At 44.0% G+C, this 288358-nt stretch overlaps 2 protein-coding genes across 5 annotated transcripts; one reads left to right on the forward strand and one right to left on the reverse strand.

Moving 5' to 3' along the window:
- Positions 1-30526: 30526 nt before the first annotated feature.
- SUSD6 (sushi domain containing 6) lies at positions 30527-197863 on the reverse strand. Of its 4 annotated transcripts, none has more exons than XM_030214382.1 (7): positions 197668-197863; positions 166060-166152; positions 143140-143332; positions 61693-61890; positions 42686-42824; positions 41478-41890; positions 30527-33147 (listed from the first exon to the last, which is right to left on the reverse strand). In XM_030214382.1, the coding sequence occupies exons 2-7, from the start codon at positions 166108-166110 to the stop codon at positions 33122-33124; spliced, it is 1020 nt and encodes a 339-aa protein (XP_030070242.1). In that variant the 5' UTR covers positions 166111-166152; positions 197668-197863; the 3' UTR covers positions 30527-33121. The 4 variants fall into 4 exon arrangements, with proteins under 4 accessions (XP_030070242.1, XP_030070243.1, XP_030070245.1 ...); XM_030214383.1 differs by lacking the exon at positions 197668-197863 and adding an exon at positions 197472-197641; XM_030214385.1 differs by lacking the exon at positions 166060-166152.
- A 72165-nt stretch (positions 197864-270028) lies between these two features.
- Positions 270029-273035, forward strand: CCDC177 (coiled-coil domain containing 177). Its single transcript, XM_030214740.1, has 2 exons — positions 270029-270126; positions 270912-273035. Exon 2 carries the CDS (start codon positions 270934-270936, stop codon positions 272830-272832), a length of 1899 nt encoding a protein of 632 aa, XP_030070600.1. The 5' UTR covers positions 270029-270126; positions 270912-270933; the 3' UTR covers positions 272833-273035.
- Positions 273036-288358: the final 15323 nt, after the last annotated feature.

Here is a 288358-nt window from a genome sequence, read left to right on the forward strand (position 1 = left end):
TCACATGACAGGCAGAACTTTCACACTCATAAAGCAGCATTCTTTGTGTAAACCTTTTTTCATCTGCCGATGTAACAGTAGGAGAGATGGCACAGAGTAAATGGAATGGGTGGGTGTTACAGCAGGATAGGGAAGGTGATGAGCGAGTGAGACAATGGTAGGGAGGGGCTGAAGGGTACTGATCTGACATGTTTTGTGTTTTTTCCAACCTTCTCAAGGTCAGCCTCACCAATATCCCATGTTCTCCTATTCCAGTGCTTCTCAACAGAATCCCTGGGTAACACCCAGCCAGTCAGGGTTTCAGGATATCCACTATGACTATGGATGAGAGAGATCTGCATTCCAAGGAGAGTAAGCAAATATCTCATGCATATTCATTGTGAATATCCTGAAAACCTGACTGGCTGGGTGTGCCCCAAGGACACAATTGAGAAGTGCCCTATTCTATTGCTATGGCTGCATCTCTTCTTCAGGCCGATGGGGCTATCACAGGTGCTTACTCCATCCATCAGCCCGAATAGGGTACAATGATCTGGCCCCACTAACCAGCTTTCTCCTTCCTCCACTTCCTAACACGTGAGCAGTAGGTCAGCATCTGGGCCTTCGTCCAGCTTGTGCTGCTGCCCTATTTTCTTCATTATCATTTTCCAAACCTGTGTGACCACATGCACATGCTGCTGACCACCAGCTACCAAGTTCTATGCCAGGGGTTCTCAACCCAGTTCTTGAGACACACCCAGACTGTCAGGTTTTCAGGACATCAACAATTAATATGCATAAGATAAATTAGATTTGCATACAATGGAGGTAACAGACATAGTAACATTGTAGGTGACCGCAGAAAAAGACCTGTACGGTCCATCCAGTCTGCCCAACAAGATAAACTCATATGCGCTACTTTATATGTGTATATGTAAATTTATCTCATGCATATTCATTGTGGGTATCCTGAAACACTGACTGGGTGTGTCCAAAGGACTGGGTTGAGAACCCCTGCTCTAAGCAAATACATATGTCTATCTATAAATTGCACATGCTGCATTCATGCACGTGTATAATTTTTAAATACAGAGAAATATAATGAGGAAATATCATCTAGCAAACATTTTGTATAGCAATCACTGCCACACAAGAGAAATTGTGTTACAATTAGTCTAAGTTCTACACTAAATCTTAAACACAACTGAATGGTTAAAAGATTACTTTTCCAAAACCATATTTGATGTTTTATTTTCTCATTCTGTTCCTACTCTCCCCTCTATCAAATTCTTAGGACATCTTGTTCTATCTTTACACTTATATTCCCTGCCTTATCAAACCAAAGGTTTGCCCAAAGCGACTCATGATTAACATGAAATATATTTCATAAAAGGCAGGTCCTAAAAAATACAACATTCAATAACTATTCAAAATACACTTCATATGATACAAACTAAAATAAAAAATAGAGTGGATTAAAACTGAAACTTTGCTGTGTTGCCACATCTCCTCCACCAAGATTTGACCTTTCCTCTCTTGTACATGCCCCATCTCAAAGCAGGCTCCTCTGCTACCATTTTTCAGGCTGGAGTATGTAACCATCCTGGGGCCTGGTGTCCTTGCATGATTCACAGTCTAAACACAGCTTTGAAACTACTGCACAATAGGTGGGAGGTGGGCGTTGTTTTTTTAGTTTATGTTTTTGTTTTTAAGAATGTCAGTGCTACACCATAGAGAGGAGGGGTTTATGGGTATGAGCTAATCCTGCAGCAACCACTGACAGACAAAAAAATATTTCAGGCAGCCAAGCACTTGATGTGAAGAAACAGGTCAGATTTAAAAAAATAATACATTAGATTAGAAACATAGCTAAGAATGTATCAATTGAAAGACTTCTTAAGGGCCATTAACTGCAGGATATGTGAAAGGCATAATTGTAGCCCTGAGATCAGAGGGAGCTGAAGTGGTAGGATGGTAGAATACTTTCAAAGATGTTGCTACCAGAGCAGGCCATCCTCTTTAGCACTGTAATCTTAACTATTCTTCAAGCAAGGGATGTTTTGGGGGCCTGAACTCAACAAAACCTTCCCAAAGGGGCAGTGGACTCATTTTTTTATTTATTTATTTATTGCATTTGTACCCCACATTATCCCACCTTTTTGCAGGCTCAATGTGACTTACAGAGTAAGGTTATGATAAAGTCAGTACATGATTTGAATACAGTTAATCATAAGCTGAGGTAAGAGAGCTGATAGATGGGCTGATGTTGGGTAGGTTATGTGAGAAATATTTTAGGTGTGTTTGGGTGATTTGGGGGATGAATTGTATCATTGAGGGTGGTTATTGTAATGACATTGACATCCAGTTGAGACCAATAACACTCTGTCCCTGCCATTCCCTTCCCCCACCAGTCCCTCTCACCCCCGCCCCCAACCCTATCCCATCTCTCTCACATGGGAGCCTTATTCCCACCAGCTTCTTTCTGACCCCTCCCCCCATTCCAATTATTAACACTCAGATCTGGGACCTACTCCACTCTCAGTCCAAACTCACTCCCCTCCCCACATTACTGCTCTGTTCCCCTTAGTATCTTAGACAAAAAAAAAAAAAAAACATCACCAGCTTGGAGTAACAAAAGGCTGCAGCTTTATACAAATATGGCAATAAACAATTCAACCCGACAACTCTGGTTTCCACCCCCACCCCCCAGCCACTCACCTTATCAGCAGAGCAGCCAAATTCTTCAATGATCTCACATACAATCACTCCTTAGCCCTACCCTAGACAGAAAGGGCCCATAGTGCAGGTCTGTTTACCCAGGTCACCTGACCCAATAGTTAATTTCATGGCTCATCCCTATGAGCCCGAGTTGCAGTAGCTCTGGTGACCGCCCACGGTGACAAAGGCTTTTAGCCCCTAATAACCAACTAGGTCACAGAGCATTTGCGTCGGAGGGGTATGAAGGTGGGAAAGCCGCCTCTGAGGAGCAGGTAAAGCTGTGCACCTTAATGGGACGCTTTAAATAGGTCTTCATCCCTTCTAGTCCCATCTTGTCCTGTCTACCTGGCCAAACCCGCTTCTAGTTGGCCCTGTATAATTTTGACTAGGTTAATAGGGAACCAGGACTACGCATTGCCTAACCTTTAACTCACCCCCTTCCTGTTCCTGCTGCCCATGACACCCACCATCTCAAACCTTCCAAGACTAGCCTGGGACCTGAGGTGTGTGAGCCCTGTCTTCCGTTAGTATCACCCTCGAGACAGGCTCTCTGGCTTTTCAATTCTCTCTCTGTTTGCCTCACAAGTCCCTCTGCCATACTCATCCTCATCGCTTTCTCTATCTCCACAATTCTCTTGCTCTGAAAAGCCATCCCCAACCTGACCTTCCACTGTCTCTCTATGTTAGTGGTCTGCACTCATTTTTAAATCGGGCCACTTTGGATCCAAATGAACTGAAGGAGAGCTGCCAAATATCCTCCCATGTGGCCCACGACACTACTTAGCAGTATGTATTCATACCATCCATCACTTTCAGCCCACTTTTGAACTCTTTGTTAGGATTATACTCAAGGAGATAGGCATTTTCAAATACATTCTTTTCTTCTATTGAGAAATGCCTTGTCCTTCAAGCCTGCAGCTCCCCCTCCCCCATCCACTTCCCTATTTATGTCACAAGCTTGAGTAGTGTATATAATTAGGATCTGCCTCACCCATTTGCGCAGCGGAAGCCATGGGCTCTCTGTACTATCCTAGAGAGAACTGCAAATCCCCTCTAGATGCTTAATTACCCCAACCTTAAATCTGCTCATGACAGGCTTACAATGTCAGGCAGTATGGACCCTCGTAATTAGAAAGGAACCCAGTATGTAGTAGATATAATAAGATAGTTTATTACAATCTTACCAATGGTAGTACAAGCAATTTAGACAGTCACATGGTGGAACAGCATTACATGGCACGTCCTCTCTCTAGCCTTCTGGAGTCTTCCTTCTCTGGTCTTCTTCTCCTCTCTTTTGATCTAATACCCCTCAAACTGCTGCTTATATACAATTTTGGCCCTATTCATTTCAATGGACCCCAGCTGTCTCAACAGGGCTCCTAGCCCTTATCAGTTGATCAGAATGACTTCATATGTTCCCAAACCTTCCTCTAGCCCCCCCCCTTGGATGTTCTCACCTGGGGTGCAGCTGACCCAGTACTATCTCTACATAACCATAGCAACTCTTGCTTATGACGTCTTGCAGGTGCCAGTCTCAGGATTGTTTATAGAGTAGATTGCCCCCACCCTTGCCAGTTCTCAATTACCTCATTTCAGCACTTGCCACAGTGAACATAGTAACATACATAGTAACATAGTAACATAGTAGATGACGGCAGAAAAAGACCTGCACGGTCCATCTAGTCTGCCCACGATAAACTCATATGTGTATACCTTACCTTGATTTGTACCTGTCTTTTTCAGGACACAGACTGTATAAGTCTGTGCAGCAGTATTTCCCGCCTCCCAACCACCAATCCCGCCTCCCATCACCGGCTCTGGCACAGACCCCGTATAAGTCTGCCCTCCCACATCCTAGCCTCTCAACCACCAACCCCTCTTCCCCCCGCCACCCAATTTCAGCTAAGCTTCTGTGGATCCATTCCTTCTGAAGCTTAGCTGAAATTGCCAGTTCTCAATTACCTCATTTCAGCACTTGCCACAGTGAAATGTAACTGTGTCAAAGGTGATCTCTGATTTTTACAAGCTAGCTCTCTTGTATCAGAGATGATTTTGATTTTAAGAAGCCTAGCTCTTATTATGAGCCATTTGCTTGTAGAGGCCTAGCTCTTTAGCCTGAGCCATTGACCTGTATTTTACTGAGAGCAAGGGCGGCCATATATATACAGTAGAGAGGCAGAAAGTAACAAAAAAAAATCAGAATGACAATGGGAATGGCCATTGTCCCCCAGGCCTTGCATGGAAGAACTCTATATCTTCCTTAACAGGGGATGTGAGACATTTTCACCCTCCTCAGCATGCTCAAACACCACCATACACTTCTTAATATAACACATTTAATTTTGGTAGAAAACAAGGCCAAAGTTTCACTTTTAATGATGATAGCAATGGGACCTGAGCAGTGAACAAGAAGAAATATACAAGGAATATACCAAACTCCAGGCATTCAGACAAAGACCCAACAAAGAGCCCATTGCATAATTAAACCAGCTTACCTTGCCACGCCACAGGGGCAAGGGTCAGGCCTAGACTTCCAGGCCTGAGCTAGGCTTAATATTGACCACCTGGTCAATGCTAAGGCCCCCACCTTCAAAGGACCTCCTTTGAAGGTGCTCCTGGCCTCAGGATAACTTAGTTTTACTGAGATGGAGCAAAAGTGAAGCTCGGTTACAAAAGACTTCCATCTCAGTAAAACTAAGTTCTCCTGAGGACGCCATTGTGGGGCGAAACATGGACCATGTAGAGAACAAAAGAGAGCTAGAGAACGAAAGATGATAAAACTGTATAGTAGGGGGGATTAATCACTTTGACACCAAACTATAGAATTGCATTGGAACCAGCACTGAATTTGTACAAAGTCACTGCAGCACGAACAGTCAAGCTAAGTAACATTAAGTTTGCATTAGTAATTTTGATTGTGAAAAAAAGAAAAAGAACTGTGGTGCAATGATAGTGGATTGGTGCTATTACAAATAGCTCATTGTGGCCGATGTAATACACTATAACTGAACACTTAACACAATATTTTAAATGAAATGTGTATGGTAAATAGAAATAGAAAATAAAAAAATATAATAATAAAAAAATATTGGTTCCCATAATACAAGCTGAGATAACGTTTAATTCCAAGAAGTGCAGAGTGATGCATTTGGGATGCAGAAACCCAAAAGAGAGATACCGGATAGGAAGGGAGAGATTAGTAAGCTCGACTCAGGAGATGGACCTTGGGGTGTTGGTGTCAGAGGATCTGAAGGTTAAGAAACAAGGCGGCAGCCGTGGCCAGAAGGATACTAGGATGCATAGAGAGGGGTATAACCAGCAGAACAAAGGAGGTGTTGATGCCTCTCTACAAGTCGTTGATGAGGCCCCACTTGGAATTTCAGTTTTGGAGGCCGTATCTTGCTAAAGATATAAAAAGACTGGTGGAAGCGGTGAAAATGGTATGGGATTTGTGTTGCAAACCATATGAGGATAAGCACAAAGGAATCCTATTTAAAAGGAATAGATCCACGGAATCTTAGCAGAGATTGGGTGGCAACACCAGTACGTGGGAAGCAAAACCAGTGCTGGGCAGACTTCTGTGGTCTACTACTACTATTTACTACTATTTAGCATTTCTATAGCGCTACAAGGCATACGCAGCGCTGCACAAACATAGAAGAAAGACAGTCCCTGCTCAAAGAGCTTACAATCTAATAGACAAAAAAATAAATAAAGTAAGCAAATCAAATCAATTAATATGAACGGGAAGGAAGAGAGGAGGGTAGGTGGAGGCGAATGGTTACAAGTGATTACGAGTCAAAAGCAATGTTAAAGAGGTGGGCTTTCAGTCTAGATTTAAAGGTGGCCAAGGATGGGGCAAGACGTAGGGGCTCAGGAAGTCTATTCCAGGCGTAGGGTGCAGCAAGACAGAAGGCGCGAAGTCTGGAGTTGGCAGTAGTGGAGAAGGGAACAGATAAGAAGGATTTATCCATGGAGCGGAGTGCACGAGAAGGGGTGTAGGGAAGGACGAGTGTGGAGAGATACTGGGGAGCAGCAGAGTGAGTACATTTATAGGTTAGTAGAAGAAGTTTGAACAGGATGCGAAAACGGATAGGGAGCCAGTGAAGGGTCTTGAGGAGAGGGGTAGTATGAGTAAAGTGACTCTGGCAGAAGACGAGACGGTCTGTGCCTTGATCGCGACTGAATAGATATGGATGGGTTGGAGTGTAAATTTTAAGGGGCTTCGACGTTAACTTCAGTACTTTTAGTACAAGAACAGTGCTGGGCAGACTGGATGGACTGTACAGGTCTTTATCTGCCATCAGTTACTGTGTTACTATGTTATGTTACTAGGTAAGAGGAGGAATGGGAATCGGAAGAAGTAGAACTAGAAGGGGACTCCCTATGCCTCCTTCCCTTCCCTTTTCTGTGCCCAGTGGAATACCTGGAGTATGCAGACCTCACACTAAGCATGCAAATAACATATTCCACCACCACCACCCCCCTCATCCCCCCACCCCCCCGGGCCATCAGAAAGGCCCCAAACCTCACCCGGTAGCACTGTTGGTTGCACCGCTCCTGGCACAGCAGATGAAGCTGAAGTCACAGGTTCTGCTATAGGAGGAAAGTCTTGAAATAACTCTCCACTGGATCCCATAGACGCTGGCACTGGAACCTCCGGATCCACCATAGGGAACGGCCTACATAGGAATACAAGAAGAAGGAGCAGCCTCAGCAACACTAGAAAACCCACATCTGGCCTCCAGACTATCCCAAAAAGCTGAAGTGAGAATTGAACTACAGGCCACTAGGCTACTCCACAGACCTTACTGCCCATAACCCCTCCCCAAATAGGGGAAGAAAAGTCCCCACTACCCCAGTCCCTACCCCATCCAGGCCTAAGAGACCCCACATGCAGGGGGAGGGCATGTGGACTGGCACCCCAGCCCCGAAACCATTTAAGAGGGAGAAGGAAGACCCTAATCCACAGCAACCATCTCAGCCCAAACCTGCTCCCCAAACAGCACTTCCTGAGCACTAGGCTCGATCCCTAAGGCCTGAGAGAAATCATTACCTCACCAGGGTTAAGAAATGCCCTCATCCAAGGCAGGGACACCCAACCTGGACTACGACGACAGCATCAGCAGCCCATGGCCAGGAGCAGCAGAGGAAGCAGAGCCCATGCGGGGATGCCAAACTGCCACCAAACTGTGACTGCAACCCCTAGGGCAGCCCCAAAAGCGGCTCGAGCTGCTTCTTTATATACTTGGCAACATTCAGCTATGGAGCCTTTAGCAGACTCATCTAGTCTGAAGAGTCACACAATGAATCCCAAGCAATGTGATCTCTGCCGTAACAGAGATTGGTGCCCTCTTCAGATATTGAAGGATTCAGCCGTGAAGTAGCAGGATGCTTCCAAGGAGCAAGAAGAAGCCTGCCTCCCGGAGGCAGTGCCCTCCTTGTAAAGCCTCCTCATGGCTGCTTGAGGGAACCGCAGAAAAACAAAAAGGGGTTCAAAGTTTCCACAAAAGTCCAACAAAAAAGAAAAAAGTGGAAAAACACAACTTCAAGAGATCAATCCGAGACAAGGGGTGAGATGCTCCAGGAAAATTTTATTAAGGACCCTACACAGTTCGTGTTTCGGCTTTTAAAAAAGCCTTCATCAGGGGTCGAACAGTGGATGCACAATATAAATACTGATTGACAATGGAGCACATGAAATGTCGTCTCTGAGTGGAATAAAGTGTACTACCTCGTACCAACAGATTCAATTTAAAATAGTATTTTTTCAATACTATTTTAAATTGTAGGGTCCTTAATAAAGTTTTCCTGGAGCATCTCACCCCTTGTCTCGGATTGATCTCTTGAAGTTGTGTTTTTCCACTTTTTTCTTTTTTTTTTTGCTTGAGGGAACCCACACGATTGGGCGAGTCTTCCTGCCAAGCAGCATTTTTCCAATTCTTGCCCCAGGTTGGAGGGTCCAAGCCCGCGTGGGCCAGCCCCCCTCCAATCGGAGTCTTTCCTTGATAGCACTCCCCGTCCCGGCCTGGGCAAGCAAGACGTCAGCCTAAGCCTGCCACAGTTACCCAGGCAGATGTCACATGAAGCTCACCCCCATTATGGGTGGGCTCAGGTCGAGCCCTTCGCCCTTAAAAACTTCTAACTGCTAACTTGAAAATAAGAGACTGCTTGCTGTTACTCTGCTGACTTCTTTCTCTTATATACCAGAACAGCATCAATACAGCAGCTCACTCACTCAGGGGACAATGCAGAAAACTACCAGAGGCCTAACTGTGCAGTTATTGCGGGTTCTATTTACACATTACTACTCATACAATATAGAAAGGGGTTTAGCATGGATGCTAACTTGTATGGGAAGACATGGTCACACATTGCATTAACATATATGGTATTCCAGGCAATGCACCAAAGGGAACAGTGGCTTTTCCTGTGTAGAGAATGTGAGAAATTTTTCACCAGGTCGGGGCAGCGTAGAAGGGTTAGCTGAGAGGACTTAACGCCAATTTTTGAGATTTAACTGCCAGCTGTGTCTTATTCTGCAACCAGAAAGAAGCGCCTGCAAGTTCAAAAGACCGGTGGAGTAACAGAGCTTGTGCACATGTCTGAATACAAATTAAAGTGTCAGCACACATTGGTGCCTGTTCATCTGTGCATAAATATCAGCCTCGCACAAACTTTTATGTGCAAGAAAAATTTGTGAGGCTGATAATTTATAAGCAGAACAGGCACCATTGTGTGCTGAGACTTCTGTTTTTATTCCAACATGCACTTTTGTGCAAGTGGCAGGCTTTCCCCCCCCCCCCCCCCCCAGCATGCATAAAATTTGCATACACTTATTCTGCATGGCATAATATTACGCTCATAGTAGAAGCAGCTGTAGTCTCAGACATCTACACATAGGTCTAGCACATGGCTTTCTGCACTAGCTTCAGAATGTCTTTTTTTGGGGGGGGGAGGTTTCCAGCCAATTGCACTAGTCTTCTGCTCTTGTTTTCTTCCAGTAAAATACACTTTGATTTGGCATGAGTGAACAAATGCTGCTACTCAGTGGTGTAGGTACGGGGGGGGGGGGGTCATGGGGGCCTAGGCCCCTCCCCCAAATTGGGCCAATGAGGATACGTGATGATTAGAGACACTTCTGGTGTAAATGATCTACTCCATTGAAGTTGCAAGTAACTTTCTGATAGTCACTACTTTGTTGATCTAACTGAAGTTTGAAAGTTTTATATCACCTGGGACATTTGTGCATTTATTAGTTACAGCAGCAGACTGAGAATCAGTGAAGCTACGGTTCAAATCTTCTCTCCCACGCACTTAACTTCACCCTGCATAGCCTCAGGTACCTCGTAATTGGAAGTTACAAGGGGCAGGACAATATCTATAGTATTTGAACTGTAACATTTGGAAAAAATGAGTGATTAGATCTAAAATCCCATAGAGGGACACAGGCAGTGCAACCAAATCAAAAGACAAAATTATGACAAATACAAGCTTTGGTAAATCATCATAAAAACTAGCACAATATAGCTTTGCCCAGTGCTGAAGAACTGAAAACAGCACATTTGTACACTGATCCAGTGAGTGAACATCTCTCTCTGCCACTTAAATACTTGAACTGGGTATGTGGTTGCACATTCTTAAGAGAGATCAGCTCAGTGTACTGCATCTTTTTCCTGCTGTCATCTTTGAATCTTACCTTCTCAAACAGGGTCAAACAGAAGGCTAAGCTGAAAACACAGTTCAGGGCTCAAACATCTCTTCAGGGAACTATAGCCAGCTTCACTATGTTCTAATCTGGTGGCATGGCCTCTTTTTGGGTAGCAGTGAATTCTTCTGGTGTTTCTTCTCCCCCAGATGTGGCATTTACCCGCAGGCGGGGGAGGGGCAGAATTCCTCTCTTCATTGCAGTGTTTTTGTTGGTGTTCTGTGACTCAGCATCAGACCCGTGGAGACTGCGTTTGTGGCAGATGAAGAGAATTGCTGAATGCTTTAGGATTTTCCAGGGAGTTAGTGTAGCTTTCTGTACTGTGAGAACAAACAACACACATCCTTGCCAGAATATCACTGGAGGAGCAGCAGATCGAGCACCAGAAGGTCAGACTGTCATTTTGTCAGCAGGCAACTTCCTGTTTATGCCTGGAAAAATTAAACAGGTTGATACAGCACAAGTCACCTCCTTGAAGGAAATCCACCTAGATACTTACAAACTGGAACATTTTCTGTCTGATTGCATGGATGGAACGGAACTCAAATCATTGAAAGCCAAGAGTTCTGTGCAAGATATTGAACATTTAAAAATATAGATCTGCAGGGCCACACTGCAGGCTGCCAATGCTTGCCTTACTAGGAGTAGTTTGCAGGGGCGTAGCCACAGGCGGGCCTGCACGGGCCCAGGCCCAGTCACTTTCCCTCCAGGCCCACCCATCCAACATCCTGCTGCTGTTGCTGTATTTTCTCCTGTGGCTCCGCCGGGTCCGGGAAGCAGCGTTGCCTGCCTGCCTTTTAAAATAATTCGTCTCCCCAGGCTCCGCTGCATTTACTTCTTTGCCCGTCGCAAAGCGCTGCCGTTCACACAGGCAACTCCGCTCTCGATTGCCACGTCCATCTGGCCCTACGTATCCACTACAGGAAGTGGATCAGAGAGAGCCGGATGGACGCGGCAAAGGGGAGCAGAGCTGCCTATGGGAACGGCAGCACTTTGCGACAGGCGAAGCAGTAAATGCAGAGGAGCCTGGGGAGACGAATTATTTTAAAAGGCAGGCAGGCAACGGTGCTGAACGCTGCTTCCTGCCACGCTGGTGACTGGCGCAGGGATGAGACTTCTCAAGCCTTGGGGGCCTCCAGAAGATTCTTCAGCTGGCAGGGCCCGGAGATCCCCGCCAGCCCAGGTATTTATCTTTACGGGAGGGGGATGGACAGAGAGGAAATATGTGGGTCACGCCCACCCAGTCCACCCAAAAATTGAGGGCTGGCTACGCTACTGGTAGTTTGTAAAGCTGTTTCTGCATGTAAAGCCAGTTCCATATGCAGAAAATATCTTGTATAAAATTGTGCAACCATATACACATGTAAAATACATGTAGGAACATGAAGAGTGTACTTTTACATAACCTGTATGCAGGCATTCCCAGAGGTGTAGCTTGGCAGGAGCAGAGGCGGAGTTGTGATGGATGCACAATTTTGTAACATACCCACATTTATTAGGGACAGGCAGCCCAAGAATTGTAATTAACTGTGTAATCAGCATTGTACCTTTTGTTTTGGAAAATCTTTCATTTTTGTTTCACTGATAATGTTAAGAAGGTGCACTGCACAAAGTGTCTCTCTTGATGGTTTTCGCATGCACACACTCTTTGTAAAGAGCTCTAAAGCACTCGAGTCATATAATAGTTCTTAAAAAGGCATGTGCCATTAATTCTTATAAAATGTTTTTTTTCATCTTTTAGTGTGGCCCTGCAATGCTTTTATTTTGTTTTGCTGCTGCTGCTAGTCTGGGAAAGCAGCTGTGGGGGGGGGGGGGGGGGGGAGTGGTACCAGGGGGGAGGTGTGGTAGCAGGAGGTAGAAGGAGCAGGTCTTAAGATATGCTGCAGCACCCCTGCAAGTTCGCTGCAGTACCCCAGCACACAGATTGGGAACCGCTGCCCTAGATAGTAGCATGACAGGGCTTGCGAATGGGCAGCACGGTGTCTTATATAGAGGCCAACCAAATTTCAGTTTCAACGCTGAAAGCATCCTAAAATTCAGGTTCAGCCATGTTTTGGTCTTTCAGCTGAAATTGAAACACTACCTCCCCCCCCCCCCCAACCAAAAGTGGCAACCACTCCCTATACTCCCCAGGCCTACCTTAGAAGCCAGTTTCTTCCACAGCAGTCTTGCGAGACCTACTGCATGATGTCCAGCAGCCATTTTGAATACAGACTGGAGATCACACCTGCCCTGACTAGGCTACTAACTCACCAGGACTTCTAAGGTAGACCGGGGAAGGACCTATGGATGGTGGGAAGGCAATGTTTTTGGTTGAGGGGGCTGGTTTTCTGTTGGGGGGCCAGGGGGAAGAGTGTGTAACAAAGTTTTGGTCTAAGGGACCATGCCATACTAGTTTTGGTTTCAACTAATTAATCAGCCACAGATTTCAGCTAAAACTGAAAAACCTGGTTTCGGTTTCTCTATAGGCTGAATGGCATCTTAAACGTCTGGGGTGGCCTATCTAGCTAGCTCTTTCCAGGTCCTGAGCCCTCCCCCACCTCATCTTTCCCCGACTTCCTCAGACCAGCAATATTGTCCTGACCTTCCGGTTCCCAGCGTTGGCACTTCAACCTGGTCTTATTTCCATCCTCAGACCTTCGGATCATTCACAAAGATTCTTGCTGTATGAGTGAGATGTACTTCCTGCTCACTAAGACCGTTTTCCATCTGCCTGGCTGCAGGTCTTTGAGCTACAATTTTAAAAGTTCTATTGGTTATTAATAATAGCCTTTTGACTGGAACAGTTCCATCTTCTTGGACATGTGCAGTAGTGCGCCCTATCCTCAAGAAACCATCTTTAGATCTTCATATACTGTCGCATTACCGTCCAGTGTTGAACCATGTTTCTACTCTAAGATCCTCAATAAAATAGTATTCACTCAGCTTTCATCTTTTGTAGAGAATTCCTTAGCAATTCACCCTCTACAATCCGGTTTCTGTTCTCATTTTAACATGGAAACCATCATTACTGCCTTACTCAGTGAGAATTAGTCCTACTTGGATAGGCATCTTATTCTTTCTGCCACAGGACTGAAGTGGTACGTATCTTAACTTACTGACCATTCTTTTCGTGTGGATACTACTGTCTCAGTTTCTGCTTTTCAGTCTCTTGCCTGTGGGGTTTCTCAGAGTTCTGTTCTGTCCTCTCTTCTCACAGATTAGTATTGAACCCCCAGAAAACTGTTGCCTGTTGGTTTACGGGAGGCCTCTCTATACCTTTTCTTGCACTGAATCTATTTGGTACCTCTATCATTCCGTTAGTTAGGTATTACAGTGACTGGACTCAAATCTCTGGTCTTTGTACATCAGGGTTCTATATTTTGCGTCAACTTCGTTCTGTTAGAACAGTGATGGCGAACCTATGGCACGCGTGCCAGAGAGGGCATGCAGAGCCCTCTCCCTTGGCACGCGTGCCATCGCTGGTTCGGCCACTCTCCCTCCCTCCCAGCACCAGGCCTGCCTCCCGCCTGCCCTCCCTCCAACCAAACAAGCAACTATCAACCCGCCCGTCCGTCCTCCGTTCCTCCCAGCACCAGGAACCCCCCCCTTCTCCTCTTAAATTTTAAAAGCGTACCTCCTCGGAGTTCATTCAGGTGGCATGCGTCGGCAGCGAAGCGCGTGTTCTTGGCTTGGCGCGCCTTTCTTTCTGTATCTCAAGCTCTAGGCGGGACCAGAGCTTGAGATACAGAAAGGAAGGCACGCCAAGCGAAGAACACGCACTTCGCTGCCGACGCACGCCGCCTGAATGAACTCCGAGGAGGTACGCTTTTAAAATTTAAGAGGAGAAGGGGAGGTTCCTGGTGCTGGGAGGGAGGGAGGACGGGCGGGCGGGTTGATGGTTGCTTGTTTGGTTGGAGGGAGGGCGGGAGGCAGGCCTGGTGCTGGGAGGGAGGGAGGGGGGCCTGATGTTGGGAGCTGGGTGGGAGGGAGGCCTGGTGGTGGGTGCTGGGTGGCAGGGAAGCCTGATGGTGGGTGCTGGGTGGGAGGGAGGCCTGGTGCTGGGTGCTGGGTGGGAGGGAGGGCAGGGGGGAGAGGAGGGTGACTGGACATTTGTGGCTGGAGGGGAGAGGAGGGTTGCTGGACATTTGTGGCTGGAGGGAGAGGAGGGTTGCTGGACATAGATGGAGGGCAAGAAATGAAGAAGAAAGGAGGAAAGTAAAGAAATAAAATGGAAAGGAAGCCCTGGAAACGGAGTTAAGAGAACAGATAGAGAGCAGCAGAATCAGCGACTAGAACCAATATGAATAGAAAAACAAAATTACCAGACAACAAAGGTAGGAAAAATCATTTTATTTTCATTTTAGTGTTTGGAATATGTCGAATTTGAGAATTTACATCTGCTGTCTTATTTTGCACTGGGTATACTGGAGCTGTAACAGCTTACAGAAATGATTTATAATGGAAGAAAATCATGTTATTTTTTTCTCCTATACTAGTATAATATTTTCAATGATGTCTGTTTATATGCGCCATGGCTGGTGTAAGGGGTGTGGCTATCATAGGGGTGGAGTCATATGTGGTGACCCCGCCCATAATGAGTACCGGCACTTTGCGATAAATAATTCGATTTTGGGTTGCTGTTTGGGCACTGCTTATTTAGGTTGTAGCTGGGCCAATCTCAAATGTCTTCAGTGAGTCCCTCCAAAATACTGCTGCTTTCTCCGTCATGCTCGTAGGTTTGATCAGGCTACCCCCTTGCTGCAGAAATACCACTGGCTCCCTGTCGAACAATGTACTATTCACAAGCTCCTCACTCTGACTTTCAAGGCTTAGAGTAGGTGTCCCATCTTCTCTCTCTAACCTCACTGCGCCTTATTCTCCTTCGCTCTCTAAATGACTTTCGTCCAGTTTTCCACAGTCCTGGAAATGTACAACTGGAGAGTACTAGGCACCACACTCTATGTAGTTTCTCCATTTTTTTCCTGGAATTCTCTTCCCCTCTCCATTTGTGCAGAGCAATCATTTCAAACTTTTACTAAAGACCTGGCTTTGCTTTTTTTTCTCCTGACTAAAGTTTGCTTGGCTGTTTCACTCTGCCTCCCAGTTTATTATTTCCCATTCCCCTCCCGACCCCCCCTCCTTTCTTTTCCAAAGGTTTTTACAACATTGGAATGATCATTTTATCTTTCCTGTCTACATTTTTATTTCCTTTTCCTACTTTGATGTACATATTGTTTTTGATTTGTAAACTGCTGTGAACTACAAACACTAATAAACCAGGTAATATCCGCAGGCCCACAGGTTATGCCTGACTGTAATTGGTATATCTTGATGAAGATTTAGGCTCAGGAGTGGTGTTTTGAACATTTTGATTTTGTTACAGTAAACAAAGCTACAGCTAATTTTGTTCCAAATTTGGTGTGTTTAATGGGGGTAGTATGGGCTGGGATTGGGCAGGAGGGGGTATTATGTGAGGAAGGTTGCCTGTCTCAAATACCCTTGTAAATCTTCTGTTTATCAGGGAACACAATCTGTGCTTGTAGAACCAGACTGGATAAAAAAAATCCCTATTGATTTACCCTTTTTTGTTTTCTTCAGATGAGAGCATGTGTGTTAGAACTGCAGAAGAAAAAAAAATCACTGAGAGGAAGGGAGCGCAACTACCAATGAAAGAGCTTCTGCACATGCTCAGAAGAGCTCTAAAAGCTTTCCAGAGCTTCTACTACTACTATTTAGCTGTACATACACCTAGAGTAGAGAGCTGCATGGGATTCCCGCAGGGACGGAGGCAGTTCCTGCGGGGTTCCCACAGGGATAGAAGCAGTTCTGCGGGATTCCCGCGGGGACGGAGGCAGTTCCTGCGGGGTTCCCGCGGGGATGGAAGCAGGTCAGTAGGATTCCCATGAAAGTATAAGCTGCACCTGCACCTGCACCAGCCTCTCATCTACCGAATACCAAGTTCTTTGAGTGCTGTCTCCTCCTCTTCCTCGCTTTAACAGCACAAATGTGGAAAGTCTTCCATTAAGGAGGTGGTAGAGTCACAAATGATGACGGAATTCAAAAAGGCATGGGATGAACACAGAGGATCTCTAATTAGAAAATGGAAGTTATATAAAACCTAACCTTAAATGGCTGCATGTGTGTGGATGTGTGAAGTAATACTTAGATGGCGACTCTGGCTGTGATTAACTAGGGCTAATACCGGGCAGACTTGTATGGTCTGTGTCTAATATATGGAAGTCTGGTTTAGGATGGGCTGGAAAGGGCTTAGACAGTAACTTCAGTGGCTGGAATATGAGGACAGTGCTGGACAGACTTTTACGGTCTGTGTCCCACAAATGAGAAGACGAATAGACTGGAGTGGGCTTCAACGGCAATTCCAGTAGTTCTAACATAAGGATAGGGCCAGATAGACTTCTGTGGTCTTTGTTCCAGGAACATGAAAGAAAGACCATAATCAAGTATATAATATCACATTCATTGATTTAATGATGAATTGATAATGAGTGTGACTATTGGGCAGAGTGGATGGACCGTTCAGGTCTATTTGCTGTCACTTACTATGTTACTATTAATCCTCTTTGCTCCCAGGCTGGTGCACAGACCTCAGCTCTGACACAGGAACGAGAATCAGATGTCACCTGACCTTCTGGCGTGTGCATGTGGCGACCTCTCAGCACACAATGCCAGTGAATCAGAGGCAAATCTTACATGTGCGCACCAGAGTGTTCCAACTTCCAACTTCTGGTCCTTCCTTGCCTACAGTGCTGTGGCTCAAATCCAGAGACAGACTGGAATTTTCTTTTATGTACCATTAAATTTTACAGGGATGGGTTAAAGTTTTGCAGGGACGGGTGGGGACAGGTTGGGATGGGTAAAATTTTTGCGGGGATGGGTAAGATTTCTGTCCCCATGCAACTCTCTAACCTAGAGACAGTAGTTCCAAGAGTGAAGCTGTCAGATGACATCATCATTCTGTGTCTGCACTGCCCCTGCTTGTAAGTGAAGAAAGGCAGCTGGTCTAAGTTGCCATGCCCCCAATGTTAATGGAGAAGGGCTGTCATCATAGGGACAGAATAGCATGAGAAGGGGGTGATGATATGAGAAGAACACATGACAGTTGCCCCCCCCCCCCCCCAAGGATACATTCATTTGAATTTGAAAGGACAGGCAGAAGGTTCAAGGAGATTGGTGGAAGTAGGGAAAGAGTGATTAAGAGTTGGGGGGGGGGGGAGGGAGAGGATTAAAGGAGGAGAGGCAGCAGGCAGCCACTGGGTCCCATGCAGGACAAAGCCACATACACCCTCCCATATTTGTAGTTTGTACATTTGTTTGTGTTGTTACTTACCTTACTTTGTTCAAACGTTTATTGTTACAGTGGCCCCACCCAGTGCATCCCAGGATGTACCATATGAGGCAGGGCATTGCCATTCTGAAGATACCAACAGAGGCAGCAGCTCCTGCCTTGAGATACAGGGTGTGGGGAGTCTGGGGAGAGTTGAAAAAGGGGTCAGAGATGCAGTATCTCTCCACACTCGTCCTTCCCTACACCCCTTCCCGTGCACTCCGCTCCATGGATAAATCCTTCTTATCTGTTCCCTTCTCCACTACTGCCAACTCCAGACTTTGCGCCTTCTGTCTCGCTGCACCCTACGCCTGGAATAAACTTCCTGAGCCCCTACGTCTTGCCCCATCCTTGGCCACCTTTAAATCTAGACTGAAAACCCACCTCTTTAACATTGCTTTTGACTTGTAACCACTCGCCTCCACCTACCCTCCTCTCTTCCTTCCCGTTCACATTAATTGATTTGATTTGCTTACTTTATTTATTTTTTGTCTATTAGATTGTAAGCTCTTTGAGCAGGGACTGTCTTTCTTCTATGTTTGTACAGCGCTGCGTATGCCTTGTAGCGCTATAGAAATGCTAAATAGTAGTAGTAGTAGCAATTAGTGGTGGGTGGGGGCACCAGACCACTAGGTATTTTTATGCTTTACTTTGGGGGGATGGGGGTGGGTTTAGGATCTGGTTGGGTTGTGGAGAAAGAGGGAGGCTGCTAGACTACCAGGGGATAAGGGCAGAAAGATGTCAATGCGCCAGCAGTTTTTTTTTTTTTTTTTTTTAACTCAGCATCAATGCTGCTCAGGTACAGACAGGAAAGGTACCATTTATCAGTGAGCTTTAGATTACTGTTGCGATTTTAATGCAACACTAATTTTTATGCTCATTGATTATAAATGCCTTTTTTTTCTGCAGAAATATTGTGATAAGAGCACAGGCCCTACCACAGGGCTTTCTGTCCTTAGTTTATTAAAACTTGATGTGCTCACTTAGGCAGCAGGATCTCAGCAGTGAATAAGAAAAGTGAGAAAATAGATAGGAAGTAGTGAAAAATAATCTAATAGCATACACACACACACACACACACACACACAAGAAAAAAAAAAAAGAGGGGAAGTTTTGATCAGTTTGAAATTAGGCCAGGGAACGGAATTTGAAAGAAATGAGCTTTTAAACAGGCTTTAAATTTTGCCCTCCATTTCTTGAACGAGTGAAAGTTGGTTCCATAACCAGGGGGGCCGGGAGGGCAGGGGCAGGCAACCAGATGAGCTTTGGAAGGGTGAGAGGAATGAAGTGGTCTATTTAGGAAATAAGAAGCTAAAGCAGCCAGATAGCTTGGAACCTGTTCAAAATAATCTCTAACTGCAAGTAATCCAGTCTCTCTCTCCCACTCATCTCCCCCTCCCCACTCTTAACCAGTCTTCCACTCCCTCCCTTATCTCCTCCCCCCCCCCCCACCCCACTGTCTTCAGTCAGCTGTCTCCAGCAGTCTCAACCACTTGCTCAACCCTTTCCTTCCCTATAGTAGCGTAACCAAGGCTGGGCCCCGGCCCACCCAATTTGGACTCAAATCCACCCAAAATTGTGGCACGCTGGCTATGGCTGGCAGGGAGCCCCAAACCCTGCCAGCTGAAGTTTTTCTCCTCAGGCAGCCAGCACTGTACTAAACAGCAGCTGATAGCACTTGTGTTAAGTGGATGCCAACACTGGCCCTCTGCATATGTTCAGTTTTCATGCACGTGCAAGCACTGAGCATGCACAGCCTTCCGTCGGCAGTGTCGGCTTAGCAAGTGCTGCCAGCTGCTGATCGAAGAGCCCTGGCTGCATGAGGAGGAAATCTTCAGCTGGCAGGGTTTGGGGATCCCTACCAGCTCAGGTATTGAATATTTTGGGTTGGCAGGCAGGTGAGCAGAGGAGGGAACAAATGCTGTGCCCACCCACCTTGGGCTCAGGCTCACTCAAAATTGGGCGTCTGGCTACGTCTCTGCGTCCCTGTTCGTTCCCACCTAATCCACTCTCTTTTTCCTCTGCTGTTTCTTCTAATGGGCCTGCTGCAGTCGCCACACAAAAACATTCTTTTCAACTGTACTGTGCTGCCTCAAAACTTGCAGTGATTCTTCATATCAGTTCCAAATCTCATGAGATTTGAGGTGAGATCAAGTAGCTCTTCCTGCACTGTGCAGTTCAGATTTACTGCAAGTGCAGCAGTTGAAAAAAAGAAGTGTTTGTGGTAGAGGCAGCAAGAACTTTTGGAGGACACAAAATCCTGGGTGCCAAGGTCCAATTTCTAATAATTAATCAATCATGGATTTGATATATTGCCTTTCTGTGGTACAACCAAAACTAGTTTAACATATATTACATGCAGGTACTCTCTTCTGTTCCTAGTGGGCTCTCGAAATCTAAGCTTTTGTACCTGGGACAATGGAGGGTTAAAAGTGAGTTGCTGAGGGTCACAAGGAGCTGCAGTGGAAATTGAACCCGGTTCCCTAGGTCCTCAAGCTCACTGCTTTAACCATTTATTTATTTATTAGGATTTATTTACCACCTTTTTGAAGGAATTCACTCAAGGCAGTGTACAGTAAGAATAGATTAAACATGAGCAGTAGGCAATTAGAGCAGTAAAAATATTTGAACAATACAAAGTATGGCATGGTATACTAGTTGCAATGATAACACAATTAGGCTATTCCTCTACATCTAGGTACCACGGTGACTTGGCATCAGGGATTTGTTGAGCCCCGGGGCTAGGCATGCGTTAAAAGGCTTGGGTGTGATTGAAGCATTGCATTCACAATGGCAGCTGGAGCAAAGCAAAAGTTTATTGTCCAAAAATGCAGAGCTACGCTGACATATTGACCTAACACAGGCTGCGTTTCAGCAAAAAAAAAAACATACATATATTAAAATATTCAAATATATACACGATATTAATAAAAGATATCCCAAATAAAATAGATAAGACAAAAAAATATAAACATACCTTAAATATCAGCAATAAATCACTTGCACTGTAAAAATGTGTAGTGTAAAAACTATAAACAGAATAGAAGACACATATATAAATTTACACTCAGCCCTACCCCTACAGTAGGCCCTCTAGAGCCATCTTTTTATTTTTTTTTAGAACAAGGAGCCACTACATCTAACTGTGACTAACTGGATGTCCAACCGCCACCTGAAACTGAACATGGCTAAGACCGAGCTTATTGTCTTTCTACCCAAACCCACTTCTCCTCTTCCTTCTCTCTCTCTCTGTTGATAACACCCTCATCCTCCCCGTCTCATCTGCCCACAACCTCGGAGTCATCTTCGACTCCTCTCTCTCCTTCGCCGCGCATATCCAGCAGATAGCCAATACCTGTCGCTTCTTTCTTTATAACATCAGCAAAATTCGCCCTTTCCTCTCTGAGCATACCACCCGAACACTCATCCACTCTCTCATTACCACTCGCCTTAACTACTGCAACCTACTCCTCACTGGCCTCCCACTTAGCCATCTATCCCCCCTTCAATCCGTTCAGAACTCTGCTGCACGTCTTATCTTCCGTCAGGACCGATATGCCCGTATCTCCCCTCTCCTCAAGTCACTTCACTGGCTTCTGATCAGGTACCGCATACAGTTCAAGCTTCTCCTACTTACCTACAAATGCACTCGATCTGCAGCCCCTCATTACCTCTCTACCCTCATCTGCCCTTACGCTCCTACCTGTAACCTCCGCTCACAGGACAAAACCCTCCACTCAGTACCCTTCTCCACCACCGCCAACTCCGCCCTTTCTGCCTCGCCTCACCTTATGCGTGGAATACATTCCCTGAGCCCATAAGCCAAGCCCCCTCGCTGCCCATCTTCAAATCCTTACTCAAAGCCCACCTCTTCAATGTCGTCTTTGGCACATAACCATTATACCTCCATTCAGGATATCTAGACTGCCCCAACTTTACATTTCGTCCTTTAGATTGTAAGCTCCTTTGAGCAGGGACTATCCTTCTTTGTTAAACTGTACAGCGCTGCGTAACCCTAGTATCGCTTTAGAAATGTTAATTAGTAGTAGTAGTGACTCACCTCATTGGAATCAACATCACAAGTTTATACCAGACAACACCTCTTGGAACTCGAGACCCCAATACAATCACAGAGGCAGGGGCAGAGGCCAAAGGAGGGGATTTCAACAACAGGTCAGTGATAGAGGATATTCCTGTGTATTATTTATCTAAGGTATCTCTAACCCCTACTGAATTAGATGACTTAAAGGTCTAGCTTTTGTACGTACATCCCCTTATGATTCCTTTCAAATCTGGATTTACCTTTACATTTTTACAGAAAATGAAAATTACACACTCCCCCCCCCCCCCCCCACCCCAATAAGGATGTTCCATCCTGTTTTTTTTTTTTCTGTAGTCAAACGTGGATCCAAATAGGTCCCTCCTGGGCCCCGATTGCAGCACATAATGCACAGTTGTTAAATGTTGTTGTTGATTTAGAAATTAGTAGTTTGACATGCCCTTTTTACAATTTGAGTAAAGGTAAAAAGTCAGGCTCTTCACCAGTTATCTAATATTCTTGAAATTGTAATTAAACCAGCAGACAAGGGCAGGGGAATTGTGATTTTAGATCAAGACAACTACGTGAATGAAGTGCTTCAACAAGTAACTGATCGTACATTCTATACACCATTAATGATCCCATTGATAGACTTAAAAGTGAAACAACAGAAGCAATAGATTATATTTGACATTGAAAGAAAAGAGTTATCTTACAGCTGAACATCCAGTAGTTCCCACCATATATATCTTACCTAAAATACATATCTACTACTGACACTCCCGGTAGGCCCATTATTTCAGGTAAGGGATCTGTGCTCGAACCTCAAACTTTGTTGATTCTTTTCTTAGACCATTTGTATCTAAGATTGGGTCTTACTTTCATGATTAATGAGTACACTGTTGGATGACTTTGATGGTGACTTTAGTGACTTAATTCTAGTGACTATGGATATTGAGTCCCTGTACACCAATAAACAACCATTAGAGGTGTTATCAGTTATTGAGAGAACTTTGGAACAACATACTACACATCAGCAGATAGCTAAGATTTATTTTAACTCTTGCCATTATTGCTCTCACCAAAAATTACTTTTATTTTAATGGCAGCCTTTACCAACAAATTAAGGGCACCATTATAAGGGCCTCCGTGCCCCCCCCCCCCCCCCCAATATAGCTAATCTTTATGTTATTGAATTTGAAAAAATTACATATGGTGCACAATCCTTTTGAGGCGAATATCCAAATGTATAAGCAATACATAGATGACATTTTTATCCTGTGGAAAGGTGATTTAGATACTGTAAAATCTTTTCATAGTTGGGTAAACAATAGAGATCCCAATTTGAAATTTAAAATAAATCATCATCAAAATGAGGTAGCATTTCTAGATATCCTCATTAAAAAGGACCAATACCACTTTACCACGACACTTTATAGGAAACCCACGGATAAAAACAACTCTCTCTATTCAAGTTACTATAATAGGCAACTTGAAAACAATTTGCCCTACACCAATTTTTAAGGTTAAGGAGGTTATGTACATCTACTGAAGAATTTACCGCTCAGTTTACTACTATTTACTAGCTGCTAGATTTTGCCACAGAGGTAACCCAACTAAGTGCATTACAGATGCGTATTGTAAGGCTAAAGATAAGGCATGCGCACTTCTGTTTAAAACTGGTGAAAATTAACACCTCCCAATTTGGTGTGCACACTGAGACTTTAATATCTGAAATATTATTCTTATTTAGATTTTGCGCACACATTTTTCAGTAGTAGCTCAAGGTGAGTTACATTCAGGTACACTGGGTATTTCTCTGTCCCAGGAGGGCTCACAATCTAAGTTTGTACCTGAGGCAATGGAGGGTTATGTGACTTGCCCACGATCACAAGGAGCAGCAGTGGGATTTGAACCGGCCACCTCTGGGTTGCAAGACTGGTGCTCTAACCACTAGGCCACTCCTCTCCACTCCTCTACTATATGCTGCTTTGGTCCTTCTTTTCTGTGTGCTTGGTGTGCTGCCCTATTAATACTGTAGTTCCTTTCTTCTCTGATGGCATGAGGCTTTCTCTCCAACCAAAGCTTTTACCACACTCAGAACATGTAAATGGTTTCACTCTGTTGTAGATTTTCTTGTATGTTGTGAGGTCTGCCTTCTGCCTAAAGCCTTTACTACACTCAGGGCATGTATATTGTTTCACTGCAACATGGATTCTCTGGTGGACTGGTCTAGCATTGAACCATAGAATCCATTCAGAAGTTAAAACAGTTGCAATATAGAAAGTGTGGTAAAAGCATCATTGAGGACAGCCTCACAGTCCACCACCAGAGAATCCATGTTGCAGTGAAACAATATACATGCCCTGAGCGTGGTAAAGGCTTTAGGCAGAAGGCAGACCTCAGAGGGCATAGAATTCACATGGTGGGAATAAATGTTATAGCTGTTTCCCTATTGGGGTCCCCCCCCCCAAAAAAAAAAAAAACCAAACAAACCAGTGGTTGGCTTGAATCCTTGCAAGTACAGGGAGAACACAGGTCACCTCCATTAGCAGTTTGATTATATATTGCTCATGTTTGAATATGCCTTATTTGTATTTTTAATTGTCCTACTGTGATGTGCATTCTCTCATAGTGTGAGTTGTACCAAACTTTGTTCAGTTTACTTTTCTTCTTGCTTTTCAATATTTTTTCCTTTTTTACTTAGCACAGTATAATTTTAAAAAAGTTTAAATGCAAATAGCAAAAGGCAAAAGCAAACAAAAGACAGACTTGGGAGACCCCTACAAATGGAAATGCATTATGTAGTTTTTCAGTAGGACAACCAGAAAAAATTGCTGAGCTTGTGGGAACTCTCAAAGCAAAGCCACAAAATGAGAAAGTGCATGAAAATGAGCCCTAGTAGCACCGTACTTTAGTGTATTGTTCTTTGAAAAATAATAGGCGTTTCTTTAATGCAGGGTATATACTGTAGTAACCAATTTGGATTAGGCTCATATTCCCCTTACTTATTCCTTGTACCCCTTCATCAAGTCATGGAAGGCTGTTGAACACATGAGGTAGTTTTATAATGTATTTTCGCAAACAAAAGCAGTTAGAGGGCACAGCGATAGTACCACAAGTGTTTTAGCTGCCAATTCCTCCAGTGCTCAGAACACTGGATATTAGCAGGTTGTGTTTTTCAAAAAATTAGAATGCACGTGATTATTATTCAACACCCAACAAAGCTTACCTGAACTTACACGCAGCTCACTTCTACTGAAACCATCTCCTCCTTTCAATAACTCAGTTTGGCAGCACTAGGAGGTACAGTATGACAAAGCCCCCAAGTTCAAAAGCAAGTGAGACAAATACAACTCTTCACTTTAAAACAACCTGTTTTATTATTTAGAAATGCAGTTATATACACAGAACAATTAAATTAAACTTTGTACAAATATTAAAATACTATCTTCACACCCACAGCAATGTACAGGATACCCAGAAGAAAAAGGAAAGCAAAATGATTAAAGACATGCTACACAGCACCAATTCCTGCAACATGTTTTGTTTTTCTGATGGCCCATATACAAGTACCATTCAGCAGATGTTTCACAGTGCTGCAACTCTTCAATTTAAACAAAAATATGTGCTGACCAGGAAAACTCTTCTGTCACCCCACCGATCGTTGGCTGCAGGAACACACAGAGATTCCAGCCACATGATGGGGTCATATAGGCTTTTATTTATTTGTATTTCTAAAACTTCAGAAAGCAAGGTCTGTCATTGACCTGGCAAAATATGATCCCTTCCCATCTCCTAGAGAAGCAAAAGCAACATGCCCAAAAAAAGAATTAGTCAAAAATAAAATACTTGAGCGCTTACACATCCTCTTGTTCCAGCACAAAGGAGGATTAAGGTCCCATTTAAGATCAGGAGAAAGAGATTGTGGTTTTGATTGTATTCTGAAGATGGGTTCTACAGGGACATGTGGAGACAGGATATTCTGCCCAGGAGCTCCTATCACTGCTGCCTGTATGGTTGTGCAATATTCATTTTCTATAGCAAAAGTAAAAAAAAAAAAAAAAAAAAAAGTAGGACACAGTCTTACACTTTAACCATCCTGAAAATCAGGCAATCCCCAAAGTAGACTTTCAGTATTTAAAATACAAATTTATGGGGATGGTGTTAAATGTAACAGTTCTTATAGACTGCTTCTCCAGTCTAAAAAGACTGGCCAAATTTGTTTACAATATTAAACTTTTTCTTTTATGGAAAGTATGAAGCATTTTTCTCTAATCAATGAATGATTGTATCTTACATTTAATCTATCTCCAGCTAGACTTTGCAGCTGAAGAAAGCTCTCAGAAGGCCATTAGGCTCTAACTCAATCATTGCAGTTATTAAAACTGGCCAGATTAGCACTAAGGTATCAAAACAAAAATCTGTTTTTCTTCCTCACATCTTCCTTTTTGTGGTCAGCTTCTCTCTGTCAATGTGAACTAGACACAACCTGGACATTTCAGAACAGGAAATCGTAGGTGCCTTCAGGAAGAAGAGATCCCGAACTGGCCTGTCCTTGTTTAAAAAGTATAAACAAGACCCTGCAGAGACCAAAATCAAACTCTATATTGAAAATGAGCTACATTGTCCATGATAATATCTTCTTTCCTCTCCCAAAATGCTTGTATAGCCAAGCACTAAGTCCATGCAATGTATTCCATGCACTGCAATGATCAATCCTGGCTGATGAGTCTGACTATAAAAATTCCAGCTACCCTATAAGCTGGCCTGAACATACAAGTTCAGTAACTATTTGAGGTAGAGGCTTTCCTCCAGGTTTTCATCAACAGTAAGAAAACAAAAACCCAAATGCAATCTAAAACTGCTGTGATTTGGATACATTAAACTTTAATTAAAATCATTCAGCTGAGAGTCAACCATGCCTTAAAGCCTATATTTTTATATATAGTTGTCCAAAATAAATACTGCATGGGCTCTGCACATCCCCTATATACTGGAAGAACATGGGTACTGTCAGGGTGAAAGAAGGTGTGTAAGAAAATAGATAGCTGAAATCAGGCTAAATATTTATAGGAGATAAGTGGCAAATATCACAATAAAATGCTACTAATAAATTATACCTCTTACAATACTATTCACATTGTTAAATATCAACTCATCTGTTCTTCACCAACTGCAAATTTTAATTTTATTGTGGTAAATGTTTCATTTGTGTGCCTTTTAAGTCATCACTTATTTAAAATGTACAATTTTAGAACCAGCTCTGACAAAGAATATATTAGATGCATATAAAAATATTGCACATTTCAGGGGAAGATGTATTATTCTGGGGAACATTTTCTAAAGCTTTCAAATGAATTATAAGATAGCTAGATTTTGGCAGTCGTTGAAGTTCCATATCAGAACAAAACACTCTTATATTCTGGTCTCAGTACCCCAAATCCATGCTTTCACTTAGCTCAAGATTAAACACTATTTTTTAAGCACAAATGACTTAGAGGGGTCAAGAAACTTGTAATCAATATACATATATGTATATATCCTAAACATTTCCAACACGGATATCCTATCCATATTTATGCTTTATTGAAACAGGCCACAAAAAAACTTCTCAGTTCACAGGTATACTCTGATGCACATAAAATTAAAGCCAAGTTATTATTTTGTATTTGATATTTTTCAAACTTTGTGGTTGTGCATTTGAAATTTGTACCTCTTCTGACGCAAAAAAGTTAAAAATAAAAGTCAGAGCTAGAGAGCTGAAGATGAGCTGAGCCAACACCTCAGCCATTTCAGTTGTACAATCCTTATAAGAAAGAAAATGCAGTGAATGGTGTAAAGTGCTGTTTTCTCTAACAGAACTATAACCATTAAATATAGAAGTCAGGCTTAAGCTGTACAGCTGAGCCAGACTCTCAGGTTCTAAATTTTCTGCTTAACCTTACATTCTTATATCAGTCTTGGGTTTTATTACAAGGGTACCTATAGTGTATATTCAAATCATAAGGCACAGTAACATAAAATGTTCTGCTCTTTGTACGAGCTGGCAATGAAGCCTCAGAAATCTTGACACTAGGAATGAAGAATCCTCTCACCCTGTTGGGGACTGAGCATCAATAAGCAATCTTTTCTCAATTAGAAAGTGTTACATGAACTCAACGACCCAAGTACGGTTCCAGACATTAGGATCAATGTTTTTTAAACTCCTGTGGATTTCAGTTTCTAATGTGTATTATTTCAACAATTAAAGTGTGTAACATTATCCTGGACTACACTCATATATGCATGTCAAATGGAACGACATGACAATTAACAGGCATGCAGCTACTTCACAAGTATACGTCTGTCAGAAGCATAGCACCAGTCAGAAGCTATGTTAGCAGAGGAGAGGGGGTGGTGGGTTATACATGTTAGATCCCAAAACATGCATCTCTTATCCTCCATATACCATCTATAGCAGTGCTTCTCACAACCATGCCCTTGAGGCACACCTAATCCTATCAGGTTTTCAGGATATCCACAATGAATATGCATGAGATAGATTTACATACCAAGGCGGCACTGTATGCAAATCTCTCATATGCATATTCATTGTGAATATCCTGAAAATCTGATGGGACTAGGTATGCCTGAAGGACTGGGTTGAGAAACACTAATCTATAGGATTTGAAAAGGTGTATGGCAATAGTTCAAATGCTACTTAATATCTTAAACTAATCCAACATACGCAGTCAAAGTTTTTCCTTTACTTTAGGCAGAAATATATCTGGGGGAAAACAAAACTAAAAGCAGGGACAGGGCAATTTGAATGGGATTCTCCTTGCTCTTCTATTCTAGTTTGCACAGAAGGCATGAGGGCTTTTGCAGAAAAACAGAAACTACATCTTATGATCCCTAAGAGGCAGAATACATACACTACTCACCGTTCTCCTTCCAAACAGGATTGCATTTTATCTATGTGTAATATTACCTGGATGTTTTCTAAACCCTTTGAGATCAAGATTAATGTTTCTCACATGTCCCTGCAACAAACTTCCTTTCTGGTAAACTCAGCCTTTCCTTAATACACAAACTGGAAAGTGTTCAGTTTTGCTGCATTCAGCTAATATTTGCTGGAAAATAGTGACAGCTAGCAGTGTGCAAATACCCGACAAAGGACCCGACAAATACCCGACTGAACATGACCTTGTCAAACTCCACGTAGGATGCGAGTCAATTGTGTAAAATATACTCAGAGCCATCAAAAGAGGCAGGTGAGATGAGCAGCTGCCTGGGATACATTCTCACTACAGCAGCAGCAGAACCCAGCTCTTCCACAGCTGCAGCTTCAGGAAGAGACAGATGGTAGGCCACATCAAGGAGGCTCTCTTCTCTGATCCACTGACCACAACACTGAAGAGGAGACAGAGAGTGTGTGTTTGTGTGTGGTGGGGGGATAGATGTTGCATAGCAGCAGGGAGTATCTTCATTACGCATAAGAAATGATTTTCCCTATAGGAAACTAGGCAAAGAATGGAATCAGCTGGTCACAGCAATCACTAGCTGCTGTGTTTATACCCCATAAAAACTCCTAATGAACTGCCCTATCTCCTGACATAAAATCAACAAAGAGCTTCCAAGTATACAGGATGTCAAGTGCATATGAAAAGCATACACCATGGGCATGCCTTTGTGGCACAAATCTGAATGGAATTAGACAGCTGTTCAAAAGTTATTAAAGGAGAGGAACAGAATAGAACCAAGGCCATTTTACAACCAGTGAGATGGCAATACCATCCCTGATCTCACTACATCCTGGTGTAACTGGTGAAATGAAGGCTCCTCAATATATATTAAACAAAAAAACAAATATTCCTTCCTGAAGAAAACCCCTACCCTCTCACCACTGATCCTTCAGAGACCCACTCTGAAAACCTAAAGGTTTTTGCTTTAAAAAATGGGGAACCCCCCCCCCCCCTGCATTTTCAGTCAAGAATTTTAAAAGTAGCACTCAATGAGGAAAGGAGAATAGACAGAGACCATGGAATCACACATTAAATAAAAACAAATGTAAAAAGCAGTGTGATAACAGCTCAAAGGAATACATCTGACTATTCCCTCCCTCAGGTATGTGCTTCTAAATATAGCTGCAGTTTAAACATTAAACCTCATTGGTCACTCTCATACACGAAGGAAAACTAAACAGTGCACACACTTCATGTCAAGACAAGTTGGTAAGTTCTTTCTGGTTATTCACAGAAGTCTCATGACTGGGAAGAATGAAATTACATTGGGATGTTAACAATCGATTCCTACAGTCTCATGTTCTAAAGCATTCTTGAAGAGAAAAGGAGAGCAGCTATAACACCTCTTTTCATAAAAACCACTAGAAAAGTTTAGACACTCATATTTTTGGAAGGATATATAAGCGTAATAGGAGCCTATTTACTAAAGTGAGCTAAGCAAGTACATATTACCACATGCTAACCGCATACTGTTATGTGGCAGAGAATAGGTGCTCAAAGAGTTAGCACACGGTACTCTAACATGAACGCTCATGGCTGCTGCTAATGTGGGTGCTCTTAATGCCTCTTCTTAAGGCACTTACCACAGCTCACTGCTCACCACCTCAAAGCCACTCTCCAACCCCAAATCAGCATGCCCTTATCCCTCAATTTACACTCTTCCCCCCCCCCCCCCGTAAGCATCTTGAACCCACCCCTCATCTACCTGACACCCACTCATCCTCCCCCCCCCCCCCCCCAAAGGCACTTACTGTGAATGACCCTTGTAGGTTAGTGGTGGAGCAGGAGCAACCCCTGGACACTCTTGCCCCACTGCCATCCCCCAAGTTCAAAATACCAATTGACTCCTAGCTACAATGAAACCACCACAAGTGGTCAGAGAAACCAACTGAACCCTGGCAGAAACAGAGCAGGAGTGTCCGGTGGTTATTTCTGCCCAGTAGGGCCACTCATTGTAAGTACTGGGGGCAGGGGTATTTCAGGATGGCCATTTTGGAGGGGAGGGGGATTTCAAATATGCTAATTGGGTGGGGGGGGGGGTGAGATGCTGATCAGATGATATATATATAAAAAAAAAGATTAAATCCATAGTGGGCTGCAGTAAATGCATCAGCAGATTGCACAGAAGCACTTTCTGCTGACGCACTGGCTATGTGGCAAATGTCTGCCCTGTGCAGCAAATGAAGGGCAGACACTGCCTACTCCAACAGTTATCACATAGCCTTTAGAAGCGAACCTTAATATGGAGCAAATGAAAAAACTGACCACACTTTACTAAACAAGTTCCATAGTGTAATAAAGATGGAGAACATCTAAAGCACAGGAGCAACCAATTATCTATGACAAATAAAATGCTATGGTATTTTTAATGAATCAACTATTTGGGTTGACGAAGCCACCCATTTGTTACCAACATCATCTCTGGAGCTACAATCCTGTCATTTCACTGTACTCAAAAGTACTGTCAGTTCCATAAACATCACCTTTGCAGGCAGCCGTGTTCACAGCACTGCAAGATAAATAATCTGAGACACCAAAGTCAATAATATAATATGAATTTGCCTATGAATTTTGAGCCCAGTTCTCCAGCAACAAGTATTCTGCAAGCCATAGAGGCTCTGCTGGCAATGGGAAGACTGAACAGACTCCACAGGATCTAGTTTGTCCAAGCAGAAAGGTTAATTTTACCCTTAAGCTATATATTTACTGTGTGTTCTATACAGTCTGCTGAGACTGAAGCAAAAACACTCAGTAACTTTTGTTGGATTTTCACTTTCAATCTGAAGTTTTGGAAGCAATTGCAGTAGCAAAGCAGCAACAATACCACTATGACCTACTGCTTTCTCTGAAATAATGTCTCTCTTTAGTGGTGATACAGATTATCATGGAGGAAATGGATAGTTCTCTGGTAAGAATAAAGCAATACAATTCCCTATTCCAGCTACAAACTTCCATGACCCATACCTCTTACTAGGAGTTTAGCTGACCATCAAAAGTACATGATATGAACAAGGTAATTACCCATTTCATGGCTGTTCATTCAGTTAAATTTAGCAAACAGACTACTCTAATAGCCAGCACATTTCTTCACTTCAACAGGAGACAAGAACCAACCATTGGTGCTACATAGTGTGTAGTTTTTAAGGCCTCCAAATTAAGCAACTAAATTATGACTTAATAGAACCATATAGCTAGGAAGATGTTTTTCCTGGCTCATTCTGTGGACATGTTCTTGCATTCCAGTTCAGTGTGGCACTGCCCTTCCATAGAAAACTCTATCCATTCAAAATGGCTTCAGCTAAAAAAATAAACGAAGGCACACTGCCAACGAGTACCATCCATACACACATGGGATCACTAGTGAGGCACACTGCGGTCCCTCATGGATCAATAGCTATACTATACGTCATCTGAGGAATTTTAAGAGGCACAGTAACAATGTAAACACATTTTAAATTTCCAAACTTTCTCCCGATTCTTCAGCATGATATCCTAAGCAAGGATGTTGAAAGTTAACCGATAATGAGAAATTGCTTGTAGGCATACTATTTAGTCAACAAGATTCTTTCCTAATTTGACCAGGGAATGGAAAAAGAAATGTAAGTGTTCCCAAAATCATGCGAGGACAAAACTTATTAAAAGAACAGCTTTGGGTTACATTAATATTTAAACCCTAATGAGACTACCAGTCTCTGAATTCATCTTGCCTATTTACCATGACTAATCAGATCAGTGCAGTCCATTCTGATTTTAATGTCACCACTAGTCATCACATTGTTTCCTGGCATTCCAAGCTATGTACATCATGCAGGAGGAAAGAACTGGCGCTCTATGCCTAAGAGTACACAAAGCGCTAAACGTGATGGTGTCTGCAACTAGGAATACAGAACTGCTTGCAAGAAGTGACAAGCTGGCGAGAGAGGTGCAAGGCACAGTAAACTGAGCAGCTCCACACAGACCAAGAAGAGTGCTGCCACTTGCCAGCTGCCCAAGTGCAGACGGAGAGCTGATTTCAACAACAAGCATTACGGTTTTGGAACAGTAAAGACAGCTGGATGGCAGTTCATCAGGATATAACATTTTAAGATCTCAGCTGGGGCAAGCAGGCCATGGGACATCAGTTCTTCAGAGAATTAAAGGAAGATGTACAACTTGAAGTTCTCTGCAGCTGGATGATAAAAGTGGCACTACGCAAACCTGTTGGGCAGCGACAGAATGAGGCACTGCTATGTCCTTGAGGTCTTCAGCAGGATCTCTGGTGAGGGAAGGCTGCTGCAATGCTGAGAGCAGAAAGGAAAACGATAAAAGAAACCCCTATACAGCCAGGTACAGGCAAGCAGAGCTCATGCTTCTTTTAGCAGTGGAACATCTGAAGAGGAAAAAAAAAAAGGGAAATTAGACTACTAATTGCTACAGTCTTCAAAAATGTACAAAGCACTGTAAACACATGAGATAACCCATGTTTCATGGAGCTAATAACCAGGTCAAGACAAGCAAGAGGTTCCAGGAGACTTATATTACAAGATGGTTAAAAAATTTCACACACACAATGATTAGGGAGCAACAAGGTTTAAAAACAATTTGAAAAAGGTAGCATTTTAGATGGGACTTGAAAATGTACAGAGAGGAAATATAACAAGCCAACTTTGTGGAAAGAATTGCATTCAGAGCTGGTGATAAAAGACAAGTGTAGGGATGGAAGCAGCTTGATGATTAACAGAGGTTGCAAGGAGGGGCGATGGGGAAGTTTGAGGAGAGTTTTATAAAATTCGTGACTGCTTTCATCCCAAGCATGTAAACAGTTAGTGTTTATACACTTAGACAAATTAAATATTGACCTCAGTGGGGAGAAAACAAAAATCAATAGGTTAAAGATTGATGATGATCTGAATGGACATAGTGCTTCCTATTGCATTGTGAAATCACAGAGAGGCAAGGAAGGGCAGGCAATCTCTTGCGAGAGGGATGAGGGGCAAGGACCAAGGACCACACAACAGTCCAGGAAAATGCTATTTGTCTTTACTCTGAGAAACACCCCAAGCTTTTTTGATCTCTATTCAGCATATAACCAGAGTTTACTTTAAATGCATCAGAAGGGCAGGTTAAATCTACATCATAGTATACAAAGTTATAATTAAAACACACTGAACCTAACCAGAACAAAAGGGCTGCTGAGAGACAAAGCTGGACCTGGGGAAAATAAACTTGGGGCCCTCCTATGCCCCTTCCCACAAATGATATTACCTGGTAAATATTTAATGCTTTAAATGGCTAGCTTTCTGTAAATAGTTCAGAAATCTGCTTAAATTGAAACTTGAGCAGTAGTTTGAATGCAAATGAACCACAATTGTTGCGTAGCAGTATCTTACTGCAATGGTCCCTGCTCCTGTACCATGCACGGCCCCCCCTGCTGCTTCCCCAGGTGTGTGTGAAGGAAGACTTCCAGTGGCAGGAAGAAGGCTGGCTCGGACTCCTGGCTCCTGTGCTGGGTTATCATGTTAATTTTCTATGCGGAAATAGGAAGTTACATCACACAGGAAGCATAACACTGTAGGAAGGAAGGAGGAAGGAAAGGACCCGTGGCTGGCAGAGCAGAAGAATTAATGTGTAATAACCTGGCACAGAGGCAGATAAGCCAGCCAAGCCATGATTTTATCATACTCCTCTTTCAACTATCTCTTCTCCAAGATGAAGAGGTCTAAGTCAGTTAGCTGTTCTTAAGATCCTTTCCATCTCCTATATCAGTTTTATTACCTCTGTACTTTTGGCCAAGTCACCTTGTATTCCAAACTTAGGGTCCTTTTACTGCAATAAAGTGCTGTAAGCACAAAACCTTATCAGCAAAGGCTGTGCAGTAATTGTTGGGGAATTGTCTTCTCAGTTACCACACCTTAAATTGTTTGCAATTAGTACAGATGCACTTACCACCTCCTCTTGTGCAGTCCATAGCCATTCTCTGCCTCTAACAGCATGCAGTTAACATAAGTATGCACTGTCATGTCACCATGATAATAATGCATGTTAACTCACATGTTAACCACTTAATGCACTTTAGTAAAAGGGCTCAATACACTGCAAGCCCTATGGGGGATAGGGAAATAGGTATTATACCTAAATATAACTTGCCTTGAACTACCCATGAAAAGGTAGGTGCAAGATAAATTTAAATTATCACATTTTTTCCCTTTCTTCCCTCCCCCCTCACTTCTTATAATTCTTTTCATTCTATATGCTTTTCTACTCAGAATATTTTTGTGGCAGCTGCAAATCTGATCAGTTCATTTGATGCTTCCTTTTCCAGACAGTTAATGACTAAGAAATAGTATAGATCCTTCACCCACTCTACCGTCTACCTCTTTCCATTGTGAAAAATGACCAGTTAGTCCTTCTCCACTTCCTTATCTTAACCTACAAGACATTGCCTCCTATCCTATGATTAGCTTGAAAATAAACACCTAAATAGAAACCCTAATTAGGAGGTAAGGGCACAAAAAAAAAAATTCAGTGTTTCAGTGTCTTCACACCACAGGTAGCGATGCTAGGTACCTTTCCTAGTGGCATCAAATATATATATGTTTGTACCACTTAGGAGGCATAAAAACTGAGTAGGGGATACAAGACAAGATAACCGGGGGGGGGGGGGGGGGGAAGAGGGGGGTTAGTAACAATGGTGTTTATCCAAGAAATACAGTCTTTAAACAGTTAAAACAAAGTCTGAAGCCTGTGATTAGCTTGGGACCCCTAACTGGAAATACAGAGCACTCCTATAAACAAACATGGGTTACCTGTAAGACTTATTTCATCCCCCTAATTATTCTGTGTGCTGTTTTCAAGCTTTGCTAACTAGATCAGGCTGCAAGGTGGTCTTTTGAAACTGTGCAAGGACAGCCATGTGACCCCCCCCCCCCCCCCCCCCCCCCCCACTCCTACACTCTTCTGGACCCAAAAACATGTTTACGCATTTAGTGTGATTTATTGGGCAAGTCATGGGAGAAGGGGAAATGGACCTTTTTACTGAGACATGCGTGAGGGCAACATACAGTTATACAAGATCTTGGGGAGAGAGTGTATCACGAAAATGGGGAAAAAAAACCCCTGCTTTTCTGTATTTTTGCTGACCAGTGTTAAGATTATGTTCAGGGTTCTTGCCTACTGTACCAGACAGCTTAAGAATTTTATTGTGAACTTTGTTACAAGTTCTTGGAAGATAAGTACACGCATATAGAATGGTCCCATGTAATTACGAGAACTTTAATTGATATTTGGATTTATATTAATTCTTGGGTCAAGATTTTCTCTGTTTCAAACAATTTGAAACCACAATTATCTGGATAGTGAAAAGGGGAAGTTAGGAACAGTTTGCTAGCTTAACCCCAGGTCAGCTGGTATATAGTTTGGATATGTGATATAAAAATAAACTTCTGAAGCAGCATGAGGAGGTGGGATTAGAATTTGTGACAGAAGGTATGGCTTTGTGACTCAGAGTCAGGTGGAGTGGCATAACTGTTATTCTCCGAGGACAAGCAGGCTGCTTGTTCTCACTGATGGGTGACGTCCACGGCAGCCCCTCCAATCGGAATCTTCACTAGCAAAGGTCTTTGCTAGTCCTCGCGCGCCAATGCGCACCGCGCATGCGCGGCCGTCTTCCCGCCCGAAACCAGCTTGTGCCGGCCAGTCTTCTTTTCTCCGCGCTCGGTACGGTTGTGCTTTACCGTTCGTGCCCCGAAAAGTCGACCTCGCGCGTCGTTTTTCGACTGTTTTCTGTGAGAAATCCAGAAAGTGTTTGGATTAACCATTTTCGTTTTTTCCTTCCTCTACTTCGAGTTTTTTCGCCCCGTTAAGTTTTCTTTCATCGTTGGGGTAGGCCATACTTAGGCCCCGGTCGAAATTCCCCTTTTTTCTGTGCCAAATTTCGCCATTTCGTCTTTCGATTTCGCCGGCGTGATTTTTCCGCCCATGACATCGAAGCCTTCCAGCGGCTTCAAGAAGTGCACCCAGTGCGCCCGGGTAATCTCGCTCACTGACAGGCACGCGTCGTGTCTTCAATGTCTGGGGGCTGGGCACCGCCCTCAGGCCTGTAGTCTGTGTTCCCTTTTGCAAAGGCGGACTCAGGTAGCAAGGTTAGCCCAGTGGAACATTTTGTTCTCGGGCTCTTCGTCGGCATCGGCACCGGGGGTATCGAGTGCATTGACGTCTTCAGCGTCCAGACCTTCAACCTCGGCGGCCAGTACATCGAGTGCATCGAGGCATCGGCCCTCTGCATCGGCGCCGAGACATCGGACAGCTGCATCGACGTCGGTGGTACCGGGACCTCGTCTGCTGATGTCGTCGGACGGTGCTTCGTCTGGAGTGCAGGTGAGGGCTGTCCATTCCCCTGCTGGTGGCGGTGAGCCTTCGGGTGGGTCTCCCCCTACCCTGAGGGCTCCTGCGGTACAGCCCCCCCGAGACCGACCTTCTTCGATCTCGGCCCCGAGGAAGCGACGGCTGGATTCTACGTCCTCCTCGTCGGTACCGGGAAGCTCCGGTGACATGCTTCGTCCCAAGATACCTCTGGTGGGGAAGACTTTGTTGAAACTCAAGCAAGACCGAGGCACCATGATTCTGATTGCTCCTTTTTGGCCGCGTCAGATCTGGTTCCCTCTTCTTCTGGAGTTGTCCTCCGAAGAACCGTGGAGATTGGAGTGTTTTCCGACCCTCATCTCGCAGGACAAAGGGGCGCTTCTGCATCCCAGCCTCCGGTCCCTGGCTCTCACGGCCTGGATGTTGAGAGCGTAGACTTTGCCTCTTTGGGTCTGTCAGAGGGTGTCTCCCGTGTTTTGCTTGCTTCCAGGAAAGATTCCACCAAGAGGAGTTATTTCTTTCTGTGGAGGAGGTTTGCCGTCTGGTGTGACAGCAAGGCCCTAGATCCTCACTCTTGTCCTACACAGACCCTGCTTGAATACCTTCTGCACCTGTCTGAGTCTGGTCTCAAGACCAACTCTGTAAGGGTTCATCTTAGTGCAATCAGTGCATACCATTATCATGTGGAAGGTAAGCCGATCTCAGGACAGCCTTTAGTTGTTCGCTTCATGAGAGGTTTGCTTTTGTCAAAGCCCCCTGTCAAACCTCCTATAGTGTCATGGGATCTCAATGTCGTTCTCACCCAGCTGATGAAACCTCCTTTTGAGCCACTGAACTCCTGCCATCTGAAGTACTTGACCTGGAAGGTCATTTTCTTGGTGGCAGTTACTTCAGCTCGTAGAGTCAGTGAGCTTCAGGCCCTGGTAGCCCAGGCCCCTTACACCAAATTTCATCACAACAGAGTAGTCCTCCGCACTCACCCTAAGTTCTTGCCAAAGGTTGTGTCAGAGTTCCATCTGAACCAGTCAATTGTCTTGCCAACATTCTTTCCCCGTCCTCATTCCTGCCCTGCTGAACGTCAGCTGCACACATTGGACTGCAAGAGAGCATTGGCCTTCTATCTGGAGCGGACACAACCCAACAGACAGTCCGCCCAATTGTTTGTTTCTTTTGATCCCAATAGGAGGGGAGTGGCTGTGGGGAAACGCACCATATCCAATTGGCTAGCAGATTGCATTTCCTTCACTTACGCCCAGGCTGGGCTGGCTCTTGAGGGTCATGTCACGGCTCATAATGTTAGAGCCATGGCAGCGTCGGTAGCCCACTTGAAGTCAGCCACCGTTGAAGAGATCTGCAAAGCTGCGACGTGGTCATCTGTCCACACATTCACATCTCATTACTGCCTACAGCAGGATACCCGACGCGACAATCGGTTCAGGCAGTCAGTTCTTCAGAACCTGTTTGGGCTTTAGGATCCAACTCACCCCCCGAGGGCCCTGTTTGTTCTGTTCCAGGCTACACTCTCAGTTAGTTGGTAAATTTTTTAGGTCAATCTCAGTTATGTCCTCGCCGTTGCAAGGCCCAATTGACCATGGTTGTTGTTTTGAGTGAGCCTGGGGGCTAGGGATACCCCATCAGTGAGAACAAGCAGCCTGCTTGTCCTCGGAGAAAGCGAATGCTACATACCTGTAGAAGGTATTCCCCAAGGACAGCAGGCTGATTGTTCTCACAAACCCGCCCGCCTCCCCTTTGGAGTTGTGTCTTCCCTTGTCTCTGTTTTGCTACATATAAGACTGGCCGGCACAAGCCGATTTCGGGCGGGAAGACGGCCGCGCATGCGCAGTGCGCATTGGCGCGCGAGGACTAGCAAAGGCCTTTGCTAGTGAAGATTCCGATTGGAGGGGCTGCCGTGGACGTCACCCATCAGTGAGAACAATCAGCCTGCTGTCCTCGGAGAATACCTTCTACAGGTATGTAGCATTCGCTTTCTAGGAATTAGGGGTATGAACTGATAACTGATAGGATAGAGAAGTCAGATATGTGGGATTAGGAAAGATGATTGGTTAGTGGGATGTGCGAATATGGTAACTGGTTACCGAGTTGTTGTATAACATGTGCCTAGTCTATTGTATAAAAATGAGGGAAATCTATGTAAATTGGAATTCCTTGCCCAAAGAAGTCTATCTAAATTTCTTTTCTGTATTTCAGACTTGCTATAGCCCTTCTTGAGCCTACTACGTACTTGTTTCCAGAATAAACTTTTCTTTTTATTTCACCTCCGAGTAAGTATTATTTGTTTTTATTAGTGTAAGAAAAAAATCCAAGAGCGTGGGTTTCTAGAAGTAATCAGGGTTTGGCTAAGGTAGGTGAGACCCCAACAAGCCCTACCTATGATTAATTTTCTGAGTATCTCATTAGGGACTATCAAATGCCTTTTGAAAATCCTAGTAAACTATATCAACTGACTCACCTTTATCCATATGCGTATTCACATCTTCAAAGGAAGCAAGCAAAGCACAACCTCTCTTTACAATCCATGCTGACTTTTCCCCATTAAGTGATGTTTAACCATAAGACTAGCACTTTTATTAATATCTTCTACTATTTTATTTGGTGCACCACCATTCAAACACGCCACCATAATGGCTTACAACTATATCTAAAAAGCTTGCCAGCAATGTAAGCTCGGTCTGTAATTATGTGGTTAAATCACTGAGCCTTTTTTGGTGTTACAGTATCTATCTTTCAGCCCTCAGAGGCAGATTTAAATGATAGGTTACAGATTACCAATAGTAGGTCTGAAATTTTATATTTAAATTAAATTTAGAACTCTGCTGTGAATACCATCAAGTTCCCGTGATTTTCTATTAATTTGTAAATTTTCTATTATTAGTTTTTCTGCTCTGGTGTTTTCCTCTTCCAGTGCCCCTTTAACCAGTAATCCAATAGCCTAAAATAAATCCCTTACAGATTTTGTGTTAAAACATTTGAAAATTTGTTGCCGCTAGTATTTCCCCCTTTGGAAAGTCTCTCCTTAAACTCTCTCTTGGCTCATATTAATGTTTTGGATTTGATTTGCCACAGCTTATGTGGCTTCCTATTTTCCTCATTAGGACCTTTTCCCAGTTTTACTTATTTGTTTATGCATTCTTGTATCCCACTATTATCCAACAACAAGTTTGGGTTCAAAGTGGCTTACAATTTACATTTTGGTGGAGTTACAATAGTGTTGTGCAATGTGAAGAGGGCATCTATAGTTCAAGGGATGCCTTTAACTTTAACAGTCTAAATAACTGCTATTTAAGTAAGGCTACATTAAAAATTGCTGGAGAATGAACACAAGAAAGGGGGATTTTGAAAAAGGAAAAAAAAAGGGCATGGTATTAATATAGACACCATATATCTGCATATTTAATTGGAATAAAGTTTAAAGGAATATACAGCCAGGAAAGAAAGAAAAAAAAAAAGAATCAAAATCCTGTAGAAAAACAGATATTGGCTGAATGCGCCACGTGGGGAGAGGGCAGGGCGAGATGAGTGGGCACCCTGGGGTTTCGGGGGAGGGGCAGTGAAAGCCGAGATTGAGCCATGGGGTGGGGGCAGAACAAGCTTAGCCTATGCCACTGGTGTGGGGGGGAAATCAAGTTTGAGTTTGTGCTACAGGAAGGGTAGAGGAGATAGAATGATAGCTGGGGAAAGGAGGATAAATAATAAGAAATGGGGTGTGAATGTCTGGGGGAAGAGAGAATGAGAGGTGGGGATACTGCACATGGGAGGCAAAATTAGGGAGTCTTGCAGGGAATTGGAAGGAGAGATGTAACTAGGGAGGCTGAACCCGAGGAGGGAAGAGACAGGAGGGAATTTTCAAACCTTATGATGGGGAAATTCTGTGCAAAAATACTAGAAATAAACAATGCAGAATTTTCAAAAATGTGCAGAATTCCCCCAGGCAGTTGTTACTGTACTGTGCGCTATTGTACTCTTATTTGGTTACTTATGCTGTAAACCACCTTAAGCTCTTTTTTTGGACAGGCAAACCATAATTCAAATTAAATTTATCAATCTTTATACCCTGCTTGTAAAACAAACAAAAACTCTTGCTCAGAATGGTGTACAAGTTGGGCCACTCTAAGCCTCCTGGAATACCAGACCTATAAATCTTTCAGAAAGTCTGGCAATGACCCAGGAGCATCCAGGATGCTGGGCAGGCTGGTATCACAAGCCGATTCTTTAGAAAAATTCATCCTGGAGAACAGAACAACAATCTCATCTGACATGGAAATGGGTGGATTTTCTACAGGACTGATAAAGCCAGCATGACACACAATGAAGAAAAAAATATATATCATCCTTACTTACCATCTGCATATTCCTCAGACAAAGTGAGAGATAAAAGGCTGTGCACATCGCTGTTTTCAGAGTCTGCAATTTCTTTGCTCACTGGTCTGTCATCTCCACCAGCTACCCAAGAAGAGGTGGTAGCCTGATGTACTAGAACAGTCTCTGAGCGCTGGGAGCCTCCAGCTTCACATAGTGCAGAGTGTCCCGGGCCTTCATCCTCCGTACTGGAGCTCTGAGACCCAATCTCCTGTTCTCTCTCTCCTGTTCTACTTTGCTCTGGTCCTTCTGAAAGAACTATCTGTACTCGTGAATCTGAGGGTGGAATACAGTTCCCTGCACTGCCATACACAGCTTCTTCATAAGACGGTAAGGCCACTCTGACACCATCTACCATGATGGAAACTTGATCTCCAGATACACCTTGTTCACGCCTAGTTTAATTAAAAAATAAGAAAGACAAACAGCACATCAGGATAAAGGATTCAGCCAAGAAATAAGTGAACAATTACTTGCAAGAACACTGAATAAAGTACACGAGACTGTAAACTTGGAGACCATCCCAGTATTAAGTTTAAACATTCCATATTCACTCACACTATTCAGGTCCCTCAGGCAAACTATGTTCTGGTCTTTCACAAAACCACCAAAACAAAATCCTATATAATAATTCTCACCGCAAACGTTCTGACTTGCTGCCTGGGACCGTGGCTCATTCCGAGTTGGTCTGCTAGGCTCCGTAGATCAAGCTGACATCACCGTAGCCATTATGATGTCAACTTCAGAACCCGGGGGGGGGGGAGGGGAACATGCCTCACAGCTGATCCATGTCCAGAGGAGGGTCGCTGGACATGGGTGGCTGCAGGGGGGGGCAGGGGAGAGAGGAGGGTCGCTGGACATGGGTGGCTGCAGGGGGGGGCAGGGGAGAGAGGGCTGGACATGGGTGGCTGCAGGGGAGCCAAGGAAAACCTTGCTAGCGCCCGATTCATGTGTCAGAAACGGGCCTTTTTTACTAGTAAATAAATAAAAGGAAATAGCGTATTCTATTGTGAGAACAAGGACAAAAACTAAAGGTGTAGTAGCTTCAGCAATAGGACATTATTTCCCTTGCAATGTCATTAGTTGCCCAATATTAAAAGTTTCAAGGAGATGAGCACCAGGTCAGACAGCAAACTTACTTCCTTTATTCCTCCTGGTTGCTTTTAGCAGCCACTTTCCTTCTGACTCACCTGTTATGGTGAAAGGATTTCAGCTTTGGCTGTAGCAAAACAAACAGGACCACTAAGAGGAGGACCAAGGCTACTGAGCTGGCGGTTGAGGCAACTATAGACAACGTGGGCACACCAATGGCTGTATGAGAGTCTTTATCTGCAAATCAAAAAAATATAATTACATTTTATGGGAATAAATATCTAATGTAATATTCAACCAAAACAAAGGCCTCTTCACAGCTTTCCTTCCCATCCTCTCTTTGGTGGATGCCTGATACTTGAAGAGATGGATGTTTAGAAACTGAAACACAAAGAGCCGTCTGGGTCACTTTAGCCTGGCTTCACCTAAAGGATCTTAGCTTTGGAATTTTTTTCTGAGGTTCGTCCCCCTTTTCCAATTTCCCTCAAGATCTTCACACCTTCCAGGCACAAGGGGCATTATTAATTTCTAATATCTTTATTACAATACAAAATCATTAGCTTCTCAGCTATGTGCATGTATTTATATTGCAAGGATTCCTATGTAGCAAATGCTTTAAACAGATACACAGAAAGGTGGTTCTCAAGTGTGTATGGTGTGGTTGTCTACCCTTAGAACTGCCAATTTTAAGCATTACACAACCAAATTAAAAAAGCTACATATACATACCATGTGAAAAGGAAACTACACCAGTGAAAAACATTTTGTACAAGTGTATTTGACGTGTTGATAGTGTAAACTTCAAGCAGCTGTCTAGCATCTACCCCTTGTTTTACTTCTTCCATTTCTTCCCAAATTATTTCCTTATCTTGCCCAGAGATGGGTGGAAAGATCAGTGAAGTGGTGGGGCTTGTAACTGGTGGGACATATGAACCGACTTGTTTCTTTTCCTGCTTCTCTCCTTTTCTTCTGATATTTTTCTCTATGAATTTGCTTACTATAAACCACTCTAGTGCCAAGCTCTTAGTTAGTGTGATATATAAAGTAATAAAGTAAAGTAAACGCTACTCAGTTTCTGCTGCTAGTGACATTGGAGGCAAGCAGAGCCGGTTCTCTCCTCTCCTGCAGGGGGCAGAGGGCTGTAGATAAAGGCAGGGATGGATTATGGCCAAAAACCAGCCTGGGCATGATTTCCTGTCCCTAGTTCCTTCTCTCCCCCACTCGCCTACCTAATCTTGATGCATTCTCTACTGTTCCAGACTCCAGCTGCTATTGTTCACATATCCCTACATAAGCCATGTCTGTAATTAATGTTGCCCTTGTAAAGGCGCAACGGCTGATAGGCTGGCAGCTACTCCTATACTGCTGGCCCCAAAACTCCCTACAACTTTAAGAAGACAGTCAGAGGGAACATATTGTTGCAGTTTATTTACACCAATAACTCACCAGAGGATGACTAATCTGCCACCGGATAAAGACTAAATTCTAAACATTTTCAAACACTTTAGCTATTCTTCTAGCTTCCAGAAAAACAAAAAAACCCCCACATCTGTATGATCCTGAAAAACATCCAGACAGTTGGCAATCCTAACTTCCTTAGCCCTAACATCTGGGTTCTAAGCATGTGTCTAGTTTATGTCTTAATATGGCCCCGACTGCATCAAGGGGTGTGAAGACTTGTGCAGTCAAGACCTTTTGGTTTCTTATTCTTCCTTTATCAATACTTCTAAAAATGCTCTTTCACACTGCAAGTTTAAGGTATGTTATGAATGTTATCAGTGGAAAAAAAAACCTCCTACTTTAATGCATTTTGAATTGTAATTTTTAGGCACTAGAATGTGAAAAATGTACAAGGATGTGAAGAGTTTGGAAAGCCACAACTCGATCACAAAATCTACTGACTTGCAAAATTCAGCAGGGGGTTGTACATTTCTATCTATGTAAACACGTGCACACAGTTCCAATATGGAAAAGACAGTACACTATAGTTGCCCCAGCAGCTGCCAGCACAGTGATGTGCATTTGAGGAATGGGTAGCTCTAATGATACTGACCCCAAATTAAAAATTCAACAAACACAACCCTCCTAACTTAACAGTGAACCTATGTGACAAATCAAAGCAACAGAGATGGCTACTTTTCTTGGTAGCTTCTGAAACGAAAGCATTTTTCCTTTTGCCTTCAAACACTATCAGCAAAAATAAGTGGTCATAGAGATGAATAAAATCTAGAGAGTGAAAAGAAAGAATTCCAGAGAAGTCCTGACCCAGTTTTAAGAAAGTTTCATACACAGAGATTCAAGTTTGTATGTTTTAACAAAGATCCCTGTATTCTATTTTAAGATTTCACATAAGCAAGAAGCTATCTTTAGGCTTTTGCTGGCAATTTCACAGATGGCTTTGAATAAAGGTCTGTTATATTCCCTTTAGAGGCAGAGATGTCTGCAGAAAGTTTGTTGATTTATACCAGCTGACTGTTCTCTCATCCAGCATTTGAAGGGTAAGCATTCATTTCAGTGTATATTATCTGAAAATGCTCAATATTGCTTTGGGCAGTCTAAACTTGTAATTCACCGACTATCATGATAGACAGGATATAAATCGGTTCATAAAATTCTTTCTAACCCCTCTTATGTGTGTATAATTTTTTTTTGGGGGTGGGGGGTGGAGAAGAAGTTGGTGGGTGTGGTATGGGCACGATTGTGTGCCTGTGCATGCTTGCATGTGAGTGTACATTTCTAGGGATAGGCACCCAAAATCTTTGTGTCTGTGTTTATTTCTCATTTTCAAATGTCATGAAGAACGTGTACTATGTGCATACAGTGTGCACTCTCCTTAAAGAGTGTGTGTTATATTTGCACACGTATACACAAACCAATATCGGGAAAGAGCATGCGCCATGTGTAAGCAGTATGCATTACATACACATAATGCGTGCTCCTGACGGTGAATAGCATTCACTTAAATGAATGCCCATACATAGACTACTTTCTGTATATCTGATTAGGAAAGGAGGAGAGAAGGCAGTCTGAAAGGTACAATTCCTTAATCAATATGTTATAGAGGAGCAATGCTAGTTATGCTGCTGCTTTTGGATTTGTTTCTCCATAGAAAATGTATTGGGGCACTTTCTTGGAGGAGGTTCCTTTCTCTTCTGTCCCCCACCTAAAGGTAGTTAAACAATTTGGTATAAACTGTGTTGTTTATGGCTACTTGTTTTGTACTGCTTTGGGTCCTACTGATCTGTACATCTGTTGTATTATTTTGGTAGGTGGAAACAGTCAGGTGGGCTTATAGGGAGGGAGGGGAGTACGGGAGGGGAAGGGTTCTTGGGGTATGTTCTCTGTAAAAGTTTATATTGAGCCATGTTGGATGGTTCACTGTTTTATGAAGCTTATGAACCAACATGTTTTGTTTTTAATAAAGATGATTAAAATATAAAAAATAAAATTTGGATGTTACTTAATTCTATTATTCTGTCTCACTGTATTTCCAGTTTTGGCACAGTATAAGCCATCACAAGAATAAAATATAAGGAAACCAATGGGCTACATTAGGGGCTTATAGCCCATTTAGTTATGTTTCAACAAATGAGAGATATATATGAAACAAAATATTTTTATCATTTTGACTTATAAAACTACTTGTCCCTGAAACATGCTCAAACAGAATAATCCATTTTCTAAAATGAAAATTTCTACCAAAGAGATGATGTGAAGATGTGATTCCATGTTTACTTCTATTTAATTTCAGTCTATTCCATCTTTATAACACCAGGCTTCCCAAGGCAGATTACAACATTTAAGATGATCCCATCAGGAAACAGGGTATCTCTTTGCTGAAATTTGGCCATCTGTATTGTAAAGAACAGTGTAGAAAAATGAGCGCAAAATAGAGTTTGTAAGAGCTGTTTCTACAAGCTATAAAAATCTTTGAAACTGTTTTAGTGATATTCCATTTTTATTTCTAGATATTTATATCTAGATATGGGAAGTTTTCAAATAAATTTTAAAAAGCTGTAAATAAAATTAAATCTTTTGTCCTCCACCTTTTCAGGCACTGCCTATCCAAATGGAACAGCTTTTGACTTTATACAGATGGACCACATACAGACAGTCCCTTATTTCTAATCATCTTTGGCTATCGTTTGATAGTTCACCCAAAACAATAGCAAAAACTAAAACGGTGTTAAGCTGTGCCTACTGGCTTCAGCTCATATAATGGACTAGACAGGAACACCCCCGTTTCCTGTTTTCTTCAACCTCTTTGGTTGAATGAAGAATATTTCAGATCCTCCTGTTGCTTTTTGCACAGAACAAAAAAATAGTGAAACTAACCTATCAAACAACAGACATTGACAACTGGGACTATATACTCTTGCTACGTTTTCTCTCTTTAGTGGTTACATATATCAGTATCAAACATTCAGAGGTATTTATGTGGGATAATTTTATAGCAAACTGCACTGGTAAGAGTACAAGCATTCTTTCCCTCCACAGACACTGCAGTATTTTCAAAGTAAATGTATATTTTCACTTGGACAATTTTCCCAGGATATGTATAAAAGACTGCTAATTTTTGTTGATATTTTTTCTGAATAAAAATAAATGCAAACTACTGACATTTCAAAAGTACTCAAGATGTTCCAAATCCTTCAATCCCTCTCTTCAGCAACTAAAAGAGCACTAACTGCATATAGGGCAGTAAACTTTATAAAATCCTATCTTGATAAATAAGACATTGTTTTTGCTGTGGGAAGATAATCTAGCAATCTACATGGTCAAACTCCATTTCTTAGCATTAGCAAAAAAAAAAAAAAAAACACCTTTTCTGTTTATCCTCTGGGCGCTCTCTGGTTTTATCCATTAACAAAAGTAAAAATTTAACCAAAATCTAAACAAATATCTATTCAAGCAATGTGCTCATAAGAACCTAAGAAAAGCAATGTTGAATCAGACCTAGTGTCCATCAAGTTCATCATATCTCCAGCAGCTGCAAATACCAGGCAGATTTATTTATTTATGAACATTTATACCCCACCTTTTTCCACATTAAGCAGATCCCAAAGCCTATATGGCTAATACTTTTCTTTATGGACTCTTCCTCCAGGAATGTGTCCAAACCTCTTTTGAATTCCACTATTAATCAGTCACCTTTACCACATCCTCTCTAAGAAAATAAGTATTGCCATACTGGGACAGATCGAAGGTCCATCAAGCCCAGCATCCTGTTTCCAACAGTGGCCAATCCAGGTTACAAGTACTTGGCAAGATCCCAAAACAGTACAATACATTTTATGCTATTTATCCTAGAAATAAGCAGTGGATTTTCCCTCCAAGTCCATTTTAATAATGGCTTAAGGACTTTTCTTTTAGGAAGCTATCCAAACCTTTCTTAAACACCACTAAAGCTAAATGCTTTTACTACATTCTCTGGCAACAAATTCCAGAGTTTAATTACAAGTTGAGTGAAGAAATATTTTCTCCAATTCATTTTAAATTTACTACTATGTAGTTTCATTGCATGCCCCCTTGTCCTAGTATTTTTGGAAAGAGTAAGCAAGTGATTCACGTCTACCCATTCTACTCCACTCATTATTTTATAGACCTCTATCATATCTCCCCCTAAGCCATCTTTTCTCCATGCTGAAGAGCCCTAGCCACTTTAGCCTTTCCTCATAGGGAAGTCATCCCATCCCCTTTATCATTTTCGTTGCCCTTCGCTGTACCTTTTCTAATTCCACTATATCTTTTGAGATGCGGTGACCAGAATTGCATACAATATTTGAGGTGCAGTCACACCATGGACCGATACAAAGGCATTATAACGCCCTCAGTTTTATTTTCCATTCCTTTCCTAATAATACCTAACATTCTATTTGTTTTCTTAGCTGCTGCCACATATTGAGCAGAGGGTTTCAACATATCATCAACAATGATGCCTAAATCCCTTTCCTGGTCGGAGACTCCTAATGTGGAACCTTGCATTATGTAGCTATAGTTTGGGTTCCTCTTTCCCACACACATCACTTTCCTCGTGCTCACATTAAACGTCATCTGCCATTTGGATGCCCAGTCTTCCAGTCTTGTAAGGTCCTCTTGTAATTTTTCACAATCCTCTTGCGATTTAACAACTTTGAATAACTTTGCGTCATCAGCAAATTTAATTACCTCACTAGTTACTCCCATCTCTAGATCATCTCTCTATATAAAACGCACCTCCAACGTTCTAATGAAGCCTCTGTTAGCCAACATTCTAAGTGAAGGGGGTGAGATCCCATTGTGTCTGCCCCGCCCACGCGTCAAACGTGATGACGTCGAGGGCGGAGCAATGACACTCAACCAATCGCATCGCTCGGCAGCGAAGCGTCAGGGAAGGAGGCGGCGCTCTCGACGTCTAGCCTTCCCTTCGCTGTGTTCCGCCTTCTTCTGACGTCAAGGATGACGTCAAAAGAAGGCGGAACACAGCGAAGGGACAGCTACACGTCGGGAGCGCCGCCTACTTCCCTGACGCTTCGCTGCCGGAACCGCCACGGAGGTACATTTTAAAAGAAGAAAAACAAAAAAAACGGATGCGAGGGGGGGGGGGGGGGCCAGCCATGGATGCGAAGGGGGGGGCCATGGATGCGAAGAGGGGGGGAACATGGATGCGAGGGGGGGGCATGGAAGGGAGAGAGGGGACTTGCTGGAAAAGGATGAATGGAGGCGGCAGGGGACAGAGGAGCATGGATGGCCATGGATTGGGAGGGCAGGACTCAGGGACAGAGGGAAATTGCTGGAAAAGGATGAATGGAGGCGGCAGGGGACAGAGGAGCATGGATGGCCATGGATTGGGAGGGCAGGGCTCAGGGAGAGAGGGAAATTGCTGGAAAAGGATGAATGGAGGGGGCAGGGGACAGAGGAGCATGGATGGCCATGGATTGGAAGGGCAGGGCTCAGGGAGAGAGGGGAATTGCTGCAAAGGTGATGAATGGAGGGGGCAGGGGACAGAGGAGCATGGATGGCCATGGATTGGGAGGGCAGGACTCAGGGACACAGGGAAATTGCTGGATAGGGATGAATACAGGGCACAGATGGGCATGGATGGATATGGATTGCAGGACAGGCCTCAGGCAGAGAGGGGAAATGCTGGATAGGGAAAAAAGGAGGAGCCAGGTGACAGAGGACCATGGATGGGCATGGATTGGAAGGGCAGGACTCAGGCAGAGGGGAATTGCTGGATAGGGATGAATGGAGGGGACAGATGGGCATGGATGGATATGGATTGCAGGGCAGGCCTCAGGCAGAGAGGGGAAATGCTGGATAGGGAAAAATGGAGGGGCCAGGTGACAGAGGAGCATGGATGGGCATGGATTGGAAGGGCAGGACTCAGGGACAGGGGAATTGCTGGATAGGGATGAATGGAGGGGACAGATGGGCATGGATGGATATGGATTGCAGGGCAGGCCTCAGGCACAGAGGGGAAATGCTGGATAGGGAAAAATGGAGGGGCCAGGTGACAGATGAGCATGGATGGGCATGGATTGGAAGGGCAGGACTCAGGGAGAGGGGAATTGCTGGATAGGGATGAATGGAGGGCACAGATGGGCATGGATGCATATGGATTGCAGGGCAGGCCTCAGGCAGAGAGGGGAATTGCTGGATAGGGATGAATGGAGGGGCCAGGTGACAGAGGAGCATGGATGGGCATGGATTGGAAGGGCAGGACTCAGGGAGAGGGGAATTGCTGGATAGGGATGAATGGAGGGGACAGATGGGCATGGATGGATATGGATTGCAGGGCAGGCCTCAGGCAGAGAGGGGAAATGCTGGATAGGGAAAAATGGAGGGGCCAGGTGACAGAGGAGCATGGATGGGCATGGATTGGAAGGGCAGGACTCAGGGACAGGGGAATTGCTGGATAGGGATGAATGGAGGGGACAGATGGGCATGGATGGATATGGATTGCAGGGCAGGCCTCAGGCACAGAGGGGAAATGCTGGATAGGGAAAAATGGAGGGGCCAGGTGACAGATGAGCATGGATGGGCATGGATTGGAAGGGCAGGACTCAGGGAGAGGGGAATTGCTGGATAGGGATGAATGGAGGGGACAGATGGGCATGGATGGATATGGATTGCAGGGCAGGCCTCAGGCAGAGAGGGGAAATGCTGGATAGGGAAAAATGGAGGGGCCAGGTGACAGATGAGCATGGATGGGCATGGATTGGAAGGGCAGGACTCAGGGAGAGGGGAATTGCTGGATAGGGATGAATGGAGGGGACAGATGGGCATGGATGGATATGGATTGCAGGGCAGGCCTCAGGCAGAGAGGGGAAATGCTGGATAGGGAAAAATGGAGGGGGCAGGTTACAGAGTAACATGGATGGCCATGGATTGGGAGGGCACGGGTCACACTCTCTCTCTCATATACAATGTCTTTCTGACTCTCTCTCGCCCACACACACACACTCTCACTCACACTGTCTCTCACATACACACTTGCACACACTCTCATTCTCACACACACACTCTCTCACAAACTCACTGACACCCAGACTCACTCTCTCACACAATCACACTTTCACTCTGACTCTCAAACAGTCACTCTCACATACACTCTCCCAAACATACACACTCCGAGGAAAACCTTGCTAGCGCCCGTTTCATTTGTGTCAGAAACGGGCCTTTTTTACTAGTTTATAAATAATTTAAAAAGCAGCGGTCCCAGCACAGATCACTGGACAACCCCACTATCTACCCTTCTCTATTGAGAATACTGACCATTTTAACCCCACTCTCTATTTTCTTTTAACCAATTTTTAATCCACAACAGCATATTACCTCCTATCCCATGACTTTCCAATTTCCTCTGCAGTCTTTCATGAGGCATTCTGTCAAATGTCTTTTGAAAATACAGACACACAATATCAACCGGCTCACCTTTGTCCACATGCTTGGTTCACCCCTTCAAAGAAATGTAAAATTGGTGTGGCAAGATTCCCTTCACTAAATCCACGTTGGCTTTTGTCTCATTAATCCATGCTTATTAATGTGCTCTGTAATTTTGTTCTTTATAATAGTCTCTACCATTATGCCCTGCACCGATGTCAGGCTCACCGGACTATAAATTTCCCGGATCACCTCTGGAACCTTATAAAAAAGAAATTGGCATTGCATTTGCCACCCTCCAATCTTCCAGTACCATGCTTGATTTTTAAAGATAAAATACACATTACTAATAGTACTGCAAGTTCATTTTTCAGTTCTATCAGTACTCTGGGATGAATACCATTTGGTCCAGGTGAATTGCTACTCTTCAATTTGTCAAATTGTGCCATTACATATTCCAGGTTTATAGAGATTTCATTCAGTTTCTGACTCGTCAGCTTTGAATACCATATCTGGCACCAGTATCTCTCAGCAAAGAATTCATTTAATCTCTCCGCAATGGCTTTTGTCTTCTCTGAGTGCCCCTTTTACCCTCTCAGTCATCTAGCAGTTCAACTGATTCTATTGCTGGCTTCTTGCTTTTAATAATACTTAAAAAAAAATGTTTTCCTATGAGTTTTTGCCTCCAATACAATCTTTTTTTTCAAAGTCCCTCTCTGACTTCCTTATCAGCGCTTTGCATTTGACTTGCCATACCTTGTAGCGAATTCTACATACCTGTAGAAGGTATTCTCCGAGGACAGCAGGCTGATTGTTCTCACTGATGGGTGACGTCCACGGCAGCCCCTCCAATCGGAAACTTTACTAGCAAAGGCCTTTGCTAGTCCTCGCGCGCCCATGCGCGGCCGTCTTCCCGCCCGAACCGACTCATGTTCGTCAGTCTCATATGTAGCAAGACAAAGACAAGGTAAGACACAACTCCAAAGGGGAGGCGGGCGGGTTTGTGAGAACAATCAGCCTGCTGTCCTCAGAGAATACCTTCTACAGGTATGTAGCATTCGCTTTCTCCGAGGACAAGCAGGCTGCTTGTTCTCACTGATGGGGTATCCCTAGCCCCCAGGATCACTCAAAACAACCACCATGGTCAATTGGGCCTCGCAACGGCAAGGACATAACTGAGATTGACCTAACAATTTATCCAACTAACTGAGAGTGCAGCCTGGAACAGAAAAAAACATGGGCCTAGGGGGGTGGAGTTGGATTCTAAACCCCGAACAGATTCTGAAGCACTGACTGCCCGAACCGACTGTCGCGTCGGGTATCCTGCTGCAGGCAGTAATGAGATGTGAATGTGTGGACAGATGACCACGTTGCAGCTTTGCAAATCTCTTCAATAGTGGCTGACTTCAAGTGGGCTACCGACGCTGCCATGGCTCTAACATTATGAGCCGTGACATGACCCTCAAGAGCCAGCCCAGCCTGGGCGTAAGTGAAGGAAATGCAATCTGCTAGCCAATTGGATATGGTGCGTTTCCCCACAGCCACTCCCCTCCTGTTGAGATCAAAAGAAACAAACAATTGGGCGGACTGTCTGTTGGGTTGTGTCCGCTCCAGATAGAAGGCCAATGCTCTCTTGCAGTCCAATGTGTGCAGCTGACGTTCAGCAGGGCAGGAATGAGGATGGGGAAAAAATGTTGGCAAGACAATTGACTGGTTCAGATGGAACTCCGACACAACCTTTGGCAAGAACTTAGGGTGAGTGCGGAGGACTACTCTGTTATGATGAAATTTGGTGTAAGGGGCCTGGGCTACCAGGGCCTGAAGCTCACTGACTCTACGAGCTGAAGTAACTGCCACCAAGAAAATGACCTTCCAGGTCAAGTACTTCAGATGGCAGAAGTTCAGTGGCTCAAAAGGAGGTTTCATCAGCTGGGTGAGAACGACATTGAGATCCCATGACACTGTAGGAGGCTTGACGGGGGGCTTTGACAAAAGCAAACCTCTCATGAAGCGAACAACTAAAGGCTGTCCTGAGATCGGCTTACCTTCCACACGGTAATGGTATGCACTGATTGCGCTAAGGTGAACCCTTACAGAGTTGGTCTTGAGACCAGACTCAGACAAGTGCAGAAAGTATTCAAGCAGGGTCTGTGTAGGACAAGAGCGAGGATCTAGGGCCTTGCTGTCACACCAGACGGCAAAACTCCTCCATAGAAAGAAATAACTCCTCTTAGTGGAATCTTTCCTGGAAGCAAGCAAGATGCGGGAGACACCCTCTGACAAACCCAAAGAGGCAAAGTCTACGCTCTCAACATCCAGGCCGTGAGAGCCAGAGACTGGAGATTGGGATGCAGAAGTGCCCCTTCGTCCTGTGTGATGAGGGTCGGAAAACACTCCAATCTCCACGGTTCTTCGGAGGACAACTCCAGAAGAAGAGGGAACCAGATCTGACGCGGCCAAAAAGGAGCAATCAGAATCATGGTGCCTCGGTCTTGCTTGAGTTTCAACAAAGTCTTCCCCACCAGAGGTATGGGAGGATAAGCATACAGCAGACCCTCCCCCCAGTCCAGGAGGAAGGCATCCGATGCCAGTCTGCCGTGGGCCTGAAGCCTGGAACAGAATTGAGGGACTTTGTGGTTGGCTCGAGATGCAAAGAGATCTACCAAGGGGGTGCCCCACACCTGGAAGATCTGTCGCACTACACGGGAATTGAGCGACCACTCGTGAGGTTGCATAATCCTGCTCAGTCTGTCGGCCAGACTGTTGTTTATGCCTGCCAGATATGTGGCTTGGAGCACCATGCCGCGACGGCGAGCCCAGAGCCACATGCTGACGGCTTCCTGACACAGGGGGCGAGATCCGGTGCCCCCCTGCTTGTTGATGTAATACATGGCAACCTGGTTGTCTGTCTGAATTTGGATAATTTGATGGGACAGCTGATCTCTGAAAGCCTTCAGAGCGTTCCAGACCGCTCGCAACTCCAGAAGATTGATCTGCAGATCGCGTTCCTGGAGGGACCAGCTTCCCTGGGTGTGAAGCCCATCGACATGAGCTCCCCACCCCAGGAGAGACGCATCCGTAGTCAGCACTTTTTGTGGCTGAGGAATTTGGAAAGGACGTCCCAGAGTCAAATTGGACCAAATCGTCCACCAATACAGGGATTTGAGAAAACTCGTGGACAGGTGGATCACGTCTTCTAGATCCCCAGCAGCCTGAAACCACTGGGAAGCTAGGGTCCATTGAGCAGATCTCATGTGAAGGCGGGCCATGGGAGTCACATGAACTGTGGAGGCCATGTGGCCCAGCAATCTCAACATCTGCTGAGCTGTGATCTGCTGGGACGCTTGCACCCGCGAGACGAGGGACAAGTTGTTGGCTCTCGTCTCTGGGAGATAGGCACGAGCCATCCGCGAATCCAGCAGAGCTCCTATGAATTCTAGTCTCTGCACTGGGAGAAGGTGGGACTTTGGATAATTTATCACAAAACCCAGTAGCTCCAGGAGGCGAATAGTCATCTGCATGGACTGTAGAGCTCCTGCCTCGGATGTGTTCTTCACCAGCCAATTGTCGAGATATGGGAACACGTGTACCCCCAAGCCTGCGAAGTGCCGCTGCTACTACAGCCAAGCACTTCGTGAACACTCTGGGCGCAGAGGCGAGCCCAAAGGGTAGCACACAGTACTGGAAGTGACGTGTGCCCAGCTGAAATCGCAGATACTGTCTGTGAGCTGGCAGTATCGGGATGTGCGTGTAGGCGTCCTTCAAGTCCAGAGAGCATAGCCAGTCGTTTTCCTGAATCATGGGGAAAAGGGTGCCCAGGGAAAGCATCCTGAACTTTTCCTTGACCAGATATTTGTTCAGGGCCCTTAGGTCTAGGATGGGACGCATCCCCCCTGTTTTCTTTTCCACAAGGAAGTACCTGGAATAGAATCCCAGCCCTTCTTGCCTGGATGGCATGGGCTCGACCGCATTGGCGCTGAGAAGGGCGGAGAGTTCCTCTGCAAGTACCTGCTTGTGCTGGAAGCTGTAGGATTGAGCTCCCGGTGGACAATTTGGAGGTTTGGAGGCCAAATTGAGGGTGTATCCTTGCCGGACTATTTGAAGAACCCACTGATTGGAGGTTATGAGAGGCCACCTTTGGTGAAAAACTTTCAACCTCCCTCCGACCGGCAGATCGCCCGGCACTGACGACACTTGGATGTCGGCTATGCTCTGCTGGAGCTAGTCAAAAGCTCGTCCCTTGCTTTTGCTGGGGAGCCGAGGGGCCTTGCTGAGGCGCACGCTGCTGACGAGAGTGAGCGCGCTGGGGCTTAGCCTGGGCCGCAGGCTGTCGAGAAGGAGGATTGTACCTACGCTTACCAGAAGAGTAGGGAACAGTCTTCCTTCCCCCATAAAAACATCTACCTGTAGAGGTAGAAGCTGAAGGCTGCCGGCGGGAGAACTTGTCGAAAGCGGTATCCTGCTGGTGGAGCTGCTCTACCACCTGTTCGACCTTCTCTCCAAAAATATTGTCCGCACGGCAAGGCGAGTCCGCAATCCGCTGCTGGATCCTATTCTCCAGGTCGGAGGCACGCAGCCATGAGAGTCTGCGCATCACCACACCTTGAGCAGCGGCCCTGGACGCAACATCAAAGGTATCATATACCCCTCTGGCCAGGAATTTTCTGCACGCCTTCAGCTGCCTGACCACCTCCTGAAAAGGCTTGGCTTGCTCAGGAGGGAGCTTGTCCACCAAGCCCGCCAACTGCCGCACATTATTCCGCATGTGTATGCTCGTTTAGAGCTGGTAAGACTGGATTTTGGCCATGAGCATAGAAGAATGGTAGGCCTTCCTCCCAAAGGAGTCTAAGGTTCTAGAGTCCTTGCCCGGGGGCGCCGAAGCATGCTCCCTAGAACTCTTAGCCTTCTTTAGGGCCAAATCCACAACTCCAGAGTCGTGAGGCAACTGAGTGCGCATCAGCTCTGGGTCCCCATGGATCCGGTACTGGGACTCGATCTTCTTGGGAATGTGGGGATTACTTAAAGGCTTGGTCCAGTTTGCCAGCAATGTCTTTTTTAGGACATGATGCATGGGTACTGTGGACGCTTCCTTAGGTGGAGAAGGATAGTCCAGGAGCTCAAACATTTCAGCCCTGGGCTCGACCTCCACAACCACCGGGAAGGGGATGGCCGTAGACATCTCCCGGACAAAGGCCGTAAAAGACAGACTCTCGGGAGGAGAAAGCTGCCTTTCAGGGGAGGGAGTGGGATCAGAAGGAAGGCTATCAGACTCCTCGTCAGAGAAATATCTGATGTCCTCCTCCTCCTCCTCCCACGAGGCCTCACCATCGGTATCAGACAAGTTCACGAACCTGTGTCTGAAGCCATGCCCAACTCGAGTCCGTGGAACCACGGCCACGGTGGGAGCGTCGAGAGGTAGACTCCCTCACCGGCGAAGCTCTCTCCGCCGACGTCGTCGGGGAGCCTTCCTGGGAGGCGACCGCAGTCGGTACCGCAAGCGGCACAGATGTCGGAGATCTCACCCCGGGCAAGGGGCCAGCCGGCGCCTCACTCGACGGTACCAGTGGCGCAAGCACCCCCGGTACCGGAGGGGAAGGGCGCAACAGCTCTCCCAGGATCTCTGGGAGAACGGCCCGGAGACTCTCGTGCAGGGCGGCTGTGGAGAAAGACATGGAAGCCGATGCAGGAGTCAAAGTCAGAGTCTGTTCCGGGTGTGGAGGCTGTTCCAGGCTGTCCAAGGTGGAGAGCATCAACACCTCCTGAACAGAGGGTGAGTGGTCCTCCCAGTGCCGATGCCTGCTGGGTGCCGACTCCCTCGGCGACCCAGAGCTCTCGGTACCGACGCGGGAAGGAGACCGGTGTCGATGCTTCTTTGACTTTTTCCAAACGAAGCATGTCACCAGAGCTTCCCGGTACCGACGAGGAGGACGTAGAATCCAGCCGTCGCTTCCTCAGGGCCGAGGCCGAAGAAGGTCGGTCTCGGGGGGGGCTGTATCGCAGGAGCCCTCAGGGCAGGAGGAGACCCACCCGAAGGCTCACCGCCACCAGCAGGGAAATGGACAGCCCTCACCTACACTCCAGACGAAGCACCACCGTCCGACGACATCAGCACTAGTGGAGGTCCCGGTACCACCGACGCCGACGCAGCCTTCCGATGTCTCGGCCCCGACGAAGCAGAGGGTCGATGCCTCGATGCAATGGATACAGTCGCGGCCGAGGGCGGAGGTCTTGACGCTGTCGACGTCGACGCACTCGATACTCCCGGTGCCGATGCCGACGAAGAGCCCGAGAACAAAACGTTCCACTGGGCCAATCTCGCTACCTGAGTCCTTTTCTGTAAAAGGGCGCAAAGACTACAGGCCTGCGGGCGGTGCCCAGCCCCTAGACACTGAAGACACGACGCGTGCCTATCAGTGAGCGAGATTACCCGGGCGCACTGGGTGCACTTCTTGAAGCCGCTGGGAGACTTCGATGACATGGGCGGAAAAATCACGCCGGCGAAATCAAAACTCGTAATTGCGGTAAGGCACCAAAAAGAGGGGGAGAAAAAAACTCGACCCGAGGCCTCAAAGGGGCCTACCCCGAAACAAAAGAAAACTTATCGAGGCCAACAACTAGAAATACGGGGAAGGGAAAAAGACCGAAAGGCCCTTCTCCAAAATCCCTTTATTTTTTTTTTTTTTAGCGAAAAAGTCAAAAGACACGCGAAGGTCAACTTAAGGGGTGCGAACGGCGCAAACACGACTGTACCGAGCGCCGACAAAAGAAGACTGACGAACACGAGCCGGTTCGGGCGGGAAGACGGCCGCGCATGCGCGGTGCACATGGGCGCGCGAGGACTAGCAAAGGCCTTTGCTAGTAAAGTTTCCGATTGGAGGGGCTGCCGTGGACGTCACCCATCAGTGAGAACAAGCAGCCTACTTGTCCTCGGAGAAGCTGTTTCTTATTATTTTCAATTGGATCCTTCTTCCATTTTCTGAAGGATTTTCTTTTAGCTCTAATAGCTTCTTTCACTTCACTTTTTTTAATCATGCCAGCTGTCGTTTGGTCTTCTTTTCTCCTTTTTTAATACACGGAATATATTTGGCCTAGGCTTCTAGGATGGTATTTTTGAACAGCATCCATGCCTGATGTAAATTTTTAACCTTTGCAGCTGCTCCTCAGCTTTTTCTCACCATTCTTCTCATTTTATCATAGTCTCCTTTTTGAAAGTTAGAAGCTAACATATTAGATTTCCAGTGTGTACTTTATCCAAAGCAGATATCAAATCTGATCATATTATGATCACTTATCAAGCAGCCCCAGCACCATTACCTCCTGCACCAGATCACACGCGCCATTCTCTGAAAGCCTTCAGAGCATTCCAGATGGCCCTGAGCAGAACAAGTCCTTTGGGTGTGAAGCCCATCCACGGGAGCTCCCCATCCAAGGTTGGATGCATCTGTTAACATCTTCTGATGAGGTGGAATCTGGAATGGTAGTCCCACAGTCAAATTTCTATACCACACAATCTACCATTCTTGGTGGTATACAATAAATCATTCAAAATCATGTATACATCAAAAACCATATTAAAAAAAAAAAAATCACACATAAGACAGACAATCGCTCTTCTCTTATTATAATTCTCTCTCACACATCACCAACCTGAGTTTAGCAAAACAGTGCATTCTTCGGCCTCATTAAATACTTATATAATCTGAAAAAAGGCACACTGAAAAAGATATGCCTAACATTTGTTTAAACTGATCCAAAGATTTAAGCACTGTCATTGTTGGGGGTAACTTATTCCACAATATGGGTCCCTGAGCATGACTCAGAACCGTTCATCGAAGGTTGGCATCAGCACAGGTGGGGGAACCAGGGACCTGGCTGTTCAGAGACTTGCGCACTAGCATCTCTTCCAAAGAGGGGGAGCACTCCTCCCAGTGCCAGCGCTTCTTGGGTACCAGCGATGCCGATGCTTCTTGGGCTTCTCCCAACACTCAGCAATCACAGTCCTTGGTGCTGATGATAACATCGTTGAACCTGTACATGCCCTTGGTGTTGGGTCTGATGCTGACTGGTCCCAGGGCCTACTTTCAGCACCCAATGTCGAGACAAGTGGAGAATTCAATGCCGCTGGACTCCCAGTGGTAGCTCCAAGTCTTAGCTGCCATCGAAGTCAATGCTTTCGGTGCCGATGTCAATGGATCGGCCTTTGAGGAGCCAAAATGTCTCTCCTGCTGGACCTGCTGCACCCTCTGTGTCCTCAACTGCATTTGTAAACAGAGATTACAAAAGTTAGGCTCATGGTCAGGTCCAAGGCACCCGATGCACCAAGAGTGCAGGTCCATCACAGGAATCACTTGATTACATTTGGTGCACTTTTGAAGTCACTGGGGATATTCTTGGACATCAAGAAAAGAATTACGGCTAAATTAAACTCTTCAATTGTGAACTGTAAAAAGGGGCAGAATTCAAATTGTGCTCTAGCCTTAGCAGGCCTAGCAACTCGCGGAAAAGAAAGGAAATGTGAAGAGCCAAAAATACTAAAAAAAAAAATAAAAAAAAATGAAAGGGTAACAGAATAAAATAAAGAGCAAGGATATAATAATTGCATGAGGGACAAAAACACTCACACGGGAAGGAACTGTTAAAGCAGAGAAAAAAAACCACATTGAGAGGCGAACATGATGCATTCTCCCTGCTTCGCAGAAAAATGAAGATGAGGGACCTGTGCTTGCAGGTCAGGGGAAAGGCACTAGCGCATATACGGTGAGATGCTGCTAGAAATTTCTACATTCATCTCGCTAGTTTGAATCTGCACTGGGCTCCGTTGAATGACATCATCCAGCTGTGAGAATACAATTGGCCTGCTTGTCCTCGGAGAAATCTTTCTGCAATTTGTTTTCAATCTGCAGACCAATAGTTTCATGGAAAGTCCTCTTTCTTTTGGGCAAAACAACTGTTCTCTAACATTTTCACCTCACTCATGATTTCATAAACATCTATCATACTCCCTTCTCAGTCTTTTGTTCAAACTGAAGGGTTTTAATTTGTTTAGCTTTTCTCCATAAGGGAGGCGTTTTATCCCTTTTATCATATTCATCACCATCCTCTAAAATTTTCTAGTTCCACTCTGTCAGTTTTGAGATGGGGGGGACCATGACTGCATACAGTACTCAGGATGTGGTTGCACTAGGGACCTGTACAACAACTTAATTATAGTCTCAGTTTTGTTCTCCAACCCTTTTCAAATTATCAATATATTTGCTTTTTTAGCTGTCAAGAACCAAGTTGCTGCATTTTAATCCAGGTTTTATCATTGCTCTTTATCTACTAAACTGCTAAATAATTTTTCAAACTGGGTAGTCCATGCTCTGAACATTATTCATGGTCTCTTCCCTTTCCATATATATTTTCTGTACTATTCAAGTCAATGATACATTGGATGGTTAATAGGCATTATAACTTGTAAAATCTGAAAGAGTAATCTTTGTACCACTTTTATGGTTATATTTTTAATTCTACCCTATTAAAATACCCATACTAACCTCTTCAATTAATTCATCAGAGATTTATAATTATTTTTATATAAAGCTTTGTAATCAATCTTAATATGCAAACATTCAAAACAATGAAAATGTGTTGGGATCTTGGTGCCATGAGCCTTCATTCATAACTACCTGGGATTTCCCTCTCTCTACTGCACCTCGCTTGGTCATTGAAGTGACAGTCCTGTACAAAGAACCATGCACCAGAGCTCCTTCCACAACCCTGTACTCATGAGCCCTGAATTCACATTAAGCATCACCCTTAAGACACAGGCTCCCCGCCCTGGGACACTGAAAGCTGCCCTGTAGAATCTCCGTGTGACCTCAACCATTCTCCCAACTTCCAAATGCTCAATGCTAAGAGCGTGCTTATATTTGCATCTCATTAGTACTGAGCATTAGGGAATTATTCTGCAGTACAGCACTGGAGTTTTGAGCATCGGATCCTGAAAAGAACTATCTCTGAGCAAGTGGGCAAGCCCTAAAGACAGTCCTTCAAAATATCAATTGCCACTTGTCCCATGATCAAATATTTTGCGTTATCAACTTTGATCTTATAATTTGGAATGTTTCCAAAATAACTTTTTTTCTGGTGATGAAATGTATACATCTGAAAGATAAACACAAGTGTCTGTATATTCTCTGCATCCTTTATATAATCAAAAGAAGAAAACTTTGCTTCCAAGGTGTCCATACATACTTACCTTGTCTGAGCCGACAGCTAATTTCCATAGCAGGATTCCACTCTCCATTCTTACATGTCAAGAATTTATAATCCCCCTTCAGCATGTAGCCCTCAGCACAGAAATACTCAATTACGGTGCCAGATTTCAGGGACTCCTTGCAGGGGCCTGGGTAGCACAAGAAACCTCCGTTCTCAGGCTCTGGTGGATAGGGACAAACTAGAAAAGAAAAATAAATCTATCAAAATCTTTAGAAATTCATTCTTAAATACTCAAGCTAAAACTTATTGTCAAAATAGAACAAACTGTCCTTTAGGAGCATGCTTGTCAATGTTAGCATTTGTTTTTTGCCTGATATTTAACTTTTCCAAAACAAGCCAAACTTAGTCTCTCCCTCTACCAAAGATAATACACCAGAAACCCAGTATGTGCAACTCTCATACATATTTACTGTAGACGTTCTGAAAGTTCAACTGGTTGTGGGTTATCAGGGTAGGTCTGGGATTCCCTGGTGTATCACTCCTATCCCACTTTCACTGGTCTCTAAAGAACAAAACAAGCTTAAAAGTATATTACTATAAGCTTCTCTTGGCAGTGGAAGTAAATATAAAGATTCCATGCAGATCTTTCTATTAAGGTACATTAATAGGTTTAAATGAGGATTCTGTACTCGACCACACAAGCAGCAAACACAAATGTTTTGCCACTAAATGGTTATTTTTTATTTTCCTGTGCTAATCTCACTCCCAATACAGGAAGAAAGATTAGCAAAGGGCAACTGGCATAAAAACCACTGCATTAAAGGGCAGTGCAAGGGAATGCAAAATACTGAACAAAAAAAAAGTTTCCAATGTTAAACAAACACGACACTAAAAGGTAGCACCTTTTTTCTTTTAAATATGCCTTGTAGCATTGAATATTTATGCCAGCTCAGACTGGTATGGAGTTACAGCAGTGTGTGATCCGAGGCGCAACACTTCTCCACAGATCACTGAAGATCCCTGGTGGCCCAAAGTAGGCCTCCTGACCGTCCAACCCACAAAAAGCTCACTTGTGGCCTATATATCTCCTGCTTCCAGTCTCACCACCTCACAAAAAAGATCATTCAAGGCCCAAGGAGGATCCCTCAGACCCCATGACCCATAAAGGTTAGTTATATTATAAAAACAATTAACAGCTCATTTCTTCATGAAAACATTCTTCTGGAATAGTTTTTAACCTTTGAATGTTAATACTAAATACACACACTGTAAATCTCATGGAATGGTAGACCATAAGCTAGTTGCTTGATATGAAAAACAATGATATAAACTTTTTGGGGGGGGCTTGGCAGAGTCAATGGCGTTCCGTACATTAAAAAAAATTCATCAACCACTGGTCTGCAAACAAGAGGAATTGTATACTTAGGTACTTAGACCAGGAAGGTGAGAGACAGACGGGGATGGAGAGAAGGGGAAGATATGGTGCAGCTGTTTTAGAACTAGACTGGGGAGGGGGGGGGGTGAAAGGGAAGAAATAATAGGCTTGGAAACAGGAGAGGGAGAGATATAGTGGACAACAGGATGGAGGAAGGCAAGAGAAAGGGAGAGAAATTGGACCCAGGGTTTGGAGGGAAGTTGGGAAGAGATGGTGGACCTGAAGGTGGTGGGGAAAGAGAGATGGAATGGGAGGGGGATGAGAAAGGGACAGATGGTGGACCTGGGGTGGTGTGTAGGGAGGGAAATATGCTGGATGGAGGGAGGGAAGAGAGGGAGAAATGTTGGGTCTGGGAATGGAAGGAAGGGGAGGGGAGAGATGCTGAACAATGATATAGAAGGAGGAAAGAGATGCTGCATCAAGAAGGGAGGTAAGAAAAACAGAAAAGTGGGAGTAATGTGGGTGGGGAGAGAGGTGGGACAGAAAGATGCTAGGGGGTGGAGGGAAAGGGACAGGGAGATGTCAGGCAATAAGAATGGGGTGGGCTACAAGAATGCAGAGAGGGAGATGGTGGAACCATGTAGGAGAAGTCAAAAGGAGGTGACAAGAAGAGATGAGTGAAATGAGAATAGTGAGTACAGAGGTAGAAATGTAGTAATGGGAAGTAAATGGAAAGCTGGGAAAGGAGCGAGATAGGAAATTGGAGAGAAAGGGATTGAGAGGCGATGGAAAACAGGTAGTTGAAAAAAAGAAGGGGGTGAGTGAAATTTGAGTGGGCAGAGGCAGAAAAGGAAAAAAATGGAGTCAATAGCTGAAAGGGAAAAATCAGTATGTTAGAGACAGGTGTAGTGAGGGAATGGAACAAGAAAAGAAACTAAAAAAATGGACAGCAGACACTGGAAAGAGAATAAGCAGAAGCCAGAAAGAAAGCAGAAAAATAGAAATGGAGTAAGATGATGGAAAAATAAAGTGTCCAGACAACAAAAGGTAGAAAAAAAGTTTTATTCTGAATTTATTAACTGGAATATTCTAGCTTTGGGATATGTGCATCACAGATGACTTTTGTACTTATTCAGTGGCTTAGCCAGATGGCTGATTTGGGGGGGGGGGGGGGGGAGGAGGGGGAGTGGGAAGAGGGGGCTTGAGCCCAGAATGGGTGGGCACCAAATTCTCCCCCAAACCAAATGCAAAATATAAAAACTTGTGCTACCAGGGATATCCCAAGCTCCATCAACTTAAAACCTCCTCCTCCAGTCCAGCAGTCAGAAATCTCCAAGCTCTGGAGCTGGTGTCAGTATCCCTGAGTTGCCATTGTCACCTCCACCCCCCTCCCCAACACATGTTCAGTTTTCATGAAGGAGTGAAAGCAGAGCAGGCGTGGGCTGGGGCAGCAGCTCGGAAATACACTGCTGCTAGCTGCAGAGCTTGGAGAAAAGAAGGAGAAAAGAGGTGGTCATCAGCTGGCGAAGCTTGAGGAGCTCCACTAGCCATAACAAGGGAGAAGTTAATTTGGGGATGGAGGTCTAAGTCCCCCCCCCCCCCTTCATGGTTATGCCATTGATTGTATTCATTACAAAACGAAGTGCATTTATATTTTTATTTCTCCAGTGTTGCAGTACTTGCCGAATTTAACTTCATGGGTATTCCCAGTTCTGTTTTGGTTTTCATATTTCTAATCTGTAATCCCTTGCTCTGTATTTGGTGAAGGAGTCATTTAAAGTATGTATGTGTGGTAGTAATAGTGGGTGGGAAAATCAGATAGAGGGGATTGGGGACCCCCCTTCTTAATTTCTACCCTGGGCCCCAGCATGTCTTAACACTCCAAATAAACAATATTACAATATTCAAGTTTACTCAATATTAATGATTGAACCGCCAACCTAAATTGGTCCTCCTGCAAGTTATGTCCTAATACTTCTCAATTTTATTACAAAATATACTTCTTACAAGAGCATTAATTTGACTTTTCCTTGACATTTTATGATCCAAGGTAATACCTAAAAGTTTCAATGAATGATTCTAATGTATAAATTTCTCCATCAATTTTAAAATTTAGTTCCTCAAGTTGGCTTGATCTAGAATCAACTAACAGAAACTTTGGTTTATACTTGTTCAATTTTAGATAATGGGTATTCAGTCAGTCAAACAAAAACAACAACAAAAAACAATGAGAAATACTTTGATATGTATCTTGTAACTCACCATTCACTGGAAAAAATATGGATATATTATCTGCATAAGTAAAAGCATGATAACCTGCTCTCTCCAAAATGTTATCCAAAGAGGACTAATACATTAAAAAGCACAGACAACAGTAGAGACCCCTGCGGTATGCCTGATGGCGGAGACTACCTCTCCAATAGGGCTCCATATATTTTAACTCTGTAGGATCTATATGATAAAAATCCCTCAAACTACATTAACATTTTTCTGGTCACTCCAAAACTATCCAGAATTTCAAGTAACACTTTATAATCAACAAGATCAAATGCACTGGAAAGATCCAGCTGCATGATAAGAACACTGCAACCTCCAACAAAGTGGTACCATTTCTGTGTTATGAGCTGCATAAAATCCAAATTGAGATACATGCTAAGTACTGTAGCTCAAATTAGTCTAAATAGTTCACTAATTGGCTTGTAACCAATCCCTCCATAACCTTAATAAAATAAGGAATGGAATCCACTGGTCTATAATTAGAGGTATCACTCCTTGATGCCTTTGGAATTTTCCCTATAGGTGTCAAAATAATCTCAGCAAATTCACTAGGAAAAATACCAGAGGCAAAAAAAAGTCCTCTTACCACTGAAGCAGAGCCTTTCCAAATTCAGATGGTGCCGACTTCAATACGTATTAGGGCAGCTATCGAGTGAACAATGAGATCTTGCCAACTTATCACAAACTATATCCAATTCTTCCATAGATATTTTGGAAAAACACACTCCAGCTACAGTCTGTGTACCTTCACATGATGCAAGATCAAACATATCCCCTCTATCATTTTTGAGTAAAGTACAAAAGAGAGGAATTATTTTAGTCTGAAAAGAATGATCTCACTAGTAGCCCAAGTAGGCCCCCACAAATGGCCCTGGTGACCCAAATGGACCTCCCTCCCATGCACCTCCCAATTTAGAGATACACAGGGGGGAAAAGAGGCCCATATGGCCCCATCAGGGATGACTATAATATCAGAGGTTGGGGGGAGGGGGCCACTAACGTGTTTTTTTTTTTTTTTTTTGTAAGGGTGGATCAGGAAAGGAGTTGGGACGGGAGTCTAACCTGTTTCTTTTTTAAACTTTCCTTCCTGTCAGTGTGTCAACCAATCTTCACTCTCACACTGACAGGAATGAAGGTAATTTGTTGTACTACTGTGGAGTGCGTTTTTTTTTAGAAAAGCACATGCTTTTAGTATAGCTATAAAATTTGTATTCCATTAATTTTCTGCTTCAGGACTGAAAATTTGTTTCAGCACTTGCATTAGACCTTTGTATGCTGGATGTGTGCTACGAGGCCAAAGCAGGTGCACAAAAGCTTCCTTCAAGTGCTCTTTGAAAATGGTTTCTTATAAACTGAACACTTGTACACTGAGGTTTGATCTGTACATTACTCCTAAAATCCACCTGTCCAATTTGTTTTGATTGCATCTTAAATGCCAGATGAGTCAAAGTTTACAAAATACAGCATACATACTGCCAATAATATCTGCTATGAAAATGACTGTGGAAGTATTCCACCGAGACAGTCCTAATAGATAAAACCTGTCTGACAACAAAGCTTCTTGCTAAAGCCAGCATACATTTTCTCACAGCATACCTGCAGTCAACACTGCACTACTATGGGAACAAATGTTTACTGTAATTATATTACTGTCCTCAGATTCTCACTGGCTACCAATTAGTGGGTATGACTTACAAGGCCAACAAATGAGCAGGACTCATTTAGGCTGTAGTACGAAACCCTGTATACCATTCCTTTTTCCATATTTGTTTTTTTTTTCTCCCTAATTACGAAGTAGAGTTACCAGGTTCACTTGAATGTGCAGAAAAAAAGTTCACTAAACACAATAAAGGTGACATTTCAAGGAATATTATATTTCTTGATTAGTTTTACATATCACACACCAGGTCAAAACAAAGGAAAGGTAAAGGAAGTGAACAAAGACTGAATTTAGAATAGAATCACAGATTGCATAACGATGTATAAATTGAACAAAAGGAAAAGTAATGTATTATAGTGATAAAGATAAAGGCAGCTAAATTATGTCTAGCAAAGTTAGAACGTATGTCTGGTGATCCTTTTATGCTCATTATGAAGTGTCTGATCATTTAAATTTTGAATCTTGTTCTCGGATGGTTCTTAATTTTCCTTTTAGTATCTTGACCATAAGGTCACTGATGCAAAGGTCTGATTGTGAAAAATGGTCCATCATGAAAATACTGCCTTGATCTTTTTTTTGTGGTGTCTAATTTTGTGTTGAGAGGAGTTAAGAGACACACACAAAAAAAAAACCTGTGTTAGAATGTAGCATCCCTCGTCCTGTTTTCTGCATTGGCTAAATCATGCTACATTGGATGAAAACCAGTACAAATGTGGCCTCTTTGCCATATGGATAACCATATATTGTATGCTGATATTTATAAATATTATGGCTGAGTTCACTAGGATCCGTAGAATAAGTAAATAAACCACAGGGACTCATGAAATGCACCAGCACAGTTTGAAGTGCATATTGCTATATAGTCTGTGCGCCATACTCTTCTTTCTCCATTTGTTAGATGCTTCCTGCTAGAGTTTGGTTCAGATAATGCAGTGCACTGGAAGGCAAGTATTAGCAAGCAGGGAATATTTTTTTCAATTACTTGTTCTCCAGAAATGGTTATCTGTATGTCTATGATTTTTCTGTATTTATCAACTTCAGGTTGCATGTTCCTAGAAGAGCTATTTGCTCTATGGTTTCCTTTTCTATGCTCTGGGTGTTTTAAGTGAAGATGCAACCTGTGTGGAGATGATTGTAGGGCGGTAGCCTTTTGGTCTGAAGAACTCAGCTAAGGCTAAGGTATCTGCGCCCCAGATTTTGGGCAAGACCATATACAGTGATAGCATGGGACTTGGCTGTTAATGGCGAATTCGTATTAAGTGGAAGATGCAATTGTGAAGGTAGCTACATTTGTCAGTTGGTTTTCTATACACTAGTATTTGTAGATCATTGTTGATTGAGACTATGGAAATCCAAGAGGTATATACCATGGAAAAAGTTGTCCAGTTTCAACCAATTTACAGAAGACCCATTTCCCAATGCAGGAGGAAGGGATCCAATGCTAGTCTGTCGTGAACCTGAAGCCTGGAACAGAACTAAGGAACTTTGTGATTCAGGTGAGTGGCAAAGAGATCCACTGAGAGGGTGCCCCACGCTCAGATCTTATGGGCAACGCCCATACTGAGAGACCACTCATGCAGTTGAATAGCCATGCTCAGTCTGTCAGTCAGACTGTTTTTGTCCACCAGATAAGTGGCTCGAAGGAAGATGCTGCGCTGGTGAGCCCAGCACCACATCCAAACGGCCTCCTGACAGAGGGCGTGATCTGGTGCCCCCTGCTTGTTGGTGTAATATATTGCAACCTGGTTATCTGTTTGAATGAGTACAGGTTGGTGAGGCAGCCAATCTCTGAAAGCCTTTAGAGCATTCCAGATTGCCCGGATTTCCAGAAGGTTGAACTGAAGACCTGTTTCCTGGACTGACCAGGCTCCTTAAGCATGAAGCCCATCCACATGAGCTCTCCAACCTAGGAGAGATGCATCCATTGTCAGCACCTTTTGAGGCTGAGGAATTTGGAATGGGAGTCCCAGAGAAACTGATTGAATGGTCCACAAGAACAGAGAGTGAACAAGGTCTAGGAACACCTGATCACATCTTCTAGACTTCCCAAGGCTTGGCACTAGTGGGAGGCTAGGGTCCATTGGGCTGATCTCATGTGAAGTCGGGTCATGGGTGTCACAAACTGTGGAATCCATGTGACCCAGCAACCTCAACATCTGCCGAGATGTGACCTGCTGAGAGGCTCGAACCTGATAAGCCAGGGGGGCTAGAGTGTCCGGCTCTTGGTTCTGGAAGGAAGGCTTGAGCCTTCTGCGTATCGAGCAGAGCTCCAATGAACTCCAATCACTGGACAGGTTGAAGATGGGACGAGGTAGTTTATAATGAACCCTAGTAGCTCTAGCACACGAATAGTCCTCCACATGGACTACCAAGTACCATCATCCGACGTGCTCTTCACCAGTCAATTGTTGAGATAAGGGAATACATGCATCCCCAGCCTGCGGAGCGATGGTGCAACTGCTGCTAGGAACTTGATAAAGACCCTGGGTGCTGACACGAGGCCAAAAGGCAACACGTGGGACTGGAAGTAATGCATTCCCAGCCAAAACCGAAGATACTTCCAGCCCACCGGAATTATCAGGATGTGGGTATGTGTGTCCTTTAACTCCAAAGAACATAGCCAATTGTGTTTCTGAATCAAGGGAAGAAGGGTGCGCCCAGGAAAACCATCCTAAACTTTTCTTTGACCAGGAATTTGTTCAGGGCCCTTAGGTCTAAAATGGAACGCATCCCCCCTGTCTTTTTTGGGAAAAGGAAGTACCTGGAATAGAATCCCAGCCCTTCCTTCCCTGGTTGAATGGGCTCGACCTCATGGGCCTACAGAAGGGCAGAGTTCCTCTGCAAGTACCTTCTCATGCTAAGAGCTGAAGTAATGAGCTTGGTGGAAAATTTGGAGGTTTCTGAAGCCAATTTATGGCACATCCGAGAAAAATTTCAGCCCGTCCAGTACAGACACTGATGGTGGTTATGCTCTGCTGGAGCCAGTCAAAAGCTTGCCCCTTGCTTTTACTGGGAAGCAGCAGGGGCCTTAGGTACATGCTGTTGATGAGCACGCTGGGGTTGAGCCTGAGTATGCTGGCAAGAGGAAGCAGCGTACCTATGCCTCTGTGGGTAGTAGGCACCCTTCCCCTGACTTACCAAAATACCTCCTGGATGAGGAGGCAGGTGCAAAAGGCAACAGGGGGAGAGAGAAGAGTTGCTATCAGTATGTTTCTTAATTTGGTCAGCGACCTCCTCAACCTTCTTTCCAAAAAAGGTTAGCCCATTGGCAAGGGGCATCCACCAACCTCTGCTGAACAGAATGCTCCAAGTCAGAAACACACAGCCATGAGAGTCTGTATTGCTATACTCTGAGCAGAGATCCTGGATGCCACATCAAGTGTCGTAGGCGCCCCGGTCAAGAACTTACAACATGTCTTCTGCTGCTTGGCCAACTGGCGTACCAACTCAGCATGCTCTGGACAGAGAGATTCCGTCAAGTCCAGCAACTTACGCACTGAGTCCTGCAAGTGGACGCTCAAAGACCTGGTAAGACTGAATATGGGACACGAGCATTGAAGCTTGGAACATCTTCCTCCCAAAGGAGTCCAAGGTTCTAGCTTCTCTGCCTGGGGGTGCCAAGGCATAGTCCCTAGTACTCTTGGCCATTTTGAGAGCAGATTCCACCACCATAGAATTGTGAGGCAACTGGGGCCTACTCAAACCAGGTGTACTGTGGATCCGTTACTGGGTGTCAATCTTCTTGGGCATTACAGACTGACAGAGGGGATTCCCAGTTCCGATTGAGGACTTCCTTGAGTACCTCATGAGAGGGACAGTCACAGCCTCCCGATGAGGAGACATAGTCCAGGACCTCAAGCATCTTAGCCTTGGGCTTGTCCTCCACTTCTAAAGGAAATGGAATGGCCGCAGCCATTTCCTTTACAAAAGATGGAAATTAAAGGCTCTCTGGAGGAGACTTTCTCCTTTCAAGTGGAAGGGAGGGTTCAGAGGGGATGCCATAGGACTCATCTGAGGAAAAGTACTTTGGATCATCCTCCGACTCCCATGATCTTTCTTCATCGGTGTCGGACAAAACATCAGCATTGGAGTGTCAAGATCAACCCTTCCTCAATGTAGAGGAACCATGTCCCGGAGAGGGGTGTCGAGGAGCCAGCTCCCGCCTCGACTCCAGCATAGCTTTCTCCATCAATGTTGAGGGGGTACCTTGTCTGGGTAGAAGTCAACACCGGTACCAAATGTGACTCCGGTGTCAGAGGCTGCACCACAAGCTGAGGGCCAAGCGGGGTCCCAATGGGAGGTACGCAGGTGCAAGCACCCCCCGTACTGATGCACACTATTGCATGAGGTCATCCAGCAGTTCAGGTAACAAGGCCCGGATACGCTCATTGAGGACAGACATCGGGAAAAGCTGGGGTGCCGGCTCACAGACAGATTGCAGAACCACTGGGGTCGAGAAAGGAGCCAGGTTTTGGCTGCTCGGAGACTGGCGCATCGGCACCTCTTGAATGGAGGGGAAGCGATCCTCCCAGTACTGACGCCTCTTGGGTGCCAATTCTCTCGATGCCCCAGAGCTCCCAGCACCATGCATGGAGGAGGACCAGTGCTGATGATCTTAGTCTTGGCCTGAAGCTCTGCACCGAGACTCCTTGGTATCGACGAGGATGTCATCAAATCCTCATGGGGTCAGGTCTGACACTGGCCAGTCCCGGGGGCCTTGTCCAGCAGCCGGCATCGAGACAGATGGAGACTCCACTCAATGCACTACTGCTCCCAGCATCCATAGGTCTCGAAGCAGCCATACCTGAGACCGATGCTCTTTTCATGTGGAGCCTCTCTTGACACCTGTGTTCTCTTGTGCATTCGCAGAGGACACAGTTAGCAGGGCTACGGTCGGGCCCTAAGCACTGAAGACACCAAGAATGGGTATCTGTGCCAAAGTTGGTCCGATTGCACCGGGTGTAGCGCTGAAAGCCAATGCGAACTTTAGATGAAATGGATGGAAAAACTTCTGCAGCAAAAATCAAATGGCTCGCTGGTGCTGGAAAAAAGGGCAAGGCACCGAGAAAAAAAGACAGGAAAAACCCAACTGGAATCAAGGCCTAAACATGACCTACTGACCGGAAAATAAAGGAAACTTTAAAAAAAAAAAAAAAAAAGGCAAAATTACTAAAACATATTAAGGGAAGAGGGGACCCGAAGCTGAAAGGCACCAAAAAAGCGGGAATGTGAAGAGACACCAGAAAAAAAAATACCACCATAGACTCTCTTCATCATTGTAAAAAATTGAACTGTGGGAGACGTGGCTTCGCAGCGGGCGGGTCAGCACTCGCACTCCACAAAGCTCTGTTTTGAGCTTGTTAGACTCTCCAGACCAGGCACTACATTACCAACTTGTGAGAATAAATAGGCCTGCTTGTCCTTAGAAAGGCACGGGTCTTCATTGTCACTAAACGTTGTACTACTCCCTCTGCTTCTCCAGCCACCATCAAATAGGCAGACAGGAATGATTTATACAGTATATAATTAAAAAAAAAAAAAAAAAAAAAAAAGACTCCCTGTACAGACCTTAGATTTTAATAAAGAAGTTACTACTGTTCGCTTTGTTCCTGCACATAGTATCATTTACCATTTCCTGCTGTTCTTCTGAACCACTCATAAATTTCACTCAAACTTACTGAACATGTAATTTATATCCTCACACTACCGAAGACTAGTATGCTGAAAGAGAAACCAACTTCTAGAGAGAGAGAGAGAAAAAGACTGAACTAAAAGGATGCGATGACCTTAAACTTCCCCACTTCCTCCAACACTTTTTCCTTTTTGACATTTATTGTAGGTCTTTGCCAGCTGTAATAACTGAGCCCCCACTATTCCTGATAACAACTCAGCAGCTGGCAATCAGCATGCAGATGGCCCTTCACCTTCTACATAGCTCTCATACCCCCTATAGAGCAACTCAGGAAATTTAGAAGTTGTGGTACTAATCAACCCTACAGATGCAAAGGTCAAATTGTGCATCTCTCAGACTGTGGTTCATTAGCATCCTAGGGAGACTATGCCCTACTGACAGGTTTTCAGCTGTTGCATAGCTCAAATTACATGCCAAAATAATCAAGCGCAAGGTGGCAGCAGCTATCCCACCAGCAGAGAGCACTGAGAGTGCACTAGCGTCTTGCCGAGTTACTATCATTTCTCCAGTAATATTCAAACCACCCCCCAAAATAAGATGTTCAATAGCTATAGCGGTAACAAAGCACGGCTCGACAAATCCCAGGTACCAAATTGCCACAGAACCTAGAAATTGCACCCTGGTGCCCAGGATTTCATGCCCTCGTGATTTTTTGTTCTGCCAACACAAAAATAAGTCTTCAAGGTATAACAGTGCAGCGCAATCTCTTGTGCTGCTCTCTGTCTTGCAAGACTTGAGAAGCGTTCAGGGGGGGTTCCTGTATTGCATGGTTCAAACTTGAGCTGAGTTGTGCTGTGCAGACAGAAAAAGAAGATGTTTCAGCAGCAGTGCCTCAAGTGTATGAGTTACAGCACTTACAGAGAAGTGATGGGAAAGCATTCACTACAAGAAAAGGAAAAGAAAGGGAAACAAAGACCAAAAAAGGCAGTAGAGGAAGAAAGATGGGATGGGAAATGAGAACAGAGGAGAAATTGAAAACTTTTGTATTATCATAGAACAGGCAGTGTTTCAATTAATTCAGTGACACATGAAATAATACCTTATTTTACAATTACATTACTATCTCATGCATGAAACACACACATTAAACACTGGTATCCAATGGCACGGACTGGATTGGCTTACAAATTTGGATTTTGCTGATATATAGCCTTGTTGGGGGAGTCAAGAGAGTTTACAAACCTTAACAACTAGATTAGAAGAGATTGTTGGAAAAGTAGGTTTGATAATAAATAGTGAAAAAAAAATCAAGATTATGAAAATTGGAACTAGTAGCTTCAAATTATTGGGCAGAAACCAGCTGAGGATGTAAACTGATTCAGCAGGGTATTGTCAAACAATAGTGATAAGACAGGTCTGACATGTTTCATTCAACCAACGAGCTGCCTCAAGGTCATACCCCTGTAACAGCAGAGATAGTTATTATATTAGCAATTTTATCTTCCCCAACACATCCATATATAACAAATGGCTAGGATAGATTTATCTCCCACTTATTTGCCTTTATCACTCACCCTGTGATCTTTACGAGCGCCAGCTCTGCATACTTCCTTATCAGCAAAGAGGGTGACGGTGTTTTTCAGCCTCATTCAAATATCCTACGTTACCTGACGTAATTGATCCCGCCCCCATGGCTCTCCAGACTCCCATTAATCAGATTAAAGACGCCCAGTCTAATTCTGCATTTAGCCCCATAGGGGCAAACTGTTTGTAACCAGTATACATACCATTGTTCTCTAAAATTAAAAAATTTTACATCAGAACTACTACTACTTAACATTTCTAGAGCACTACTAGGGTTACGCAGCGCTGTACAAATTAACGAATAAGGACGGTCCCTGCTCAGAAGAGCTTACAATCTAAAGGACGAAATGTCAAGTTGGGGTAGTTGAGATTTCCTGAGAAGAGGTGTAGTGATTAGGTGCCGAAGGCGACACTGAAGAGGTGGGCTTTGAGCAATGATTTGAAGATGGGTAGGGAGGGGGCCCGGCGTATGGGCTCAGGGAGTTTGTTCCAAGCATGGGGTGAGGCGAGGCAGAAAGGGTGAAGCCTAGAGTTGGCGGTGGTGACGAAGGGTACTGAAAGGAGGGATTTGTCTTGAGAGCGGAGGTTACGGGTAGGGATGTAAGGGGAGATGAGGGTAGAGAGGTAAGGAGGGGCTGCAGATCGAGTGCATTTGTAGGTGAGTAGGAGAAGCTTGAACTGTATGCGGTATCTGATCGGAAGCCAGTGAAGTGACTTGAGGAGAGGGGTGATATGATTATATTGGTTAATGCGGAAGATAAGACGTGCGGCAGAGTTCTGAATGTGCAAAGGGGAAAAGGATAGTGATAGGAGTGTACTACCGTCCGCCTGGCCAGGACGAACAGACGGATGCGGAAATGTTAAAGGAAATCAGGGACGCAAACAAACTGGGCAACACAATAATAATGGGGGATTTCAATTACCCGCATATAGACTGGGGTAATGTAACATCTGTACACGCAAGGGACATAAGATTTCTTGATGAAATCAAGGACAGCTTCATGGAACAGCTAGTTCAGGAGCCGACAAGAGAAGGAAAAATACTAGACTTAGTCCTTAGTGGTGCTCATGATCTAGTGCAGGGGGTAACGATACGAGGGCCGCTTGATAACAGTGATCATAATATGATCGGTTTTGATATTGGCATTGAAGGAAGTGAAACTAGGAAATCAAGTACGCTAGCGCTTAACTATAGAAAAGGTGATTACGACAAAATTAGAAAAATGGTGAAAAAAAGACTGAAAGGAGCAGCTCGCAGAGTAAAAAACTTGCATCAGGCGTGGATGCTGTTTAAAAACACCATCCTGGAGGTTCAGGACAAATATATTCCACGTATTAGAAAAAAGGGAAAAAAGACTAAACGTCAGCCGGCGTGGCTAAACAGTAAGATAAAGGAAATCATTAGAGCCAAAAAACAATCCTTCAGAAAGTGGAGAAGAGAACCAACTGAAAGTAACAGGATAGATCATAAGGAATGCCAAGCCAAATGCAAAGCGGAGATAAGGAGGGCAAAAAAGGACTTTGAGAAGAAATTAGCGTTGGAAGCAAAAATACATAGTAAAAACTTTTTTAGATACATTAAAAGCAGGAAACCGGCCAAAGAGTCGGTTGGGCCGCTGGACGAAAATGGTGTTAAAGGGGCGATCAAGGAGGACAAAGCCGTAGCGGAGAAATTAAATGAATTCTTTGCTTCGGTCTTCACCGAGGAGGATTTGGGGGGGACACCGGTGCCGGAAAGAATATTTGAAGCGGGGGAGTCGGAGAAACTAAACAAATTCTCTGTAACCTTGGAGGATGTAATGGGTCAGTTCAGCAAGCTGAAGAGTAGTAAATCACCGGGACCTGATGGTATTCATCCCAGAGTATTAATAGAACTAAAAAATGAACTTGCGGAGCTACTGTTAGAAATATGCAATCTGTCCCTAAAATCGAGTGTAATACCGGAAGACTGGAGGGTAGCCAATGTTACTCCGATTTTTAAGAAAGGTTCCAGAGGAGATCCGGGAAATTATAGACCGGTGAGTCTGACGTCGGTGCCGGGCAAGATGGTGGAGGCTATTATTAAGAATAAAATTGCAGAGCATATACAAAAACATGGACTGATGAGACAAAGTCAGCACGGATTTAGTGAAGGGAAGTCTTGCCTCACCAATCTAATGCATTTTTTTGAGGGGGTAAGCAAACATGTGGACAATGGGGAGCCGGTTGATATTGTATATCTGGATTTTCAGAAGGCGTTTGACAAAGTGCCGCACGAAAGACTCCTGAAGAAATTGCAGAGTCATGGAATCGGAGGTAGGGTATTATTATGGATTAAGAACTGGTTGAAAGATAGGAAGCAGAGAGTAGGATTGCGTGGCCAGTATTCTCAGTGGAGGAGGGTAGTTAGTGGGGTCCCGCAGGGGTCTGTGCTGGGTCCGTTGCTTTTTAATGTATTTATAAATGACCTAGAGATGGGAATAACTAGTGAGGTAATTAAATTCGCCGATGACACAAAATTATTCAGGGTCGTCAAGTCGCAGGAGGAATGTGAACGATTACAGGAGGACCTTGCGAGACTGGGAGAATGGGCGTGCAAGTGGCAGATGAAGTTCAATGTTGACAAGTGCAAAGTGATGCATGTGGGTAAGAGGAACCCGAATTATAGCTACGTCTTGCAAGGTTCCGCGTTAGGAGTTACGGATCAAGAAAGGGATCTGGGTGTCGTCGTCGATGATACGCTGAAACCTTCTGCTCAGTGTGCTGCTGCGGCTAGGAAAGCGAATAGAATGTTGGGTGTTATTAAGAAGGGTATGGAGTCCAGGTGTGCGGATGTTATAATGCCGTTGTATCGCTCCATGGTGCGACCGCACCTGGAGTATTGTGTTCAGTACTGGTCTCCGTATCTCAAAAAAGATATAGTAGAATTGGAAAAGGTACAGCGAAGGGCGACGAAAATGATAGTGGGGATGGGACGACTTTCCTATGAAGAGAGGCTGAGAAGGCTAGGGCTTTTCAGCTTGGAGAAGAGACGGCTGAGGGGAGATATGATAGAAGTGTATAAAATAATGAGTGGAATGGATCGGGTGGATGTGAAGCGACTGTTCACGCTATCCAAAAATACTAGGACTAGAGGGCATGAGTTGAAGCTACAGTGTGGTAAATTTAAAACGAATCGGAGAAAATTTTTCTTCACCCAACGTGTAATTAGACTCTGGAATTCATTGCCGGAGAACGTGGTACGGGCGGTTAGCTTGACGGAGTTTAAAAAGGGGTTAGATAGATTCCTAAAGGACAAGTCCATAGACCGCTATTAAATGGACTGGAAAAATTCCTCATTTTTAGGTATAACTTGTCTGGAATGTTTTTACGTTTGGGGAGCGTGCCAGGTGCCCTTGACCTGGATTGGCCACTGTCGGTGACAGGATGCTGGGCTAGATGGACCTTTGGTCTTTCCCAGTATGGCACTACTTATGTACTTATGTACTTATGACTGAAGGGGGGATAGATGGCTAAGTGGGAGGCCGTGAGGAGTAGGTTGCAGTAGTCAAGGTGAGAGGTAATGAGAGAGTGGATGAGAGTTTGGGTGGTGTGCTCGGAGAGGAAGGGGCGAATTTTGCTAATGGTATAGAGGAAGAAGCGACAGGTCTTGGCTATCTGCTGGATATGCGCGGAGAGGGAGGAGTCGAAGACGACACCGAGGTTGCGAGCAGATGAGACGGGGACGATGAGGGTGTTATCAACTGAGATAGAGAGTGAAGGGAGAGGAGAAGTGGGTTTGGGTGGGAAAACAATAAGTTCAGTCTTGGCCATGTTCAGTTTCAGGTGGCGGTTGGACATCCAGGCAGCAATGTCGGATAAGCAGGCCGATACCTTGGCCTGGGTTTCCGCAGTGATTTCTGGTGTGGAGAGATAAAGCTGGGTGTCGTCAGCATAAAGATGATAGTGGAAACCATGAGAAGAGATCAGGGAGCCTAAGGAAGAGGTGTAGATTGAAAAAAGAAGGGGCCCAAGGACAGATCCCTGAGGAACTCCAACAGAGAGCGGGATAGGGGAGGACGACGAACCATGAGAGTGTACTCTGAAGGTACGATGGGAGAGATAAGAGGAGAACCAGGAGAGGACAGAGCCCTGGAACCCAAAGGAGGACAGTGTGTCAAGAAGTAGGTTGTGATTGACAGTGTCAAAAGCGGCGGATAGGTCGAGGTGGATGAGGATGGAGTAGTGACCTTTGGATTTGGCGAGGAGCAGGTCATTGCAGACCTTAGACAGTGCCGTTTCTGTCGAGTGTAGGGGGCAAAAGCCGGATTGAAGCGTATCGAGGATGGCATGAGTGGAGAGAAAATCAATGCAGCGGCTGTGAATGGCGCGTTCAAGTATTTTGGAGAGGAAGGGTAGGAGGGAAATGGGGCGGTAGTTTTTTCTACACATTCCACAATTCTCCAGCGCATATCTTCTACTGTATGCTGCTTTTGCAGCCAGTGATCTACCAGGGGTGCTTGCATATTTTGAGTATTTATTCGGGACTTATGTTCATTTAACCGCACTTTAATCAAACGCGCACTTCTTCCAATGTATATAAGATCACAGGGGCACGTGATAGCATAGATAACATTACGGCTATCACAGTCCGTCACTGACCTACTTTTTATAATTTTATCTCTTATTGGAGGAGCCCACATATTACCTATAATTGACACCACTGACATTGCCCACAACTCTTTTGATACCCCTTTATCTTCAACATTGGTATCCGGGCTCAAACTTATTCTTACCTAAGCGTTCACCCAATGTTTTACCTCTAGTATAAGATATTAGGGGCAGCTCTGAAAAACAGGGGTATAGCTGAAGAATATGCCAATGGCTCCTTATAATTTGAGCTATTTTCTGACTCATATCATTGAAAGGTAATACACATGTAAGGCAATCTGCCTCTTCTCTCCTCCCTTCTTGTAACAGAAGGGGTCGTTGAGCAAATCGCGCTCTCAGATATGCTTTTTTAATGGCAGATCTTGGATACCCTCTTTCTGCATTTTAATTCCATTGCATGTGATTTTAATGCCATTGCATGTGGTTTAAATTCCCTGAAAGAGGTGCACACTCTTCTAGCCCTCAAAAACTGACTTAAAGGTAAATTATATTTCAGAAGATGGTGCGGATGAAAGCTCCCAAACTGTAGCGAAGTATTTCTACTCACTGGTTTCCTATATAAAGATGTATGCAGCCTATCTCCATCTTTATAGATCCACAAATCTAGAAACTCAATTGCTGTAGTATCTGTAGACATAGTAAATGAGATGTTTGAGTCCAACAAGTTAAGCCATACAATAAAATCTTCCAGAGCTGACTTAGAACCAGTCCAAATGAAAAAGATATCATCTAAAAAACGTTTCCATAAGCGTACAAACTTAAACTGTTGAGAGGGATATATCCATCTTGACTACTTGTGCAATATATAGAGTAGCAACTGAGGGGGCTAGAGTCGCCCCCATCGCTACACCCTGGGTCTGGAGGTAAAATTTATCATTGAACCAAAAATAGTTATTGCATATAACCAGTTCAGCTAATGAGAGAACCAATTCTGAGGATATCCTCTGAACACCCACCCGAGCTTCCAAAGTCTCTTTAATAACTTGTAAAGCCCCTGGCTGGGGGATCTTCGTATATAGTGACACAATATCTAAGGTCACCAGCCACATATCTGTAGTTAAAGGTTCAATCAATTCCAGTTGTCTCAGAAAATGTGAAGAATCCTTGATATATGAAGTCATCTCAGATACTCGTTCTTTTAAAAATATGTCAACAAATATAGACAATAGTTCAAGAACTGATTATTTAGGTGACACAATAGGGCGTCCAGGAGGAGATACCATCTGTTTATGTATTTTCGGAAGAAAATAGATTTTAGGGGTCTGTGGATTTTCCTCAATTAAAAATCTTCCTTCCTTAGCTGTCAGCATATTGATTTTTATCGCTTCAGTAATCAGTTGATTCTAATTTGTAAACCCTCCATAGGATCTATAGTCAGTAATCTTTATGCCATCTGGTCACTCAATTGTGACCTTGCTTCTTCCAAATGTTGTTGTTTACCCCAGAGCACAGTAGCTCCTCCTTTGTCTGCTCTTGTGACAATCACCGATGGCTCCCTTATCAAGCTATCCAATGCCTCCCATTGTCTCCCAGTTAAGTTGTTATCTCTTTTCCTAGAATGACAGCTTTTTTCAGATCTTTCCCGAAGGACTAGTTCTCTAAAGGTTAAACCACCAGGTTAACAGGTCCCGGTGGATAACATTTAGAGGATGGCTTAACCATGGACATATCTATAGAGGTTGGGTGGTCCAGAAAAAACATCTTACATTGCATATTTTGCATACTCAAAATATGCAAGCACCCCTGGTAGATCACTGGCTGCAAAAGCAGCATACAGTAGAAGATATGCGCTGGAGAATTGTGGAATGTTTAGAAAAAAAGAGGGAGGGTGGTTCTGATGTAAAATTTTTGAATTTTAGAGAACAATGGTATGTATACTGGTTACAAACAGTTGCCCCTATGGGGCTAAATGCAGAATTAGACTGGGCGTCTTTAATCTGATTAATGCGAGTCTGGAGAGCCATGGGGGCGGGATCAATTATGTCAGGTAACGTAGGATATTTGAATGAGGCTGAAAAACGCCGTCGCCATCTTTGCTGATAAGGAAGTATGCAGAGCTGGCGCTCGTAAAGATCACAGGGTGAGTGATAAAGGCAAATAAGTGGGAGATAAATCTATCCTAGCCATTTGTTATATATGGATGTGTTGGGGAAGATAAAATTGCTAATATAATAACTATCTCTGCTGTTACAGGGGTATGTCCTTGAGGCAGCTCGTTGGTTGAGCAAAACATGTCAGACAGTAGAACCCCTGGGTCCGACTAAGTAAAGTTTTGAAAAGATAAGTAAACTAAAAATCATTGAAAAAAAAGTTTACACACATATATATATATATGAAGTAATGTTTTTAAAAAAGTGGACTGGTGAAGAGGTTGATGCTTTGGAAATTGCCATGTAAATCCTGTAAGGGTGATGGGCGGTGAGCATCACTGAGGTCACTTTTGTAAAACGTTATCAGAATTGTTGATGAACTTTATATAATCGGAGATATACTGAATGAGAAATCGAAGTGGCAGTGACTGAGATATATCTATGAGAAGTGAGGTTGAAAGGATTGGAACTGGATGTGAAGAAGCGTTTGTTGTTATACTTTGGGATCCAGTACAAAGACCAGATAGTGTGCTAGTAAATGAATTGTATGGAGAACAATCTTAAGCATGACTTACCAAAATCACATCACAAATGACGAGATACTGAGAAAAAGCAACTCCACAAGATCTTGTTACTGAACACAGACTCTGGTTGATATGACATTTTATGCATGCAAGAAGAACACTGTCATCCCAAAGTGGCACTAAAATGCCAGTGGGTGGATTGAGAAGAGGAGGAAGACCAAAACAGAATTAGAGAAGCACACTCGAGAAGGATTTATACAATGGAGGTACTACCTGGGAAAAGATGGAAACCATTGCAGCCAACTGAGACAGATGGAGAAAGTTTGTTGTCCAATGCACAGAGATGCACAAAAGGAAAGGACAGCCTCGATGAAATACATTTTCATAGTCCATGGTGTTCTACCTGTGGCTTGCCACTGATGCAGATCCCACTGCAGCTTCTAAGACATCACTGAGTCAGTCTGCCTGCCCACTTTTTAGGACATGCAAATACCAGCACATCCTTTAAAGAAGACCAGTTGGCTCAGAGTGCTGATGGTAGTTTGCAGTGGAGAAAGACATTAGCAGCAAGTAGATGTTGGGACACAATTCTTTTACTTTAGTTACTGGCTATATTGGAAGTAATAACAGCTTTGGAGGAGGACCCCTCTTCTCCCCCCCCCCCCCCCCCCCCCCCCCCCCCCCCCCCCAAGACCACAGACTGCACTAATCCCCCAATCCAGTCACAGAGAGATACCATAATGTATTTTTCCCTACTGGAACTATGTGCGTCTATATACATGCAAAATACATCAGTTTGCACATTTGAATGTCAGCAGATTTTGTGATTAAGAGTCACTGTAGCACCTCTTTTAAGCTGATTGCAGTGCCTTGTAAGAGTCTTCACACGCTCGTACTTTCTCATTCTGCTGTCTAAAAAATAGAATTCAGAATATATTAAAAGGAGTTTTGTTTCACTGATCTGCACAACATACTTTGCTTTTATCACAAAAATATAGAACCTACTTTGATTTCTATAAATTATTCTCTCTCATTTAAAATGTAGGATATGTTCTGTAGATCAGTGAAGAACTCCCACTTTAATGAATTTTGAAGTATTTTTACAACAGAAGAATAAGAAAAGCGTATAAGGGCATGAAGACTTACAAGCACTAACAGCAATAAATGCTTCTGTATTATATACATTTCTATCCTATCTTCTCCTCAAACCACCAGAAAAATGCTCAGCCCAGGTTTTTAAATCCTTTCCTACATTGCTGTTTCCAAAGGCTCTCCACCTACTTATGCTAAAACCAAATATAGTATCAACCTGAGCTCAGAATATTAAACCGTTCTTGTATACAAAGCAAAACCTAAGCAGTTTTTACATTCGTGGCATGAACCCCAAACTAATCCTAGACTGCCTCTCCTTAGAAACATACTTGTCCAAGATTATACCATCTGTCAGAGAAATTAGCAATAGTGAAAGACAATATCCTAGATTCTCCTGTAAGCACATGGGTGCCTATACCAGTTGTAACAGATGCACTCCATTAGCATTCCAGCACCCAACTCCTGTCTCCTAGTTGAAGACTAGACAGCAGATACAGCACATTTTCATATGTTCTATTGCTGCTTCATCCTCTCCTATGAACATGGTTCTTTTATAAACATTAATGTTGATTCATCCCACATTTGTAACTTATAAAAATTCTAGCAAAAAAAAATAAAAAGCTAGCTGAGGAAATCGCCTCCTATGTTAAAGAAAACAAGGCTCAGAGGCCCTGTGCATCTCAGAAAAATGATTTTTTTTTTCCTGTTGTGTTATGTTCCTGTTCTGACTTACACAATACATTAACAGGTGCTTTAAATATGCATGAGTCATTATCCTTTTCAAAGCAGCAGCTCTGTGTCCCTATCTCCTCCTCCCCTTTCAAACAGTGCCCTCTCTGTGTCCCTATCTCCTCCCTTCCTTTCCAGTAGTGCCCCTCTGTGTTCCTATCTCCTCCTCCCTTTTCCAGAATTACCTCTTTGTCCCCATCTCATCCCTTTTTCACCATTGTCCCCATATCCCCATCCCTTCTGGTAGTGCCCTTCTGTGTCTCTATCTCCTCCTCCCCTTTCCAATAGTGCCCTCTCTCTGCCTCTATCTTCTCCTCCCCTTTCCAATAGTGCCTTCTCTGTGTCCCTATGTCCTCCCCCCTTTCCAGTGGTGCCCCTGTGTCCCTTTCTCCCTCTGTGTTCCCATCCAATCTCAGTTTTTGTGGATGTAGCAGCTCATAAGTTTGCTTGTTTTGTTTGGGGTGAAGGCAATGACGATGACGGCTGCGCAGGGGAGTGGAAACATTAACCAAATTGGCTTCCTTGCTTACAGGACATACTGGACTAGAAAGGCTCACTTCCACTTGTCTATTAAACAAACCTCCTTGGGCGGCTCTCCCCCCGGACGCTTGCATGTTTCTCCCTCTGTTTCTTCTGCTGCCCACCGTCTCCCATCTGCGTCATTTTTACTGCCCTGAAGTGTTCTCCCTCGGCACTGGCGATTCACAGTCAGCCTTCTGCCAGCGTCGGGGCTTCTCCTCAGGCGAGTCCCAGACTCCTGCCTATTCTAACGCAACTTCCTCTTTTCCGCAGAGGTGGGAGTGAGACGCGCCTGAAGAGTAAGCCCCAACGCTGGAAGAAGGCTGACTGGGAATCGCCGGTGCTGAGGGAGAATGCTTCAGGGCAGTAAAAATGACGACGCAGAAGGGAGATAGTGGGCAGCAGACAAAACGGAGAAAGATGCAAGACAAGACTATGTGGCAGGGAAAGTTACTGGCACGTGACGCATAGGCGCCATTTTTTCAAAAATCTGTTTGGGGAAGCGACCGCTCCCCCTGCTATGCCACTGATGTCTTGTATTCCCTAGTGGGGGAGAAATATGTCCTATGAAGCACTGTTATGATTTTTTAATTTATGGATAAATAAGAAGCACTGTTATGATTTTTTAAATCTGTGGATGAACATGTCATCAACAATCTTGGGATTCAGTCTAGCTCTCCTGACTTCTACAGTCCTTCCTGCAATAGAAAATGTCTTAGAAGTTGTGCTGGTAGCAGAATGTACAGGATGCCCCATGCAAATTTTACTAGTTGTAGCCAAAATGTTTGCTTGTTTTTCAAAAAAAAAAAAAAAAAAAAAAATCAAAGTATCATTGTCTGCATCACTCAAACAAACAGTCTAGTTCATTAGAAAATGACAGGAGGACAAAGTTTGTCCCCGTCGTCACAGGCTCTGTCCCTATCTCCACGGTTAGTGTGTGTCCCTGTCCCCGTGTCACTCTCTAAGCAGCCTTTGAAAACGAGTAGAAAGGCAACCAGTGTTCAGCACGAAGAAGGGGTGTTACATGGTCAAAGTGGTGTGCGGTGTACAGAAGTTCCACTACTATGATGAGACAGTAACATGAAGTCTATAAACTCTGCAGGTTTTCCAGATTTATTAGAAAGGAAGAGGAAAGACACAGAGCCACAGGGAGCAGTAACAGGTCTATCCCAGGAGGACAGAAGCTAACTAAGCACCTGCCTGTCCCAAGCTCTCCAGCTTGAATTAAATAACCATTTATTTAGCTTGTAAAGGCAGATGTAAAAAAAAAAAAAAAAGTGTTAGCTACTGCTCTCAGCAAATGATTGTTAGAAAGGGCTCAGTCTTTCAGTAATTATTTTTACTTTTTAATGTTGTGTTTTATGATTAGAGGTTTCTCAAAAGCATGATAATTGCCATATAGTGAATTTATAACTAGCAATTCTTGTCCTCTCTTTTTATCACTTCCCAACACACCTATCCCAATTATCAATGTAAGGGCCTGACTAGGGCAATGAACCAGAACACTGTCTGCCACTCTCAATCATGGGTCCTAAAGCTGGACACTAGATGCTGCTGCTGCATGGTGAGTAGAACTTCCTTCTCCATAAGGGCTGTGAATGCTGCCTCCACAGTATCTTTAACCCTCACCAGCCTGGGTAGCAGGAGACTGCCAGAAAATCAAATCCAGGTTTCCCACATAGCACCATACAGCACTGTCAGATTGGATCCAATTTCTGTTTTAAATAATTTAGCAAAAAGATTTTAGTGCTCATGAACGGTAACACTCTTGGAGCCCAAAGTCCTCCACTTATCCACAGAACATACAGTGGGGGAAATAAGTATTTGATCCCTTGCTGATTTTGTAAGTTTGCCCACTGACAAAGACATGAGCAGCCCATAATTGAAGGGTAGGTTATTAGTAACAGTGAGAGATAGCACATCACAAATTAAATCCGGAAAATCACATTGTGGAAAGTATATGAATTTATTTGCATTCTGCAGAGGGAAATAAGTATTTAATCCCTCTGGCAAACAAGACCTAATACTTGGTGGCAAAACCCTTGTTGGCAAGCACAGCGGTCAGACGTCTTCTGTAGTTGATGATGAGGTTTGCACACATGTCAGGAGGAATTTTGGTCCACTCCTCTTTGCAGATCATCTCTAAATCATTAAGAGTTCTGGGCTGTCGCTTGGCAACTCGCAGCTTCAGCTCCCTCCATAAGTTTTCAATGGGATTAAGGTCTGGTGACTGGCTAGGCCACTCCATGACCCTAATGTGCTTCTTCCTGAGCCACTCCTTTGTTGCCTTGGCTGTATGTTTTGGGTCATTGTCGTGCTGGAAGACCCAGCCACGACCCATTTTTAAGGCCCTGGCGGAGGGAAGGAGGTTGTCACTCAGAATTGTACGGTACATGGCCCCATCCATTCTCCCATTGATGCGGTGAAGTAGTCCTGTGCCCTTAGCAGAGAAACACCCCCAAAACATAACATTTCCACCTCCATGCTTGACAGTGGGGACGGTGTTCTTTGGGTCATAGGCAGCATTTCTCTTCCTCCAAACACGGCGAGTTGAGTTCATGCCAAAGAGCTCAATTTTTGTCTCATCTGACCACAGCACCTTCTCCCAATCACTCTCGGCATCATCCAGGTGTTCACTGGCAAACTTCAGACGGGCCGTCACATGTGCCTTCCGGAGCAGGGGGACCTTGCGGGCACTGCAGGATTGCAATCCGTTATGTCGTAATGTGTTACCAATGGTTTCGTGGTGACAGTGGTCCCAGCTGCCTTGAGATCATTGACAAGTTCCCCCCTTGTAGTTGTAGGCTGATTTCTAACCTTCCTCATGATCAAGGATACCCCACGAGGTGAGATTTTGCGTGGAGCCCCAGATCTTTGTCGATTGACAGTCATTTTGTACTTCTTCCATTTTCTTACTATGGCACCAACAGTTGTCTCCTTCTCGCCCAGCGTCTTACTGATGGTTTTGTAGCCCATTCCAGCCTTGTGCAGGTGTATGATCTTGTCCCTGACATCCTTAGACAGCTCCTTGCTCTTGGCCATTTTGTAGAGGTTAGAGTCTGACTGATTCACTGAGTCTGTGGACAGGTGTCTTTCATACAGGTGACCATTGCCGACAGCTGTCTGTCATGCAGGTAACGAGTTGATTTGGAGCATCTACCTGGTCTGTAGGGGCCAGATCTCTTACTGGTTGGTGGGGGATCAAATACTTATTTCCCTCTGCAGAATGCAAATAAATTCATATACTTTCCACAATGTGATTTTCCGGATTTAATTTGTGATGTGCTATCTCTCACTGTTACCAATAACCTACCCTTCAATTATGGGCTGCTCATGTCTTTGTCAGTGGGCAAACTTACAAAATCAGCAAGGGATCAAATACTTATTTCCCCCACTGTATATAGCATATCTAATTAAAAGATAGACTACTAAGCACTGGTAGAACCTATACTTTCTGGAGGGGAATTGTATGAAAGAACTGTATTTGTATTTCTGTAGGCTTCCATACCACACAGCAGTTTTAACACTCTAGAACTAATGGACATATTGGACATGCTGCCTTAGTGAAAGGATTTTAAACTACTACACACATACTGAAACCATTTTTCTTGCATGTTGTGAAGCATTAACTTAGAGATTAAAACTCCATAATTCCTTGAGCCACCCACTTCTCCAGGTATTATCTTCTAATGATCAACAATTGGTCTCTTTGGTATGGTTTAACAGTAAATTATGAACATCAGAGAATATTTCTTCACAGTAACAGATATGGAATAGACAGATCGTGGAGGTAAACAACAACAACAAAAAAAAAGGTATTAACAAAATTCAAGAAGAAACAGAATATGCACAGAAATGAAAAGCCAAACATTAAAGTCTATGGCACTGCACCGGAATTGAAATGTAAGAAAGTAGCAGGTTTATGGTTCTTTTGTCATCATATTCTATGTTCCCATGGAGGAATTTTTTTAATTATTATAATAAATTAAGGAAAATGCAGAGAGAGAGAGACACAAGCAAGAGAAAAGGCAAATACATCCATCAAGACAATTCACAGATGAGCCTCTTAAGAGCATGCTTTCATTTACAAGCTGAGCGGAATAAAAGTCATTTGCATTTATATAGCATCTTTAAATATCCCAGTGTGCTTCACAATCACAATGAAGTGGAGTTAAGTAGCTGTAGCAGGTGCTCTCCAAGGACAGCAGGACAGGTATCCTTACATCAGGGTGACATCATCCCAACTGAACTTGGTGAGGAATTCTACCTTATACTTTGTAACTAAGAGGCTTTTGGCAGCAGCCCCACTGCACCAGTGAAGTGCCTTCCCACCTGATATACAAGCGCAGGACCCTCAGTACCATAATACTAGAAAAGAACCCAACTCCTAGGGGAGGTGGGAGGATTGTAAGGATATCTGTCCTGCTGTCCTCCAAGGACAAGCACAACAGCAGTATCCTTACATCTGGGAATCCCTAGCTACCAGGCTCCCCGAAAACAGTAAGAGAATAGAGTCTCACAACTGCGAGACTACTTTGAACCAATTAACGTCAAAACAAATTGAAAAGAGATTGCGGATGTGCAACATGGAACTGAATAAAAAATGCTCTAGAAGGGTGAAGTTGATTCTAGACACCAAACAAATTCTACAGGACTGTCTGACCAAATCCAGTCACGTCGGATATCTTGCTCAAAGCAGTAGTGAAATGTAAATGTGTCAACTGAAGACCACGTTGCAGCCTTGCAAATCTCCTCAATGGAGGCTGACCTGACCTTACGTGGGTTACCAATGCAGCCATGGCTCTGACATTATGAGCTGTGACATGACCCTCTAGTCAACCCAGTCTAGGTATAAATGAAGGAGATGCAGTCTGCTAGCCACTGGAAGTGTGCTTACTGATGGCCATTCCCATCCTGTTGGGATTAAAAAAACAAAAAAGCTAGGTGGACTGTCCACTTTAGTCCACTCCAAATAGGAGGCGGCTCGCTTGCAGTATGCAGTGCACTTTTGCCAGGATGGGCACGCAGTTTTGGGAAGAATGCTGGCAGGACTGATTATGATGGAACACCAACACTCCCTTAAAAAGGAACTTAGGATGCGTGCGGAGGACTACCCTGTTATGATGAAATTTAGGGTAGGGCAGATCAGCTACTAGGGCCTGAAGCTCAACTCTGTGAACTGAAGTAACGACCACCACCAAAAACAGGACCTTCTAAGGTCAGGTATTTCTGCTGGGTGAGGATGACATTGAAATTCCAAGACACTGCGGTTGGTTTGACCGGGGGTGGGGGCTTCAACATCATCAAACGTCTCATGCACTCAAGTAGCCTACCTATCTCTACAGATGCCAAGCTGTATCTGTAAGGCTGCTGCGAACCTGGTTGGCGATTGACATTAAGAGCAGTCGCTCATCCTGAGGAAGGCCCAAGTTTGCACTGTGTTGAGCAGGGCTCCTATAATAATCCAATTGTAGAACGGTTTGGAGATGAGACTTTGGGTAGTTGATTACAAACCCTAGCAGTTCCAACACCCAGCAGTTCTTAGCATTGAGTTTTGAGCACCCTCCTGTGACATGCTCTTGACCAGCCAATCGCCCAGGTAGGGAAACACATGAAATCCCAGTCTGCGCAGCAACACTGACTACTGCAAAACATTTGGTGAAGACCATGGATGCAAGGCCAAATGGCAGAACACAGTACTAAAAGCGGTGCTTCATTTCTATAAATCATATTTATTTATTTATTTGTGGCATTTATACCCCGCTCTTTCCCGCTCAATAGCAGGTTCAGTGCGGCTTACAAAGTATGGTACAAAGTATCACAGAGATAATACAGGGATGGAAACAATGTATCAAAGAGATGACATAATTACTTAGATTAGGTTCAGTATGGTACGATGTATCACAGAAATAATACAAAGTATGCAACAAAGTGTCGCAGGGATGGCATAATTTCATAGAGTGGGATAAGATGGCGAAATAGTGGACTGGACTTTGACCCGATAGGATTGGCAAGACAGAAATTTCCTAAACCAATCCAAGACAGTACCTCCAACACCATATGCAGCTAGTAACGTAAGGAGGAGATTGTGGCATAGGTACTTCCAGTGACTGGGAAGTATCTGGATATGGGTATATATATCCTTTAAGTCCAAAGAGGATAGCCGATCGTCTTTCTGAATCATGGGGAGAAGGGTGCCCAGGGAAACCATCCTGAACTTCTGTTTGATCAAATATTTGTTCAGGGCCCTAAGGTCTAGGATGGGGCGAAATTCTCATTTTCTTGGTGATGAAGTACCTGGAATAGAATCCCTGCCTTGGTGGAATGGGCTTAACCATGTGGGCCTGGAAAAGAACAGAGATCCTCTGCAAGTATCTGCTCGTTCCGAGCAGTGAGAAGACACTCATAGTGGGCAACCAGGAGGTATTTGATTATTGCTAACAGAGCATATCCTGCTCAGACTATTTGAAGTATCTGCCAGTTGGAGGTTATAAGGGGCTTCCCCCCTCTACTGGTAGGTCATCCAGAATGGATACTTTGACTACAGCCATGTTCCTCTGGAGCCAGTCAAAAGCTCGCCCCCACTTTTGGCTGGGGAGCAGGCGTGACTTGTGCGGATGGGGCTGGCGCGTCTGAGGGCGTTGGGTCTGGGACTGCTGCTGGGGATGGGCAGAAGTAGTAAACTTACACGAGAGCAATAGGTGCTTCTTCAAGGCCCCTGCCAGAAAACCTCCTAGTAGAGAAGGCCGTGGAGAAATGGACAGGATGGTATTGGTGTGTTTTTTGTCAGGACACCGCAGAAGTGGAGGACCATGTGTCACTACATCACGTGCAAAACAGTGGAAGGAGTAGTGTAAGCAGCAGGGCTCTTCTGCAAAATAATAGGATGAGAGATGTAATGAAAAAAAACCTTATTCTTCCTGAATAAAAGTTTTTTTTCCCATTACATCTCTCGTCCTTCTGTTACTTTGTGGAAGAGCCCTGCTGCTTACACTACTCCGTTCGCTGTTTTTTTTTTTGTTGTTGTCAGCAACCTTTTTCACCTTGCCCCCGAAAAGATGGTCTCCCTTGCAATGTATGTCTGCTAACATCTCCTGAACAGCAAGATCAAGGTCAGACACAGGAAGTGATGAGTATGCACATCCACACCTAAAGCAGAGGGTCTAGATGCAATGTCAAAAGTATCGTACGCGCACCTGGCCAAATGTTTTTGGCACTCCTTCTGCTTCTTCGCCAGCTGGTGAAGCTCAGCAGCCTGCTCCTGTGGGAGAGTGTCTGCAAAATCTAGTACATTGAAGACCAAAGACTGCAAGTAAATGCTCATGTTTGAGCTGGTAGTCTTGGATGCGGGAGACTAGCATCAAGGCCTGATAAAGTTTCCTCCCAAAGGAATCTAGGGTCCAAGCCTCCCTGCCTGAGAGTGAACTCCTAGCTCTTTTCAGAGGGATTCAACCACCAAGGAGTGGTGTGGCAACTGGGCCTTCTTGAATCTGGGAGCCTTCTGGATCCGATGCATTGAATCCACCTTCTTTGGTGCAACCTGCACAGAGATAGGGGTCTCCCAGTTCTTCACGCGTGCATCCAGAGATTCTTGTGCAGTGGAACTATCACAGCATCTCTGGAAAGAGAATCAAACTCTAGAACCTGAAATAACTTAGCTCTAAGATTCATCCTCGATTTCCAACTTAAAGCGAATAACCTCCACCATTACCTTAACAAAATGGGTAAAAGATGGGCTGAGGTGGAGACTTCCTTCTCTCATCAGGTGGAGAAGGATCTGAGGGTATGCTATAAGACCCCTCTGAGAGGTAGTCTGGCTCATCCTCAGACTCCCATGACCAGTCTGTGACAGACTCAGCAAAAAGGTCTCGATGAGACTGCTGAGACTGCCCCTGTTTCGGCTGACTGGAGGTATGTCCAGGCCTAGGGGTCAGGCACTGAGGTGCCTGCTCACGTCTCAAGCTCAAAGGAGCTTCCTCCCCTGATTTTGAACGGTGACGTGCACAGGGAGAGAAAGACACCAATGCCTCTCAAGGTATAGGAGTCGGAGACTGCGCCACAGGAGTGTCATGAACCTTGAGGTCGGAGTGGCCAAGTGCAGCAGCTGGCGCAAATGTCCTCTATGCCTGAGCATTTGGGAGCTGCAGCAATCCTACCAACTCTTCTCACAACATGATCCTGGGGCCGGGGCAGAGACAGCCTGCTGAGTTGTCGGTGCCATATTAGAAACAGGGTCCCAGCTACATGGAAGCTGCAGCATTGGTACTAGAATTACAGAGGGCGTAGTTCTCTCAGTACTGGCAAAGCCGATGCCCCAGAACTCCTGGAACAGTGTGTCAAAGGGGATCGATGCTTCTTAGCTTCGTCCGACACTTGGCATCAGTATCCCTCAGTGCAGACAAGGATGATGTTGAATCCATATCTGTCAGGTCCAATGCAGATCGGTCCCAAGGCAGGTGGAAACCTCCTCAATGCCGTACACCCTTAGTGTCGGATGAAGCATTGGCACCCACTGGGTGTCAATGTTTCCGATGTCGTCGTCGATGGGCTGTACTTGGAGGAACCAAAAGTTCCCTCTGGTGGGCTTGACATGCCTTCTGTGTTTCTGCATTTGTAAGCAAATAACACAACTAGATGGGTCATGGTCAGGCCCCAAGAACCCCACATTCCAATTGTGCGGATCAGTGAAAGATATCACCTGACTACATTTGGTGCATCTCGAAGCCACTGGGGGTGTTCTGGGGAATGCCAAAAAAAACAACACAGCCAAAGAGGCTCAATGGCAAGGCTAAAAAGGAACTTACATCAAACTGACCTCCGTGCCACGAAAAATAAAGAAAAAAAAAAAACTTAAAAATGGTAAAAACACTAATAAAATAAAAGGGAGGGAAGGCACAAAAGAAACGCAAAGAAGCGCCGAGAGACAAAACACAACCTCCTAGCTCCATGGAAAAAAGACTGAGGGTCCTGCACTTGTACATCAGGCAGGAAGGCACTCATGCATGTGTGGTAGGGCTGCTGCCAAAATCCTCTTAAAGTTACAGGGCACTGGGTTGCATCCCCCACCGGGCTCTGTTGGGATGACGTGATCCTAATGTAAAGATACCACTGTCTTGTTTGTCCTCAGAGAATACAGAAACATACACAGCACCACTTCAGGAATAGGAAAACCGACTAAATGAGATAAGCTTTCCAAAAATACTAGGACTAGGGGGCATGCGATGAAACTACAGTGTAGTAAATTTAAAACAAATCGGAGAAAATTTTTCTTCACCCCAATGCGTAATTAAACTCTGGAATTCGTTGCCGGAGAACGTGGTGAAGGCGGTTAGCTTGGCAGAGTTTAAAAGGGGGTTAGATGGTTTCCTAAAGGACAAGTCCATAAACTGCTACTAAATGAACTTGGGAAAAATCCACAATTCCAGGAATAACATGTATATAATGTTTATACGTTTGGGAAGCTTGCCAGGTGCCCTTGGCCTGGATTGGCCGCTGTCGTGGACAGGATGCTGGGCTCGATGGACCCTTGGTCTTTTCCCAGTGTGGCATTACTTATGTACAATGTTACAGTATAAGACTCAATGGGAGAACAAGGATCTGATCTCCTGCAAGCCAGAGCCTCAACTCGTAGCTCAGTGTTCATCTTTTAGTATTGGCCAGGCTGACAAGGTATTTTCATATCAGAGGTTAACAAGTTTTGGTTCCTTCACCCCTTCAACTAATCAACAAAACCCTCACACCCCTTTACTAGTCAACTAATGACAACTGACAGCTACATGCTGTGGTGTGCAGGAGCAGGCTCTCATGTGCTCAGGAGAGCAAGCTGTTAAGAATTTTGGGAGCTGGTTGTTAAAGTACCCCCCCCCCCCATAGCTGCTTTAACAAAGGGCTCCCAAAATGTGGGCTGAGGCCCCCTCTTGAATTCTGTTTTAACTTTGCTGGCGGGGATGCTGAGCCCTGCCAGCCAAGTAAATAGACTAATGCTGCTTCCCACTCCTTGTTTCCAGCTCTGAGCAGCAGGCTGGGCCTTCTCGTTCAAGCATGAGAAGTACCAGCATGTGCTCAGAGTCAGAAAGCAGCAGCAGGGAGTGATGGCAGTCCATTTATTGGCTGGTGGGGCTCGGCATCCCTGCCAGCAAAGGTATGCCTAGCGTGCCTTAACGAGGAGTGTGGGGGAGAGGCATGTGTCCCGTCCCCTCCCAAATTGCAAGGCAGACTACACATGGAGAGAAAGAGTCCATTGTTAAAAATTTACCAGCACACCGATGGCTACATTTGCCGCTAATGGTGATAACTACTAACATGTTGCTAAAATACAGTACTACAGTTACACTAATAATAGCTGTCCTAATAATTGTCTTTACTCTGTCTAGAAAATTTCAAAAATTACTTCAGGATTTCAAGACCCTTCCCTGCATCCTGCTTGCCCTTTTCCCATACCCCTTGGGGTGCAGGCACCACTGATTAACCTGCTCTATATGAAAGAAAAGCACCCAGAGCTTCCTCTATAACACTTATACTCATGTACTGCTTTGTTGTGATGAGGTAGCAGAGTGCTATGACTTGCTACAAGTTTGGGAGACTATCACAAACCAGAGAATCAAGGAGTCATTTTTAATCTTCAGTGTAATTGTGTCTACAGCAGTCAACAGAAAGTTATTCTCATATGCATTACACTTAATTACAGTACAATATACTCAACAACTATTGCACTTATATTTATCTTTATTACATCAATTAATCTCATAAACTAAACAATTGTTGTCTAAAATCCCCATATATCTATCATTCATTCAATCATTCACTCTAATTCAAATCTAATATCAAAAAATTATTACCAACTCTATAACATTAAAATTCCTGGAGTCAAAGTTACATTTATAATCTTTTAACAAATTATACTCTTATCATTAACAACACGGGTGTGAAACTTTGTAAATAGCTCTGTCAGTCCAAGCACTTTTTCTTCTTTGCGATCTTGTCTGAACTGATGCAGGCTCTCTGTGGCCGTGTGAAAATCAATCCGTTAATAAAGTCAATTACCCATCACAGCAGGTTTAAAACAAAGCTTTATAGTCCATCGTAAACCCTGACTGATTTACTAAATGCTGTACTGCTGAATGACAGCAATTCCATTCACCGTAACTCCACTCCTCACGGGACTAATGTTGAATCTTTTCCTAGAACTTCAGAACTGCTTCACAGAAGCTGTCATCTCTTATGTTAACTGAAACAGTTGTCCTCAGACAGACCCTACACGATCGTGTTTCGCAAGATTTGCGTCTTCAGGGGTCGATAATCTAAGTAAACAACAATAATACCATACATTTGTATTACCCAAAAATTGTTTCAACCCTTTTAAAACCCAATATTGTAAACTCTTACCGGCTGTACAAGTGGCCGAACATTCAACAATCCTGGATGTGCTGGTGGCAACGCCTAAAAAGACGCCCACACATGCGCATACCAAGGTTTCAGGGGGACTGAATTTAAATACCCTAGCTCAAATTTACTGATCCTGGACATGCCGGTGGCCACGCCTCCAAAGACGCCCACACATATGCATGCCAGAGCTTCAAAAGAAACTGAATTTGAATTTGAATACCCTCTCACAAGTTTAACCATTCTACTTCTTTGTTTAACCCATTAGGGCTTACAGTGTTCCAAAGGTAAATTAACCTTTGTTCTTTTCGCAGCAGCATACGAGGCACGTTTCCTCCCCTTTCAAAACTAATGTGGTTCAAAACTACAAAACGAAGTTTTTCAACAGTTCCCTCGTTTTGCATTTTCTCGAGGTAGAAATTTAGGTGAACAATTGACAAATCACAATAGTGCCTGTAATGTAATACACGGGGAATTGGGCCATGTGAGTTGCAATCGGTGTGTATATTGCAGTTATGCTATGCAAGTTAAGGAAGTGCATGTTCCTCATTCAGAGAAAATATACCGTTTGCAGGCTCACACTGATTGTAATACGGCAAATTGTGTGTATGGTATAAAATGTCCTTGCGAATTATGGTATATTGGGTTAACTACTAAGAAAATCAAAATTAGGATAGCGCAGCATCTTAGTAATCTTCGTACTAAACGAATGGAAGCTCCACTAGTTTCTCATTGGGTGGATGTTAAACATGAAGTACAGGATCTTCGTTTTGTAGTTTTGAACCACATTAGTTTTGAAAGGGGAGGAAACGTGCCTCGTATGCTGCTGCGAAAAGAACAAAGGTTAATTTACCTTTGGAACACTGTAAGCCCTAATGGGTTAAACAAAGAAGTAGAATGGTTAAACTTGTGAGAGGGTATTCAAATTCAAATTCAGTTTCTTTTGAAGCTCTGGCATGCATATGTGTGGGCGTCTTTGGAGGCGTGGCCACCGGCATGTCCAGGATCAGTAAATTTGAGCTAGGGTATTTAAATTCAGTCCCCCTGAAACCTTGGTATGCGCATGTGTGGGCGTCTTTTTAGGCGTTGCCACCAGCACATCCAGGATTGTTGAATGTTCGGCCACTTGTACAGCCGGTAAGAGTTTACAATATTGGGTTTTAAAAGGGTTGAAACAATTTTTGGGTAATACAAATGTATGGTATTATTGTTGTTTACTTAGATTATCGACCCCTGAAGACGCAAATCTTGTGAAACACGATCGTGTAGGGTCTGTCTGAGGACAACTGTTTCAGTTAACATAAGAGATGACAGCTTCTGTGAAGCAGTTCTGAAGTTCTAGGAAAAGATTCAACATTAGTCCCGTGAGGAGTGGAGTTACGGTGAATGGAATTGCTGTCATTCAGCAGTACAGCATTTAGTAAATCAGTCAGGGTTTACGATGGACTATAAAGCTTTGTTTTAAACCTGCTGTGATGGGTAATTGACTTTATTAACGGATTGATTTTCACACGGCCACAGAGAGCCTGCATCAGTTCAGACAAGATCGCAAAGAAGAAAAAGTGCTTGGACTGACAGAGCTATTTACAAAGTTTCACACCCGTGTTGTTAATGATAAGAGTATAATTTGTTAAAAGATTATAAATGTAACTTTGACTCCAGGAATTTTAATGTTATAGAGTTGGTAATAATTTTTTGATATTAGATTTGAATTAGAGTGAATGATTGAATGAATGATAGATATATGGGGATTTTAGACAACAATTGTTTAGTTTATGAGATTAATTGATGTAATAAAGATAAATATAAGTGCAATAGTTGAGTATATTGTATGAATTTAGTGCAACTATTTATTGAATGATACCTTAGACAACATTGTGATATACTTAATTACAGTAGTAATACAATATCAATTACAAGGAAGAAAGGCAGGATGAAATCTGAAAAGGGACAGTATTAGCGGTGTGCTGGTGTTTAACAGGCTCTCCCCCCCCCCCTCCCAAAAAAAAAATCTGTATGTATGCACAAAAAATAAAATCTGTATATATGTATGTAGCTGTATTATGCATTCTATTGGTACAAAGGAAATGTGCAGGCAGCAGCAATTTACAAATATTAAAACATATAATAGTCTTTACTGTAAATTCCACATGGCCTATTGATTTTTGCAGAATGCTTTGGTTGATTTTTGCTCCACTCTTTTGTAGCCAACCTGTGTTTGTTTATTTTTGTTACATTTGTACCCCGCGCTTTCCCACTCATGGCAGGTTCAATGCGGCAGGCAATGGAGGGTTAAGTGACTTGCCCAGTCACAAGGAGCTGCCTGTGCCGGGAATCGAACTCAGTTCCTCAGGACCAAAGTCCACCACCCTAACCACTAGGCCACTCCTCCACTATTCATACAACCCTCCATTGCCCCATGTAAGCCACATTGAGCCTGCCATGAGTGGGAAAGCGCAGGGTACAAATGTAACAAAAAAAAAAATACAAGATTTAACAAATGAGTTGCATCCCAATCTGATCTTTTCCCAATAAATTTGAGACAAAATTTACTGTCAGACTATTTCTCACCCTATATACCAATATACCCAACTACTGGGAAAGTGGAACAAGCTGGACTATTACAGATCCTACACAGAGACCACATGCTAGCAGAATCCTTCAACTGAGTTGCACATCCAGAACATGGACAGACCCTCAAAATAATGGACAAAAAAAAAAAATACGTTTAGACAAAAAATGGAGACCACTCCAAGAAAGCCAGATTCTATAAAGGAGTGAAAATACTGGTAAAAGTAAGAGAAACGCATTTTCTTCCATACTCTGCTAAATACAAAATTAGAAAAGATACACATTTCCAAAAAAAGCAAACATCCATGAGCAGCACGTCCCACGCTACTCTCCATCCCCTTGTATGTGCTGCACTTTCCCCTCTTCTCTTCCACCTCTCCCTTCCCTCCAAATATTTGTCCCCCCCTTCTCTCCCTCTCATCCATGATAAGCATGTGTATCAAAACCCACCCTCCCTCCCCGGGCCTACCTTACAGCCCTGGTGGTCCTGCGGTGAGCTGGGGCAGCAGCAATCCACTACACTCCTGCCTGTGCAGTCTCCACTCTCTGCACTGAAAATGGCTGCTATGAGTTTCTGCAGCAATCTTGCGAAACTGCTGCAAGTTCCCACGGCAATCTCACGAGACTGCCACTGAAACTTGTAGCAGCCATTTTCAGTATGGAGAGGGTAGACTCCACAAGGAGAATCACTCCTGCCCCAGCTGACCTGGCTCAACAACCCTCTGGCTCGCAAAATTTTACAAAACCTAACAATGGCTCCAACACACCACTGGACAGTATGCCGGTGAGACTCAGATCAGCTGGGAGTTAGACATCATTAGAATAAACTCTGCAGGCCCACTTATGCTGTATTGTATGTAGTAAATGTCCCAGTGATAATTCCTAAAAAAAAAATTTATTTTTCCTGTTTTGTGAAACTAAAGCACTGTCAAGAAAGAATTCCTTATGTGCTTTATTTTAAGAAAGGTGAATAATCATGTGTGATACAAGTGACTAAGTTTCCACCAGCTGGCCAGTTACTCAGAGGACCCAACCAGTGCATGACTACATTTTAAGTTCATAGGAGTAGAGTAGCTGTGATTAGGAGAGCAGATGAGAGAAGAAGTAAATTGAAAGTGCAACTCCTTAATCACTATCAGGTAGATGATCAAAAGCTCCGCGCTGGAGACCAATGAAAAGAGAAGGACGCCCATCTTTAAATCGGAAGATGGACATCCTCAACTGCCCTGTTGCAGGGATGGCCAAATTTCAAGGGGGTGTCAGAGGTATAGCGACGGGGCAGTTCAGGACGTCCAAATTTTGGACGCTTCTGCAATGGGCAGTTAAGGACGTCCAAAATCGGATGTTTCTATCAGAAAGACGTCATTCTCATAGAAACATCCAATTTTGGACGTCCTTAACTGCCCATTGCAGATGCGTCAAACATTTGGATGTCCTCAACTGCCCTCACTGGCAGGTTTGCTGTAGGGAGGAATGGGGACCTGCCAGCATGCAAATGCATGCTGGACAGGGCTCACCATTCCTCCCCAATGATCTGCAAACCCTAACGCCAGTTCGGAGCTGGCGTAGGGTTTGTCGTGGCCAGCGACCCAATCTTTGGCGCGCTGGTCACTGATCATTGGGAATGAATGCGTTAAGCGCTGATTAGCATGCATTTGCAAGCTACTTGTGCTAAGAGCCCTGTTTAGCATTCATTTGCATGCTACTTGTGCTGAGAGCCCTCGAGCGCGTTGTTTCACGCGCTCGAGGGCTCTGATCATGGGGGCGGTAGCAAACGCTGGCGCTAGTATGGTACTAACAGCTTCTAGCGCCAGCGTTTGCTTTTCATCATCTGCCTGTATGTTATAAAGTGAAATCAGTACTGCAGCAGTTGGAACTACTACTTTCATAGAAATATACTAAGGCATTCTCTTTGGAGGGGGTTCATTTCTCTCCTGCCCTCTACCACATATAGAAACTTTCACAGCATAAAACTTCCTTCAGATCACCTCCTCCCTTCCCGTGACTACAACTATCTTCTAATCCTCCACTTCCACTGCCTTCCCAATGGCTGGATCCTATCTACAGTCTCTGCTACTAGTTACAAAAGAAAGCAGACTGGGCAGATTCACTCACATAGGGGGCTAGAGAACTGCAGATGGAGGTTTAAACTTAGAAATATGCCCAGACATATTACCCATCCTTTTACCTTCTGTACATAAATGCAAATTTTTGATTAAACTTTTTCAAATGTCAGCAACTGACAATCCTAACCTCATGAGTCTTGAATGTATCTCATATGCCCACTCCAAACATGTGGATACAAGGTGCATCCAAAGTTTGTGGTGCGGAGATGGAGTTATCTTCTGTGCTTTAGATATGATAAGTAGTAGTAGTAGTTGTATCTGTGGAGGAGGGATACTTGTGGGGTGTGGCAACAGTTTTGGAGCATGTAGGAGAACTTGTGGGAAATTAGTTTATGTTAATGAGATTCTTCATATCACCTTTCTGTATTAAGATTCATTTACTGCCTTTTTGAAGGAATTCACTCAAGGCAAGGATAAGAAACATAAGTAACAGACAATTACACCAGTAAAAATATTCAATACAAAGTATGGCATAGTCAGTGGTGTGCTGGAGCCGGCTCGCAAGAGCCGGTTGTTAAATTTTCTTCCGGCTTGCGAGCCGGTTGTTGAAAATAGCGAGCCAGCTCTGGCTCTCCGCCCTCCCTCCCTCCCGATCTGGTCTCTCACCGCCCGGTTGTTTTTTAAATTCTTCGCTTCCAGCGCCGAGTTGCCGACTGTCCTGAGTCCTCCCTTGCCAATTTGCGCTTTAAAAATGGCCGCCGAGACTTCGGCTGAAGTCTCAGCGGCCATTTTGAAGCGCAAATCGGCAAGGGAGGACTCAGGACAGTCTGCGACTCGGCGCTGGAAGCGAAGAATTTAAAAAACAAGTGGGCGGTGAGGGACCAGATCGGGAGGGAGGGAGGGAGGAGCTGGAAGCGAAGAATTTAAAAAACAAGCGGGCGGTGAGGGACCGGATCGGGAGGGAGAATTCACAAAACAACTTGGGAGGGGGTGGCAGGGGGGAAAAGAGAGTCGCTGCTGGGCATGGGTGGATGGAGGGGGTCGCTGGACATGGGTGCATGCAGCGCAGGGGAGAGGAGGGTCGCTGCTGGACATGGGTGCATGCAGGGCAGGGGAGAGGAGGGTACACTGCTGGACATGGGTGCATGCAGGGCAGGGGAAAGGAGGGTCACTGCTGCACATGGGTGCATGCAGGGGAGAGGAGAGAGAAGAAATGCAGGACATGGATGGAGGGGAGAGAAGAGTGAGGAAGGAGATGAGGGAAAAGGAAGAGAGGAGAAAAACTGCACATGGATGAAGAAAATAGGCAGAAGCTGAGGACCAGAAATGAAGAAGAAAGGAGGAAAGAAATAAATGGAAAGGAAGCCCTGGAAACGGAGTTAAGAGGACAGATAGCAGCAGAATCGGATACTGGGCCAGCATGATCAGAAAAACAGTCACCAGACAACAAAAGGTAGAAAAAAAATCATTTTATTTTCATTATAGTGTTTGGAATATGTTCACTTTGAGAATCAGGTGCTCAACATTAAAAGTTTATATTTATTTACTTATTTATGGCATTTTATCGCACATTAAACATGAATTAGATTGGAACCTGGGATCATTTAATTTTTTTTCCTGGAGAGAGTAATGCATTGCCCCCCTCCCCTGCTATAGCCAGCTCTGCAATTTTGGGGGGGGCGCAGAGGTGGACGGGGGGGGGGGGGGGGGCGCTGAGGTGGACCGGGGAGAGAGCCTGTTAAAAATTTACCAGCACACCACTGGGCATAGTATACTATAATGTCAATGCAATAAAACATTTTTAATAGACAGCATAAGGTACAAGCAAAGATAGAGTAACAGAAAATATGGGGAATAAAAGTTGCACATGAGGTCAGAAAGATGCTTGAATATTATCTTAGTGTAACCCAGGTCTCACTTCTCCACTAGCTCCGGTCCTGGGCCACAAACACATACTTGTAGTTTATTTCTCTGTGGCCACTTACCACACTCATCAGTTCCAGGTCATTGGCAGTCGAGCTTGGGAGTGGGTCAATGGTCCGGAATAGTGAATCATGGGTTTGGGGAGACACTTTTCCAGTTCTGGATTCTACTCAGCTCTTCAGTCCACAACCACAAGGCACGCCAAAGGGTTTAATAACAAAATTAAGTCTTATTGCAACTTCTGCAAAAGGCAGACTTTAAACTTTAACCTTCTTCACAGTCACTTAATAGATGGATGACAGAGATCCAAGATGGTATACTGAGCGCGTCAGGTAAGAAACGTAAAGGAGTGCAGAGGTGTTTTATGAAGTCTTCGACCCCAGTGGTAACTAGCCTGATGGATTAATTTCCGAGTCAGGCTGAGGCAGTAGCAGTTTCAACTTTTAGAGCTGGAAACTTCTTTATCTATTGAGCAACGGTTTCCCCCATTAATACCACAAGTGAGCCATACCCCAGAGCTAAGTGCTTCAGGCTCTGTAGAGGCGGCTTCTGTGAAGCTGAGTTGTTGGGAGTGGCTGGGCAGGATATCAGCTTGGCAAGGGGGACTGCAGCAAGTGGCGGAGGTGGCTTGAGCTCTGGAGATGGATCAGGTCGCAAGTAAACTTTCAGTTCCTTTGCCTGCAACTCCTGGAATAGTTGTTCCTTTGGCTTCAACGCTGGTGAAACCTAAACTTTTTACTCTTGAGACACTGTGGGAAGGTGTAGTACCATCTGGAGTAGTCTCTCACAGGTCAAATGGGAACTTTGTTGCAAAAATTAGAGACAGTTTTTCAACAAGGAAGCTTGCAGGGGGAGATAGGAGATATAAAGAGGAGAATTTCAGATACGGAAAAAAAATGTTCAAGATTGTTATCAGAAAGAAGTGGCAGTGGTTAAAGGTATGACTGTAGTACACTGGAGATTAGAAGCATTGGATAATGCCAACAGGAAGAGAAATCTGAGATTAACTTTCCACATGTGCCAACTATATCTGCTTTGGATATGTATAAAAAGTTCATTACTGTTTTAAAGGTGCCTGTTGAATCGGTTCCACCAGTTACTAGAGTATATTATCTCCCACAGGTGAAGAAACAAACAGGGGCAGTAATTGCCTCCCTCTCTAGAAGCTGATAGTTTGGACAGATTTTCTCCAAAGGTCTGATTCAAACCCTGTGCTATCTACCTTGTTGGTTACTTGTGAGCTTGATCCTGATTGAGACTGGCATCTTAAATTGTTCTTTCATGCAAAAGATACTACCTTCATGAACTACAAAGTTCAACTTTTTCCAGATGTCTCTAAGGAGACTCAGAAGAGGAGGTGTCAATTTTTGTTGCATAAACCTATAGGAACATTATTTTTTTTTCTTCGTTACCCTTGTAAATGTTTAGTTAAATTCCAGGGAGTGTGGTATATTTTTATGAACCTCAACATCTTTCTGCTTTTGTGTCCTCACAATCTCTCGAGTTGCAAGCATTTACAAAATTGTTGCAGTTAGCTTACCTTTAGGTTAGGTTGCTAGTAATCCTTATTTACTACTACTACTACTTGACATTTCTAAAGCACTACTAGAGTTACGCAGCGCTGTACAATTTAACATAGAAGGACAGTCCCTGCTCAAAGGAGCTTACAATCTAAAGGACAAATGTACAGTCAGTCAAATAGGGGCAGTCTAGATTTCCTGAAAGGTATAAAGAATATTTAGAATATTGTCTGCTCTGCTATGAATAGAATACTGGGAATCAACAGAATTCCAGTGGAAGAGGAATCACAATACATCATAAGAACAGAGAGACATATAAAGGTTAAGTAGGATTTATTTTTATAATATGAAAAGGGAATACAATGACAGGACCCGACGCAGCCCCACTTCACCCAGTTAGGCCACATCAGGGGCAAACTGTTGATTAAACATGAAAACAGCAAAAAAAAAACCTGATATTATTTTGCCAATTTGCATATACTGTCAATCTGCATGAGATTTGTAGTTAGATGGTAAGCTCCTTTGAGCAGGGACCGTCCTTCTTTGTTAAACTGTACAGCGCTGCGTAACCCTAGTAGCACTTTAGAAATGTTAAGTAGTAGTAGTAGTTATATTTTATAATATCATGCAATTGTTTATTTTCACGATTAAAAACTTTTGTCCCTGATGCAGTCTAACTGGATGAAACATAACCACGTTGGGCTCTATTATTTTATTCCCTCTTGATACTGCAACAAGAGATCCTAGTTAATTTTTATATGTCTTCAGTTTTGTGATCTGCTGTTTCTCTTCAGAATAGCTTAATGGTTTGTGCAGTAGCTTGAGAACCAGGGGACCTGGGTTCGATTCCCACTGCAGCTTCTTGTGATTCTGGGCAAGTAGCTTAACCCTCTATTGCCCCACATACAAAAAATAAGTACCTGTATATAATATTAAACTGCTTTGATTGTAACCTCAGAAAGGCCTTAAGAAAATGAGGGCTGATGAGAGAGAAGGTATGCAGTTAGATCATGCATCCACTAAGTTAAATTTTGTTGGGTTATTCTTCTTGGCATTTACCGGTTGTAAATGGCTCACTTTTGTGCTATCCAAAATGAGCTACAGTATGAAAAAATATACTTGAGGCTAATGAGGGTCCCCTTCTGCATATTTCTAACAGAAAAGGTTGAGAGATTACAAGTGCTACCACTAAAGGTTTGCACATGCCAGCCTATATAACCCAAATATCAATGTGTTTTATTGTAACAAACCTGAATTTAAGAAACACATTTAACCCAAACATGTGCATGTCCTTGCCAAGGAAATCAAACCTGCCAGAACTCGAGTACATATTTGAACATCCTACAAATTGAGCCTCAATGCTCAGTGATGTAACGTGTATTGTAAGTGCTTTAAAAAAAACAAACATTTGCAGCATTTATTAGTCACCCTCTCTTACATGTTATTTTTACACTGCAATCAGTCCAGCAAATTAAGAAAAAAAGAAAAGAAACTTTCCATATTTTAGATAGAACAGAGATGTAAATCCTCTGAAGAGGATTTACATCTCTGAAATAAGAACCACATTTTAAGCTTTCTTCTGAATTGTGGGTCATCTTTCTTCAGATCAGAGTATTATAAATTAGGAATGTATCCTGACAAATGCAGTCCCTTAAATTTTAAAATGAAGGCGAAGAAAGGGTTTTTTTCTCCAAACTTCCCAAGGAAGTGAGGATGTGATCACAAGAGTTCAGCGACTTTTACTGCTTTGGGGAAGGTTCTGAAACAGGGGGAAAAATGTCAACTTAACTTCACCCTTACAACCTGAAGAGGAATAAATTTTGATTTGTGTGTCAGACCTAAGTTTCTTATTGAGGAGGGCAAGTTTTAAAGTGCCAGGCAGAAACTCTCTCCCATAGGAATAAACGAACAGGCATTAACAGATGTTTACATACTATAGCCTTCAGGAAATGATACACTATTTGAGGAACAAAGAATCTGGAGGTGGTGAAGAACAGGTTTGCTAAATAACACAGTATGAGTACACAGCACCACAGAGAATAACTCGCAGTGACAAAACAGCAGATCACAGACTATATGGAGAATATGACTTGCTGAAGGTCTCTCTTATGGTTAGCTTGGGGAAATGAACCCCACACTCTAGGTTCAGAGATTGTGACACCCTGAGCGAGGGTTGAGGGTGGACCTGTGAAATAACACAGCCGGACAAAGGGATAAAAATGAAAAACATCTATTTAATTGAATCCTGAGGCCTGTTACGTCACAGGACCAGGAACAAAAGATAGAACGCATCTGTAGTTCAATAAGCAGTCTTAAGCAGGCCTCAAGCTGGCAAGGCTGGTAGGGCGGCCCTGCCCAAAACACAGCCTACGAGTTTCTCGGTTCTTCGCTGAGTACTATGGTCTAGCTCCAGCCAGACCTCTGAGCAAAGGCTTGTCAGTCTCAAACAAGAGCAAAAGAGGTTTACCTCATCCAGGTCATAATTCTTAACCATAGATGGTGGTGGCATACTTTGGGGCTTTGATTCCTTCTTCTCTCTGCCCCCCCCCCCCCTTAACCTTACTCAGGCCCTGTCTTATAAACTTCATGGTTTTGGCTCCACCCCTCCTCCTGGCTCACTTCCACTCAGGCAGGACAAGTGTTCTTAAGGTGGCTCAGGCTGTCTGTGGGACTATTCTTAAGGGTGAGGGGCAGAGTTCTACAAACCTCCTCACAGAGATATATAGAGAGCATGGAATATTCATCCATCACCTATGCAAAGGAACTTTGACCACCATTAAGGAGGTTGGGAATTATACTATAAACCACTTATCTACAGTGAAGAGTGGTATATAAAAAGCTGGAATAAGAACATCTATTTGGGACCCTTCACCTGTAAAAGTGTGAAGCAAATAGTTCTTGGTAATGTCAGGTTTCAAGTGACTAAGGATACTGACGGGAAAGGGAAAGGACTTTTTGCAGCAAACTCAAGATACTTGATATGCCACAATTCTGTCTTTTCACACAAACATTTTCATCAAATAACTCAATAAAACTGCAGACTGGGATAACTAGTTAAGTAATGGTTAACTCCTCTCTTGAGAAAGGGCAGCCTCCAACATCATCAAAAAGGATGCATCCCCTACTGAAAGACAGCTCCCTTGACCAGGATAAGCTCAAAAACTACCGACCAGTCTCTAATATCTCTTTCCTGCTTTCAGACCTGGGTACAAACAAATACCTTTCTTGTGTCCCTGCTTGATCTCCACTGAAACTGTGGCAAAGGATCTGCCTTGACACTAGTGTTGCTGGATTTCTCAGTAGCCTTTGACACTGTGGATCATAATATCAAGCGTACAAGTCTGGCAAAAAACAGGCATCAGCAGCACAGTATTTATATGGTTGAAATCCTATTTGTCAGATAGCCAACAATCAGATCTATTCAGTGACAGCACATCACCTTGGGCACTGAATTGTGGGGATGTCACAGGGATCCAGTCACTTATTTTAATGTGTACCCTCAAGCCTTTAGCTGAGCTGCTTTGGTTGACTGACACAAAATTCTACATCTATGCAGATGATGTGCAACTACTCATACCCAATAAACCAGATCTACTGACTTTGTCCAACAGCAAATCAGGAATGGGCAATAAAACAAACTGCCCAAATCCAAGCAAGAGAGATACTGTGGGTTCCTAATACAAGTGGACAATACCTGACTTCAAAATATCTTTTTGGGAAGCATGAACTCCTAAAAAAAAAACAAAAAAACAAAATCACAGGGCAAACATATTTGGATACTGCTAGACATCACTTAATTGATCCCACATAGAAACATTTTTTAAAGGTTGTTTGAATATCACCTGCAGCAACTATGAAATGTCTCCATATACTGAAAAGACTGACCACAGTGGTCCATGCCATGATAACGTCAGAACTGGACTACCATAATGCCTTGTACATTGGTCAAATCAAGAGTTTTTGCATCAGCTCCAACTACTTCAGAATGCTGTAGCACAACTAATAGACGTTTGCAAGCAGCATGTCATCACACCCTTCCAGCAAATACTACACTGGCTACCAGTACCTTACAGGGCTAAATTTAAAACTATGCTTGATTTTCAAGGTCCTCAGACAAAATGGGTCAGAGACCTTTGAGACCTTTAAGGTCCTCTTAAGGAGCATCACTGTCTCTACCCTCATCAATGCAATTTCTCTCTTTTATGTGATACCTGCCAGGACACTTTCTCAGGAATAGCCCCCACACTATGAAATGCACTCCCAAAAGAGGTTATACTAAACTCAAAAAGACTATCTCTACCTCAGGATGTAGGTGAAAGCCTGGCTCTTCTCCCAAGCCTTTAATACATGTGGCAACTGACTATTCACTCAGCACCTGGACTAGTTGCTGCACATCCCATAACTCAGACCAGTTGCTCACAACAGTTTACCATCAGTTTTAGCCACCCATCTATTTATCCCAGTTGATTTTGTACTACCCATGTTTATTTCAACTACACTTGCCCCCTTTGTTACACGGTAAGATGCTTCAATGTATTTTATGAACTGAATTAGCATAGCTATGTTATCTGAATGTTCTAATGCATGCCTATTTATTTTAGATTCTGCTCACACCTTTTTCAGTAGTAGCTCAAGGTAAGTTACATTCAGGTACTCTGGATATTTCTCTGTCCCAGGAGGGCTCACAATCTAAGTTTGTACCTGAGGCAATGGAGGGTTAAGTGACTTGCCCAAGATCACAAGGAGCAGCAGTGGGATTTGAACCGGCCACCTCTGGATTGCAAGACCACTGCTCTAACCACTAAGCCACTCCTCCACTATTAGATGTTTCATTGGTATTATGCTGATATATCTATGTTACCTGAATGTTCTTCTATGCTTTCTATTATCTAATATAATAAAACGCACCGTGAACGTTCTGAAGACAACGTTCTGTGAAGCCGGAAACTTGAAGCCGGAAGCTTCAAGCCCTGAAGCCTTGAAGCCATCTGACGTCACTCCCAGTGAAGCCTTCAAGCCAGCCAGCCGTCTCTGCCCCGCCCTCGCCTCAAACCAAACAAATCGGGAAGCGAAGCGTCAGGGAAGGAGGCGGCGCTCCCGACGTCTAGCCTTCCCTTCGCTGTGTTCGGGCGGAACACAGCGAAGGGAAAGCTAGACGTCGGGAGCGCCGCCTCCTTCCCTGACGCTTCGCTGCACGAACCGCCACGGAGGTAAAGTTAAAACGAAGAAGAAAAAAAAAAAAGGGATGCATGTATGCGAACGGGGGGGGGGGATGCATGGATGCGAAGGGGGGGGCATGGATGCGAGGCATGGATGCGAAGGGGGGGGGGGAGAAGAGGGCGGGCCAGGCTGGGACATGGGAGAGAGAGTAGCATGGATGCGAGGGGGGGGTCATGGAAGGGCAAGAGGGGACTTGCTGGAAAAGGATGAATGGAGGCGGCAGGGGACAGAGGAGCATGGATGGGTATGGATTAGGAGGCAGGGCACAGGGAGAGAGGGGAATTACTAGAAATGGATGAATGGAGGGGGCAGGGGAAAGAGGAGCATGGATGGGCATGGATTGGGAGGGCAGGACTCAGGGAGAGAGGGAAATTGCTGGATAGGGAAAAATGGAGGGGCCAGGTGACAGATGAGCATGGATGGGCATGGATTGGAAGGGGCAGGACACAGGGAGAGGGGAATTGCTGGATAGGGATGAATGGAGGGGACAGATGGGCATGGATGGATATGGATTGCAGAGCAGGCCTCAGGCAGAGAGAGGGAAATTGCTGGATAGGGAAAAATGGAGGGGCCAGGTGACAGATGAGCATGGATGGGCATGGATTGGAAGGGGCAGGACACAGGGAGAGGGGAATTGCTGGATAGGGATGAATGGAGGGGACAGATGGGCATGGATGGATATGGATTGCAGAGCAGGCCTCAGGCAGAGAGGGGAAATGCTGGATAGGGAAAAATGGAGGGGCCAGGTGACAGATGAGCATGGATGGGCATGGATTGGGAGGGCAGGACTCAGGGAGAGGGGAATTGCTGGATAGGGATGAATGAGGGGACAGATGGGCATGGATGGATCTGGATTGCAGAGCAGGCCTCAGGCAGAGAGGGGAAATGCTGGATAGGGAACAATGGAGGGGCCAGGTGACAGATGAGCATGGATGGGCATGGATTGGAAGGGCAGGACTCAGGGAGAGGGGAATTGCTGGATAGGGATGAATGGAGGGGACAGATGGGCATGGATGGATATGGATTGCAGAGCAGGCCTCAGGCAGAGAGGGGAAATGCTGGATAGGGAACAATGGAGGGGCCAGGTGACAGATGAGCATGGATGGGCATGGATTGGAAGGGCAGGACTCAGGGAGAGGGGAATTGCTGGATAGGGATGAATGGAGGGGACAGATGGGCATGGATGGATATGGATTGCAGAGCAGGCCTCAGGCAGAGAGGGGAAATGCTGGATAGGGAAAAATGGAGGGGCCAGGTGACAGAGGAGCATGGATGGGCATGGATTGGAAGGGCAGGACTCAGAGAGGGGAATTGCTGCATAGGGATGAATGGAGGGGACAGATGGGCATGGATGGATATGGATTGCAGGGCAGGCCTCAGGCAGAGAGGGGAAATGCTGGATAGGGATGAATGGAGGGGGCAGGTGACAGACAAACATGGATGGCCATGGATTGGGAGGGCAGGGCTCAGGGACAGAGGGGAATTGCTGGAAAAGGATGAATGGAGGGGGCAGGGGACAGATGGCCATGGATTGGGAGGGCACGGCTCACACTCTCTCTCTCATATACAATGTCTTTCTGACTCTCACTCTCACACACTCTGTCTCACACTGTATCACATTCACTCTCTATGTGCCACACAGTCACTCACACACTCGCTTGGTCTCATACACTCACTCAAACAGAGAATCTGTGTCTCACACACACTCTCTCTCTCGCCCACACACACACACTCTCACTGTGTCTCACATACACACTTGCACACACTCATTCTCACACACACACTCTCTCACAAACACACTCACACCCAGACTCACGCTCTCTCTCACACAATCACACTTTCACTCTGACTCTCAAACAGTCACTCTCACATACACTCTCCCAAACATACACACTCCGAGGAAAACCTTGCTAGCGCCCGTTTCATTTGTGTCAGAAACGGGCCTTTTTTACTAGTGGTATTATATTGTACTGACATTTATCATATTTGTTACATGATTGTTTTACAATGCTGTTAAATGTTTATATATCTGATACTGTATCATGTCAGTCCTATCACTAGGACTCAATCTGCCATTTCCATGTTTACCTCTGATTGTATTTACGCTTATATTTGGTCATTTTACTGTTATGCTGTTATCAAAATTATCAAAAAAGTATGTTAAAACTGTACACTGCATTTGGTGGATCCCTTCATAAAGGCAGTTAATAAATACCAAATGAATAAACTTAACCCTTCTTGTACAGTCACTACTTCATGATGATATAGTAACCAACCACTTCCTCTGATCAACTGTATCCATGTACCCCAAAAATACAAACACTACTGTTCACTATGAACACTCTCAGTGTTCTCATCTGGACAAGCAGGTTTTATACAGATAACACTAATTTCAGTTTAACTGTAATATCTGACTTGCATGTGAGAAAATTTGCTGGCTTTCTGGGAAAATAAAAAGGTATTGGTATGAAAGCGCTGCCATGATAACTAACTCTTTATACATTTTAGTGTGTAGACGCATACACAATTGTGAATCAAAATAATATATATTAAAGCAGAGCTTCCCAAATATATCCTGATGACCCCACAACTGACAATGTTTAGGAAATCTATTTCATTTGCATATACTAGGCCTCCATTCTTGTGCGAAATTCTCATGCATAATCATTATGGATATTCTAAAATCCTGACCGATTGTGGGGACTACCAGAACAGTTTTTGAGTAATGGCCTGCCCTAATGGTTAAAACAGTGAGCTGAGAACCAGGGGGCCGATTCTCTAAGCTGGGCACTAGAGCCACAACCCAACATCGTCAAAACGTAGCTCAGGGATGCTCAAAGGAATCAGTATACAAATTATATGCACGCTTAATTTGTGCAATTAGGGGGGGAACGTGCCTGGCACATGCACACAGAAGTCCCTTGTACGCAAGTCCTGACAAAACTAAGCACACACTGGCGCTGTTCTTCTGCACCAATATGAGCCTTTCAAAAACTGTTTGGAAAGGCTCATTCATATTCAAGCAGAAAACAGGTGCAATGTGTACTTTCACTTTCAATTTTGTTCAGACTTGCACAGGTGCTTGTTTCTTACTTTCAAAAGTGCTTAAAACCTGCATAGACTTCCTTCTGCTAGCAATAAAGGACAAGAAAAGGTCTCCTGAAAACCTTCAAGTTACCTCTGTGCTGGTGGTAAGTGTTCAGTGTTAAAGGCCATCATTTGCTTCTGAACACTGCAGCACTCCTTTCTGAGCATTGGGAAGGAATGCAATGTTTAGTGCACATCTTAACACTTGCCCCTCTAGTCCTTTGAGAATTCTGTGCACAATAATGTGCACATATCAGGCACTAACTCCTTTAACTGCTGGTTATAGGCTTTCAGCATCATAATCCAGGAAAGGTCAGTTCAAAGACCGTTGCAGCTCCTTGTGATCTTGGGCAAGTCACTTAACCCTCCATTGCCTTAGGTACAAAGGTAGAAGCCCTTCAGGGATAGTAAAATAGCTACAGAAGCTGAATGTAACTCACTTTGAACTACAACTGAAAAAAGCTTAAGCTAAAACCACAACACACACTAAACTCTCACTTAAGTTGAAACCATGAAGCCCAGCTTTATGCTGCTGAGAAAATGTACGTGTAGTAAATAAAATTGTGAACTGAAAACAAGTAGGACCAGATATTCAGAAGTAAACGTGGGTGCTCAAGGCCATTAGCACCCGACTAGCACCTGCATTTGCTCCCACAGAATGCTTAGAAGCCCTGACTGTGCTGCACCCTAGCACGCGAGACTTTACTCATTTATCAAGAGTGCATGGGACGCAGTCCCGCATAGATTATCTATTACTATCAGGGACGATTTCGCCTAAATTACAACAAGCAGAAATTGGTGCTACTGCAGTGTCTGATCACACAATGATCTGGGTGGTGTTGGATTGGAGCAGAGAAGAGAAGATAGGGTTTCAGTGGAAATTCCCCAGGGCCTTATATCATGATCCTAAATTTCTTTTATTTATGAAGGAGAAATGGGAAGAGTATGTAGACTGCAACCAAGAAAGCTACATTAGAGATCCGATCCTTTTCTGGGAAGCAGCAAAGGCGGTCTTGCGGGGACATATTATTTCATACTCGGTGTATCAAAAGAAAGCGAAGGAGGCTGAGTTGGTGCGGCTTGAGCTTCAAGTGAGAAGAGATAGACAGCAGTATGGGTGCAAGCCGACAATAGAGAATAAGACTAAACTCCTGTCCTCGCAAGTGGAATTAAATCAATTGATCCAGACAAAAACACAAAAGTCACTGACCTATTTTCGCTTCCAGCTGTACAAGCACGCTAATAAACAAGGTAAACTGTTGGCGCGGATGGTTAACCAAGTGGGAGGGCGTAGATGTGTAGTTAGAATTCTGAACGAGCAGGGTTTTTATTCTCATACAAATGCAAATATCAATAAGGTGTTCAGAAATTTCTATGCTGACCTATATTCGTCGCCGACTGATATAGGGCTTGAGGCAGCTTTGTACCTGAAGGGTCAGGAGCTTCCTCTGATAAAAGAGGCGCAACGAGAGATGCTTAACGCGGAGATTAATGAGCAAGAAGTGAGATGGTGTATTAGAACTAGTCCTTTTTGCAAGTCACCGGGGGTAGATGGCTATACATCCGAATTCTACAAATTAATGGTAAATGACATAGTATCATGCTTGACGGAGGTGTTTAATGCCATAGTGCGGAAAGGGCAATTGCCGGAAACATTGCGAAAAGCACAGATCATTGTGCTGCTCAAACCAGGTCGAGACCCAGATAGAGCGGGCTCTTATCGACCTATTTCTTTATTACCATTTGAAGCAAAGCGGATTGCTAAAATCTTGGCAAATCGTTTAGCTAGAGTTTTGCCATCATTGATCGCAGAGCAGCAAGTGGGGTTTGTCCGCGAGAGGTCAGTAGCACATAATTTGTGGAAGATAATATTAGCACTAGAGACAATCCATGGAGACTCCGTACCATCGTTGTTAGTGAGTTTCGACGCTGAAAAAGCGTTTGACCGTGTTAACTGGTCCTTTATGTATGCGGCATTGGAGGCTTATGGGATAAATGGTTATTTTGTTGAAGCCATTAAGGCTTTGTACCGGGAGCCAGTGGCAGAAATATTGATCAATGGAATAGTTTCGGATGTCTTTCCGATAGAGAGGGGCACACGGCAGGGTTGCCCACTCTCACCTCTCTTGTTTGTATTGGTCATGGATTCCCTGATTAGAGACATAGTGCACATGCCAGAGGTGAGGGGGGTACAGGTGGGTCAGGAACAATTTAAATTGGCAGCTTTCGCGGATGACTTGTTGGTGATTCTGCAGGAACCTCGGATTTCCCTAGCAGCACTTTTGGAGATATTCGAAGAATTTGGAGATTACTCAGGTTTTCGTCTCAACCTAGATAAATCTGAAGCTCAGACTTTATATATGTCTGATGCAGAGTGGTCTCAAGCTCAATTGCCCTCTGAAACGAACGGAAGAAGTCTTTAAATATTTAGGTATTCAATTGCCGGGGGATCTGTGGAGGCTTTATAAATTGAATATTACCCAGTTGTTCTCAGCTACCAATATGCTTCTGGAGCGATGGAGAGAGTTGCCGGTGTCGCTGCTAGGCCGAATTTCATTGTTCAATATGATCATCTTTCCCAAGTGGCTTTATTACTTTTAAACCTTACCACTATGCCTCACCAAAAGCGATTGGAATAAACTGCTTGGTATGCTTTCAAAAATTTTCTGGCATAGAAAAAGGCCACAGATTAGTATGGAAAATCTGATGGATGGATGGAATAGAGGGGGATTTGGCATATTGAACCTATGGTGGTATAATAGAGCCTGTATGATCCGACACCTGAGAGACTGGCTAAAGGGAGAATCACGTTATACCCCATTGCAGATGGAAGCGGATTGGTTGCGACCTCTGCATTTTAATTATGTACTGCAGGCTGAAGCTTTAGATCTGCCTATTTATATTCGTAGAAGTATGTTGGTGAAGCCGTTGCGGACGATATGGGGGGAGATGGCAAGGTTCTGGGTCCTTTGATGCACATATTAGTAGATTGCTACCCATTAGAGGTAATGGAAACTTTAAACCAGGGTTAGAGAATAAACGTATCCGGAGCTGGGGTGATAAAAGACTTCACATGGTGGAGGATTTTGTAGACAAGGATGGGCGCCTTAAATCCATGGACTCCTTGAATCTCAATTCTAATACATGAGCAGATACATACGCCTTTAAACAGGTTTCTCACTACATTCTCACGCTGCCTACACACTTATTGGAAGTTGATGTGACCTCCAAATTTGACGAACTTTTTCATACGCTAACAACTGATCCAGCTTCTATCTCAATGTTACACAAAAGGTTATTAATGAGTAGACCACCAAAGAATCTCGAAAAGTGTACGCGGATATCGCTGCGCAAGCCCACATAGCATGATAATAGTTATGATTGGGATCTCCACACCTACCACAAGCTGATGATTCCGCCCTACTCATTTGATATAATCTCGACAATGAAGTGTATGCCCTGTAAATACTTCTTCCTTGGCATTCCCTCAATTCCGCGCTACTAATCCGTCCCCTGATCTGCCTCAAGCTGCTCCTTAATACGTCTATACTAATCTGTTTCTGTATATCTGCTGCCCACCTCCTGGCCAACTTTTAGAGGCACCGTCGTTTTGGCAATGGCGCAACAGGTGGCATGCATTGCTACTAATGGAGCTGCGAGATTCATATTATAAACCCAAAACACAGCGTAAATTCTACTTAATATGGGAATCATATATTAATGCTTTAGCCCCTAGGGCCCAAAGTTCCATCCTTAATTGACTGAGCTTGGACCCAGCGAAGTTAGCTAAGGGTTTTAGACAGTGAATAGGTCAATTTCCCTGGGCTATTGGAGATATATAGCTGCCTGGAAGGGTGGGGGGAGGAATATTAGAGGGGTAAGGAAGGGCAGACGTGGGGTTGCGGGGAGGGATATAGAGGTACGGGTAAAAGAGAAATAGCTGGGAGTAGGGAGGGAAGAAGCTAAAGAGAAAAGTGATGGCTACCTCTATGTTATGAATACAAGTTGTTCATTTGTTTCCTGATGTATCTTGAACATAGCGTATGAATATTGTATTGTTTGTGATAGGTCATCAATAAAATTGTTTAAAAGAAGCCCTGACTGTGATGATCAATGAGTGCGCCAAATAATATCGCCATTAGCATTAATATTAAATTTTAATTAGGTCATTAGACATTCCCCACAATGCTCTGAGAACAGCGCCCTTAAGAAAGGAGACCCTAATGCAGAAAACCTAACGCCACCTTGGAGCTGGCATTAGGGTGTCTGGAGAGGCCAATACCTGCCTTTCTCCACCTCCCTTAATGGACCCTTATGGTATGGTGGACCCCAGACCCCCCACCCTCCTGAAAATAGATAACACCTTGGTGGACCAGTGGGACCTCTGGCCAGATCCCCCCCCCCCCCCACCCAGAGGGCTAGCCCTGGTGGTCTGGCGATGCACCCTCTTACCTTGAAGAAAGGAGGAGGGACTAGGATTCACTCCTCCTGCTGGGCGCCTCCTCAAAATGACAGCACTGCACTCTGCTCTGCAGTGTTGCCAGGTGGGCGGTTTTACCGCCCAATTGGGCGGTTTTCCGCGACCCGCCGCGGGAAATTTTTGCCCGCGGCGGGTTGCGGTTTTTTGGGCTGTTTTTGGCCTTCAGTGCGGTTTTTTCGGCCGCGGGGGGGCGGGGTTAGTGACGTTTTTGGGTGGGGTTAATGACGTTTTGGGCGGGGTTAGTGACGTGGGAGGCGGGGCCGATGACGTGGGAGGCGGGGCCGATGACGGGGAGGCGGGGCCGGTGACGGGGAGGCGGGGCCGGTGACGTGGGAGGCGGGGCCGGTGACGGCGGGGGCGGGGTTGATGACGGCGGGGGCGGGGGTGATGACGCGGGGGTGGGGGTGTCAGGGGCGGGGTTTGTGTTTGGGCGGGTTTTGGGCTGTTTTTTTGGGCTCGATCGGGCTGGAAAAAAATTTTCCACCTGGCAACCCTGCTGCTCTGCCTGGTGCATTCTGAGATGCACTGGGCAGGGCTTAACTATTCTCCCTTATATGGTAGTTAAGTCCTGCCCAGTGCATCCCAGGATGTGCCAGGCAGGGCGCTGCCATTTTGAGGACCGCCCAGAACGAGGAGGGAAGGAGTCCTAGTCCCTCCTCCAAGTAATAAGGGGGGTATGTCGTCCACAAATAACCAGGCCCTCATGTCTTGGGGGAGTGTGTGTGTGTGGGGGGGGGGGGGGGGGGTCTGGGATCCATCTGACCCTCACATCTTTGGGAAGGTTTGGGGTCCACCAGATCACCGGGTCTGACATGTCAGGGCTTTTCTCTGAATTGTACCTGGGCATGCGCTCAAGAGCTGAACTTAATGCACAGCTCGAGCGCATACCCAAGTACAATTCTTCTGCAGAGCTCGAAACAGCTCCCTAATGCTCAGATCAGACATCACACCTAAATCTGCAAGTCAATTACCTCTGATCATTAGGGAGCTGTGTTGCAGCACTGTTGTGGAGATATTTTTCCAGTGCTGTACTGAACAGCATTGGGGTTTTAAGCATCTGCTGGACAGCGCATCCTAGAAGCTTCTAAAGTTCCAGCATTGCAGCAAAAATACACAGCTTATTTCAGGACAGTCTTTTTGAGGGAATGACCAGGTAGCATTTAAATTTTGTTATATACATGTAAAACTGCTCTCCTCTGTGCTGCATGCAGAGATGAGTGAGCACAGCTAAGCCCCAGAATGCTCAATATGAACACACAAAAGAGAACAAGAATACAGCCAAGCGCATATTTTATACGTCTTCCCCTTCTCTAACTCCCACCCCCATATCACAAGCAAAATTCAGCCCGAGTATTGTTTGTAGCACTAGCTGCTCGTTTCACTTCATGACATTCAAAAGGGCAAGGATAAGGACATTATGCTGAGGTCACTATTATTCACATTAAGAACCTCCAAGGCACTTTAATCATCCAACACAACTTAACAGAATTAGAGATCAAATGGAAAATACAATTTTACACTGGTGGATGAATATTTGCCACTGGATTCTGCTTTATGAGGAAGGGGGAAATAACCAGTAGATCAACAAGTGCTATATTGCTATATTCCTTAAAGATACTTTGATTTTGTCTCGTATAACTTCACAATGTAATCCATAACCGAATTGTAACAAATTGTACTTCCATCACTCATAATGTATTGTAAGCCACACTGAGCCCGCAAAAAGGTGGGAAAATGTGGGATACAAATGCAATAAATAAATAGAACACATCAATCTTATCCCATGATTTCAGCTGAAGTCTGCTGTGTTAAAACCAGAAAGTAAATGTAAAAATTTGTAATGAACAGCTTTAGGAAATGTCTATCCTCAATCATTTATGATTGGAGAGAAAAGGGGGAGCTGTACCACAGTAGTTCCACTGCCTTTTGAAATGCTAATGCAATTACAACCATACTACCAAAAAGGCTAAAGGCTTAAACAAGAAAAGCACTGAAGCCTGACTACTCTCTTCACAGATGGTTTAAGTAGAGCCTTTTGTCCTGCTCACTGCAGTAATTACTCAGGCATCACACATGACACAGCTGCTGTTTGGCTCTTCTGGTAAAAGGGGGAGGTGGGAAAATCTTACTTCTTAAAAAAAAAATTAACCTTATATGCTGTGTGGTGGTCATTCAGTCATTCAGAAACTGTAGGACAAGCTTAACCAGTAGGGTCCTGCGAGTCACATCAGCTCAGAAAACCATCTGTACATATACTGCTACCAGCCAGCAGACTATAAAACATTCACACGTCAGGGAAGGAAGCCCTACTGCCTCAGATCCACGTGGACTAATAAAAATGTATAAGTGGGATGAATCAAAGGTTAAGAATATAGCTTTCTTCTGTGATTGAAAACGTAAATGCTGTAGTACTTACAAAATAGAAGACAAAAGTATTATACAGTTTGACAAGGTCACCACAATAAGTCACACTAATTTGTCCATATGTACACATCCCCCTCCCCCCAAAAAAGTGGCCCACTAAATGCTAACAATTCCAAAGTAGAGACATGTTCACTCAAATAGCAAGGTTTAACAGATTAATTTTCCTGTCATTACAAGTTCCTAGAATTAAAATCATACAGAATATGCTAGATTACATCAAGGCAAAAAGAACAATGCTGGCTTAAACCAAAAGGTCAATCAAGCCCAGTATCCTCTTTCCCACCATAGTCATCCTGGTCATGAGGAAGTACCCAGTAGATACAAAATAACAGAGGGAACCGTGATGAATAGATCAAGAATGAGTAAGTAGCCTTTCAAGGTCTAGTTGGCTAATTCTATATAGGTTTTAGTCTGGGAACATACCTCAATCTCATTTAAACCAAACTATGTTGGATGCCTCTGTTCACCGAGTTGACAAAAAGCTTTTATATATATGTGAACCACCAGATAGTATGCAGTCTTTTGAGATTATTTGTACTTGGTTACTTTATTTGTACAAACATGTTAATCACGTCAACAAACATTCCACTGGACTTCAAACATTCAGATTTAATGGTGACTGCTCAAAATCTCCAACATAGGGCCATGTTTCACATACGCTGCATCAGGGAAATATGATCATTTCAGCAAATCTTTAGAATGAGATCCACTATTGTCAGATTATGATATGCCAGAAGATTTGCTGAAATGATCATATTTCCCCGACGCAGTGTATGCAAAAACATAAGTAGATAAGCATCCCCATGCCGTGACAGACCAAGGGTCCATCGAGCCCAGCACCCTGTCACCGACAGTGGCCAAAAGAACAAGCAATTTGTCCCGCCCATCCTAGAAATACTGCATTATTCCCTCATCCATTCAATAACATTCTATGGCTTTTTCCTCCAGGAAGCCATCCAACCCTTTTTTGAAGTCCGCTAAGTTAACCGCCTTAACCACCTTTTCCAGCAGCGAATTCCTACGCATTGAGTGAAGAAAAATTTCCTCTGATTCGTTTTAAATTTACCACACTGCAGCTTTGTCACATGCCCCCTTGTCCTAGTATTTTTGGAAAGCGTAAACAGATGCTCCACATCGACCCGTTCCATTCCTCTCATTATCTTATAGACCTCTATCATATCTCCCCTCAGCCACCTTTTCTCCAAGCTGAAGAGCCCTAGCCTCTTCAGCCTATCCTGATAGGGAAGTCGTCCCATCCCCTGTATCATCTTTGCCGTCCTTCACTGCACCTTTTCCAATTCCACTATGTCTTTTTTGAGGTGCGGCGACCAGAATTGAACACAATACTCGAGGTGTGGTCGCACCATGGAGCAATACAACGGCAGAATAATATCCTTATTGTTTTCAATCCCTTTCCTAATGACACCAAACATTCTATTTGCTTTCCTAGCCGCAGCAGCACACTGAGCAGACGTTTTCAACTTATCATCAATGATGACACCTAGATCCCTGACATATTTCATATGTCTGTGGTTGCTGAAGTCTTCATAAGATAAGTACTGTTAAAGAGCGCATCGAGTTGCGGGACCGCAACGAGATTCTAACCAGATGGACATTGTTGTATGTTTTGTGGATTTTCTCACAAAACAAAAGATCTTGATTAAAGCACGGCAGCAAAAAGAGATCCAGTGGAAAAACTATAAGATTGGAGTGTATCAGGACTTGACAGGGTCTACTTTGCAAAAACACAGATCTTTTCGTGAAGTTACGGAATTTATGAGATCAAAGGGGATCCACTACAGGTGGTTCTTCCCATTTGCGGTGTGGCTGACGAACGGGAAATCACGCAAAGTTAAGACTCCAGACAAAGCATGGTCAGCATTGAACGCTTTGGGATGTAGTGGAGTTCCATTTCAGGCAAAGCAACCAGTTGCCGCAACCTAGGGCAGATTCAGCTTGGCAACTGGTGGTGGATCGTGGAAAGAAGTCCGACAAGCATGCTTCTTGAAGAGAGAAGATTTAAGAGGACTGGTGGAAGATTCTTTAAATCATTGAGGCAGGGGCGTAGCCATGGGTGGGCCTGGGTGGGCCTAGGCCCACCCAGTTTGGGTTCAGGCCCACCCAAGCAGTGGAGCACCTTCGTCAGAATGGCAGCGGAAGGCGCAGGCTGAGCTCCGATCCTGCATCTGCTTCCCAGACGCTGCCTACTGCCGCCACGATCCTGCATCTACCTCCCTCTGTCTCAGCAGCAGCGGACCAGCGGTAGCGATTCATGCTGCCTCCTGCTTCTAACCCGGAAGCATCTCCTACGCCGCATCCCGCCCCCATTATTACAACTTCCTGTTTCTGCTGGGGCAGGACGCGGACGCGGGGGCGCAGCAGAGGAGACGCTTCCAGGTTAGAACGAACCAGGAGGCAGCATGAATCGCTACCGCTGGTCCGCTGCTGCTGAGACATAGAGAGATAGATGCAGGATTGTGTTGCTGCCATGCCAGAGAAAATGCTGAGGTACACCTGCAGGGCTGCCAGGCCATGGGCAGGGGGATAATACTGGATCCGGAGATGGAGAAAAGGGAGAGAGATGCAGGACAAAGGTGGGGGGGGGGGGGAGGTAGTTTTAGGAGGCCCACCCATCCTAACTGTGAGCCCACCCAAAATGATAGGTCTGGCTACGCCACTGCATTGAGGACAGTATGCAGATAAGAGAAAATGCAGGATATGACCCGTGCAGGGGGCTTGATGGGGAGTGGGAGGAGGGATATGGGTCTCTGGAGAGAATTGGGGTAGTGGGAGCATGTTGGATGAATGTGAAGAGGGAAGGAGGAGAGGATAAGATGGCTGGGATTATGGGCGGCATGTCTGTAATTTGTGGGTCCGGGGGGGAGGAGTGGAAGGAAGCCTGGTAGGAGTGAAGAGCCGAATGAGTGCAGTGGTAAGTGTGAAAGAGGTGTTGGAGGGGGGTCACGGGATAGATCTAGAAGTGCTTGTGCCTCCTGAAGAGTGGGGTTGTTCCTCGAGGGATGGCTGATCCAATGACACAGAGATCAGCAAGAGGGAGGGTGCAGGAAGGGGTGGGAGGGGAGACACATTGTTCGTGGGTTCTTGGAATGTAAATGGGCTCAATAACCAAGGGAAGCGGAGCAGAATATTTAAGGAGATGAACAGATTGAAGTGGGATGTGACGTTATTACAAGAAACGCATTTGAGACCAAGAGATGCGCATATGTTGCGTCGTATGTCCTTTCGGGAGGTTGTGGTTCACATGGGAGGAGGACCCAAGAGGATGGGGGGGGGGGGGGGCATTTTGATAAGACAAAATTGTGGGTTTGTAATCCAACAGGAGTTCCGGGATTCTAGTGGTCACTGTGTGGCTGTTAGAGGGTTGATGCAGGGTAAGGAGCTTAAATTGATCAATATTTATGCCCCGAATGTGGGTCAGGAGGGGATTTTTCCAAACATTAAAAGAGGAGAGCCAGGGATTTGTTGAGGGCAAGTGGTGGTAGGAGGGTACTTTAATGTTGCTCCGGATGCACGATTAGACCATTCAACTGGAGGGGAGCAACAGAATGGGCCCGGGCGAAAAGCATTGCTACAGTTTATGAAATAGCTGGCAGTAGTAGATTGTTGGAGGTTGTTACGTGGAATGCAGCAGAATTATACCTTCTACTCCCATGCAGCACAGTAATACACCCGTATAGACGGGTTGTGGGTGCATTGAAATAGCTGGCATATGGTGGGGGAGGCTGAGATAGAGGCCATTCAAATTTCGGATCATGCACCGGTGTGGATTAGGCTTTAGGGGCTGGGTCAAGGGGAGCGGAGGAGCAGGTGGAAGTTGAATGATTCACTTTTGGGGGATGAGAAAGTGAGGGAAGAGATTAAGTTGACTATTCAGGAATTTTGTTGCTTTAATGATAATGGTGAGGTCACAGAAGCAGTATTGTGGGTTGTATTGAAGGCGGTGGTGCGGGAAACTCTGATCAAGTGGGGGGCACGCAGGAAGAAGGAAAGGGGACAGCGTTCCCTCGACGTTCGCTCACGCTTGGTGTATTCAGAAAAATTGGACAAACGAAAGCCCACATTGCAGGTATGGGAGGAACTTAAAAAAAGTTAGGGGAAAATTAGATCAGCTACAGATGATGGAAGTAGACGTTATGAGAACTAAGCTTAAACAGCAATACTTTGAGTCTGCTAATTATTCCAGTGCAATGCTAGTCAGGTATTTAAGGGCTAGAAGAGTTAAATCCTTTATTCAAAAGATGAGGGATTGTAGGGGAGGATAGCACTATGCTGATTCTGAGATAGCAAGCTGTTTTTTGAAGTATTATCAAGAATTATATAAGGTCCCGGAGGAGAAACTGGAGGTAGACAGTTAGTTATTTAGATCAGGTGCAATTGCAACGATTGAGTGAATCAGAAAGAGCACAACTTGGGGAACCCATTAGGCTGCGGGAAGTGCAGGAGGTGATTAAGAGGCTTCCGAACAGGAAGGCTCCTGGGTTGGATGGGTATTCGGCACGGTTTTACAAATGTTTCGCGGGTGAACTAGGGGATCTTTTGGTTTGGATGGGTAACGGTGTTTTGGAGGGTAAGGAGTTCCCAAAATCTATGTTAGAGGCAGGGGTGACTGTCTTGCCTAAACCAGGGAAGAACCCAGCGGTGTGTGGCTCTTACAGGCCTATTTCTTTGTTGAATGTGGATGCAAAGATCATGGCCAAGATTTTGGCTATAGGTTGGGAAGGGTTCTACCAAAGCTAATTCATAGGGACCAGTCGGGGTTTGTGCCAGGGAGGCAGGTAGGGGACAATATTAGGCGTACAAGACAATCAGTCAGAACGAATGCAGTGTTGCTAGAGCAAAAAACGTAACCTAATACCAAAAGAAGCTCTAGCAGCAAAATAGTCAGTTTAGCATTAGTTATTTAAGGCACTCGACTTTGAGCCTGTACAAGTGGAGTTTTTTTGTGCCCAATGATAGAACCGCCACGTGTGTTATTAATCAATGCGAATAACATAACCACGTGCTAAACCATAGGTAGTTCACCTATGGTTTCTGAGGGCTTTTTTCTCCACTTTTCCAACTCAGCACTGACAATATTAGGCATACCCTACACTTGATATGGGAAGCGCAAAGAAGTGTACCTGGTATGGCCTTATTGGCCATAGATGCAGAAAAGGTCTTTGACCGGGTAACCTGGGGGTTTTTGAGGGAAGTCCTGAAATGGATGGGAGTGGAATTTTAGTACTTGGTTGGCAGCCTTATATAAAGGACCCGAGGGCCTGCCTTGATATTAATGTTAGTTACACCTCCTTCTTCCCCATTTGTACAGAAACTAGGCAGGGGTACCCTTTGTCACCTCTGCTCTTTGCGATATACATTGAGCCTCTAGCAGAATTGATGAGTTAACATCCAGATATTCGGGGTATAAAGGTGGGGGTGGGGGGACACCGTATTGCTTTGTTTGCGGATGATGTATTGCTTTATGTGGTGGATCCAGCGAGGACGCTGCCTACGATATTATCCTTCGGGAATTTGAAAAATATGCAGGCTTATGGGTTAATATGGATAAAAGCGAGCTGTTAGGGATTTCTGACTCATGGTGAGGAGCGAAGTTTGAGAGCAAAGTTTGCTTTTAAATGGGCCAAAGCATAGAACCTGATACTTGAGGATTCGGATACCTAGGGATTTGAGTGTATAGTTTGAACTATGGGAAAATAGTGGACCAAATTTGGGTGGAGTTATCTAGGTGGAAGGGCTTGTGGTTATCTTGGTGAGGACGCATGGCTGTAGTGAAGATGAATGTGTTACCTAGGCTGTTATTCTTATTTCAGTCATTGCCGGTGGCGATCCCGAAGCAGATACTTAAACAACTTCAGGGCTACTTATTACAATTTATATGGGGTGGCAGACACCCTAGGTTGGCCAGACGGGTGTTATGGGGGGCCTCGGAGCGGGGGGGGGGGGGGGCAGAGTGGTGCCTAATATTGAGTGGTACTATATGGCAGCTCAGCTGCAGCTGATATTGGACTGGGAGAGGGGGAAACGGAAGCCAGCTAGCCAGGAGGAGCAGTCATACTACCCTAACCGAGCATGGAGTTCGTATTTGTGGACAACTGAGGGCACAATGAAGGCGTTGATGGGAATACATAATCCATACATAAGGCATTTAATGGGGTTGTAGGGGGAAGTGCGTAGGAGATGGGGACAGAGGTATAGGGGGTATCTTCTCTCGCGTCCATGCGATAGGAACCCAAATTTGGGGCAGGGAGAGAGAATGCCACATTTGGGAGGTGGGAGCAGGTAGGGTTATTGAGTTTTAGGGATGTGCTGCAGGGGGGGTAGGGTGAAGAGTTTTGAGACGCTGCGCTCTATGTATGACCTGCCTGAAGGAAATGTGTTTTTCCACTTACAAGTACAGCATTTTGTGGGGACTTTGGGATGGAGGGGGAGGCACCTCAAGAGATGGAAAGCATGGAAAACCTGTGGATGATGTTGAAAAAGGTGCCCAGACCCATCTCGGTGATGTATAAATTTTTTCAGGGATAGCATTCACAACCATTTAGGTTCCAGGGGGTACGGGAACGGGATTTACATTGTAGCTTTACTGATCAAGAATGGGAAATAATCTGTGGGGAGGTCCAAAAGGCTTCAGTATGTGTCTTGGTGCAGGAAAATGCTTATAAGGTGCTCACTCGATGGTATTACACACCGGAGAGATTGGGGCGGATGTACCCGGGTACATCAGATGTATGTTGGAGGTGTGGGGGGCAGTCGGGTACATTCCTGCATATATGGTGGACTTGTCCTAGGGCAGTTCCCTTTTGGCAGGATGTTATGAAGGCTTTGGTGAAAGTGATGGGTGCATCTTTGGTGTGCAGTCCCTCGGTGTGCCTTTTGGGCCTGCATAATGAGAGGGACTCTTGGGAGCACAGCAAATGGGGGTTGGCAGCAGCTAAATGTCTTATAGCGCAGATCTGGAAATCAATAGATCCCCCAACATTGGGTGACTGGAAATGCAAAGTGGGACAATTAGCAACCATGGAACGCCTTACAGCATATCATAGGGATGGAACACTATGACGTAAAGGGGGGGTGGAATTGACTTCAACAATGTCTCGCACGACTTTAGGACGGTTGAGCTCTGGGAGAATTGGGGGGGGGGGGTCAGAGCGGAGGGGAGGGGGAGGTGGGATGGGGGAGAAGGAGTTGGTCTTAAAGGCTTGGGGACATTCCCAAGTATTGTTGTGGTTCATTAGGGTTGGGGAGTTAGGGAGGGGAGAGCTGGTTGGGGATATTGTACTGTTTTCTTGCAGAATGACAATTGAAGAGAGAAATATTGCTGGTATGCTTTAGGTGGGGAACCACGTATACTACACATGTATAGGTTCAGTGGGTGTGGAAACAAAAACATTGCTGATTAATGTATGTCAGTTTCTGCGAGGCTTGCAGTGATTAAGTTGTTTCTAATATTGTGTGAACTGGATGTGTTAAAATCACAATAAGTACTGTTAACATTTATACACTAGATGGGAAGTGTTCTATACGGACCTGATTTGCACAAGTAATTAAGTACAAAGAATCAAGAGACTGATAAAACATTTTATATATATAAAAAGAAAAAAGTTAAAAACTATGCGGACCGATGAAGAATTGAAATAAAGCTGTTAAGAACTATGAAAGTTTATGCTAAAGAATCAACGCAAAAAAAAGTCTCACTTTATAACATCTCAAAGCCAAAATGTGCAGTTCTGAAAGGGGTTTACCTTCCAGGCTGCCAAATGTAACACAATTTGTCCATTTTCACTAAAGCTCATATAGAGAACACCATACTGGGATGAATTCTTATGTTAGCCTAAGACAAAATATCACAGCTGTCCAAGGATCCAGCATGCTCTAGAACAGTATGGCTTACAATTATGCACTACAGGAATTGGACATTATTAAAAAGTATAAACACTTATGAGGAAACATAAGACAAGTGTCTAGCATAATCCAATTTCGCATTGAGTCCACTTGCTTATATACATTTTATAAAATCTATTTTTTCAATGAGGAAAAATACAAGGACATTCAGGAAATTACAGTTTAACTTTAAAATAGTTTTTACTGACTAAAGAACATTCGAACCACAAAAACGTGTGTTAAAATTTTAACAGGTTCATTCCCTTCCCTAAGTCTCCTCCTCTTACCTATCCTCTATACCAGGGTTGTCCAACCTTGGGCATCGAGGTCCGCAATCAAGATTTTCCTAATGAATATGCACGAGATTAGTTGCATGCACTGCCCTCCATTGTATACAAACAGATCTCATACATATTCATTGGGGAAATCCTGAAAACTTGACCTGGCAAGGACCAAGGTTGGACACCCTTGCTCTATACCATATAACATCAACGGTGTGGTAAAAAAAAAAAAAAGACAACCAAGACAGTTATGTGCATTGTTATAGAATACGCTTGGATTTCAGCACGGATCTCTAGGAGCACTATATAGAATCCAGGGGTTAACGTCTATCATTTCTCTCCTCTTCTGCATTTCTTCCAAAGTATTTATATTGAGATCTTTAACTCTGTCCCATGATGAAGACCACCGGCCCATTTTAGTAGCCACCTTCTGGACAACTATCCTTTTTATATCATTTTGAAGGTGTGGTCTCCAGAATTATATACAGTACTCAAACATGAGGCTCCACCGGAGACACATATAGAGATTACCAACTTTTTCCTGCTAGCTGTTCTTCTCCCTGTGCATCTACTACTATAAATCACTTCTATAGCGCTACCAGTCGTACGCAGCGCTTTACAATTGAACATGAAGAAGACAGTCCCTGCTCAAAAGAGCTTACAATCTAAATCAGGACAAAGAGATAGGACCAAAAAGGATAAGGGAAGGACAGACAGAAGGACACATAAGGATAAGATAAAAGTTACAAGTCAGGAGTCGAAAGCAGCATCAAACAGGTAGGCCTTTAGCCCAGATTTGAAGGCACCCAGGGATGGAGCTAGACGTAATGGCTCAGGAAGCCTATTCCAGGCATATGGTGCGGCGAAATAGAAGGAGCGGAGTCTGGAGTTAGCGATGGAAGTGAAGGGTGCAATTAGGAGAGATTTGCCTAGTGAACGGAGTTCTAGGGAAGGAGTGTAGGGAGAGATGAGGGTGGAGAGGTAGTGAGGGACTGCAGAGTGAATGCACTTATAGGTCAACAAGCGGAGCTTGAATTGTATACGGAAACGGATAGGGAGCCAGTAAAGTGATTTCAGGAGAGGGCTGATATGGGCATAACGACTTTGGCAAAATATTATTCGTGCGGCAGAGTTTTAAACAGATTGAAGAGGAGAGAGATGGCTGAGTGGAAGACCTGAGAGAAGCAAGTTGCAGTAGTCTAAGCGAGAGGTGATGAGGGTTCTGATAGCGTGTTCAGAAAGGAAAGGAAATCTAAACATCTAAACAACCTTCTGACTTTGCCATTGCTTTTCTACCTGTTTGGCCCCTTAAGATCACCCAATTTGATCACCCCCAGGTCCCACTCTTCTTCTGTGCACAGAAGTACCCCCCCCCCCTTTTCCACCACAATAGTAATATACCTCTGGTGTTTGCATCAAAATGTATGATCCTGCATTTTTTAGGATCAAATTTCAGCAGGCAAATTCTAGACCATTCTTCAGGTTTCCCTACATCCTTCCTGTTATTCACAGTGTGCCTCCTCCTCACCAGTAAGTCCGGCATATAGTACCACTTTTCTTCCTACTCTGTCCTTCCTCCACAGATTATAGCCTGGTATAACTACATCCCAGTTATGATCCTCTGTGAACCATGTCTCTATGACCACCAATAAATCCAAGACAGCCTCTTCCATTATAGCCTTTAGATCCATAACTTTAGCTCCTATGGGTATTAGCATACAAAGCTTTCCAGATGTTGCCTTTGCTCCTATTTGGGAGCAATTCTATATGTGGGTGCCTCCCTCTAAGTGCCCCCCCCCCATGCCACATGGTGAGAACCTAATCTATTATGGCACCTGGGCACCCAGATTCTGTTATAGAATACCAGCATAAACCAAAACCAGTGCACTTACAGTAACATTTACATGCCTGTATCTGTGGGTGCATAAATATGGCAAAGATGCACATAATTTATTCCCTTGCCTTCCCATGTTTAACCCATGTGTCTGCCCCTTGCAGTTACGCACTATGCCACTTATACTGCCCTTACAGGATAGTATTTAGTTGCTTTGCTGAAACTTATACACTTAAGTACCCACAGAAGTGCTTGTATTCTGTAAATGTACATGTGCAAGTGGCAATAAATGCAGCCACCTGGTTATAGAATTGTCCTTCGCATGTTTTACTAACCTCTTCCCCTGAGACACCCAGAGCAACATAGGAATTCCTGCACCATGCAGCTCAAACCTACTAACAGCCACATAGGAAGACTGCAGAGCAGCTTTTCCATGCCCCACTTTGTCCCGACTGGTTTCACAGCTTGAGATATCAAGAGAAATCAAATTCTCTATAAATGAGTGACCAATATTCAACAGGTGAAGTCATAAGATCCCAATGTCTTATTTCAGTGCCTGTATCATGCAACACTGACAAATAGAAACTCAAAAGAACTAAAACATCAATTTTGCCTACAAAGAAACAAAAATATATAAACCACAAATGCAAACTTCAAAAATGTACACCAAGCATTGTGCTTCAAAAGGTAATGATATTCTCCGACATCTGTCCAATGATAGAGACTGGAAAAAGGTACCAACACTTCACCTCTAACACAGTGAAGAGAATTCTGTGACTAGCTAAGACCAAAATACTCAAAGTAGAAAAAAAAATCTATCCAGGGTCCATTTGAGAGAGAGATTTGCCTGGTACCCAATGATACATATAAACTTTGGCATCTGCAGCTCTTACATCTGGAAACTACAAGCAACATATTTTTTTTTTACAGAATAAGCTCTGAATCTGGAATCAAATAGTACCACATAACTAAGGCTTTTTTTGAGGGGGTACTGAGTACCGGCACCTTTTCCATTGTCTGCTAAAATTAACCCATGGACTCCAAGTTTTAATGAAAGAGCTCAGACTCTACACACCAATTCTGCCTGGTCACAGTTTCTGTGACTGGTTGCAGGGGGGCTGGCTATTGTGGGGTGAATTCCTTCAGTGATCACCTCACCCCTGAAGGGTAGACTAGCATTTGAGTACCGGCACTTATTTTGCTAGAAAAAATGCACTGCACATAACCCTTTTATATTTGCCTTTAAATCATGATCTGGGTGGTGGGGACTAGAAAGCAAAATAAGAGGAAGCATGGGAGAGAGAAAAAATAACTGATTTAGGAATTGAGAAAGGGAGACCAATGGTGACAGAGTGGGAGGATGAAAGTAAGAGACTGAAGAAAGAGTGGTAGGAAATGAGAAGTCAGAAAAAGAATGTGACTCCAGGGGGTGAAGATGGGGAAAATAGTGTATGCCAATTAAAAATTTTTAAAATTGCCATATACAAATAGAATCTACTTAAAAAAAAAAAAAAAAGGAAAAAAAAACTTCTATAATTAAATTTTATGATGCTAACATTTATACACAGAGAATTTTAGGAACCTCCCAAAACCCTGGTTTGAAAATAAATACCTAAAATGTACAGATTTATAAATCCTTGGAGTAAGAAGCTGCAATCAAGGTAGCTCTGTTCATAGTTTTTTCACACAGCCTCTCCAGAATCATGAGCTGTAAGGAGAAACCAGGATGGCCACTGCCCCATTCAAAGGGTCCAGTTGGTGAAAATGTAAAGATAACATACTCTGGAAGCGGATGGCAGAAAATTTGACCCTACGTCCAAATGTTTTTTTTTAGCATCCTTACTCTGTGGAAATCAAGGAGGTTTGATTGAGAACAGTAGACGGCATGACGTCAAAACATTGAAACCACTTAGGCTAGTCTACATTTCCCCTTTCCCGTGCAGCTGTCATTCTGCATACACTCAAAACAAAGCAAACGTGTCTACGAGCTGCTGCATCCACATGCAAACAGAATGTTAGGTATTATTAAGAAATGAGTGGCAAACAAAAATGAGGACGTTAAAAATGCTCTTGTATTGCTCCAAGGTGCGACCACACCTTGAATATTGTGCACAATTCTGGTCACCGCATCTCAAAAAAAGATATAGTGGAATTAGAAAAGGTACAGAAAAGGTCAACGAAAATTATAAAGGGGATGGGATGACTTCCCTATGAGAAAAGGCTAAAGCGGCTAGGGCTCTTCAGTTTGGAGAAGAGATGGCTGAGGGGAGCTATGATAGAGGTCTATAAAATGAGTGGAGTGGAATGGATAGACATGAATTACCTGTTTATGCTTTCCAAAAATACTAGGACTAGGGGGCACGCAATGAAGCTACAAAGTAGCAAATTTAAAATGAATTGAGAAAATATTTCTTCACTCAACACGTATTAAACTCTGGAATTCATTGCCAGAGAATGCAGTAAAAGCAATTAGCTTAGCAGGGTTTAAAAAACGGTTTGGATAGCTTCCTAGAAGAGTCCATAAGCCATTATTAAAATGACGTGGAAAATCCACTGTTTATTTCTAAGATAAGCAGCATAAAATGTATTGTCCTGTTTTGGGATCTTACAGGTACTTGTGACCTGGATTGGCCACAGTTGGAAACAGGATGCAGGGCTTGATGGACCTTTGGTCTGTCCCAGTATGGCAATACTTACGTACATATGGTTACAGGGACAACCTAGCATGCGTTATATTCGTGCAGACATTTTTTTCCCCTGGTAAAGGGCCTTTAAAACAGACATCGTGTTATGAGAATCAGGTACTCAACATTCAGAGTTTCTATTTATTTACTTATTTATTTATGGCAGTTATATCCCACATTAAACATAAATTTACCTGGGAGCATTTAAAATATTTTTCCCCCCCTTTGCCTAGATCAAAAAAAGAAAGATTGTTCATGGGAACTTGTTCCTTTTGTTTTGTGGAATGAAGTGGTACATTATAAAAATGCACTTAATATTGTTTATTACTACCTTCATGCAGAAATCCAGAGTTAGTCTAAATGTGCCAACATTTTCTAGTTCTGTGATATATATTTATTTCTTCTTAAATCAGTTTAATAGCATTTTCTCAATTACCCAAATGAGAACACAATTATAATGTTAATTAAGTTTTGGATGTTGCTGAATTCTATTATTCTGTCGCACTTTATTTCCAGTTTTGGCACAGTATAAGTCATCATAAGGACAAAATATAAGAAAACCAATGTACTGCATTAGGGGCTTATAACCCATTTAATTATGTTTAAACAAATAAGAGATCTGCATGAAAGAAAATATTTATTTTTTTATTATTTTGACTTATGAAAAGCACTTGCCCCTGAAACATGCTCAAAACATAATAATCCATTTGTACAAAAGAGATGAGGTGAAGATGTGATTCTATGTGCCCCAATGAAAGGAAACTAATTTTACTTCCAATCTTTACAACATCAGGCTTCCCAAGGCAGATTACAACAGTTAAAATGAACCTATCAGTACACAGGATAGTCTTATTGAAATTTGGCCACGTATTACTGTACTGTATAGAACAGTATAGTAAAATGAGCACAAAATACAGCCTTTATTAGTGCTGTTTCCACTAGCTACAAAATGTTTTTAAGCTGTTTTAGTGATATTCAGTTTTGATTTCATGATATTTATATCTACATATGGGATGTTTTCAAATAAATTAAAAAGCTGTAAAATATGTAAATAATAATGTTTGTCATCTACCTTTTAAAGGCACTACCTATCCAACACGCATAGGCAGTCCATTATTTCTAATAATCCTATATAATAATTCTCACCTCCAACGTTCTGTCTTGCCTGGGACCGTGGCTCCCTTGGAGGTGGTCTGCTAGGCTCCATAGAAGCTGTGGACACCTCCACGCTCCCCTCTCACAAAACACCGCCTCAGTCTCACCCCAACATCATCAAGGGCGCGGGGCCCCAACAACGCTGCTCCTTCTCGCCCCGAAAACGCTGGCGACCCAGGCATCCCTGCTCCACTCCACCCCACACTATTGCGAAATCAATGCCTGCCGAACTGCCGCTAGACCAGTTTTTCTTTCCCAGCCCAAACACTTTGTGCAAAAGTTAAAGGGGAGGAGGCGGTGGCGCTCGCTGTAGCTATTCACCACCTAATCGCTCTGTGCACATTCCTGCTACTGCCCCAGTGTCCGTGGCCCCGCCTTCCAGTCCTGTTCCGTGGCCCAGGAGCAATGACGCTACCTCCCTCCCACAGTGGTGGGGCTAGGGAAGAGCGGGGACCCTCCACAAACATGCACGCACGTTCGCATGACGCTATGCTCACAGTCACCCACCGACCAGTCATTCATACTGGCACACACTCCCCATAGGGAAAGCATTTCATGCCCACAGGTCTCCTTTAGGAAAGCCAGACAGTGGCAGCTGGCAGGCATTAGAGGACAACCTTGCTGGCGCCCGTTTCATTTCTTTCAGAAACGGGCCTTTTTTTACTAGTCTTTTACTATTGCTTTCAATAGTGTTTGCTATTGTTTTTGGTGTACTTGTGACTCCACTTACTGCCAGAAAGCTATGCCTACTGGTGTCAACCCATATCATGGGCTACATAGCCTCGTACGTCTCCTGTTCTTAATCAAACCTCCTTGGTGGAAATACAGAAAGAATAGTTTTCTGGTTTTGTTTTAAACAGCAGATGTATTTTTAAAAAGTGGGTGGATAACAAAAGTACTGTGCAAGTTAACTTCAGCCTGCACTAAACTTTCAAATATGGCACAAGTACCCTTGTATGCACAAAACAAAAAAAAAATCTGAAGGGGAAAAAATAAAATAAAATTTGTCACTCATCCTGTTGTGGTTTATCATAGAACTAAAATAGAAAGTTTCTGACTGACATAATATGTCTGGTTCATTTCCTTGTTACTTGCTTTTACTATCTGCAGCTGGGTTTAGTACTTCTTCCACACTTGGCCCAGTTTTTAACTCTATGCCCAGCCTTTTTTGGTAGTACCCTCCTTTATAACTGTGATTGTAAAGTGAACCTGTTGAGGATCATCCAAGATAGTGCCATGACTTCAGATCTAGTAACTAGAGAACAGCTCCTCCACTAGTCAGCCTCTATCTCCTGTTCTCTCAAATGGCATGATATGTCCTAATAATCCTGTTGTGTTTTTTTGTGGAAATATTCTGCTTAGCCTCTAAGGGGTCAGGAACATAGAGTGCTGATACATGGACTTATCACTGGAAACAGCCAGTCTGCCTTTAGAAAAAAAACAAACCGCAGATACTCAAATCCTGTTTGCATTGTATGCAGTTTTGGTCTGTGGGGGAGCCATAAACCTATTTTATAGTTTTTTGGGTTTTTTTAAACAGCTTTGGATTTTTGTGTGTGTATTTGACTTTTAGAGGGGGATTTAAGTACCAGAATTAAGAGTTAAAAAACAAAAACACGGAGGGACAAAAACAGATCCTTTACCTAAATATCCGAACATGTCAGACTACTACTTCCATCTCAACTTAAAGCACAACTTTACCATAAAGAAAACATACAACTAGATATATAGGTGGCTTCTTTTGTGCCATGCAGTACTGATAAAAATTGTTGCATTCTAAAGCATGTATTCTCTAAAATCAGTAGTCTTCAAAACTTGGGTCAAAGCTCTGCTCCTGAGTCTTAAGTTCTACTGAGCTCAGAAGCATGACTTAATGCTGCCGTGTTCTGCTACACACATAGCTCAAGAAAAAAATTCCCCTCAAAATGAAGAAAATTGTGTTAAATATATATAACTCAAGGGTATCATGATAGCCTTTTGTTCGTGATTCATAGAAACTTTATTCTACATATAAAGAGTATTTGTCTCATAGCTCAAACATCATAAACCGCTAAATAGTAGTAGTAGTAGTAGTCTACAATAAAGTGCACACCAAATAATACTCCATATGTCCAAAATATGTGCTTTTCAATGTGTAAATGCAATAACTAATGTGTGATTTAATTATATTATCTGCTCTGATAAAAAATGTACAAATGGCAATCTCAGTCCCAAGGCAATATATCAAAGCTTGCCATACTGAATAGTCGCTGGCAAACACAGACAAACCCCTTCCCTCTTGCCCTGCTCAGAATCTGGTTCCTTAGAGTTTTTCAGCTTTTGTCTGAAGATTTCTATTTCTAGTTTGTGCTTCCCTTGGTCTGTTTGGTAAGAGTCAGTCCATGTTCTACATAACTGACTAAGGCGAGGGATGCTGTAAGTTTATAATTTATATAGGAATCTGTACACATCCAGCCTTTTCTGACTTCTCAACAGAAGGTGCAGATCCCAGGGCCAAGCGCAATATTTGTAATGCTGGTTTGTTTGTTTTTTGCCGCCTCACCCCTCCCCCCAAAACAGTAAAATTGTTGTTATTTTGGTTCTAAGAATTAATGCTGTTATGGTATGCAAGTTTGTTATATAGCTTCTGAGCGACCTTTAAGTACAGGAGGCTCTCTCGACACCAGAATTTAAACTTTTTTTTGTACAGCAAGTTGAAGAAACCAAGTAGTTAAGCTCTGCACCCACTGCTGCAATTTCTGTGAATGCATTGTACGTTTGTAAAATGCATTTTAAAAAGTACAAGATTTATTATTAAGCTTCTCGTCCCTAATTTCATTGATATCTGATGTGCCAGTGAGCAGTGGCGTAGCTACATGGGGCCTGGGGGGCCTGGGCCCCCATAGATTTGGCCATGGACCCCCCTGCCGACGACCCGTCCGACCCCCCTCCCGCCGCCAACCCGCTGTCGCCTACCTTTGCTGGCGGGGGACCCCAACCCATCCCATCAGAAACAGAAGGAAGCCTTTTGCGAGAAGAGGAGGACCTCGGCTGGGGGGGGGGGGGTTGGGGTCCCCCACCAGCAAATGCAGGTGATGGCGGGTTGACGGCGGGAGAGGGTCGAGCGGGTCGGCAGCGGCGGGAGGGGGTCGGCAGCGCCGGGGGGGGGGGGCTAAAATGTGCCCCCTCACCTCGGGCTCTGGTCCCACCCCTCCTGCCGAAGTCTGGCTACGCCCCTGTCAGTGAGTAGTGTAGGAGGTAGGAAAGGGGAGATGGTACCAAATTACAGTTGGTGATTGCAGGGGAGCGTGGTGGTGGAGATCCCAGCAAAAGGCTGCACGTGGTAGCAAGAATAAAATGGGGGTGGGGGAGGATTTGTAACGGGGTGAGGTGCACCAAATTCAGTTTTTGCCTAGAATGCCAGTTAGATGATGCTTTTGCGTTCTTAATCCCTTTGCAAACAACATATTGAGAAATCAAACGGCAATTTTCAAAAATGAATTTCTATAACAAAAATGCTTTGAAAATTATCCTGCCACCCTATCCTTCACCCCCACACAGAAAAAGCGTGCAAACTGTACAAATAACAACATACTACTTGTAGTTAGAAAATGAGGTGGTATTCAAATAGGCTCCCTGAAGTACATGCCAGGATTTCATTTTTGAAACTCCGCACATGCTTTCTCTTGCATACTTTGTGACTGAAAAGTACATAGGATGAAGAATCCCCATGGCACTGGCCCATTTCAAAGAAACACCACTGGAAGTTTCCCTTTGAAAAACTGCAAGGCACAGGTACAAAGCACTGCAGGGAGTTTGGCAACTGCTCTAAAAACGTACAAGTGGTCTGAAGCAAAGCACATCAAATGCATCACTCGCCACTACTCAGAAAAACTGGGCATCAATTTAATTTGGCTGATATGTTTGTAGATTTACGTATGTTTAAATACATTTCACAAGGGAACAAAAATGATTACTATTAGAACTGATTTCAATGGAGAAGCTATAGCAATAGCAATCCAATATAATTTATTTGGATTTAGCTCACATCTTTTTAGTGGTAGTTTATGGTTAGTTACTTTCAAGTACTGTAGGACAAGTCACTTACCCCCTAAGGCCACAGTGAATACTAGTGGGATCAGAACCCCAGCTCTCAGCCTGCTGCTCTATCCACTAGGCTGTGCCTGTATAGTACCAAATGCAATGAAGCTGATGTCGGTATAGTGTGGTGCTACAGTAACATCTATTTACAGACATATTTGGCTAGTTGAAACAAAGCAATGATATGTAGACAAGAGGATGAGAAGAGGAAGCACTAGCCATTCCTCAGCATCTGGCAGGCTGCATCATATCCTCTCCTAAGAGAGGATGCAAAACAGTTACCTTCAGTGTTTTGTTTTTTTAATCCTGTGAATTTCACAATGCCCTCAAGAACACCAATTATAAAATCAAGCACAAGAACCAACTCAGGGCCAAGCAATCACTAAAATGCAAATATCAGCCTATGGTACAAATGGCATATCTTCTATCTTCAAGATAGAAAGGAAAGTAGGCAACCTATGTTTAAAGTATTAACATCTGCCTTTCCTCAACCTTGAATGCCTTCCAACATACAGAATAAAGGAAAGAATTATATAACAGGAATAGCCATCTGTCTACAATTAGCACTCAAAAAAACAGGATGGAAATTCACAAAATTTGACACAGGAAGAAAATATATGACAGACAAGTTTGAAAAACTATACGTCGCATCAGTATTTTCAGAGAACAAAGCTTCCAAAAAAAAAAAAAAATTCCCATTGCTTTCTTTGGGAAAATTACAGGCTGTAGATTGTGTACCCGAATGCTATACCAAAAGAGCCCCCTCCCCTCAGCAGTTTGCCCCAGAGAAACGTACACAGAAAAACAACCAACACACTCTGCCCACACATACACAACCAACCTCATACTCGCACCCTCAACCAGGGGCGTAGCCACGGGTGGGCCTGGGTGGGCCCAGGCCCACCCAGCAGTGGAGGCAGCAGAGCGGAGGGAGCAGGCTGAGCTCCGTTCCCGCATCTGCCTCCCTCACTCTCACGGCAACGCTTCCCAAACGTTGCCCACCGCCGCCACGATCGCGGGATTTACCTCCCTCCGTCTCAGCACTCAGCAGCAGCGGTAGCGAATCATACACGCTGCCTCCTTCTAACCTGGAAGCAGCAGACGCTTCCGGGTTAGAAGGAGGCAGCGTGTATGATTCGCTACCGCTGAGTGCTGAGACGGAGGGAGGTAAATCCCGCGATCGTGGCGGCGGTGGGCAACGTTTGGGAAGCGTTGCCGTGAGAGTGAGGGAGGCAGATGCGGGAACGGAGCATTTTTTTGGGGGGGGGGGGGGGAGAAGAGGGCTCCGGGTGGGCAGGTGGAATCGCAGGACATGGATGGGAGCGGGAGGGGCGAGAGGAGAATCGCTGATGGCTGGAGGGAGGGGACAGGGGAGAAAAGAGAATTGCTGGTATAGATGGCTAGAGGTGGGCAGGGGCAAGAACAGAATTGCTGGGTATGGCTGGATAGGGGCAGGGCAGAGAGGCGAATTGCTGGGGATGGATGAATGGAGGGGGGCAGGGGAGGGAAGAGAATTGCTGGGGATGGATGGATGGAGGGGACAAGGGGAGAGAGAAGAGAATTGCTGGGGATGGATGGATAGAGGGGGGCAGGGGAGAGAAAAGAATTGCTAGGCATGGATGGCTGGAGGGGAGAGGAGAGTTGCTGGACATGTGTGGATGGAGGGGAGGAAAGAGGAGATAGGAAGGTTGCTGGACATGGGTGTATGAAGGGGAGGGCAGGGGAGAGGAGGGTTGCTGGACATGGATGGAGGGAAGGACAGGGGAGAGGAGGGTTGCTGGACATGGATGGAAGAGAGGGAAGGAAGAGAGAAGAAATGCTGGACATGGATGGAGGGGATGGAAGAGTGAGGAAGGAGATGAGGGAAAAGGAAGAGAGGAGAAAAACTGCACATGGATGAAGAAAATAGGCAGAAGCTGGATCCACTGGACAGTCAGTCTGCGGAGGACCCAGCTTTTACTTATGGATATAGAGCAAGAAATGAAGAAGAAAGGAGGAAAGTAAAGAAATAAATGGAAAGGAAGCCCTGGAAACGGAGTTAAGAGGACAGATAGCAGCAGAATCGGATATTGGGCCAGCATGATCAGAAAAACAGTCACCAGACAACAAAGGTAGAAAAAAAATCATTTTATTTTCATTATAGTGTTTGGAATATGTCCACTTTGAGAATCAGGTGCTCAACATTAAAAGTTTATATTTATTTACTTATTTATGGCATTTTATCCCACATTAAACATGAATTAAATTGGAACCTGGGATCATTTAATTTTTTTTTCCTGGAGAGAGTAATGCATTGCCCCCCACCCCCCCCAGGCTCTCTCCCCGGCTATAGCCAGCTCTGCAATTTTGAGGGGAGGTGCAGAGGTGGACCGGGGAGAGAGCCTGTTGTTAAACATTTACCAGCACACCACTGTCTAGTGCCCACCCATCCAACCTGTTGGTCCACCCAAAAATTGACTTCTGGCTACGCCACTGCCCTCAACTATGACAAACACAATTCACGTATTCCTACAAACTTACATTCCACCATCTCATACCCCTCCAAGCCCTACATACCTCCAAACCACTGATATTCACAAGGGTCCCTCTATACACACACCATATAGACATCTCTCATACCTGGAACCCCCGATACTCATACCCCATAAAGATAAAGCAATTAGCAACTGGGAAAAAATGACCCACATACTCAAACTGTAATGTTAGAAACCCAACGTCTCTTCTACATGTCTATATTGGAAAGTACACATTATTCCTAAAGGCATAACTCTGCATACTTCCACTACATTTTTTTACTTTATTTTTTTTTTTAAACAAAATGGAGTGGAGTAGCCGCCTAGTAGTTACAGCAATGGACTGATGCACCTTGTGATTTTGAGTACATGTTACCCTATATCACTTCAGGTTCAAAATTAGACTGCAAGCCCTCCAGAGACAGGAAATACCTATACTGGAACTTAACACCTTGAACTACCACTGAGAAAATGATGAGCTAAATTTTAAAAAATTATCACCAATTGTTGTAAAGAGTCATGGAGAACACAGGCATTCAATATGTGTGTGCAACTGACTATACTTCACTATACAGTGGGGTTGTGTATGTGGGAGCTGGTTCTTACACAGTATGGAATGCAGAGCTGCAGAAGCGCTGGATGTACCACTGCCCGTGAGGAATGCTGTGGTTGAGGTGCATCGGAGCCATATAACCTATGGCCTGCACTCGTGTCCTGCAGGCTCATTATCCTTGCCGCCTCTGGCGGCTTCTCTATGCCTCTCCACAAATCACACCAGCGCTTTCTTTCAGTTGCCCATATGCACCTTGTGCCAGTTTCATTCTGGTTTAGTTATTGCTTTTCATATACTGCCCTTATGTACAGAGCTGTTTTTATAAAGAGTACAGTTCAAAAACAAGTCACTAAACAAAGGCACACAACTCTGAGAACGGAATGCAGACATAAATAATTGAAACCTAGAGGGGGAAATAATGTAAAGCAGGACCAAGTTAATGTTCATGTTTCCTGGCTAAAAGCCCAAAAACACTAATGAAAAGAAATAGATCTTAACATTCTGTTTAAAGCTATCTGACCAGTATCTAAAGCACAGATGTTGCGGGAAGCTATTCCACAAAGCAGGTGCTTGATAAAAGAATGCTGATTCTCTAGTCAAGTCCAATCTCGCTCAGGACAATGTGTTAAAACTAGATTGTTCAGAGTTTCAGATCTTAAAAGTTCGGCGAGAGCAATAAGGGATTAATAAATTGCTCAAATATTGGAGGAAACCAGTGTAGAATGCCTTAAATGTCAAAACTAACATTTTAAACTTAGTTCGATCAGAACAGAGAAGCCAATGTGCGGCTTTCAAAAGAGGTTTCACATGATCACATTTTTTAATTCCTAGAAATTATTTTAACAGCCACATTCCTCTTCCGACAGGTACATTATCCTTGGCATACTGCTGCAAACATATTTTAAAAGTTCCATATGCTATTAAGATGGACTTAGGAAAATCCACTGCTTATTTCTACAATAAGCAGCATAAAATCTGTTTTACTGTTTTGGGATCTTGCCAGGTACTTGTGACCTGAATTGGCCACTGTTAAAAATAGGATACTGGGCTTGATGGACCCGCAGTCTATCCCAGTAATGTCAACACTTATGTTCACTGAACATAAGAAATATTTTTAATTAGAAAGAACTGCTCAGTTATTGCTTCCATCTAAAAGTTCTAGGTACAAGATTTTTTTAAGCAAATGGAGATTTTTATTTCAAGAGTTCATAATTTTCAGTGTATTATAAGTACATAAGTATTGCCATACTGGGAAAGACCAAAAGTCCATCAAGCCCAGCATCCTGTTTCCAACAGTGGCCAATCCAGGTCACAAATACCTGGCAAGATCCCAAAAAAGTACAAAACATTCTATACTGCTTATCCCAGAAATAGTAGATTTCAAGTCCTTTCTATTTCAATGCTGAGAAGGTAGGCTGGCCCAGTGGCTTAACTATTTACTGACATGTGGAAGACTGCCAACTCAAGTCCAAGTCAGATCTTTCACTCCCCAGGTCAACTACAGCTGACAGTGCAGAGGCACATTCAAAGGCCTCTGGAATTGTGGGGGAGGGGGCATGGTCACTGCTCAAAGGTGATAGCTGGTGGCTGGATTCAGAGTTTCAGCAGGCAGAATGGTGCATGTCACACAGCCAAGAATTGTCCCTGCAATAAGTAGACCCAAGTGCATTTTGTTTTGATTTTTTTCTGTTTGTTTTTTTTTTTTTTGGGGGGGGGGAGGGGGCACATTGTGGAGGTCTACAAATTGGTCAACATCTCCAGGGGTCCCCAAATGTGGGGAATCTAAAATTCTCATTCACTTCCACTTAAGAGAATGGAAGTTCACAGTTTAATTCAAGGGGTATTCACCAGTACTCAGTACCAGTATCTTTTCTGTTGCCTGCTAAAATTGTCACACAGTTCCTAATTATTAATGAAAGAATCCAGGACCTGCACACCCCAAATACAGAGTACACCCTCCTCTCCCCAGAGGAAACAGTGTCTTCAGTCAATTCCTGCAAATGCACAGACAGCATTGAAGATCTGCACCTGCCCGCAGAAGAGTCTGAAGGCACATGTGAGAGCTATAATATAACAGAATGTAACAGAGACATGGGCTACAGAAACTGAGCTAATCAGGCAAGATACAAAATCCACTGTAGAATTAATTTAGTGATATGAATATGCAAGCTTTGAGAACCTGAATGTGCAACATTTGTTTTTACTCCTGGGGGAATTCTGCGCTACTGAGCAGCGCAGAATTCCCTTCCTCCACAGACTGCTCAGAATTCTGCCTTTCCTGCACAGAATTCCGTGCTATCTGCGGTTGTGGAGTGCAGCACAGAACATGCTCCATTTCCAACTGGCTGCCTCCTTCTCTCCCTTCCTGCACATGCACCACAGTGTGGCAAGAGAGTGGAGCTGCACAGCGCACACTGGGCTGCTTCCACCCTCTCTGTTGCCTTGGCCCCTACAGTTTCCTTTAATCCGGGCAGCTGTACGGAGGCCCACATGGCTCAAAGGAACAGTAGGACCGAGGAAGGCATAGGTGGAGGAGGAAGAAGCGGCTTGATGTGCGGCTGTACAGCTCCTCTTGCCACACTCTAGTGGTTTGTGTGCATGCAGGCAGAGAGAGGGGGAGGGAGAGAGGTGCCTGGAAAAAGGTGGGTGGCGTGTGTATGGGGGGGAGGGGAAGAGCTGAAGGTGGTTAGTGTGCTATATGCCCCTCCCCCAAGGGGAGATGCCAGACCTTATAATTAGGGAATTCAGCACAAGAAGATTATAATGTGCAGTATTTAGTATTTTTTTTGCACAGAATTCCCCCAGGAGTAGTTTTTTTCTAGTGCTGTGCCAATTGTGGAGTCCAGCTTCCAGAGGTTCCAGTTCAGTTTTTGTGTGCACATTTCTATTTTTAACTGTAGTTATGCATTCTGTATTTGGTGTGTTACCAAGATGAGTTATTTTAATAGCATGTGGTTTCTATAACAGGATTTTCTTGTTTCCCAATCAGATATGTTTTCAAGGGATTAGTTTCATATTTGCAATACTGCCTTTTCATAGGCACTGAGCTGCAGGAGGTGTGGATATTGTGGTGATAAGTCCCTGGAGGCCACCTCACTCTCAAAGGATGGCCCTACATATGTGAGTACCATGTAGCACTGGATAGCAGCAATATTTATGAGGAAGGAAGAATATGACACCGATATACAAGTTCTACCTCAGATCCACATAGTTCCAACAAGGCAGCTTCTATTCCACAATAAAAATTTCACATAGACACAGGAACTCAGCAAGGAAAATGTGACACAATTAGGGGTTAAGGATTAAAAAAAAAAAAAAAAAAAAAAGCAGCAAAAGTTTGTTTTCCACACCACATGTATCCTTCTCCAGTGGGACAGAGTGCTGGGGAGGGTGGAGCCTGGGGATGGAAAAGGTTGAAATGGAGAATTTCAGACCTAGGGGAGGAGTCAGGTCTTATGATGAGGAGAATTCTGCACAAAGAAATTACAAACTACAGAATTATATATATATATATATATATATATATATATATATATATATATATATATACACAAAACACCTCCATAGACATCCTTCTGTGCAGTATATACAAAATATTTTTCCATGTCTAAACTTCAACTGTCATATGTTTAGTTGATGCTTAGTCGATTCTGAAATGCAATATATTTATTCGGGTGGGAAAACCCCTGCCCTGCACTTACCTAAGGTGAGTCCCTCTGACAGGAATGTGATGAACAGAAATAGCTGAAGAAACAGTCCATGGCAAATGGATGTGAGCTGCAAGGAAGTGGGGTTGCTCTTTGGCACTACCATTCCATGGTACATCTTTGTGTCCCCCCAAAAAACATAAAATACAAAAAAAAAAATCCTAAAATTACTTGGAAGTAGTTCGACCTAGAAAAGAAACAGAACAAGAACTTTGTGAGTCAAAGAAAGACATATCAAGAAAAAAAAACCAGAACTATTCAATATACTTAAAAGTATGAGACGTCTGGACAGCTATGCTTATGTGCAAATAGATTACAGTTTTAAAAATTGCTTAAGACAACTGTTACAGCATTCTTTTGAATTGTATATAATGGACATGTGGAAGATGGAGCGGTACTGATGTAGTTTATTGTTTTTATGATGATTGTTTATAGGTTTTGTTGTACATGTATTTTTGGAAACTGCCTAGGACAGGTTTTAGGCAGGGTATAAGTTTTTAAAATAAATACTGCCGATTAAAAAAAAAAAAAACCTTCGTGTTACTACATATGCTCATTTTACCTTTTAAAATGGTTTGTTCTAGGGTTCGACCCAGGGCCTATGCTAGACAATGCCATGCAGAGGACCAAGGCTTGACTTCCTTACCAGGTTATTTGATACCTAGGCTGGCTGGAAGTGCTAAGGAAATGGCATTGACAGCCCTTAGGTGGGGGGGGGGGGGGGGGGGGGGGAGAGTCCCAATCATCACATAACAGCGACTCCAGTAACTGGACTTGGGGATCGCAGCTACAGAGTTCTCAAAGAATCCCTGGTGCATGGCAACTAGCTGGCCATTCTCACTAAACTGACAGCAATAACTGAAATTGTGGGTGGGGAAACCAAAAATGTCCCAGCATAGTTACGAGTAAAAGCTCATGGCAGCATAGACCAATCAAGTTTCAATATCTTTGAGGAATATGCTCAAAAGGATCAGTAGAAAAGTGCTAGGTGAAAAAAATAGGGTTTTCCTTATAGCTATTGTCCAGAAGACATTTATTACAAAGCTCAGGGCAACATCCTTATCTATATACATAATTCTCACCTCGAACATTCTGAAGCTCACTCTGTGGCAGGGACACACTGAAGCCCTGCACTGTTGGTAGGCTAGGCTGTCAGCACCACTCACTGTCACTCATGCACCACTCACTCTCAGTCTTAGTTCCGCCCTCAGCCACGCCCCTTCCGGACATAATTCGCAACCCCAACGTTCCAAATGAAGCTGCAACTTCCTCTTGCATGGTAGTGTAGATCGGAATTTTTCTTTTTTCCCCATGAGTGTCTGCCCCGCCCTCGCATCAAAACGTCATGACGTGGAGGGCGAAGCAATGATACTCTACGAATCGCATCACTGAGCCGCCCCGCCCTCGCGTCAAAACGTCATGACGTCGAGGGCGGGTCATGAAAAAAGAAACGACAACACGACTTACTGCGCTCCGCAATGGCTGCGCCATGCTGTCCTTCTAGTCTGCCATCGACGGAACGACAAAACAGAGGAAGAAAGGGAGGGAGGCCCCTTCCAGGCTCCGAGACGCTCTCCGGCAGCAGGAGACAGTGCTATTAGCACTGGCGCTACCAAATAACAACGGAACTTTGCGCACGCGCGCCAGGCCCTTCAGTTCTCCTGACGGTTCTGTTGCCATGCCAACGGTGCGCTTCCAACCCGATTCCTGCAACACACAACATTTAATTCTGCTACAGTGACTGTGGACACGTTTGGGGAAGCAGTGTTGACTTCAAAACCCTAAGCGAATGGAGAAACACCATGCACCACACTGCAGGACATCTTCAATTACAGAGCCATCACAACGTTTCAGGTGAGAATTCTTTCTGTACATGGGTGTCAAGCAACTATAGCAAATGATAGTGTCTTCTTCCTCCCCCCGCCCCCTTCTTTTTCAAATAAGAAAAACAAAATCTTGCTATAAATGAGGACAGGCTGAGTTCCAATGGCAGACCCCAGAGTGAAAGCACACAACTTACCCAGCTCCAACACACTCCCTCCCTCCCAAAAGCATCTCTCTCTCACACACACACTGTGCCATGCACAGACAGCATCTCTCTCTCTCTCACACACACACACACACACACACACACCTATGTACCTCAATCACCTACACACACACTCTCTGTGGATTTTCAATTATTATTATTTTAATTGAATCAGGAAATTAAGCAGCCTGAATAGCTGTGGGAGGGAGGGACCCTGGACCTGGGAGGGGGGAAGGGAATAAAAAGGGGAGGGGGAGGCCCTGACGCGCACTGTCATTCTCTCACACACACACTCTCATTCTCACACACACTCGCACATTCACTCTGTCTCTCTCACACAGTCACTCTCTCAAACATACACACTACGATGAAAACCATGCTAGCGCCCGTTTCATTGGTCTCAGAAACAGGCCTTTTTTACTAGTTTATTTATATTTTGCTCACACCTCTTTCAGTAGTAGCTCACGGTGAATTACATTCAGGTAAACTGGGTATTTCCTTATCACATCCTCTCCTGTAAGGCTCATTCAAAGATAGTCAAGAACTGAAGTACAAGCAAACCCTCCTACAAAAACAAGTTCTAACTACGTGCCTGGAAAGTCACCGAGATTACATGGCACGCAGGTTTAGGTTGGTAATATACACAGACAGAGCTGCAATGGTACTGGCCCCGGATGACAGAATACAAATTTCACAAAGAAGATGAATGTTTATTGAAATGGATCTGGCATGGACCATTTTTCGACACAGTGTCAGGGGTCAATATGCTTCAAATCAAAACCTCTTGGGAACCTCTTCCTAACTACGTACTTCAGAGGCAGGTGTATTTTCCCCCAAAGCACTCAATTGTAAACTACAATTGGATCCAGTTTATGTGAAAGGCCTTACCATAACCCACATAAAAAATAAATAAATAAAATCACGCTGGTACAGTATTAAATTCTTTTTTTCCCAACATGAATCCTGCTGCACTCCAGAATACCAACCTTAAGGATGCTAACTTAAGCCTTTCCGCACCTTAATTTTGATGGTTTCCAAGTATTAATACTGTCATTTGCTGCTGATTTTCAGATACTTTAATGGTTAGAAGCCAGTCAAAAATGAAATCCTAGTTAGTAAACATACAACTGTGGGTCTTATGGTAATCTCAACTGGTAGTTAAAAGGTGAAGATCATACATAAATGCCAATTCCCAGCATCACTGACCAAAACAGAAAAAAATTATATAGTTATTTACAGTTTAGATAACCACAAAAATATAGAACACAACAGCTACACAGAAACATGAAAAATAGACTGACCCCCCCCCCCCCCTTACAGAGTATGCTTACAAAGGACCAATAGACTCCATCCATATATACACTCAAAGAAATTTAAAAAATAGTTGGCATTTGGCACCCCAAAAGCTACATAAACATCTCTCTCTTCTAACTGTAGAAGAAAATGAGAGGAAGAATAAAAGGACAATAAGTTAGATGGCTCTGTTAGATGCAGGCAATCAAATTAAAGGTAATGATCTCCTAAAGAAGATAGTCTTGCTGGACTTCTAGCATAGAAGATGTAGCCTTTGAAAAGCATGCATACCTCTTAACGGCTGGCTGTTGAAAATAAACACAAGATGTGCCATACTGAGTCAGCCCAAGTCCATCAAGCCTAATATTCTGTCCAACAGCGGCCAATCTAGGTCGCAAGTACCCAAGCAAGATTCTGATTAGTAAATCCATTCCTTTTGTTCATCTTGCCAAACCTATGATTTAAGATCTGGAACACATTAGGAATGCAAATAACGTACTTCCTTCAAAGACTCACTCCTCCCTTTGTATACAAGATGGAAAAACACTTGATTCTAAGATGCACCCTCATTTTGCATGTGGCAGAATGAACCGCACAGCTCTGTTCCCTGCCAGCCCTTCAATAGGTATGGTACTGGTACTGGGGGGGGGGGGGGGGGGGGGGAAGGGAGGGGAAACAGGTGGCTATGTGGAGAGAATAAGGAATTAAGCCTTGTGATTTCAAATTCTGGACCTCGATTCTAAGATGCCATCAAATGTAAGTCGCACCTACTTTCCACAAATGAACCAGCAAAAAGTGTGATTTAGAATCAAGGAAATACGGTGGTGTTTAATTCCTAAGTCCATCTTCTAGTCCTCAGGTTGGGGATGCTGTGGTGGCAGTGTTTAGACCCCAGAAGAGAGAGAATCTCAACCATCAACATTAAACACCTGCTGGCTGAACTAGGGCCCAGATGCACAAAAACTTAATGAGCCAGCAACGTGGTTTACACACCAGTTCTAGCCGATTTAGAGAGCAAGGAGTACAGCCAGACACACACAAAAGGGTTTTCCAAGCTCTTTTCCTGTCACGGTAGCAACTAACAAAAATAGTATGCAAAACTATTATAAGGAAATAATTACTACACATATGTACATGCAAAGGGATGCACAGTCATTTTCCGAATGATGCACAGAAGCAGCCCCTACCCTTTACTGTCAAAATTTTAACGGGTGGTCAGTATTGCCTAGAATAACAGCTGAAACAATGGAGGGAAGGGGTGGAGAATCAGCCAGTCAGAATCATCCGGACCCTCGCAGTGCAATTTGTTCCCCCACTTCTCAATCCATTGGGGAGCTGAAAACAGCTGTCTACCTCCAGCACTTAATGTGCCTCCCCAGTAAAAGATCAGAAACTATCAAGAAGAAAAATTGTACAAAAAGGGCGAGCACGTCATGGGTTTTTCTTTCCCGCCCAAAGCTTGCAGCTGAGTCCCTGGAAGAGCAGGATCGTGGACAGGCTGATGACCCCCACCCTCTCATCCTGGAATGGAGCAGGAGTGCAGCCACGTTTTCAGCCAATGGAAAGGAGCTGAGTAAGAAGCATCCTGGCGGAGGGGGTCAAGCAGGGAGGGATATCATGTGAATGGGGGTGACGCTACTCTGTGGAGTGCCTGAAACCACACTGCACTTCGTTTTGGGCTGGGGGGGTGCTGCCACCACTGATGCAGATGTTGCTGTTTCAACCGATGATGCAAGGGCCAGCAGCAGGCACCAGGGTTCAGACACCCAAGCCGGGGGGGGGGGGGGGAGGAATTTTTCATATATGCAGCTTGTCTGCTTGTCTGTGGCATGCACAGAGCAGCCATACTTAGTGATAGGCTGCTCTGCGAATGCTCAACTGGCTGTCTCTCCCCCCCCCCCCCCATGCAAATGGGCCCTGTTCGCAAAAGCAGCACATTTGCATGTAACATATAGTACATAGTAGATGGCGACAGAAAAAGACCTGCACGGTCCATCCAGTCTGCCCAACAAGATAAATTCATATGTGCTACTTTTTGTGTATACCTGACCTTGATTTGTATCTGCATTTTTCAGGGCACAGACCGTAGAAGTCTGCCCAGCACTAGCCCCGCCTCCCACCACTGGCTCTACCACCCAATCTCTGCCAAGCTTCTGAGGACCCATTCCTTCTGAACAGGTTTCCTTTATGTTTATCCCATACATGTTTGAATTCCATTACCGTTTTCATCTCCACCACCTCCTGCGGGAGGGCATTCCAAGTATCCACCACTTAAAAGCTATAACAAGTCTGACACCTTAGACCAACAGGCTCAGAATGCAAAGCAGCATGCTAAACTTCATCAGCTTGCATATCTATTCCATGCGACATTATGCTCAGTAAAGCCATTGCCTTATGCATAAAGCCTACAAAAGCTACACCTGAAGCTCACTGTAAGATTGGGAAGATTCTAAATGGATTCCCAACAAAGAATATGTTGATAGGGGACAGATGTCAAACCCCAGGTACTTGAGGAGATACATTAATAACACACTTTCCAAAGCTGTCATGTCAATAAAACTTCTTCAATGTGAATTTACAGCACATCAATCGTGAGCACAGAATCTATGGACTGCAAGAATATAAGAGAAGGAATAAGAACTAATGGGTCAGTGCTCAGATCCTAACACTGGTGCTAGAGTCAATTAGTGCTGGACTAATGCTGGTGTTAATCTGCACAGGCCGTTCAGAAGGCTCTAGCACACAAAACAATGTGCACGCCAAAGATTAGAACAAAGAGTATAAAGTATTTAAATGTAGTCAAATGGATGTAAATGGAGGTCATTTCCTATCCCTTCCCCAATGAACAGAGCACAAAACAAAACCACCCTTACCGCTGGAAACTTAACATCAGGTCAGTTGAGGTGTTTGAAAAAAGGATTTCCTGTGATTTTTCTCCTTAACATCTGCCAGTTTTGATTGAATTTGGAAGTGGAAGGAAGCCCCTGTAAGTCTCTAAGCACTGGGAGTGAGAAATGCATGTGTGCGAGTCCAAGCAAAGCAGAAATTGAAAGCACGCATTGGCATCTGTTTTCTGCACTTAAATATAAGCCTTCTAGTGGAAAAAAAAACATCTTTTGTAAGGTTTATATTTAAAGGAGCAGATGAATGTCGCCAATGTACACTTTACTTCCAGGTTTGCCTGGGCATGCACACAAAAGCTGCGCTTATTGCGAAACTCGTGCACACGCATTAGGCATGTTCCTTCCCCTTTTGGTCTCACAAAATGCATATTTGCATGCAATTAGTGCTGAGCATTGAGGAGCTATGTTTCAGTGCTATTCCTGGGCGCTTTTGTTACACCACCAGAGTTCTGAGATTTGGCCCATAAGAAAGGTGAAAATTAGGGAGGTGTGGGGGCAGGTCCCTCAGATTAATTTTAAGAATAAAATCTACAGTGTGACTCCAGCAGAACATGTACCACCCATGCTGGAAACGTTGAACAGAGAAAAAGCAGAAATGAAAACAAGAGACATTTGTCATTGTAGACAAACCTGGATGACATCTGAAATGTCCTTGTGGAAATAGATAAATGAATTTAAGACATAGAAAAAAAAAAAGTATACATGTCTTCAATTTTAGGTTCTGAAAGCTGGCTGGAGAAGTAGGATTAATACTTGGTTTCAAAGAAGCCACAGGACAGTTCTTTAAGCAGCAGTAAAGTTAAACTGCCCAACAAACATAGCATAAGCATACTAGAAGTGACACGATTGTATATCAACAAATATTTCAATATTCAGTCAGTTGAACTCTGTACACACTAAGCAAATGTCACTATTTTAAGTTAACAGATTAAAAAAAAAAAGAAATTTTTCAAGGACCAAGTCATATGTGGAAGGTGCCATGCAGAAGGTCTCTGGCCCGATTTCCATGTTAGGTCTTCTGTAGGTCAGCTTGGCTGGGGATGCCCTGGGGAGAACATTAAATTGACACCTGGCAGATGGATTTAAAGCCTATAATACACGGTTCTGAAAGGAGCTCTGGTATATGGGTCCCAATCTCAGGACCACAGCCCTAATGGAGGCTATATTAAGAGGGGGGAAATGCCTGGGTGGTTGTGAATGAATGTTCATGGTACCAGGGTTGAGACACTTGTTCCAACTGGGCTGAAAGGAGAAGGAAAAACTACATTAGGGGCTTATAGCCAATTTTTAGTTATGTTTAAACAAAAGAAATCTGCAAGAAAAAATATCTATTTTTGACTTATAAAACCACTTGCTCCTGTATCTAAAAGGTAAACTTCTACAAAACAGATGAAGATGTGATCCCATGTGCCCCAATGAAAGGCAATTTTATTTCAATTTCATTTCAATATATTCCCTCATCCTTATGACACCAGGCTTCCCAAGGCAGATTACAACAACAGTTAAGATGAACCATCAGGAAACAGGATATCCTCACTGAAGTTTGGCCATCTGCATTGTATAGAAGAACAGGGTAGAAAGATGAATGAACACAAAATACAGATCTCTCATTATAACTGCTGTTTCTACCAGCTACCATAATTCTTACAGCTGTTTTAGTCATATTCAATTGTTATTTCATGATATAACTCTCATATGGAAAGCTTTCAAATAAATCAAAAATCTGTCAAATAAGTAAAAAAAAAAAAAAAAAACCACACACACACACACTTTTGTCCTCCATGTTTTAAGGCACTGCCTATTCAACTAGAACAGCTTTAGAAATGTTACAGATGGGCCACACATAGGCAGTCCCTTATTTCCAATAATCTTTTCCTATTGTTTTCAATAGCATTTGCTATTGTTTTGGGTATACTAAAACTGCGGCAAACTCCGCCTATTGGCTTCAGCTCCTTACAGTGGACTAGATAGGCTCACTTCCACTCCTGTTTATTAAACCTCCTTGCTATATACTTTAAGGACAGAGAGAAAAAAAGCAGATTGGCACATTATGTGGCAAATACTAAACACTCCTTCAACTGGCAGCAAAGAGAACCTATGATGTAAATGGATCACCCCCCACCCCAGTACCCAAGACAGCGATGGGCAGTTCTCATATACTGCCAAATAACCAACAGTGAGATACTTTATATAAACCTGAATAAAAGTGATAAAAGTGTACTCTGCAGGGGTGGGGGAGAGAACAGTGTAGATCTATTTATGGCTAACGGAATTAAGACATTGAGGCTTCATGTATTTCTCCACTACTATTTAGGCTTCCTTTGTTATTCTTTTTATTGTTTTTACTGTTCAAAGAAAAGCACCCACAAAAGAAACCTAAGAAGAGTGGGCTACAGTTATAAAACAAGTAATCACATGTCCCATCAAAGAATGCTTCCTATACAAAGAAATTTGCAACTTCCTTGTTATGGTCCCAAAAAAGGTGCCATGTGAAGCTAACACTCTGCTTTCATAAAGCCATAGCAATAAGTTCTCACCATACCCCTGTGATTCAGGTCAAAATATAAAAAGATCCTTATGAGAAGAAGTTCAATTTCATATATCTTTATACAGTGTGTGTGTGTGCAAAGCACAGGCCAACAACAGAGAGCCATTTAGCAAGGACTTCCCCAACAAGTCTGGCATGCTTAGGATCTCAAGTCAGTGCAGATACAGTGATACAGATCAGTTATTAAAATAGAGTAAAGGAGTCTGGATGCTGGTCCACACTGTGGGTGTTACAATTAGCCTGATGCACAATCTAGAATAAAAAAACACATTGATGTTACTGAATGTTGAGGATCTATGCTCTGAAAAAAAGTTACAAATCCAGAGCAATAGACTTCTTAATTTATTTTCTAATATATAAGCTTTTATTTTCCAATATACAAGCTTCATTTCATATAATTTCTCTACTACCAACCATAAACTGAGCAGTATTTGGGCTGGAAAAAATCACCGCAGGTTCCTCTTATAGAATCTAGCTTCTAGTTTGACTGAAGTGCTGCATCTTCATCATACACAACAGAGCCTGAAAATATTTTAAACACACTCAAATAGTACCCAAGCCAGAATGAATAATTATTTATATCCTGACTGGGTGGCCGGGTTTACATCAGGCTCTGCAACAGATTAAATAATACACTTTTTGCTTATTTACAACACAAACTTTTACTGACTTCTGCTCAGTCTGTGTTGAGGCACCAGTACTCAATATTACTTTGAACTTCTTTCATTTATTTTGGCAAGAGAAAAGAAACTTACCTTTCCTTCATATTACAAATAACTCTCCTCATGCCCTGTGATCTGCTCTGGATATATATTTACATCTAACCCTCCTCCTGGACAAAGAAAAAGCCTACAGCAACCTACATCAATTGGACCATCCAAGGATATCAGAACCAGAAACTATAAAGTTCATACCTACAATACGTGAGTTAAAGTTTTATTTTAACTACAGAACTATTTCTAAAATTCTGAATCTGTTAGATTCTTTAAAACTAAAAAGTCAACCATCAACCCCTCTGTATTATGTTTCCAAAGAAATTCCCATAGAAGTGCCAAGTACAGCCATTTGTTTCTCTATTGCTGGAAGCCTTTGATCTTTAACTGTCTTTGCTTGTGAAATACTGGATTTACAACTGAAAAACCTCCAGAGATCTGCATCAATTGGAACAAAGGACACCAGGATCATAAACTGCTAATTGAAACCACCACTGCAACTTGTGAGTTAGTGTTCATATCTATAACTTATACCATCTCTAAAGCTCTGTTATCTTGCTGAAGCTCCCTCAGCATTAAAACTTCCAAATAATTTCACAGGAGTGAAACACATCCATCTGATGCATGTCTAAATGAATAGAAGTGCCTGTTAAATATTAGATACTGGACATGTTAAAAAAACAAGTTACCAAACATTTCCCCTGGCTACATTCCAAGGTATGGTTAAGGTCAATGATGCCTCTGTCTTACAAATACCTGAACTGCTCAGATGAACACATCCTCCCCTCCCCTCTCCACTGCAGTAATTCTAAGCCTGTATCTTGAATATATAGTAACATAGTAGATGACAGCAGATAGAGACCTGTACGGTCCATCCAATCTGCCCAACAAGATAAACTCATACACTTGATATGCATACCTGACCTTGATTTGTCCTTGCCATTTTCAGGACACAGACCATAGAATTCTGCCCAGCACTAGCTTTGCTTACCAATTACTGATGTTGCCACCCAATCTTCACTAAGCTTCTGTGGATCCATTCCTCCTGAACAGGATTCTTTTGTGTTTATCCCACACATTTTTGATTCTCTTACAGTTTTCATCGCCACCACTTCCCGCAGGAGGGCATTCCAAGTATCTACCATCCTCTCCATGGAATAATACTTCCTGTCATTTTTCTTGAGTGAATCTGGATTTGTGCCCATGATGAGAGCCACAGTGGTCAGGCATTCACCATAAACTCTCCCTTCAAAGCTGCACGACTATGAAAGAACAGCAGCCTGTTAGAGGAACCCAAGGAATGCTTAAGTCAATTCTCTCCAAATACTTGACCTGACCAACAGCTCAATAACATGAGTGCTACACTGTGGCCTCTCACCCAATATAAACTCTACCTACTGCTGCACGACTGACTTCAGAAGAATGGCAGCTTAAATGAGGAACCCTACCTAATTATAGCAAGTCATAGCATCATTTTGAAGTCTGCCAAACCGGCACATCCTGAGACACCACGACCTCTCCTCACCATCGGTAGCTTCTACCCTCAAGAAGAACTCGGTTCTGAAACCTTTAACAGCTCACATTTAAAACTGATTAACAGAGCTAAACCCAACTGACAAACTAGCTCAAAAAGATATCACTATGAAGTGGCTCACATGGATTTGTTTAGCCCTCTTGATCACGACGGGCGTCAACCAACCAGATAACTTAGTGCTTAATCCTAGACCCATAAATCGGTCTAGAAAACCCTGTACAAAGAAACACCCTAATTGTAATGTCAGATACCTGCTAGACAATGCCAATATATACCATCAATAGTACTATGGTGACGCACCAAAATAAAATGACTAACATTTGACAGCCTAAAAAACCTTGCTACCTTTTGCAATTAACCAAACAACTCTCCCCTTTGGAACACAAGTTTCAACTCACTCCTGTCCCAGCCATCTATATCAATGCCAAATCTGTACAGAACAAGGCTCTCAACTCAGGAATCTGGGCTTCCTTATCTCAGATGTTTCTATGCATCTTTAGTTAGTTCTGGGGTTTTCCCTGAACAGGACAATACATGCTATGCAAATTCTGCAATGATTCAAAAAAAGGCAAATTAAATCGCCCTACTCCTCATACCATCCTCTGGGAGCTTGGTCAAAGGCAGAACCACTACTTGTAGAGATATCCTCTGCCATGTCACAATTCTCAAGGATTATTTTCCTGGGAGACTTAAACCTACACTTAGAAAAGGATGCACACACCAATGTCCACAACTTCAAATCATTCCTAAAGGACTTCAAACTAACTACATTCTCCGAGGGTGCAACTCATGAAAAAGGCCATATGTTACACTTCATGATGTCCTATCTTGCTTGATTAGTTCATTCAAATGGAAGCCAGTACCATGGTCTGACCATTTCCAATTGGATTTCACCATTGATATCTGTATGTCAAGCTTAACTAAACAAGAGTCATCCAAACTCATCTCCACCAGAGGTAAAGTCAACAAGGCCACTTTCTGGTTGGTGCTAACAGATTCCCTCACTAGCAAATCTCCTACATATGGTTCAATCAAATCCTGCTGGGACACCAAGGTGAAAACTATACTATACAAAATTGCTCCATTTACCACTTAAAAAGTCAAGACATCCAGAAATTTGTCATGGTTTACAGCGGAGCTATCCTAAAAAAGGAATGTTGATGCCTTGAAAAGCAATGGAGAGAGAACAAAGATACTACTGATAAATCCAAATGGAAGTCAGCCTTCCAACGCTACAAAAAGAAGGTAGCTGACTCAAAATACCAATACTACAGCAGCCTAACAGGTCAAGATGATCTTGACAGCAAAAATTTTCTCCTTAATTAAAACACTAGCTTCCGCTAATAAGAATGAACATTCACAGAAAACATGTCCCACCACCCAAGATCTCACTGATCATTTCGCCAATAAGATCCTCCAAATTAGGTCTGAACTATCTAAGGCTACTCCAGCAAAGGAATATAACCCAACCTGTAGTTCAGCCTTAAATCACTGGAGATCCTACAACCCAAAAACAAACCTGACCAAAACTGGGACTGTTTTCAACCACTAACAACTGAGGATAAGATCAATATTGTTGAAATGCTCCTGAGTCAACTGCTCTCTGGATCAATGCCCAAAACCCATATTCAAATCCATCCCCATGGAAGCAGTAAACTGGTTACTTGATGATCTCAATGAGCCGTTAAAAACTGGCTCTCTCCCTCTTGATATGGGCAAAATTGTTGTCACTCCACTATTGAAGGTATCTGGGCTAGACATAACATCGCCTGCAAACTACCATCCAGTGGCAAGCATACCCCTTTTTGCTAAAGCATTAGAAACCTACATTAGTAAATAACTCTATCTGGAAAAATTTTCTATTTTACACTGGTCACAATTTGGCTTCAGATCGTCACATAGCACGGAAATATTACTGCTAGTTCTAACTACATATGGTAAACAACACTTATGCAAAGGTGACCAAGTAATTCTTCTTCAATTCAATATATTGGCTGTGTTCGATGCGGTTGACCACACATTGGATTAGACAGGAATAGCAAGGATTGTGCTCAAATGGTTCAGTGAATTCCTTTCAAATCAAAGCTATTCTGTCAAGCAAAACCACCAACTTTCCAACGACTGGTCTACTAACTGCGGGATCCTGCAGGGATATCCCCTCTCACGATCCTGTTCAACCTCTTTATGTTATCCCTTGCTTCAATACACCTGGGGCTTAATGAACTATTATCCTACATGGATGACATCCTGCTTCTCTTACCAGTAACAGCATCAAAGATCCAACTCAGTCTGTAGCGAATGGTATGACTGCTGTTAGCACCTGGGCCCAGACCAATAAACTGAATGCGCAAAAAACCAAGGTCCTGTGGTTCTGAAATCAGGGAGATGAGGTTCCATGGTTCCATCCTTCATCTTTGTCCAATGGTCAAAGCTTTACAGTCAAATCTGAAACCAGAGTATTAGGGGGTCGTGCTTGATTCTTCACTCACCTTCTCTTCCCATATTATTCAGCTATGGAAGAAAACACTATTCAAAATGAAACAGCTACGTCTAGTCAGACCATTCTTCAACCAAAATGCCTTTGCAGTATTAGTTCAAATGTTAGTCCTACCTCACTTGGGTTACTGTAACATTCTATTTCTTAGTATCAAGTGTCAATATCAGAAAAAAATGCAAATCACACAGAATACAACTGCAAGACTAATATACAGATTGAATAGATATACTAGTGTTTCAACTCATCTAAACAAACTGCACTGGCTTTCCATAACAGAAAGACTCTGGTTCAAAGCTGCTTGTTTAGTTTTTCAAGTCTTACAGGGCTTCACCTCTGAACTGATAAGACCACTTTGCTATATCTAGTCTATTCTAACATACAAACAACAACTAATGCTAGAACCATTTCAAAAGACAATTCAAAATTTCAGCTCTTTATTTCTATTCCCCATACTTGGAGTCAAAATATGGAACTCTCTAACTATTCTCATCAGAACAGAAAACAGCTACCCCAACTTCAGGAAGAGACTCAAACCTCTCTCTTACCAAAGACTGCTTCTTAATAATCCATCCTAACTTCTACTTCCTAGTATCATCCATTATCCTTTCCTTTAATGTTTTTAGTCTCATGCATTACACCAATGGTCTCCAATGTTTCTCGTACCTCACACTGACACTATCTGCTTTTGTCTTACCTAGAACGTAAACCACACTGAACTCTGGAAAGGAGATATTAGCAGTATACAAGAACTGAACTGAAATTATGAAAAACTGCTTTTTACCTCCAAGCAAAATAGCCTCCACACACATGGACCACATTTAATGACAACGGAAGCTAAAAGCAACAATTCTTTTACAATGGTTGACTTTGCACCACACTTGGAGTGACAGCCGATGTCATATCACCACAGAAAGGCTAATTCCTAATCATCCCAAATCTACAATTTGTGCTAAATTTTTGTATCAAAAGCATTTATTTGAAGCATTCTATTTACCACATAAAAAGTAGTCTCCTCCCCAGCCTACTTTATAATCCCTAGTGGTGTAGGGATTTAAGTGTGACAGGAATGACTCCCAGTCACTCCTGCTTATGCCAGCTCCACCCTCACATTTGCTGTGCAAACTTCTTGCAGCACTGGCAGGAGCCCAAAGTTGGGGATGACACCATGTGCAGGGGATTGGAGCTTCTCTTTACTGTTTTAGTCCTGTCTTCTCATTCTCTAAAACAGATGATGCTTTCTAATCTTGTTTCTCTGTCCAATCATTGATATGTAGTTCTTTTCTCTCTGGATTTTAATGTATCCATCACCTTGTTTTACTAGTAAGAAAGACTAATGAAATTATAAACTACTGCTTATCCCTGGGGTTAAGTAGCAAAGAATCTTTCTACTTTTTGGGACTCTACCAGGTACTAGAAAGCAGGATACTAGATTATATAGACCCTTGATCTGACCCAGTAGGGTCACACCTTCTATACATATGTAATGAATTCCATATCATAATACTTAGCATGGTCCCAATTCGCCAGTTTGCAGTTTTTAGTGCATATACTTTTATAAATCTATACAGACAGTGATTTAGGGGATGGGACGACTTCCCTATGAGGAAAGGCTAAGGAGGTTAGGGCTCTTCAGCTTGGAGAAAAGGAGGCTGAGGGGAGATATGATAGAGGTCTATAAAATAATGAGTGGAGTTGAACGGGTAGATGTGAAGCATCTGTTTACGCTTTCCAAAAATATTAGGACTAGGGGGCATGCGATGAAGCTACAATGTAGGAAATTTAAAACGAATCGGAAAAAATGTTTCTTCACTCAACGTGTTATTGAACTCTGGAATTCGTTGCCAGAGAATGTGGTAAAGGCGGTTAGCTTAGCGGAGTTTAAAAAAGGTTTGGACAGCTTCCTAAAGGAAAAGTCCATAGACCGTTATAAAATGGACTTGGGGAAAATCCACTATTTCTGGGATAAGCAGTATAAAATGTTTTGTACTTTTTGGGGATCTTGCCAGATTTGTGACCTGGATTGGCCACTGTTAAACAGGATGCTGGGCTTGATAAACCTTTGGTCTTTCCCAGTATGGCAATACTTATGTACTTATGATTTAATCTATTCAAGCTGGCAAATGTCCCATGTTTCTAAAGTATGGAATGTGGTATAACTTGCAAACACACTATTACATTTCAGAAAGTCTTTCAAACAAGCCTCTTTAGCATGCAAATAGGGTCAAGCAAAGCCTCTTATAATTATGCAGACTTGTTCACTCCAGTTAAGCCTGTATATCCAAATGTTGCAACACCTAATATGCAGACAATAGCAGCACCTAGTTAGGTGTTCACATATCTAGTAATTTCAGCAGTGCTTGGGGGGAAAAAGGTCAAAGGAAAAAAAAAAAGCAGGGTTGCTGTATGTTTACTGAAAATAACACACTTTTTTTCAAATTCACAAAGCACATATTAGCTTTAGAGCAGAAAATGAGGCATGAAAAAAATGCTCTGATCATCTACTCCAAGGATTCCCAAAGTTGTCCTGGGAAAACCTCAACCAGACAGATTTTCAGGATATCCACAATGAGTATGCATGACTGATTTGCATACCAAGGAGGCACTATATGCAAATCAATCTCATGCATATTCATTGTGGATATCCTGAAGACCTGAACAGGTTTGGGAATCATTGATCTACTCTATGGGTTTCTGCTTTGTGTCTCCTGTCTTGGGGAAGATGACTGCAGGGCTTTGCAAACATTTCGCACACCATCCTCAGGAGTTATTCCAGCATCACAGTCTGCTTCTGTGAAAGTTACTTACTACTACTACTTATTTCTATAGCGCTACTACAGAAACAGGACAAACAAGAGATAAGGGAATATCTTTACATTAACACAGACAAAAAGCAGAATGCATATGGAAGCAGATAAGGATCACAAGGGAAGGCCTGGAGAAGACAGAAGTACCAGATCAGAAACAAACAAGTTTGTATGCTAGTTCCCTGCAGGGGTTTAACCTGAACCAAAATTATGGCAAAGCAAGTAGGACATTTTTAACAAGAAGTCATATATGATGACAAGGGGACAGGATCAGGAGAATATTAAAAGGTGGTGGATAAATGGAATGGTCTTCCAGAGGAAACAGTTGAAGTAGAGTTTGAGAAAAGGTGGGACAAATAGAAGGTCCCTAGCCACAAACAAGTGAAAGAAAGCCTAGGAGATCAAAACTGGGGTAAAACAGGAAAGTAGTTTTGAACAGAATCAATCTACAATATTCTATATTTTTGTGTTTCATCATCACAACTTGTATTGACTAGGCTTGTGCAGGTCTCAATCTTCATTATAACTGGTACAGAGTGCTGCATTAGTTAGTTCACAAAAATACCCAAGACCAAAATGCATACTCACCTACAGATGTCTGGCCCAACATCCAGTGAAGCTGCAGCATCTCACTGCTGTGTTCTGAGGGTTTTCAAAAAAGAGTTTACACTACAGTTGTCGTGCAACAAACTATTCCTGCAACTGCCTCTTAACCAGCACTACTGAAGCAAAGCAGCCAGAAACTCTCCTGGAAAAACAAGGCAACTGAAGCCAAATGTGGTAGTGTGTACAAGTCTTCACATGAGGAAACCACCTTCCATATCCAAAATATTTTAAATCTAGACCTAACAGGCAGCATCACAGACCTTTACCTCAAGATGTAAGTTCATTTGTTTTCACCCATGTTCTGAGCTCTGAAATGGAGTGAGAGGGCTCTCCTCTCTCTCTAAACCCCAGCTCACAATGACTATACCATTTCTTCCCTCTCACATTTAATCATGTCCAGATATCACATTATATTCTGCTTTCACAGTTATGCTGAACTCAGTTGTAGAATTCTCTTCCTCTGGTTTTTAAACTTAACTATGACAATCAGTTTCTTAAATGTCTGCAAAGATGGCTCATTTCAGGTCACCTACAACCCAATTAACTGCTCCCACCTCTATTTAGTTACCACTTCCTCCTGAAAATACTTCTGACTCTCTGCCTTACCATTCCCGTTTACTTTTCCATCTGCATTTCTGACTTGTTTTTGTCCTTCCCTTTTTGTTCTATATTTGGTTTTTTTTTCTCTTCTTATAAATAGCTTAGCATCCAGTACAAGGAGGTTTAATAGACAGGAGACCAAGTGACATCAAAATGTTGAAACCATTAGGTCAGTCTCAGTTTCCCCTTCCCCAAGCAGCCATCATCACAGTACTGTCAAAACAAAGCAAGAAAACCTATGAGCTGCCACGTTGTCTCTCTTTATTGTTGGTAGCATTTGTATTTAATCTCGCTTATATTTTCAAACATGCCAACCTGTGCAGTAAACGGATGCACACATGTATAATAACGGAATAACTTTTCATAGGTAGAGTAGTAATTTGTTATAAATCATAATCAGTGTCTCATTTGGAGGGGCTAGTTATAGGGACACCCTAGCACGTGTTACACGAATGCAGATTTGTTTTTTCTCCAAGTAAAGGGCCACTAAAACAGACATCACGTTATGAGAATCAGGTGAGTTTCTATTTATGACATTTATACTCCACATTAAACATGAATTAGATTGAAACCTGGGAGCATTTTAAATGTTTTTTTCCTGTGCTTACATCAAAAGAAAAAGATGGCTTGTGGGAACTTGCTCCTTTGTTTTGTGGATTGCAGAGGTATATTATAAATATATGTAATAACAGCATAATCAATATTACTTCATTAAGTCATGTAGTGTATATTATAAAAACGCACTTTTCATTACTATTATTTAAGACAGATATTGAATAATGAGGGCAGAGCTACCTTCATGCAGAAGTCCGGAGTCAGTCTAAAATGTGCCAACATTGTCCAGTTCAGCACACTATTAGCCACCAAGTTCATACAAATTTAAGTATGTTCAGTGGAAAATAAATCTGTTGGCTCAGGCTGCCTGCTATGTGAATATTCCATCATTGTTTCATTATTGCTACCACTTATTACATATGGGCATTTGCTTTAAACTTTGTTTTAATTTCTTTATGCAGACCTTACATACACATGGTATGCTTTTTAAACCCAAAGGTGAACCCTAAGGGTGGTTGAACAATTAGGTACAAACTGTATTGTTTCTAAATGTACTTGTTTTGGACTGTTTTTGAAATTTTGGAAGATGGAAATAAAAATAAAATTTTGGATGTACTCTGTAGAAGTTGTTGTTTACTTTTGCAATGTGATGGATGCCTGTTCTGGTGTGTGCATGTGATAATCTTCGAATAACTGTCTAATGGCTATGATTTCTGAACACATATCATTAAAAGGACAAGCTTTTAAATGCCCAGTTGGGTATATATACTAATCTCAACTTTGTTAAATGTTTTAGACATATCCATCTAACCTGTTCCTTAGCTGGGCCCTAGTATTACCATATTATAAATGCAACCATACCATGCCTCTGTGGTTATGTTCCACTAATAAGTTAAATGATTAACTGGATTTCTTGAAAAGATTATATAAACTTAGAATGCATGACTAGGGACACAACCATACACTTATTTAATCACTTATTTACTCTGGAGGAAAGGAGAAACAGGGGTGATATGATACAGACGTTCAAATATTTGAAAGGTATTAATCCGCAAATGAATCTTTTCCAGAGATGCGAAGGCAGTAGAACGAGAGGACATGAAATGAGATTGAGGGGGGAGGGGGGGGCAGACTCAAGAAAAATGTCAGGAAGTACTTTTTCATGGAGAGAGTGGTGGATACTTGGAATGCCCTCCCGCGGGAGGTGGTGGAGATGAAAACAGTAACAGAATTCAAACATGCGTGGGATAAACATAAAGGAATCCTGTTCAGAAGGAATGTATCCTTGGGAGCTTAGCCAAGTTTAGGTGGAAGAGCCAGTGGTGGGAGGCGGGGCTAGTGGTTGGGAGGCGGAGATAGTGCTGGGCAGACTTATACGGTCTGTGCCAGAGCTGGTGAGAGGTTGGACTAGTAGTTGGGAGGCGGGGATAGTGCTGGGCAGACTTATACGGTCTGTGCCAGAGCTGGTGGTTGGGAGGCGGGGATAGTGCTGGCCAGACTTATATGGTCTGTGCCCTGAAGAGGACAGGTACAAATAAAAAGTAGCACATATGAATTTATCTTGTTGGGCAGACTGGATGGAACGTGCAGGTCTTTTTCTGCCGTCATCTACTATGCTACTATGTAATATCACAATTCCTCATGCACAGCCACAAAATGACTTTTTAGGGTGGATAGTGTTCCTTTTATTATTGACCAGATAAAGACAAGTGTTTTCAGTTCTGGCATGGTGTAAGTAATCACAAGAACAAAATATAAGAAAACCAATGGACTGCATTAGGGACTAATAGCCCATTTCTGTTTAAAGAAAAGAGATCTGCATAAAACAAAATATCTATTTTTAATTTTGACTTATAAAATCACTTGCTCCTGAAACATGTTCAAAACAGAATAATCCATTTGTGTATCTAAAAGGTAAACTTCTACAAAGCAGATGAGGATGTGATTCCATGTGCCACAATGAAAGTGGAGTTTAATTCTACTTCCACTTAATTTCAATATATTCTATCATCTTTATAACACCAGGCTTCCCAAGGCAGATGACAACAGTTAAGACGAACCTATCAGGAAACAGGATAGCCTCATTGAAATCTGTATAGAATAGTAGTGAAGAAAAATGAGCATAAATTACACAGTTTATAATTGCTATTTCTACCAGCTACAATAATTTTTGAAGCTATTTTAGTGATATTCAATTGTTATTTCTTTTCTCCTCTACCTTTTAAGGCACTGCCTATCCAACTGAAACAGCTTTAGACTTGTTACAGATGGACCAACAATAAAGAATGACGTGGATGAAACAGCTCATAGGTTTGCTTGGTTTTGAGTGAATGGCAATGACGGCTGTGCAGGGCAGTAGAAACAGAGATTAACCAAATTGGCTTCCTTGCTTACAGTGGACTAGATAGGTTCACTTCCACTCCTGTCTCCTTGAGCTAGTATATCAAATGCTTGTAAATAAATAAAACAGTTAAGATATGATCACCCCCTGAACACCAACAGAATGTAAATAATACTTCCTGATTATCTTTCCCAGGCTTCTGGTCCAGTATCCAGCTTGAAAAGGTGACTGAAATATTCAACTAGGGACAGAGGGGAAATATTTTGTACAAAAGCTGCATACAAAAAACAACAAAACACAACCTACTCATTGTGGTGCAAAACTTCTCTCACCTACCTCTCTAACGCACACAAAAAGCAATACAGAGATACACTTCTCCTTGGAGAGAAATTTCTTATACATACATTCAGTTATACTACCAAGAACTCAAGAATCAAGTGTGCTAGGTCCTGTATTGCACAAAAGAACACAGTTGACACCTGGCAGTTTTCCCACAGTACAAGAAATAGTGCTTAAAAGCATTATTTTGAAAACCTGAAAGCTTCAAATATAAATCTGTTAGCTGCCATATATTTATACTTTGAACCAATAAATTCAATTCCCAAACACTTCCACTGATTTTAGTTTAAAGGACTAATTTTTTTCCCCTTTTTGACCCTCACACTGTTAACTTGGGGATTGCTTCTCTATAAAACTTTCTTCATTTCGTTATAACCATTGGTTCAATATTTTCAATACTTTATGGGCCCTGTTTACTAAGCCACATTGTAGGCACGCTAACGTTTTAGCGCGTGCTAACAAAGTGACACCCATTATATCCCTATAGGTGTCTCTAGTGTTAGCTATGTTGACCAGCCTCGATGTGGCAAAAGCGTTTGATCAGGTAAACTTGCAATAGCTATTTCAGGTGCTGGCGCAGGTGGGAATTCAGGGGTGGTTCTTTCATGTCAGTCAAACATTGTACCGTTTACCACAGGTGCAACTTCTCAATAATGGAGGTCACACCTGCCCCTTCCCCACAGAACAGGGTACTCAACAAGGTTGTCACCTTTCCCCCGTTATTTGCCATTTCTTTATCACCCTAAGTAATGGCTCTAAACACAACGTCCCAGATATCAGGGATCTCTCTAAGAGGTCATCAGATTAAGGCACTGACATATGCGCAGGACTGGTTGAACACTGCAGATATCTCCACTAAATGAAATGTATGGTCATTCTAACAATCCCTACCACCTCTGCTGACTGAGGTTGAGCACTTTGGTAGATCATCAGGATTTATGCTTTATTATTCTAAAATCAAAAGCATTGCCTTTACCCATCCAGATGCATCAAGAATGGGTGGGATCCTTTCCCTTCGTGTGGGAGGATTCCCAGGTGCAGTACTTGAGAGATTTTACTTCCACAAAATTTGAATATGTTGTATCAAATAAATGTGAAAACTCTTATATAAGATACTAGGATGAAGTTGCAACTGTGAAAGTCCTATTCTCTCTCATTGTGGGGATGGATACATTTGTTTAATATGATTCTGGTGCCCAGGTGGTTTTAGACATGCCAAATGCTATCATGATTTCTCCACCATATGGAGGAGCGGATGCTGGCACGACTTATTACAATGTTATCTCTGGTTGGGGAAGAAACCTCGTCTGCCACAGGACTTGATCCAGATCCCTAAGGACCATGGGGTATGGGGTTGCTTAATATTAAATATCTAACAGTGTCCAGCGGCATTTGTGACACACTGACTGGTTTCAGGGAATAGAACATTTTTCTCTTACCTCCACAGAAACAGCTCTGTTTCCGAGGCGAACTTCTGCCATGTTCTTCATACATCAACTAAGCTACCCATGGGATATCCCATGCTTAAGACTGTTGGTTTGGCGGTGGGTTTGTCGTAGTCATCAGTTTTCAGCTGCGGTGACACCATACCTGTCACTCTGTGATAACCCAGCTTTTCACCCAGAGCAAAATCGTAGTATATGTCAGTGCTGGGCTTGTAATGATCTTGTATTGTATACCGTGCTCAAGCAATTAAGCAATAAACAGAAGAGGGAAAGGTAAAGTCTTTCGCAACTTTACAACAGGAATTTCAGATCCTGGCCTCATGTTTCTATGCATACCATCAACTTAATCATTATCTTTCATCAATGTAGTAGATTGAGAAGATGTGCAAGAAACCCTTTCTGAGGTATATACTTTGGGGTCTCAGCGGTTGGTACTGCTTGCAGGGAGTGGGCAACAAAATTGTTCTAAGTGATGTCGTTTGTCAACTCATGTAACACCCTCTTGTAATTGTACCACTGTTTATTGTTGGACTAATAAAACCGATTTAAAAATAATTTGAAAGTTTAAGGGACATGAGAGTGCACATGTCAGTGCTAAAATACATAAATTGAAGCAATAGGGCTTCAGCAGGTGGTGGAACATTAGTTTGACGATGTTCACTACATTACAGGTAAAAGCTATTGGTTCACCAATTAAAGCAACTGACCTCTAAACGAGTCTCAAAGACGTCCTCAATCCAACAGGTTTTTTTTTTCATGTTTTCATGATGCTGATGTGTAAGTGGCACAATTAATGATTTCTGAAAGACCAATTTTAAAAAAGTGAAAATATTAGCCAGTGTAACTTATGGAAATATTTTGTCAGCAGATCTCTGATTTGAATGTGTTGTGCCTTTAAATCAGGTGTGTCCAACCTCAGCCCTCCCCCAGTCAGGTTTTCAGAATTTCCTAAAATAGTTTAAAACTATAAGCTATAAACAACAAATACACACTATAAGATCTATTTGCATCCAATGGAGGCAGTGCATGCAAATAGATCTCATGCATATTCATTGGGAAAATCCTGAAAACTTGACTGGGTTGCAGCCCTCAAGTATCAAGGTCAAATGATCAAAGGGCAAATGTGGGCGCTAAAGGCAGCGACAGACTATCATCTGCGTTTGCACGTAACAACACACTCACCAGCTCTGAACACTAATAGCATGCAAATGCATGTTAAACATGGGTATTAGAATTCCTCACCAATGCTCAGAGGGCAGCGCACCAAACTAACGCACTACTACCGCTGTAAACCCTATGTCAGCTTGGAGCTGGCATTAGAGTTTACAGAGCATTAGAGAGCCTCCCCATCCCCACCCTACAACATAAGAGCCACTGCCCCACCCCACCCACAACATAAGAGAATTGGCGGTCTGGTGGACCTCTAGCCCTCACCTGGTGGTCTAGAGGCCCTGAAGCATCCCCACCCGGTACCTTTAGACGACAGAGGACGTATCACTCTCTACTCCTTCCAACGCCAGCTCCAAAATGGCAGCGCCCTGCCCAGTGCAACCTGGGATATGCCGAGCAGAGCTTCACTACCATATAAGGTGGTAGTGAAGCCTTGCACAGCGCATCCCAGGATGCACTGGGCAGGACTCAGCGCTGGAAGGAGGGAGTGCTACTCCCTCCTCTGTTGTCTAAAGGTGTGGGGGGGTTGGGTCTCTAGACCACCAGGTTGGGGGGAGGGCACTAGACCACTAGGTTGGGAGAGGGCACTGGGCCACCAGACCTCCAGCCCTATTTTCTGTTGAGGGTGGGGGGAGGGTCAGGGCAGCATTAGACCACCGGACCTCCAGACCGAATTGATATTTGACAGGTCCAGGCTTTTTTTTTTTTTTTGAGAGCCCAGACCTCTCATTCAATTTCTGCTGGAGGACTGTGCCTTGGGCGCATGCGCAGGCACCGTCCTCCCACAGAAGTAGCCCTATAATAGTATGCCTAAATTTGTGTGCTATTAGCTCTGATCATAGGGTTGTTATTGCTCCGTGCTGCTTGGAACAGGACAGGGCTTCTAATCATCGGGCTAAAGTTTGGACACCACTGCTTTAAATAGACGACAAAACTGACCCAATATACAATTTCTAGCGCATGAGAAACACCTACATCCAGCCACCTACTGCAAGAGGCCTGCCAGCATCTTAGTCATCTAAACTGGATACAAGCTTCAACTGATATTGTTCAATATTCAGCTAAGTAAAGTGAACTACTGTATATGAATCTATGAAGTAACGTAACATAGTTACCCACTGAGTCTCTGTTGGGCATACAATTCATGAATTTGAGACAAGTTCAATGCTCTGTAAATCACATTGGAACACAATTCATGAAGTAGAGCTTCCTAAGAACCTCTCACCTTCCCTGAAAAATCACACACCTCAAGGCTAAAATGACATCCCTCATCTTAGTTCCATTTCTGTCACGAGCCACAACATTTCTGTCACCAATATATTTATTATTGAATACATTATGTGACTGGCAAGCATTATGGGCATATCCTTGCATAGAGGTATGATATCCTGGAGCTATGTCCCAGTGCAGTGAAAATTTCAGCTGCCTGAAATGTTCAACAGGAAAAATAAAACCCAGATATAGTTTTGGTTGACTCTGCTTGGAATCTGGATCTGAATTCAAACTGTGTACTGTGAATCAGTTACAAGAATAAATCACTAAAATCTTCCAAAAAGCATTTACACAAGCTTCCAACATGCATTTACATGATGACATCTCAAGAATAAATAGTTTTTACACTACAAGATTGCTATTAAGAAGGGAGAAAATTCAATTTTTTACTTTTATCTATTGACTGGAAAAGACGAGGAGAGAATCCTGAAAAAATGTCAGACTTGGAAACGAAAGTTGGTGGGAATAAAAAGAGTCCAAAATTAAAATCCAATAGAGAGCAAATGGCAACAAAAAAGAGAAACAATGCTCAGGTTCAAGGGTATTCTCACAGCTGCCACCATGCCTCCCACCTCAATGCACCTTTCACCCCTTCTGGTGGGTCCCACGGTGTTCAGGGTCTGCAGCGGGAGGTCAGGCCTGTTAGGCAATCAGCAAGATCCTCCAGCATCCGGTGCTGTGCGTTTCCTGCGTGCCTGGTCTCTAGGGCATGCGCCAAAGAGCTGCCCTTAAAGGGGTAGCATGCTGAGTTCCGGGATATCGGCAGAGCTCCACTTCCGGCCTTGGGGGTATTAAAGGGTGGTGCCTGCCCTCTTCCAGTGCCTTCACAAGAGGTCTTCTGGCTTCCTCGTGTGTGTTTCTGCCTTACCAAGCTCCAGTCCTGCCTTGTCTCGGGGTTCCTGCCAACCCTTGTCTCTAGTTTCAGTCCTTGTCCTGCCTGTCTTCTCCAGCCTTGTCTTGTCCAATTCTAGCTTCTGCCTTGTCCCATGCCATGCCTAGTACTGTGTCTAGCCCGAGTGACTCGCCTGCTGTAGTCGTACCTGGCTACAGTCCTAGGGCTCACCTTTTCCTTGAACTGTGATAGATTGCAAAGGCCATTAGCTCGGACGAATCCTCTGTATTGGTATAGCAAGGATGTCGCGGGTTTCCTGTTGGAGGGAAGCTTCTTCAGTGTATTTATTTGTTACATTTGTATCCCACATTTTCCCACCTATTTGCAGCCTCTATGTGGCTTACATATAACCGTAAAGGCATTCATCAATTCTGGTATGAACAAATACAGGTAGTGACAGGTAGAATAAGGTTCGTATGTGAAGAATCGTAGAGAGGAAGAGTTATTTTATGTCCATTGCGAGCTATAGTTTCAAAGACAGGATGAGGTATTTTGTGTTTATTCCGAACCTTGGTTTCATTGTGTTGCAGGGTTTAGGCGTTTATGTTGGGTCGGTAGGGTATGCCTTGTTGAACAGGTTCGTTTTGAGTGATTTCCGGAAGTTTAGGTGGTCATACGTTGTTTTCACGGCTGTTGGTAATGCATTCCATAGTTGTGTGCTTATATAGGAAAAGCAGGACGCATAGGTTAATTTGTATTTGAGTCCTTTGCAGCTTGGGTAGTGGAAATTTAAGTATGTTCATGATGATCCTGTAGTGTTCCTGGTTGGTAGATCTGTGAGGTCTGTCATGCATCCTGGGGCATTGCTGTAGATAATTTTATGAACTAGAGTGCAGATTTTGAAAGCAATATGTTCTTTGATTGGGAGCCAGTGTAGCTTTTCTGGGAGGGGTTTGGCGCTTTCGAATTGCGTTTTTCCAAAAACAAGTCTGGCTGCCATGTTTTGGGCAGTCTGAAGTTTCTTTACGATTTGTTCTTTGCATCCCGCATAAATTCCGTTGCAGTAATCTATGTGGCTTAGTACCATTGATTGTATCATGTTGCAAAATGTTTCCCTCAGGAAGTATGGTTTCACTTGGTTTTCCAATGAGAGGTTGCGGTTCAGGCTGAGATTGGGAGGGTGCAGCCTGGGATGTTTATATTTTTGGGTGACTAGATATTGTATTGGGATGAGATGTTGAGGCAGTGTGTTTTATCTGTATTGCGTTTTATGTTTCAACGTTTTTATTGAAGACACAACAGAAACTTTTTTACAATCATTGAAACCACTTTTGACAAATAAAGTTTTTACAACAACTTGTGGCTATTGTCTCCAAAGATTTTCTTTTCCTCCCCCTCCCACCTCCCACCTCCCTCAACCCCCCCTCCCCGCCCCCCATTTGAAAATGATACATAGGTGTTATTAACATCTTAGTGTGTTGAGGACCAAACTTCTTCCCTTATGAGACAGAGAGTCTATATAAGCACCCCAAATTTTCATAAATGTGTTCTTTCTTTTCAATGAACGGTTGGCTTCTTTTGCTTCCCACATCATTAACTGGTGGGTGAGGTTCCGCCAGTGCCAATAATCTGGTCCTATGTCATTCGTCCAGTTTTGCAAGATACATTTCTTTGCCAACAGTGTTGTTTTACGTAAAAATATATTATGTTCCGGTATTTGACCTCTAAATGATCCCGGTAAATTTAACAGCATCTGCACTGATGTGCCTGCCAGCTTGTGGCCTAAAAGTTGTGATATGTAATGAGTTATTTTTCCCCAAAATCTTCTAACCTTCCAGCAGCTCCAAAAACTATGGTAGTATGTGTTATCTGTTCTCCCACATCTCACACACAAGGGCGTCTGCAATCCCCCGAATTTTGCTAGTTGTGCAGGTGTCATATATGCTCGGTGTATAAAACGGAATGCACATTCCCTATACTGGGCTCCACTGACCAATTTCGGTATCCCCTTCAGTTGCCTTTCTACATCCCATCCCACTAGTGTAACTCCTAAGTCTTTCTCCCAGCGCTCTCTTAACTTTTGAAAGTTTTTGGGTTTCTCATGTGTCCACAGTGCCTTATGTATCCCTGGAATTGATGGTGCTTCTTCAGAAATCTCTAGGAAAATTTTTTTTAGCTTCAATCCCTGTTTCTGTTCCAATCGGCCTTGATCTAGTGACTGAATAAAATGCTTCAGTTGGCAGTGCGCAAATGTGTCACCCCATTGAATTGTATCTGCACCCAACAGTTGATCTAAAGATTTAATTTTCCCACTTTCATCTATTACGTCTTCCAGACATTCCAAACCTCTCTCTGCCCATCGCTGAAAAACTGGGTTTTCTATACCTGCTGTAAAGGTTGGGTTTCCTCTAATTGTTAATAATTCTGTTACTCCTCTCCCCATCTTCAATCTGTTCCCCAAGAATTGCCACGCTCTCCTAAGCGGTTTTAGTAGTAGGTTATTCCTGTGTATCTCCGGGATCTGCGGCGTTTCTAATTGTATCAGGGATTCCAATCGCCACTGACCAAAGTATTCCTGTTCTAACGCTAATGGTGTGTACCATGTCGTTCCAAATATCCAGTCCCTCACATGTCGCATTAAACAAGCCATATTGTATAACTTCAAGTCTGGTAATCCCAGCCCTCCCTGTTGCCAGTTACCCATCATGAACTGTTGTTTCATCTTAGCTTTCTTATTGGCCCAGCAAAATTGCATTACCATCTTAGTGAATGTTTTCAGATCTTTACCCATTATACATATTGGTATGGTCTGCATAACATACAACCATCTAGGTAGGATCACCATACGAATTAGGCATATTCTACCCATCAGCGACAACTGCAACTGACTCCAACTTGCGAGTTGGTGTCTAGTCTGAGTCAACAGCATCTTAATGTTAAGTGAGTATAATTCTACCACATCTGGCGTCAACTGTATACCCAAGTATCGAAACGATTTAGTTGCTCTTCTCAATGGAAACGTTCCCTGCCAAGTCGCTGTATTCTGTATATTACTAACCAATGCTTCTGATTTCTCCAGATTTAGTTTGAACCCAGAATAGGTTCCAAATTCTTTAAACACTTCCAGTAATGCTTGTAAGGACTCTTCTGGGTTTGTAAGTATAACTAATAAATCATCTGCAAAGGCAGCCAATTTGAATTCCTGTTTCCCCAACACCACTCCTCTTATGGCCGTCATATCCACAATATCTCTAATCAGGGGGTCTAAGTATAATGCAAAAAGAAGTGGCGATAGGGGACACCCTTGCCTAGTTCCTCTTTGTATTTCAAAAGCCTCCGAGCAATTATCATTGACCGTTATTCTAGCTTGCGGGGATGTGTATAGTGTTCTAATTGCTGTGACAAACCACCCTGCAAAGCCATAGGCATTTAGCGTGTCGAACATATAGTTCCAGTCAACTCGATCAAATGCCTTCTCGGCATCAAAACTGATCATCAAGGTTGGTTGTAACTCCCTCTTTACATGTTCCAGCGCTGTGATAATTCTCCTCAAATTTTTAGCAACTGATCTTCCTTTGACAAATCCCACTTGTCCCTCTTGCACTAAATTTGGTAATACGCGGCTCATGCGTCCTGCCAATATCTTGGCAAATATCTTCATTTCACAGTTCAATAGAGAAATAGGTCGATATGACTCCGGCAAGGTATGATCTCGTTTGGGTTTGGGTAGCAAAATAATTTGAGCCATGTTCAGTTGTCTAGGAAGAAATCCTCTCTCTACCCACCCATTGAAAGTCTCTACCAGTGCAGGCTGTATTTCTTCTCCTAATAGTTGATAAAATTCTACTCTTAGCCCATCCGGTCCTGGCGCTTTCCCTGGAGAGCTATTAGTTATTGCCCAATGTACTTCATCAATATTTATTGGTTCATTTAATATTTTTTGTTCCCTTTCAGAGAGAACCGGATGGGCCACCCCCTCTAAATATAAATTGCTCGGAAGACCTGAGTTATGTTCTTCTGCATATAAGTTCTGGTAGAAAGTTTTAAAAATATTTTGGATTTCCACATCTTTAAAGCACATTTTTCCTTTCTCGTCCTTTAAAGTTGTAACTCTTCTCGATGTCTGTTTCTGGGCAATAAGTCTGGCCAACATCTTTCCCCCCTTACTGCCATACTTATATAATTGAAATTTATAATAAGCTTGTGACTTCATCTCTCTCTCATGTATAATAGTATTTAGAGCCACTTGAGCTGATACCAATTCTTTCTTCAGTTGAGCGCTGGAAGACCCATCATATCTTTTCCTCAATGTTACAATTTCTTTTTCTAGCCTCAGTATCTCTCTGTCTCTAGCTTTTTTAAATTGGCTTACATAACTAATGATCTCTCCTCTTAGGACCGCTTTCGCCGCTTCCCAGAATATTATTGGGTCGGAGGCTGTATTCTCATTAAAAAGTTTATATTCTTTCCAAGTTTTCATCAAATGTTCCCTAAATCCCACATTATGGGTCAAGTAACTTGGGAATGTCCACTGTCTAACTTTACCTCCCTCCTCCCCAGGTTTCCAATTCGCCCAAACTTCTGCATGATCCGATATTGCATAAGGTCCTATTTGAGTATCCTGTATCTCTCCCATTAATGTACGTGACACCAGCAGGTAATCTATCCTTGATTGTGTGTTGTGTGCTCTGGACATATGTGTGTAATCTCTATCTTGTGGGTGGAGCACTCTCCAGATATCCAATAGGCCCAAAAGTGAACACAAGTTCGGTAGACCTTTTGACATCCAGTGAGATGGTGTCTGTGTGGCACTAGATTTGTCCATCTGCGGGTCCCATACTGTATTAAAGTCTCCTCCCAAAATTAATCTGGAAGAGTCTTCTCCTATTAAATGCCCCAACAGTTGTTGATAAAATTTTTTATCCATTTGGTTTGGTGCATAAATACTGCCCAGTATTATCTGCCTCTTTGCCAACAGTACCTTACAAAAAATGTACCTTCCCTCTGGATCTTTAATTACATCGCAAATCTTGTCCACCACCCCTTTTCTTATGAGGACAACCACTCCGCCTTTTCTCCCCTTTGCAGGCGATCCAATGCATTCTCCCACCCACCATTTTTTAAGTTTATCCTGTTCTGTCTCCTTTAGGTGTGTCTCTTGTAAAAGAGCGACATCTGCTTTGATTCTCTGTAGATATTTTAATATCTTAGAGCGCTTCACTGGCGATCCGATGCCTCCCACATTCCAGGTCACTATTTTAACCATCTTTCATGTGTTGTGGTGGCTACGGATCACCCACAGAAGCTCTTTATCATCCGGGAGCAACCACCCCAGCCTATGGTTCCCCCCTCTTATCATGTAGTCCCCACACATTCTCTTTTGCTGCATAGTATCATTTTTTCTCTCTTCCTTGTTCCTTATCTTGTTTACGTCTATTTGCTTTCCCCTACGCCCTATCCTTCCCCAACTCCTCCCTCCCCTTAACATCCCCTCCCTCCCTTCTATTACCCTCCCTCCCATGTTCCCTATTAACCCTCTACGTTCCGTCCCTAGTATGGGACTAATCACGTTTACGCCTCTCTCTACATTCCTTATAATTAAGCTTTTATTGCAAGATTACTTCCCTCTTCTATATGTGAGCCCTTATATGAATTCCCCGTTCCTCCCTCTCTCTTCTCATATTCAAGGGCATCTCTTATCATATTCAGTGATCTGTAATTCTAAATAACTGTTTCAATATAACATTTTCCCATCTTGTGGTTATGCCCTCTCCTATAATTGGGGCCCATTGTATATTATATATATTAACTCCAACATTAACCAATAACGTTATGATTTCCTTAATCTAGTGTTTTCACAACTTGCATGTATAGCATCATCCCCGTCTCCCTCCTTTCCATCTTAACAAGATGACATGGTTTTATCTACTAAGCATTGTCTTTGTAAATGTTCAATTCCAGCTTCTCCGGAAGACCAGCCGAAACTCTTCCAGTGTATCTTCCATGTTATTTCAAAAGTTCCACTCTTGTTGGTTAGCGATAGTATTATTGACTGTGGTTGCTCGCCTTGGTTGTTGCTTATTCATTCAGCAGTTGTAATCCACACTCCTGTATACGGGCGATCATGTTGCCTCATCCCATCAGCAATTGTAATCCAAAAATATAATAGGGTTGTTCAGGTTGCGGCCTCCACCTTTTATTCTTATTATAGCCCGTCATGGGCCACTTGTATTCCGTGTTGGCTGCTCAAACCACGTCCTGATTATTTTCTTAAATTGTAGTCCCCATTATTCCACCCCGAATCATGTCTTCCTGGGCACTTGGTTTTGTTATTCAACTTCTGAAAGTTTCTACTCGCAGTGTTTCTGCCGCTTCATTTCCGAGTTTGTAATCCATTGTATTCCAGTTGATGCTTCCATGTATGTCATTGCTACTCAACCCTGAGCCTCCGTCAGGGTCTGGAGCTGAGCCGATAATCATTCAGTTCTTATGTTTACTGTGACCCCCGAATTTATCTGTAATCATACCAACTCCGGCTGTCGCTTTATATCACTGAGGTCATTTTATCCAAAAGATTTAACTTCCTTAAATCAACTTTTTCAGCATTGTCCATGATTTAATTCCAACATTCAACTGTTTTATTCCATGTCCTTCCCAGTCTCAGCCTGATCCGTCATTCATCTCCTTCACTCAGTATTTGTCTAATGTATTGCTGTGCTTCCAGGACCGTCTCACAAATTTTAACAGATGATTGGTAAAAGATCTTTAATTTTGCTGGGTACAACAGCGCGAATTTGACCTTGTGTTGCACTAGTTGTGAGCACGTCGGTGAAAAAGCCTTCCGCTGCGCGGCCACTGCGCTCGAATAATCTTGAAAACACAGGATTTTTTGATTGTTATAAGTCAGAGGTGTTCCACCACGTATGGCCTGCATTATTGCAGTTTTATGGTTAAAGTTAAGTATTCGGCATATCACTATTCTGGGCCTCCCCACGCTTTGTCGCATAGGGCCTATTCGATGGGCTCTCTCAATGATTAGGGGCCCCATTTCTGATTGCAGCTTTAGTTCTCTCATTAACCATTTCTCTAGGAAAGGGCGAAGTTCTTTTTCCCCTATATCCTCAGGTAGCCCAACAAAACGCAAGTTATTACGTCTAGACCTATTCTCTAGGTCTTCTATCTTTTCGGCTTGTGTTTCCACTGTTTTTAAGAGTTTACCATACCTCTGTTCCATAGTTGTAACTTGGTCTTCCAGGGCCCCCGTTCGTTGTTGAAAGCCCGCCATATCCTGGGCGAGTTGCGCCATATCGCTCTGTAAACCTACTAGTTTGGAGTCCAGTCCCTGTAATTTTTTGTCTAGAATAACTTCCAGGGCTGCTGTTACTTCTCCCACTATTTCGGCGGTCCATGCTGAGCTAACTGACAAATTCGATGGGCTCGCCGGTGCCGCCATCTTGTCTTCTCCCGCTTTTCCTTTACGAAGCGATTTAGCGGCCATTGCTACTTCGGACCTCCGATCCAAAAAGATAGGTGGATGGGTAAGCCTCACGGGTTCTTTATTTTAAATTTTAGCCGGTTTCCGTTTTTTAGTTCGAGGGTTTTAGCTTAGAATGCGAGAGAGGGCACGGAGCTAATCTTTTAGTGACCGCTCGCGTGCATCGCGTCACGTCCTGTATTGCGTTTTAATTGGAAAGCATTTGCCCATGAGTTCATAAGTTTCATGCTGAGCTTGATTTTGTTGGTGATTTCTGCTAGGTCATGTTTGTAAGGGATGTATATTTTGACATTGTCTGCATAGATGAAAGGGTTGAGGCCATGGCTGGCTAAGGACTTGGCTAGTGGGGTCATCATTAGGTTGAAAAGGGTCGGTGATAGTGGTGATTCTTGAGGTACTCCACGGTCTGCGTTCCACGGTGATGATATGTTTGAACTCAATTTCACTTGATATGTTCTGGTTGTTAGGAAGCCCTTGATCCATTTAAGTATATTTCCGCTAATCCCAAAGTAGTCTAGGAGTCTTAGTAGTATTTTATGGTTTACCCTGTCAAACGCACTGGACATGGCCTTGTTTTTCACATCCAAGATTCAGACCTGATTGGAATTTTTTTTTCTTATAACCTCTTCAAGCTCTGATGTCATGTACCATGCCTGAAAAACCAGACCATGGGTATGTGGTCTAGGATATTTCTGCTTTTGGATGGGCCTGTGGTTTAGAGGACAACTTGTGGAAGTCTACTACTTTTGTTCCTGTACTCCTCTGAAAGCTCCTCTTCAGTCTCCTGAGACATCTAACCCTTGACTGTGGGGAGGAGGCCCTTGAGGAGGAGGTACTTTAACGGCTGTCATAATGCCTCCCGTCCTGACGTACCTTTCACCCCTTCTGGTGGGTCCCACTACATTTGCTGATTTCTATAGTTAGATTTGCTCAGCTCTGTTATATGATTGAAGGGATCAAAATTAGAAAGATTAAAAACATACTATAAATCTTGTATTTTTTCTTTACCAAGCACCAGTACAAACTTTAGTGCCAACCATCCTGGAGGATTTCTTGCTGGATGGATTAACACACCAGTACACTTGTGTCACTTAAATTTAAATTGTTTTCATTGAAGCAAAAAATCAAACTCCATTAGATAGAACTTTGTTTCATTTTATTCCGTACATAAAAACCTTAAAAAGGCTGCACGAGTCGCACTGCTTATTGAGCTCTGCGAAGTTTCCATGCATGTATGTTTGCTTCTTTATTTTAATCAAATACTGCAAAGCATAACAATCAAATAGATAATGTAAATTGCAACAGAATATTTTAGTGTGTCAAAAGCCTCATGCTGTTTGCATGAATTTCTCTAGATCTATACCTACCTCCCTTTTTTAGGACACGGCCTGCGTAGATCAAGGCATAAGAGCCTACTTTTCACAACAATGGGAGATGGGGAATGGATTTAAACACAAACCCAGTTTATCCTTCCCTGAACACAGTAAAGAAGTTTCCTCAATACTGGGATGCTCAAAACATTCTGGCACTTATGAACTGCTAGTTTCCAAACTGTGGGTCAGGACCCAAAATGGGGCCACATACAGAGCTACTCTCCCTTCCTCTGCACTTCTATTCTGATCTATGCCCAGTAGCCTTTAAGTTAATGAACATTCATAGACCTTGCCCCCTTCTCCTGTGTGGGTGTCCTGTTAGACTGAAAACCCACGCAGGGTATGGGGCCTATGAGCACAGATTGACACGCAGACCCCAGTGCTCACAGTCATAACTTGGGGGGGGGGGAGAAGAGAAAGAAGTGGATGCCTACTATTTTATTTTCATCATTCTCTGGAGTCAAGTGAATGTTTAAGTATTAAATGGGGTCACACTGGATAAACGTTTGGGAAGCACAGATTCAGTTTTATATATTTGTTAAAATTTTGGCTCAACCCGGAAGTAGAGAAATGGTGGAAAAATTCCAGAAGGCACCAGCCCACATACTGGTGAGGTCACTGCAGAAGAAGTTCTCCATCTGCATTTGGACTGGTATGGCAGAGATGATAAAGAAACACGTTTTTTTGTAGCAGAAGATTAAGGCTTAACTAATTTTTTTTTTTTAGAGCAACTCCTTCATATGAGCCAATGCTTGTGGAGAAGCAGCCTCAGAACCAGAGGAACTGGATTTGATTCCCACTGCAGCTCCTTGTAACTCTGGGCAAGTTACTTAACCTTTCACTGTCCCAGGTACAAAATAAGTACCTATAACTGTTTTGACTGTAACCATAGAAAGGCGGTATATCAAGACCAATTCCTTTCCCTTTCCCCTCCAGTTGCATGCCATCCTCCCCCCACCAGCCAAGAAATTACATCAACTGAAAAGCTTAGTAATTATGAAACTTATGTAACCCAGCTCATCCTAACTCCAAGACTTTAGCAAAGTATCAAAACATTTACCACTGAACTTCCTCAACCAATATAAGACTGCAAAACAAACAAAAAAGAAAACCTCCACACATGCATCAATTTAGAACTCTTCTGGTATTCCAATCATTAAAAACGTACAATAGTAAAGGATAAGAAAAATAAAGAAAAAAAAGTGTTGCAACCAACATGAAAAGAATCGTGTTGAAAATACTATAAAGCAGATAAGAACAACAAATGGGTAGAAGATGCCTAAATTCCTATAAAATGACTTGTGCATTTTATTGCATCAGTACATATAAATTTCTTTAACATAAAGAGAACATACAGTTTCTAAAAATAACACGGCCATGCTTCAGCAAACTGCCTGCATGAGAAGATAATTTGAAAGAGTACTAAAAGGATACAATTACCTCATCACTACTAGAAAATTCCACAGCAATCTAATAGATTAGCGCTCTTCTACAAAATGCATCCATTTTGATCCAAATGTAGAATACTGTGAATCACTAGAAGTACTCAATGGCAGAAGTCATAAGCAAAATATCAAAAAAGTTCCCAAAGTTAGTTAAACTTACTATACACCACTTGGTTTTTTTACAACAAGAAGATCACTGCGGTGTACAATATTAAAACAACATGAAACAAACTATCAAAGAACTACAATATGCAGATAGGAAAGATAAAAACAAGCCACACAAACAGAAGACACACTCCTATCACTCCAAATCAACAACCCAAAGCAGGAAGAATCCACCTGAGAAAATATAGGAGCTGAAATAAAGTGGACTCCTTCCTTCCCTAGGCCTCCCTGCATTGCAGGGGTTTCTGAGTGAAGTTTACACCACTGTGTCCCTAGAACCCTTGCTAAAATCTTTGCATCCAGAGTTATCTATGAACTAAGAAGATACAATGCAAAATCCAAGCTGTCCTCATCTTCAGCACTCCATGTGATTCCCATAAAGCCAGGATTTTCTCCTTTGGAAAAATTATATACATCCAGTAATCTGACACTCATGTAATCTGACATTTGTCTAATTCTTGTGGCAGATCGTCCTGCCATGGTGATTTGCCAGCACCAACAGAAATGATAGAAGCCTTCATTGCCTCTACTGTCAATGTGAAAGGGCTTGCCAGAGACCCTTCTCCATTTCCACTGCTTTTTACACAGAATCTGTTTCAGGAAAGCATTCTTCTCCAAATGGTTCCTCTTGGATCTAATTTTATATAAAGAGACGATAGATAATGTGCCTCAGAATATACACTGATCTCACTTACCTAACAGATTATTAGGATTATCTTCTAGCCATTTTGAACTAAACGTTTTCCCACCTTGCTCCCATGTTCTCAGTCTGTGACCCCTAACCAACATATTTAGGCATTATTTATGCATTCATTATTTCATAGTAAATACTCGTTAATCCGGGTGCAAATCCTCAAATGATCTAGCGATTACATATTTTTCTTCTACCTTTAGCATTAATGCTGTCACTTAACCCTGTAGTTCTGCTCTATGTTCATCCCACAACATACTTTAATCTGGCCTGGAAGTCTCGCTTTCAAACTACAATGCTAAAGATCTGATTTATGCTTTACTCACCAGCACAATCTGACAGACATATAACAGTATCTTGCATGACATATATCCATATCAATCTCTAATGCAGTTAAAAATCATAGTTCAGAGTCCCCCCAAAACAAGGTTATACAAGTGTCAGCTAAATTACATGTGTAATATAGAATATCATTTAGCTCAGAGGTGACATGATTGTAGTTATTCATGTATCAGCTAAATCAGTGTTTCCCAAGTCCGGTCCTGCAGTACCTCTTGCCAGTCAGGTTTTCACAATATCCACAATGAATATGTATGAACTTGATTTGCATGCACTGTCTCACATATGCAAACTTCTTTCATGCGTATTCATTGTGGATATCCCGACAACCCGAATGACTAGGGGTACTCCAGGACCGGACTTGGGAAACACTGATTTAGCTGATACATGAATAACTACAATCATGTTGTCACCTCTACTGCAAAGAGTTCACTGGCTTCCTATTGAATTTCAAATTAAATTCAAAATTCTTACATTAACAAATAAGGTCTTCTATTCCACCACTCCCTCTTATCTAGTTTCTCTAGTTATCCCTTACACACCTGCTTGCATCCTCCATTCTTTGACTTACCACCTCCTTCAAAAGCACATTAGGAATCCATGCGCTCTTCGTTTTTCTTCCTCGCTCCTGCCCTCTGGAACTCACTACAAAAGCAGTTACGCCTTGAAAGATCTTATCCTGCCTTTCACACATCTCTAAAGACTTACTTTTTAAAATTAGCTTTTGAAATCTGATGGTCAGTCTAGTAAGGTCTTCTGTCACAAGGGATGGGATGCTAAGATTTTAGTTTTGATTAATGGTTTGTGGAACCACTGTTTTTAGTTGTGCACATATTTGGAGTTGTGTTGTCTTTTCTATACTCTTTGGGACAATTTGCCTCAGAATGTTTAGTTGCTGTTTTGCTCTGAGCAAAACATAGCTCATACTCACATTAAGAAGACACAAATTCAACCTCAAGATTTTTTTCTTCACTAGTTCGTTACTTAGGGGTATACCCTAACAAAGTGTTCTCTCAGCAGGCTCAGGCTTGAAGATTTAAAGAGATTTGTTGATAATTCATCAACTTTTTCTTAATTCTTATGTCTATTGTCTGTCCATCCCTGTGCAGACTACACACACCAAGCAAGCTGCAATATTGAGACTACAGTCAGCAAAGCAAGATGATTCATCAGGAGCCATTACTTATGCATTTACCTCAACCCCCTATATACCAGAGCTTGACAAATCCCAGGTGCCAGGTTGCCATGGTGACTAGAAATTTTCTTCTGGTGCCTGGGATTTCGGTGGCCTTTTGAATTTAAAAACTATTTCGCAGCTGCATTGCCACCAGTTCTCACACTCTGCACAACACAGATCTTTGCGAGTCTGAACTGCATGGTGCAAGAAATCTCGCATTGATCCGGGGTGGTCAAATCTTACGCAATTCAGCAGGCGGGTTCCTGCACTGTGCAGCTCAGACACAGACCAAGTCATGCGGTGCAAGGAGTTAAAAGCTCCAGCAGCAATAGTTGCAAAACAGAAGTGGGTATCTAGCCACAAATATCCAGGCAGGAATAGGGAAGGTGATTTCTACAAATTGTGGATCGTAAGTTCAAATGATTTCTGACCTGAAGGGTTAACTCTGAAAGCTAATCAAAAAATGTATTAAGTTAGCCCAATTAAAAAAGGTATCTTATTTTCTTTTCCAAGTTTTATTTCTATTTATTACATTTAAAAGTGGACTAACACAGCTACCACACCACTTTACACAAAGTCATTAGGGAACAAGACTGCTCTCCTCTCTATACAGACCACCACTCAATCTCCCTTCAGACTTTCACTTCAGTCTGGAACTGGCAAGTACCAGAGATCCAGACTCTGTCCTGCAGTGTCAGATTGAAAATCTGTATGGAGCCCTAAGTCCATCACTGACTAACAGCCATGTGCTAAGTGATACTACTTCCCTGCTTTGTATGAGCAGAATGGTTGTAGAGATCTACTGGGGAACAGGGACAGAGCAAATAGTCTTCGACTGGTTTTGGCTTTTGTTTGGAGTCATATGCATTTAAGTGTTAAAATGGGGCCACACTTAATATACCTGGACTGTGGTCAATTTTTCTCACTCCTCGAGTTACAGATCAGAAGCCATCGCTGATGTGACTAGGGCTTCTGTTTTAACTGATAAATGCACCAATGCAAAAAATTAAAATAGGTGTTTTTTATTGATAAATACTGAAAATAAATCCCTTTCCCAATAACTTGTATCCTTCACTCAGGAATTTTTTTTTTTTTTTTTTTGCATTTTCTACCCGACTCTTAAGTGATAAAAAATTTACAGCAACAATACTTGTGCTTGAAAACACTAACAGAACAGTGATTTCTGTACACTCAGTCATGACCTAATTAGCTGGAAAACAAACATCTATATTTACACTTAAACATCTAATGCAAGCCCTAACTATAACTCTGGCTTCTTAAATAGAAAGGATTCCGTTTTCAAAAACTGACATGAGCTCATTAAAGAAACCCTTACGAGTTTTGTGTAGTTAAGAGACCTTGTTAACTGTAATCACTAGCAGTTTGCGCCTATGTTCCCAAGAGTAAATGTGTTCTATATTCTAAATCTATGGCATTGAGCCATGGGACAACTTTGAAAATAATGGTCCTGATCTTCCCTGTATTAACCAAGAGAGTGGAAATAAACAAATTGAATTCTAGCAGTTTGCCCCATATTAACATTCATAGTCCTGTCAACATGGTTTCTGAACAAGAATTGATCAATTATAAAGTTGTTTTTTTTTAAGACCACCCTCCTGGCCCAGGCGTCTACCCAGAGTGGTGTACAACAGGAACTCATTACAATGAAATATCTGGATACCTGATGTTTCCACAGGAAGGCAAATGACAGATGTAAGATGCATCCAAGACTATGAAGGGTATTTTCAAAGCACTGATTTATAAAAGTTACATAGGGGCTCATTTTCAAAAGCACATACAAAGTTCAATAGGTTACTATGGAACTTTGTAAGTCTAAGTAGTCTTATGTATTCAATTTACATCCACTATGGCCCCCAGCATCTTCATTATCATTCCTTCTCAAATATTGGGGAAAGCTATAGCATCAATCCTGTGTACCAATGAACAGAATGCTGTTCTGATAAACAACTTTCCATGCAACTCTAACTGCCATTATACGTTACAGTGAAATGTTTGACACAACTTCCCCTAAGTCTGTTAGGAAAACCAGTTTAGAATCTGAATTGCAGACAAGCTATTTTTAGTCTTTGTTGCTTGTTTTCCATGCTTTGATTAGCACTGTGGTTATACACACACGTCTTTTTATTACTAAAACCGGCAATATTTCATCAGAGAGAAAAAGCTGACAAATCTCACCTGAAATCCAAAATGGTGATCAGATAAAATTTAAAACAAACCCTTGTTCAAATAAATCTCTCTCTACTGATGCACAAATCTACAAAATTTGTTTACCCAGTCCTTACATGCACATGATTTTGCTTTTGAAACCCAAAGATGAATGCTAAGGGTGGTTGAATAATTAGGTACAAACTGTATTTCTGACTTTACCAGTTTTGGACTGCTTTGGGTCCTGCAGATCTGTATATGTGTTGTCTGGAATTTTGGAAGACGGAAAATGAGAAACTAATTAAGTTTTGGGTTTACTCTGTAGAAGTTGTTTGCTTTTGCAATATGTGTAAGGATGCCCCCCCCCCCCCCAAAAAAAAAACCTCACTCATTGGTCTTCAATCGCCAGAATAGCAGTGGTAAATCTGTAGCTTTGATAGGCCACCCTTAGCGTCTCTCAGAATTCCTTTACCTTTGCTGGCAGGGATACCAATCCCTGCCAGCCAAATGAATGGACTGCCGCTGCCCCTCGCTGCTTGGATGCCCGGTCTTGTAAGGCCTGGAGAAAGCCTGTTAAGAATTTCCCAGCACACCACTGCATGTAGCTACAGTTTGGGTTCCTCTTTCTCCACATGCATCACTTTGCACTTGCTCACATTAAATGTCATCTGCCATTTGGATGCCCGGTCTCGTAAGTTCCTCTTCAAATTTTCACAATCCTCTCACAATTTATCAACTTTGAATAACTTTGTGTAATTACCTCACTAGTCTATCTACCCTTTTCACCAGTTTTTAATCCACAATAAAACATTACCTCCTATCCTATGACACTCTAATTTCCTCAGGAGCCTTTCATGAGGTACTTTGTCAAATGTCTTTTGAAAATCTCTATCAGTGAAAACCAAAGCAAAGAATTAATTTACTCTCTCCTCTATGGCTTCATCTTCCCTAAGTGCCCCCTTTACCCCTCAACATGTAGCATATCCCTGGACTATTTGTAACCAAATTTAAATTGCTATTTGACTGAATACTTATAAAGTTATTCAGGGCCGAATTGAATAAAAATGTTTAGTACAGCCTTACTTTCTATAGTCAGTAGGCACAACACTCCTTTAAAATATCACAGTAATTATGTAAATATATGACTATGTTCCTTGCAGCTTACGACATTTCCTAAATGTTTTCAACATTTCTGTTGTCTTTACAATATAAAAATTGAGACAAAAGCAAGATCAGGTACTAATATAGTTGTCTTTAGATCAAGAGACCTGAATTTAACATTAGACCTAGGTCTTGTCCCATGTGATGAACCATACTGCAGTACTGTTTTATCTAGATACAGACAAGAATGAGCAGGAAGCGGTGAAGTGGCTTTTTTTTAAGCTCTCTGCGATAATTGTACAACTAGCATTTCTCAAGCATCTGACCTGACAATTACTGTTCCAGTTCCCAATCATAGTGAAACTGAAACCAACTGATACATGTACTTATTCTTCATCTGCGTCTAAAACTGACAACTTTAAATGATCTTTGGGAAGTTGTGACCAATATAGAAAATAAAATTACAGGCCAATCTGGAATAGTTTTCTCAATTGTCTAAATACTCTGAAGAAGCTTCTGCAAAAATGGTAAAATAAGAGACTGGAGTGCAGTGGAGTGTCTAGATAAATTTGAAGCTCAAAATGAATTAGTTCAAGCAATCAGTGGTTGAAACAGCTGTTAAGGATAACTTGCATTCTCCAATTTTTCGATGTGCAAATGAATACATATCAAGAGCCCATAATTTAAGACTATTACATTTTTCTTTTTACTCATTACCTTTCACCACATGAACTATACAAAATGTACTTAAAAGATATTTTACAGTTCCTTGAATCAGATAATGCAGTAATTATTATTGCCTATTATATTCCTAGAAGTTCTAGGGTGGAAAAGGAAGAAGGGGGCTCTAGACCCTCTGAATTCATCTGATAGCCTAGCTGTTTCACAGTTTGAGTCTTCCCAGGATATTATCAGGAAAACGTCATCTTTGGTTATAACATTGCAATTGATAGCTTTTAAAATGGAAATTTTAAAAAGCTTATTTTTCTAAAAAAAAAAAACCAACTCTTCTTGTAGGCAAAATATCCTTGTGTTTCCCGATTTTGCCAAGGCAACAGAAAGAGAAAAGCTTTTTCACAGTTAAAAGCAAAAGTTTTGGTTATTGGGGCAACATTTTTCCTTACATTTCCGTGCAAACGTTTAGTTTCATATCAGAAGTCATTATGATTTTCTTGATGCATTGCAACTGGAATCCTTTTTGTAGGGTAAGGTTCCAGTTGAACAGGTTAAAGTTGCCCCATTTGTTAATCTTGAGGATGAGATAAAAATTAAAGGGTTCTGATAAACCTTTAGCCTTTCTCTCCAGCCAATTTATATATTTTTCCTCTTTGTATATATACCATGCTGTTACCTCCTGATGTGGACTTTATACAAGTTTGTTTTGGGAGAGTTTTGTGAAATGACCTATTGTATATTCTTATATTACTTTATAATTATCAATTAAAAAAAGAAATTAAGAAAAAAAACAGCTTCCACATCAATGTTTCAGTACTCCAAGTACTTTATTTTATAGACTGCATTCTCACTGTTCAAAGAGGTTGTCAACTAAGATAGCCTGACATTATTTAGAAATAAATACAGAACTTGATCTCTGACTACAGCAAATGATACCAAAAATATTTCCACCATTTCCTGAGAAATATAGTCAGTCAAATTTAAGGTAAAAGTAGTCAATACATCATTGCTTTCTCCCCTCCTTCCACTGAAGATAATTTAGTAGTTGAAATATTTTTATACCAGTTTATGGGGGCAATTTTTAATATATGAACAAAGAATTTTGTACCATCTCACTGAAATACCAACTTCAGTTGGTGAAAACTGATTATATAAAGAATTTTATCAAACAGTTATCTGATGAGATGAGACATTTAATTAAAGTTGTCTTGCTGCAGTAAAATTTAAATTTGGAACTGTTCAACTGCCTCTCTTTCTCCAGAGAGGCAGTAAATAAATACTAAAAACATAAGGCTTAAGAACTTGATTCAAATCTGTAATGAGTTAGACTATGACAATTTCAAGGTAAAAGCTCCTCTCAGGTTGTAACTGCTGTTCTGTTTACTACCATGGGCTTCCCTAAGCAGCTGTCTGAACACTTGAAAATTAAGATAATTCACATATAAAAAGCAGGAAAAGATAGTTGATTAAAAAAAATAAATCTCTGAACACTTCTGAACGGTCAAAAAACACTTAAACAGAAGTTACACAGAACTGCTGAAGTCAAGACAAGAACTGAAAGGAGCCCTTTTACAGAGCAGTGGTAAGCCCAACGTGGGCTTACCTTGTGCCAATTTAGAGCTGGCGCTGGATGTAGTTCTAGCCCCAGTGCATGCCATTTCCCATTCTGGGGAAAATAGGGTTCAATGTTTTTTACGCAGTGGTTACCCAGCGGTAATCCGGCAGTTCTGTCAAATTTCTTAGGGGCCCTTTTACCAAGCTTCAGTAAAAAAGGCCCTGCGGCTGTGTACAACAATGATCTGCATGTGAAGAACGGTAAGAAGGAAACCTTTAATCTCATCAGAATGCAAAAGAAAACCTTGATCAGCCTGAAACATTTTAGAATGTTCAGCGCTGCGTGCGTCTGGAAGCGCTATATAAATGCTATTAGTAGTAGTAGAACAGAGAACTATGGACCGATGAAATGAATCCTGTACTATTTGGCCACCAACATACAAATCACATGTGGAAAAAAAAGTGAATCATTTGAAGAAGGGACCACTTTGCCAACTGTTAAGAATGGGGATGAATTACGCTTTGGGATTAACATCCAGTAGCATTAGTACGGTGGAAGTGGAAGGAATTCATTCAGCATAAACTAGAAGCTAATAACTCAGTCAGCGAAGAAACTGAAGAGAGGCTAGATATTTCAGCAAGATGATTAGACATTCTTCAAAATCAACCACAAAGTACTTACAGGAAAGAAAGATGAAAGGTTTAAGCACATAATAGCTATACTGGGGCAGACCAATGGTCCATCTAACCCAGTATCCTGCTTCCAACAGTGGCCAACCAGGTCACAAGTACCTGACAGAATCCCAAATAGTAGCAAGATTCATGCTACTGATCCCAGGGACAAGCAGTGGCTTTCCCCATAGCTCAACAGCAGTCCATGGACTTTTCCTCCATGAACTTTTTTAAACCCCGATACACTAACCGCTGATACCACATCTTCTGGCAATGAGATCCGGAGCTTAAATATTTGTTGAATTAAAAAAAATCTGTTCTTTTTAAAAGTAGTACCATATAATTTCCGTGAGTGTCCCCTAGTCTTTGTACTTTTTGAAAAAGTAAATAAATTATGTACGTTCGTTAGTTCTACACCACAAGTTCTCAGATTTCTCATTACACAATGAAGTGAATGCATGGTGACCTAAGAATATTTCTAAGATGGAAAAGTTCTGCAAAGAAGAGTGTGGAAATACTACCAAAGAATAGAAGGAAATGTTGGGAGGCTGTTATTTTCTGCCAACATAAGGGATGGAAGGGCGCCCAAACCTGCCATATCCAATTATTTTGAAATCCACAAAAAAAGGCAATAAATAGCTATTTAAAATTAGCAATGGGATTCACTGAAACACGAGTGACCACATGTACCTACATTTTTGAAACAGTCGTCAGATTCTTGTCCAAAATGATCTGGTAAAATTTACTCACAGACTGCCCGGTTATTGGGTGGTTGTAGCCTAAAAGAACATGCCTTTCCCTCTATCTGGAACAGAGGCATTGGTTACCTTTTACAGGGACAGACCCTTTTGAGTAGGGCTGTTTGATTTTTTTTTAAAGCCTTGCCTAAAATGGGCCTAAAATACCTACAGAAGAGATTATGGGGTCCTTTTACCAAATGGCAGTAAAAGAGGCCCTGTGGAGGCACTGGCGCATGGGCTTGCTGTGCAGCAAGGCCCCTTTTTAATGCCACCGGTAAAAAGCTTTTTTGAAGTAAGTTAAACACTTGCCATGAGGCAGTAAGGGCTCCAGAAGAAACTGGACAGCGCCAATTATTGCTTGGCACACCCCTGGAGCTAGAAAATGTAAAAATATTTTCTAGCACTGGAATTGGCACGTGGCAGAGTTGGAACTACTGCCGAGCTCCCCTGGGAGACCAATAGTAGGGCCAAATCGACAAATGCCAAGCTAGTGCTACCCCTACAGCCCTTTTGTAAAAGGGCCCCATGTATTTCTATGCCAGAGGACCCTTGATATCCTAAGAGATGGTGCTTTTGATGGTTCTTCCAGTAAAGCAATGTAAAGGTGAGAAAAGTAAACATTATATGCTGAGTTATGTAGCCCTTCAGTTTTAAGAATGCCCAACAATGAGGGTCCCAAAAAACAACAAAGCAAACGATCTGCAAAATCCAATATGGAAAAAGAAGCCAGCAGATCAATATAACATCAGAAAGATTTTATTGAAGATACCGTATGTACCGCCCTGCAGTTTTGGAATCAGCTTCTGATTTAAGATTTCAGAAATTTCTCTAAATTTTGTTATTTGTGGGGGGGGGGGGGGGGGGGGGTAGTTAACTGGTAAATCAGATATATTTACTGATTTAACTGTTAGGTTTTTGAATGTGATTAAGTTATGGTTTTTATATACTTTTTTAAAAACTAAAAATCAATTGTTTTTTTGTGAGCTGAATTTGTATGCATTGTTGAAATATGATTATTTTTAATTCAGCATATTTTTTTACACCCTACTTACTGTGGAAATACAATGTAGTGACCGATAAGTTTTTGAAATACAGTTCACTTATAGCTCAGCAACTAATGCCAAACAGATGCCATTTTTGTCCCTTCCTCCCTATATGTTATTGAACCCTGCCAAATGCTTGACTATTTCTATCATGTTCCCCAATTAGTTTTTTCCTCCAGCAAGCCTCTCTTTGTAAGGTCTGTGTTGATTACCTTGTTTCTCAATCATCCTTTCCACTCCCTTATAAAAATCTGGCATCCAGAACTCACTATTCACTAGTGAAAGCCTGGTACTGTTTCCACATGTCTTAAAATCAAAATTATTTCTGTGCCAGTGTAAATATTTGTGTCTTCAGTTAAGCACTGTTTGTATTAAGTGAATAAAAATTAAGAAAAGGTATAGCTTAATTAAGGGAACCTGAACTTTCATACTATTTATGTTTATGCTTTACAACAACTAGAAAACTAGAACAAATGTTTGCTTCCCCTTAAAAATTAATCTTCCCCAGCACTAACAAGATGCAGGCTTTCATGCTGTCTGCAATTCATGAAAAAACTGTAAAGTGGTTCTCCCTGAAGTGTCCAAAAATGTTCTTCGACAAAAACATGTAGCTACCTGGAAGTTCTTAAGGAGGGAATTCATCAAGGTGCGGTAAAAGATCTCCTTCTACCGCATTTTGATATACTGCCGGTTTGACAACCTGCAGTATCCCAGTCTCACGGGTTGCTAAATCCCGGGTTGAGAGAATGTTACTTGCGAGACACTTCACAAGCAGCATTATTCCTGCAGTCCGATAATCCCAGACTGGCAGAGTAGGATGTCCTTCCTCAACTTAAGGCTCCCCTTCCCTCAAGCAACCTGCTCCCCCCTTGCCAAGTAGCGCTCACCCCCTCAAAGGCTACTATGACATCACTGGCAACCTGGGGGGGGGGATGTCTTCAGGCGGAAGTAATGCTCAGTCACTCCTGCCCAATTTAGCACAAGCCACAAAATGGCACCCCAGTGGTTTTTACGCTATTTTGCAGCTGACACTGTCTGGAGCACTGTCTGACTGAAGACCCTCCCCCCTCTCCTGACCACCAATGATGTCAAGGTAGCCTTTTGAAGGAGCAAGGACTACTTCTGAAGTAGGGTAGGGGAGATAAGGGGTATGGGGTGGGGGTCCCTGCTCTTGTCAGTCCAGGTACATCGGATTTTGGCTTTGCGGCCCAATGCTCTTGGGCAGTGTAATAACCCCAGCAAAAAAAGTTGGGGTTTATTTTACCATGATTTTTGGGCCCTACATAATTGTGATATTTCACAGCAATCATGTCAGGATATTTGCATAGTAATTACTACTACCACTACTATTTAGCATTTTTATAGCGCTACAAAGCTTACGCAGCGCTGCACAAACGTAGAAGACAGTCCCTGCTCAAAGAGCGTATGAGATTTCATTACTGCTTAACCTGTAGCAACTTAAAATATTGCTGCAGTAATTGTGGTCTGCAGCATTAAGGTTAAGTCCCTTTAAGGGGCAACTAACAGGACAAAGCTCCAATGCTGCCTGATAACTACACACTCAATTCCTCATCTTCAACTCAGATAAAATAGAAATACATAGAATGACTATGATTCCAACAAAATGAAGCAGTTTTTTATCAAACTCTTACATAAATGATATTTTATGTCCTGTTTCTTATTTATATATTTGCCTCTCCACTAAATACTCAAAACAAGGTACACCAGTTACAACAAAATATATTAGGTTTTCACTTTATTTTAGTAACTTGTTAAACTCACACATCAATATCTAAAAAGCCCTAAAAAGAAAAAGCTGAAAGTCCTTCGTTCATCAAAGTCCTACTGAAACATCCCGCTTTTAATCCAGAGTTTAAGCACCAGAATCCATTAACTAAAAAGGTTTCCCTTGGAAAAAATATCCACAGAAGCATGAGAAAGAACAAGGGCTGTTCACATGCCCTAACCAACTTTACTTACTTCAAAGGAAAATAAAATGCATCAAAGAGTCTCCTGAGCTAATCTTCACAACCACCCAAGAAATGATGTTTTTAAATAAGGTAGGCCCTGCCCACACATAGCCTAAAGTGCTAATAGCACAAACACATACAAGAAGTCTAGCAAATAGCCCTACCTTCAACATTCTGCACTAATACCATCTCAGTGCATATACCTCCAGATTCTATATAGCTTGACAAGTTGTGTACACAAATTCAGTCATATTCTGGATTTGTGCGTGCAACTAAAATAGTTAACAAGCCAATCTGTGCCAATAGCAACTGACACTAACTGGCATTAATTAGAATTTACAAGCACACCAAAGCGTATTCTGAACATGATACACAAATTCTAAGCTGCAGAGTTGAAAAGGGGGCATAGCCATGGGCGTTTCTAAAATCTGTGCGCGCTGTTATAGAATACACCTGTTCCACACCCACTTTAGGCATCAGCATTTACTTGGCATAACTGCCCGTAACTAAATTTAGTCATGCGGACAGACACTATGTAAATTTAGGCATATTCTATAAAGTATGTCAAGTTGTATTTTATTTTTTTTGAGTGATATATATAATCTAGTCCATAATGTAAGCATATGGGCACTGTACTCTACATTTGTTGGAACCATTTAAAATAAAAAAAAGACAATCCTACAAACAATGCTTTATATATCAGTCATGGCATGATGTCATTCAAATATGAATTACACTATCATATATGACTTAACATACCAACACAACTGTGTGCCTACATATTCAAACCCAATTCTAATTATGGACCATCCGTAGAGACACAAAAAAAACTGACATGGTGACTGGGAATAAAGTTGCCAAGGGTGCTTTATATAGGTTTGTCTAAGATACTTCGATATAGGTTGTTGGTCACTTAGCAATGGAAGGGTGGGGGGGGGATGCCTATAAAGAGTCGAGTACAGCATGTTCATTGATACTAAATGTATACAAGCGATGTATCCTATAATATACATACTCTGCTGTATATTTGTTGGGCAACAAATACAATAAAACATTCAATGATTTTATGGCCCATGCTCCACATACTTCCCCCAATTGTTTTCCTTTGTATTCTTCGCATAGATGAATCCTCTGGTAACAAATTCAGAGTTTACTTACACGTTGAGTGAACAAGTATTTTCTCCATTTTGTTTTAAATTTACTATTTAGTAGCTTCATTGTATACCCCTCAATCCTAGTATTTTTGGAAAGAGTAAAGTGATTCATGTCTACCCGTTCCACTCTCAATATTTTATAGACCTATCATATCTCCCCCTCAGCACCTCTTCTCCAAGCTGTAGAGACCTAGCCTATCAGCCTTTCTTCACAGGGAAGTCATCCCATCCCCTTTTATCATTTTCGTCTCCCTTCTCTGTACCTTTTCTAATTCCACTGAATCTTTTTTCAGATGCGATGACCAGAATTGTACACAGTACTCAAGGTGCAGTCGCACCATGGAGCAATATAAAGGCATTATAATAATTCTGCTTTCTTCATTCTTTTCCTAATAATTTCTAGGATTCTATTTGCTTTTTTAGCTGCTGCTGCACACTGAGCAGAGGGTTTCAACGTTCTCAACTATGACATCTATATCCTTTTCCTGGGCGGCGACTCCTAATGTAGCTATAATTTGGGTTCCTCTTTCCCACATGCATCACTTTGCACTTGCGTGACATTAAATGTCATCTGCCACTTGTATACCAGTCTCCCAGTTTCGTAAGGTCCTTTTACAATTTTTCAGAGTCCTCTTGTGATTTAGCAACTGTTAAATCTGCTAATGACAAAGTTATTAAATTACCTAACTAGCTAGTTCCATCTCTAGATCATTTATAAATATGTTAAAAAGTATAAGTCCCAGCACAGACCCTTCAGGAACCCCCACTTTTGCCAATCTCCTACCATTGGTTATCACAATAGTCAAATTATTTTGCTTTTCATAAAAAGCTTACAACTTTATTTGATAATAACCACCCTTTGAGTATAGTTTTTATTACTTTTTTATGGGACACTGTTAGAAAATCATGTAAAGGTTTGTGATGTTTTTCTCTGCCATTATTGTGAACTGTATTGGACCCAGATATGGGAATATAGCAGTACACAAAAGAGATATGGATATTGATATCTACCCTTCTCCATTGAAAATACTGACAATTTAACCCTACCCACTGTTTTCTAATCTTTTAACCAGTTTTAATCCACAATAACAAATGACCTCCTATCTCATGACTTTCTAAATTTTCTCAAGAGTCATTTATGAGATAGATTGTCAAAATGCCTTTTAAAATCCAGAAATACAATATCAATCGGCTGACCTTTATCCACGTTTATTCACCACTTCAAAGAAATGTAGTAGATTAGTAAAACAAGATTTTTGTTCACTAAATCCATGCTCATGTATATGCTCTGTAATTACGTTCTTTATAATAGTCTCTGCCCAGCACCGATGTCTGGCTCACCATTTTGGATCACCTCTAGAACCCTTTTTATACTGGCCACCCTCCAAACTTCTAGTACCATGCTTGACTTTAAAGTTAAATTACGTATTACTAACAATAGCTCTGCAAGTTCATTTTTTCAATTCTATCAGTACTCTGGGATGTACACCATCCAGTCCAAGCCATTTACTATTCTTCATTTTGTCAATTTGCCCCATCACATCTTCCAGGTTAACAGAGATTTGTTTCAGTTTCTCTGACTCATCAGCACTGAATACCATTTCTGGGTCTTGTATCTCTCCCACATCTTCCTCAGTGAAAACCGAAGCAAAGAATTAATTTAATCTCTCCTCTATGGCTTCTTCATCCCCAAGTGCCCCTTTTACCTCTCAGACATCTAACAGTCCAACTGATTATTTTACCAGCTTTTTTTTTTCTTACATACCTTAAAAAAAATATTCAGTCACTGTTCAACAGCAACTAAGTGGTCAGACCTTTGGTCCATGTTAGCTGGATTCCTGAGAGAGCTGCAGTTTGTGGCCTCCAAATTAAAGACAGTGGCTACAATGGCTGGGTTGAATAGTGAGGGAGATAAAAAAAAGGGGGGGGGAGGGTTACCCTGAAAAAAAAAGTTTCAGCTGAAAGGCCATATGCTACTTAGTCCTTTTTTTAGTTACTGCTGCCAAGTTTTTTGGTTTTTTAATTATTTTATGTTTATGGTGCACACAGTGGTGGTGGGGTCCGTGTAGGAGCCGCTTGGAGAAGGGAGGCACTGTCTTGTATGAAGCATTGGAGCAACTGCAAAAAAAGCTGTGGCTGGAAGTAGCAGGGCCACCTGAGACTGGGGGGACTGAGGAGACTCCAGCAGGAGTAATGGCATGGGCAATGGCGCTGCTGCCTTGGCAGGGGCAGCTCCTGTGCTATGCTCAGTGGCAGCAACCTGATTAGCTTTTTAGCAGGCTGATGGGAGACGCGCAGGATGCAGGGGGTGGGGCCATGAGCCTTACCTCACTCTTGTTCTGGGTGCCTTGCCTTTGGAGGTCGTCTGCGCAGGCTGTGAGGCCAAAACAGGGCCCGCAGAAATCTTGTGAAGGTCTGCAGCACAGCAGGAAGGTGGTGCTGGCATGTGCCATTGCAGGGAGATCACCGACACACAGGATCAGTCTGAGGACTTCACCAGCAAGTGTGCCTATCTCCCGTTTGTCTCTGGAGAAACTACATTATGGGCCCAAAGCAAAACAGTCTGATTAAGCACAAAACCTAAATGAGGGAAACTGCCAGTGTGCTGCCCCCTTATTCATGGGGGAAGAGGGCCGTATTGTGTATATTTAATAGAAATATTTGTATAGACAGCACTGTTTACTGGGGCTTCCCCTCCCTCCTGTCTACAGTTGCAGTGTCCTGTGATGGCCTCCTTCTGAGCTCGTTTCTATTGGTTGTTAGCTCTGAGCTAAGGCCTGCCCTTTTTCTTTGCCCCCACAACCTGGGTGTGAGAGGCTCAGTCTGTGCCTTGCATTCCATGTGCTAGCGGCTTTTCAGAGAGCTGACCTTTCTTGGTTACATCAAGGTTTTTTTACCTTTCTCCCTCTGTCCTCAAGATACTCTCTCCCCCCCCCCCCCCCCCCCCCCGGAAGGACTTTCCCCTAAGGTTTTCCTAGCTCTCTCACAGAGCCCTCTCCTTTAGGCTCTTTCTCTAGAACAAGTCCGTAGTAGTAGTAAGTCCAAATCTTTTAGAGCCTTCTCCCTTAGGTTGCTATAAAAGGCATTTTCCATTTGTTTCTCCTTGTTTTGAGTTTACAGCTTTGCCTCTCAGCAGTGCCAAGATCTGGCCTCTCCTTGCCTCTGAGGTGGCTGGGTACGGACTCCCTATTACAATAGGCACAATTCTTACAGGCAGCTGAATTGTAAACTGGATTCTATTTGTGTATTGGGAGAATTGTAATAAAGAAGATTTGCCTAAGAATTAAGAGGCTAGCGGTAAAGTTTTCGGGAGGATGAAGAGGTTTAACTATGAGGTCATACTGGTCAATAACACTGGACGGTAGCACTGGCCACTGACCTTGACAGTAACAGCCGGCCAAAAACAGTCAGTTACATTCAGTGATGACTATGCTGTTTAGCTTCCCATACAGGAAGCTGCTTACATACAGACTAATGCACAAATAGCCAGCAAATCTATCCAACCATTAAGAGTTCTGGCAAGTCATCTGAACTCATATTTAACAGGAGAAAAACAAACTCTATTGGAATATTCTAACTCTCTAAAAGGAGTTTGCAAAATTTATATTTAGTTTGTGAGTGTCCCTTTAATTGTGGAAAAACCTCCACTTTAAATATATTACAAAACAATTGAAACCTCAAACCTCCAAACAGAAAAATACAAAAGTATTTATTATATCCTTGTTTTACCAGGAGTAGGTTAATATCATTGGTTCCCTAAGAAGGAAAAAGAGGGAAAAAAAAACCCAGATGCAAAAAACTCACATTTAGTGAGAAAAGGCAAATGAGATGAAAAACTCTCTTACCTTCTTTTATTATAACTAATAAAGGGACACTCACCCAAAACTAAACTATCAAAGACTAATCCCAGCCCAAAACGTGCAAAAAAATGTGAGTTTTTTGCGTCTGGGTTTTTTTTTCTCTTTTTCCTTCTTAGGGAACCAATGATATTAACCTACTCCTGATAAAACAAAGATATAATAAATACTTTTGTATTTTTCCTGTTCGGAGGTTTGAGGTTTCAGTTGTTTTGTAATATATTTAAAGTGGAGGTTTTTCCACAATTAAAGGGACACTCACAAACTAACTAAATATAAATCTTGCCAGAACTCTTAACATAACAGCCTGAATAGCAGTGGTAGTTTTACTCTTTATCTTCTCTGGGCTAACATATGACATCAAGCAGACAGATACTTTCCTAATTTTGCTGCTGTTCATTATAAGCAAGACTGGCTGTTAATTACGATTATATAATCACAGCTGCAAATGATCCAAATAAAATAATTACCATGTTAGTCCACTTAAGTATGTGGAAATATGAATCAACCACCCAATTGTGGGTGCTACCTTTTTCTTGGACTAAAGTCAACCAAGCAGTTGTGATAGGTCCACATAGTTTTTAAACGTTTTTCAGACTTAAATTATCTAAAATCCTCTCTCTCAAAGAGAAGACACACACAATTCTCCCTGGTTTATTAACTTTAAAAAAAAAACCTAATAAGCCAGAATTGGCAGACGTTCAGGCTTTTCCAGGAAAAAAAAAACAAAGTCACTATGCAGCTGTACCAAAAAGGTAGAAAGAAATTCATATGTCATCACACCACATTTTTTATTGTCTACAACGCTTTCACAGATGACAAATTTGGATCATCTCGACAAATATAAAAGTAAACATGATCAAACCGAGTAAAACTTTTTGTGTTGGGCACAGAGATACCATTTGTCTTCTCTTTGTTCACTCGTAGCCAAAATGTGCACAGATTACGATTATGTACATTATTTTCCTTGCTTTGTTTTTGGTGTTGCTGCATGCACTAAAAACAAAACAAAAACACACAAACAGCAACCTACACAAAATCCAATGCTTTTGGTCAGGAACATAACACACGAAAAACACTATGATCAGGGAGAATTTAAAAACGAACTAATTTTCATCATTGTACAAGTTCGACCAGGAAACTCTGTTCAGCAGGAAGGAAGAAGCCAAAAGGAGCTCAAGCTCGTCATTTTAAGTTATACAGCGGAGGAAGAAAGGAAGCCTTTTACCTTGCCCAAGTTCTGCGGTAAATAACCCCGCAGCTACTCAACAGTGGTGGGCCCGGGCTGCCCCCGCAGCTACCCAGCCGAAGGTGGCTCCATTGCAATTAACTCAAAGGAGGGGGAACTCTCGAGAGGGAGGCTGAGAAGAGCAGGACAACGAAATAAAGAAAGCCGGCCTCGCTCCACGGCAAGCACAACTCACCGAACGTGTCCCCGCCGGCGGAGAATGAGTGCCCCAACCGCGGCGGCCACAAAGAGTCTCCGCTCTGAGCAGCCCCGAACACCGAGTTTCTCTCCACGCTTCCGGTTGTTTCCCGAGGGCCGGTTGGTCGATGGCTCGCTGACTGTAGGCGAGCGGGGGAGGACGGCCAGCAGACCGAACGCGACGTCACGCAACAGCTGGCGACGTGCTCCTCCCACCATGATACGCACCTGCGCTAGTTACAGCCCTCCCTCCCTGAGTGCGTACTGACGTTGACGTAGACAGAAACGTTGCAGGATAGACGGGAGGGCGAGGCGGCAGCCTTCAAGGGAGGAAGCCTGTGATTTAAAGAGATAGGTGATGGTGTGGTCAAGCAAGGCGGTTAGATTGAGAACAGGAGACGGTACGAGGCTATCTAGCCTACCTAATGAGGTTGGGATCAAAGAAGTTCGATTCAGACCAGGAACGGCATGACGTCAAGAAGCTGAAGCCTCTAAGGTTCATCTGTGTATCCCCTTCTCTGCGCAGCCGTCGTTCTGCGTACACTCAAAACAAAGCAAAGAAACATTAGTTTTGCATCCACGTTGTCGTTCTTTATTGTTGGTAACATTTTTATTTAAACTCACTTATATTTTCAAACATGCAAGCTTGTGCAGCATACGGATCTACCCAGAGGAAGTATAATAACGGAGAATAACTTTTCGTAAGTAGAGTAGTCATTTGTTTTAAATCCTAGTGTGTCATTTGGAGGGGCTGGTTATAGAGACACCTTAGAACGCGTTATGTTCGTGTAAAGATTTTTTTTCTCCTGGTAAAGGGCCACAAAACCAGACATCATGTTATGAGAATCAGGTGCTCAACATTCAGAGTTTCTATCTATTTATTTATTTATTTACTTATTTATTTATTACATTTTAAATTATATCCCACATTAAACATGAATTAGGTTGAAACCTGGGAGCATTTAACATCTTTTTTTTTTCTCCTGTGCCTAGATCAAAAGAGAAACATGGTTTGTGGGAACTTGCTCCATTTGTTTTGTGGAATGCAATGGTACATTATAAAATGCACATAATATAGTTTAATACTACTATTTAAAAGAGAGATGTTCAATGATGAGGGCAGAGCTACCTTCACACAGAAATGTGCCAACATTTTCCAGTTCTGTGATATTTTTTTATTTATTAGGATTCATTTAAGGTGGTGCACAGTAAGAGTAAATCAAACATGAACAATAGACAATTACAGCAGTAAAAATATTCAAATAACAGTACAAAGTATGGCATACTATACTACTTAAAATATCAACACAATACATAATAGAACATTTTAATTGACAGTGTAGGGTATATGCAAAGATGAAACATAGATAAGAAGAGTTAAAATGTAAGGACTAATTTAAAGAAAGTTGCACATGAGATCAGAGAGATGGTTAACATATAGATAGGTAAGAGAATAAGAGGAGTTAGAAAATAAGGTGACTAATTTAAAGACAGGTGCACATGAGGTCAGAGAGATGGTTAATTATTATCTCAGCTAGGGTAGGAGTGGATAAACATGGCCTGCCACAGTACGTGCAGCCCGTGTCATTCCTTGTGTGAGTGAGACTACCAAGTTTGTTACTTCTTTTATTAAAGGCCTGGTTGAAGAACCAAGCTTTCACCTGCTTCCTGAAGTAGAGATAGTCTTGTGTTAAGCAGAGCCTTTCAGGCAGTGCATTCCAGAGTGTGAGAGCTACTTCGGAGAAGGCTCGCTTGCGGGTATCACATCGTGTAATGTCTTTTGGAGAGGGTGTAGTTAGTAATAGTCCTTGGGAGGACCTTAGTGCCCTTGGAGGTGTGTAGAGGATCATCCTATACTTCAGGTATTCAGGGCCATTTCCTTTAAGGACCTTGAAGATCAGACATAGAGTTTTTTAAATTTAGCCGTGTATTGTACTGGTAGCCAGTGAAGTTTTTGCAAAAATGGTGTGATTGCAACCTTCTATTAGTCTTGCTACAGCATTCTGAATCAATTGGAGCTGGTGCAAGCCCTTTGTAGTCAGACCTTTGTAGAGTGCATTAGAATAATCCAGGCTTGATGTTATCATGGTATGCACTACTGGGATAAGATTTACCTAAGGAGAGAGGCAGTGTAGTTGTCTCAAATAGTAGAAGCAGCTCTTGAAGGTTGCTTAGATTTGGGGAGTCAGAGCAAGTGTTGAATCTAACTGTATTCCGAGGTTCCTGACTTGTGATTTGAGGGGATGTTCTTACTTCACAAAAGCGATTTTGATGTCACTGAGGTATGTATCCACTTGTGTTAGGGGCCCTGAGAAGCTCGGTTTTATTTGGGTTCAGGCAAAGTTTGTTGTGTTTAGCCCCATTCTTGAATTGATGTTAGATAGGTAATCAATCAGTTTATTCATATTTATATTTATTTCTTCTTCAAACCTTTTTCAGCAGCATTTTCTCTGTTATTACCCAAATGTGAATACAATTATAATGTTAATAAGTTTTGGATGTTACTGAATTCTGTTATTCTGTCTCACTGTATTTCCAGTTTTGGTACAGTATAAGTCATTACAAGGCCAAAATATAAGAAAACCAATTGACTGCATTAGGGGCTTATAGCCCATTTAGTTATGTTTAAACAAATGAGAGATCTGCATGAAAGAAAATATTTTTCCATAGTGTCAGCAGCAGATGAATCCAGAAACTGGTGGGTTGTATCTGTCCACCAGCAGGAAGAGATAGAGAATGCTGAAAGAAGGCAGTGATCCTGGACGTCCAGCCCCTCATTCCTTCAGTATATCTCTGTCTCGAGCAGGTGGTGGGAAGGCTCCTGGGCCATCTTGGCCAGTTGAGCCTGCAGGTGTGTGGCTAATGGTGGCAGCTTTGAAGGCATACTTGTTTGTAAAAAAAAAATAGAGCAATGAGGCATTGTTTCAGCCATTTGAAAAAACAAACAAACGAAAAAGAACAACATATTCGGATTGACAGGAAACCTGTGCCTGGGCAGCTCTTGGGAGCTAGAAGTGCCATTGGGCTCTTCCTGGGACCCATGCTGGATTTGTAGCACCTTTCTCCCTGGGGTGAGTGTGCTTGTGTTTCCCTTCTTCTGACCTCGTGGTCCATATTAGCAGACAGCACTATGGAGGTTGTGTTTGTGTTTCTCTTCTTCTGTCTGTGGAGGCGGGAAGAGTCTAACACTTTTCCCACTGCGGAACGAGGTACTCCACTTCGGGCCTTGCAGTACAGTGCTGCAGGTACGATCAATGTGGAAGCTAATGGCATTTTGGTGTCTCCCAACGGGGGAGGGGGGTGTTCCCGCACGGAAGTGTTCTGGTCTACGCGCCATTTTGTCCGCGACTGCGGATGCAAGGGTGGCAACTGTCAGCTGTTGGATTTTGGTCTCTTGCATCTGGAGAACTCGGCAGGTGGCAGCTCCAGTGTGGTTACTCCAACCTTGGGGGGAGTTCCAGCGGGGGCAGTGAGAGCAGAGCAGACATATTTGTTCTTTCCTGACTTTTTTCTTCATGCTCCGTGGTTCTTTGTTTAAGCAGGCCTGCCATCAGTCATAACCGACTTGGTTGCCATAGTTCCCCAGGTTCTGGGGATCTTCTCCAGCTGCCTTAGTCCATTTTGGAGGACCCCACACAGAGACGCAGGTGCATGACCTTCATGTCTGAAGGAGGATAATTTGGACCCTTTTCCCTTCCCTTTCATGGATGGCGGGCTCAGGGGAACCTTCTCAGCTGAGCCCCTCTAACAGGAACAGCATAACCCCTTGGCTGTTTGTTTTTTTTCTCTGGGAAGAACTGTCTGTCATTTTGGGTCACCAAAAAGACCATTCTGCCGGGGGAAGGCAGGGTGGTACTTCTTGATATGCAGGGCTGGCGTTTGAAGTCTTCTTTTAAGCATTCATCTGAGGTTTTCGCTGTGCATTGCAAGCATCAATTTGGAGCTCTAACATACCTTAACTGGCTGGAACAGGACCTGAAGTTGCCCAACACGTTGGTGCTTGCAGCACCACGCATGGAATCTGGTTGGCCTTTTTGGCTGATGTTCTATATGGTTTCATGCGGACTTCAGTCGAGCAGATGGCTCTGGTGGTGACCTTGCGCCAGTTATTATGGCTTCGCCTTTAGGATGCAGAGAAAGTGTAGCAGCTACAGCTATCTAAGCTTCCTTTTGGGGAAAGCTTCTCTTCGGGGAGGACCTGGGAAATATCTTTTAGGATTTGGAAGAGCACCGGTCTCAGTACAAATCCCTGCAGCACTCCTTTATTCACCCTCCTCCACTAAGAAAAATGGCCATTTAACCCTACCCTCTGTTTATGTCCAATAACCAATTCCTATTCCACATTGCCTCCTATCCCATGACTCTTTATTTTTCTCGGGAGTCTGTCATGAGGAACTTTGTCAAAAACTTTCTGAAAATCTAGATGCACTACATCAACCGGCTCACCTTTATCCACATGTTTATTCTCACTTTCTGAGAAATTGTGTGTAATGTGTGTGTGTAGTGTGCTGCAGTCACTTGTCGTTCATTGTTTGTGTGTGAATGAGCCTTTGTGTGTGTGTTTGTGACTGCAGCACACAGTTATGGTGGAGGCGTTCTAGGGGTGGTTGATGATACAGGTGGGACAGGCCCAGCAGGGGAGGGGAAGGGGGGAGGGTGAGGGCAGGTTCAACAGGGGTATACAGGCCAAGGAACAGGTTTCTGGCCCTGACAGATGAGCTGTGTGTGACTCAGTTTAGATTTAATAAGGAGACCATAGCACATTTGTGTGCGGAGCTGCAGGAGGACCTGGAGCCTAGTGCCTGGAGGGGGTATGCCCTAACAGTGCATGTGAGAGTCATCACAGCCCTGGCCTTTCTGGCTACTGGAACTTTCCAGTCTCTACTAGGCGCTGCAGCAAGGATCAGCCAGCCAGCTGTCTCCCGTACAGTTAGCCAGTTTCTGGAGGCATTCTTCAAAAAGGGACACCGTGTATATCCGTTTCCCCATGTGTGAAGCTGTACGGTAGGAAACAATGACAGCTTTCTGTGACATTGCTCATTTTCCCTCTGTGCTTGTGGCCATTGATGGGACGATATGGCCCACAGGCCACCTGGTGACAGTGAGGCTGAATATCTCAATAGGAAGGCATACCACTCCATCAATGTGCAGGTTATCTGCAACACAGCACTTGAGATTACAGATATCTATCCAGGATGTCTATCCAGAATCGTGCCACGATTCCTATGTGCTGTCATGCTCGTGCTTCTACAAGGCCTTCCAGAATCCATCTTCTGGCTGGAGCTTGTAGGTTAAAGATGTGTGTGGAGCATCATTGTTCTGTTTCCATGCTGTATTGATTGTGTGTGTATCAGTGAGCCTGTATTTTTATCTGCCTCATACCTTGTGCTGACATTTACGAGATCCTGTTATCTTGTATGAATGCCTGTTCTGTTTAACTTGATCGTGGAAGGCCTCATTCTATCAATTTGTGGTCATATGCTTTTGGAGAGCCTGGGCCCATTGAGGTCAAGTATTGCAGGTCAGAGATGAAATGAGTTCATACCATCCCAGGGAGTAGCAGGTGTTGCACATAACAACCCAACTGATAGTCTTGCAAGTGACACATGCATCTGATAGAACATTGTGACAGCATTCCTTATCACTCTCTCCCTTCTGCTTTTCACAGAGCTTGGGACACCTGTGGAGTCACCTCAGAACCTTTATATCAGATAGCGCAGCCATAGGCATTGAGATGAAAATACTGGACACCCATATCAACTGCAAATATAAAACTTTTATAATCTAATAAAATAAAAGTTTTGGCAAATATTTACAATATAATAAAATATTGCACAAGAAAAACTATTTATAAAAAGGAATAAATAAAAAAATACAGGAGGAAGGGAAAACATGACGACAACCCCAAACCCCACTGATACCTGGCCCTCCCTCCCCACCCCCCATCAATCTGCATACATTTTGCACTTGGCTCCTCAGGAACACGGGTTTTCCTTTTGCAAGAGGGATTGATCCTCAAAGAAGGAGGTGGCAGAGTGGCTAGAACACTTGCCTTATCCATCTAGGGTGGGGAGTTCAAATCCTGTCACTGGTGCTTTGCCCCCGCCCAACCTGCATGCATACACATATCCTATCACTGGTACTTTCTCCCCCAGTGTGGCAAGGTAGATGAGTAGGAAAGGTTAGTCTTATTCTAGGACTGAAGAGGAAGGACAGGTGACGAGGGTCAAGGATTCAACCCAGACATATAAGAGGGAGTGGAGCTGTCACTGAAGGCCTGAATAAAGAACCAGGTTTTTCTTAGAGTGGTGGTGAAAGGACAGTGGTGGGTGGATTCTAGACAGATCCTGGATGGAGAAGGGACAGTCAGAAGATTAAGCTGCAATGATCTTAATATGAGGGACAGTAAGGGGTCAAGAAATTAGAGGTAGCTTGGACTGTTAGACTGCAAATCTTAAAAATCAGGGTTAAAATTTTAAATATTATCCTGTGTGAGAGGGAAGCCAGTGATGGTCAGTCAGGAGAGCAATCGTCATCAAACTTGAAGGCATTACAAAGTACTGTCATAGCAGTATTTTTGAATTAATTGGAAATGGCAAAACTCTGAAGCTGTCGTAGAGCGTGGTATATACTGTCACATCTTAGGGGGCTGGGAAGGGGTCCGTGACTACTGGGGGAGTAAGAGGGGTTATGCCTTTATCCCTCCAGTGCTCATTAAGGTCACCTTTTGGTCACTTAGGTGAGAATTCATCAAGCAGTGTTATGGCCTTAACACACATTAAGAGAATTAGCATGTGCTAAATGCAGCACGTACTAAGGCCATCACGCCACTTGATAATTCCCCCCCCCCCCCCCCCCGTTAGTCATGATTCACACAAGTCTAGCCAAAAATGACAATTTTGGCCTTAGACATTTTCATGTTGCTCCATTATTGTCTCTTTTAGTGCCGCCCAGGTCCTGCCCAAAACACGCCTCCATCACACCCCCTTAAAATTTAGACGAACAGTGGAGCAAAACTTTTAAAATCGGGTTGTCAAAAAATCACAACTTGGACTTTTTGAGAGAGAAATGTCTTTCTGCCACCTTATGACGTTTTTTGGACTTTTTTTGTTTGAAAATTAGCCCCTAAATCTCTTGGTAACAAAAACTAGGGCCAATCCAATGAATGCCAGTGCTGTTGTGTGAAATATGAAGATCAATTCTTATATTCCCTGAACCACAGATAGGCTGGGGGATACTTGCCTATAGGTGGGGAGAGAGACCTTGTCATCCACTAGTGGCAGACAGACTTAGGGCTTATGATTGTAGAATTCTAGGAGCCTTGGTATATAGCCCCCAACTGAAGATTATGGCTTCAATGACTGATCTAAGTGAGAGGGGAAATAAATATGAAAAGCTAGATAGTTGCGAATGAAGGCTTATGGTGCTGTAGCCAGCGCAGGCTGGTTCTGATTGAGCTGGATGAAACTGGTGGTCTGATAAATACATACACATCTCAAGAAGTCATGACTTTGCAAGACACAGGGTACAAATTAACTCAGGCACAGCCACAAAGAAAACAAATACCCAGCATTCAGAACAGATGCCGTCTAAGAGGTGAGATGGTAAACTGTCCACTGACTGCTGGGCATTCATTATCTTTGTTGCTGTGCCTGAGTTAATTTGTATCCTGTGGCTTGCAAATTTGAGATTTATTGTCAGGCTTAGTTAGTTGCTCTGGAAAGGTATTTTGGATTACATCATTCCATCAATCAGGCATAGGCAACATAGTCCAGTGCTTTTTCTGCATGTACTTGGGAGAAAGTAGTGCTGGAATTGCCAGCTAGTGAATGAAAAACAGCAGAACCACAGAATATGTAGCTTGCCTAGTAATTATGGGAGATTAGTGCTGTGCTTCTTATCAATGAAGCACAGCAGCAATTTCCCATAATTACATACACAGCAATGAATGTCTTCCAATGATATTTGTTACAGATCAGCACCCCGACACCCCTCATTCTCTGTAACTCTAAGAAGACATTTCCTTTCTACTAATATTTTCAGAAGATGAAGTGGCATGTGTATCTTTTAGCTGTTCACATCCCTCTCCAAACTAAGGGCTTCTTTTACAAAACCATGCTAGCAGTTCTCATGTGGCAAATGAGAGGAAGCCCATAGGAACTGAATGAGCTTCCTCTCATTTGTCTTACTGAGAATCATTAACGTGGCTTTGTAAATGAGGCCCTAAATTCACTGTTAGCAAACAATAAACCCACGCAACCTGGGTCTCGCCTGTTTTCAGGCTAGCTCCGCAGGGCCGTGCTGACCCGGTAAGCGAGGTAAGCATGGCAGGGGGGCGCTTCCCTCTGGGGGGCGCCGCCACACCATGCTTACCTCGCTCGCCCTCCCCCAACATCCCTTTTCTTTTTTTTTCTTTTTAAATTTACCTCCGTGGCGGCGGTTCCGGCAGCGCAGCGTCAGGGAAGGAGGCGGCGCTCCCGACGTCTCTAGCCTTCCCTTCGCTGTGTTCCGCCTTTTTCTGACGTCAATGATGACGTCAGAAGAAGGCGGAACACAGCGAAGGGAAGGCTAGACGTCGGAAGCGCCGCCTCCTTCCCTGACGCTGCGCTGCCGGAACCGCCGCCACGGAGGTAAATTTAAAAAGAAAAAAAAAAGAAGGATGTTGGGGGGAGAGAAGAGGGTGGGCAGTTGAACAATGGGAGCGGGAGGGCAGGGGAGAAACGACAGCAAGGATGCGAAGGGGGGGGAGAAGAGGGCGGGCCAGGCTGGGACATGGGAGAGAGAGGAGCATGGATGCGAGGGGGGTCATGGAAGGGAGAGAGGGGAATTGCTGGAAAAGGATGAATGGAGGGGGCAGGGGACAGAGGAGCATGGATGGGCATGGATTGGGAAGGCAGGGAGAGGGGAATTGCTGGATAGGGATGAATGGAGGGGACAGATGGGCATGGATAGATATGGATTGCAAGGCAGGGCTCAGGGAGAGAGGGGAATTGCTAGAAAGGGATGAATGGAGGGGGCAGGGGACAGAGGAGCATGGATGGGCATGGATTGGGAGGGCAGGGAGAGGGGAATTGCTGGAAAGGGATGAATGGAGGGGGCAGGGGACAGAGGAGCATGGATGGGCATGGATTGGGAAGGCAGGGAGAGGGGAATTGCTGGATAGGGATGAACGGAGGGGACAGATGGGCATGGATGGATATGGATTGCAGGGCAGGGCTCAGGGAGAGAGGGGAATTGCTGGATAGGGATGAATGGAGGGGGCAGGGGACAGAGGAGCATGGATGGGCATGGATTGGGAGGGCAGGGCTCAGGGAGAGTGGGGAATTGCTGGAAAAGGATGAATGGAGGGGCAGGGGACAGAGGAGCATGGATTGGGAGGGCAGGGCTTAGGGAGAGAGGAGAAATTGCTGGACATAGAGGGGAGGGAAGAGAGATGAAGGAGATGAAATGAGGGAAAAGGAAGAGAGGAGAAAAACTGCACATGGATGAAGAAAATAGGCAGAAGCTGAGGACCAGAAATGAAGAAGAAAGGAGGAAAGGAAAGAAATAAATGGAAAGGAAGCCCTGGAAACGGAGTTAAGAGGACAGATAGCAGCAGAATCAGATACTGGGCCAGCATGATCAGAAAAAGAAAGTCACCAGACAACAAAGGTAGAAAAAAAAATCATTTTATTTTCATTTTAGTGTTTGGAATATGTCCACTTTGAGAATTTACATCTGCTATCTTATTTTGCAATGTATAGCAATTTCTTTCTAAGAATATTGCTGACAATTCCTGTCAGTGTGGCAAGTGGTGAGCGATCATTTTCACGGGGGGGGGGGGGGGCGCCGCCGCCGCCGCCAACTGATAGTCTGCAGGGGGGGCGCCAACTGATAGGCTGCAGGGGGGCGCCAGAGACCCTAGGCACGGCCCTGTAGCTCCGGTCCTGATCCGGGTCACAGGGAAAAACACCATTTTTTTTCTCTCTCTCTCTCTCCAGTCAAGGTGTCATATCAGTCTCACACTGCACTCAAATCCCATATCGCCTGCAGTTGAGCTGGGAGTGGGCAAATGGTCTGCAATAGGGGTGTTGGTAGTACTTAGAGTCTCCAGATGTCACTTCGCTCTGTCCGCTCTCACTCTCTTGCCAATGATAACACTGCACTCCAGGAGTTTTATAGAATGCAACACAACTTTGCTGCAACCAGGGGCGTAGCCAGACCTGTCATTTTGGGTGGGCCCAGAGTTTGGATGGGAGGGCCTTCTAAAGTCCCCCCCCCCCCCCCCTTGCAGCCTAGCAATACCTCTTTCTCTGAAACAACCCCCATACCTTAGCACTTTTGACAGCAGCAACAGTAATGATGTACATCCACTGCCTGCACCAGCCCTGTAGACTTCCCTCTGCCGCATCGTGCCAGAGAGGAAACAGGAAGTGGTAAAGGGAAGACTGAGTTTGGCGCAGGCAACAGACTGCATCGCTTTTGCTGCTGGGAAAGGTGCCAAGTTAGAACAAGAAAGGGGAGTGTTGCCAAGCTATGGGTGGGGGGCAAATGCCAAGTCCATGGGTGGAGGAGAGGGAAAGAGGGGAGTGAGGCAGCTGCTGCTGAACTGTTTTGAAGGCCAGACAGGGTGGGCCTGAGCCAAGAATGGGTAGGCCTCTGCCCACCCAGGCCCACCTGTAGCTACGCCACTGGCTGCAACTGGCAAATAAACATATCAACTCTTCTCATATTTACTGTCCTGCTCAAGATCATTAGCAATGCTCTCGGTTCTCTCCCCAGTTGTTTGATAGGATGTCTGCTGTACATATTTACACCATCCTTTTGTGTCAGCAATAAATCCAAGGCTGCTTTATTACTCCTGACTCCAATCCCCTACTTTCAGGCACAGACCCTTCAGGCTGTTCTTCTTCCAGCAGTGTATCTCGCAGGGCTACACTCCAGCCTTGGTCAGGCTTCCCCTGTCCTGGTCCCACTTCTAGGCTGGACTCCCCTTGTCCACCAAAAGGTCTCACACCCTCTCCAGTTGCCACTAATAGGGGCAGCAGCTGCTCCTTTAATCAGCTTGAATTTATTCATTTACTCCAGGATGCCCCAATGCTCCCGAGGGTGTTGGCAGGGGTACAGGCAACAAAGACCTCATGTACCACCTCACCACAACTCCTTTTATTAAACCCAAACTCCACCCCTCCACCCAAACTCCACCCCTGCTGACACTTTCTACAGGGATACACTTTCTTCCTGCAACTTATTTCGACACCACACCCCCTTGGGCTGGGCTACCTATCACCCAGGGACATCTTACTTATTCCAGCCCACATCCCTCCCCAAAGGGCCTCTGGAAAGGTTTATCACACATAAACTTAATAATACCCATTCCATAGGGTATTAGTATAACCAGTGGCATGCTGGAGCTGGCTGACACCAGCTCATGCAAGACATTTGTTAATGTTTTAAGAATTTTGGGAGCCAGTTAAAGCAGCTACTTTAACAACTGGTTCCCAAAATGTGGGCTTGGGTGACTTGGGTCCCCTCTCGGCATAGTTGTCCTCTTCCTCCCCTGTGGCTTGTGCTGCAGTGGCGTATCTACAGGGGGCTTTGGGGACCCAGGCCCTCCCCACTACAACCTTAGCCCTCCATAACCTGGTGGCCAGTGAACTACCTGGGTTTTGGGTACTACTGGCAGCCCTCCCACTCCCTGCTTCAGCAATCATGCCATCTCCTGTTCTCAATCTAACCGCCTTGGTCAGCTCTTTCCTACTCCCTTTTAGTTCCCTGTAGCGCTGTCGTCTTCAATTTTCCAGGCCACTGGCTGTGTGAGTGAGGTAAGCACGCTGCCTTCAGTGGCCTGGAAGCTTTCCCACTGCTGCAATTTCCTGTCCCGCATAGAAGGGACACTGCAACAAAGAGAGAGCTTCCAGGGCCGCTGAAGGCAGTGTGCTTACTTCACTGTCGCTGCTGGCAGGCCGGAAAATTGAAGAAGACAGCGCTGTAGGGAGTCGAAAGGGAGTAGGAGAGAGCTGACCGAGGCAGTTAGATTGAGATGACTGAAGCCCATGAGGTTAGTCTCCCTTTCCTTCTCCCCCATGCACCCATCATCTCTGTTACCCAAACAAAGCAAGCAAATCTATGAGCGTCTCAATCCACATTGCCGTTCTTTATTGTTGGAGGCATTTTTATTTTATCTCGCTTATATTTTTCAACATGCCGGCTTGTGCAGCATATGGATGCACACAAAGGAAGTATTGGTTTTATTGGTTAGAGTAGTAATTAGATCTAAATCATAATCATTGTGTCATTTGGAGGGGCTGGTTATAGGGGCTCACTGTATTCTGAAGTTTTCACCTAATAAAGGGCCACCAAAACAGACATTATGAGTATCAGGTGCTTAAAAATCAGACTTACTATTTATGGGTTCAGGTAAAATGTGGATCCTATGGATCCCGCTGATCTAAACAGCACGGGCTTAAAAATCTTTTTGGTATAAATACAGTTTTAAAAAAATTGTTAATTAGGTTGAGACCTGGGAGCATTTAACTTCTTATTCCCTATGCATTCATCAAAAGAAAAAGATGGCATGTGGGAACTTGCTCCTTTTGTTTTGTGGACTGCAGTGGTATATTATAGAAATGCAGTTGCCTTTTTTATTGCTACTATTTCACAGAGAAGGTACTGAATAATGAGGAATGGGTTTCCTTCATGCAGAATTGCCCAGTCAGTCTAAATATGCCAGCATTGGCCAGTTCAGCATACTATTACCTGCGAAGTTCATACAAAGTTAATAATGTTCAATGGACAATAAATCTGTTGGCTCAGGCTGCTTGCTATGTGAAGTTTCCATCACTGTTTAATTATTGCTACCAAATATTACATATTAAGGGCATTTGCTTTAAACTTTGTTTTAATTTGTTTATCCAGTCCTTACATGCATATGGTTTTGTTTTTTAAACCCAAAGGTGAATCCCAAGGGTGGTTGAATAATTAGGTATAAACTATGTTTCTGACTTCACTTGCTTTGGACTGCTTTGGGTCCTCCTGATCTGTACATCTGCTGCCTGGAATTTTTTAAGATGGAAATGAGAAAATAATTGTTTTGGATGTATTATGTATATGTCAGTTTTTGACTGTGTGTCTGCCAGAACTGGTTTTAGACATGGCTGGAACCCACAAGAAAAACCTCACTCATTAGCCTTCAATCTCCAGAATTGCAGCGGTAAATCTCCAGCTTTGAGATGGACCACCCTTTTGCCAAATAAATGGACTGCTGCTGTTTCTCGCTGCTTGTTTCTAGCTCTGAGCAGAATGCCATGAGAATTGCTGCAACAGGTGAATTCCTGTAACAGATGAATTTTGTATACCAGCCTGCTTCAGGTTAAGGTGAATCCCCTTGGGGTGTCTGCTTTTCATTCAAAAATTAGTCTCTAACACTTATGCCACAATCTAAATGAAATCCTAATAACCCCCCAAAAATCCCCCAAACAGCCCCTCCCCCCACATACTTACATACCCACATTCAGCCCATTTTTGATCTTAAATATAATAGTCTGTATCAAGAAAGCAGACATTTTGGTTCCTGAAGGACAAACATATTAACAATATTTTAAAAAATTACCATTCATAACAAAATTCTTGTTACAATAAAAAAAAAAAGAATTACATACTATAGATGAGGGCACAAGGCATGAATCCGAAACTGGGGTTTAGAACAATTTTATTTAAGTTTCAACATTTTATTGATGACTAATCAATGTACACAACACCTTCACATCAGGTGACAACAATAACATTCCAGAACATTGCATATTGTCATCAGTTTTTATAATGTAACAACAACCTTCCCCCCTCACCCTCCCAATCCCTGTATACATTCCTTTCCCCTCTCTCCTTCCAATTCTCCCCCTCTTCCCACTTGGACTTGTACTCTGATAGTCCAAGTGAGCCTCCCCCCCCCCTTTCCCCCGTGTTTCCTACCATCACACAGTAGAACAATTTTATTGAAAAAAATAAAGTAAAAACACCTTCACCCTTATTTGCAGGTGAACTGGAATAATTCTTACTAAGCTGCTCAAAACTATACTTAAATTTTCACCAGTAGGAGGGGCAGATGCACTAAAGCTAAATGAGCCTTTAATGACTCTACAACGAGGAAAATTTGATCCGTTGCATGCATCAAAGGGCTTTTGCCGAGGAAGCCAGCAGCTAACGAAAACGGAATGGAGATGAGCAATTAGTGTGAAAACCCCATTGAAACGACATGCACTAACCTTTTCCGATTGCCTTTACGCAGGAAAAAGGCAGGAAATCTAACGAGAGGTCTGGACCTCTCGTTAGGACAGCTCTGTGCCAGGAAAAAGTGTAAAGTTAAAAAACAAACAAACTTTGAGCCAATCCCAGCGCATTAGCAGAGCTAAAAGCGCTGTGATTGGTCCAAAGGACCTCAGAAAACTCATCAAATAAAAAAATAAAAAAAGGGTCGGGAGGGGGCAAGGGCGCTCGTCCGAGGCGTCCTGTACGGACGGCCTTGCCCCCCCCCCCCCGCTGCTCCCCACTTTCCGCCGCTCCCCCCACCCCGAAAAAGCCAAATTCAAGCAGCCCCTGCCCCCCTCCCTTCCTCACTACTCTCTCACCTCAGCTCCGCCTCCCGACATCCTCCGTCCTGTGACCCGCCCCCTTTTGGGATCGTCGCCGCCATTCCCCTCCTCCATCGGGCCCCCCTCCCTCTTACCGGGCCCGTGCAGCGCCTCTCTCCTCTGTCCGAAGGCGCTGCACGGGCAAGAAGACAGCTGATGCCTGCCTTCGCTCAGCTTCGATGGCGCGTCTTTCTCCTGCTGGGCCCGCCCCTGTCTGACGTCAGTAACCTACGTAGGTTACCGACGTCAGACAGGGGCGGGCCCAGCAGGAGAAAGCAGGAGAAAGACGCGCCATCGAAGCTGGGCGAAGGCAGGCATCAGCTGTCTTCTTGCCCGTGCAGCGCCTTCGGACAGAGGAGAGAGGCGCTGCACGGGCCCGGTAAGAGGGAGGGGGGCCCGATGGAGGAGGGGAATGGCGGCGACGACCCCAAAAGGGGGCGGGGCACAGGACGGAGGATGTCGGGAGGCGGAGCTGAGGTGAGAGAGTAGTGAGGAAGGGAGGGGGGCAGGGGCTGCTTGAATTTTGCTTTTTCGGGGTGGGGGAGCGGCGGAAAGTGGGGAGCAGCGGGGGGGGGGGGGCAAGGCCGTCCGTACAGGACGCTCCTGATGAGCGCCCTTGCCCCCTCCCGACCCTTTTTTTTTTATTTTTGTTTTGATTTGGGAGCCATGTGCTTTTGATTTGACTGTGTTTTGACTGTTTGTGGCATGCGCAGAGCAGCTAACATAACGCTTGGCTGCTCTGCACATGATTTGGGGGCCGATTAACGATGTGTATTGTGATTCTTTGATACATTGTACGTTTCTATACCGATCTGAGCATGTGTGACTTTTTTTTTGGTGCATTCTTCGTTTTTTAAAAATCGTTAGGGCCTTTAACGATTTTGATTTTTTTACGTTTGCTTGATGCATCTACCCCGGAGTCCCTAGCGATGGTTCCCAGGTCCAGTTATCTGCCTCAGCAGGTCCTGTAGTTTGAGATCTAGCACAGTTTAAGAACAGTGTGTTCCTAAAGAAGGTGCTCTGTCTACATGGCACTCTTCCCCCTCTTGAGCCTACACTGTAAACTATTCCATTTTGAGCCAGTCTGGATTTTGGTTCTGTTGAAAGCAATGAAAGTAAAACCCAGACTGGCTCAATCTGTCCTCCTTGTTCTGGAGCCATCTGGTAATCCTAGCAATGCATACTAGACTCCTCCCCCCACCTCTTTCACTAAGGAGGATAATTACAGTTTATAACCTTCTCCCTTTTTACTCAAGAGGATATTTACAATACATAAGGTTTTATTTTTATTCCCCCAGCACTGCAGTTTAACCTTGGAATGTTATCTAACCTGTTCCAGGCCCCTCCCCCAGCACTCATTCTTCTGAGTTTTCAGCAATAAAGAGAAAACAAACCTTACTAAGGACAAAACCTTCCTCTGGGGTTTTCAGTAAGGCAGGAATAACCCCCCCCCCCCCCCCCCCCCCCCACACACACACACACACACATCAAAGTTCAGGCATTTCCAGTAACCTCAGGGCCTTCCTTCTTCCCAGGTGCCTAATCCCTATGCTCACTCATAAACCATTATTTCTGTTGCTTCTGAAGAGATGGAGAGTGAAGGGATGAAGATGGGGGGAGTGGGCAGGGGAAGGGGAGTGGGGACAGGACAGCGCTGCTAAATTACCCGGCCAGTTCTAAGAGGGAGACTTTTTAGCCAGTCCTGGTTTTAAACTTGGCATTCCAAAGCAGTGTGGGATTTGTAGTTTCTATTTCTATCCATTAAAATTAGTGCAGGTCACATATGGGCCTCTTTTACTAAGCGCACTAATATTTATGGCGCGCTAAATGTTATGTCACTAGTGTTTAGTGCACCTTAAATATTAGCATGCACTAAAAACGCTAGTGTGCCTTAGTAAAAGACCCCCATAGTATATTATGATAAGTTTGTTAGAAATCTAGGTCTGGCCTACAATCTCATTCTTGAAATGGAAGTTTAGTGGGGAGGAGGGATGTGATTTGAGAAAAGTAAATGGGGTTCAGTGGAGGGGGGCCTGCAAATGTATGTTTGCATAGGTTCAATATAATGCCAATCTAACTGTGCACACTTTCTTCATAGGGAAATACATAATTAAAAATATTCAACTAATTTTCCTCCTTTGTTTTGTCTGTTAGACTTTAGCACTTCATAACTCGGTTGCATGTCAAACTGGAATTTCTTCATATCCTATGGATGTACAGTGCAGATGGTGCTACTATCTATATCTCCTCTGCATCCTTTATCATGTGCAGGGCAGTGGTTCCCAAACCTGTCCTGGGGTAACTCCAGACAGTTAGGTTTTCTGGATATCCATAGTGAATATTCATGAGAGAAATTTACATGCAGTGGAAGCCATACATGTAAATCAATCTCATGAATTCATTGCAGATATCCTGAAAACCTGACTGGCTGGGTTCCCCCAGGACAGGTTTGGAAACCACTGGTGTAGGGGACTCGAAAGCCCTGCAAATCATGGGGAGATGAGGAGAGCTGCATCATGATATCTAGTCTTGCACAGACAGGAAAGCTTTGCAGAAGAGTCCTGTGCCTAGGGAAAACTGAGCCACAGACCAGCAGCAGGTAAATAGGGGCCCTTTTACTAAGCTACGTAAGTGTCTAAGTGCACCCAACACATGCTAAACTGGAGTTACCGCCCAGCTGCCACGTGGCTCTTGCGGTAATTTCATTTTTGGTGTGCGTCCGATATGTGTGTCCGAAAAATAATTTTTATTTTCAGATGCATCTATTGGGCACGCGCCAAGTGGTATTTGACTCACGTATGTCATTATTGCCCAGTTACCGCGTGAGACTTTACCGCAAGGTCAATGGCTGGCGGTAAGGTCTCGGACCCAAAATGGACTCGTGTCAATTTTCATTTTGTCGCACGTCCATTTTCGGCAAAAATTTTAAAAAGGCATTTTTTACAGGTGTGCTGAAAAACGATTCTGTGCACGCCCAAAACACATGTGTACACTAGCCTGCCTGTACAGCTGCCTCCCACACTTGCTGAAGCTCTGGTAGGACGTGGCATCATCGTTTAGGCTCTAACGGGTCAAAAGGAAGGAAAAAAATGTCTCTTCAGAATACTTTCCTTTGAGAGGGTAATTTAATAACAGAATACTTCAAAACTGGGAGTCACAACTCCAAACAGGGTTGTGAAACTCATGTTTTAGATTACAACCTGGGCAGGTGCTCAGGGGTCACATGCTTTCTGTGACCACGCAAATTGGGGTCGTGAGCACTGACCCTATTGTATAAAGGCAACATAGGCATCCAGAACAAGCCCTAATGCACAAATTTGAACAAACAGATTTAGACCTGCTCTGAAGATGTACTTTTATGGGGGTAGGTGCCTATGTTCCTTTATTCCTTTATAGAAAACTAGTGAGATAATAATATTTACAGGGCCACCGAAAGACTGAACCGGGCCCAGGGCAGGGCTGCGTCCGCCGGGCCCAGGGCGGGGCCGCCTCCCCCCATAATCGTCGCTCCTGCCGTTCCCCCCCCCCCCCCCCCGGATTGTTGCTGCTGCCGCAACTGCAGTTGAAATACCTTGGCTGGCAGGAATCTCGAGGCCCTGCCAGTAGAAGAGGTCTTCCTCCAGTGCTACTCGTCACTCTGCCGATTCCCTGCCCCTGCGGCTGCTTTTTCTCTCAGGGCATGCTTGGTTTCAAAACTGAGCATGAGTGCCTGGGAGGAAAAGCAGCCGCTTAGCAAGCAATGGGCAGAGTGAAGAGCAGCACTGGAAGAAGACCTGCAGTGTCAGCTCCTCTGGGTCCTCCCCAGCCTCCAAGGGGGGCCCGGCGCTGGAGTTTTCTGTTTCTTGCTCCTGTTGAGACGCGACCACCCGGGTCCCATCAGAAGCAGGTGAGAGAGAGAGAGAGACCCCAGCACTGGGTTCCCCTTGGAAGCCCAGGGAATTTTGTCCTCCCTGCCCCCTTCTCGGCAGCCCTGAATATTTAATCACCTCTCTGACCTCATGTGCAACTTACTTTAAATTAGTCCCCTTATTTTCTAACTCCTCTTACTCTCTTACCTATCTATATGTTCCATCTTTTCTTATACCCTACGCTGTCTATTAAAATGTTCTATTACTTATTGTGTTGATATTGTAAGTAGTATACGATGAGGGGCATAATCGAAAGGGACGCCCAAGTTTTGCTGAGGACGTCCTCACAAAACGTCCCAGTGGAGGGGCGGGGAGACCCATATTATCGAAACAAGATGGACGTCCATCTTTCGTTTCGATAATTCGGTCGGGACGCCCAAATCTTGAAATTTAGGTCGTCCTTAGAGATGGTTATCCCTAGACACGGACGTTTCTCATTTTCGGCGATAATGGAAACCAAGGAAGCCCATCTCAGAAATTACCAAATGCAAGCCCTTTGGTCGTGGGAGGAGCCAGCATTCATAGTGCACTGGTCCCCCTGACATGCCAGGACACCAACCGGGCACCCTAGGGGGCACTGCAGTGGACTTCATAAATTGCTCCCAGGTACATAGCTCCCTTACTTTGTGTGCTGAACCCCCCAACCCCCCCCCCCCCCAAAAAAAAAAAAAAAACACTACCCACAACTGTATACCACTACCATAGCCCTTATGGGTTAAGGGGGGGCACCTAGATGTGGGTACAGTGGGTTTGTGGTGGGTTTTGGAGGGCTCACATTTACCACCACATGTGTAACAGGTAGGGGGGGGCCTGGGTCCGCCTGCCTGAAGTGCACTGCACCCACTAAAACTGCTCCATGGACCTTCATACTGCTGTAATGGACCTGACTATGACATTTGAGGCTGGCATAGAGGCTGGCACAAAATATTTTTAAAGATGTTTTTTGAGGGTGGGAGGGAGTTAGTGACCACTGGGGAAGTAAGGGGAAGTGATCCCCGATTCTCTCCAGTGGTCATCTGGTCAGTTCAGGCACCTTTTTGTGCCTTGGTCATAAGAAAAACAGGACCAGGTAAAGTCGTCCAAGTGCGCGTCAGGGACGCCCTTTTTTTTTCCATTACAGGTCGAGGGCACACATGTGTTAGGCACGGCCAAGTCCCGCCTTCGCTACGCCTCCGACACCCCCCCCCCCCCCCGTGAACTTTGGTCGTCCCCATGCCGGAAAGCAGTTGGGGGACGCCCAAAATTGGCTTTCGATTATGCCGATTTGGGCGACCCTGTGAGAAGGACGCCCATCTTCCGATTTGTGTCGAAAGATGGGCGTCCTTCTCTTTCGAAAATGAGCCTGTATGCCAGACTTTGTATTGTTATTTGAATATTTTTACTACTCTAATTGTCTATTGCTTATGTTTGATTTATTCTTACTGTACACTGCCTTGAGTGAATTCCTTCAAAAAGGCGGTAAATAAATCCTAATAAATAAATAGATGGGTAGATAGCGTAACAGTGAAAATACATGCCTATAAGTTAGGCAGAAGCACTTACACTGGCCATAGAACTGGAATAAATGAGTGCCTAGGTTCTGTTGATATTGCTGTAATTTCTTTCATTCTATAAGTTATGGAGGTAAGTGTGAGCCTGCCCATGCTCTGCCCATATTTATTTCCACCTGTGAAACACATGCTATGTAAGATATTCCTGTATTTACAGAACAGCATATAGGCGGCTAAGCACCTATAGGTCATTATTCTAATGAACAGTGCACATAATCGGCACATAATGGTTAGGATGTGCTGTACCGAATGACCTTCAACATGTATACCTGCACATTGTATAACACACATGCACACATCAAAACTCCATCTCTGCACCATCCAAACTACATCCCTGAGAACACCTACGTATGGTTATAACAGTACATGTGCAATTTTTTTAACATGTGTACTTTTTACACGTTTATATGGCTGCATAATTTTATCTGTGACCCCCCACCCCTCCCCACTAGGCCTGCTGTTGCCACCATGAGCATTGCTGTGCTGTTTCTGCATATTCAGTGGAGGAAAATAAACCAGTAAAAGTCTCAGGGGCTGATGTACAAAGGTTGCCGTTAAATGCGGCAGCCACCGGTGAACTTACCAAGTCACAAACAGCGACTGATACACAAAGGGGATTGCAAATGAGATGCATGGAAATTTAATAGCTGATGCACAAAGGTTGCCATTAAATTTCCCTGCATCTCATTTGCATGTCATCCCCTTTGTTCATCGGTTGCTGTTTGTGACTTGGCAACTGCCTAGCACATGTGCAGAAAGGTGCTGTCAAATGCAATTGTCAGTAGACCACCACGGAGTTTTTTGAAGCTTGAGCCCCCCTCCTCCCCATGCAGCTCTAAAAACTCTGGTGGTATAGTGACCCCCTCTTCCACTTCACTTCCAGAAAATCCATGGTGGTCCAGTGGACCCCCTTCCAACTCTCCTTGCACCCCCCTGGGCCCAGAAAAATCCCTGGTGGTCCAGTGGACCCCCTCTTGAGCCCTCTACTCAAAAAAACTGTAGTGGTCTAGTGACCCCCTCCATTCCCTACTCTTCACATACCTTAAAGAGTTGGAGGCAGGAAGACAGGAGCAATTTCTAATCCCTCCTGCCTGGGCCCGCCCTTCTCAAAATGGCGGCGTCTAGCCCCTGCCCAGTGCATACTGGATTGGACCAGTGGTCAATCTATCCCAGTATCTGTTTCCAACTGTGGCCAATCCAGGTCACAAGTACCTGGCAGAAACCCAAATAGTAGCAACATTCCATGCTACCAATCCGAATGTAAGCAGTGGCTTCCCCATGTCTGTCTCAATAACAGACTGTGGACATTTCCTCCAGGAACTTGTCCAAACCTTTTTTTAAACCCAGATACACTAACCACAGTTGGCACATCCTGTGGCAACAAGTTCCAGAGCTTAACTATTCTTTGAATGAAAAAGTATTTCCTCCTATATGCTTTGAAATTATTTCCATGTAATTTCATTGAGTGTCCCTTGGTCTTTGTGCTTTTTTAAAGAGCGAAAAAATCAATTCACTTTTAGCTATTCTACACCACTCAAGATTTGTAGACCTCAGTCATCTCTTTTCCAAGCTGAAGAGCCTTAACCTCTTCAGCCTTTCCTCTTTATCATTTTGGGTGCTCTTCTTTGAACCTTTTCTAATTCTGCTATATCTTTTTTTGAGATACAGTGACCAGAATTGAATGCAATACTCAAGGTGAGGTCACACCATGGAGCGATACAGAGGCATTATAATATTCTTGGTCTTATTTATCATCCCTTTCCTAACATCCTTTTTGCTTTTTTGGCTGCTGCCGCACACTGGGCAGAAGATTTCACCATACTGTCTACAATGACACCTAGATCTTTTTCTTGAATGCTCACTCTTAAGGTGGACCCTAGCATCAGGTAACTATGATTCGGATTATTCTTCCCAATGTGCATCACTGTGCATTTGTCCACGTTAAATTTTATCTGCCTGTCAAGGCCTCTTAAAGCGTAATATCTTTAAAGCTTTAATATCCAAGAAGTATAAACTCTGCACACCAGCACACACCTGAAGTCTCTTTATTTTCGGAATGTTACTTTATCTAATAAATGTAGCTGATTTTCTCACAGTTAGTAGAATCTCAGACGTGCTGCCTCAAGGCAATAGTCTTTGTAGTTCTGAAAGCTGAATCAGAGGGTGGAGGTGGAAATTTGAAGAGAAGGAAGCTTGTTGCAGAGGTGGGAGAGTGGTCAGATAGATGAAAGCAGTTTAGAGATGGGGTGCTGGGTCTATGTGATATCTTGAGAGAAAGAATGAATGAGGTAAAAAGGCAACTTTTTCTTCAGGGGAGCAGGAGGACTTGTGCTGTCCAAGGCAAGATGGAGAATTAAGATAAAGTCCACACAAGCCCTGGGAGGGGGAGGTAAGGGATCAATAGGGACAGAAACTACCACCAAGTAGCAGATGTGGTCCCAAAGGGCAGCCCTCGATTGGAGAGAAAGGTCATACTCTAGCTGACCCATCAGGACAGAGATAGTAGGAATGATCAGGAAATATCAGTAAGTAAACAAAGGAATCAAGCTTGTCTGAGAAAGGCAACAGGCCTTTGCAGAAGAATAAACCACTAGTAACAAACTTTATACAACACCAGGGGTGGCTGCGGTACATATGAGACTGCACTTCACACAATGCATTGCTCGTATATCTTTGCAGGGAGTGATGGCAGCAGTAAGAATCCTTAGAAGTGAAAATAACAGTAAAGGAATTAAACACATTGGTTATTGGACACAAAACAGAGGGTTATAGTTTATTAATACTTTCTATACCTATACCCTAGCTGTCTGTTCGTCTGTCCAATTTAGATTGTAAGCTCTGTTGAGCAGGGACTGTCTTTTTCATGTTGATTTGTACAGCGCTGCGTAAGTCTAGTAGCGCTATAGAAATGTTTAATAGTAGTAGTAGTACTATACCGCTTTAACTGGCTAGGCATAACTAAGCGGTTTTCTGTCCAATAACCAATTCCTAATCCACAGGACATTGCCTCTTATCCCATGACCTTTTACATTTATCAGGAGTCTCTCATACCCCAGTGCCTTTCTCTGGGTTTTGCAGCTGCCTCCAGCCATCTTACCTCCTCCTGGCCCAAAGCATGCGCGACGTGAGGAGAAAAGCAGCCGCAGGGCAGGCAATGCGGCAAAGAACAGCGCTGGAGGACGGATTCTGCTAGCAGGGCTTGGGAATCCCCATCAGCCAAGGTATGTGGATTTGCAGCTGGGTTTGCCGCTATATGGCGGTGGGGGGGGGGGGAGAGGGCAGGCAGCGGCAATTGGAGGGGCTCAGCTCAGTCTCTTGGTGACCCTGCAACTGATTAGTTCTCCCTCCTCCTAAGCAACCTCATTCTGAGTCTATTAATTCATCTGCTTTTTTCTTCTTGTCCCCACTTCCTCAGGTCCAAATCATCCTTTCCCAAATTCAAGGTCCTCTTAAAGACCCATTTTTTTTTTAACTAGCTTTCAGTATGGCCACAAATGGGCTCATTTTCGAAAGAGAAGGGCATCCATCTTTCGACATAAATCAGAGATGGCCAAAGTTCAAGGGGGCATGTTGGAGGCGTAGTGAAGGTGGGACTTGGGCATGCCTAATACTTGGACGTCCTTGACCCATAATCGAAAAAAACAAGGACATCCCTGAAGCGCACTTGGACATTTTCACCCGGACCTGTTTTTCTTATGACCAAGGCACAAAAAGGTGCCTGAAATGACCAGATGACCACCAGAGGGAATCAGGGATGACCTCCCGTTACTCCCCCAGTGGTCACCAACCCCCTCCCACCCTCAAAAAAAACATCTTTAAACATATTTTGTGCCAGCCTCTATGTCAGCCTCAGATGGCATACTCAGGTCCATGACAGCAGTATGCAGGTCCCTGGAGCAGTTTTAGTGGGTGCAGTGCACTTCAGACAGGCAGACCTAGCCCCATCCCCCCTCTACCTGTTAAGTTTGTGGAGGAAACAGCGAGCCCTCCAAGACCCACCACAAACCCACTGTACCCACATCTAGGTGCCCCCCTTCACCTGTAATGGCTATGGTAGTGGTGTACAGTTGGGGGTAGTGGATTTTGGGGGGCTCAGCACACAAGGTAAGGGAGCTATTTACCTGGGAGCAATTTATGAAGTCCACTGCAGTGCCCCCTAGGGTGCCCGGTTGGTGTCCTGGCATGTCAGGGGGACCAGTGCAGCACAAATGCTGGCTTGCATTTGGTCGTTTTTGACGTGGACATCTTTGGTTTAGAAAATCGCTGAAAATCAGAATTGTCCGTGTCTATGGACGGCGAAATTTAAGGATTTGGACATCCCTGATGGTATTTTCGAAATGAAAGATGGACGTTCATCTTGTTCGAAAATACAGGTTTCTCCACCCCTGGATTTGGATATTTTGCAAGGACATCCAAATCGCAACTTGGACGTCCCTTTCGAAAATGCCCCTCAAAGTCTTCCTGAGGGTCTGTTGTGTTATGACAATTCGGGAATGCAGTTTATAGTGTTTACCTTTATCTGTCTTCTGATGTGATTGGTCTGCTTCTTTCCATACGGCATTCTTTTCCAAGATTTTAATTATTTTTAATTGTAAGCTGCTGTGGCCTGTGTGTCTTAATAGCAGGAAAGCAAGTATTTTAATAGATGTAAGCTGTTTCTTCCTTTAAAATGTCTTCTTTGTACCTATCCAACCGTCCATGGGCAGTTGGCATACAAAACTCAGATTTGTGTTACTGACGGAAAAGCTTACAGTATGTGGAATAATGCCCAACAGAAATTCCTACAATGGGTGCCTCTTTTGCAGAGCTCTCTGGACGCAACTTAAGCAATGCAGAGGTCAATGATATTAATATTATTACTGAGCATATGGTGTGAATACACCCATGGGTAGCCACGGGGGTAGGGGGGGGGGGTTCAAATGGTATTGGTTTGGAGCTTTGTATTATTTGAATCCTGTATAGGAATACTGTTCTCTGTTTATTGCTTTGAATTTAATAAAACATTTCAAGTTAAAAAAGTATTCTTTCTCTGCTCTAACTGGAATCTGGAATGGATCATTTCCTTTCTACTCCTTCACGCTCTCTAGCACTCAGTGCAGAGTGAACTCTTCTCTTCTCTTGACTCTTAAATTATTAGGGCTCTAATGCCTCGACACTCGGCTCTTAACACCTCTCCACATATTTCCACCAGCATTTACACACTATGGAGATACTTCTCTCCACACACTTGTGAACTAAAGATAATGGTAAGGGTCAGGGATTTGATATACTGTCTTTTTGTGGTACACCAAAGAGGCCTTCTACATTATATACAGGTACTTCCTCTGTCCCTAGTGGGCTCACAATCTAAGTTTTTGTACCTGGGACAATGGAGGGTTAAGTGACCTGCCCAAGGTCATACTACATACATTCAACAGGTTCAATCTCTTGGTCTTCTCTGGGCACCCAGTTTCCTTACTTACAGGCCTCTTGGTTCTCTGGTTCAGCCCCAGCCTATTTCCAATTCAGGACAACACCTTTCTCGCAGGGACATCTCATATAACCTTGCATGTCACTATGTGGTATGTTTACTAAGGTGCATTAGCGTTTTTAACGCGCCTTTAAAGTTAAGAAATGTTAAACGCCAATGCGCCAAATACATTCCTATAGGTGTGTTCGTGTTTGACGCGCAATAGCGTTTAACATTCGTTATAAATGCTAACGCACCTATAGCATGCCTTTGTAAACACAGGCATATGAAAAGAAAACAAGCAAAAATCCCCACATTTTCTGGTTTTTCATTTGCCAATAATAGTGTGAACTCTTTCCTGATAGTGGAATCACCATGCACATCTTTACCTTTGTAGATGTGCAAACTCAAGAAAATAGTAGGCTTGCTTTTCTGAACTAGGCTGTGAAACTGTAAGACTTTTTACAGCTATTCTGTGTGCTGTTTTACGTTCTTTAATTTGTAAATTTTCAGTTTGTATTTTGGATATCATCTTTTTTTATTTTTTTTAGGGCTGCAATTTTGATTAAAATTTATAACTGTGATTTATCATGCGATTAAAGGTATGTTTTTTCCCCCACTGCAGCTCCTTGTGATCCTGTGCAAGCCACTTAATAAGCTGCAGTGGGGGAAAAAAAACAAAAAACATACCTTTAATCAAGCGATTACAATTTTAATCGAAACGCAGACCTAGAAAATAGTGCACCCTCTTTCCACATAATGTGCACTATTATCAGGAGCTGACAAAATGGCCAAATGAAAATTAATAAAATAAAGATTCCTATAAACAACCAAAATGAAAATCACTACTCTCGCACTGGCTACCTTTTCCTGAGTACATTAGGGACAGAGTGCCCCCCCCCCAAATGCTCTTTTCTCCTAGTGTTTATACTGAGACTAGGACAGCTCCCAATACCCTTTCATTTTCTATTGGTGCAGATCTGGTTCAGCACCCCACCCCCATCCCCACTGACCTTATTCTTTTGGCTATAAGCTTGTTAGAAAAGGAAGAATAAAGACACATTTCCCTTCAAATAAGTGCCATTTCTAACTCCTTCCTTGCAGGGAATCCAGCTAGAAAACTCCTGGGCACCTATTAGTGTATGCTAGGGGGTGGGGATTCTCAACCCAGTTCTCAGAACACACCCAGCTAATCAGGTTTTTAGGGTATCCATAATGAATATGCATTAGATTAATTTACAAGCACTTCCTCCACTGTATGCAAATCTATCTCATGCATATTTATTGTAGGTGCCCTGAAAACTTGGAAGTCACCCAAGGACTGGGTTGAGAACCACTGGTCTGATCTGATACCTGGGCTTGCAGTACTCTAAATGGTCATTACAGAAAAATATCTCTTGCAGTTCATCAGCTAGTGTCACCTAGGTCACAGGTGCAAATTACAGGTTACATTTGAGGAGATGCTCTAGGTGGCTTCAATTGTGTGCTACAACATATTTAGTATCCAGTTAAAGATATCATAATCCATAAAGATCCTTGGTTTCAATAAATGTTCTTTAAAAAAATAAACGCACTTTTTTTTCCAGGGCCAATTAAGCCATTAGAACTTGAAAGTAAGGAAAGGCAACTTTCTAAGTAATGAAAAAAATCCCTATCAAGAAAGAGATGCCCTCTGCTACAAAAAAATGTTCTGGTAGCAAAGCACCCCCTGGTGGACAAAATATTCTTCCGTTTGACTTTAAAATATTTTGTAGTCCTTTTACAAAGGCACGCTGAAAAATGGCCTGTGCTAGTGTAGGCGCGTGTTTTGGATGCGCACAGATCCATTTTTTAGCGCACCTGTAAAAAAGGCCCTTTTTTTTAGTCCAAAAATGGACGTGTGGCAAAATAAAAATTGGCACGCATCCATTTTGGATCTGAGACCCTACCACCACCCATTCACTTAGCAGTAAGGCCTCATGCATTAACTGGGCGGTAATTGTCAACGCACGTACACTGCCAATTACTGCCCAGTTAATGCCGTGTGTTTGAAAATAAAAAATATTTTCCAATGCGCGTAAAAACTGGAATTACTGCCTGGGCCATATGGTAGCCGGGCGGTAGTTCCTGAGTGACGTGCATTGTGCGTGCATAGGTGCTTACGCGGCTTATTAAAGGGCCCCAATCTATTTGGATTCTTCCCAGCAAATGCTTTCTTTTCTGAGACGTTCTGAGAGAAGAGGACATTTCTCTGGTAAGTGAACACTATTTTGCTTTGTGCTTTTGGAACTTAAAGATTGGGGTTTAAAGGAGGAATTGTAGGTTAGTGATAGAAAAGCTAACTTTATCAACTAATCTCCATAGTTTTTTTCCCCTTAATTTTAAAAACTTTGTACCACAGCATTAACAGACTCTAGCAGGCACTGCAGGATCTATTGTTAGTAATATGTAATTTATCCTTAAAATCGAGCATGATACCGGAAGGTTGGAGGGTTGCCAATGTAACGCCGATTTTTAAAAAAGGTTCCAGAGGAGATCCGGGAAATTATAGACCGGTGAGTCTGACGTCGGTGCCGGGCAAAATGGTAGATACTATTATTAAGAACAAACTTACAGAGCATATTCAAAAGCATGGATTAATGAGACAAAGCCAACCTGGATTTAGTGAAGGGAAATCTTGCCTCACCAATCTACTACATTTCTTTGAAGGGGTGAACAAACGTGGATAAAGGTGAGCCGGTTGATATTGTGTATCAGTGGCGTAGCCAAGGGTGGGCTTGGGTGGGCCCAGGCCCACCCACTTTATGCTCAGGACCACCCAGTAGCAGCATACCTATGATGTGGCTGGCAGGGATTCCCAAGCCTCACCAGCGGAAAACTCCCAACAACTGTCCCTCCTGCATACCTTGTAAACAGCATATCTTCACCCGCAGCAAGTAGCGACTGATACATACTGCTCACATCAACCCCACATCCTTCCTTCTGACATATTCCCGCCTATGCGGAAACAGAAGCTGCATCAGTGGGAAGGCTGTGGGGCCAACATGAGCAGTGTGTATTAGTTGCTGCTTGCTGCCAGTGAAAATCTGCTATTTAAAAGGTATGCAGGAGAGGAGGGATGTTTGAGAGACCATATGGCATGCAGATGAGAGAAGGAGAGACCAAATCACCTGTGGGATGGAGTGGGGTTCTTCTGCCCACCCATCTTGGGTCCAGGCCCACCGAAAATTGGGTGTCTGGCTACACCCCTGTTGTGTATCTGGATTTTCAGAAGGTGTTTGACAAAGTACCTCATGAAAGAATTCAGGAGGAAATTGGAGAGTCATGGGATAGAGGAGGTAGTGTTCTATTGTGGATTAAAAACTGGTTAAAAGATAGAAAACAGAGAGTAGGGTTAAATGGTCAGTATTCTCAATGGAGAAGGGTAGTTAGTGGGGTTCCCCAGAGGTCTGTACTGGGACCGCTGCTTTTTAACATATTTATAAATGACTTAGAGATGTGAGTAACTAGTGAGGTAATTAAATTTGCTGATGACACAAAGTTATTCAAAGTCTTTAAATCGCGGGAGGTTTGTGAAAAATTACAAGATGACCTTAGGAGACTGGGCGTCTAAATGGCAGATGACGTTTAATGTGAGCAAGTGCAAAGTGATGCATGTGGGAAAGAGGAACCTGAATTATAGCTACGTCGTGCAAGGTTCTGCGTTAGGAGTCACAGACCAAGAAAGGGATCTAGGTGTTGTCATTGATGATACGTTGAAACCTTCTGCGGAGTGGAACGGGTAGATGTGAAGCATCTGTTTATGCTTTCCAAAAATACTAGGACTAGGAGAAACATAAAATACATATATGTAAATACTAGGACTAGGGGGCATGTGATGAAGCTACAATGTAGTAAATTTAAAACGAATCAGAGAAAATATTTCTTCACTCAATGTGTAATAAAACTCTGGAATTCGTTGCCAGAGAATGTGGTAAAGGTGGTTAGCTTAGCAGAGTTTAAAAAAGGTTTGGACGGCTTCTTAAAGGAAAAGTCCATAGACCATTAGTAAATGGACTTGGGAAAAATCCACTATTTCTGGGATAAGCATTATGGAATGTTTTGTACTTTTTTGGGGGGGGGGGGGGGGGGATCTTATCTTGCCAGGTATTTGTGACCTGGATTTGCCACTGTTGGAAACAGGATGCTGGGCGTGATGGACCTTTGGTCTTTCCCAGTATGGCAATACTTATGTACTTATTATGCTAGCCAGCAGCAGAGTTGGAAACAGTGTGAACTGCCTCCAGACCACCACCAAATTTGGCAAGAAGACAGACAGTAACAATGTGCCATTGATTAGATTTGTCCCTACAAACAGATAGTGGGCTAGTTAGCAATGCATTTTTCATGGCCCATCTGGAAGTGTTTTAGAGTACACACATAATTTTAGAATCTGGTTGCTTTGTTGTAGGATGTCCAACTGAGAAAGTACTAATGGTGAGTGCCCGTTAATTACAAAACTAACAGTAAAGTAGGAGACTTTTGAGAGAAATCCATGGAGGAAACTGAAGATGCCAGGCATGGGTTGCTGTGCAGTAGGCTTCTGATTCCCTCCAGTCTAGGACGCGAGGCCCTGTGGAATAAATTCACTCAATCAGGGTTGTAGCTCCATAAACCTGAGGTTACCAACAGGATACATAGGACCTAATAGTCAAAAGAATTGTCTGGGTAACTTCAAAAGTTCAAAGGACAAAACTTTGATTTGAAACCTTGCTCTCCATTCTTCCCTCCACCTCTTCCCCAAACTGGTTAAGTTTTTGTCTGGACAAAATGTATCCAATTAAGTAGAATCAGAGCCATTCTGGAAACATGGTTAAAGTGTAGCCGGACAGTGCTGAATAGGGATGGGCAGCCAGAAAATGTTGTTTTGTGTAATTTCCCTTTATTTATGTTTTTTTTCTGGCCTTTTTGTTGTTTTGTCAGCTTCTGATAGTAGCATATACTCTTTGGAAATAGTGCACACTATGAGAAAAGAGGGTACACTATTCTCCCGAGTTTGCTTGTGCACAATGGTTCACACGCTCATGGTGTTTTCACTATCAGGAAAGAATGAGCATTATTATTGGCAAACCATGAAATGTCATGTCTTTTTCTGCTCTGCTGATTTTCCTTTGGTAGGGACAGGCAGGGGCCCTTTTGCAAAGGCATGCTGAAAAATGGCCTGCGGTAGTGTAGACGCATGTTTGGGCACGCACAGAATCATTTTTCAGCGCACCTGTAAAAAATGCTTTTTTAAAAATTTTTGCCAAAAATGGACGTGCTGCAAAATGAAAATTGCACACAAAGGGACAATTAAGAGTGAGTGAGAGAACAAAGTGAGATATTAATTTAAGTTATACTTACCTGAACAAGTGTAGTATGGGTTCCAAAGTGGATCTGGAGAGTCTGCAAAACAAAAAGCTGACACAAAGAATCATTTTCTTGCTAGAGGAAAAGTCTAGAAATTAGTGGGATTATAAAAAACAAAGAAATTGTACTTACCTGATAGTTTCTGGTTATAGATTGGGGTACCCCTTTCTTAGTGAAGGTAGTTTGTTAAAAGTTACCTGAAAGACAAAACTTATTAATTGGTAAACATTGTTTTACGTGAAAAATCCTGTTATTAAATTTTGCACTTCAAACTTTTGACTAAAAATTCACACTTAAAAGCAAAACTGGTGTCTGGCTCATTCTGGTTAAATCCTATAATTTAGCTTATATTTCCTGTACCTGATTTAGATCAGGTGTACGTGGTTACTGACTCTGAACCCTCTCACTGAACAGGAACAAACAAGGTAGTTGGTCATGACTACAGGGTAAAGTACAGTTTGTGCACTCTTCAGGAAGGGGGGGGGGGGGAGGTCAGTATTTACCAGAACAAAAATGGTATGAGAACACACAGCTGCTCATTCATGCTGTGGCTGCATCAGAGATTGAAGTCAGAGCTAGTGAGGTAGTTCCACTTTCATTTGCCTAGCAGTTAAGACTTCTTTGATTTTCTGTCTACTGCAAAGAACAACCTTTCAGCAGCTGAATCTGGACCAAAGGAAGAGGTTGAGCATTACCTGGAATGTTCTGACACTTCCACAAGTGACATTTCCGAAAGTGGCAAAAGTTTTTATCAAGTTCAGTTCTGCTATTCCCAGCAGTATAACAGTTATTTAGTTGCTCAGGACAAATTTTAGTGCCAGGATGATGCTCTTTTAGTGCATCTAGGGCCAGATGCACTAAACTTAATGAGCCAGCAATGTGGTTTTTACAAAAGCAGCCCCTACCTTTACCGTGGAAATTTTAACAGGAGGTCTGGACCTCCTGGTTCTTCATTATCGCAAGTAGGAGAAGGCGAGAAACAAGGCAGGGAAGATGGAGCATTAAAAAAAAAAAGTACACCAGCTTACTTGCAGCTTCTTTGCGGGTATGAAAGCCGTGCCATGTTTCTTTTTCAAATGACATTTTACTGGCAAGAAATTGGGGGGGGGGGGGGGGGGGCAGTACTGAAATGTAAAGCATAAAAGTAATGGTGACTTACCAAAAATGCAAGGAAGACAAGGGTCCATCAAACAGCGTCTGTGGGAAACACCCCAGGGCTTGGTTCCACCCCCAGCTGTTTCTGCTGCTTCCTTCTATTGGCCGGCTGACATCGTAGAACACCCATCTCCCTGAAGATGGACTCTCATTGGCTGGCTGCTGTCCCAACTCCTCCTCCCCGCAGGACTTCCTTGATGACATCACTTTACAGCTGTGAACTGATTGGATCTGAACTTCCTGGTGTCCCCCTCCAGTAGTGAGTGGGTGGGACATCCCAAGCTGACGCTGTCCAATTGGTTTAGCGCCTCTCTGTATTTTACCATCAAAAAGACTCCATCATTTAATGAAAGTACATCAAAACCAAATAAATGTACAAAAATTTGCATATATACTTTAAAAGTTCTCTATCTCATGAGTGCCTAAGGCAATGATCGCTCTTTTATGTCTCAGTCCAGCCACACTGCTATAGAGTTCCAAATAAATACTTCCCATCGAAACAATCACTGCAAGTCTGGTGGTTCTCATCTCATTAAAGCTTATTATATAGTAAGGAAAATTTTGGTGTTGTGTTGCCCTGTACCAGGGGAAGCAAATGGCATTTTCCATGTTCTTGTGAGGTGACACTAAACACAATCAGAGCCCACATCCACAGCTTGTTAAAATATTTGTGTCCTGCCTCCCATGACTAGGAAAGCGAATAGAATGTTGGGTGTTATTAGGAAGGGTATGGAGTCCAGGTGTGCGGATGTTATAATGCCGTTGTATCGCTCCATGGTGCGACCGCACCTGGAGTATTGTGTTCAGTACTGGTCTCCGTATCTCAAAAAAGATATAGTAGAATTGGAAAAGGTACAGCGAAGGGCGACGAAAATGATAGTGGGGATGGGACGACTTTCCTATGAAGAGAGGCTGAGAAGGCTAGGGCTTTTTAGCTTGGAGAAGAGACGGCTGAGGGGAGATATGATAGAAGTGTATAAAATAATGAGTGGAATGGATCGGGTGGATGTGAAGCGACTGTTCACGCTATCCAAAAATACTAGGACTAGAGGGCATGAGTTGAAGCTACAGTGTGGTAAATTTAAAACGAATCGGAGAAAATTTTTCTTCACCCAACGTGTAATTAGACTCTGGAATTCGTTGCCGGAGAACGTGGTACGGGCGGTTAGCTTGACGGAGTTTAAAAAGGGGTTAGATAGATTCCTAAAGGACAAGTCCATAGACCGCTATTAAATGGACTTGGAAAAATTCCGCATTTTTAGGTATAACTTGTCTGGAATGTTTTTACGTTTGGGGAGCGTGCCAGGTGCCCTTGACCTGGATTGGCCACTGTCGGTGACAGGATGCTGGGCTAGATGGACCTTTGGTCTTTCCCAGTATGGCACTACTTATGTACTTATGTACTTATGACAAGGCTTTTTCCCTTAACTTCAGGCTCATAGAACTCACCTTAGGATGTTTATTTTAAGCCTATGACACAACACCATAATACTGTCTAGCTCTCACCTGCTTATCAGTGAATTACTCTGCCCCTCAGCTCCCATGGGATCCTGTTTCAGAGACATACTCTTCATCTCCCTTCCTGCTGCTTTTCAGTCTTTGGTTATGGTGTGAAGCCCTGCTCAGCGCATCCCAGGATGCATTGGGCATGGCTGGGCACCGCCATTTTGTAGGCGGCGCCAATGAAAGAGGAGGGAGGCCACCTCCCTCCTCAAACTTAAGGTAGGGGGGTGGGGAAGGGCTGCTAGACCACCAGGTGGAGGGGGATTCACCCGTGGCCCACTGTGCCACCAGGGACATCTGAGGGATGGGGGGGGGGGGGTTAGGGGGGGATGGAGACATACCGGATCTCCATTCCACCCTCAACCTGTGTCGGGGGGGGGGGGGTTCAGGGGGACCAGAGGTCTGCCGGACCTCCAGCCCCCTGTTTCTGGGGGGGGGGGGGGGGGTCGGTTGGATTGGGTCAGCTCAGGGTTCCTGTGGAGGCTGCTGCATTGGGAGGAATGGGGGCCTGCCAGCATTGAAATGCATGCTGGACAGGGCTCACCATTCCTCCCCAATGGTCTGCAAACCCTAACGCCAGCACTGAGCTGGCGTAGGTAGGGTTTACCACAGCCAGCGAGCCAATCTTTGGCGTGCTGGTCGCTGATCATTGGGGATGAATAGATTTAGCCCTGATTTGCATGCTAGCTGCGTTCAGAGCCCGCAAGCACATTGTTTCATGTGCTCGGGGGCGCTAATCATGGAGCAGTAGCAAACACAGGCACTAGTATGGCGCTAACAGCCTCTACCGCCTGCGTTTGCTTCTGATCATTGGCCTACAGGAGCCACAGAAACAAAATCTGCTCAATCTCTTTTTCAGCTCCTGAATGTGTGAGAGGAAGGGTTCTGTGAATGTGTGTGTGAAGTTCTTGAGTTCCATGTGTCTCATACCTAATGCATATAACTTGATATTTTTGTATATGACTGTATAATACATCCTACTTGGGACTGGAGCAGTATCATGGGCTGATGCTCAGAACCAAAAGCGGGCGCTAGAGGTGATTAGCGCCGGTCTAGCGCTCGCATTAGTGAGCGCAGAATGCTCAGAGGCTCTAGCACGGGAGACAATGTGCGTACCACAGATTAGCACAAATAGCACGCTATTATAGTCAAATGGATGTTATTGAGTTCATTTCCTATTCCCTCTCAATGCCCAGAGAACAGTGCACAAAACAGCCTTACTGCTGACAAAATAATGCCAGTTTGGAGCAGGCATCAGGTTGTTTGAAGAGAGGATTTCTCATGATTCATTCTTTAAAATCTGCCAGTTTTTATATCATTTGGAAGGAGAAGGAAGCCCGTGCAAGCCACTTAAGCGCTGGTAGTGAAAGACGAATGTGTGCGAGTCAGATCAAACCCAAAAGTGAAGGCACACACTATGCCACCTGTTTCTTGTGTTTACATATAAGCCAAGTAAAAAATAATTGAAACTTTTATATTTAAAGGTGCAGAAAACAGATGCCAATGTGTACTTCACTTTCAGGTTTGCACAGGAGCTGAGAATACCGCAAAACTCTTCTGTGCATATGCCAAGCACATTCCACCCTTGCTTTTGATTTTACAGCATGCATATAATTTGAATACCATTTACTTTGAGCATTGGCGAGCTAGGTTTCTGCGCCGTTGGCTTACTGCTTCTGAATATCGGCCTATCAGAGGGAAAAAATGCATGTGCTGAACCACAAAGTCTTTTAAAAGTCATTTTCTTGTATATTTGTATTGCATTATATTGTAACAGTATGACCTGCAGATGTCATTTCATTCTATCTTTTTGAATTGGTGACTGTGATGTGCCTCTTTATTTAGATTTGTTTTTTTAACCCCACAATTTCCTCGTGCTCTTTTATGATTAAAGCTCAGTTAGATCCAGCCACTGTTTGGCTATATAAGCCTTTATTCACAAGTACCTAGGAATGATTTTTTTGCTATATTATCTTCTGACTCATCTACTCAATCACTGCAGCTAGAGTCCTACGCATGATTCCTAGAACTCTGGATCTGGCCACTAGGTGTCACCTTTGAGCAATGGCTGGGACTCCTTTCCACTCTACCTAACCCTGCCCTTCTAGGATTTGTGAACACTGTCTCCACCAAAAGAGTAGCTGAAACTAGACTTGTGTTTCAAATCCAAGTTCTCTGCATGGCAGTATGTAGTCCTTCCCAATAAAGCCAGGGTATGGCCCAAGAATTTTCTCAGACTGCTGCTTATAGAACCAGTTTAGCTGCTGTAATTCCTTTGTCAGGGCTTCTCACCACTCTGCTTGTCCATGCAGTTCTTCACTTTGCAAAAATGTTACCATTTTTTAAATAGCAGTGACAGTTGTAGCCTGCCAGGAGAGCCTGCTGTGCTCCTCTGCTAAACCCTTGGTTGAATAATTAGTGGATGCTGTCAGAATCCACAGCTGACAGGAGGTCTGTATAGGTATGGATGGTGCTAACAAAACACACTCTAAATAATTTAGCCAGCTGTTTAAATTAATTAAGGACCCTCCCTCTCCACACACATCTTTTTTTTTAATCACTGTTGTCATGGTATCTGGGTTTTTTTTAAATATTAGGTAGTAGGTACTCATTATTATTAAATAAATTGTTAATGGTTTTTTTTTTTTAATTTAGGGGGGATATTGTTCTTTTGTTAATCTCTCCAAGTAAGCCCACAAGGAAAACCAGCCTGTTTAACAGTGACTCGAAGAGCCCCCACTATTAAAAGTAAAAGATAGAGATCAAGGGACAGGTTCATAGTTCTCTTCAACCAGATCAGACTTTCCACTTCAGTCCCCAGCCACTCCACACTGCGGCTAAGGCTAGTGGACTCCAGTTGCTACTGACCTCAAATGTTCTCTGGGCTGAGGTACACACTTGGCTTATATCATACCTGATTGTTGTTGCACCTTTGCTATATTTTATATTGTGCTTTAAGGTTATAGCTATTGTTGAGCTGTATTTTTATTGGTGGTTCTGTATATCCTTCCATTATTAAGTAAAGTTTGAAACTTTTGATATTGCTGTGTTTTATATTTGTTCCCTGAGTTCAGGTGAGAGGGATTGTGGAACCGAGTGAATGTAAGTGGCAACTGAAGGGAAACTTTCAGGTATCCAGTATGTGGGGTAGGGCTCTAGAATGACACTCTATGACCTCCATGACCTTACTGGTGTCCACAGTTAATCTGCTTATTTTTTCACAGTGACCTTTTTGGGGGGCAGTACAAAAAGGTCAGATGAGAAATTTCATAAGAACATAAGAATTTGCCATACTGAGTCAGTCTGATGGTCCATCAACCCAGTATCCTGCTTCCAGCAGTGGCCAATTCATATCACAAGTACCTGGGAAGATCTCAAATAGTAGCATCATTCCATGCTAATGATCCTAGGGACAAGTAGGGACTTCCCCCATCTCTACCTCAATAGCAGACTATGGACCTTTCCTCCAGGAACTTGTCCAAACCTTTTATGAAACCCAGATACACTAACCACTGATATCACATCCTCCAGCAACGAATTCCAGAGCTTAACTATTCGTTGAGTGAAAAGTGTGCACTAACTCCATTAACTCATATTTTTATAGTAAAAGCAGTTCATTCTATCAGTAGCATAGCTAGAGCTCATTTTTGGGTAGTCCTGGAGATGGACTGGTTGGGCTCAGCCCTTGCATTTCCTCTCCACCTGCTACACCTCCCCCCCCCACCCCGAAGTAGTTTAAAAAAATGTCTTGGTGGGGATCCTAAAGCCTCACCAGCCAAAGAGACCTCTCTGAAGCCCCCCGGACTGTCTCAAAACCCAAGCCAGTCTGCAGTACTCTTCCAGTTGCCAACACCAACAGCCATGGGCACATGCTCAGTTCATGTGCGCTGTCAGTGTTGGTGGCTGGAGGTGTGTCACCAACTACCCTGGGTTTGAGATAGTTCAGGGGGGCTCTGGAGAGTACTCCATCAGCTGGCAGGGCTTTGGGATCCCCTCCAGCTACAGTGATCATGTGCCCTGCTGCTGGGTGAGCCAAAACTGAAAATGGATGGGCTTGGGACCAAGCCCACCCATGGCTATTCCACTGCATTGTATAGAATGGAACCTGCAGTAGATGGCATGTTAATGTATGCAAGCATACAATAATATGGTAGTGCCTTTTATTACTATTATTATTATTAAGACATTTATATCCCACATTATCCCGAAAATGGGTTTGAGTTCAATGTGGCTTACAAATTGTGGTCAGTGGCGTAGCTACGTGGGGCCAGGGGGGCCAGGGCCCCCGTAGATTTGGTCCTGGACCCCCCTGCCGACGACCCGCCCAACCACCCCTCCTGCTGCCAACCCGCCATCGCCTGCCTTTGCTGGCGGGGGACCCCAACCCCTGCCAGCCGAGGTCTTCTTCTGCTTGAAAAAGGCTTCCTTCTGTTTCTGACGTCCTGCACGTACAACGTGCTGATCTGCAAGGCTTTGTTCTGTGAGTCTGAAGGACGTCAGAAACAGGAGGAAGCCTTTTGCAAGCAGAAGAGGACCTCGGCTGGCGGGGGTCGGGGTCCCCCGCTAGCAAAGGTAGGCGATGGCGTGTTGGCGGCGGGAGGGGGGGTCGAGAGGGTCAGCGGCAGGGGGTGGCAATGGCGGGTCGGGTGGGTGTTGGCGGCGCCGGGGGGGGGGGCTAAAATGTGCCCTCTCACCTCGGGTTCTGGACCCCCCTCCCACCGAAGTCTGGCTACGCCCCTGATTGTGTGGCTCTTTTATTAAGGTGCATAGGTGCCTACACGCATCCAACGCGCTTCAATTTGGAACTACTGCCCGGCTACCGCAAGTCCCCGGTGGTAATTCCATTGTTTAGGCGCATCTAATACATGCGGCAGGAAATATTTTTTATTTTCTACTGTGTAGTGGTAACTGGGAGGTAATCAGCAGTGTCCGCACACTGATTACCACCCGGTTAATGTGTGAGACCTTACCGCTAAGTCAATGGGTGGCGGTAAGGTCTCAGGCCCAAAATGGGTGCTCACCAATTTTAATTTTGCTGCACGTCCATTTTCAACAAACAAAAAAAAAAGGCCTTTTTTGCAGGCGCATGTGTCCAATACACGCGCCTACAACAGCACAGGCCATTTTTAGTGCACCTTAGTAAAATGACCCCTGTATTAACGATACAGAGTAGTAAAGTACAGCACTATTGAAATAATATGTTAGCTAAGAATTGCAGAGTATATTGAAGATAGTGAAGGCTTCATAAAAGAACTGTTAATTTTGTGCATAAAGGATCATAGAGAGAACATAAAACTGGAATTGCCAGCTGTTTAATTGTAGTCTGGACTTATGGGATGCATTTTGCAATTAGTTTGAAAGAAATGGGATTTCAATAGTTTTCGGACTTGTAGATAGTCAGGATGAGATCTAACAGAACTGGGAATAGAGTGCCAACATTTGGTTCCAATATATGAGAAATCTGCAGATAGAACATATTAGTATACTATGGTTTTAAACATAGAAACAGGAAATGACAACAGATAATCCAGTCTACCCTTCCATACCAACTACTAATCTCTACTATTATCCCTTCCAGATCCTATAAAAGAACTGAACGTGATGGCAGGTAAAGACCGTGGTGGAATCCAGCCCTTTCTACATTTCTATCCAGTCACTGTGTACTGAGCCATATTATCTGAGCAGGCTGGCTGCTTGGCCTCTATAAATGTCAAAACTTTCCAGCAAAGCAAGTAGCCTCCTACAAGAAATACACAGTGGTTAATCTGTTTGTAGATCCATGTTTTTAATGCATTCTTTGTGCTGGAGGTTAAGAACACATTAAGGGAAGGCCAAGTCCCTGTGTCTGTCCATCCAATACATAGGCCTTCTTACACCCATATAGGGTTACCATATGGCTCCAGAAAAAGGAGGACACATTGATCCAGTCCGGGGTTTCCATGGACTACTCTGCCAAATGCAGAGAGACAGAGAGATGTACAAAGATCTGTCAGCACACACTGTTCTGCTCACAAAGAATGTATTTCAAACACCTGTGCACTCCAAAAAAGGAAATTTATTGTTCTAAACCTATTTAAAATTTGAGAGGAAAGTGGATAAGGCTACAAGTAAGACAAAGACTGTGAAACCAGTATTGGAGGATGCAAATTAACCTCCTACAATGCTGTTGTGCTTTCATTGATGGAGGCCCCAGGACAGAAATTACTAGAAAAGACAACACTGCCAATTTTCTGGAGAATAATTATCTTGTAGTAACTGCAAGATAATATCTGAAGAGAAATTTTCACCTGCAAGCAAAATGTTAGACGTGAAGACAGAAGCATGTGAAACAGATGATTTTACATCAGGGGAGCATATTCTCGGGCGACTGGTGCATGCCGGTATACTTTTCCAGCAAACATGATGTGCTGATTGAAGGTTATAATGCAGGAAAACTGTTAAAATTGACATACATTCCTAAGATCCCCAAATGGCCCTGGTTTACAAAATGTTTGCTCTCATTCTGTGCCTTTGGGAAACACCTTTGAGAAAAATGTCCCTGGAGCTTCTGTGAATCGTGAGTGGTGTGAAGGTAGGAATTAAATGTGTCGGTCTCATATTACAAGTCTTTAGACTAAAAGATTGTTACATCCACAGACCTGAAAATCAAGAACACCGCTATAACAGCATATGTGTGTGTGTGTGTGTGTGTGTGTGTGTGTGTGTGTGTGTTCATATTATGAAGGTTTTTCCATGTGTAAAGCTATTTTTACACACAAAGGCCTTTTGTAAAATTGTGCTGTGGTATATGTGCATACAAGTTAATGCACTGAAAAATAGCATATACCGGACTGGAAGGCATTGACAGATTATTGGGATCCCCAGAAGCAGGCGAAGTAATGCCAAACACTATTGCAAATGGAGTCGGTGTTGTTGTATGGTTAGGAAGAAATCAAACAACACTGATGTCAGATAAGTAACAAGTGGCTGCTTTTTGAAAAAAAAAAAAAAAAACAATAACCAAATGCAAAATGTTTGTATTTTGGAGGCTTTTGACATATGTGACCAATTCTGGGAAAAGGTGACTAAAGTAGCAGGTCCAAAATGTTGAGAATGGCTGATTTTTCATGTTATGGGTCCATAAGCAGTCTGCAAAAGTCAACATGTTTGAACTTCTGTAACTTTTTGTTTTTGCTTTTGTTTGTTTTCATTTCCACATAAAAGGATGGGGTTTGGACAGTTGCATTACAAATTGTTTGCTGTAACAGAATGAAACAGGCTAGTAAATCAGAAGACAAAAGGCCAAATTTGGTTCCAAGCAAGGCAACTTTATTGCTAGCAAGTGAACAGTACCGAGTAATCTCAGGACACTGTGTGTCGCAAATCACCTGACACTTACATTTATACTTCCCTACTGGGCCTGCGCACTAGGCCCCTTACACGTCACATTTGGCATGCGCAGTAAACAGTTGTAGTTCATACAGTGCATAATTGTAGTTCTTAGTACGTACACACGTCATAATACTGAAAAGATACTGGCAAGAGAAACGAAACTTAGCAGCTTATTCTACATACACACAATGCTCCTTTCTAGCACAGGAGATAAGGCTCGTCGGCTCAGAGATGCAGGGCGGGGGTGTTAGCACCCTCCAAGGCCACCTATTCATGTGGCACCTACGTGCAAGCTGATCTCGTATACGCCTTGCTACTACAGTTACAAGCTATATGTCTAATAGCCCTGCATTCTGTCTTACATTAGTAAACAATAAAACTGGGTAAGGCACAAAGGTCCAGTGCAGTAATGAAGTAGGGCTAAAAGCCACAAGCAGAGGTAGAATACATAAGTATAAGTCCATCAGTAGGCACAAAACATGAGGTTGTTCTGGTAGGCAGTAGTATTCGGGTAGTATCCGGTGTTCCACTCCTACAATTCCCCCCTTTTGATACTAGACATTCATCCTGATGGAGAGTATCATTCCCAGAACCCTGAAAAGGAAAGGAGAGACAAAAAGTATTAGCAAGGAGGTCACAAGGAGCCCTAAGCCTTTGTGCAGCCGCTGGTTACTTCGCCGGGGTTGAGACGGAGGGCCCCTAGTGGAATCCCCCCCCCCTTTGTAGCCGGTCTTATGCTGGCACAAGGGTATTGGCTCACAAATTGATTCGGGAGGACAGAAGTCCGCGTCAGCCACAAGGTTCTTCTTCGTCAGCTTCGTCAGCCTGGGGAATGGGGGAGTACAGCTGGAGAGCCATAAGTTGGGCAGCAGCTCGGCGGTCAGCGATACTTTCCATGGTGGAGCGGAGACACCTGAAAACTAAGGGAAGAGACAAGGGAATTAATAGGCAGGACAACAAAAACAGGCCACCCATGACGAGGAGGCCTTGCAGGCTCCCGGAAGTTGGCAACCAGCTGGTAAGGGAGGAAGTCCAATCCCAAGCGCTGTTCCAGGTTTGGACGGGGACGTGGGCTAATTTGACCATGCGGTCAGTTATCTCGCTGATGACTTGGCTTTGGTCATCAATCTGTAAGCAGCAATTACTGAGGTTAAACTTGCCGCACACCCCGCCTTCCTGGGCTAGGAGGTAGTCAAGAGCCAAGCGATTTTGGTAAACTGCGGTAATGAGCTTAGTGTTCTGTCGGGCTAAAATGTTGAGGGCAAATGCCGAATCGTTGGTAAGGATCTCGAGCACTGCCTGCAAGCGGATAATGCGATTCAGCATATAGATAGGAGTACGGTACCCGTATGTGCCATCTTCAGCCCACGTGGCCGGTCCATAGTAATGAATGATACGTTCTGGCGGCCACTCGTTGTCTTTCCAGTCTCCAATTTGGACTTTAGGTTTGGTGCTTAGAAGAGACCGTTTACGTCTGGCAATGTTATCAGGCCCCTTTTCCACGTAAAGGGGGATGCCCAACGTCTCGCCGACTCGCAGGGGCAGAAGGAAGAAACTAGGTCGGACGGTGCCCAAGAGACAGGTACCGTACCAGCGGGCCGGGAGCTGTTCATAGGCCCTGCGTCCGCAAATATAGTAGTAGCCCTCCGGGGCTACCCACTTAAGGGAGGCATTCCCTCCGTGTGTCCACGTTGCGTTCAAGGTGGGTTCAGTCCAGATGGGCTCCGGGGCAGGCAGGCGGTCCGTCTGCCACCAGGTATGTCGACTGCCGTTAAACTGAAGGACCCCCGTGCAAGCGGAATCTCCCACGGGTACAGAATAACGCTTCGATGGCGCTCGACTAGCGCAGAGGGTACCTATGATATTGGTTCTCAGAGCCCACTCGTACGGCTTCGGGCGCTGGGGAAAGGTAATGTTAGTAGTGTTGAGCGCATCCCATGTTTGCTGTCGGACCTCCTTCGCTTCCCAAGGCCATTGCTCACCCATATCCGTGCCTCCACAGACGAAACAGTTGGTAATTCCCAGGGAGAAGGCGATGTTTTCGGCCAGGTTGAGGAACATATTCCGCGCTTCTGTGGAGATGGGGAACTTAATCGCTGCCTCTTCAGCGCGAGCGATTTCATCGAATACCTCTTGGTACCCAACGACAGTAGTCTGGTAGTGCGTGGGAGGCTTTGTTTCAAGGCTTTGATATATGGTAATATACGTCAGCGGATCCATCCCTCCGCCGTCAATGCCAAGGCCCCACGTTCCTCTCCAGGGCATGTCGTGGCCTCGGATGGGCCAGTCTAGGGACACATAGTTACCAGAACCTCGACGAAATTCGCCCAGGCCGGTGCATCCGGCATATCCTCCTCCCGTATAAGCGCATACTCGTTCCCAGCCCGAGGCTCGAGTGTCGCCGGCACAGGGGAGCCAAACCCAAGGGGAGCAGCATCTCATGTCTGGGCTGAAGGGGCAGACATACTTGTGGTCGTTCACATATGCCTGACGCCAACTTTGGCTTCCACACTTACGGGACCAAGGGTGTTTGTCCATGGCGGCGCAAACGTCGAAGGTGAGTGTAGCCACCGTTGGGATACCGCCAGCAAGGATGCGAGTGGAATTGATGTAATACAGAATGCCATCACCTTCAACTCCCGGGGGCCCGGCCACATACGCAGGGAGTCCTACACTGAGGGTGACATTGTAGTATCTCGGCTTGGTGGGACTATGGCAGACAGTGAGGTTGCCTTGGAGGCATCTGTGGAACTGTTGGAGGCCATCCGGGGTGATGATGGCACATGCCGGAAGGAGCTTGCAATTGCCTTCCGGGGGCTGCGTCTGGTGGATGAGGGTGGTAACCAGGTGATATCCTCCCTCTATACGATGGCGCACCAGGCGCAAACATTCAGTGCAATTCTGGCTCAGGGTGGTAGGATAGCTCGGGACTGAGCAAAGGAGGAGGAGTAGGCTCAGCATTATATATGTGGTGGGAGGTATCCGAGCCTTTGCAGCAAGAAGATAATAAGGCCCACGATGAAGGCTGCAATGAACACAGAGCCGAAGACGCAGTGGGTCCAAAAGCTGAGCTCCTGTTGCTGGGCAGGCATGAATCTGTCGGTTCACGTCTTTCTTAGGGTCAGCCGTAGTGGAGCGTCAGGATGTTGATGCGCAGTCCAACGCTTCGGGGCGCTGCTAGTAGGAGCAGCAGGCTTCAATCGGGTCCAATGTATCCACACTGGGTTTCCTGCAATTTTAACAGCGGTTGGGGTCGTTAGGAGAACAAGGGAGGGCCCTTTCCATTTGGGTTTCAGACAGTCAGAGTCATCCCACTCTTTCACCCATACCTCCTCTCCTACCCTGAACCGGTGTATAGGACTGGTAAAAACCAGGGGAGCTACCCTCTCAGTGTATTGCTGGATGTTTTGCACTACCTCGTGTAAGGCTTTCATCTGTCTCACTAAGGAATTCTCGCCCTGTATCTGCAAGGAGTCGGGGAAAGAGGGTAGTGGTGGTGGCCTAGCGTACATCATCTCGTAAGGGGTAAGGCCGGTAGACTTGGGGGTACACCTGAGATGTAGCAAGGCCAGTGGAAGCAGGTCGGGCCATTTGGCTTTGGCTTCTTGGCATAGCTTGGCTAGCTGGTTCTTCAGGGATCGATTAGCTCTCTCCACTATTCCACTGCTCTGGGGTCTCCAGGCACAATGCAACTTCCAATCGAGGCCCAGTCTTGTACTGAGCTGCTGAGTCACTTCACTGGCAAAGGCAGGCCCGTTGTCGGAGTTTATCTGCTTGGGGAGACCGTATCTGGGTAGGATATGATGAATCAGTAGGGAGGTGACTTCTTTAGCCATTTCCGTTCTAGTGGGCTGGGCTTCAATCCATCCGGTGTACGTACACACTGCGACTAGGATGACTTTGTAGCCCCGGGCCGGGGGCATATGCGTGAAGTCAATCTGGCAAACGTGAAAAGGGCTAGTGCCTCGGAGCACATGTCCTGGCGCAGGACCGGGTCCTGTTCGGGGGTTATTCCGGGCACAAGTTACACATTCACTGGAAGCGTTTTTGGTCCACAAAGACAGTTTGTTGATGTAGTAGGTCTTCTCAAGTAGGCGCCCCAGAGCGTCCCTGCCCAGGTGGGTGCGGTCATGAGCCTCTTTGGTCACTGCCCAGGCCAGGGCTTCGGGTATCCATATGCGCCCGTCCTGTAGTATCCACCAGCCATTGCGTGACTCCAGGCTCTCTTGCCGGGCCCACTCCGTTTCTTGGGGGGTGTAGATAGGGGTCTCTGCGGGGAGCTGGACGACGAGTACGGGGTCAGAAGGATGAGATGAGTAAGGGAGCTGACTTGCCCTTTTTGCGGCATCATCCGCCCGTTGGTTACCGCGGGCAATAGGGTCCGTCCGGCCGGTGTGGGCCCTGCAATGCATCACAGCTACTTTCTTTGGCTTCCAGACTGACTCGAGTAGTTGGCAAATCTCGGTGGCATTTGCAAGTCCTTTCCCCTCAGCTGTCAGAAATCCCCTCTCCTTGTACAAGGCTCCGTGCACCTGGAGGGTGAGGAAAGCGTATTTGGAGTCGGTGTAGATGTTAACAACTTTTCCTTCAGCCCATAGGAGGGCTTTGGTGAGGGCAATCAGTTCCGCCTTCTGGGCTGACGTCCCGGGCGGCAGGGCCATAGCCTCGATCACGTGATCCTCAGATACAACAGCATAGCCAGCTCTTCGACTTCCTTCTATTACTTGGCTGCTTCCATCGGTGAACAGGGTAATGCCCCCTTGCCAGGGTTGGTCCTTGAGGTCAGGTCTGCTGGAATGCACTGTGGCCATTACCTCCTCACAGTCGTGGAATGGAGGTTCAGGGGCTGGAAGGAGAGTGGCGGGATTGAGGTTAGTTGTGTCCAGGATCCGCACCTCCGGATTTTCGCACAGGAGGGCTTGGTATTTAACCAATCGGGAGTTGGTCATCCATCTGGGTCCGTGACTCTCGAGTAAGCCGCAGATGGCGTGGGGTGTGGTCACAAAAAGTGTTTGGCCAAACGTGAGTTTATTGGCCTCGTGTATCAGCAGACAGGCTGCCGCAATGCTTCGGAGGCAGCCCGGCCATCCTCGTGCCACGTTGTCCATGCCCTTGGAGAGGTATGCTACAGGGCGTTGCCAGGTGCCGACCAGTTGGGTGAGGACTCCAAGTGCCAATCCCTTCTTTTCGTCGATGAACAAGTGGAACGGCTTAGTCACATCTGGCAGTCCGAGCGCTGGTGGGGCCACAAGGGCCTCCTTGAGGTCCTGAAGGGCTTTCAGTTCGTGTTTCTCCCACTGGAGATTTTGGCCCTCGAGTTCAGGTCCTTTCAGTTTGGCGTACAAGTCTTGGGTCAGGACAGCGAAGTTGATGACCCAGATCCGGCAGTATCCAGCGGCTCCGAGGAGTGCCCGCAATTCCTTCTTATTCGCAGGAGTGGGTTGGTTGCGAATGGCTTGGGTTCGGGGGGTACCGAGCCTTCGGGTTCCTTCTCGGAGGCGAAACCCCAGATACTCGACTTCGATCTCGCATATCTGGGCCTTTTTGCGACTGGCCCGGTACCCCTGGGCTTCCAGGGTTCTCAAGAGGTAAAGGGTAGCTTCTGCACAGTCCGTGTACGTTTCACGGGCCACCAACAGGTCGTCCACGTATTGAATGACCGGCCCGTACTCGTCCTGATACATCTTCAAGTCCTGGGCGAGTTGGTCGCCAAAGAGAGTAGGTGAGTTCTTGAATCCCTGGGGAAGCCGGGTCCATGTGAATTGCTGCTTATTTCCCGTCTGTAAGTCTTCCCACGTGAAGGCAAACAACTTCTGGCTATCGGCAGCAAGGGGGATGGAGAAGAAGGCGTCCTTCAGATCAATGACACTATACCACTTGCTGTGGGCTGGCACTTGGGCTAGAATGGAGTAAGGGTTCGGTACGAGAGCAACTATATCGGCCACCTGGTTGTTGACTTTTCTCAGGTCCTGGACGGGTCTGTATTCTGATGTGCCTGGCTTCTTAACGGGCAGTAATGGGGTGTTCCACGCGGATCTGATCGGTTTAAGGACCCCCTGTTGAAGAAGTTTGTGTAAGTGAATTTGCATACTATGCCGGGCCGCATAAGGGATATGGTATTGTCCTTGGTTGACGACTTGAGCATTTGGTTTGAGTTCAATCCATATGGGGATAGCATTAACGGCCAGTCCGCCGGAGTTCACTTCTGCCCATACATTAGGCACTTCATCCATTAGGGCCCGCCTCTGCTGGGCAAAAGGGGTGTTCTGGTTATACCGACAGTCGCCGGGCCCTACAGTTGGGGGGGCGTGTAGTCTCCATTCTTCTCTCACTGGGCAGACAAGTGTTACTGGCCGATCTTCAAAGCTAGCTTCCACTTCCCCCGTGGTCTTGAACTTCAAGGTGGCCTGGAGCTTACAGAGTAGGTCTCGACCAATCAAGGGGACTGGGCATCCGGGGATGTGTATGAACTGATGAGACACCATCGTCCCTCCGATCTGGACTTGGCGTTCCTTGAGGAGGGGCGCCGCAAGGGACTTCCCGGAGGCCCCCACAATTGGTATGGTTTCTTTTGTGGCCGGGGCTATGGCAGTGGTGATTACAGATCGCTGGGCCCCCGTGTCTAGTAAGGCTCTCATTAACTGCGTCCCCACCCGAATTTCCACCAGAGGGTCAGTGGGGACTCTGCCCTCCCGGTCTCTTCATGCGGTACTGTCCCGGGTAGCGTCAACAGCCATCTGCCATTCCCTTTGGTCATCCCATCCTCGACCTCCTCGGCCTCGGCCCCGGCCTCGTCTGGGGCCCCCCGTGCGGTCGTTAGTCTCCTCCTCTCTCGGGCGGTCCCATGGTTCCTCCTCTCTCGGGCGGTCCCGTATCTCCTCTGGGCAGTCAGCCCACCAGTGCCCTTCTTGCCGACAATTTGCACACTGGTTACGTCCTATGGGGGACCGTGTTCCTCTTGTCCTTTTGCCCCTCCCCTTTGGTCTAGACCTCAGGCGCTCTTCCAGTACCGTGGCCAACACATCCGCCTTCTCCCGCATCCGTCTGGTCGATTCCTTCCGGGCCTCCGTCTTCTCTTCTTGGTCGCGATATCCGAATACGCGATCAGCTATAGCTTTCAGTTGGCTGATGCTCATCCCTTCAAACCCCTCCGTTCTCTGCAGCTTTCTTCGTATATCCGGTGCTGACTGACTAACAAAACTCATAACCACGGTTGGGAGGTTCTTGGGATCTTCAGGGTTTATTGGACTGTGCCTTCTGAATGCCTCCATAAGTCGTTCAAGGAAGTCCCCCGGGCTCTCGTCCTTCAGTTGGACTACACTGTGGATTTTCCCCATATTTGTAACCTTCTGCTTCCCCTTCTTTAAGGCTGCCAGGTACGCCTGCTGATACCGGCGGATAAAGGTCTGGCCTTCAACGGTTCGGTAATCCCACGCAGGGGCAGCGAGGGGCGCCTCCGTTTCTATTAGATTCTGTAAGTTAGCATGAGTTGGGTTCGCATCCCGGACAGCTTGCTCCATATTCTGTTGTAAGAGACGGCGTTCTTCCGTGGTCAGAATATGGGCGCTTAGTTGTCTAAGGTCTCCCCACGTAGGATTATAGCTGTATATAATGCCTTCCACTAATTCTACCAACTGCTCGGGCTTCTGGTCGTAAGATGGCCCATGCAATTTCCAATTGTACAAGTCGGCACTGGAGAAGGGAACGTGGCTATAAACTGTTGATTCAATGGGCTGACCCCCTTCTTCTGTCGGGTTTGGGGTAAAAGTGGTAGATAGTCGGACTGGGTATATGTTGATGGGCCCCCCTTTACGGCCGGGAGGGAGGGCCGTTTGCGGACTTGATTGGGGAAACCGGGTAATGTTCTTCACAACCCGCTTACTCTTCCGGGTAGTCGCGTGGCCAGTTGGTTCAGGTGAGGCTGGTCGGGAAATCTCTTCGGCCTCCGACTCTGACCCGGAGGCCTCGGCGTTATCCGGGCCCTCTGCTAGGCCCGCGAAGTCGGGGTATATAGGGGCATATGGCGGCGGCGCAATATCGTCTTCGTATGCTTCCGCCGTAGCAAGTATCGGGGCCTTTAGAGGCTTCTTTTCGGGCAAACCCTGAACTTTCCCTCGGGTTTCCTTCGGGGTTTTCATTCTAGAAAGTGTGTTGGTAGTACTGGGCGCGGTTTCTGCCTTAACAATGGTAGCAGGGGGCGTGGTCTCAGTGGCTTCTATGCTAGGGGCGGTTGGCCGTATGGGGGCGGTCCCTGCGGCCTTCTGAACGGCAGCGGTTGCCGGGCTTTGGAGAGCGAAGGCATAGGTCGGCAGGGCTTTAAGTTTAGTTTTCCGGCCCTTCCTCTGCTTCACCACCATGAGGGCGGCTTTCTCTACCTTCCGTTGGGCCCAAGCCGGCGGATCCCGGACTACATCCAACCACGCTTGGATGTATGGAATGTCCTCGGGGCAGCCTGGGTTCCCTTCAACTATGACAATATTCATGACCGCCGCCACCTTTTCATACTCAAATGACCCTCCCGGGGGCCATTCAGCAATCCCTAGCCCTGGCCACATAAATTGACATCGCTGTATCATTCCGGCCCTGCTACACTTATCTTGATCGAACACTTCGCTAAAGTGTTTCGTCATTAGATCTAACGGTGTGGACCCACCCCCGCCCATCCTAACCTGAGTGCCAAAGGACAGGTGACGGACAAAGGGGGAAAGGGGTGGTGGAGGAGTAAGGGGTCTCGTTCCACCAGACACAGAAGGTTCAACACTCGGCCTGACCAGATCGCGGTCGCCCGGCCTGGAACTGCAAGCCCATTCACACACTTTCATACGCCACAAGAAACCCTCCCGTTCGCCGCTCGGTTTCGTCGTCGGAGCCTAGTGAGTTTCGGGACCTAGTCTTATACCAATAGTCCGTATTAGTCACTGGCTAAAAGAGGGTGATCACGCCTCTTCTTCGGTCCTTACTGGGCCGGTCACTACGTAGAGTATACTCGCCTGTCCGCCGGGGTCGCAGGCCGCGCCGTCGTACGCTTCTCTCTGAAATAGAAAAAGGTGCCTTGCCGGAACCACACAGCCCCCCTCTACAGTCAGGCGGAGTTGATCGGCCCTCCTCCGGGAGATGGACGCTGAAATCAGCGGTGGCCACTCACCACCTTCTCGGAAGGGGATCGATGACCCGATCCGACCGCAGTGGGGGAGGGGAAGAATATAATCCGATTTCCCTTTTGATAACACTCCTGGCTGGCTCGCCAATGAAACAGGCTAGTAAATCAGAAGACAAAAGGCCAAATTTGGTTCCAAGCAAGGCAACTTTATTGCTAGCAAGTGAACAGTACCGAGTAATCTCAGGACACTGTGTGTCGCAAATCACCTGACACTTACATTTATACTTCCCTACTGGGCCTGCGCACTAGGCCCCTTACACGTCACATTTGGCATGCGCAGTAAACAGTTGTAGTTCATACAGTGCATAATTGTAGTTCTTAGTACGTACACACGTCATAATACTGAAAAGATACTGGCAAGAGAAACGAAACTTAGCAGCTTATTCTACATACACACAATGCTCCTTTCTAGCACAGGAGATAAGGCTCGTCGGCTCAGAGATGCAGGGCGGGGGTGTTAGCACCCTCCAAGGCCACCTATTCATGTGGCACCTACGTGCAAGCTGATCTCGTATACGCCTTGCTACTACAGTTACAAGCTATATGTCTAATAGCCCTGCATTCTGTCTTACATTAGTAAACAATAAAACTGGGTAAGGCACAAAGGTCCAGTGCAGTAATGAAGTAGGGCTAAAAGCCACAAGCAGAGGTAGAATACATAAGTATAAGTCCATCAGTAGGCACAAAACATGAGGTTGTTCTGGTAGGCAGTAGTATTCGGGTAGTATCCGGTGTTCCACTCCTACAAGAATTCTTTAAAACCTCATTTTTGTTTCTGATGACTTTAGTCACCTTTTCCCAGAGAAGATCACATATATGGAACTTGATAGGATTCAGTTGGTATTTAGACTAATGCACTGAGTGGTGGCAGATAGATGATTGAGATATTTTGTTAAAGTCCAGACAAATATCAGGCTTGATGTCCTTTAAGTCTTATATGGCTTTCTCTTTATAAACACCTCTGATGTCTCCACTCTCATTTTATAACATTATTGCAGAAAGTATTTTTTTTCTTCAGAAAATAAATTGAAATTGAATGCACAAAAAAAACCAATGTCCTGTGGTTATGAAATCAGGGAGTTGAGGTCCCATCATCAATATCTTTGTGCAATGGTCAAAGCTTTACAGTCGAGTGAAACCACAGTACTAGAGGTCTTGCTTGATTCTTCACTCACCTTCTCTTCCCATATTAACCAGCTATGGAAGAAAACACTATTTAAAATGAGACAGCTACGTCTAGTCAGATCATTCTTCGACCAAAAAACCTTTGCACTACTAGTCCACATTTTAGTCCTACCTCACTTGGATTACTGTAATGTTCTATTTCTTGGTGTTAAATGTCAATATCAGAAAAAAAACTGGAAATCATTCAGAATACATCTGCTAGACTAATATACAGATTGATTAGATATACTAGTGTTTCAACTCAACAAACTGCACTGGCTTCCCTTAGCAGAAAGACTCAGGAAGCTGTATATATCTGTTGTTGTTCAAATTTAGCCATATACAATGTAGTGACTGATGGTGCCAGAGTAGCTCCCATGGCTACCCCATGAACTTGTTGGGGAAAAAAACACCTTCAAACAAAAGTAATTATGCTTAATTACTAAAATTGCAAATTCCATCAATAAATCTGTAGAAATTCTGAGCGAGGGGTCCCGTCTACTCAATATGTCTTCAATAATATCAAGAGCTGCACATTGTGGAACGTTTGTATAAAGAGTGGTAACATCCTTAGTTGCTAATATTAAATTCTGTCCATTTGTATTCAAAGTTTGTAACAAATTCAACATATGAGTAGTATCCTAGATATACGATTTTATCTGTTGAACAGCTGGTTTAAGAAACTTATCAAGAAGAATAGAGAGGGTCTCCAACACCAAATTTTTTGTTGACACTATAGGGCACCCTGGAGGTTGATCCATTCATTTATGAACTTTAGGTAGAAAATAAATATATGGCGTTTTAGGCCCAGATGTCATCAAAAAAGCTACTTCTTTTCTTGTGAACATCCCATGTACCAATGCAGGTTGAACCAAGCCTTTTATTCATTGCATCAATTGCTGAGTAGGATCATCATCCAATTTCTTATAATATTTTCCTTAAATAACTGCACCTTATCTTCCTCCAAATATTGTTCAGTGGATTGAACCTCCACAGTCCCTCCCTTATCCACCTGAGAAATTACAAGCTGTTGTGGATTACTAAGACTAGATAATGCTTGTCTTTCTCCCAATGACAACGTAGAATGAAAATTACAAACATCCAGGTTCTTCTCAAAATCACTTAATCCCTTTTCAAGTAATTCTTTAAACACTGCAATAGCGGAATCCACCAGTCCCGTGGGGCACCACCTAGATTTAGTTTTAACAATCGATATATCAGGAGAGGAAAGAATATCTTGAAAAAATGTTTTCAACTGCATGTTATGAATAAATTGATTAAGAGGAATTGTAACTCGAAAAGGGTCATATTTCCCCATAGGTACAAAACCCAAACCTAAGTTCAGGACTTGGTGCTGTTCTTCAGAACGCTTGTATGGGGAAATATTAATTACTGTTGTACTGTGGGGGATTTTTTTAAACACATGTTGTATCTCGCTCCCCCTGGATCTTTCATTTGTAGTCCTTGACCTTCCCAAAACTGGCCCGCTGACCTTGAGAGGAAAAAGACCCTCCCCCACAATGAGATATTTGTTTACCAGTGTCTTCACCTGAACTGCCATCAGAGTCTCCAGAGGAATCATCAAACTCCTGGCCTTGTTTCCAGTCTTGCCTAGTCCTGTTTCTAGTCCTATCCATGTCTTGTCCTGTCTTGCCTGGATCCAGTTCTTGCCTTGTTTAGCCTTAGAAGACTTGGGTGTCACAGGCTTGATGAAAAACAATACCTATAGAAAAGCATTTATTTTGCCATTCCATTTTTTCATTTAAAATAAAAGCATTGAAAAGAAAAAAAAAGTTGGCTTGTCTGTCTGTAACTTTTTACGTTCATTCGTCTTCAGCCAGAGCTGAGATTCTCCCCGTGAGTTTTGTTGCTAGCTAGGAGGGAGATGGGAAGGGGGAGGCACAAAGCAGCGGTGTTCTGCCTTTTGAAGGGTCTGCAGAGAAAATCAACTCTGCTCCTACAAAAGCAGACCCCCTGGCATTTTTCTGTCTCACTTCAGTCTTTTAGGGTACGATCTCTCTTGAAAACAGAAGGGGGGCCCAGCTCTTGCATTCTTATGTAAGCTAAAAGCAAAGAGATGGAGGACAGTTGGTCTATTCTTTTTGTTTTAAAACCTAAAATGGCTTTCATTCAGTAAAAACAGTTTTAAAAGTAAGCACAAGCAAGGTATCCTTTTGAAAAATAAAAATTATAAGAAAAAGAAGACAAAAATATCTATTTTCTTTCCTGTGAGAAAAAGAGGTTAAGATGCGCTTGTGTGACTAAATTCTGGTGAGGCTGTAGGGGGCAGTGTTGGGATATTATGATGTCACTTCCTATTCACATGACCCCCATCCAAGAAGGTGGCTAGTAGTGGAAAGAGGAAGTGATGAGATCCATACAGTGGTGGCTGCCATCTTGGAAAAAGGGGCATGGCTATGACAACACTTCCTGTGACATCACCTAAAGGGGCAGGGTCTATGGACGTGCCTATGCAAAAAGGGGTGGACTTGGGACGGGGCTATGCAAATAAGGTGAGGCAAAGGGCATAGTTATGTAAGGGCTTGGCCAGAGTTGTCATGCATGGTGATGTCATCCCTGGAGGAAGAGAGGGTGTGGCTTGGGCAGTGATATAATCAAAAGGAGTGGGGAGTGGGTGTGGTTTGGGCATGTCCTTGCTTCTGATTGGCTGAAACCTGGAAGTGGGTGTGTCATCTCAGATTTGACGAAAGCTATGGAGGTGTACTACTTACCTCCCTTAAAGACATCAGTTTCTTCGTTCATCCTCCACTATATCCTCTTCCCAGTCCTCCAGGTCTTTTATACCACAGCCCAAGTTCTCCCCACCCTTCATCCCTCTTCTCCTACACATATCACCCCCTCACTCATACCCCAACTCATCTAACTCATTCCAATTGCCAGGTCTCTACTGTCTCCCCAGATTCATTCAGCTTTCAAGTCCCTCTCCCATGCCCAAGTTCCTTGCTCTGTCCCCCCATCTTCATCTCCAAGTCCCCACTCTCTTACCCAATCTATTTTCTTCCCTAATTATTAAATCCCTGTTCTTTCTTTTCTTTCCCATCCCACCAGTCCCTAAGTTCAGTCTTTCTTCTGTCCTCCAGTCTCTGCTGCCTCCCCCCCCCCCCCACACCAGTCTCCAAGTCCCTGCTGCCTCTCAACCCCAGTCTCCAAATCTCATTCTTTCTCTGGTCTCTACCTCATAGTCCTTGGGTCCCATCTTTCTTATGTTCTTCTTCCCAGCACTAGCCTTCTTGTGTTCTTCCCCCAAGCACAACTCCTATTCTTAATCTCCCCCAGCTCTTAAGTCTCAGCTTCCCACTTTATGTTTTATTTACTAGAATTTGATTTCATGGTTCAGCCATGAAGTTAGAGACATGCTACAATAAGTGGACAATACAATGCATTCCCTCCCAATCCAACATAATCAGTTTCTACTCAAATAATATCCAAAGAAGCACTATTTCTCACCTGTACAGATGTGTTTGATTGACAGCAGGAATGAGCAGGCACACAAGTTGGTAATGTCACATGTCATCAAGATGGAACAGCTCTCCCAGTGCTCAGAACTTAGTGGAGCAGTCTCCTCTGCTCCTCATTTCCAAAGCTTACAACATATAATCAACTCTTGGGGAGGTGTGAGAAACTGTGTACCTGATCATTCTTGCTGTTCTTTTACATGTGAGCAACAATGCTTTTTCTGTTGTCAAGGAGGATTGAGTCAGGCAATGCTTTATGCCAACAAGAAGGAATGGGATCCCTATGTTGGGGACCACTGCCAGCTAAGGTACCTGGAGGCGGGGGAGGGTCGTCGTCAGTGGCAGAGATATGTGTGTGTGTGGGGGGTCAAAAGTGGTGGGGAGGGTCGGTGGCGCCGGGGGGGGGGGGCTAAAATGTGCCCCCCTCACCTCAGGCTCTGCACCCCCCTCCCGCCGAAGTCTGGCTACGCTCCTGCTGCCAAGTGTGCCAGTTAAGTGAGAGAGAACCAAACGTGGCTGCCCAGTGGCTTCTGCTGTAATAAGGACCGACTGTCTGCAGGAAGAGCAGTCAGTGCACATATGGCTCTTTAAAGATGAGTATCAGATTACAAACACAGCAGAAACACATGGAGGAAAACAGACTGTGGATGAAGGCAACAATGGAACAATCAAATGTGCTATGACAAAAACTGTATAGTATTTTTTAGGTATCAAGGCCATCTTGTTAGGTGGTCTAGGCATTTGCCTAGGGTGGCATCTTCTGGAGAGCATCACAAAGTTGCTGCAGTCCAAACAAAACAATAGGTCCCGACAGCCACACAAACTCAAAGAACCATTACTGCATGTTTTTACACTCTTATGCGTTTTTCCAAGATCATTTTAGGAGTGGTGGTATTAAGGTGATCATAACTGTCAAAATGAAATATCAAAATCTTGGGGAAGGGGTTATGAGTCAATTGAGGAGAGGCTGAAGGTTCATTCAGGGCACCTACTACTACTACTACTACTACTATTTAGCATTTCTATAGCGCTACAAGGCGTACGCAGTGCTGCACAAACATAGAAGAAAGACAGTCCCTGCTCAAAGAGCTTACAATCTAATAGACAAAAAAATAAAGTAAGCAAATCAAATCAATTAATGTGTACAGGAAGGAGGAGAGGAGGGTAGGTGGAGGCGAGTGGTTACACCTACAACACTTGCAGTAGCCCCGTTAGGTGTGAAAACATTTCATGCATTTATCTATATTTTTCTTAAACATAAAACAGATAAGGTAGCTGACACTGCTGTTACCAACTGGCTCCAATTTTGAAGGTCAGGTTGATCCACACCTGGCTTCACCCCTGCTGCATGCACAGACAGTTTGCTATGATGTGGTCTTCCATTTCCCATACCCAAGCACAGTGAGCAGGACTGGCTCAACCTATTCACAACACAGACATAGCCAGCAGGGGTGTAGCCAGTCTGCAAGGTGGGAGGAAGCCAGAACCCAAGATGGGGAGGCACATTTTGGTCGCTGCCCCGCCCCGTCCCTCCTTCACCACCCACTGCTGCCGCTGTACATCTTGGCTGGCCGGGATCCCCAACCCCCGCCAGCTGAAGCACCGCTGCTGCAAATACCTTGGCTGGCGGGGGTCCCCAACCCCCACCTGCCGAAGACTTCGTCCAGTGCTATCTCCAGTGCTGCCGCATTGCCTGCCCTGCTCTCTCTTCCCCTCATGTCCTGCATGCTCCTTTTAGTGAAACTGAGCATACTCAATTTCACTAAAAGGCACGTGCCCGACGTGAAGGGAAGAGAGAGCAGGGCAGGCAATGCGGCAGCGCCGGAGATCAGCGCTAGACGAAGTCTTCGGCTGGTGGGGGTTGGGAACTCCCACCAGCCAACCAGGGGCCCAGAACAAATCTGGAGGGGCCCCACATATCTATGCCAGTACTAGCCGGTAACCTCAGCACCTTCTGAAAGGAGCCCAACTGCCTTTGCTAAAATGAAAATGCCCTGTCATTGCTGGTCTGGCCTTGGCCACCACATTAGTTAAACACAGTGGCCTGAACAGAAAAAGGCAAGGACCCCCTCACTGCTACTGTGGTGTTTTTATATCATGACATATGAACACATTGCTAGAACACACAACAAGAAATAGGAGAAGACAGCACAGGAAAACTTTAATTGTAACACACCTTTACACATACAGACAACTGAAGGTGGATGCTATGGTGTCAGATATGCGGCACCACTGCAACAAAATCTTAGCATAATAGGACCGAGATTTGTGTTAAATCAGTACACAGTGTTAATTTACAGAATCAGCAAATGTGATCTCTTCTGTATTAGCAATGCAGTGATACTACAGACAAAATGTGTTACTGACACCCATTTCATCAGCTTATAACTGCTTTGCCACTTCGTTTCAACTCTGACACCTCTTATGGTGCACCTATGAACTTGTAGCTCTGATTTCTGGAAGGAAAGCACAAGAGTACTTAGGCCCAGATGCACAAAACTTTAACAACCCTTTAACGACCCTTTATCGAAGAAATTGCCAACCGTTTCATGTACTAAAGCCCATTTTTCGAGGACCGTAGCAGCTAACGAAAATGGAATGCAGATGAGCAATTAGTGTAGAAACCCTTTTGAAATGACATGCACTAACGTTTTCTGATTGGTTTAACGAAGGAAAACGCCGAGAAATCTAACGAGAGGTCTGTACCTCTCGTTAGGGCTCTCCGGCTCAAAACTCTAATGTAGAACTAAAAAATAAAAGAACAAGGGGGGTGAAAACACGTGCCGGGGCGTCCTTTATTGACGCCCCAGGTCGCCGCTGCTCCCCGCTCCCTCTGCAAGCAATCCAGAAGTTAAAAAATAAAGGACCGGGAGGGGGCAAAGGCGCTCGTCAGGAGCGTCCTGTTTGAACGGCCTTGCCCCCCCCACCCCGTCCAAGGTCGCCGCTGCTCCCCGCATTATAAATTTAAAAAGCAAAATGAAGAAATCCTTTCTTTAGAAGCCCTGGCCAGCCCCCCTCCATTCTTCTGTACTCTTCTGTCAACCCCACAGCTCTGCCTCCTGACTGACACCCTCCGCCCTGTGCCCCGCCTCCTCCGCGGGTCCTCGCTGCCATTCCCCCCCTCCATCGGGCCTCCCTCCCTCTTACCGGGCCCGTGCAGCGCCTCTCACCTCTATGTGAAGGCGCTGCACGGGCAAGAAGATCAGCTGTCTTCTATTCTTCCTTCGCGTCTCTCTCCTTTTGGGCCTGCCCCCGTCTGACGTGGAGCAGCGGCGACCTCGGACGGGGTGGGGGGGGCAAGGCCGTTCAAACAGGAAGCTCCTGACGCGCACCTTTGCCCCCTTCCGGTCCTTTTTTGAGTTTTGTTTTTATTTTGGGAGCCACGTGTTTGTTTTTTTTTGTTTTGACAGTGGTATGCGCAGAGCAGCCAGCATAACGCTTGGCTGCTCTGCGCATGCTTTAGGGGCCTTTTACCGACGGGGATTATGGACGTATGATACCTTGTACTTTTCAATACCGCACCGAACATTTCTGAACTGTTTTTTTTACTGCATTCTTTGTTTTTTAAAATTAGCTAAGTACTTTTACGATTTTGATTTTTTTACGTTTGGTTGATGCATCTGGGCCTTAGTTCCCACATGCAACAGGAGGAAAACAAGGCCTCCTTGTGACATGGAGCTGAAAGAGCAGGCAGGGCCAGACTTTTCATTGAGTGTTTTTTTTTTTTTTTTTTTTTTTCACACATGGCCCAACTTTTCAGGCTCCACTGACTTATGCAAATGATGTCCCTCAATGAGTTTTTGCACAATGCCCTGCATCACTTTGCAGTCCCCATGGGTCATCCCTGACAGCAGGACTAGACTCTCCCAACCCCCATGTCCATCCCTCCAGTTCTCCTAGAGAGCAGCTGTGTGATGCACTGCCACCAGCAGAAATTCATGCTTAGCAAACTACAGGTTCACATTCATGATGTAGTCCAGTGCTCGTCACTAAAGGGTCCTTTTACTAAGGTGCGCTGAAAAATGGCCTGTGCTGTTGTAGGCGTTTGTATTGGACGCGCGCAGGTCCATTTTTCAGCATGCCTGCAAAAAAGGCTTTCTTAAAGCTGAAAATGGATGTGCGACAAAATAAAAATTAGCGCACGTCCATTTTGGGCCTGAGACCTTACCGCCACCCATTGACTTAGCGGTAAGGTCTCTCGTGTTAACCGGGCGGTAATCATCAGCACGCGTACACTGACGATTACCGCCCAGTTAGCACCACATGGTAGAAAAAAATATTTTCTGCCGCGCGTATTAGACGCACGTAAAAAATGGAATTACTGCCCGGGGCATGCGGCAGCTGGGCGGTAGTTCCAAATTGATGCACATTGGATGCACGTAGGCTAGTAAAAGGGCCCCTCATTATTTAAAGTCTGGGCTACTCTGGATCCAAATGAAGTGAAGGACAGCCACCAAGCGAGATCGCAACACTGCTTACCAGTATGTGTCAATGACTTCCATTACTTCTGGCCTTCCTTCAGACTTTTCATTGAGGTGTCCTCAAGGAGATGGGCATTTCAAAATCCATTCATCTTCTTCTATGCAAAAATACCCTGAATTGGCCACTGTTAGAAGCAGGATACTGGGCTAGATGGACCATTGGTCTGACCCAGTATGGCTATGAGTGGAGGAGTAGCCTAGTGGTTAGTGCAGTGGACTTTGATCCTGGGAGACTGAGTTTGATTCCCACTGCAGCTCCTTGCGATTCTGGGCAAGTCACTTAACCCTCCATTGCCCCTGGTACAAAATAAGTACCTGAATATATGTAAACCACTTTGAATGTAGTTGCAAAAACCTCAGAAAGGCAGTATATCAAATCCTGTTTCCCTTTCCCTTTCTTATACCCTGTCCTTCAAGCATGTGTGTCAACCCCCCTCCCTCATCCACTTCCCCATTTCTGAGCTTGGGTAGAGAAGCAGAAAGTAGCAAAAAACAAACAACCCCCCCCCCCCCCCCAGAAAAGAACAAAAAAAAAAAAAGCAGAATGACAACGGGGGCCATCCCAGAGGTCTCCAGGGGCTGCCATTGACCTCTGGCCTTCCACTGAAGAACACTACTGTAGTCTTAGACTGTACCTGCTGCTCTTCCTGACATGTACATGAACTCATAAGAACATTAATTTCCTGTTCAGAGCATCTGCCAGCCTCAGCAATCTTGAAAGTGCCAGGAACCTGTGTTTCCCGATGGTGAGAAAACAGAAGCCTTTGAAAATAGTGAGAGGGAGTAACCAGGCACAATCGCTTTGTGCAAATGTGTTAAAATATGTTTTCAGTTGCCATTTGAAAAACGAGTTGGAGTTAAATGTGATAATAAATAGCTATAACTAGAATGTAGAGCTGGGGTAGAGTAATCTGAGCAGCAGAGAGCTTTTTTACATGTATTATTTATTATTTTGTATTTTTAGATCATTTTTCCAAAAGGTACAGAGGTGTGAACATCATAAAAATTAATTATAAGAAAAGGAATGCTTTGTTGGCATGGCAGTCATCCTTTCAGTACTAAGGAAGTGTTTGGGGTGGGAGTGGGGGTGGGGGTGGGGGGGGGGGGAAGAGAACACATTTAGAAGCTCTTTTACTAAAGTGCACTAGAATTTTGGATTCTGTGTTGTCTGAGCCTCAGGTGAATAATGTAGTCAGAAAGACAATTTTTAAATTAAGATCAATGTGCTCTAATTTTTATGAGGAGCACTTTGCTCTGGTGGTTCAGGCAATAATCCTGTCTAATCTTGATTACTGGCTCCAAAGGAGTAGAGGATGACACACATGTAAGGAAAATAGATAGGGCTCCTTTTTACTAAGCGGCGGTAAGCCCAATGTGGGCTTACCGCTCTCTATACAGGAAGTATTGCCGGGCTACTGCAGCAGCCCGGTGTTACTTCCCACCCCTAGCGTGCCATCATTCTATCTATCTAGCTACTTATCATTTCTATAGCGCTACAAGGCATACGCAACCCGGTGGCAAACAGGCAGTGCCGCGCACTGCCTGGTTACTGCTGGGTTAACGCGGGAGCCCTTATCTCACCACTTCAATGGGTGGTGGTAAGGGCTCCCCCCCTGAAATGGCCACGCAGCAAGTGCTTTACTTGCCATGCGGCCATTTCCTGCAGGAAGGCGAGACTTTCCTTTTACCAGCTGCGGTAAAAGGGGGCCTTGGCGCACGTGTAAAACATGTGCCGACACCAGCGCCAGCCCCCCTTTGCCACAGCTTGGTAAAAGGGGCCTATAATCTTTATTCAAAGCACCAGACTTGACCAGACAAGGGTCTGTGTTTCGGTGGGTCTGATATAATTGCTCTGAGTGACAAGGCTCCTGTATAGGGTGCTATGGAAAAAAAAGTCTGCACTAATGCAGGCAATGTGAGTAGTCACAGTATCACTTCTTCACCATGACAAGCGAGCTCTTAAGCTCCTAGCTGCTGTCAGGCAAACGGTGCAAAAAAATACTTTTCTTCCATAGCACCTTATACAGGAGCCTTGTCTCTCAGAGAACATAAGAACATAAGAATAGCCATACTGGGTCAGACCAATGGTCCATCTAGCTCAGTATCCTGTTTCCAACAATGGCCAATCCAGATCACAAGGACTGGCAGAAACCCAAATAGTAGCAACATTCCATGCTACCAATCCTAGGGTAAGCAGTAGTTTCCCTAATGTTTGTCACAATAGAAGACTATGGACTTTTCCTCCAGGAACTTGTCCAAACGTTTTTTAAAACCCAGATACGCTAACCACTGTTACTACATCTTCAGGCAAAAAGTTCCACAGCTTAACTATTCGTTGAGTGAAAAAATGTTTCCTCCTATTTGTTTTTAAAGTATTTCCATGTAACTTCCTTGAGTGTCCCCTAGTCTTTGTACTTTTGGAACAAGTAAAAAATCGATTCACTTCTACTCATTCTACATCACTCAGGATTTTGTAGACCTCAGTCTTATCTCCTCTCATCCATCTCTTCCCCAAGCTGAAAAGACCCAACCTCGTTAGCCTTTCCTCATATGAGAGGAGTTCCATCTCCTTTATCATTTTGGTTGCTCTTCTTTGAACCTTTTCTAATTCCGCTATATTGTTTTTGAGATACGGCAACCAGAACTGAATGCAATACTCAAGGTGAGGTCGCATCATGGAGCGATACAGAAGCATTATAGTATTTTTGGTCTTATTTACCATCTCTTTCTGAATAATTCCTAGCATCCTGTTTGCTTCTTGGACCGCCACTGCACAGTGGACAGAAGATTTCAGGGTATTATCTACAATGACACCTTGATCTTTTTCTTGGGTGCTGACCCCCAAGGTGGACCCTAGCATCAAGTAACTATGATTCAGATTATTCTTCATACTGTGCATCACTTTGCATTTGTCCACATTTACATTATGAGTTCCTTTTACTAAACTACAGTAAAAGGACCCCTGCAGTGGTGTTGGCCTTTCACAAAACAGTAAGTTGCATCTGTGCGGGATGGCTCACAGAGAAAGTCCTGGTGCAGGCTACAGGCAACCTATGAGTGCCGCTACTGCTGCCCGGGCGAAGACTAGTGGGAGATGATTTTAAGGCACGGGCGGGGGGGGGGGGGGGGGGGGGTCTGACTGGGGATGCATATGCAACACACACACCTGGAGGAAATATGCCACTGGCAGCACAGAATTCCCCATGGCCACTATGTTTTACACGCCTGATGTAGGGTGATGAAGCCTTAGCAACACAGGTAGGAAGCTGCTGTTGCTCCTTCCTCCCCTTGCAGGCTATTGATCAGGTGGTCCTTAGCCAGCCAATAAGCTACAGGGACAGAAACAGTAGTATTTCCTACCAGCCTTTTCAGAGCTGCCAAGGGGTCCCGATTTGTGAGAGGGAGATTTTAGTACACGCCCCAGCCACGCCTACTCTGCCTTGGCTCCATCCACTCTGGCTTGACTCCGCCCACTCTACCTTATGTCATCTTGAATTTCTCTTGATGTAGGCATAGGAAAAAAAAGATTTTAAATGCTCCCAGGTTTCAACCCAATTCATGTTTAATATGGGATAGAAATTATATAAATAAGTAAATAAATAAATAGAAACGCTGAATGTTGAACACCTGATTCTCATAACATGATGTCTGTTTTAGAGGCCGTTTACCATGAGCAAAAAAAATCTAGGCACAAATATAACAGTGCTAGGGTGTCCCTATAACCAGCCCCTCCAGATGATACATTGATTACATTTTCTAACAAATTACTACTCTACCTATGAAAAGTTATTCCCTTATTGTACTTCCTCTGTACATCTGTTATGGTGGCCCCTTACTAGGTGAAAACATCTCTGCATGAATACATGGAGTCCCTATATCCAGCCTCTACAAATGACACAATGATTTACAATTTAGAACTAATTACTGCTCTAACCGATGAAACCAACACTTCATCTATGTACATCTGTATGCTGCACAAGCTGGCATGTTTGAAAATATAAGTGAGATCAAATAAAAATGCTACCAACAATCAGTGCTTTTTTTTTTTTTTTAGAAAAAATGGGTGCCAGTACTCATTATGGGTGGGGTCACCACACATGGCTCCGCCCCTGTAATTACCACACCCACATTAGCCACACCCCTTATACCAGCCATGGCGCATATAAACAGACATCATTGAAAATATTATACTAGTATAGGAGAAAAAAATAACTTGTGATTTTTTTTCATTATAAATAATTTCAGTAAGCTGTTACAGCTCCAGTATACCCAGTGCAAAATAAGACAGCAGATGTAAATTCTCCCAAACACTAAAATGAAAATAAAATGATTTTTTCTACCTGTGTTGTTTGGTGACTTTGTTTTTCTATCCATATTGGTCCCAATCTCTGATTCTGCTGCTCTCTGTTCTCTTAACTCCATTTCCAAGGCTTCCTTTCCATTTATTTGTTTAGTTTCCTCCTTTCTTCTTCATTTCTTGCCCTGCATCCATAAGTAAAAGCTGGGTCCTCCTCTGTGGAATTGACTGGAGGAGGTATAACGTGGATCCAGACAGCTTTTACCTATTTTCTCCATCCATGAGCAGTTCTCCTCTCTTCCCTTTCCCTCATCTCCATCCATGTGCATCTTCTTTTTTCTTTCCTCCCCTCCATCCATGTCCAGCACTTCTCCTCTCTCCTCCCCTCCATCCATGTCCAGCATTTCTTCTCTCTCTTCCCTCCCCTGTATCCATATAAAGCAATAATTCTCTCTCCCCTGTCCTCCATCCAAGTCCAGCATTTCTCCTCTCGCCCTGCCAACCCCTCCATCCATCCATGTCCAGCAATTCTCCTCTATCTCCTGCTCTCCTCGCCATCCATTTCCAGCATTTCTCCTCTCTCCCCTGCCCTCCCCTCCCATCCATGTGCATCTCCTTCCTGTCTTCCCTCCCCTCCATCCATGTCCAGCATGTCTCCTCTCTCCCCTGCCCTCCCCTCCCATGTCCAGCGATTCTCCTCTATCCCCTATCCTCCTCTGCTATCCATGTCCAGCGATTCTCCTCTCTCCCCTTCCCTCCCCTCTCATCCATGTCCAGTGAATCTCTCTTCACTGACCTCCCCTCCCATCCATGTCCAGTATGTCTCCTCTCTCCCCTGCCCTCCCCTCCCATCCATGTCCAGCAATTCTCCTCTCTCCCCTGCCCTCCCCTCCCATCCATGTGCATCTCCTTCCTGTCTTCCCTCCCCTCCATCCATGTCCAGCATGTCTCCTCTCTCCCCTGCCCTCCCCTCCCATGTCCAGCGATTCTCCTCTATCCCCTGTCCTCCTCTGCTATCCATGTCCAGCGATTCTCTTCTCTCCCCTTCCCTCCCCTCCCATCCATGTCCAGTATGTCTCCTCTCTCCCCTGCCCTCCCCTTTCATCCATGTCCAGCAATTCTCCTCTCTCCCCTGCCCTCCCCTCCCATCCATGTCCAGCAATTCTCTCTTCCCTGCCCTCCCCTCCCATCCATGTCCAGCATGTCTCCTCTCTCCCCTGCCCTCCCCTCCCACCCATGTCCAGCGATTCTCCTCTCTCCCCTGCCCTCACCTCCCATCCATGTCCAGTGATTTTCCTCTCTCCCCTGCCCTCCCCTCCCATCCATGTCCAGCAATTCTCTCTTCTCTTACCTCCCATCCATGTCCAGCATTCCTCTCTCCTCTGTCCACTCCTCCATGTCCAGCAATTCTCCTCTCTCCCCTGCCCTCCCCTCCCATGTCCAGCGATTCTCCTCTATCCCCTGTCCTCCCCTGCTATCCATGTCCAGCAATTCTCCTCTCTCCCCTGCCCTCTCCTTCCATCCCTTCCCATCCAATCCATGTCCAGAATGATTCTCCTCTCTCCCCTGTCTTCTCCTCCCATCCATGTCCAGCACTTCTTCTCTCCCCTCCCCTCCATGTTCAGCGATTCTCTTTTGCCCCCTATCCTCCTCCTCCCTTCCATGTCCACTGACTCGCCTCAGCCTCCACCTGCCCCCGAGATCATTCAAATCCCAGCCCCACCTGCCCGCCCTCACCTGCCTGCTCCCTTCTGTTCGTGCACCTGGCTGTGCTCCCTGCGTTGCAAAACATTTGTTTACTGAAGTCGCGGCGAACTGGCAGTGAAAGCAGCAGGCAGGCAGGCTCGCCTCCTTGTCGCTCGCTTTGCTTCTCTTCCCTCTCAGCGCATCCCACCCTCGCGGAAAGGAAATTACATCAGAGGAGGGTGGGATGTGCTGAGAGGGAAGGGAAGTGAAGTGAGCGACGAGGAGGCGAGCCTGCCAGCTGCTTTCACTGCCGGTTCGCTGCAACTTCAGGTAAACAAAAGTTTTGCAATGCAGGGAGCTCGGCCGGGTGCACGAATGGAAGGGAGCGGGCAGGTGAGCCAGACCGCACAAAAAAAGCACTGCCAACAATAAAGAAGGACAATGTGGATAGAGCAGTTCATAGATTTGCTTTGTTTTGAGTGAACAGGGAGGATGGCTGCATGGAGGACATGGAAAGAGAGATAAACCTAATTGGCTTCAACTTTTTGACATCATTCCATCTCCCCATCTCCTATTATCTAACCTCCTTGCTCTGGCACATATAGCCCCCATAGAGCTGGTGCCTATGCTAGTGCAGTGCTGTTTAACTTATTTGTTAATGATCTGGAAAAGGGAGCAATAAATGAAGTGATCACAATTGCAGAGCACATCAGGGGCGTAGCCAGACAACAGATTTTGGGTGGACCTAGGCAAGAAGTGGGTGGGCACCAGGCATTTCCCCACCCTCCCACCCCACGTTTCTTTCTACCTTGGCAGTCTGCAGCAGGCATGCGCTGAAAACTGAGCATGTGCAGGTGCTGGTCTTGTGGAAAGTAGCGTTTTCGTTACCATTATGGGGAAGTCCTCAGCTTGGGATCCCCACCAGCTACAGCTAAATGTATGCTACTGTTGGGTGGGCCTGAGCCCTAAGTGGGTGGGCCCTGGCCCACCCAGGCCCACCTGTGGCTACGCCACTGGATCACATAGAATCATTCAAAGAAATGAAACCATGACTGAAGAACTGCAGGAGGACTTGTAAGAGTTGAGAACTGGGCATCTCAATGGAAAATGAAATTTAATGCACAAAAGAACAAAGTAATATGCTGGATTCCATATTAGAAGTTAGGGAAAAGGACTTTGCAGTCATTGTGGACAATACATTAAAATCTTCAGCTCAGTGTGGAGCTGTGATTAAAAAAAAAAGTATACAAAACATCAGGGATTACTTGACAAAGAAGGAAGAATAAAATTGAGATTATCACAAATGCTTCTGTAGAAAGCCATAGTGCTAGCACAGTTTTGAGTACTGTGTGGAACTCTGGTCACCCCCATTTTTAAAAAGATTATAGAAGACTGAGAATAAATACAGAAAAGGTGACTACAATGATAAGATAAAATAGCTCTGTGAGGGAGTCTATAGGACATGGCCACTTCCCCTTAAGGACATCCCTTCACAGAGTCTGAACCACCTTAAAACTCATAGTCCCTTCTCGGGGGAAGTGACATGAGAAGGGGGTGGAGCCAGGGCACCATACAGCAAGTATAAAAGCTCAGTGCACAGCTAGTTTAAAGAGGTCCAGAGGGAAGCAGCGAAGGCTCACTGTGTGTGCTGCCACCCTGTGTCTGTGAACTGCAACTGTGACAGCCAGGTAGGCCAGGTTTAACTTGAGACCCTGAAGAATTGTATTCTTGACCCAGCCAGATGCAGTCTGGTGAATATTGTTGACAAGAGACATGTTGTGGCCTGCAGGATCAGGACCATTGGAGGACTTTGCTGCATAAAAATAGTTTAAGCTATTTTCTCCCTTGTCTGTGACACTAACAGGACCCTTCATACCTGGCACTTTCAATAAAGTATTGTTTTCTGTTCCCTTGAACCCGCTGTGTGGCTCTGCTTTGTCCAGGCTCTGGACCCACCCTTGCTCTCGTTACCACAGACTCCTTAAAAAAATGGATAGGTCTCTTTAGCTGAAAGATGACCCAGAGGGGAAGTGATAAGAGACTTACAAAATTGTAAGTAATATGGAACAAGTTAATAGTTGCATAGTTATTTACTTTCTCAAATAGAACTAGGACTCTCAACCCTGTCCTGGAGGAACCCCAGCCAGTCAAGATTTCAGGATATACACAATGAATATTCATGAGTTAGATTTGCAAGCAATGGAAGCAATGCATGCAAATCTAACTCATGAATATTCATTACAAATATCCTGACTGGCTGGGGTTTCCCCAGGACAGGTTTGGAAACCACTGGGCTACTCCATGAAACTGGTAACAGATTTAAAACAATTTTTGAAATATTTTTTTCAGACAACAAAAGATGCCCCCTGTTTACTAAGCCGCGCTAGCAGCTGCCGTGCGGCAATGCCAACAAAAGCCCATTCAAACTGAATGGGCTGTGCCGCCATTAGCGCATGGCAGCTGCTAGTGCAGCTTAGTAAACAGGGGGGTAAGTGTGGTATGGATTTTTTTTTCTTGTCAGAGGATGTGGTCATCCTAGTACATAAGTACATAAGTATTGCCATACTGGGAAAGACCAAAGGTCCATCAAGCCCAGCATCCTGTTTCCAACAGTGGCCAATCCAGGTCACAAATACCTGGCAAGATCCCCAAAATGTAAAAAACATTTTATACTGCTTATCGCAGAAATAGTGGATTTTCCCCAAGTCCATTTAATAACGGTCTATGGACTTTTCCTTTAGCAAGCCATCCAAACCTTTTTTAAACTCTGCTAAGCTAACCGCCTTTACCACATTCTCTGGCAACGAATTCCAGAGTTTAATTACATGTTGAGTGAAGAAAAATTTTCTCCGATTCATTTTAAATTTACTACATTGTAGCTTCATCGCATGCCCCCTAGTCCTAGTATTTTTGGAAAGCGTGAACAGACACTTCACATCTACCCGTTCAACTCCACTCATTATTTTATAGACCTGTATCATATCTCCCCTCAGCCGCCTTTTCTCCAAGCTGAAGAGCCCTAACCGCTTTAGTCTTTCCTCATAGGGAAGTCGTCCCATCCCCTTTATCATTTTTGTCGTCCTTCTCTGCACCTTTTCTAATTCCACTATATCTTTTTTGAGATGTGGCGACCAGAATTGAACACAATATTTGAGGTGCGGTCGCAACATGGAGCTGATTTTTTAAAAGTCATGAATAAGTTTTTAGAGTAGTGGTTCTCAACCTAGTCCTCGGGGCTCACCCAACCATTTGGGGTTTCAGGATATCCACAAGGAAGATGCATGAGTTAGATTTGCATACAAATATTCCTTGTGGATATCCTGAAAATCTGATTAGGTATGCTCCAGGACCGAGTTGAAAACCAGTCTTTTAAAGGATAGGCCCATTAAACAGTTATTATCCAGTTAGATTTGTGGATCATCACCTCTTCTGGCAGTGAGTGAATTAAGAATAAATTTTCTTATTAGGACCTGCTGGGGTGCATTGGCCAATGTCCCAGACAGGATGCTAGACTCCATGGATCATTGGTAAGAGCCAGCATGGTGCTTCTTATGTTCTAATTAACCATTATACACACTGTGTTAAAACATATGGGCCCAATAGTTATCAGCGGCGATCAGCGTTTTGCTGACCGCCAGCAGTGGAATACCCAGAAATTCAATGCTGGGCCATGTCCTGACACTGGAATTGAATTTCTGGGTTTCCGGAGCCAGCACAGCCGGTTAAGTGCAATATTGAGCACTTAACCGGCTAAAGGTTACCATATAAAGATAGGACTGACTTTTATGCAGTCCTATTAAGTTCTGAATATCGGTACTTAACCGGCCAAATGTTGACTCTGCCCCCAGAACACCCCCAAAATAGCCGGTTTTGAGTTCAGTGGCGCTAAAGGAAAGGGGATGGGATTTTCTATACTATCTTTCTTTGGCTACAATGAAAGCGGTTCACATGTTATATACATACAGGTATTTAATTTGTACCTGGGGCAATGAAGGGTTAAGGGGCTCTTTTACTAAGGTGCGCAGAAAAATAGCCTGCAGTGGTGTGGGCCCATATTTTGGATATGTGCAGGTCCATTTTTCAGTGTGCCTGCAAAAAAGACCTTTTTTTTTGGGGGGGGGGGGGGGGGAAATGGACGTGTGGCAAAATTAAAACCAGCACGCATCCATGTTCAGCCTGAGACCTTACCGCCACCCACTGACTTTGAGCATACACTGCCAATTACTGCCAGATAAGCACCATGCGGTAGAAAATTTGTACTGCGTGTTTTGGGTGTGCGTCAAAAATGGAATTTTAGTTCCAATTTGACATGTGTTGTACATGCATAGATGTCTATGCGCCTTAGTAAAAGGTCCCTGTAAGTGACTTGTCCAGACTCACAAGGAGCTGCAGCCGCTAACTGGTTAAGTGCCAGTAAAACTGACTGGTTAGCCCTGCGTAGCCTCTCCCACTTGCCGTCGCTTCACCCCTGTCCAGGGGCGTAGCCACGGGTGGGCCTGGGTGGGCCTAGGCCCACCCAGTTTGGGTTCAGGCCCACCCAGCAGTGGAGGCAGCGGAGCGGAGGGAGCAGGCTTAGCTCCGTTCCTGCATCTGCCTCCTTCTCCCAGACGCTGCCTACCGCCGCCATGATCGCAGGATCTACTTCCCTCCGTCTCAGCACTCATCAGCAGCAGCGCCGGTAGCGAATCATACACGCTGCCTTCTTCTAACCTGGAAGCGTCTTCTCTGCCGCGTCCAGCCCCAGCAGAAACAGGAAGTTCTGATAATGGGGGCGGAACGCGGCAGAGAAGACGCTTCCAGGTTAGAAGAAGGCAGCATGTATGATTCACTACCGGTGCTGCTGCTGATGAGTGCTGAGATGGAGGGAGGTAGACCTGTGATCGTGGCGGCGGTAGGCAGCTTCTGGGAGAGGGAGGCAGATGCAGGAGCTCAGCCTGCTCCCACTGTAAATTTTGGGGGGGAGAAGTGGAATTGAATGGGAGGGAAGGATGGAGCCCGGAGGGAATTGCAGGGGAGAGAGGAGAATCGCTGATGGCTGGAGGGAGGGGACAGGGGAGAAAATAGAATTGCTGGGTATGGATGGATAGAAGGGGGCAGGGGCAAGAACAGAAATGCTGGGTATGAATGGATAGGGGCAGGGCAGAGATGAGAATTGTTGGGTATGGATGGATGGAGGGGAGAGGAGAGTTGCTGGACATGGGTGGATGGACGGAGGGGCAGGGGAGAGGAGGGTTGCTGGACATGGATGGATGGACGGAATGGCAGGGGAGAGGAGGGTTGCTGGCATGGATGGATGGAGGGAAGGGCAGGGGACAGGAGGGTTGCTGGACATGGATGGAGGAGAGGGAAGGGAGAGAGAAGAAATGCTGGACATAGATGGAGAGGATGGAAGAGTGAGGAAGGCGAATAGATGAGATGAGGGAAAAGGAAGAGAGGAGAAAAACTGCACATAGATGAAGAAAATAGGCAGAAGCTGGATCCACTGGACAGTCGTCTGCAGAGGACCCAGCTTTTACTTACGGAAGTAGGGCAAGAAATGAAGAAGAAAGGCGGAAAGTAAAGAAATAAATGGAAACACCTGGAAACGGAGTTAAGAGGACAGATAGCAGCAGAATCGGATACTGGGCCAGCATGATCAGAAAAACAGTCACCAGACAACAAAGGTAGAAATAAAATCACTTTATTTTCATTTTAGTGTTTGGAATATGTCCACTTTGAGAATCAGGTGCTCAACATTAAAAGTTTATAATTATTTACTTATTTATGGCATTTTATCCCACAATAAACATGAATTAGATTGGAACCTGGGGTCATTTAATTTTTTTTTTCCTGGAGAGTAATGCATTGCCTCCCCCCCCCCCCCCAGGCTCTCTCCCCAGCTATAGCCAGCTCTGCAATTTTGAGGGGAGGTGCACAGGTGGACGGGGGGGGGGGGGGGGGGGGGGGAGGGGGTGCAGAGGTGGACCGGGGAGAGAGCCTGTTAAACATTTACCAGCACACCACTGTCTAGTGCCCACCCATCCAACCTGTTGGCCCACCCAAAAATTGACTTCTGGCTACGCCACTGCCCCTGTCATCTACCCTGTGTGAGCCCCTGTTCCTACCCCTCCTATCACTTTCTGTTTCTGGGCCATCATTGACCTGTTTTGTATCCTGATTTATTGTAAGCCACATTGCGCCTGCTCATGGGGGTAAATGTGGGGTAGAAATGTAGTAAAATAAATAAATTTAACCGGCCAGTTGTTTCTGGTTGGTTAAATCGTGTTGAATATTTACCCCCCTACGTTTTTTTCAAGCTTTGCTGCTGCCAGGTAGGCCAAACTTATTCCACAGGAGAAATTTTTATTATGGTCTGCTCATAGAAAACAGCTGGTCAGATACAGCACTTAAGCACACCTACTGTAATAGAGTATATAAGAAATAAATAATTACATATTCAATTGTTGAAAGTCCAATAACAACCCGTGAGAGAAAATTTTTACATCTTTTTCATTTCTCAGAGAGCAAGAGGGAGAATGTTTTTGCCAATTGCAAGGCAGTTGTTGCACCCCCCCCCCCCCCCCACAAACAAGTATGCTCTTTGTACACCCTGGTAAATATCACACGGATCTGTACTCTCACAGTTAGATATGTAAAACAATCCAGAAGAATTCGTAGCATAAGGGGCAGGTCTATCAACATCTGCCCATTTCAGTTTCCTATCCTTCCTCCAATGGGGGTCCACCTCAGCCTCCTGCCAACAGGTACCATTTCTGGGCCGGCCCCCCAAAACTATCACTTCAATGAGCCGTTGCTGGAAACCATAATTAAAGCAATTTCCTTCATTAATCTTGCTAGGATGAGCCCCCGCCTTCGATGTTATTTATTCCCAGGCTCTCTCAGAAAGAGTTCAACGAGTGTCTGCAAAATCACTTGGATCTCGCAACGGAGCGCCTCCCATTCATCCCCATGGTGAGGCGGCCCGATCGGAACAAGAAAGCTCTGTACTTCTGCGTATTATATAGCGCGGGGAGACTGGGCAGCGCGCGTACCTTTAACTCCTTTCTACCTGTTGGAAAGCGGCCCCGGCAGATCGGCGTACGTCTGCGGGAAGGAAACCCTTCCGTGATGAGCCGCCGGCGTGTGAAGCGCTTTCCGGCACGGACCCTGCTGGAAGACACCCGAAATTTCTGCGCTCCCAGCTCAGCCGGCCGCAAGGTGATCACCGGGACTCGCTGATCGGTGCTGCTGAGGCCAGGCGAGGCGACAAAGGCCCCCGGCGGCGCGCTGAGAGCCAAGCAAGTAAGTCATTTGTTGCAAACACCGCAAGAAAATTGCTAGCGGAAAACACCGTGATTTGCCTTGTGTACAGGACAATAGATCCCACTGTGCAGTTGATTTTTAAAAAAATGAAAGATGGGCCAGGAAAGAAGAGCGGTTGCTTGTATTGGTGGAGCTTGGTGCAGGCAGACCACGGGAGCTATTGTACTCGCATGCACAATAATAATAAATCTCTTACAGGATGGGGCTGTTTGCCAAAGAAAAACTGTCGAGCGTTGTATATAATTGCAGTTGGTGTTCTTGCATTTTAGGCTGATTGGGAATTAATTGGGCACCCTTTCTCTTTTAATTCAGTTTATTGTAGTCCTCTCCCCAGACCTGAATGATGATGCCATCGGTATCCCCTTCCACCACCATTATTACCACCATCCTGAGCAGTTTAAACTATGGGGCAGCAGGGGACAGGGAAACCACAAAACAGGCTTTGTTTCCTAGTGAATGAACCTGCAGAAACATCGCGCTCCAGGATTATAGATTCCCGAGTGTGATTAAATTTAACACCTCTGGCAATGACTTTGCAACTTCCAACATGCATTTGTTGCACAGTAAATCCAGCTACAAAACGAGAAGCAAGCCTGATGGTTGCGTGCCCACGTATCCCAAACGTTTGTTCTTGCCCTTTCCCCTTTATTCATCCCCACCCCTTAGCATGTTTGTCTTGCCCTGGCTTCATCCTGTATTTATTTCACAGAGCAATAATACTGATAAATTTAAATGGATTCTTTCTCTCCTTCTCTCTAAATTAGTCAGCTCTGAGGAGCATCCGGCATGGTGAAACCTGAGGAGGACAATCAGAGCAGACATCCCAAAGGAGAAGGTGCAGTGGGAGGTTGTAAAGCAGCTGGAGCACAGAACGGAGTGAAGCCAAAGGCTGACACAGCCATGGAGAGACGAAGGGAGCAGTCCCCTCTGCTGCACCTGGATCTCTTTAATTTCGATTGCTTGGAAGCCGAGGGGAGCCGCTACGTGCTCACCAGCCCCCGATCTCTGGAGGCCTGCGCCAGGTGTGTGATCAAACCCGTGGAGCTTCTTCCCCGGAGCCTGAATGAGCTGGTGAAAGAAGCCCCAGGCAGGTCCATGAGGGTGGCAGCTGGTCTCTACGAGGTCTACGAGATAGACAGACAGAAGAAACTGCAACTCTGCCGAGAGGAAAGAGAAAGGATTATCAGGGAGGAAAAGAGGAGGCTTTTTAGTCCTCTGATGAACAGTTTGCCTTCCTCCCCTGCCAACAAAATCACCCCAAAGGCATCTGCCAATGGCACCTCACGGCATCCGAAGACCAAAAGCCATTCCCTGGACTCCTTGCAAAAGAGAAGGAATGGCACTTCCACCACCTCTTCCTCAGAATCAGGGGCTTCCTCTTACAGTACAGACAGTACTAAACAAAAATGGGCCAAAACCAGCCCCAGGACTAAGACAGTGGCCACCATGAATTCCTTAATTGGTCGAAGTTTCAGTCTGGGTGATCTGAGTCATTCTCCTCAAACTACTAAGAAAGTGGAGAAAATCGTGAAAGAAGTTAAAAAAAAAGGTGTCAAGGAGCTGCCAGAGAGGGATCGGAAAATAGCTGCTCTTATGATAGCCAAGCACCAGGAGGAGAGTATCCTTAAGGAACAGAGATACATGGCACATCTTCAGTGGGAGACCCTGAGACGAAAAGCCGAGTTAAGGAAAGAGCAAGAGGAGAAGGAGAAGCAGAGGGCCCTTCTTCAGAGTCAAAAGATGTGGGAGACTCGGATCACCAAAAGGCAATGCCGGCTGACCCAGGGGCAGATGGATGCTGCCACACTGAAGCAGACACAGTGTCTGCTGATGGAGGAAAGGTGGAGGGAACAAGCAGAGAAGCAAGATAAGATAAGGCGACAGAAGCTGGAGCAAGCCAAACGGGAAGAAAAACACAAGAAATTACATCAAGAGCACAACCTGAAAGCAAAGGAAGAGTGCTGGAGGGAGACTTTGGAGCGAGACGTGCATCTTCTATGTGATAAATTGACCTCGGCGGAACAGAAGAAGCTGGAGAAGGAATTGCAAATGCAGAATGAGAGAAGATTGCTCAACCAAGCGGAGAAGCTGAAGCATGAGGCCGTGTTGAAAGAGATCGGCAAACAAGAAAACCTGGAGGCTGAGCTGCTGAAGAAGTCCCTGGAGCTCAGTTTCAGCAAGGCCCAGGGCAACTTTGAGCAGGTCATGGAGAAGAGAAACCAGGAGCTGAAGGAGAAGGCCAAAAAAGAAGAGATCCAGATCCAGAGGGCGAGGATGATGGTGGAGAAGAAGGAGAAGGAGCAGAAGGAACATTTGGAGGCCCTGGCAAAAGCCGCAGAGAGGAAGATTCAGCATGCTGCCCAGGTTGCTGAGGAGGTAGTGCAGCAGAAAGCACGCAAGGCAATCCAGAGCAGGCTGGAAAAAGAGAAGATGCAGAAGGTGAACAAGCAAAAGGTAGAACAGTACGAGGCCCTCAAACGCAAAGAACTTCTCATGTCTATTGAGAAGAAATTGGAGCGCAGTGAACAGATTTTCAAGGAGAAGAAAAATGTTCTAGACAGTGCAAGGTCTGTTGCCCGAGCATCCTTCCACGTCCGGGACAAGGTGCGAGAGGAGACAAATGTGCGCACTTTTGATAAGATGGCCTTTGAAGCAGTACTACATGCTACCGTAGATAAAAAATAAAAGCTGCCAGTACATTTCTGTACTGCTATAGAACTTTTGTTGATTTTTTATTTATTTTATTGCTTTTTTTTTTTTAATAAGCAAGGCCTAGAGTGGCAGCTATTTTTTTGGACTCCTGAACTATAGCTTATTTTCAGATTGATCTTTGGTATGATGCATAAACGAAACAAAAGCTGTTTAGCAAAATGTCTTTATAATCAAGGTGACGGAGTCACGAAATAAGACTAAAATATGATAGTTTACTAGCAGGGGATCCTCTTTTCGCTCTGTGGTGCAGCTGACATTTTTAATGGATTTTTAATACAGGAGGTTGGATAACAGTAGTAGTGATTTTACACTACGGGATAAGGCCATAATTTCTGAACCCTCTTCCTCCCCCAGAAAAACTGAGGAAAATAATTTCCAGCATCAAATATTGCCTGCTCTGTTGACTTTTCAGTGCTATTCTGATGTCTAATGTAGTTTGACTTTCTTTTGAAACCATGTGTATTTCTCCTCGCATTTCCATGCATGCTTCACTTTGTCTGTAGATTTCTTTGGCAGGAGATTTAATCCTGTTTTCCTGGCATTTTGCCCCAGTGTGGTCTGGTGCCAAGATTTTCTTCAGGTTCTAAATCTCAACCAAAAAATCAAGAGGAGACCATCCTTATGGCTCAGGCCCTGCACTTAGGTTCCGGTCAAAGAAAGGGTGAGAGCCATTCTCCAAATTACTCAGTCTGGAGAGCAAAAAATATGCAGATTAGCTATAATGACTTTCCCTTTTTAAAAAGCAGAACATTTTTCATCAGAACAGATTTAGGCATGGCAGCTGCTGCTGTGTTTTGTGAACTCTGCTTTCTTAACTAAACATGATCAAACTGGAGCCTGGGCAAGAATTACTAAAAGGTACTAATGTGTTAGCATAGGCAAGCATGTGTGAACATCCGTTATTAGCAGGTTGCATTTTATGCTATTTACTCTAGTGTATTCATGGTGTTTGCTCACTAACACTATAGTGCATTTTAGTAAATCTTTTCTAGAATGAGCAAATGGAGATATAATTCCCTACCTGAGAAGTGTGGTAACTGCTGGGAAGGGGAACAGGGAATAATAAATCTAAATGGTTTAATTGAGATAGTTAAAGCAACTTACACTTTCGGATACACAGCAGAATTAAGATAAAGGTTAAATCGTTTGATATACTGCCTTTCTGTTGTATAACCAAAGCGGTTTACATATTATATACAGGTGCTTTCTTTGTCCCTAGTGGGCTCACAATCTAAAATCTCATGCATATTCATTGTGGCAATCCCAAAAATCCGACTGGGCCGCGGCCGCCCAGCCACTGACACAGCAGGTCCTCATATAGATGGAAGAGATGGCACCCCCTTCATCACAGCACAACTTATCCTGCCTAATTTGAAAATACATTGAAAATCGGAACTGTTTTTCCTCCACCACCTTTAAACTGGTCCCAAATGTAGTGTCAGAGTTGGAGACGGTGTTAGACCAGGGTGTATGGATTTAGGACTCATGTAGAAAAACAAAATCCTTCAAAAGTGTGTCCTCTCTTCCCCTCATGTATCCTAGAAATTTTGAAAGGGACGTAGAGCCATCACCAGTATGGGAGCAGGGAGTGGCATCCGGTAACAAAAACAGTTTCCTAAACTGTGGACAAAGTGGCCTCAGTTTGCCCTTTCGTGGATTATTCCCGCACGCAGTAAAATGTTTGATTTTCTACTTTTCGTATTCGTGGCCATGTGCTAATGATAAACTAAACCAAAAAATAGGGTGGAACCCTCAACAATGTGCAATCTATATAAATGAATACATTTCAAGAGTTCTCTTATGGTCTGACTAACTAAGACTAACTTCCTTTCTAAGAAGAGATATGCTATGCTCTCTCGATCAATTTTGACCGTTGAACCCTGAAGCAGGCAACGAAATGTTGGCCACGTAGGTCACGGCAGTGGCGTACCAAGGGGGGGCAGTGGGGGCGGTCCGCCCCGGGTGCACGCTGCTGGGGGGGTGCCGCGGCGCGCGCCTGTCAGCTGAGTTCGCTGACTTCGCTAACTTTGCTGCAGCTCCCTCTGCCCCGGAACAGGTTACTTCCTGTTCCGGCCGGGGCAGAGGGAGCTGCAGTGAAGTTAGCGAAGTCAGCGAACTCAGCTGACAGGCGCGCGGCGCGGCATCCCCCTCCAGCGGCGTGCACCCGGGGGGGGGGGCGCTGCACCCGGGGGGGGTGGGGGCGCATCAGCGCTCCGCCCCAGGTGTCATGCCGGCTAGGATCGCCACTGGGTCACGGTTCCCCAGTTTGACCGGTTTGAAGCTAAGTACTTTTTTCACACTACTACTGTGGAATATATTTTTGCAGTTTTGTAGCTAAGTACTCTCCCACATTGCTGAGGAATACAGTTCAAGTTTATCAGGAGATTTTTTTATGTCATTTTTTCAAAGCCAATGATGAAGCAGCCCAGCTCTTGTTGCTTACTGCAACTTTGAGCTTCGTGAGGCTTTTTCCTCCTGTAGTAATTACTGGTTTAGTTAGTCAGACCATAAGAGAACTCTTGAAATTTATTTATTTACATGTGCTAATGTTGCCATTAGCGTGCATCATTTAAAATAATTACCACTTGAGCACATACTGCCGCCCATTTTGTAGGTGTAAGGGCTCATATGGTAACTGATTAGCACAGGAATGCCCCCAGACTTGTCCCTTTAAAAAAAAAAAAGGTTTTAATGCGTGGATTAGGGCAAAATCAGTGTAAAAAGCCAACAAGTCAGTTTGCTTTTACAATTTGAGGTATTGTAGCATTGGCATTATGGTGCTTTTGGACAAAAGTTCCAAAGGGTTTGTGCAGATTGACATTTTTATCTGAAATTTGTTCCTTTCTAGAAGGTGCAGGAAGTTAAATTGTTGGGCAGAAGGCATTTCTTTTGTTACATTTGTACCCTGTGCTTTCCCACTCAAGGCAGGCTCAATGTGGCTTACATATTGTATACAGGTACTTATTTGTACCTGGGGCAATGGAGGGTTAAGTGACTTGCCCAGAGTCACAAGGAGCTGCCTGTGCCTGAAGCAGGGTTGCCAGGTAGAAATTTTTTTTCCAGCCCAATCCGGGCCAGAAACCAGCCCAAAACCCGCCCAAACACAAACCCCGCCCCTGACACCCCCACCCCCGCGTCACCGGCCCCGCCCCCGCCGTCACCGGCCCCGCCTCCCACGTCATCGGGCCCGCCTCCCCATCATCAGCCCCGCCTCCCACGTCATCGGGCCCGCCTCCCCGTCATCAGCCCCGCCTCCCCGTCATCGGCCCCGCCTCCCACGTCATCGGCCCCGCCTCCCACGTCATCGGCCCCGCCCAAAACGTCACTAACCCCGCCCAAAAACGTCACTAACCCCGCCCCCCGTGGCCGAAAAAAATCAAAAAGCCGCCCGGAAGCCTAAAAAACCGCCCAAAAAACCGCAACCCGCCGCGGGCAAAAATTTCCCGCGGCGGGGCGCGGAAAACCGCCCAATTGGGCGGTAAAACCGCCCACCTGGCAACACTGGCCTGAAGTGGGAATTGAACTCAGTTCCCTAGGGCCAAAGTCCACCACCCTAACCACTAGGCCACTCCTCTAACTTGCAGCTTTTTTTGCCCCATTCTTAAATCTGTGTTTGCTCTGCATCTTTTTGCAATCTAGGATAATAGTAACACCGCACCTGGTGCTTATACTAAATATTAGTTTTTCAATAGATAGTGATTTCTTGTTTTCCTGCACAGAGAACCATTATCTAGCAGAACAGTTACTCCTGCTATTTGATATTACTGACTTCTGAACAGAGCTTCCAGGTTTTCATAATTGGGAGGAGACACATTTTTGTTGAGGTTTTTATTTTAAGCAAATAAATGTGACACTGCTTTTTTTCTAGGAGTTTTTAAAACTGAAATTTTTTTTTTATTGCAGTAATGTCTTTCGTCCAGCTCCTTATCTGCACACCCTAGCTTTCGGAGCTGACATCTGGGGGAGTGGTTAATGGGAGCAGGCCAAATATTTAGGTTTCCACACTTAAACCGTTATTATTTCTTAACAATTTTCAATGCTTGCTTTTCTTTTCTGGGGCGGGAGGAGGAGGAGGGGGGAATAGAAAACAGGTTTTCTAAAGTAACTATTTACTGGCACCTGGAAACTTCAAAGCATCATTTCAGCCTACCTTGTCTGCAGGTGGGTTGAGCTATGCACCCTTGAATAGAGAAAATGTCTTTATAATAAAAGGTTGTGCCCTACTGTCCTCTGCTATTTTGGGACTTTTTTCCCCTTTGGTTGCTATGCAAGTGGTTTCCTGGTCACCTCCTGTGCCTATCAGGGATTGCTTAGGGAGCAGCGGGCTCTCTGATTGGCTCAGCAGGAGGCAGGCATGATACAGTATAAGGAAGCTTGTCAATTCTCTGGTTCACTCCAAGCTTCACATTACAGAGAACCAGTTTTATAATGGGTTGTAGAGAGGAGGGGCACCTGCAGGGAGTACTTTAGCTACCCAGGTGGCTTCCCTGGAATACAGCTTTAATTACAAACCTAACTTTAGCCACTGTAGTAAATCAAGGGGGGGAAACACTTCCATGATTACTGTGCCCGGATGCACTGTTTTGTAATTAATGCTGAGAATGTGACAAATAACTATTTTTATGGAACCTACTGCATGCAGAACTTGCAATAACTTGTCATCATTGGGCACTAAATGTGCAGTTATATAACATTTGCAGTGAATTTCAAGAAAATAATTCCATGGAGTACTTCTGTGGCTTTCACCATGAATTATATGGAATAGTTTTTTTGTCATTACTTTTTTAAAATAATATGTTATAAAGTAATTGAATACCTCTTCCCTGCTCCGCACATATTTTTTCCTGTCTCTGGCATGATTTGTGTCTCTAATTTGTTATTGTTGCCTGTTTCTTCTGTCTTCACAGCATCTCAGGTTAACCCAGAAAGCTGAACAGAGAGGCAATGAATCAGGGGCGTAGCCAGAACTCAAAATGGTTTTGTTTTTTTTTGGGAGGGGGGAGGGGCCCAGGGGTGAACTGAGAGGCCTGCTGCCACCAAATCATACCTTTGCTAGTGGGGATGTGCAAACCAAGAGATTCTCTGCTGAAGTCCCTGCTCGTGCTGCCTAAGTAGCGAGAAATCTGGCAGGGTGCTCCAGCCTCCGACGCTGGCACTTCCGTGCACAGAAGTTCCAGCATCGGCAGCTGGAGTACTCTGCCCATTTCCTGCTGCTCAAGCAGCACGGGCGGGGGTCCCGGCAGCAAATCTTTTTGGCTGGTGGGGCTTGAGCATCCTTGCCAGCCACACTTCTGGTGCTACAATTTTGGAGGGGTCTGAGCCTGAAGTAGGGGGAAGGGGAGCAAGCTCCTGAGGCTCCCCTATGATTGTGCCCCTGCTTGAATGAAGGGAGAGCCTTCCTAGTGCCTTTCCTGCCCCACCCCTACCTCTTGCCTTTGGGATGTATACTGATTTATTTACTTGATATACAGTTAACACACAAAGTTTGAAAGCGGTTTACAATAAAGATACTTGACTACCAAAGTCTACCCTACCACGAATGAACTTTAACACAACACCACTCTATCTCTAATCCCGAATATGAACTCTTTATACTTGACTGTTTAATCTACTATGCCAATCATGATCTCTAATGTAATACCACTTGTATCTCTCACTCCTGCAAATAAGTGGGAAAATGTGGGATACAAATGCAATAAATAAATAAATAGTCTACAAGAAAGACTTTCAGAAGTTACTACTGCACAGCGGCAGCAAGTGACTGAGAAACACTCATATCTGTGTAAGCTATAAGCTATATTAGGGAATGGCATGAACACAGTACTAAGCAAGCAGAGGAAATTTGGGAAGTATGAGCAGCCACCCTAACCCCACCTTAAGAAACTGATGAGAAAGGTGAAAGTATCATTAGGGTAGATCTCAAAGTAGTATGGCACAACGCAGCAGAGAATTAGCAGCCCTATAAGTGCTCTTGCAAAAAAAAAAAAAGCATCTCCCCTAGTCTTGGTAAAAAGCCCAAAGCAAAATGGCTGTAAAGAGCACTAAGATTAGTGCTATTCCTATAGCATGAAAGGCATAGAGGGGATTCTTCCTTGGCGGGTCCTGACCTGGACTGGTCTAGCAAGACTCAAAGTAAGAAAAATAGGTTAAGATCAAAGTTACCCCTTATCATCTTGATAGACCAGTCCAGAAGAATGGAACATACCACAGTTCTAAAAACCCCAGGTGGAAAGAAAACTGACCTCCAATGGTTTCCCTAGCTCATTTGCTATTTGCACTCTCCCTCTTTCCTGTACCTGCTTTCCCTTCCATCTCTTCTTTACAGTTCCATGTATTTCCTCTTTCCAAGACTACTCTGACTTTATTTTCTTATTCCGCTGTGACTTTCTTTCTCTGTAACCCCCTCCCCCCAGGTCCTGTGGCATTTCCATACCCTCTCCCTATCTCTCTGTGTCTTTCTGGTCTGTGGTCCCTCAACCTTGCATTTTTGCTACTTTCAGTCAAACAAGGTGTTGATACTTCCTCTGGAAGGAAGCAGTGTTCCCCTCATCTGTCAGGCTCTATTGGCTATCAAAGGCCAGTGTAAGGCTGTTCTGTAAATGGTGTTCATTTTTGTTTGGTTTAATTGGCAAGACAGTTATTATTCTTGTCTTGGTAAGTTTCAGATATGTGTGTATCTGCTCAAGTTATGTAAATTCCTTCAGGCTGCCTCTGTTCAAAAGCAGGAGATAACAGTAATTAGTGGTTTCATCACACTCAAAAAACATGGATGAACTTGTTTGCTGGTTATTATACGAGAGTTTCAGTAATTGCTCTTTCAGTGTTATACCAATTTTGAAACCAGAGATTAATGCCCTATTTCCATAACCACTTTCAAAATCTGCTTTTCAAAGGAAACAAGTAGCATGAATAGCCTGATTCTACACTTTTGTCAGTTTTACCCAGATTCAGAGGTCAAATGAGGATTTACAGACTTGGGCATGGGTCTTTCTTCTAGCACCTGGAAGGTTCCTCTTCATCGAGAGCTAGTGCCATAGAGAACAACATGTGCTGGTTCACTTTCCATTCAGGATCATATTGCAGATTTTGACACTCTTAGGCAGATGGATAGGGAGGCAGAGGGAGAGAGCATGTGGGGATGGGGGGAGGTTCCCCAGAGAAGAAAGAGCAGGAAAGGTTCTAGGGTTTGGGCACTTTGAGATTTTGGTAACTTAGGGGCCCTTTTACTATGCCGCGTAAGCGCCTATGTGTGTTCAATGTGTGGCCGACGTGCCTCAATTTGGAGTTACTGCCTGGCTAGTGCATGGCCAGCGCAGTAATTTCATTTTTGTCACGTGTCTGCTACGCTTGCCAGAAAATACATTTTATTTTCTAGCGTGTGGCAAAAATCAGGCGGTAAGTCTGACTTGACACACGTAGGCAATTATCGCACAGTTAATGTGAGAGACCTTACTGCTAAGTCAATGGCTGGTGGTAAGGTCTCAGACCCAAAATGCACGTGTGCCAATTTTTATTTTGCTGCACGTCCATTTTTGGCAAAATTTTAAAAAGGCCTTTATTACAGGTGCGCTGAAAAATGGATTTGTGCACGTCCACAACATGCACCTACACTACCAAAACCCATTTTTCAGCACATCTTAGTAAAAGGACCTCTGAGACAGAGGTTCTGCCCAGTCCTCGTGACACACCTACAGGCTTATTTTCGAAAGAGAAGGATGCCCATCTTTCGACACAAATCGGAAGATGGGCGTCCTCCCAGGGTCACCCAAATCGGCATAATCGAAAGCTGATTTTGGGCGTCCCTAACTGCTTTCCGTCACAGGGACGACCAAAGTTCCCAGGGGGCATGTCGGAGGCGTAGCGAAGGTGGGACTTGAACATGCCTAACACATGGGCGTCCTCGACCCATAATCGAAAAAAGAAGGGCATCCCTGATGAGCACTTGGATGACTTTCCTTGGTCCTTTTTTTGTTATGACCAAGCTACGAAAAGGTGCCCGAACTGACCAGATGACCACCAGAGGGAATCGGGGATGACCTCTTACTCCCCCAGTGGTCACTTAGCCCCTCCCACCCTCAAAAAACATTTTAAAAATATTTTTTGCCAGCCTCAAATATCATACCCAGCTCCATGACAGCAGTATGCAGGTCCCTGGAGCAGTTTTAGTGGGTGCAGGCAGGTGGACCCAGGCCCATCCCCCCTACCTGTTACACTTGTGGTGGTAAATGTGATCCCTCCAAAACCCACCAGAAACCCACTATACCCACATCTAGGTGCCCCCCTTCACCTATAAGGGCTATGGTAGTGGTGTATGGTTGTGGGTAGTGGGCTTTTGGGGAGCTCAGCACACATGGTAAGGGAGCTATGCACCTGGGAGCAATTTGTGAAGTCCACTGCAGTGCCCCCTAGGGTGCGCAGTTGGTGTCCTGGCATGTGAGGGGGACCAGTGCACTAGAAATGTTGGCTCCTCCCACGACCAAAGGGCTTGGATTTGGTCGTTTCTGAGATGGGCTTCCTCAGTTTCCATTATCACCGAAAATCCGAAACGACCAAGTCTAAGGACGACCATCTCTAAGGTCGACCTAAATTTCCAGATTTGGGAGTCCCCAACTGTATTATTGAAACGAAAGATGGACGTCCATCTTGTTTCAATAATACGGGTTTCCCCGCCCCTTCACGGGGACGTCCTGTGAGGACATCCTCAGAAAAACTTGGATGTCCCTTTCGATTATGCCCCTCCTAGTCAATCAGGTTGTTAGGACACCCAAAATGAATATGCATGAGATTTGTATTCAATGGAGGTAGAGCAGGTAGATCTATATCACACATATTAATTGAATACCAAACACAGGGTTAAATTCTCAATAATTAGCCACAATACATCAAAATACCAGTATCTCTTGGCTAATACAATTACAAAACAGAATAAACATACCAAAACCCATTCATACATGCATTTAAATCACAACCTTTATTACAAAAATCATATTCAAACAATTAAAAAAATGTTCTATTAGATGATCTCTTAATATCCCAATATTTTAATATTAAGAGATCATCTAATAGTTTTTTTTATGAAATATTTGCATATTTTATGAAATATTTGCATATATTGTGACTCCACCCCCCTCTGGTTTCAAAGTTCAATAGGAAGTGAGGGCCAAAAATGGGGAGCCTGGTATCAAAAAGACATCTCAAAAATCTTTTTATATCTAACTTTTGAAAAGGAAGGCAAAATCAAGTGAAATGGATCTCTAACTCTTGAGATTTCATGAACAAAAGGAAAAGAAATCAAACTAAAGAAATAATCTTGGGATGTACCATCAATCATTTAAAATTTTTTACAGGCCTACTTAAATAAAACTCTCGAATGATTAGGCATCTAATACAAAGAGACAAGAGCAGCAGTAGAACTATCAGACTTTTTGAGAACAAAAATAAGTTTAGTGGCCATATTCTGTAGCAACTGTAGTTTAAGATAAATAAAGAGCATTTTCTAGTAATCTATATGACTCAAAATAGAACATTAAACTAAAATGGCAAAGTGTGTTCTATCAAAATAATAGTGAATATGATGTAACTGAGGTAACAAAAAAATTTTGAGTTAAATGGTTTACTTGTGGTTCCAGAGAAAAAGTAGTGTCTAATATAACTCCAAGGATCTTAGAGGATCGATCCAAGTTAAAAGATAAGTCACTAGACCAAAATACGAAAGCGCAACACCCCTTCGCGAACAATTACACTGACTCCCACTCAAAGAACGCATCACGTTCAAACTCTGTACCTTGGTCCATAAAATCATCCATGGTGACGCCCCAGCCTACATGTCGGACCTAATAGAACTACCACCCAGAAATGCAAAACAATCCTCCCACACATTCCTCAATCTTCATCCTCCCAAATGTAAAGCTTGAAATACAAATCAATGCATGCATCAACCTTTTTCCTATACAAGCACACAGCTCTGGAACTCACTTCCACGTAACCTGAAATCGGTATACGAAATTACCTATTTCCGCAAACTCCTGAAAACTTATCTCTTTGACAAAATATATCATAAAGAACAACACGCTTAACTCTACTTTCTTTAAGATACCCAGGAATGTTCTTTAATGTCTTTTGCTTTCACACTATCATGTACAGTACCTAATGCCTATGGCTTTAACACTATCATGTATTTCACCATCATGTAACCAAAACTTCTGTCAAAACAAATGTATACTCTTTTCTATTTCCAATATTATGTATTTCACCATCATGTACCCAAAACTTGCTGTAAAACCAAATGTACATTCTTTTCTATTTCCAGTATCCACGATGAATTATAAGCCACATTGAGCCTGCAAAAAGGTGGGATAATGTGGGATACAAATGTAATAATAATAATAGACACTGGGAAGGAATTGGGAATGGGAGTATCTTTCCGATCCAGCCAAAGTAATATTTTTTTGTCAGCATTTAGTTTAAAACTATGTATTGAATTGTAATGTTTAATCATAGTAATACAGGTAGCAACCTTCAGTGTAGTGTCAGTCCAATTCTCGCTGACTGGAATAAGAAGCAGCATATCATCAGTATATGAATAAAAATGTACTCCCAGTGAAGAAAACCCATGATCCATAGTAGTTATGTAGACATTGAATAGAATGGGTGATAATGGGGAACCCTGTGGAATACCACAGGGTGGCACCCAAGGAGCAGAAAAATCACCTTTCATTTTTAACAGTAGAGAGGTGTGGTAGCTGTGTTAGTCCACTCTTAAAGGTTATCAATAGAAATCAAACAAAATAAAACATGGAAAAGAAAATAAGATGATACCTTTTTTACTGGACATAACACATTTCTTCATTAGCTTTCGAAGGTTGCCTTTCTTCGTCAGATCGGAAATAAGCAAATGTGTTAGTTGGCAAGGTTGGGGTGGGTAGGATGTATGCATGGGTACATCAAAGCATTTAATTTCATGTGGGTAGTTGAGAGGAGAGTGATAAACATAGAAATACAACTTTATGGTTTATAATGGGCTAGAAAACCCAGATCCTTGTTAAGTCCTGTCTGTTGGGTGTCAAAATATTCAATCATCCTGACTTCAAAGGTCTTACGTTCCTGTATTGTTTTAAAGTTACCTTTCAGGATTCTTACTATGAAATCACTGGTGCAGTGTCCTGGTCCTGTAAAGTGTTGGCCCACAGGGGTGGGAATCTGACTGGCACCAGCTTTCTTCATGTTGTGTCTATGTAAATTGAATCCTACCCACCCCCACCTTGCTAGACTGTCATTGAAATGCTTTCAAGCTTCACTTATATATACTATCAGCTAACACATTTGCTTATTTCCGATCTGACGAAGAAGGGCAACCTTCGAAAGCTAATCAAGGAATGTATTAAGTTATGTCCAATAAAAAAGGTATCATCTTATTTTCTTTTCCATGTTTTATTTTGTTTGATTTTTAACAGTATAATGTCTATTGGAGAAAAACTCTGTAAACCATGAGAACACCCTACCTGAAATACCTATCGAGTTTAATTTGAATATAAGGATTTCATGAGCCACTGTATCAAACACAGCAGTGAAGTCAAATTGTCAACTTGCTGTCCTAACCATATCCACGTAACTAGTTAGATGACCAGAATATCACCTCTAACTGGTTAAGTACGAGCCACGCCCAAACTCAGCCCACTGACTGCCCTTGCTCTAACTGGACAGTGCAGGGCAGTTAGTGCTGATAATCAGCGTCACTATCCAGTTAAATTTCACTGAATATCAGCAGATAGCCACGTACTAGCTACTTAAAGGGCAGGAGACTATCCTGCCCAGTTAAATCACTTTTTGGCCAATATTCAGCCCATGGGAGTCAGGCCAGCTAAGCCCCGCGATTGGGCTGAGCTCAGATATTCAATACTGGGCTGTTTCTGGTGACCAGCATTGAATATTTTCTTTTTTGGCCAGTATAAACTTAACCGGCCAAGTCAATATTCAGTGCTGTCCGGTTAAGTTTATAGAGGCCAAAGTTAGGACTGTTATTTAGGTGATCCTATTTGGCTGCTAATCTTAGTTGGTGATGAGCTGAATATTCATGGTTAGCCAGTTATATCGTGCAATATAGCTGGTTAGCCGCTATCCCACAAATTCTAAATATCGAGCCTTAATTTCCATGTGAAAATCGAAGCGTATTCTACAACAGTGCACATAACTTAATTAGTTAAGTAGCTTATCAGCACTGTTAATTGGATGTTAAAAAGCAATTATCAGCACAAATTGGCATCAATTAAGATGCACGCGCACAATTCACTAAGTGTATTCGTTAAGGTGATGTGCGTAAATTCCATGTCGCATGGTTATGGGCATGGAATGAGTGGTTCATGGGTATTTTAAAAATCTATGCACATTATTGTAGAAAACACCCACTCGGTGCCTAATTTAGGCATCTGGATTTATACCAAGTAAAACATGGCCTAAATGGACGTGACCAAATTTGGTCACATGGAGAGGCACTCAGCGTATTCTATATACCGCGTGGAAATTTAAGCCGATTCTAAAAAAATTTAGGCTTACTTTAGAGAATATACCTAGACATGTATTTTTACCTCAGATTTTTCACACGCTATATATAGAATCTGGCCCTATGTGCTAAGCACTAATATTCAGTGGAGATAACCGGCTATCTTGTGCTGAATATTAGTGCATAGCTGGTTAAGTGCTATTTAACTGGCCAGGAACCATTCCTGGCTCATTAAATAGGACTGAATATCGGCCATTTTGAATATTGGTCCCTTAGGAACTGCCACTCTGGATCAGGTCAGCCTAGCATCAGATGCTTAGTATTTTCGCATAAGAAACAAGGTAGGTATAGAAGGACCCAGTTTCCTACAGTTAAGGTTCAGGGATGCTCTGAATCTGTGATGATGTTTCTCAGATTGTCCTTTAGACTCTTTTTCAATCTTGTTATCATCTCTGAGTAATAAAGAAACATAACAACATCGTAGAAGGTTCATATGATACATCTGCCACTTCCTCACAACCTGTGCTGGATTAGTGATAGCATAAAAGCTATTGCTGGTAGGCTATAGACCAAAGGTTCCCAAACCTTGCATAGGGTGGGAAAAAGGAGGGGGTGGCCACAGAGATTAGAGAGTGAAAAAGTCAGGTTTTCAGGGTAGTCATACTGAATATGCATGAGATAGATTTGCATGCAGTGCCTCCAGTGCATGGAAAGGGATCTCATGCATATTCATTATGGAGATTCTGAAAACCCAACTAGCTGAGGAGTCTTCCAGGATAAATTTGGGAACCACTGCTGTAGATTATGGGGGCAGTAAAGAGCCTGACTGCAGAACTGTAAATCCCACTGGATTATTTTACAGCAATAATGAAAGCAAAAATGAATCTGTACAGTTCTTTTGCTTTTATTTCTGCCTAACATAAATGACCCACAGATAACTGCGCATACTTTCTCTGCAGGTAATTTTCCTGGTTGAAAGAGTGCATGTAGTTTTATAGGAGCCAACCATTCAAATTATTGGGGGTGCTAAACCCAACAGAAATCTCTCTCTCTGGACATAGTTAAGATGTTTGGTCAATATTGGGGGTGCTCCAGCAGCCACAGAGCTGGCTTCTATGGTTTTGACTAAACAAGACTGCACATGTTGTTCCAAACATTGTCCTCTCTCCAACACCATGGCCATCTCTTCAGTTTGTGGATAGAAGTATCAAGCACCAGTGTTGTTTAACAGTGTGGTTACCTTTACCCAAGGACAGGCTGGACAATAATCAAAGTCCTGGCTTCCATGGATAAAATGTTCTCATACCCTCTCCCCACTGTGGGTAACATTTTACTATTTGGTGAATCCCTGTAAGTTTCATACTGAATGAAGCATAATAACATATACCTCGAGTGACCCAATATCTCTATGAACACTGAGATACTTTTATCCCAATTTGAATTGCGGCTTTCTCTACTGAGAAACTACACATAACACAGGCAAATTCAACCTATTAATTTTGTGTTATTTGGTGTTATTATAAAATTATGTATGTATATTTTGTAATCTGCCAAGAATTTCAAGATTGTACTGAATAAGAATTTTTATTAATAAATAAAGAGGGAATGCAGAGCCCTGAGTATATTAGTCAATTTGCATCACTTCTCTCTTCACTCCTCTCTAGGCACAATATTACTACTACTACTACTATTTAGCATTTCTATAGCGCTACAAGGCATACGCAGCGCTGCACAAACATAGAAGAAAGACAGTCCCTGCTCAAAGAGCTTACAATCTAATAGACAAAAAAAAATAAAGTAAGCAAATCAAATCAATTAATGTGAACGGGAAGGAAGAGAGGAGGGTAGGTGGAGGCGAGTGGTTACAAGTGGTTACGAGTCAAAAGCGGAAGACGAGACGGACAGCAGAGTTTTGAACCGACTGGAGAGGGGAGAGGTGACTAAGTGGGAGGCCAGCAAGAAGCAGATTGCAGTAGTCTAAACGAGAGGTGACAAGGGTGTGGATGAGGGTTTTGGTAGAGTGCTCGGAAAGAAAGGGGCGGATTTTACGGATGTTGTAAAGAAAGAAACGACAAGTCTTGGCAATCTGCTGGATATGAGCAGAGAAGGAGAGAGAAGAGTCAAAGATGACCCCAAGGTTTCGAGCTGAGGAGACAGGGAGAATGAGAGAGCCATCAACAGAAATAGAAAACGGGGGGAGCGGGGAGGTGGGTTTGGGGGGGAAAATGAGAAGCTCGGTTTTGGTCATATTTAATTTCAGGTGGAGTTGAGACATCCAGACAGCAATGTCAGACAAGCACGCTGAAACTTTGGTTTGGATGCAAGGTGAGATATCAGGGGTAGAAAGGTAGATTTGGGAGTCATCAGCATAGAGATGGTAGGAAAAGCCATGGGATGAGATTAATGAACCAAGGGAAGAAGTGTAGATAGAAAAGAGGAGGGGACCAAGAACAGAACCCTGAGGTACGCCGACAGGCAGAGGGATAGAAGTAGAAAAGGATCCACCAGAGTGGTGCGGAGGGAGAGGTAGGAAGAGAACCAGGAAAGGACAGAGCCCTGGAATCCAAGTGAGGACAGGGTATCGAGAAGTATGCTGTGATCGACAGTATCAAAAGCAGCGGAAAGATCAAGAAGAATGAGGATGGAATATTGACCTCTGGATTTAGCCAGTAATAGGTCATTGGAGACTTTAGTAAGCGCAGTTTCGGTTGAGTGGAGAGGGCGAAAACCAGATTGTAGTGGGTCAAGAATAGCATGTGAGGAGAGAAACTCAAGGCAGCGGCGGTGAACAGCACGCTCAAGTAATTTGGAGAGAAAAGGAAGGAGGGAGATGGGTCGGTAATTAGAGGGACAAGTAGGGTCGAGTGAAGGCATCTTAAGGAGAGGTGTGACCACAGCATGTTTAAAGGCAGCAGGGACAGTCACAGTGGAAAGTGAGAGGTTGAGAATGTGACAGATAAAAGGAATAAGAGCAGGAGAGATGGCATTAAGAAGTTGGGT

Source organism: Microcaecilia unicolor, chromosome 9, assembly GCF_901765095.1.
Source record: "Microcaecilia unicolor chromosome 9, aMicUni1.1, whole genome shotgun sequence".
NCBI lineage: Eukaryota > Metazoa > Chordata > Amphibia > Gymnophiona > Siphonopidae > Microcaecilia > Microcaecilia unicolor.

What these genes read in the sequence shown, in the direction of transcription:
- SUSD6 (XM_030214382.1), bottom strand. Translation starts at nt 166,110, where the DNA reads ATGAAAAAAAAAACCTGTTGGATTGAGGACGTCTTTGAGACTCGTTTA. An exon ending in TCTTTGAGACTCGTTTAGAG is followed by an intron (nt 143,333 to 166,059) that starts GTCAGTTGCTTT and finishes TTTCTTTTCTAG; the next exon opens with GTCGAACTACTTCCAAGTAA. An exon ending in GTCTGAGGAATATGCAGATG is followed by an intron (nt 33,148 to 41,477) that starts GTAAGTAAGGAT and finishes TTTCCTCTTCAG; the next exon opens with ATGTTCCACTGCTAAAAGAA.
- CCDC177 (XM_030214740.1), top strand. Translation starts at nt 270,934, where the DNA reads ATGGTGAAACCTGAGGAGGACAATCAGAGCAGACATCCCAAAGGAGAA.